Raw genomic sequence first — 288,358 nt, forward strand, 5'->3', positions numbered from 1 at the left:
CTCCCAGCTCCACGGGAAGAGGGACTTCTTCTGTCATCTTCAATGCTGAGCACTTTCTGTGGCTCAGAAGAGCCTTCAGTACTAAGGATGCTTTTGGCTCAAGGAAACAGAACACATGACTACCTAAGAGTGACATAAAGGGCTAGAGATACAATTTGGTTGGTAGAGTACTTGTCTAGCAGGCACAAATCCCTTGATGTGATCCCCAGCACTGCAGCTCCCAGGTATGAGTTCAAGTCAAGCTTTAGCTACAATGAAGAGTGTCAAGGCAGCTTGGCAGAGTGAGACTGATTGACTCAAGTATTAAGTTTCTGTCCATGAAATGAAATCCAGAGTTAAGTAGTATAAAAGTAGATTTGGAGGCTCAATACTGCTGAATTCTGGCATCGCTTCTTTGAAATTGTCTTGGTCTTCCCTCTTGGTTACAATGCAGTTGCCCAGGGTTGATGCTTCACATACAAAAATACATCAGTCCAGCAAAGAAGAATGAGGGACAGGAATCTCTCTCTCTCTCTCTCTCTCTCTCTCTCTCTCTCTCTCATTCTCTCTCTCTGTATGTATGTATATTTACATATTATGTATTTTATGTGTGTTGTATAGGACTATCCTCCAAGCCACTGTAAAGTGTAAGGGCCCCTTGCTTCTTGCTTCTATTTTCCAGTCATGAGCCACCTTCCCACTCCATTAATTCACATATAACGGCAATTATATCGTAATTGTACATGGCCTCAGGAGCACTCAGAAGAGATAGAGGATATAAGGAGGGAAGGGGGTTCATCTACTTTGCTGCCTTGGGTTATCCTATCATCCCCTATGGGTACAGACCTTTTAGTGTGACTGCTTTCATGTCAGCCACACTCTTGCCAATATCTCGCCAATATCTCATGTATTGCTCTTTAAGTATGTCTAATAAACTCCTTGCTTCCCAAGGTGAGTTTTGGTGGAACTGTACCTTTGAGGGTCATTGGGACTTAGCAGCAGGAGGAGAAGACGTTGTTTACATCTTGCCCAGGGAAGGAATTTCAGCAATAGTGTGTAAATGTTTTGCCTGTATGTATATGTGTACCACATGTGGGCCTTGTGCCTGAAGACGTTAGAAGCCCTGGAGTGGTCTCCCTGTAACTGGACCTCAGGGTGGTTGTGATCCACAAGACAGGTGCTGGGAACTGAACCCATAGCTTCTGCGAGAGCAATGAGTGCTCTTGACCTCTAAGTCATCTCTTTATCCTCAGAGGGGGCTGAACTCTGCTCCGTGATCTGAGCATTGAACCTATGGGCTGGGAAATGAACATCTCTTTCTGTCAAGGTGGAGAACTTCCCCAGGAGTCCTCTTGGTCTGCTGTCTTACACGCATTGCCCCAAACTGTAGGATTCTAGGCCATCCTTCGGTAGAGGAGAGAGTTGAGCATGGGTTAGTATTCACCAATCATGATTCATCAGTACCTGGAGCACTAAGTTTCTTTCCTAATCCCTGTGCCTCTGCCTTGTATCTGATGCAGTGAATCTACAGTTAGCAAGGAGAAAAATGCTAGAGTATTCTGGAGGTCACCAACTAGGAGCCAGACACACAAATATTCACCATTCATCGAACGCATGGCATGAATTTGTGGTGATCCACCTGCAGGTAACAGTTCCAACATCTCTGTCTCTCTGTCTCTCAGTCTCTCTGTCTCTCTCTCCCCCTCAACCCCCCCCCCCACACACACACACAACATATAGGGCAATGCCTGTCCTTTAGAGGACTTAGAAGTCCCAGGTCCTGGAGGAACCCTCCATCTGTGCTTTATCAAGAACAAATTGAAGGTGGCAGAATGGGCTTGCTGCCAAGATACTAGGTCTTTTCTGGCTTCCCAGAGTCCATTCCCATGCCCTTGTTTCCATAACAAAATCCTTGTGTAGGTGTGTGACTGTTTGCTCTTTGAAGGCCCAAGAAGTGTGGAAGCTACCATATGGACCCTGGTGGAAATCCTAAAAGGACAGATTGGATCCCTGGTGATGGGCCATTTCAAACTTAAAACAAAAACAAAAATAAAAATGAAGTGGGGCCTTTCATTTCAGAATTTCATTTCATTTCAGAGCTTGGCAGGGTCACTAGCACTCCAGGATTCGCCTTGTTTGTGTCTTAAACATGCATGTTTTACACCTAGTCAGATGTTCTTTGATACTTAGAAAAACAATTTCGTGGAAGCTGAGGAAATTAAGGAAAGGTTGCTTCCGGTTGCTGGGCACAGGTAAACGCTAGAGGATTGATAGGTCCCCCAAAAGCCTTCCCAGTGGGCACTAGGGCCACCTGCTCCTTGTGGAGGACCACAGAACTCATACCAGGCTCTGGGGCTCTCACCACCCAGCACTCCCTGCCTGGTTCAGAAGCGGGTCCCCTGGTTGCCCTGTGAGGTGGATGCCTGGGTGGGGAAAACAATGGGGTTGGGTACAGGACCCAGGCAAGTCTTTCCTGCAGCAAACCCGCTCTTCCTTCCTTTGACACCAGGCAGACCCAACCAGGCTCAGTACACAATAGGAGGCATGCTGCTCCGTGTTGTTTCCCAGCCTCTAGCTGCCAGGGACCCAGGGGCTTGTGGGTTGGGGGCAAATGAGATTTCTCCCACCCCTCACTAGTCCTGAAGTCTTAAGGAAGGCAGAGGACCCTTGAGGCCCCAGCACACCCTGGTCTTAGAGACCTTTCATCACCCACCTCTGACCCCCCTCCCGCGCCATACTCGGAAAAAGAAGCAGCCTCATCTCGCCTCCCGGATGCGGCTGCACCAGCAACATCAGCTGCGGGCGGAGCCCGGGTGCTTGCCACTTCCCCCTCTTCCCGCGTGACCCTCGCCCCCACCTCCAGCCCTCCCCCCCCCCCCGGAGACACACCCTCCTTCTTAGGCTGTTGGCCACTCAGGTCGGGGCCCTTGGTGAGAGGGAGCAGCCGCCGCCCGGCAGGACCCAGAGCTTGCAAAAGCTAGAGCGAAAAGGAGGGAAAGAGGGAGGAGCGGCACGCAGGAGGAGGAGCCGCGGGAGCTGGGCGCGGGGCGGCGAGCTGAGATGTGGCCGGCGGGTCGGCGTGTAAACACAGGCAGCAGCAGCGGCCGCCCGGGCCCGGGGCACTGAGCGCGCCCGCAGAGACCTGCCCGCCACCACGGCCATGGCCGAAGTGCGCAAATTCACCAAGAGGCTGAGCAAGCCAGGCACAGCAGCCGAGCTCCGGCAGAGTGTTTCGGAGGCCGTGCGGGGCTCCGTGGTGCTGGTGAGTGGTCGAGCGACTGGGAATCCCTGGGGGGTTCGCTCACACCGGGAGCGGCTTGGTGGCTTCCCGCGCGCCCGCGCTGGGGACCACGGGCAGGATGGGCGCAGAGGCACTCGGTGCGCTTGGAGCTCTCTTTCTCCTCTGTTCTACTTAAGTTTTTGCTCTGGCGACCGGCTGCCAGGGGGTGGGAGTCTCAGGCGCCACGGGATAGCGCTCTGTGTGCCCCACCAGCTGCGCTGGGCTGGAAGCTGAGTGGCAAAGCGGGTTTCACAGAGCTGAGGACTGAGAGTGGGTCTCCACCTCGATGGGGGCGGCTGAAGCTTCAGATCGCACCTTCGGCTCCCCCGGACCCCCGCACAAAGAGCTGGAGATTAGGGCACGAGGAGATCCGGATCCCTTTAGGAGGACACCTGGGGCAGCCTAGGCGGAAGGATGCGATGAACACAGACATACTTGAGCGCGGATACATATCGAGTACACGCGCGCACACACACACACACACACACACACACACACTAACACACACAAAAAACCCCACCCAAAAGCCCAGAGCGCCCAAGCTCTGGCGGGCGGTGTGGACAGAGGAAGCATAGCGACTTCCTTCTGCTACTGGGAGAGGGAAGGTGGTGATGGGTGTTGAGGGGTACTGCCAACTAAGGCAGAGAATGAGGGGGGATTGGAAACAACGGGGCTCTGCGCCTGAGTGGGCTTTGAGTCTGTATCCTCTGGGAGAGGATGGCTTTTAAGACTTGTGAGCGATTGGGGACCAGAGGATGGGGGAAGGACTGGATGTTGCTGTGTAGGGATGAAGACCCTAGAACCAGACGCCTACTGCAGACTACTGGGCATGTCTTGGCAGCGGGTAGAGCTGGGGGGATGGGGATCAGAGAGCATTCTGACACCCCCTCCGGGAAACCACCCCTCCCCCGCACGCCAGCGCACCCTCATCAGCCCTGTTCAGATTGTCTAAATCTGGAGGGAAGCCTTGGGTGGTAAGGGGCACTTGCTCCCTCGCTTTTAAAGGCCCCCCATTGTCAATTTTTTGGACTAGGGACCAAACCTTAAATAAGCAGTGGGACTGATTCATTAGCGTGGTTTTTATTACTTTGTTTTGCAGGAGATTTGCTGGCTTTTGTCTCTTTCCACTACTATATTATTTTGTGTCATTTGCTGTGTTTAAATCTCACCACTTAAGAGGCCTTTTTGTTAGCACAACTTATCCTGGGACGGGAACCTCGCAGCTTTTCCTTGTACTATTTATGTTGATCTTGTAGAATCGGCAATAAAACCAACATTAAAGTGAGGCAAGGGGCCTGATCCTAACAGTGGGAAAGTTGACATTAGTGGGAGTTCTGGAAGAGGATCAAAGGTAAAATATGTACCTTTGAGATCAAAATCGGATTTCTAATAGCTGCAACTGTGCAGAGCCAAGTGACTTTAAAGAAATGTCTTTATCGTGGCTGGACCCTTGAAGTTTAATCCTGCTGCTCGGTGAAGCCAAAGCCAGACCTTCAATGTTGTTTTAATGGATTTGGCTTATTGTCTATTTCACTCAGAATTTGGAACCAGAACCTGTTGAGGTCAGAGCAGAACCTCACTTGTCATCTGGGCCATTTAAGAGCGGACCACTAGCTGTGTGCAAGGCATTTATACTGGGCTGTCATCTTCAGTGGTTATTAGCAAGTGATCCAGACAGCTGAGCACAAGGATGGCTTTTCTAAAACCATAAAGAAAACCTTCACTGAGAAGGAGAGGCTGGTCACCTAACACAGCGTTTGAAGAGAGAGGGAGGATGGACAGATGGTATCAAGAGAATAAATGGGACACAGACAACCTCTGCTGGGATTTGACCAACATTTGACCTGCTTCCCACGACAGTAAAAAGTTAACATTCTTTCTGAGGCCTTAGGCTTTGAGAAAATCTATTTTCGACAGGGTCTCTCGTTCTGTAGCCCAGGCTGGCCTGGAACTTTGGTCTTGTACTTGGTGGTTCAGTTTACTGGGTGCTAGGATTGCAGACATGTGCCACCTATAATTTTTGTGCAGCACAGGTGGAGTGGCTTCTTTCTACCTCTCCATTCTTGGTAATGCTGGGGAAAAAGTCTGTTAACAGAGAAAGACTCTTCTGGAAACTACAGCCTGTGGCCGGGGTGTCCTGGTCAGCTGATGTTACTTAGGATCAAATTTTAGCTTTTATACAAGGGAGTGTAGAGGAGTGAAATGTACTTATTTCTGTGCTATGTGATGTGTACTAAGACTTGGGGTGGGGGTTGAGTAAGAAGTTTCTAGTGATGTAAATCAATCCATTGAGCCCTTACACTGTACAAGGCATGATGTTAGGTGTTTTAGAAACTTTTATTCATTTATTTAGTTCCAATCTAGGGTGAGTGAGTGAGTGAGTGAGTGAGAGAAAGAGAGAGAGAGACTAATCGATCTCAGGGTCTTCAAAAATGCTATTTGTCAGTTAAGAAATAAATAGCTTTAAACAGTACATCCACTCTCACATATTCCTTTCCCTCTGGTTTCTTGTTGTTGTTTGCTTGGTTTTTGGTTTTTGTTGTTGTTGTTTTTACTTCATAGACCTGTTAACCAGAGTTAGGAAAGCCAGGGGTGACTGTAGCGCAAAACAACCATGCCACAGCTGCTGTCAACTTCTGGTTCAGTTCTGATGGAAGCCCCAAGTGTTTATTGAGGGACAGCTGAGGTGGGATTTACACTTGCTGCCATAAACCCAGGATGGTATTAGAGTTTCAACATAAGTTGGAGTCATTAGCACAGCAGGCCACACTTTTTTCCTCATGTAATTCTTGACAGAACTTGGAAACCCTAGCAAGCTGAACAAATATACACTATTTCCTGTTTAAATTTTTTTTCTTTTTTACAGTTACACCCTTGTTGGCATGTCCAGAGCATCATTCAGTTTTGCTCACTGTTCAAAACAACAACAACAAAAAATGCAGAAGGCTTGGGCCCTGGCTATATATAGCTTGTCATTATTAGTATTTCCATGAATCTATTAACTATGTAATGAAATGGCCAGAGAAAGGGAGGCTGTTTCACGGCTGCATGTTCTAGTTGAGCTCAGCATTTTTAGGAAGATCAGTTTTAAACCACGGAAAGGGATAATTACCAAATCGCCATTGACTAGGATAATCTCAAGAGAGCCTTGGGAAGCAGCAATATAACCCAGCAGTGAGCATTGAGGCTAATGGAAAATGCATTTCTAAAGTGCAGAGTTCTGTGTTTTTGTTATACTTCAGGTTATAGTTCTCGGTGCCTGGTGGGGACCAAAAACACTTGAGAAACATGCTGTATCTCCTAGTAGGAGTTTAAATAGTGCTTGCTACTTATCACCAAAAAGTTGTTAGATCGTCTCAGTCGTAGCTCCTTGAGGGAAGGTAATTCAGACAGGTCCCAGACTGGCGTCAAGGGATTTCAAATGAGCATAGCCAGCTCTCTAGAATTGAGAAAGGCTGACTAGGGGTCAGCAGCTGTTCCCTCCCCTCACCCCTGCCGCTCACAACCACTCACAACTGCCTTTGAGCAGAGTGCTTGTCTTGCTTGTCTTTAGGTAACAGCTGAAAAACCCAGCAGCTCCTCTGTTCCCTCTTCCCAGGAGATGTCTGGGAAGTACTTAATGTAGGACAAAATCTACAGCATTGTCATTTGGAAGGAGGTGATGCTTCTTCTACTGTGGAATAAAGTCAGTTTCAACTTGGGCTTGCCTCCTCCCTGGTGTTGGGGGCAGGACTCATGGCCCTGGAGTGTGCTAGGTGCTAATCTATTGCTTAGCCACACTCTCTTAGCCCAAAGTGGCTGCACTTGTTTACTTATTTAACTCATGATGTTTCGGCCTCCCGAATGCTAGGGGTTTACCGGCAGGTACTGCCATACCTGGCTTCAATGTTGGCTTCTTGAGCATGCCTTTCCAGTTCAAAGATTTACTTGGGCTCTTTATTGAACTGAGAGTGAGAAAGGTTAGCCACAGCCATGGCACCTGAACATGAGAATTCCTTATTATTCCTTTTGGTAGCTTCTCTTGTTAGAAGGGTTCCGGGTGACTCACTCCTCTAAAGTTTGTCCAAAGGACCAATTTAGTATGTTAGAAAACCAAAGACCATCTCACTGACCCTTCACTGAAGCAGCAAATAGAATCTTTACCCCTTCTTTTTGGTGCATGTGTGTGTGTGTGTATGATGTGTATGAAAGTGTCCTCATCTGTGTGCACCCATGCAGAAATCAGAGAACCCCTGGTACCCTGTTCTGTCACTTTACAACTAATTTCCTTAAATCAAGGTCTCTCAGTGACCTGAACTAGCCATTCTTTGCCTAGACTGATCTATCCTCTTGTCTCTGGACCCCATTCCTACTAGGCCCACAGCCAGACCTGGCTTTTTAAGAAGTGCTCTGGATGGATGTAAATTCAAGTACTCATCCTGGAACAGCAAGTATTGTTCTACTGTCTCCCCAGTCCTAGAATCTGTTTTCTAAGTTTGCCATTTAAAGCCATTCTCTAGATTGAGGCTTTCCACTTAAAAATACTTATTTCATTAAAGACAACTTAGAAGATGAAAGTGTCATTATGTCATTGGGCAAAAGGAATGCAATATTCTAATGTATGTATTTTGACTTTTATAGGAATATTTAAATGTTTTTATTTTGTGGTTATGCAAAGCCATCTAGCCAGCCCTTAAGTAACTTTCCTCTTATCTGTATCTTATTTATATTTGCTCATATTAGCCAACCTACTCTTGCATAAGCATATTTAATAAAATTGCCAACAATCTTATTAGTTTTTATAGATAAACCATCCTTCATTGGTTGATTCTTTATAGGTTTTAGATTTAAAAATTTTGGCTTGCATGGGCAGGAAAATGCATTTAGGCATTTTCATCACAGTGCCAGTGTGGAGGTCAGAGGTCAGAGGTCAGTTTTCAGGAGTTGGTTCTCTTCTGCTTTGTTAAGGTGGGGCCTCTCTTGTTTTTTGGTGAGCTGTATACTACAGGCTAGAATGGCCTAGGCAATTGTCTTGTCTCTGCCTCACATCTCTTAGGGGGAGGGGACCTGGAATGACAGGCCCCTGCACCTGGCTTTTTAGGTGTGTTCCAAGGATTAAACTCAGGCCCTTTTACCTGAGCTGTCTGTCTCCCTGGCCCAGTACTTTTAGTTTTATGCTGCTGTAAACATGAGTTGTGTAGTGTCATAGATACCTAGGTTTTCACTTTATTTTGTATTTTGAGATAGTGTCTTTCTGTGAAGCCAAGGCTGGCTTTGAATTTGTAATCCTTATGCCTCAGCCTCCTGGGATTTCAGGCATTCCTGTTGTGCCTGACACTTTAAATTTAAATGAATTAAAGTCACTTCCTAAGTGGTCCTTGCCATAGTTCAGCTTCTTAGTAGCCATATGTGGTTGGTGGCTACCATATTAGATGGTGCTGAAATACCCCATTCCATCATAGCACTTCTGTTAGCACTGTCAAACAGCTGTGAGAAAGTTGTTCCAATGAGCCCAAGAACATATATTTCTCCTCTCCTGTGCTGACACTGGTTAAGAGTCTTCATCTTTGTAATCTGGTAAGTTATAAAGAGTACATTAATATTGTAATATGTATTTCTTTGATTTCTGTTGAAATTGAATAGTGTTTCCTATGTTGATGGCCCATCCATATAACTTCTTTTAAGGACTGGGATCCTCGACTCAGATTTGTTTCCTTGTTTTGGATTCTTGGAATAATCACCTCAACTTCACAATTCTGTTTGGCTAAGTCAAGGGTGAGGTCACATATCTATGTTCTTTAAAGTCAGCCCCAGGCTGATCTGGCCCACTCATATACTCTAGGTTAGAATGTCTCCTAGATAAATCTGAAAAAGGATTGTTTAGATTCTCCTTAAATTCCTCTTCATGTTAGGAGACTGTGTTGGGAAACTTGAGTTGAAATTTACTCTGCTGAGTTCTGTGCTGATCTGCAACAAACTGTCCTATTTGGAACCACATGGAATGTTTGCTTCCTCTTTCATATGACAACCCTTGAAACATGTGGAGATCGCCACCAAGCCATTTAAAATTTCACTTTCCACAAGGTCAAAGAGACTTTGTTTCTTTCCTTCTTTTTGCACATGACTTGGTGTTAAGAGTCTTCACGCCATGATCATTGTGTCTGACTTGGTTCCAAGTGCTCAGTTTTCTACTGAAGAGAAGAGGCAGAGCCTGAGGCTGGAGTGAGCCTGGTGTGAAGTCTGACTTCTGCTGATACTTGTCCTGTGAACAAAGGCAGGTAACCTTGACTGTGGAATGGGGACAGACATAAGTAGCGCCCTCGTGAGGAGTTAAGTAATGTATGAAGACTGGTGGACAGGTGGTTCGTACAGTATTAAAATGAAGGTCCAGAGAGAGACAGTATTCCTGGTACTACGTTGATCATGCTGCAGTAGAAGACCACAGATTCAAGAACATTTGGGCAATACAAATTAGTCTTCATCAGTTTAAAGTGCAAAAGACATAAAGTTGAGTGAGCAGGGAAGGGAGCGGAGGAAATGGTCAAAACACCAAAACACGTTGTAGGAAACATCCAAAGAACTAAAAGAACAGAAAATTTGAAAAATCAATGAAGTGGCTGTTGAACAACAACCACGAAACAAAATGCCTCGGTATCTACCACAGAATGTTTCCCTAGTCCTTCGAGGTGTGAGCACGCCCGAGGGTGTCTGGAATGCAGTAGGTGCACAGTTTGCATTTTGTGCATAGCTGTGGGATAATCTTAAGTATTGGGAGAAGAGCCTGGAGGCAGGGATCTAGCGAAAATATGTGGTCCAGGAGAATGATAGCAGAGGCCTTAACTGAGGCAGTGAGAATGGAGATAACAGCCAGTTCTTGTGATTAAATCTCTAGCAGGTGGTGAATCTTGAAGTGGGAGTGTCAGCAAGGAGGAAGAGAAACTAGGGGGAGGAAGAGAGAGGTGGAGTCAAGCTAATTTTGAATTTTTACAGCCTTGGTGAATAGGAGGAAGGTGATAGAGAAGGGAGGAGAAAATGAGCATGCTCCATTTGAAAGAATTGTGTGGGTCAGGCCAGGTTTCATTGAGAAACTTCTAAAGCGAGATCGGGTATCGTAAGGTTGTATTTTGGCAGAAGCCTGAGGTTCTTGAGGGCAGAGAGGAAAGTGTTCCAAGTGGAATCAAGAAAGGGAGGAAGGACCTGGAGAAGACCGGGGCTGAGCTGAACTGACAGAGATAAGACTGTAGGGGTGATTAGCTGATGGAGAAGGCTTGCACCTTTGTGGGGAGATTAGGAAGTAGGAGCCTGGGTAGGGAAGAATAATCTGGAGGCTAGGCCTAGACTTCCTATTAGAATGATAGAAGTTATCACACAATAAACACACACATACACACATACTCATGGGTGGAGATGGGGAGATCTTGCTCGAGCAGTTGACTTTATTAGATCTTAGGAATGAGAAACTAGCCAGATTCCTTTTGGTGCCCAGAAAGAATAATGTAATAGTGTCTATCTTTAAGGGACTCGTGATTCAGACATGAAGATGGGATGCACAATAATAACTGATGTAAAGATGGAAAACCGATATGAGGCTATAATTTCGTCTTCTGTCTTTAGTTGGTTAATACTGTTACTCTTGTCCCAGATCCCTGACACTTTCTGATTTTTTTTCCCCACATTTGTTTAGATTTCTGGTCTTAACAAGGCTGAATAGGCTTTCACTAATGAACACTCATAATCTGTATGACTTTCCTATGGAGTTCCCCTCCCCCATGTTTTATAAGAATGGTGAGAGGTAGCAGTGGCATGTAATGGTGAGAAATTTGTAGAATATGTGTGTAGCTCACATTGTCATTCCCTTTCTTGACTTCTGTGGACTCTAATCAGTGGTTGTTACCTTCCAAAATTCCACACTCCTGGCTTTTAGTTAATTAATTTACTATATTAAAATTTTTTATTGGGGGTGGAGTGTGTGTGTGTGTGTGCGCGCGCGCACACACACACACACACACACACACACACACACACAGCACTATGACACAATCTGCTTGTGAAGCTCAGACGTCTCCTTTCATCATGTGGGTATCTGGAATAGTACTCAGGTCAGGAGACTTTAGTGGTTTGTCTTAACCTGGTGAGCTATCTTGCTAGTCCCACCCTTGCTTTAAAAAAATATGCAGTTTTAAAATGTTTTGAGAACTTCATACGTGAGCAGTGCATTGCTATAACTCTTACTTCTTCTCACTTTCCAAGTCCTCCCATCTCCTCCAAAATTCTTGACCTCTTCTTTAATTATCACACACACATACACACACACACACACACACACACTTGCACAGGCATGCACACACTGAGATGTATAATCTACTGACTACATTTAATGTTACAACTCAGTATAGAGGATTAATTCACCTACTTGATATTTTTCTAGTTTTCTCCTAAGTTACAGAATCATTGACAAGATGTGTTGAAAACTGTATTTTTATTCTCTAAATTTTATTTACCACTGAAACCGGAAACCACGGGAGGGAGAGGGAGCTCAAGCAGTTCCTCCTTTCTTATGGTTATTGTTTTGTTCTGTTTTGTTTTATGATTTAAAAACTATAAGGGTACTTTTAGAATGCATTTCTTCTTCGGATTTAGAGCTCCTGGTTTCCTATAGATTTTGCCAGGAAGGCAGAAGAATTTCTGGCTAACATTGGTCCGCCATTTGTATCAGCCTGGAGCCAGATGCCTTTTTGATTCTTTGCACAGCCCCACCCCAGAGGCTTCCTGAACTGAAACTGGAGTGGGGCAAAGGGGCAGTCTCACCAAGCTGCTGTTTGCCTCTAAGCTCATGCTTGTTAGAGCAATGGGTAGGAAGCCTGAGCTCTGGAAGCACCTAACTGCTTGCTAGCAGTATGACACCAGGTCAGTGCTTTAAGAACACATCAGAACATATGATCCACATGAATGTTGTGCTAGGAGAGACAGCTTGGTTGGTAAAATGCTTAGATGAAGACATGGCTTTGAGCTCCAGAACCCATGGGAGAAATGTCAGGTGTGGTGGCATACCCTTGAAATCCCAGTTCTGAGGAGGTAAAGACCAGTGGATCTGGGGCTCAAGGCTCAGCCAGTCTAGCCAACTCTGTGAGCTCTAGGTTAGTGAGAGATAGTTGGGGTGAAGGAGAGAGAGAGAGAGAGAGAGAGAGAGAGAGAGAGAGAGAGAGAGAGAGAGAGAATGAGAATAAGAATATGAAACCTGAGAGAAAACACACAGTTCTCTGGCCTCCATATGCATGAGCACACATGAGCATGCTTAGCTTCTTGTATATACCTATGCTCTGAAGTGCGCGCGCGCGTGCACACACACACACACACACACACACACACACACACACACACTCATACTCATAAACAATGCCTTGTTGTGTCTCAATATCATTCCAAGGCTTTATGTCCTTTTTTGTGTGTTGTTGGGATAAAACCCCAGGGCCTCACAGATGCTAACCATACATGCTACTACTGAGCTACACCCATAGTCCCAATGTCCTTTTGTATTCTGCCATTTGGGTTTTGTCATAACAAGCTAGATTCTGTTAAGGGTGGCGTATCCAGCTCCCCAGTCAAGTCTGTCGGGAAACACAGCAGTCATTCCAGGTACACGTGGTTTCTCTATTGTTCATGCAAAACCTTGCACAATCACACCTAAATTTTGCTCTTAATGATTTCCTGTGATTCTTTGCCACTTTATTTTAATTGCCTATGGAGTTTATCATCCACAGGAAGGCTCTTCCTGCTTTCTTGACAGCTTGTGTTGGACTGCATATATTTCAAGGTGCTGTAAAGCATTAGAGGATGTTCAGAGTTTTTCAGTCCCCGACCCCCCCCCCCCAATGGTGCTTTCTTTAATGACAGAGGTATTTTACCAAGTGAGATACAACTGGAGATGCTTTGCCAGTTTGCTTTGAAGTCCTTGAAACAGAGTATCTCCATTTGAAACTTTTTGGTGCATTGTGATGGAAGGCCAGCTAGTTTATTCATGAGGAATATTTTTCAGATGGTGCCAAGGCCTTATATTTCCATAACCCCAATTTTTGTTTTTAGGATTCACTTATTTTATTTTATGCATATAGATATTTCACTTGCATTCATATGAATATCTCCTAGATCTGAAGTCACAGACAATTGTGAGCTGCTAGGTGGGTCCTGGGGAATAGAACCCAGGTCCTCTAGAGGAGCAGCCAGTTCTTTTAACTGTGAAACCATCTTCCCACTCCTGTTATAGCCTAGATTTGAAGGAGAGTTAAAAGGGCTGCTATGTCTATGATGGTCAGTATTAAGCATATACTACATTGCTTTCACTCCTATGCTATAAATGTAGAAACAGAGGTGTAGGTTCTAGTGAGGCAGGTCATCCATCAGTTTCAAATGATAGGACTGGTAATGAACTCCAGCTGTCTCTTCTCCTTCAGCGTAGTCATATGAAAAAACAACAGTGGTGTGCCTCCCAGGTTCCACAAGTAATCAGGGGAAGGAACTTCCTGTGTGGCTTGATGATGGCTTATAGGAAGTCATGTTTATTTCCAAACAAGTTTGGTTTCTATAGTGGGAAAGTAGAAGTTACAGACAAGATTCTTATTTAAGAACTGGTTACTGTCAGCTGTTCTTCTTTTCTTTACTACTTGAATAAATATACAGAAAAAAAAAAGAACATTTCAGAACTTTATCTCTGCAGAGGTACCTAGGATCATTTTTCTGGAACTTCTTTTAGGATTTTTTCATTTCCAAGTTGGTTGGTTCTCTCCAAAGACAACACCATTTATATTTCTTTCCATGCCTTTTTATATTAGTAGTTAAGTTTTCTCACTTGAGAACTGGCTGACTTTATGCCTTCCAGGGCCTATCGTTACAGTGCTCACGAGTACATGGAACAGTGCTGTTGGCATGACCAGTTTATTTTTACAGGCTAACAAGTTCGAGTGCTTCAGTGCACCATATGGCCTTGTAGAGACCTGAAGGAAGGAATCTCACCATTCAAGGTGTCTACTTTACCACCAAGAAATGGCTGATGTCCAAGGAGACTTGGCATCAACTGTTGCAGAAACTGAACAGAATCATTATTTAAGATCTCACAGGGGCCTGTGGCTGTCGTTTGTGTCCAGTAGAATGTTTATGACATGCTCTATTGCTCCGGAAGCAAAGAATGCTCTCCTTTCAAACTTGCCCCAGGGCGACTTGTTCCTTCACTAGTGACTGACTTGACTGCTCACGGAGGAAATTGGTGTCTATCTGTCCCTACCAAATAGTCTTTGTCAGAATTCTCACTAGGAACACCAAAGTGATGCAAAAAAAGAATTCCATAAGGCTTCTTGCTTCAATTCCCCAATAACTCACTACCTTTCTCCTTGTCTCCCACCTTCCTTACTTTCTCTACTTAGAGCACAGTCCTGCTCCAGTATTGGAAGCATCAACAGTTTCTCACATAGAGTGTCCAGGTCCTTGGTTTTAATATGTATAAACTGCTGGTTGTACCCTGAATGCTTATATTTATTTACTTGCTTACATTTATTTATTTGTTCATTCACTTACATTGAGACAGGGTCTTATATAGCCAGGCTGACCTCACACAACACATAAATATTTTATATTCTATATTATTTTTATATTTTAATATAAATTATTATATATTACATCACAGATCATATATCATTATATGGTATATTACATATTTATTATATATACATTGTTGCTGGTGTGGTGGCACATGCCTTTATCCCCATTACTCATGAGGCCAAGATAGACATCTTTATGAGTTCAAGGCCTGCCTATCTGCATAGTGAGTTCCAGGTCAGGCAAAACTGCACAATGTGACCTTGTCTGAAAAACAATAAAAAGTGGTGTGTGTGTGTGGGTGTGTGTGTGTATCATTGTGTTGCTAGATGGAACCAACAAACTCCCATAGGCTGAGCAGGTAATCTGCCATGTATTACATTTCCAGCTCCTATACCCCTAACCTGATATCTTGGCTATTCATATCTGAGCCCCTACTTGGTTTCCTGGCAGGATACCAGCTCCTCTACAAGTGACTTCTTGCCATTCGGCTAGGTCTCCTGAGCAGGTCTGCTGTGTCTTTACCATGACTCTACAACTGCTCAGTTTAAGCTGTGCGGCTGAACAGTGTACTGAGAGAGGGAGAGGGCTGCTTGGCAAACTCACAGGAGGCCCAGCACCCGCCCAGGTAAAAAGGTCTAGCAGGTGGGCCACACGGAAATTTGGACCAGTGAGACATATGGTGCATCAATTTCCCACTCCTGACTTAGCACATTGTCACAAACTTAGTGTCTTCAAAGGACACAGACTTTTTATTAGGTTATTTTATTGAAAATGATTTTTTTCAGGCAATATATTCTGATTATGGTTTCCCTCCCCCAAATCCTAAATCCTCCTTACTTTCCACCTACCCAGATCCACATCCTTTATTTTTCTCTTGCTCATTAGAAAACAAACAGGCATATAATAATAATAATAATAATAAACCTTAAAATAAAACCAAACAAACCAGAATAATAAGACAATACAACTAACAAAAAAAAAATAACCACAGAAAACACTCGTGGGACAAAGATGCAGAGACACATTCATTCACATACATAGAAATTCTATAAAAAACAAACCCAAATCCAATAAGCAAAGGACCTATAAGATTAAACAAACAATGCCCAGACAAAGCATTAGGAGACAAAAAATCCTCCAAAAATACTCTTGAGTTCATTTTGTATTGGGCATCTGTATTTGGCATGTAAGTGTAGATTGTATACTCCCTGTTGGGAGAAAATGAATTTTTCCTTTGCAAGTGATTGTCAATTAGAGATAACTTCTGGGTGGTGATGCTGGCTTGTGTCCACTCCCCATGTCAGTGCTGGCTTCCCATCTAGCTTACACCTGTGCAGGTCCTGTGCATGCTGCCATTGTCTCTGTGAGTTCACATGTTTGTCAGACATGTTGTGTTTAGAAGTAGAAGGCCTTGATTCCTTGGTATCTTCCATCTCCTCTAGTTGAGCCTGAGGAGAGGGATTTGTTGGAGAGATCCCATTTAGGACTGAGTGTCCCAGGTCTTTCACTCTCTGTACATTGTCTGGCTGTAGGTCTCTGAATGTGTTCCAGCCTACTGCAGGGGGAAGTGAGCCTGATGATGGCTGAGCAGGGCACTGATGTAGGAATATACCAGAATGTCAATAGGAGTTATTTTATTGCCGCATCCCTTTAGCACAGTGGTTCTCAACCTTCCTAATGGTGTGGCCCTTTAATACAGTCCCTCAAGTTGTGCTGATCTCGAACCATAAAATTATTTCCATTGCTACTTCATAATTGTAATTTTGCTACAATTATGAATTGTGATGTAAATGTCTGCTTTGTAGGATATCTGAAATGCGACACCCCCTCCCCCACAAGGGATTACCAACCACAGGTTAAGAACTGCTACTTTAACAGAACAATAGTATCTGCTTTTCCCCTGGATGGATGGCCTAGCTAGTCCCAGGAAGAACAAAGACATTTTTGGTTCTAGAGGTTGTAAGCCTGACACAGGTTTAACTGGGATGAAAGGTTTGGCAAATCAGGAGCTCTAGAGGAGAGTCCTGTATGTTGCCATCTTCTCCAGTTTCCACAGTGTTCCTGCATTCTTTGGTACCTCTATCTCCATCTTCAACCCAGCAGTGGCTGGCCATGTTCCACATCAGAGCACACTGCCTCTGCTTCTGGCCTCATTCCCTTTTCTCTGCCTCTGATTACCTTGCCTCCTTCCATCTCTCAATTATAAGACCCCTTGTTTTGTTTTTGTGGTATCGGTGATTGAAATCATGGCCCTGCACATGCTGGACAACTGCTCCATCTCTGTGCTATGCTCCCAGTCACATAGAAGAACTTTTGTGATGACTTTGGTCCCACCTCCATAATGCAGTATGGTCTTTTCAACTCAACAAAACCTTAATTTAATCACATGTGAGGTTTCCTCCAATGAGTAAAGTAAATATTTAGGGACAGAGCTGAAGCTATGTTTGGGAAATCTTTTCTGTACATAGACTCCATGAAGAGTGGATAAAGGGTCAGGAGTTGGTGGGGCTCCTGAAGTTGAATGGGTTCCCTACTTTATAATGAAAGAAAAGAGGGACAGAATCTGATAGACTAGCAAACAGGAGGCCAGGTGCAAATGTCTTCCCAGCGTTCTAGTGAAGAAGCACAGTCCCTTTTGAGAATTTTAGTTTCAAGAAAGCAATGCAGGTTTGCCATCTGTGATTTTCATTAGCTTGTTTTCTAAAATTCCTCATAATTAATTAGTTTCCCCAAAGAGGACTCCATTGGTCTGGAGTTCTTATAGAGAGTGCTGCTTTCAGACTTAAGTAAGGTGTTTCAGGATACAATTTGGCCAGACACATACAGGCACTTTGCCAGTTCAGGCCTATGGAATTTTCCACTTTCAGCTAAGGAAAAGAGGAAAGCAGTAAGGGTATGTAGGTGTGTGTTGCTGGGCACTGTAGATATATGTGCAGGAGACATGTTTTAAAGAGAAAGAGATGATTTCACATTGCCAAGTAACTCTGGCTCACAAGTCCCAAGATGCTTCTCACATGTCCTTTGTAAGAAATACTTCACCTAGGCTGAAGGTCAAGTTAGAAGGGGCAGCACACTTCAGAATATTCAAGAAAATTGCAGGACCCCTCTCCAGGTAAAGTTTCTAAAACACATGGTTGGAGAAGGCAGAGGAAAAGACAGGGAACTCTCTGAGTTCCTTCTTGACTTCATGATGATTTTAACTGAGAGATAAATCGAAACTTCCTCTCTCAGTAAAATGTAGTCCCTGCCATTTTAGAGAGCCACACCATAAACGCTTTCTGGCTGCTTTTGTTTCAGCCTCCTCATGCTGACCAATAGAACACCCATGACAGTATGATGGCCCAGCTCCTTGCAGCCCCGAAGAAGCACTCTATCATAGGCGTGGATTGTGTTTGCTATTTTTACAGCAGTTCCAATTGGCCACAGCTACATTTCTCCCTGGCTCAACCTATCCTTTTACAGGTCCTCGGGTAACTGATCTGGCTCTGCAGTGAAAATCCTTATAAGAAGGTCCAGGGGAAATCACAGATTCTGTTTTAAAACCTGGAGTTACAAAATGTCCAGCAACTCTCTTCACTTTCTTCTATTCCATGTTCTATTCTCAGACTCTTCAATTTGGAAAATAATTCCCATTCTTTTTCTAACCTAACATAAGATAAATCTTCTGATATTTTCAGTTGGGTTGTATTAAGTGGTCTGCTGTTACATACGAGTAATCCACTAATTTTTAATTGTGCAAGTTTATTAACTATAGTCCTATTCGGGACTTCTTTAGAAAGACTTCTAAGATGACATTTATTTTCTCCAAGTTATGGTTTCTTTTCCTTCATACTGGCCTTTATTTTTCAGTTTGTTTTCCCAATTTACTTATCTCTGTGGTGGGGCCTCCTCCTCTCTACTTGCCTTCCACTGAGCTCCATGACTTACAGGTAGTGTATACTACATTGATGAATTTCAGGACAGACTTGATGTGTTAGATGCCTAGAATGTCTTGGCCTGTTGTAGATAGCAGAAGTAGAAAGCAATGTATTGTTGGAGAGTGTGCTAACTGGAGAGAAAGGTATGTTGTGATGGGGTTGATAGCCGCTTTGGCTGATGATCAATACAGATACTTTCATTCGCTTGATGCTAATATCCCAAGGGACATGCTTTTAGAACTGTTTCTTGAACTGAACAAAAGCAGAGGTTCATTTTCTGCTGATTTCCTTATAATGGATTAAGTCTATTTAGAGCAAACTTGTAGACATAAGAGAAGGCAGTAGGATATAATCTGAGAGAATTGAATGGTGTGTGTGTGTGTGTGTGTGTGTGTGTGTGTTACAATAGTCAAAAAGACCAGAGATTAAAATACTAACAGTATTGGGGGGGAGGGGGGAGCAGCCTATATTTAGAGAACTAGAGAGGAGGAAATCAAAAGCTTCAGATCTTGTGCTACGGAAGTAGAATAGCTTTGTGAGTATATACATAGTCAAGCCTGAAGACACTGAATGAGTCAAGCCCCCCAAATCAAGTAACTGAGGAATTTTGAACTGAAAACCAACTGTCCACATCCAATTGAGGTCCCAGTTTACTGACCACCTGATACCAACAGGTGTTTTGGGACCCAAGGGGGGAGGGGGAATTTGGGTGCCCTGTTTACCTTCATCCCAGGTTTTCTTAGCCTTGAATAGCAACACCTCACACCTGTTCCAAACCTGTATTTCTTGAGGCAGCAAACCCTGCTGGACAGGAATGGCAGCAAATGGAGACTGTGCCTCTGAACCACTGTAACTCTGCAAGAGCAGCCCCCACCGGGTCTGGCTTCCTCTTACTATTTCCTTTCCTTTCTCTTCTAAGCACTTTCTTCTCTTTTCTAATTTCTACTCAACTCTAACTGGTCTCCCCTCAAAGCTCTTGCTTGCAGGTACCCTACCACTGAGTTACAGTCCCAGCTCTTTCTCTACATGCACGCTCCCCACGACTGATGTTCGTGGTATTCACATCCCTGCACTGCCACCTTCTAGGCAAATCCATAGCTCTAGATCCTCTGCACTCCACTTCATCACACCCCCCCCACATCACTTTCTACCTTGCTAACTAAAATCTGAGTGTGGACAAATGCCTACTTTATTTTCTTTCTGTCTTCTTTGCTTCTTTCTCTCTGTCCTTCATCTTCTCTCCTTCCCTAGTGCTAGGATGACAGGTAGGCACCATCACATCCAGCTCCCATTTCTCTGTGCTCATCTTTTCTCCACCATTCCTTTCTTCTATTTGACTACAAAGTGCTCACCATGGGGCAGAGACATTACTTTGTTTATTTTTTTTAACCTTTTTTAAAGCCAAGGGTGGAAAATTCCAGAGGCCTGAGTTAGTGATGGCTAGGTGCCTTTTCTGGAAATCCAGTAACTGGAGTGCCAAGGGAATGTCATGGGACCGCACATCTGGAAAAGCCGTTCCCTAAAATGTCCTGGTTTTGAATTTAGGTCCGTGTGAAAGAAGAGGAGGTTTTGAGCGGTGATGAAATCAATCATTACAACTGAACATCCGAGTTTACATCACTTTCTTTTTCTTTGCTGCTGGGCTTCATTGGGAAATCATAGCCTTTGGCTTTTTAGGACTTTCTAGAGTCCAATCTTTTGCATAAGAAACAAATACTTCTCTCACAGTTCAGCTTAATTGAGGATTTCACTTTGTTGGAGTCACTTGTTCTGCAGAGGCCAGCTCCATTTCAGAGCAACCGGAGTGGGTCTCCTGGGGCCAGGGAGCATCCTCCCAGATGTTACTAGGTGGAGCTGAGGAGATGAGCCCCACCCTCATGCCTCTTGCTTCATCCCTGGAGAAATAACCTGGGCAGGGTTTTGCTTGCATACCCCTGAGGGCTGTAACAAATTAGAGGTGACTATCTTGACAATTCGCCAAAAAGCAATCTTCTTGAAATACATAGAAAGTACTCCATCATTCTGCTGCTTCTCATGAAGGTGGGGGGTTGGAATAAAATCCCCAAGACCAGAAAAATGCCAACTCCATTTGCATTGGTTTCATGTGACTACGAAGAAAGCACTCAGAATTTCTTCAGGTCTCCCAGTCAAGTATGTAGGCTTACCTTTGTCCCATCTGCCCCCACCACAACCTCACCTACAGATTGAACCTCAGCCTCTCTGAGCTATATCACTGCTTTCAAGAAAGACACTATCGGTTCTCCCCTTCCAGCCTTTCCAAATCTCCCTCTTAATCTGAAATGCCCCTCCATCCTTCTCTTATCAAAGGGAGACCTGTCTGTCCTGCAGGGCTCACACCAAATGGCCATCTTCAACACTACCACCTCATTGAGTAACACACTGTTTTGTTTTTCTCTCTGAAGGTATGTAGCATGCCTCCAAAAACACACTGTAGACTAAGTGGCATGAAACAATACATTTATTCTCTCATAGTTTTGGAAATCAGAGGTCCAAAAATCAGAATGGCAGGGCCACATTCCCTCAAAAGACTTCAAAGAAGTGTCTGTTGCTTTCCTGCCAGCTTTGGTAGCTCCCAGCTTCCTAGGTCCAAGGCTGGATGACTCTGGTCTTTGCCTGTGAGGGTCTGCTACACATTATCTATTGAAACAAGACCATTTCCCTCTGCTTCTTTCTTGTATTAAAGGACACTTGAAATAGCATGTAGAGCTTGGCCTTATAAACCACAGTGATCTTCTTATTTCAAAATCTTGAACTCAGCCACATCTCTATGTGCCTTTTTGCCACAGAGGCACATTAGAAGGTTCCAGGCTTTAGATGTGGGTACATGTTTCAGAGGCCATTCTTCAGATCATCCTACTAGTGTTGGGTTTTAGAGTGTATTGATTTCATTCTGTCTCATCAGTGTAAACTGTTGATAACTTTTTTCTCCAATTAGAATATTGATGCCTTAAGGGACCGCAGGAGAGTGGCAAAAGCAGTCCGTGTGCCAGAGGACACAGCATAGCACTTTTAGTTTGTGTTAACACTGGGGACTTCCATGCAGTCATTTGTAAAAAGGGAAAGAATAACATTGTCTTTAGGACTTGGCAGAATTGTTCATAAGGCCAAAAGAAACACAAATTCAAGTGTTCAAAATAAGGGGTAGAGACTTGAGAGATGGCTCAGTGATTAATAGTGAATGCTACACTTGCAAAGGACCCATGTAAGGAGACTTTAAACGACCTGAAACTCCAGCTCCTGTGGAATCCAATGCCTTTTGTTTCTGTGCGCGAAACAAACACACACACACACACACACACACACACACGTGCACACCTACACACTCAAAAATGATAATGAATCTTTTAAAGTAAGGGGCTAGGCAAATTAACACCCATACACCAGAAAACCATGCAGGCATTGACGTGACTTCTCACTAAGGAAAAGTTTCACTTATGAAACTGCATATAAAGTATCATCCTATCTCTGTAGAATAATACACATCTGATAGGTATGAATTTAGCCATTTAATTACTCCCCAACTTCCTCTCCTCATCTGCAGTATGGATATAATGCTGGTGTAGATGGCAATGGGAATGTTGTGAAGCTTAATTAAAATAGTAAAACTCTTACAACAATGCATAGCACAGAAGTACTGAAGTAATATAGCCATTGGTATTATTAACATTCTCAAAGAAACGTGTCAGTGGGATGTTTGTGTGTTTATAATGGTTATGTACTTATGGATATTAAGAGTGTATACTCTGGATGGTGGTATTGTGGATCAGTTTTATTCTTGCTTTATGTTTTCTGGGTTTTGTTTTTGTTGGAGATAGAATCTCACTGTGTATCCCTGCCAGGTCTAGAACTCATTACACAGACCAGGCTGAGCCAGAATCCATAGAGATCCATCTGCCTCTCCCCCTCAGGTGCTGGGATTCTATGTAGGTGCCACGATACTGGGGTGTTTGGGGCTGCTCGTTTGCTTGTTTGTTTGTTTTTCTTTTCAGACAGAGTTTCACTAGGTAGTTTCTAACTTTTACTACTTACTATGTAGACCAGGCAGATCTTGACTTTGTGGTAATGATCCTGGCTCTGCCTTCTGAGAGCTAGGGTAACAGGCATGAACCAACACTCTTGGCATGCTTTCTGGTTTTAAAACTTTTATTTTTTACATTGATCACAATAATTTTTAAAAGCAGAAAAGGTCGATTTCAAGACAAGAACTGTACTTTTTGGATGGCTATGTTTATATGACAGACACTTATATCTGTAATTTACTATATGTTTAATACTTTTAGACAGAGTTTTGCTATGTAGCTCTACCTAACCTGGTACTGGCTATGTAACCCAATCTGGCTTAGAACTCATGGCAGTTCTCCTGCCCCAGGCTCCCACATGCTGGAATTATAGGCATGCTCTACCATCTCTGATCTACTGTTTATTTAGTTAGTTGCACATAAATGTGTGTTTGTGTGTGGTGTGTGTATATGCATGTGAATGTCTGCCATGTTTAAGCATGAGTGTTCAAGGAGGCTGTAAGAGGGTGTAGGATCCCCTGGAATCTACATTACAGGCAGTTGAAAATTGTTGGACATGGGGGCCAGGAAACCAAACTCAGGGTCTCTAGAAGATGGGTAAGTTCTCTAAACCACTGAGCCATTTCCAGTCCCATTTATTATTATTATTATTATTGTTGTTGTTGTTGTTGTTGTTGTTATTTTGAGATAGGATCCATCTATTATGTAGCTCTCTCTGTTCTGGAACAGACAGCCCCAAACTCACAGAGATTCGCCTGCCTCTACTTCTTGAGTGCTGGGATTAAAAGCATGTGATATCACATCCACCTTCAAGTATTATTATTAAGACAATTTCTTCTACAGACCTTCAGATCCTTGCCTAGTGATTTGTACATTTCAAGTTCTCTGTTGAATGAAGACATTTTTTTCATGGTCTGGAAGTTGCAGACTTTGATTCAAGTCAGTGATTGTCCTGAGTTTTTTTGAATAGGCTTGTATCTTGGTTCTTTCATTTAAAAACATGTTTTGATCTTTTGACATAGGAGTGTTAGAAATTACATGTGACTTTGCAAAATCCTACCTTACAAAAGATATATAATATAGTATTGTCATTTGCAGCCTGAAGGAATTATTTACTTTGCAAAGCATGTCAATAGTGTTTATTTAAAACAAACAAACAAACAAAAAAGACTAAGTGTATGCTTAAATTATAGGATTTCCCTCAAATTTAACTTTACAGACTGTATTGTGCAAGCACAGCTGTACCAAAGCTGGAACAGTGATTGGCAGTTCTCTATGTACCATGACTCTGGGCTGTTCACAAACCCATTTTATGGACACACTGCCACCCAGGTCACACAGTGAAGAGTAGAAATTATAATTTCTGATTCATAATCCCTCACATTAACATTAAAATTGTTTGGCTTTTACCTAGTAGCTTTCATCCAAAGCCTTCAAAGTGCTCAATCCACATTTGCTTCCCTATAATTAAACCAAATGAGTCAGCAATAGAACCAGGAAAGCAACCTTCCAAACTACCAGCAACAGGAGAAGCTAGTTCTCCGCTATGTCTTCTGACAGCAGGAAATACAGCGCAAAATCGTTATAGTTTGTTTATTTTCAGCGAGATAAATATAATATTTTATGTATATTTTAGGACCTATTTTTAGAGTAAGTGTAAAATCTGAGGCAAAACAGAACAGCAAGCACGGAGTTCACTTCCCATACACTGCACAGCCTCTGTTTATTAGCACCCTGCAGGAAAGTGGTGAATTACAACAAGAACAACAAAACCCACATTGTGTGGTAAGGTGTAGTGACACAGGCCTGCTGTAATCCCACACTTGGTAGATTGAGGTCTGTGAATAGTGAATTGGAGGGCAATCTGGGATACACGGTAAGAGAGCTTGTCTTAAAAATAAAAAGGAGACATGTATAGCAGACTAGAGAGTAGGCTCAGTGGGCAAAGGACTGTTGTGCAAGCTTGAGGGTTCCGAGTTCAGATCCTCCACACTAAGTGAAAGGCAGGCATGTTTATGCACAGACCTATAACTTTAGCGAGTGGGGGTAGAGACAGGCAGATCTTTAGTTCCTGTACTAGGCTCAGTGAGAGGATTGTCTCAAAAACAAGGTGGAAATGGATAGAGAAAGACAGCCAAAGTCAACCTTTAGTCTCTATACATGCACACACAACTGAGTGTACATACAGAAATACATGTGCACACATACAGGCATTATACACACACATACACACACACACACACAAAAACACATGAAGTTTTACTATTTGGCCTTACTATGTTCCTAACAACAGCCCCATTATCAGTGTTGTGTGTCAAACTGTTTTTCTGGGGAGAGATGCAATAGACATGTCTACTCACCCCAGATAAGGAGCCCAAGACCGACCAAAGTACAGATACCACCAAAGTCCAACTTGGAGAACCAATGAGTTTTATTGGTGTTGCTGACAGGAATATGGGTGAGAGGTTACATATGGGAGAAGAAATGATGCAAACACACACACACACACACACACACACACACACACAGTCACCAAAGCCTACATAAACATGGGTGATCTTCAGAAGCTGGGAACCTGGAACACAGTGCACAGCCTGGGGAGAGCTCAACAGTTTGGAGATTTCCTTCCCAAGTGACTCAGTTGCTCTAAACCTCTTCCAGGCAACTAGGCTGCTTTCTGCTTCTTCCAGGCATCTGGTCTGTTCTCAGTCTTCTTTGCAGCTTAGTTTATCTGATAATCTTATAGGCAACTCATCTGAGACAGACAGCTTTTCCTGCTTAGGCTGGCAGAGAAGGGTCTGTTGAACCTGGTTCATTTCAGGGACTTCCTGAAGCTATTTTTAAGCTGCTTACCATCCTGCTTAAGGAGTTTCCCTGCAGGATGGAATACTTCAATCCTAGAGGAAACAGTTACACAGAAACCAAGTAGAAGAAACCTCTGTGCAAGTAATAAGTAAGGTTAGTTCAAGTGACTTCCAAAACAATGTAACTATCACTGTTGCCCTTGGCTGTCTCTCAGAGGTTGAAAAACAGCACACAAGGGAGACCCAGGACTTCAGTGATGTTGAAAGATTTCAGCTGGATCTAATCTGAGAGCCTCCTTCCTGAAGTCTAGTTTAACATAAAGTGCTATGTAAGCTACCAAGGGAGGGAGGCAGTAATAGTCCTATCCAACAGTGATGCCTTCAAATTACAATAGTCAGCATAACAAGATATCCCTAAAGGTGTGATAGTGACACTCATATCTTGGTGCTAAAACAACAGCTGTCTAATTGCACGTAAGCCACACACAGTAGGAGGGAAATCATGCCTGGTACTGGAACCCTAGCCAGCTACCTGAGGGTAGTGACATCATGGATATTAGAGGGGAACCTTCTATAGCCAGTTTACTATACTACCATAATACTTAACTGCATTCCAAAACCTATTCATATATCTACCTGTAGGCAAAGAACTACAGGCAACTAATGACTGCGGAGAGAGGGAGAAGTAGCTTCTCCCAGGAATGAAACCCCTAACTGGTTATCCAATACAAAGTGGTCAGCTCTGAATTCACATACCACAAGCAATAATAAATGGACTCAGAATGTCATATTTATGTATTTATGCATGTATATGTATATTAAAAAAATAAGCCATCAATTTGAGAGGGAGTGGAGGGAGAAGAGAGGTTGGAAGGAGGGAAGGAAAGGGGGTGTGATGTAATATTAAAAGATTAAAAGATTTTAATTTTAAAAATAGCTAGGTATAATCCCAGCATTTGGGAGACTTTGGCAGAAAGATGACTAGTTCAAGGCCATGCTCTGATACAAATCAACTTTCTCTCCTAAAAGAACTAGTTCAAGGCCATGCTGTGGCAAAATGAATATAATCTCCAAAAAGAAAAACTAGAAAAAATTAAAAAATTAAAGCTAATCTGATGTGACAACCAAAGTCTACAGTGTATATTAGGTATTGTTCTTCATATTAAATATTCTGTGAGTACAAACCTGTACCACCTGTATTATAGAATAACCATTAGTCCCTAGATTAAACATCCTATGTTCTGGCTATTACTTCATCCTTCTTTATTTTTTAAGTTATGGGGAAATACTTAAAAATCCATATAAATACAAATATATTTTTATGTGTCCATCTTATATTATGATGAGTGTATTGCTAGAAAAGAAAAGGCTGGGATGGGCAATGCAGTGTAAAGAAACTAAATAAAGACAAGAAGAAAGAAACGTCATTCAAAGATGTGCACACTAGTAAGGAAAATGGCATACAAGTGCAGAAGGAAAACAAGATGTTGCTTACAGAGATGAGTGCCATGAGTGTTCTAAACGTCCTTCCACTTCAGCAATCCACCTTTCTGTTTCTGTTGTTGTGTTGTGTTGTTTTCGAGGGTCTCACTGCATAACCATGCCAGGAAGGGAGTTCATGATGTAGACCATACTGGCTTCAAACTCACAGACATCCTCCTGGACCTCCCTCCCGAATGCTGGGATTAAAGGCTCCCATCCATTTGCTTTTCAGTTCTTGAAAATTAAAAGGACTTTTGTTCTTTCTTTGATTTTTGAAATTGTAACATAATGACACCATTACCCCATTCCTTTCCTCCCTCTAAGCCCTCCCATAAGCCCCGTTGCTCTGTTTCACATCCATGGCCTCTTTTTATTTATTTGTTGTTATATACCTATGTGTATGTGTATACACAGACACACATGTATGTATGATATACATTTTATTGTTATTAAAAACTGACTGGTGTGCTCTTCCTTCCACTCTCAGAATTCATTTGTTGTCTGGGGTTCTCTGTGTAGGGCTGAGGCCTTCTTGGCTTTTCCCTGTCCACTTTAGCATGTCTGTTGCTGCTGTTCTTGCTCAGCTCATGTGTAGGCAGTCATGTTGCTGAGACTTTATGGTGTAGCTCCTTCCATTCCTAGGAGTCGTGATCTCACAGCAAACTCCCCATCCTTCTTCTCTCACACTCTTTCCACACCTTGTCACAAAATGCCCCTTGTGCTTTAGATGTAGGAATTGTTCTGTGAGTGTTATCAGTTGTATCAGACTCCACAGTTCTGCATTGTGATGGGTTGTGGGGTTTGTAGTTATCTCTGCCTGTTGTAACACAAAGGTTCCTTGATAAGGAGTGAGGACTACACTTATCTGTTGGTATAAGGACAAATGTTTAGAGTATAGTTAGGGAATATGCTGATTTAGGGAAGATGGGTTTCTAGGTTCTCCTAAAGTGAGATTTGGTGTTAATAAAGAGATTTTGTCATTTGTGGTTCTTTTTTCTGAGAATTAAGTAATGCAGCCCCTCCTTTTTATTTTATAGCTTTTAATTCTTTCATTGAAAATAGATTCTCCTCCCATTCAGTATGTCCCTGCCACAGTTTCCCCTCCCTCCACTCTTCCCAGGTCCCTCCTACCTCCCCTTTCTACCAAGTTGGCCATGAACCCCTTATCCTCCTGCCTTCAACCTCCTAAGTGGTGAAATTACAAGCTATGCACCACAGTACCTGGCTCTAAACTGCCTGCCAGTTCTATGAGCACATGATTTATTCCTTCATTGAAACTTGAAAGAAATCCAAGGACCAGAAGACACTGAGAAAGGGATTTATGTTTAGCTTCTAAATATACATGCTGGAAGTCTTAAATATTGGGAAGCTCATGTGATGTGTGTAAAAAAAGTAAGTGGTTGGAGCCACTATATTAATATGTGGCTGAGAGAGCTAGGGGTGTCCTGGCAGCCATTTGCAGATTGTTCTTTTGTAGAATACTTTCTGGCAGCCTCAGGGGTCTTGAGCACCAGTGAGACTGTGTACTGTGCCCTGATTTCCTCTTTTCTTTAGGGAGCCCGCCCTATCCCCGATCTCATGCATTTTGGAGTGTCCTATCTTTCCATGCCCCCATAGTGATATTTTTCTAGATTTGCTTGTGGTTGTTTTTCTCGCTCAAGAAGTCTTTTGATCCACCTTTTGGGTCTGACTAGTGAAAAGGAAATAAGATTATCAGTGTGTCTTGCATTAGTGCCTGAAGAAAGATTCTGTCCCTCTTAACACATGTTCCTTACAGTTGAGGATAGGGCTGTTAAAGGTAAGCTTCTCCAAGCCTGGGTCAGACTGCCTTTGCTTGACCTCACTGAATGTCACTTAATGGAAAAATATGATAAGGGTTCACCCTATGGAATTGTTGCTTAATATTGTAGATGAGTCATTGGAATTAGTGTGTTAGAAAATCATTTCCAGATGTGTAGCAGAAACTTTTCCAAAAGGAATCAACTCTGGAAACTGGGTTAGTTTTCTTTTAAATGATCTTAGAGCCAGAGTTAGTCAGTTCTTCTCATTCATGGTTAGTCAACATTTATTTTGGGTTCTCTGTGGTAAGATCCTAGTCTTGTACTTTTAAAATGATATGCACAAAAGTAGGTCCTGTGCCCAGGCTATCCCTTTATCCCATGTTGCCTTCTCTACTCTTCAAGAGTCCCAATATATTCATAATTATGAATGATCCTACTCCATTGGACTCTGGCCTTGTCCTTTATCTGTGTGCATCCCTGTGGGAAGGCTTCTTCCCAGGTACTTTGAAGGATGGCAGAATACCTTAGTGGTAGAGTAGGAGCAGAATGTGTAACCCAGAAGTGGCTGAGAATGGCTGCTCTGGAGTCTGGGTTGGAAAACTACTTTCTATCTATAGAATATGAGAAAGTTAACTTAAGCATCTCTGTTTCTTTAATTATACAATGGGAGTGATAGTAATAATATTCTGAATGAGGTCATCCCTTGCAAACACTCCACATAATCCTTCTCTGAGTTGGCTCTGTGTGTAGTTTGGTGTGAAGGAGGAAAGGGAGATCTGACTTGCAGATGGAGGCTCTCCAGGAAGCCATCAGAGTGTTAAGGTTTTGAAATTCCACCTTTACCATACTTAACTCCAGTAGGGAATCCACAGGCTTCTCACATCCAGTCAATTTTTAGTTGATCCCTGTGAAAAGAAGTACTGTGTTGTCATCTGCTTGCAAGCAACAGACAGATTTTGTAGCTCGTGCAATAGTCAGAAGGAAAGTATTTGCCAGTAGCACAGCCTGGAGCTCTAGCAAAAGCGAAGTCCACTCTAATGAGGTGGTTTTGGTAAATATAAAGTAATGTGTTCTGTCTTGCTCATTTTTCATGACACACCTAGTCTCACACTATATCTGGACATCTTTCCACTGAATGTATATTCTATCAGGAGATCTCAAAGACAGCAGCAGCAAGTGTACTTATGTGCTAGGTTATGTGCTCCCAAATTCATGAACTTGGAAACTCTCAAAAATGGGAAAGATAATAAACATTACTGTTCCACAGATATATGGATTTTTCTTATTCCTTCTCTCTCTATTTCTACCTCTATTCCTGCAGCTCAGGATGTAACCCAGGGCCTCACATCTGCTAGGCAAATGTTATATCATTGAGTTTTATACATCGTCTATACTAGTTTTGAAGCTTTGAAATGTTTAGGAGTTTGTAAAAGTGCTACAAAAATGTGTGTAGTGGTGAAGAGTTCAACTCCACAGTTAAGCAGCCATGGCTTTGAATCCCTAACACATTTCTTTTCTATTACTGGATGTCACATTATCACAAGCCTAGAAGCTTGAAATAATGCACATTTACTAGTTCCCATTTCTCTAGGGCAGTACCATTGGCTCAGTAGGAGGTGCTTCTCTGAGTCCACAGGTCTTGGCAGCACTGGGTCCTCATCTAGAGGCTCAGAGACATTTTCCAAGCTAGTTCAGGGTAGGCATAATGCAGTTCTTGATGGTTAGTTGTAGGAACCGGTCACATTTGCTGTCTGTCAGCTGTCAGCCCCCATCAACTCTCAAAGAACAGGGTCAGTCCCAGCCTGGTGGCTGTAATATTACATGGCATTCTATTGGTCCAAACTCGGCAGGTGAGCCTTTCTCTTCAAGATGAGCCCTGCCCATCTTCTAGGGATCATCTAATATGGCCAGGTCTCCTTTGGATGGATTCAAGGTCAATTGTTTGGTAACCTACTAGGGGGAACGATATTTCCTAATAGTCACAGTTCCCATTTACATGAGACAGACAAACCACAGAACAGTACTAGGGGGCATCACTTACTCTACCAACTCCACCAATCACTTGGGCAAGTTCCCTAAGCTCTCTTCTTTTGTTTTCCCGATGCTAAAATATGAGTTGTGGTAGCATTCTCCACTGTATGAGGTTGTTGCTAGAATTGCATGAGATGACACATGCAGTGCATCTCAGCCTAGCCGTGGTGCTAACAGAGCTTATCATAGACACCAGAGTCATAGCACAGAAGTGCTTCTTTCTTTCCTTCTTTCCCACCTTGTCTTTCCTTACTCCTACCTGTGATGAAATGGTTTTGAGGGGGAAGCTCATGCTAGCATGCTAAAAAAAAATATTTAGGATTTTCCCCTAGTGGTTTATGTTACTTCAAAGAGAGATGGCACACACTTGTTGAAATCCCAGTACTAGGGAGGCTCAAGAGGATGATTATGAGTTCCCAGGAAATTTTATCTATAGAGTGGGACCCTGGGTCAAAACAAAAAGTAGATAAGGTGAAACACTTCCCAGATGTTACTCTTCTTTTGAAAACTAGCTCGGAGCCAGGTGTGGTGCAAGCATACTAACACACACTTTTTATCCCAGCACCCAAGAGGCAAAGGCAGGCATATCTGTGTGAGTCTGAGGCTACTAAGTTTTAGAAAAGCCAGAGGTACATACCCTATCTCAAACAAAACAAAACAAAGCAAACATCCCCCCTGTGAGTTAAAATGGAGGCCGACTGTGCACACCCCACTTTGCTGCAAGGTGAGCGTCAGGCTGTGAGAAGCCACAGGCTGAGGCCTAGGACAACAGTTTCTCAGTCTAAGGCACCTCGGATGCCTCTGAATGCTGCAGAAGAGCTGAGAACAAGTTGGGAGCCCATGGGGCTGGATCTTGCCCTGGGCCGAAGGGGAAAGAGGGAAAGGAGAGCTCTGGCTGGTTCCTGCGGGATGAGAGTCCTTGGTTTTGCTAGGTTGGCTGCTTGGCTTGCCTGAGACTGTGTCTGAAAGCATGGAGGTTTCCTGCGGGAGACTAGAAGTGACTCTTTAGAAGAAGATCTGTTCCATTGCTCCAGCATGGTGAGTCCAGATGAAAAGAGGCAGTCTGTGGTTTTAATGTGTTTATTGTTGGTGAAGAGTTGTGATGAGTGAAAATAGAGGCTGGCCTTGGCCACACGGAGAGAGGGGGAAGGGAAAAGAGCCCAATAGGGCAAGAGAGAAGCAAGCAGGAAACAGGGTTAAGAGAGTAAGAGAGGGAAGAGGGGGCAAGAAGCCCCTTTATAGTGGACCAGGCCTACCTGGCTGTTGCCAGGTAACTGTGGGGAGGAGCATACCTGGCTGTTGCCAGGTAACTGTGGGGTGGAATCCAGACAAAATACCATGGACTTGGGGCATTGCCCTATGTGACTGATGGCCACAGAATTATAAAGAGCTGAGGCCTTATGTCAGGAGCCTCCAGTCTAAGAGCATGGCAAACAGGCCTTGTGTCCCTTGCAGAAACACCTGATAGCTCTCCAGGGTTTCAACCTAGCTTGACCAGAACACAGGCTGCCTTTCTTGGTCCCACAGTGGTCCTCAGAAATTTAAATATAGAATTGTCTCTGAATAAATTTAGGAACTTCTCACCAAAGAACTGAAAGAGACTCCAAAAGATATCTGTACATCTGTGAGAGATGCATTACTCACAGTCACCAAAAGTTAGAAACATCCCAGGTAGAAACATTCCACATGCCCATGGGCAGCTGAAACAAAACCAAAAGGTATGTATGATGTATGTTTGTATATGTATGTGTAAGTATGTATGTATGTATGTATGTATGTATGTGCATATACCACAATCACAATATATACCACTATATATATAGTGGTGTATATATATATATACAAAATGTAATACAAAACCAGACAGAAGCAGACCAATTTTGTTCAGTTCCAATTATATGAGATATGTCGACAAGGCAAATACATAGCAATAGAAAATCGAGATCACCAGAGGTTAGGAGGAACAGAGAGAACAGAGAGAAGTGGTGTTTAATGAGTATGGAGTTTCTGTTTGATACCATTTAATGTTTGGAAATTAGTAGTGATGACTTCAGATCAAAGACTGCACTCTATTTTCAGAATTTGGTTTTTAAGATAAGCTGTCACAATGTAGCCCAGGGTGGCTTCAACCTCATAAATCCCCTGCCTCATATTCCTGAGTGCTGGTGTTAGAGATGTGAATCATTATATATGGCAATGGGACTGTACTTACTACCACTGAAATGTACCCTTTAAAAGAGTGAAAGTGGAAGATAAATAGTATGTAGAGTTTCCCCCACAATAATAACCTTTCCTCAAATCCAATCCTTGTATGTCTTTGGACTATGCCAGAAATTCATAGTATTAGAAGTCTCTGAGGGAAACCCAGACACTGAAAGTAAAAGACATCATCACATCCACAACTCTAAGTAAAGCTGTTATTTTAATGTCTCCATATTTTTATTTAACCACTTTGCCTTTGTCGGTTAACAGTCATTTTCTACCACTTCCTGTGCAAGTGGCATGCTGACATCTACTTAGTGAACCTTCCCAGGCTTCATCCAGTATTAGAAGAAAAATAGAAAAGGCCCCAGAGCTGGGGAAACACAGCTCCACAGCAGGCATTCTGTCACTAAATCTGTCCTCAGCAGCAGTGGTTCTTGGGCTCCAGCCACACCATGGGAGCAGCTGCAAAGGAGAGCAGAGAACCTGGGGTCAGGAAGGCTGGCTCCAGCTAGAATAGCATGAAAGTATTTACCAGGGTCAGGAAGTCTTCGACTGTTGTCAGAATATACACAGGGCACTGCAGCTGAGGCACACATTGTTGAGAACTCTTACTGATCCTTTCAGCTCTGAGTGGTTCTGCCATGCCCTCCAGTGTTTCTCTCTGGGCCTTCCAGTGGATAGTTTGGCAATGGGTCTATGAGCCAGGGAAAATTGCTGCTGGAGCTTTAGAAGTCTCCTTAGAAGGAGATGATCAGCTCTTTGGAAGAGCTCACTGTCAGATCTTGGAATTCACCAGAAAGCAGGGTAAATCCCTGAACTGACTGGGGCCTGTGGCTCCTACACTGGGTGACACTGGGCTCCCCAGTGTTTTAGAATTCTTTCTGACTGAATTCTGGATCCTCCTTCAGAGAAACTGCCTTGTGTCTAAAGAAGGAAGACTAACAGTTTAGCAGGGGAAGGGGCTTAATGTTGTTGAAAGTTATCCAGAGCTTGTATGGGCACTGCCTGACTTTTGGAAAGAACTGCCTTTGTCAATGTTCTTGAAATAGGTTATTATTGGGTTGTTGGTGTAGCTTGGTGATCAACTTGCCCAATAAGCACATGATCCTGCATTTCATCCCCAGTACTACAAACTGGAGGAGAAGAAAAGAGGGGAAATCTCAACTTAGACATAAATGAGAGGAAATCTCACTTAATCCAAGAAAATCAATAATCCTGTTTTGCCAGAATTATATTGATTGTGAAATATGTTGGCGAAATAACTGTACCAAATGGATATCCCTGAAAGACACCCACATAGGAGGCCATATATTTACTCTCTAAAATTATTATTGATGGAAAGAAGGGACTTACCTCACGATATACTATATGTTTTATCATGAGTGCATTTCTGGAGTAACAGGGAATATATCATTTTAAAAATTGACTTCTATGGACCATTGAGATGGCATGGCAAGGAAAGCTGCTGGCTGCCAACCTCAGTGACCTGACTTTGATCCCTGGGACCCAGAATGTGGAAAGAGAGAATTGACTTGTACAAACTGTCCTCTGATCTTCACACATGTGACACATATACAAATAACTTGCATCTAAAATATAGGAGCATTGGGTGGATGAGATGCCTCAACAGGTGATGATACTTGTCACCAAATCTGACATCCGTGGGACACAGATGGTCAAAGGAGAAAACCAATATTAGACCATCACAAGGGATGGACTCTCTCTCTCAATAAAATCAATCAATAAGTAATAAATAAAATAAATGTTTAATTTTTTTAAAAAAAACTGACTTGGCTTTTTGGGAGTGGGGGGGCTAGGAAAGGGGAAATCATTTGAAATGTAAATAAAAAATATACCGAATAAAAAAAATTTAAAAATAATAAGAAAAAAAATAAGAAAAAAAAAACTGAATTGGTCTAATTTCTTCTCTCCAAGTCTGTAATTGGATTATTCCTGCCATCTGTCTCTGTTCCCCCCCCCCCCCCCGGTCATAACAAGTCCAGACATTTTAAGTGAAAATATTCTATTTGTTAGGCTGAGGATTCACATAGCCTACTGAAATCCTAGAAAGTTTATTGAGACAGGGCTCCTTATGTGTCCCTGACACCCCTTGTACTTGGTGGAACCTAGTTCCACCTTCCAACTGCTGAGATCACAGGGGAGCACTGCCAAGCCCACCACAATACAATGCCTTGAATTTTTAAATTTATACCCTTTACTTGCCCAACATATGGTATTCACATAGTAAGTATGTTCATGGATGTATCTTGGAAATTAAAGGGAGGGGTTTTTTGAATATTCATTCCAAATTCCTTTTATGCTAAAGTTTCTCTGACATCATTTGAAACATTGTGGCTATCAGAAAGCAACTTCACATGCAATCGGAATTCAACTTGAAATCCAATAGAAATGAGATGGAGGAACAGCAAACTGTCAGCAGTGTGCCCGCAGAGGCAGAGAGTTTCTAAGTGAGTCACTTCTCTTCTCTAAGTTGTAGTTTTGGATTAAAAACTCTTCTGTGAGACAAGCAGTGGTGGCACACACCTTTAATCCCAGCACTTAGGAGGCAGAGGCAGGCAGATTTCTGTGAGTTCAAGGCCAGGCTGGTCTACAGAGTGAGTTCCAGGACAGCTAGGGCTACACAGAGAAACCCTATGTCTAGAAAATCAAACCAAATCAAAAAAATTCTTCAGGGAACACATATCACTTTTACAATTATGGAAAATCAGAACTTTTCACATAATACAAAGCACCTTTTTTTATAGGAAAGCTAGCATAGTAGGGGTTAACTTTTCTTAGGTCTCACATTCTTTTGAAATTGCTGGAAGTTGCAGACCCTTCTCCAAGGATGTTATACACATGGTGTTGTCCATGAATCTCTCCATTCACAAAACCTCAAGTTTCCTATCCTTCTAGGCCACTGTGCTGTCATAGCTCTTTCCTGTTCTTTTGTAGGCTGGTGGCACAGGCGCCTAGATTACAGGGGACTTCGAAGGAATTAAAGCATGGGCTTCAGTGCAGGGCTGAGAGCCTGGCTAAGCTTAGAGTTGGAGTCAGTGAGAAAACCTGTGCACACCAAGTTGTGATTTTCCCCAGGGAATAGGGCATAGCAGAGAAGACAGCAGGGAGGCTGATCTGATCTTGGGCTTCAGAGTGGTGGTGACAGTAGCTGCAGTTTAAAAAGGACAATGGCTAAATAAGAGCACTCTCGGTCTTTAGGCTCCAATTCAACTGATAATAAAAGCAGGATCCTAATGGGCATGGCAAGCATGACATTTATGTCCTCTAGCTAAAGTATATGTAAGAGAGAAAGTGTAGAGTATTCTCAAGGACAGACAGTGTTTTGTCATTGAGATAGGCTTTCAGTCAATGCTATAAGCAGAGGCCTCTAGATATCCCCAGTCCTCGTGGTAGAATTTGCCAGGCGTGGGCTGCACACTGCTAAGAGGGAGTGCTTCAGGAAGGGCATGGGCGAGTGTTTGTTGTAGCAAAAGCCTTCTTTGCTTTCTGAACAAATATAAATGTCCTTTGGAGTGCTTTTAGCTGGAGGAAATCAGTGAATGTTGTTGTGGGCATGTTCAGCATACAGGCTAAATGTGAACTCAACAGGGGGGAGAGCGAGCAGGAGGCAGAAACACAGAGAAAAACTGACTTACTGATTGATTGATTGATTGATTGATTGACTGATTGATTGATTGATTGTTTGCTTGATTGTTTGGGCGGAAGAAAGGCACTGCAACTGTTATGTAGGGATTTTTGCTTGAATCATAGTCTCCCTCTCAGTTTTAGCTCAGACAGACATTTGGTGCTGCCCAACACAGGGTTTCTTTGTGTAGGTGTGCCTTGTCCTCTGAGAACTTCACATATAGTACTCTGAATGTATCCAAAGAGTAATGTGTGAATGATGTTCATGCTATTCAGATGGGTGGGGAAGGGCTCCTGGATCCCTCTCTAATGACTGCCTTTCAGTTAGTGCTCATCTTGGAAAGACTGAAAGAAGAAGACAGTTGTACTACTGAGGATTAGAAACATCTTGGCAATAACCTATAATCACAAAGCTTTCTCTTGGTGAGGAGGAAAGGGTAGAACATTGATGAGCACTAACTGCATCATAACCTTTAAGTGGTGGGCTAAGATGGGAAAGGAAGAAAGGTACTTGCTCTGTGCTTTAGGACGTATCATCGGATCCAGTGAGTATCATCAGTATTAGAGGCTGGCCACATGTACCTGGATACATCAGTTATCTTTACCAGGTTTCCCAGTGTAGTGGAGGAGAGAACTGAGCAGAGGGATCTGGTTTAGAAAAAAATGAGATCTTGTGAGCTACTAAGAGCTTTGTCCACTGGAGCCAGAGGGCTAAGGCTAGAGAATGGGGTTAGAGGTCAGATCATGAAGTGTCTTAAAGCCCTTCTTGGCAGTTTGGGTCTTGTTCTGTAGGTTCTGAGAAGGAATGTAAAGAAAGGAATGCTGTAAACCAACCTTCATCTTGGGAAAAGATTAACCGATTTAGATCATATTAGCCAACAAAGAGGTGCTGGGAACAAATTAAGTCACAGATTGGTAGTTGGATCTTTTCTAAATAAAATGTTCAGGTTAATTTAGTCTGTCACAGGGGAGATGGGTGCCAGTGCTGTCTTGGTGTCCTTTAAAAAAAGATTCAAAGATCCTTTATGCAAAGTTTCTACTTGCTTTCCCTCTAGAGTTGTGTATGCAACTCTAATAAACAGTTTTCCATAATTCAGTGCATTGCTCCTGAAAAATAGAGACAGTAGGGCACATGTTCAGGCTATGCTGTCATTTTATGGATTAATTTCCATTACTGTGGACTTTCTGGCTTTCAGTGCATAAATATGAGCAAAACATCTGTTCATGTCATTCTCTTGCTAAAAAAAAAAAAAGCAGCAGCAGCAAAACAAACAAACAAAAATTAAAACAAAAACAACCAAACAAATGAAAAACTCATTGCTGGCTCCCCAGTTCTACATGAGGAACTAGTTGTCCCAGATTATGTTCGTGGTGAATGTGGCTCTCCACGAATGGACCTCTCTTGCTCATCCCATCCATCTTTCCCTTTGCAGAACATTAGCAGACTCACAAACACAGCCCTCTAAGCTCTCTGTACTCAATATCATTCTGTTTACTGTTTTTCCCCCTGCTGCCTGTATTCAACTTGCTTGCTCTGGGATGATAATCTCCCATCATCCAGGAATCAGCTCAACTGCTTTTTTCTCCTTCACCAGGAGCAATGCACTGAATTATGGAAAACTGATTATTAGAGTTGCATACACAACTCTAGAGGGAAAGCAAGTAGAAACTTTGCATGAATGAATCTCTCCCTTACTGGGGCGGGGAGGGGTGGTCCACACACCACTGTCTGTATATCTCTATCTGTTGTGGAACTACTCCCTCCAACCATAACATGGCGCTTGCTGTATTAACATTGAAACAGCTAGGATTACCTACATGAGGCTGTAAGGAGCTAACGTTCCCTTGCTGAGTGGAAGGAGGGCTCCTGGGGCTGTACAGGAGAGGGTCCCAAGGCCCTGCATTCCTTCTCCGGGCCACATAACTAGTTAAAACTTGCCAGGAACTGGGCTTTTTGCCCACCGTCCTGTAGGTAACTCAAACTGATTTCATTAATTCGCCAAGCTTGACTTCGGTGGTGTCAGTTTTCTGTTCTGTCATTGGTGCCCTACTTGAAATAAATACATACTTATCTCCACCCAGGAGAAGTTAATATGTGACCATCGCACTCCTTGACATGCTCTCTGTGGGAAAGCATGACTATCTGCTCCTCTAGTTCATGAGGTCACTAAGGGCCCCATCTGCATCTTGTTCATCTTTCAGCACTTTGTAACTCACTGCCTGGCCCATGGCTGATGCTCGGTTAGTACGTGTGACTAAGTTAAATATTTTACATTTTGTCTTGTAAGTGCCCTAGACGAATTCTCAGGGGATGACTGACCAGGGAGCCTTGCTTTTGTAGCAGGTTGGCCAGCAAAATCTAACTGTGCTCATGAGCAACTGGGTTTCTATCCTGGGAACCCATCTCTTAGGAGACCCTGGAGGGTTTTTACCGTTCTGTATGTACAAGGAAGTGAAACTGGGTAGGTGATTTTTTTTTTATGTTTTTTGTTTTTTTATGTTTTTATGGGTTTTTTTTTATGTTTTTTATGTTTTAACTTTCTTTTTAAGTTTTGTTAACCTTGGCTTACATAGTAATTGGGCTTCATCATCCCACAGCATACTTTAGGTGTTTAAAAAGTGCTTCATAGGTCCCGACCCATAATGCTTCAAGTCTCCTTTCTCTGTAAGTTGGTTTAGCTTTGCTGTCTCCGACACAAGCAAGAGGCATCTGAGAAGAGGGAACCGCGGTTGAGAACTCTTCCTATCAACATGGCCTGTAAGAAAGCCTGTGAAGCATTTTCTTGACTCATAATTGATACAGAAGGGCTTGGCCCACTGTGGGAGGTGCCACCTCTGCAGAAATGACCCTGGGATGTATAAGAAAGCAAGCCGAATGAGCCACGTGGGAAGCAGGTCACTAAGCAGTGTTCCTCCATAGTCCTGCTTGAGTTTCTGCCTTGACTTCTCCATGTTGTAAGATGAGAAAAATCAAACATAGTACTATGGAAGTATTTAATTTAGGCTAAAGTAGTGTGGGTATGATCATGAATCTGCCCAGGGTGTGTACAGGTCAGTAGGGGTGTGAAAGGCAGGGCCAAACCAAGGCAGGTGTGCCTATTGAGTTAAAGGAGAGAGAGGATTAACATGGACTGGGTCACTCTGTCCTGTAATAGTAAGAAATAGAAAAGTTCACATCTTTTTGCAGATGTAAAGTTTTTGTCTTTATTTCTCTAAGAAGCATTGCCTCTCTCATGTAGAGAGAGGTACAGACTTCTAGTATTGGGAAGGATTCACAAAAAGAAAAAGGGTGGGTAAGTAAGATCCAAGATGTCCAATATAGAGAAGACAAAGGATTTGCTACAAGATGAGGTTTTCCCCTTTTCAAGATTCATTTTCAAACTGAGACCTTTCAGTTTTCTTTACTCCATTGTCAGAGGCAAATTAGTGAAGTAGACAGATGTGTGGTGCAATCTCATGTAGGAAATGACAGGTGGTTGCATGCTCTAAAGGGTTCAGATGATACTGAAAGGGCTTCAGGTGTTCACTCTTTTACTGACAGAAAATCTATGGAACATTTGTACATTAGGGTTTTTTCTACTGAAGAATGACAAGTATATTATGACACTCTTTAAAAGTTAGGAGAAAGTCGGGGATTTTTTTGTTGTTTTGGGTTTTGCTTTATTTTATTTTTTAGACCAGGTTTCTCTGTGTAGCCCCAGCTGTCCTGGAACTCTGTATGCTATACTGGACTCCAAATCACAGAGATCCACCTGTCTCTGTCTCCCAAGTGCTATGATCAAGGGTGTGTGCCACCACCACATGGCTAACGAGAACATTTTTTAAGGTCAAAACTGGCCTTGAACTCCAGAGTTTACATAGTTCTGTCTCAGTTCCCCAACTAGTCAGGATGGTTAGAGGAGGGTCCCTGCTCCTAGTGAGAGTTTTCTTACAGTTTTATCACTCTGTGGGGATCACAGACATCCAGCAGGTTGGAATTAGTTGATAAACATGGAATAGGTTGTTATAATTGGGTATGTCTTGAGAACTTTTGTTTTTTTCTGGAAAGTTATTCTGTTTTACCAAGGTGCATTTTCCCCCTATCAATAATTGTGTTAAATCAAAATAATATTATTCTAATTGACATCCTCTCCAGTCCTTCAAACCCTTCTGTTCATTTCCCCCTCTTCCTGCCTTGCTTTGAGTCACTTAAAACTTATTAGCACAAAGTGAATATCAGGCCAGGAGGAATTGAATCCAAATCAGTTCCTGCCTGAGAGCCAATGGGTTTAGTCAAGGTATAATTATTGGCTACAGTGAAGTTTGGGGTAGAGAGTTCATCCGCATTCTGCTTATCCCTGTGGAGAGAATATGGGCTATTTGCATAATATCTGAGTTGTCAGTAAAGAAAACACTTGTAAAGCAAGCTGAGCCTCTCATAGAGCATGTTGTCTCACTAGAATAAAATCTTTTTTTTTCACTTTTCCAGACTAGTTCTCAAAACAAATAGCAAGTAGATTTGCAAAGAGGAAGTACTCTTGTGTTAAAAGTTTCCCGTGTTAAAGTTCTAAAATTGGGGAAAAATAGGGAGGGATAGGTAAGACTACATTTCCCCAGTTGTCTTTATGTTCAGTTTTAAGTACCTTTAAAAATCTCATTTTGTTGATTTTTAGAGTTGTAAGTAATTACTTAAAGCTGGAAACTGAAAATCAGTTGTGAAGCCTGTTGGCTCTCCTGTCCTCCTGGGTGGCCATTTGACTTGGAAAGCTTTCACAGAAGACAGGCCTCTTTGTGTTATGCTGCTGACTCTCCTCAGGAACTACACAAGCTTCTGGCTTTGGAGTTCTCAATGCTCTCTGCTAGGTTCCATGGAGGATATTGAGATGAATTAGATACAGGTCCCTTGACAATATCTTACTTTTTTTTTTTTTTTTTTTTTGTAATTTGATTCTTCCCCCACTTGAATCTGCCAGCTCCTTTCCTCAAAGTAAAAGATCCAAGGTGTTAATCCCTACTCATTGATGACAAATGCTAAATTGGAAGCAACAGCCTAGAAATGCAAAACTCCTTATCCAATTACAAGTTCTCTTGGTCAGCCATACTCAGCATCATCAGGGTCAGAAGGGAAGGGCTCACAGTGGCACATGCCTTTAATCCCAGCACTCTGGAGCCAGATGCACACAGGTCTTCGTGAGTTTAAGAGAAGCCTGGTCTACAGATCAAGTTCTAGGGTTACTAGGGCTACATATATCCACCCTGTCTCAAAAAAACATAAAATCAAAACAAACCCAAAAATCCTATGCGTCCAAGTTTCAGAAAATTCTAAAATGCAAAGTTCATTGAGTGAAACAAAACATGGTAGGTAGGATCTTTTTTCTTTCTTTCTTTCTTTCTTTTTTTGTTCTGAGACAGGGTTTCTCTGTGTAGTCCTGGCTGTCCTGGAACTCACTCTGTAGAGCAGGCTGGCCTCCAACTCAGAAATCCTCCTGCCTCTGCCTCCTGAGTACTGGGATTAAAGGAGTATGCCACCACTGCCCAGTGGTAGGTAGGATCAAGATTGATGAAAAACTAAGTATCTGTTGAGTTTAGAGCACACAGGCTTGTTGATACATATTATGGTTAAGATCAATGTTGCACTCCACAAATATGATGCATTCAGTCACTCTGAGTAAACCTCAGTTTCATCATATGTAAAGTGTACATAGAAAGAAGAAGAAAACCTTCTGGGATTTTTTTCAGGGAATTAAAAGAAGACATATAGTGCTTAACAGTGTGCATAATAGTGCAGAGTCTATGAAGCTAAGTGCAAGGCATCATCTCTGCTGAGAAGATTCTGCTGAGCAAACTAAACCGCAAAGTAGTGGAGTGCCAAAGCAAGGCTGTGCCTAAGCGTGGGCCACTGTGTGTAATCTCAGCTCTTTTAGGAGGACAAGACCTAGGATCCCCAGGGGGCTGGCTGTCCAGACTAGCTGAATTGCTTCAATAAATAAAGTGGAGAATAATCAAGAAAGACACCTGATATCAACATGCATGTGTACCTGTACCACCACATACGTGTGTCCACACATGTGAACAAGCATACACAAATGAATAATACAATTTGTAACAATTTGATAGAATCTGATTTTCTGGGGTTGGGTATTTTTCCCTTTGTGTGTGTGTGTGTGTGTGTGTGTGTGTGTGTGTGTGTGTGTGTGTGTGTGTGTGTATGTGTGTGTGTGTTAATAAGGACGTCCAGCCTGGCCTCAAACTCATCTTCTTGCCTCAGCCTCTTGAGTGCTAAGACACCAGGGGTGCCACTACACATGGCTTTCTCCTAGAGTTTATGAACAAAAGTGAAAATGCAAAAAGTGACCCTAGACTACATATTCTCATGCAGTGAAAGCTTTGGATTTAAATAAATGGTCATGGATTACTGTGTTTGTGTGTATAATGTGGTTTGTGCCAGCACCTTGCTGGAGGCAATGCTGGCCATTGGAAGGTATATAGAGGTGCAGAAGACAAGTGTGGCTTTAATACAGCTTCTGGGATCAAGTCAGATGTCTAGGTTTATCTGCCTTCTACAGTAAGTTAAGAGAACCTTATCCTCAAGAGTAAGGTCTGATTCTATTTGTGTCCATATCACCATCAGCTAACATGGGGGCTGGCCCTTAGTAGGGACCCATTCATATGTCACATACTGAGCCTGCATTGTTTTCTCTCCTGCTGGAAGAAAATTGCCTTTCCCCAGTGGCCATTTTGAGTACAGAGGGTTATTTTAAGCTATTCTCAAGAGAGAGCACTAGAAACTGCTGTTGAGTGGCTAAATGGAAGGAAGAGCAGAATGACAAAGGGTAGTGTAGAAAGTTCCAAGTGTAAGGGATGGAAGAAGGATGGGATGGAGTGACTTATCTCCTTTTGAACATGGTACTTCTCGCTGTCATCATCCATAAAAGAATGTCCAGTGAGGCCTAGCCTTATGCCTGTGTTCCTAGCACTTGGGAGTAGTGTCATGAATTTGGGGCTGGCCTAGTATACCTAGTAGATTTCAGGCCAGCCTGGACTACAGAGACCCCTTTCTGTAAAACAACAAAAGCTCAAAACCCTAGAACTCAGAAGCCACTGTCTCAAAATCACACACACACACACACACACACACACACACACACACAAATTTTGGACAAAATCATTGTCTTAAGTGAGTTGTTGATGTTGTCTTTATTATACTGAAACCTAGTATGGAGGATGGGTTGGTGGTGGTGAAGGTTTGAAATTGGCCCCAGTCCACCCTCATTGCTAAGCTTTCTGCTCTCCCTCCCCGTGTTTGATAAAGAAGGGAATCTCTGCAGCCAGTGCTCACTTTTAGACTTGCAGAAGACACATTCTCTGAATTCTTCAGGACAACTGGTTTCTAAAACAGAAGATTTACTGGTAAACTCATGAACTTTAGTGTAATACCTCAGAGCAGAAGTAAGTCTGACTAATTTTGTGGTGCATGCAGGGAAATATGAGATGATTGGTGTTTTAAATTTATTCTTTATTGTGATTATTGTATACATGTATGGTGTGTTGGGGGGGGAGTTGTTCATATGTGCCATGGTTCGCATGTGGAGGTCAGAGAACAGCTGTATAGAGTAGGTTTTAGTTGTCCCCTTCCACCTTGAAGGGGTTCCCAGATCTGAGACGGTCAAGCTTGTGTGGCAAGTGCTTCACTTGCTGAGCCATTTCTGAGGCCACTTTATTATGTGGTAAATGAATGGATTTGTGCTTCTGTTTCTAATGGTAAACTATATAGACGTAACTAGTCATGTGTACTTTGGGCAACATTCAGTGAGTGAGTTGTCAATATGAGGGGTCTTGGTGTTTACTATAATGGTAACATGTGTTTATTTACTCATTTTGGGATTACAGACTTGGTATTTTGCACATGTATAGTTAAAATGATGAAAAAATCAGGACATTAGATATGTTAGAGCAGCCACAAAGAAGAATGTTGAAGTTGTGGTGCTATAGAAAGACCCCTCTCAGTTGGGGTCCATTCTTTCCAGTCTTTTCACCAAGACTGCAGCTGAATCTATACTGATTACTTCCCAGTTTTCCCCATACTAGCAATGATAAAATGGTCTCAATTTGTAAAATTGTGCATTTCTTCCTAGTTTTATAATTTATACACTGAAGGCCATCAAGAGTTCCACTTAGGTAGCTTAAATATAAATGAAATTGTGAAACTGTGAACTACATACATCTCATGGTTCCAAAATGACTATTGAAAGTTTAAAAAAAATGCTAGAATTAAGTAAAGGATTTATTCTCTTTTACCAGAGTATCAGAAGGCTTTTTAGTAAATAAATGTGTCTCAATGGAGATGGTTTTTCTCAATGTAGATGTTTTTGAGTTGAGCCCAGGGTCTCATATAATAATCTAGGTAAGCTTTGTATCACTGAGCTACAGTTCCAGTCTCAATGAACATATTTGATTTGAGGATTGTATACAAATACATCCAGTTTGTGCAACACTGACAAGAAGAGGAACAGGATCAGGAGTTAGAAGGTGTAGGGCTGCAGTGTAGCTCAGTCCTAGAACACTTGCCTGCCATGAACAAGGTCCCATTTCCAGCCTGGCAAGAAGAAGGAATGTGAGCTTGAATGGTTATAATGGTGCTTCTGCTGCTAATGACAGAGGAGGCTTTGAGCCACTCCCCTCATGTGTAAAGTTGAAGTGATAGTAATTTATGTGTGTACATCATAGACCTTCTGGCAGGTCGGTGGAATGCAGATTCGAGTGCTTTCTTAATGATATGAGTGATCTTCAAATGAACAGAAGGAAAAGAAAACAAAACAAGACTACTGTGAGCAAGTTATTTCAAGGGAACTTGTGGCTCAGTGAATAGGGCTTTGAAAGACAGATCGCTTAAATTTTCTCTGGTGAAAACTGAGTAGGTTCCAGATTTAGGCTGCACTTTTTCTTGTCACTCCTCAGGAAGGCAAGACCGAAACATTTGCTCACTTCACTCCAGACTGTATAAATAAATGCCTTTGCCTTTTGTTTAACACTGTAACAGAACTGTAGAGGAGCATGCAGTGGGGCCTTGCTGTTACTTGAAGGATTAGTGAAGTTTTGTTCATTATAATGCAGATGTCTGTGGTTATAAAAAAAAAAGTCCTTGTAGGCTAATCATTATACAAACTAAACTATAGGGAAAAATCACAAACATGAAAGTCCATTTTCTTTCCTACTTCATTTGTTTCTTTTCTTTCCTTCCTATTTTTTTCTTCCTTTTTTTTCCCTGAGACACGCTCTCTCTATGTAGCCCTGGCCTAAACTCGAACTCATTTGTGGATCAGGCCAGCCTTAAACTCAGAGATCCACTTGCCTCTCCCTTCCAAGTGCTGGGATTAAAGGCATGCTCAGCTTTCATTTTTTTTAATATTTAATTTAAAATACTTTATGAATATACATACATACATACAATGTATTTTGATCAAACCCACACCCGTGAAAACTCTCTAAGTGTAGTTAGACATTTTTCTTTGGTAACCATAGAAGTCTAATGATAGAATGATTTTTAAAAATTCAAAAAAGCAATAAAGGTTATGGTCTAGATTGCTGGGAGAACTACTATTCACTCCATAAGTCCAACCTTTTCCTTGTCTCTGATGACTTAATCCCACTGGAAATGGAATTGTAGGGTTTCAGTTGCCTCTCCTTTGTTTTCACAAGACCTAGGTCTTCTGTGAGAGCAGTGATTCTGAGCCTTCCTAATAGTGTGGCCCTTTAGTACAGTTCCTCATGTTATGGTGACACCCAACCATAAAATTTTCTGTGTTGCTACTTTATAACTGTAATTTTGTTACTGTTATTAATTATAATATAAATATCTTGAATGCAGGATATCTAATATGTGACCCCCCCCCCAATTGAGAACCATTGTGCTGGGGTAAGCATTATAGTACTCAGAATACTTACTCTAATTTTCCTAATATCCCATGTCTCGTGACAGAGGAAATAGAAGTAACAACTCAGATGAATCAGATGAACTCAGGATGAATCAGTTTGAAATGAAAAGTAAAACCATTTTTACTGTAGCATGAAGATATGACCTTTAAAATGTGGGGAAACTGTTGCTTTCATTTTTACAAGGCTTATAGTTTACATATAAACACATGATTCATTTTTGACATAGGCATTTTTATATTAACATGACATGAAAAAGCCAAAATAATTTCTTTTTTGTCATTTGTCTATATTGCTTGAAGCAGATATGTGTGAAATTGCTATACAGAGAAGTTAATAGATGTTAATTCAACAGGTTATACGTTGAATTTGGACTAGTTTTAATATACCTTATTTTAATTAACTTTGTAGTAATGAGGATTGAATCCAGGGCCATTTGCATACTAGGCAAATGCTCAGCCATTGACATATATCCCAACCCCCCTTTTCAGCTTTTTTTTTTCAGGGTCTTAGTATATAGCCGGGGTGACCTGTAATTCACTATGTAGATCATGCTGGCCTTGAACTCAGAATTCTGCCTGATTTTGCTTTCTGACTTCTGGGATTAAGGCCATGCACCATCACACCCAGCTCACACACAAAACCATGGAAATTGTATATACTAATGGGTACATGTAATATTAAGAAATGCATATATTATATAGTGTTGAAATCATGTTAAACATATTTATCTCTTTAAACGTCATTTCTTTCTGGTGAAGATTTAATATATCTTTAATATTTTAGATTTATTTTATTTTTTTTTGTCTGTGTATGAGTGTTTTGCATCACATGCAAGTCTAGTGCCCAAAGAAATGGTGAGCATCTATGATGGTGCTGGGTCCTTTGTAAGAACAAATACTCTTAACCACTGAGCCAACTATCTAGCCTCAATTGACTATATCTTAAATCTGTATTCAATTTCTATCAATACAAGTTACATAATTTCATTTAAATAAAACATCCTTATTATAAATTATTAACAAATATTGTTTAAACAGTTAATGTGTAATTATTTACAATAGCATGTCAAGACATGGTTCTAGGTGAGTCTGAACATCTCAAAGTTCATTGCATAATGAATGCTTGGATGTCTACCATGCGCAGTGAACAAATTACAGCTTTTCCTTGGTTCCAAGATTTTTAACTGAATCTTGCTGGGAGGGAAAGGTAGGCTAGTCCTTATTCCCTTTACTAATCATAGAGATGAAGTTTGGTTCACAGGCTTAGGACTTCTATTGTGGGAGTATCCCTGCCTTTGAATGAATAGTCAGAGAACTAAAAATAGATCAGGGTATTTTCAGTGAAAGAAAATGATAGGCAGGTAGTGGAATAATCCAAGTTCAAGACCTTGCATATTAATATCCTTTTGTATTTCTGAGTGGGGGAGAGGCTGCATGAGAGAAAAAGAATGAGTCTTTTATAGGCACAGACCTTGGATTGACTTTTGACTCTGAAGATGTAAGATTTGTTTAAACTGAGTTAAGTCCAGAACTTCCTCAACTGTAATATGGGAGAATGGATTATGCCTGTTTCATAAGTTGTTAGAAGCATTGCATTGGAAAATATACAGAAAGCACTTAGCAACTTCCTGCTGTATAGAAAGAGCAGTTGATGGCTGCTGAACAAGGGATAGTTGGTTTTTTTCTAGGGACATAGGCCCTGAGAAGCTACTCCATGCTTTTAGAAGATGGCCCCACACCCATGCACATATAGGCAGTACTAAATGGACCCAGTGGAATTTTAAACAAGGAGTTAAGAGATAAAGTAGGGTGTCCTTTGCCTTACAGAAACTTTGTAATTTTATGAGGTCCCATTTGTCAATTCTTGCTCTTAGAGCATACGCTATTGGTGTTCTGTTCAGAAACTTTCTCCCTGTACCGATGTCCTCAATGGTCTTCCCCAGTTTTTTTTCTATTAGCTTCAGAGTGTCTGGCTTTATGTGGAGGTCCTTGATCCATTTGGATTTGAGCTTAGTACAAGGAGACAAGGATGGATCAATTCGCATTCTTCTGCATGCTGACCTCCAGTTGAACCAGCACCATTTGTTGAAAAGGCTATCTTTTTTCCATTGGATGTTTTCAGCCTCTTTGTCGAGGATCAAGTGGCCATAGGTGTGTGGGTTCATTTCTGGATCTTCAATCCTGTTCCATTGATCCTCCTGCCTGTCACTGTACCAATACCATGCAGTTTTTAACACTATTGCTCTGTAGTATTGCTTGAGGTCAGGGATACTGATTCCCCCAGATTTCCTTTTGTTGCTGAGAATAGTTTTAGCTATCCTGGGTTTTTTGTTGTTCCAGATGAATTTGATAATTGCTCTTTCTAACTCTGTGAAGAATTGAGTTGGGATTTTGATGGGTATTGCATTGAATCTGTATAGTGCTTTAGGCAAAATGGCCATTTTAACTATATTGATTCTGCCGATCCATGAGCATGGGAGGTTTTCCCATTTTTTGAGGTCTTCTTCCATTTCCTTCTTCAGAGTCTTGAAGTTCTTGTCATACAGATCTTTCACATGTTTGGTAAGAGTCACCCCAAGATACTTTATACTGTTTGTGGCTATTGTGAAGGGGGTCATTTCCCTAATTTCTTTCTCAGCCTGCTTATCCTTTGAGTATAGGAAGGCCACTGATTTGCTTGAGTTGACTTTATAACCTGCCACTTTGCTGAAGTTGTTTATCAGCTGTAGGAGCTCTCTAGTGGAGTTCTTTGGGTCACTTAGGTAGACGATCATGTCATCTGCAAATATTGGTACAACCACTCTGGAAATCAGTCTGGCGGTTCCTCCGAAAACTGGGCACCTTACTTCCAGAAGATCCTGCTATACCACTCCTGGGCATATACCCAGAAGACTCCCCACCATGTAATAAGGATACATGTTCTACTATGTTCATAGCAGCCCTATTTGTAATTGCCAGATGCTGGAAAGAACCCAGGTATCCCTCAACAGAAGAGTGGATGCAAAAAATGTGGTATATCTACACAATGGAGTACTATTCAGCCATTAGAAACAATGAATTCATGAAATTCTTAGGCAAATGGATGGAGCTAGAGAATATCATACTAAGTGAGGTAACCCAGACTCAAAAGGTGAATCATGGTATGCACTCACTAATAAGTGGATATTAACCTAGAAAACTGGAATACCCAAAACATAATCCACACATCAAATGAGGTACAAGAAGAAAGGAGGAGTGGCCCCTGGTTCTGGAAAGACTCAGTGAAACAGTATTCAGCAAAACCAGAACGGGGAAGTGGGAAGGGGTGGGTGGGAGGACAGGGGAAGAGAAGGGGGTTTGCGGGACTTTCGGGGAGTGGGGGGGCTAGAAAAGGGGAAATCATTTGAAATGTAAATAAATTATATCGAATAATAATAAAAAAAAAGACAAAAAAAAAAAGAGATAAAGTAGGGGAGATAGGACAAGAATTGGAAAGGAGAGAATGGGTGTGGACTTCATCAAAACACCTTATATGCATGAATAAGTAGTCAATACAGTACAGAACCCATTTGATGCTATCATTAGTAGCAGTACTCCTCTTCCTATGCCATCATTTGATTTCTCATCTTTATTGGCCCTGTTCCTTGTAACATGACCCTTAGGCTGGGGAACCTTCTATCAATGGTCAGCTCACTTAACTGTCAAACAGGCATCCACAGAGTTTACTTCCTGAAACCTCACCCTTTCGTGCCATGTCCACAGAATTAAGCATCTCCATAGTAAAGCTGGAATGTAATACAGTCTTTGGATTGTGTATCTGGCACAGAGGGGGCACATAAATGTTCATATTTTCTTCACTGTAGTTACCCAGCAATTAGAGCACATTCACTAAATCTCTCATAGGCTTCTAAATGTACTGTTTTAGTTTGACTTAAAATTCAGGGTATTTTTTGGAAGATATAAACAATGTGGTATATTTCTTTTTTTTCTTTTTTTTTATTCGATATATTCTTTATTTACATTTCAAATGATTTCCCCTTTTCTGGCCCCCCACTCCCCTAAAGTCACGTAAGCCCCCTTCTCTCCCCCTGTTCCCCCACCCACCCCTTCCCACTTCCCTGTTCTGGTTTTGCCTTATACTGCTACACTGAGTCTTTCCAGAACCAGGGGCCACTCCTCCGTTCTTCTTGTACCTCATTTGATGTGTGGATTATGTTTTGGGTATTCCAGTTTTCTAGGTTAATATTCACTCTCTAGAATTCTTATCTACCACAAGGATGAGTTTGTGAGATGCATGTGCTTGGTGTTCACATGTGTTTGATATATGTCTGGATGTCTGCATGTGTATGGAAAAGGTTTCTCTTATTAAAGCAGCTGTATGTTTTTATTAGTTCAACACCCCTCCCTTTTTTTGAGACAGGGTTTCTCTGTGTAGCCCTGGCTGTCTTGGAACTCACTCTGTAGACCAGGCTGGCCTCGACCTCACAGACATCTGTCTGCCTCTGCCACTGGAGTGCAGGGATTAAAGACATGAGCCACTACCACTGGAACAATTCCCATTTTGTGAAATAAGTGAACCTTCACTACACAGAATGGAATTTCCCTCTTCTGGGAGTCTGACAGTAACATTTTTTTCTCTCTTACAAAGGAAAAGGCCAAGTTAGTTGAACCCCTGGACTATGAGAATGTTATCACCCAGCGGAAAACACAGATTTACAGCGATCCCCTCAGAGATCTGCTTATGTTCCCCATGGAAGACATATCTGTGAGTACACCTGTGTTTTTTAAAAGAATAAGCACTTTATTTTCCAAGCCAGTTCTTAGATTAAAGAATGTGATTTGATTTCTAGATCTCAGTGATTGGTCGTCAGCGCAGAACAGTGCAGTCCACTGTACCAGAAGATGCTGCAAAGAGGGCCCAGAGCTTATTTGTCAAAGAGGTAAGGGGCTCCATAGCCATCCAAAGAATTTTGTTCCCATTTGTTTTCATTTTTATTTTTTTATTATTGTGTGTGTGTGTGTGTTTCAGTTTATGTGTACCATGTGTGTGCAGGTGCCCTCACAGGACAGAAAAGGCCTTTCGATTCCCTGAAACTAGAGTTACAGACAATTGTAAACCACCTGATATAGGTGATATTGGTTCTGGGACATAAACCTAGGTCTTCTGCAATACTGGTACATGCTCCTAACTGCCAACTCCTCTCTCCAGCCATCTGCTATATGATTTTGGCATATATATGTATATATGTATAAAGTTCAAATTCAAATTTAGTTTATAAACTATTGAAAATACTTTATTTACTTTATCATAAATGGGAAATAAAATTACTAAACTTAACCTGTGTAACAAATCTGTATGGTATAAGGCAAAAGCTTAAACATTTGTAAGTAGTAAATGGGGTTTTGTTGGTGGTGGTGTTTCTTTGTTTTATTTTTCTTTTAGATTTGAATACTTTGCCATGTACTTGATGTAAGAGTTTTCCAAAGGACATATGAATTAGGGTCTGTTCTTGTCAGTTGGGCTAGAAGACTTGTTCTCAACCTTCCTATACCTTCTAATACAATTCCCTCTTTGTGGTAACCCCCTACCATAGAATTATTTTTGTTGCTACTCCACAACTATAATTTTGCTACTTTTATGAATTGTAACATAAACACCTGTGTTTTATGATGGTTTTAGGTGACCCTGTGAGAGGGTCATTTGACACTATCATACTTGATCCCCGAGTCAAGATTCCTATACCAACGTTTATCAATTAATTTAAAAAAAAATCTGTGGGTATTTCACCAGACTTTGACTTATGTGTTTGAGACTTGGAGTTGAGGCTGTCTTTAAATTCACAGTCTTTCTCAGCTCTCTGGATGCTAGGGGTTACAGGTGTGTGCCACCATGGTCAGCTCTACCAGAAATCTAAAAATATATTTCTTTGTATTCTTTTCCTATGTTTGAAATGGATGATTCCTACTTTCATCTAGTGTATTAAGACCTACAGCACAGATTGGCATGTGGTGAACTATAAGTATGAGGATTTCTCTGGGGACTTTCGGATGTTGCCATGGTAAGTTTAAAAGTTAAGGGAAATAGGAAAATTAATATTATTGGCATTATCATCATCATTATTATGGTTATTGCTTGGCTTTTTAGAAAACTTTTCTGAAACTCCTGTTATAATTTATAAGTCAGACCTCAAACATCAACATATTTGGCTCATGCAATATTTTGACTAGTTGAGTATGTTTTGAGTGTACTTGTTGACACTCTTCCCAGTAAGTGTGAGCTCACTTAGTTTGACACATCCATATTGACTACAGAATAATCTTTAGTTTATTCTGGAAAATATAGGGATGGTTTTTCCAGTGGTGTCAGTGAAAAATTTGGAAGCTATTTAAATCCGTTTGATACATGCTGATATCCCTTGAATGAGACTCGGGGGATAATCTCAGTGAAGTCAAAAAACTGTCATGAGGACTCCTGACCCAGTAGTCATGGTCTAAGACGTCTTTCTGCTCTTTCCTAGCTAGCTAGGTGTGAACCACCCAGTCAACCTGTTTGAGCTCTCCTATCAACCCCATTTCTCCACTGCATGATTGCTGGTCTCACAGCATCTCATCTAGGAAATATGAAGGGGGAAAAGGAAAAAGACATCTGTGAAGCCATCTGTAGCTTTCAAAAACATGTTCCTAGGGAAAAAAGCTACTAACCTTAGCATCCCAGGTTCCCAAAGCAAACAAAAACGGAGAGCCAAAAGGACACAGTATTGCTTTCTGACCTGTGAAGAGATAAAGTTCTGCCACCGCTGACAGCCCTGGCAGATGTTCCTTAGCAACTTCTGCTCTGCTTGACTCCTATCTGGTCTCTGTTTTATCTTTGCAGCTGGCTGCACATGTGGGAGTCCTTCTATACAAATAAGGCAGGGCCGAGGCGGTAGCTTAGTCAGGAGTTTTTGCTTAGCAGAAATCAAACAAGCAAACGGAAGATACTTTGCATGTTTACTCAGGAGTAAGGCCTATGTTTAAAAAAGAAGAGAGTTCTTTTCTATCTCCTGCCTTGCATTTTCTTGTTTTTCAGAGAAGGAAGTAGACTTCAGGTTTTGTTTGTTGGTGATGCCTATAGGCTAATGTTTGGTGTCTAAATTAATTTTCTTGCACTTTCAGCAAGTCTCTGAGACCAGAAAAGATTCCTAATCATGTGTTCGAGATTGATGAGGACTGCGAGAAAGATGAGGTAAGGATGGAACTTGCTGTATGCCTTCCTTCAGGGGTCACTTCTGCTGAAAGGGAATTCCTTAAGGAAAGATACTTGATTCTGGAACAAGTGGCTATGAGTATCGGTGGCCACCTTTCTAACCAATGAATGTTTTTTTTTTTAATTAAAAAGATGGTTACATTTCAGTAACTATTATGTGCCTACTGAGTTTATACCGTTTGGACTTTCATTCTATCTATGGTCAATATTTTCAATATTTATGAAAAGTGATAACTTCATGTTTAATTAGGAAATGGGAACAGGTCAGTTCTGTGTATGCTAAATGTTGACTAAATAAATGGTTGAATGACTACAATTCTACTGATTGCTTTTATTCTATTTCAGGATTCATCTTCTTTATGTTCTCAGAAGGGTGGTGTGATAAAGCAAGGTTGGTTGCATAAAGCAAATGTAAATAGCACCATCACAGTAACCATGAAGGTAGGTAGTAGTTATATGACTCTATCATTTGAAGTATATTAACATATATAATGAATCTGGAGAAACGCTTATTTTCTAATGAGCCCTCCTAAAATCTTTTGAGTTAACATGTACAATAGTAGGTTTCATTGTGGATTTTCTAAATACACATGTACTTTGTTCTCATTTGATCCCTTACCAAAAAGTTTTTAGTGAAAGAATCTTAACAGATCTATGGAGTTTTAAAGCTCCAACCTCAGAACAAATTTAGAAATGTTACCTTTTAAAGCCATATAGCAAAGCTCTTAATATATGACAGAAGTTGCCAGGTGAATAAAGGAGATAGCTTTGCAAAAACAGGCATCAGAGATTCCTGTGTAGAAATGGATTTAATGAATGAATTTGGCACTTTTTAAATACTAGTGACTCTGGGGAAATATATTGACATCTAAGATTGGGAAGTCTGTTGTGTCCAGTAGCTTCATAATTATTTTAGAAACATAGCCTATTAAGTCCTACATTAAATACTGCCTTAGGGTGGTCAGGGCTATTTGGAAAATGAAGTGGTTTGACTAGATAGTGAATTTGTGTAAGGGACTTGTGGGAGACAAAACCAAGAACACTGAAAGGGTTTTGTTTGGAAGGCATTAAAATCCAAAGGAAGAATAAATGAGCTTCTTGAAGATTCTCAGCAGAGAAATTATTCCATGATACCAAATATAACTGTTCTTTCAGATATTCACTATAAGATCATGTGGCTTCCTGAGTATGATTCACAGTTCCATTAAGTATTGAAGGTCATTCTAGCTTTCAAATAGCCTGAAAGCAGAAACCATGGATATCTACCAAAGGAAGACTCAGTTCTATCTTAATTTAATATTTTGCCTGCTGCTTTTCCTTTAGTGGCCATATCCTGTTCTCGCTTGCATTTTCAGGCCCCTAAGATAATGAATCCAAGTTGTAGGGTGTTGTATCTGTTATATCAGAGCATGGGATTTTTACACGTGTAAGACAATAAGAGAATTAGTTCAAATCCATTTACTAGGGGATTGATGTATTCTAAGTATCATACCAAGAAATAGGCACTGTTATTATTGCTCCTAGTTTCCAGATATGGTGAAATAGGCATAGAGAAATCTGATGGCTAGACTATCTAAATAAATAGAGCACCAAGTTTTCAGAAGTAGGGTTTGATCCTATGCAATCTACACTCTTGGCCAGTCCATTGTCATCCTCAGTAGCTGAATTCCACCTTACATGTCCTGTCAGAGTCTTCAGGTTCAGAAACACACGTGTGGAGGTTTTAACATGTGGAGGTGGCCAGAAAATGGTTCTGGGTTTTTACACTTTTTAAAAGATAAATAATGCACATATTGATAGGTTACAAGGCAAACTTTTAATACATATATAATACATAATACACAATGAATAGATTTAGGTAATTAGCACAATCATCAGCCTAAATATGAATCCATGTGTACGTTCATACATGAGGGTGGTCCTGCATGTGCTTGTATGTGTGTGTGGGGGCATTTGAAATAATCTTTACTAGCTCTTTTGAAATATATGATTAATGGTTGCCATCTGTACTATACTGAGAATAATTATAATTTCCCATCATCTGACTATATACCCTTGTGTGCTATAGATTAGACTCCATTCGTTTCCCCTAAAAAAATCTCAAAATATTAAACTGTTTTACCTGTACCTTAGGTTTAGCACAGAGCTAAGGAAATATGCTCAATGGCAAGCTGGATTCATAGGATATTAGTTAGAAATTAATATTTACTAAGCAATTGAGAAGACTTTTAAATCATTTCTCAAGTACCACTGAATTACCCTTTGCTTTACTAACAATTTTTCAACTTCTCAAGAAGACATTATTTTAGGTTGAAAAAAATCTCCAGTTGCCTGTAAAACAGTTCATGGTTTATACCTTCTTTCATAATTTTTAAAATACACACTGATATGGTAGCAAGACTAATGAATCCCCAAAGATGTCCATGTCCTAATCCCTAGAACCTGTAAATGTTTGCTTACATGACAAAAGGGAATTCTAGTTGCTAATAAGCCAATAGGGAGACCACTTGAAATTATCCAGGCAGGCCCAGAATAAGCACAAAGCTCCTGATAAGTGGAAGATGGTGGGAGGCAGGAAGGGAGAGTTAGAGGAAAAGATGTGAACAGAAGCAGGGTTTGAAGATGGAGAAAGGAGTCAGAAGCCCAAAGATGATGGACATCCTCTTGAAGCTAAAAAGAAAGCAAAGGAGTGGAAATGGACCTTCTCCTGCCTATCTTTTAATCTAGTGAGATCAGTCCCACTTCTAACCTACTGAACTATAACATAGTAAATCTGTGTTGTTTTAAGTCACCAAGTTTGGAGTAATTTATTATAGCACTAGAAAACGAAAACAGTCAGACAAAGATTGATTTTTTCCGCTTGGCTGTTATCTATCTCTGAGGTTGAAAACTCCCACACTTACAGGGACAAGGGAGGAACCATAAATTTATGGAGCAGAAACAAGCATAAGTCTGAGGTAACCTGGGGACCACATGGGTGAGGTGAAGAGTCAGCTGCTACTTTTTGCCAGCTAACCATGGCCTTGTCCCATTGAACTAGGCTCTTCGCTTTGTCTCTTTTGATTTCTATTTGCTATGTAGCCGAGAATGAACTTGAATTTCTGGTCCTCCTGCCTCCACCTCCATGGATGGAACCCAGGGCTTCATGCATGCCAGTTATGTACTCTCCCAAATGAATTACACCCCCAAATAGGTTGTTTTTTCTTCAAAAACCCCAGCCCTGGGGGCATTGTCCTTGCAACCGTAGGTGCCCTGTCACAGGGTGGGAAGAAGCTCTTTTGAAGTCTGCCTTGCTTCTGGCTTAATGAGAAACTAAGTGCCCACAGCTCAGGAGAGCAGCCAGCCCAGCTCTTGCAGTCAGGAGGGGGCAGAGGTATAACTAAAGCCAAAGGCTTACAGAATTAGAGGTGTGCAGGAAGGAATACTTCTGTTTGCTTCTAGTATGTGACTCTTCCAAATAAAGACAAATCAATCACAGTAAGCACATGGGGAGATTTTTTCAGTATGTGGTTATCTGAATAAATTTCCCTGTACTGGAGGCAGGTTTATCCTGGGTGCAGCCAGACTTTCCTGCATGCTGGAGGCCTCTTTCTGTACTGGTGAGAAGCAATGGAAGGTTTAGCAACCAGCACCATAGAACTGGCCCCCAGAGAATCTTTTCTTATCAGAAAATCCATTCTTTGAGAGTCCTCGCTAACTCCCAGCAAGCCAGGAAACTGCTGCAGAAGGGCCTAGGTATTTTATCATGATGCATTGACAAATAACAGCCCACAGAAGCCAAGCTTCTGTCTTTGTGTTTTATCTGAGTCTCCATAATGGGCTGTGGCTTGACACCAACCTGCATAGCCCCTTGTGGCTGGCAGTTGTGCTTCTTCTGGCAAGTTATGTAGTCGAAGTTTTCAAATTAATTTTAAAACATACAAATGGAAAAAAACTGAATCTAAAAAATTTCTGTTTGAGTAGCTAGGCCTGGTGGCACAGGCCTATAATCCCAGCACTTGTAAAATGATTGCAAGTGGCTAAGGATCTCAAGGCCAGACTGGAATATACAGGGAAATGATGTTTCATACACCCAAATCAGAAGCACTATGTAGAATCAGTTCTTTTAAGATGTTCGAAGTTATGCACAGTAACTTCAGGGTTTTTTTTTTCTGACACAGGATTTCTCTATGTAGTCCTGGAACCTACTCACACTGTAAGTCAGGCTGGCCTCAAACTCAGAGATCCCCTTGCCTCTCTCTCCTAAGCCCTACGATTAAAGATCTCCTAGACGTTTGAGCTGTCACAAATAAGAGAATCAAAGAACTAAAAGGGAAGGAAAAACTAGAATCATGAACGAAGGTATAAAAGGAAAATGCAAAAAGGTCAGAAGATACCCAGCATAGTTCAGTTGATTTACAAAAGGAATCAGAAGACTAGTTATGTATGTGATCCTTTGAGAAACCTACCATGGAGCCTTATGCAATATCAACAACACAGCGAATGCAAATTATGTCTGGACTACTTTTAAAGATTAAACCTCCTGTTGTGACTGCCAGAACTCTGTCACAACATTCAAGTTGATTGTGATGGACCCTACAGAAAAGAAGTGCTGGCACATGGACTATGCTGAGTTCTTAATGCTGGAATAAAAATTATATTTTCCCCAGTGTATTTTTCCCCCCATACCAGCCCAGAGCAGTTAAGTTTGGTCAATACCATTCTCTGCAATTGTCATTATCTTCCCCAAAGTGCTTTCTGGGTAACCTCATTATCTGCCAACAAAGTATCACAGAGACATATAGGCAGTGAAAGAGCTGCTAATGATGTATCTAGCTTCACAGTGAGACACAGTCACTCTACAGAGTCACAGTGCCCAAGCGTTTTCTCTCAAAGAGGATGCTGGCCTCACACAGCTCTTGCAAAAGGCAAAGGAGCTGATTGTTGTCTGGACACAGTGACTTTTTTTTTTTTTTATTTCCAGCACTTGTAAATTGCCTTGTTGTGAGCAGTCATGTTAAGACAGGACATGCTTTATTCCAGTGAGCAATTTCCTCAGTTTGTGCTTTCTAGTTAGTGAGAAACCACCCCATTTCAATTCCTGGAAAAGGACTGGAGAGAAGCTGAGGATAATCATAGAGAATCCATGATCGCTTAGGCAAAAACTACAGTCCCCTGAGAAGCCTATTTGGTTGCACTCTCTTTCCTAAGTAGCTGCTAGAGACATCTGCTTTATTCAACTTGTTCCCTATCACTGAGTAAAATTAATGTAGACTAGATAGCTACGCTATCAGGCATGACCTTCCCCTGGTATTTAGAACTATTTTTCCTAAGAACCATAATGATTTATGAAATAATACAAAAAAAACTTGATCTTGACGGTGGTTTTTAGTTTAAAAGAGTTGCACATTCTTGGCTAACCCTTGGGACACCCACCTTTGTGCATCTTCTTGGCTCAGTTTGATCACATTCCTTAGGCTCTCTACTCCCCTTTCTCAGCAATTAAATGTTGAAGTGCCTTGCTGTGTTATCGGGGTTGCAAGTTCAACTGTCTGATGAATGACTCACTCCGAGTGCCCTTCCTTTTTTTTTTTCCACAAAAGAGAGCCATTTGTTATACATCCAGAGTCCAGAAATCTTTATTACTCTTTGACTGCTGAAGGATAATTCTCTTCATGGTAGGGGGAAAACAGCAAATCAAAAGAGGATTTCATCCAAGAAAGCACATTCAATATGAAAGTAATTGCTAGGAGTTCAAGGTCACTGTGTATATTGGAACAAAAGGGGGATAAGATCTATTACTTTGATTTGGTGCTCCATTTAAATGCTCTACTAGACTGCATCTTACAGTAAACAAAATGGATTAATACTTGTTTATCATAGGCAGGGGGTTCTTACTAATTTGCTTTTCTGTTTTATTTCCATTCATTTGGTGACTACTGCTCAAAACTCACTTATTAGGTGCTTCCTATATGCCAGACACTCTTAGGAATCATCAGATCCATCACCATATATACAAGGAATACTTTATTGTGCATTCTGAAACATAGAAGAAGTACCACATGTTGCCCTTAGGACTTAGGACCTCTTTAGAGACGTGAGACACACGATAGAAATAGTTATTTAATGGGTGCCCTAATACCCACTCCATGAGCATGGGGTCTGATAAAACCAGGCCTGGCAGGAAGGGAGTCCCAAAGGAGAGTAAGTGTGGGTACAGTATTTAAAAATCATACACGAGATGAGCACTGGTAGCCATGCTAGGTTGGTTCCTGAGTATACTCTTATGCATCAGTTTCTCTCTTGTGATGTGGAGATGAAGATAGGGTGACCACATATCACTGTGTGAGTGGACATGAGCAAAGCACTCAGAGACAATAAGGAAGTAAAGCATGCTAGTCGTTATTATTTTATATTATGAGGATTACAAGAGGCCAGAATCTGACACATAAGCCTCATCATGCCAGAAACATATCATCATCAAAAATTTAAACAGGAAACAAAAAAAGGTTAGGTATGTGGGCTCTTGCCTGTAGGCCAGTACTTAGGGAGATAAGAGCAGGAATATCACCATGAGATTAAGGCTAGTCTGAGCTGTAGAGTGAGACTCTGCCTCCAAGAAAAGAAGGAAGAAGGGAGGGAGAAGGAGGAAGAAACAGGAGACGAGGACATCAGGAAGTTGAGCAAGGCCATCATTGAAGTAGTCTGAGAAAATAATGTGTCCACAATGACAAGGGAGGATTGTAGCTGCCTTCTTTCAGGGTTTGCTTCAAATTCATTTAAAAAATCTCCAGTGCAGATATGATTATTCAAGAAAAGAAAAAAGTACTTGATTTTCAACCCAGTTTCCCATAGCGTAGAATTATGAAATCTATTAAAATGTGATAGGAGTATAAGATAACATGGAAAGAGATGAGTGATAGGCTGTCAGCCTTCTAGAAGGGATTTTCCAAAAAGACGATGTTTTACCATTCTAGTATAACTAAATGTAAGTTAGTTTTGTCATAAGGTTTTGGGGTTTTCTTCCTTACTGGTCCTTCCATCTTTGCATCCTTCCATCATTACAGTTTTTAGACCTACTGTGACTCTTGCTCTCCACTTTTCCTTAGAGACAAGAATTTCACAATGTAGCCCCAGGCTGGTCCTGAACTTCTACCTGTGTCTCACCAGTGCTAGGATCCTGCTTTCTCCTTTTCCATGCTGTCCTGTCATTCTGTTTAGTTTAACACATCAGTTAAGTAGATCTTCCTGCTTCATTTCTACATTCCTGCTGATCCTCCTACTCTTTTATCCTTCAGAGCATTCCTTCTTAGGACTACTGCTTCATATAATGTAGAGGAAGTACCCACACTCTAGCTAACACATATAGGTAAACACCCTTGTGGTTTGTTATATAAGATGGTAAAATGTTTTCCTAATTGGAAGGCAGGGTAGTAGGTATAGGCTTATCTTCCTGCTTATCTTCCATCTTTGATGCAACTGAGTGACAACCTTTGTTCTTGGTCCAGCAGAGATCTAAAATGTTACCTTCCCAACATCTCAGGGGCTTGAAAAGACTTGGTATGACACAATCCCTGAGAATCGGCCCTTCTGGTGTGCTGTCTGTCTTCCTCTGCTGGATAGGCCAATCTTGAGGATCCATGCTTCTCATTAACTAAGATGGGGAATTGTCATCTGTGTTCACTATCTAAGAAAAACAATTAAGCCAAGGAGGATGAGAAGGATGTGGGTATTACAGAGAAGTAACATTCTATTTCATAAAAGTGTTGATAATATGATGGAAGATGAATTAGCATGTTTTTCATTTTTAAGAACATGTATGAGTTATAAGCATTATTGTGAATTGAAAACAATAGCTGACCTTAATAGTCTAGAAAGAAAGGGTAAAATTTAAAAGATAGATAAATGGAGGTAGATTTGGATAGGGTTCACGCTACAAAAGAGTGCTACATTGTTTACAGGTACTTACTGAAAACCAGTGAAGTATAGTCCTGAAAGAAAGTGGAAAGGGAATTTTGTGACTACTCAGGTAAGAGGATCCCAGGTTAAAGGCAAGGAGAAATGACTTAAAGGAGTTCCTTTGGGGTTCTTGACTAATGGCACATAAACCAGTGTAACTGGAGCAGTATGATTAGATACACAGGTACAGGGTCAGGAGATGTCTTAGTTGGTAAAGTGCTTGTCCTTCAAGCATGAAGAGCTTCATTTGATCCCCTGGAAGCAATATATAAAAGCCAAGTGCTGCCCTTCTTGTAATCCCAATACGAGGAAGGTAGACACAGGAGGATCATTGTGCTTGCTGGTCAACTAATCCACCCAACTCTGAGGTACACTGAGAGACTGTATTTCAAATAAGATGGAGAGGGCTGGAGAAATGGCTCAGTGGTTAAGAGCACTGGCTTGCTCTTCAGAGGTCCTGAGTTAATTCTCAGCAACCATATGGTGGTTCACAACCATCTGTAATGGGTTCTGATGCCCTCTTTTGGTGTGTTTGAAGAGAGCTACTGCATACTCACGTACATAAACTAAATAAATCTTAAAATATTTGTTTTAAAAAAAGATGTACAACAATTGAACACACACACACAGACACACACACACACAGTGACCTGCAGCCATATGACCTGCAGCCATGCTCTAAGCTATGGTACAGATGTTATTTATTTAAAATTTATCTTGATCCTCCAGCCTCCACATTCCAAGTGCTAGGATTACAGGTTTGTAGCAACATACCTAGCAATTTTAACTATTTCATACAAACATGTTACATGTTAATGGGGTACCATGAGTTTTGGAAGCAGATATACATTTTATCATGTTTAAATTAGATTGAATATATATTCTTACTATTGGGAAGACTTTCAGTCCTTGCTTTTTTGAAGTGGGCAGGACATTTCTTAATCACATGATTGTGTAATAGCACCCCAGAGCTGCTTCTTCCTCTCTGGCTGTCACTGATGACCCCTCCCCCACTGCCTTTCCTCTGCACCTTCCACGGCTTGAATTTTGCTCTAACATTAGTAAGAAGCCATTGCAAAATTTGGGAAAGACTCTTGGTGGATGTCACAGGATTCTGACTCCAATTTAAGTAGTGACCACTATGAACTTAAATATGTTCTTACTCCCTCTGTTAGGCAAGGTGTGTGCATATATATCCTGTGAAATAATTATCTATCGATATCCAAGGACTAGAGGTCTTTCAATGAAAGCTGTGATGTAGAATTATTATTTTAATATCTATCCTATTTCTGAACTATACAAAAATATTTACCTGTAAACTAAATATTTACATCTTGGAAAATTTTAAAATAGCGTCCTTCTGATTTCTTCTTGTTTCCATAGGTATGAGTTAGAATGTTCCTTTTGTCTTTGATAAATGGACTTACAAACTCCATAGAAGTTCTAGAGAGATTCCTTAGAGGTTAAGATCACTTGCTAATCTTGCAGAGGACTCAGGTTTCATTTTCAGCACCCACATGGCAGCTCACAACCATCTGCAACTCCAATCGCAGGGGATCTGATGCCCTCTGTTGGCCTCCATTGGCAGTAATCATGCAAGTGGTGCACATACATATGTGGAGGCAAAACATCTATATACATAAAAATAATTTAAGTATTTTCAAAAACAGGTACTTCATTGAATTTGAATTTTAGAGTAGAAGAGATGATAGCCATCTCCCAATCTGTTGTTCATTCACAAACTTATTTCTATACAAGGATAACTTTAAAACAATCCTAATCCACACCCCTGTAGTCATTGCTACTCTGGTATCTGAGGCAAGAGGATCAATTGACCCAGGAGTAAAAGGTTATCTTGAGCAATGCAGTGAGACCTCCATTCCTAAAAAAAAGTAAACTAAATAATTCCTTGCTGTGCAAATATTGTGCTTCTAATATGTGGGCTCACGAGTGTTTGTGTGTATTGGGGGTGTGACTTTCTGCCCAGGAAAGTTAATATGTAACTTGTTCAGTGAACTTCTAATGCTGTGCAGCATCTCACCTGCAAGTGTGTGTTTGTGTTTGGGGAGATAACGGTCACTAGGAGAGCTAATGTGTAACTTATTCATGTTCAGTGAAATGATTGTAGAGTCTGACAAAATGATTTTCTAAATCATCTCATCTGGTTCAACCATGTTACAAGCAAGGAGGCTAAAAGGACATTGTCATAGGATGCCATGAATAATGGGCATGATCCTAAGACTTTGACACAAGTGTTTCTTCCAAGTGCCTTTTAGGCGGATGCTCTCTCTGATTTGGTAACTACCTCCAGCATTACTGTGAGGGGTAATTGCTAAGTTACAGGGAGTTATTTCCTACAGTTTCATATCCTGTTGCTAATCTTGGAAGGTGGTGGCTGCTGTAGAATGTCTTTGCTTGGTGAGACAGCTGTATGTGAAAGCATTTGTGCAGACTGTAATTTGACTCTCTCTACACAGAGTTTGTTCTTTGTTCTTCCTTCTCAGGCCTCTCTATGGTTGACTGTGAGCTCTGCAAGCTTTGGCCAGCTGCATCACTAAATCTATATACTTTAAGTTGTTACATTTGGTAACAATTAAGCTTTTAATTAGGTTGCAAGTTTTCTTAAATCATTAATTTTGCCCAGAAGATATATTCTGACTTTTGTCATGTAATTACTGTCATAACTTTTAAAAAGTCATATTTGCACCAAGTCTCACTGCTCAGTAAATTATTCACTAAAACAAGCTTGGTATGTAATTTTAGGGTTTTCTGGTTATATCATTTTATTAAGAGATGTGAACCACTGTCATGAAAAATCCATAAATGTAAAGAATATCATCACCAGTTTTGTTGTTTGTTTTTGAGACAGGATGTCATTTTGCCCAGACTGTCTTTGAAGTCACTGTAGCCAAGGAAGGCCTGATCCTTCTGCTTCCTGAGGATTAAGGGCATTTGCCAACCTGCCCAACTATAGTAGTCATTTTTGTTTACCATTTTTCTTGTGTGTGTGTGTGTGTGTGTGTAAATATATATGTAAATATATGTATTTACATGTATTATGGTATAATCATTACATGTTAAATATGCATTCATATGCATGAAATACTTAAGTATCTCCCATCTCAAAAATCCCAAATTTACTGATTTCAAATTTTTGGATTAAGGATGTATTCTTTTAAAATGCTTCTCTGGCCCCAAGCACTTAAGTTAAAGGCTATTCAATTTGTATATGTTTATGAAAAACATAAATGCACATGCATATTTTCTGTATTTCTGAGTCTCAATAAAGGAACATTTTCTTGAGGCACTAAAAAATAAGCGGGTGTTTTCTGCTTGGTCTCCCTTCTGTTGATATAATATATCCCATATGGCTACTACCTGAAATAGAAGCTGCAGCACTCCTCAGTCTAACTTGGTAAGGGATGCTTAATACTGGTTTATTTATGTATTCATTCACAAATAGATGGCCCTTAAGTCCACAGTGTCTTTGAGCATTATCATTATCATTTTACTGCTTTTTATTTCTAAAATGAAACAGCCCACAACAGTCTCTATAATTTTACTGGTTCATGCTATAGAGAAATTAATAGTTGGTTTTTCGAGATGCTTTGCCAGAAGTTTAAGTAGTTGGCAGGAATGAGCCGGTAAAATGATATTCTTTTCTTAAAGTCTTGTAAATACCAGATCACAGATCATAGTGGATCATCTGTTAATGGTAAGCTTAAATCTTAAAGCCAGCTTCTGTGAGTAAGACATTACACATAGGCATGTATTTCCTCCATGATTACTTGGAGTCTAATTTTTTTCTGTCTCTGTTACCATTCTCATTCTGCAGTGATTTTAGGCACAACATCCTGGGAAATTATGACCAGATTAAGTTTTCCTTTCACTATAATAAATGCTTGACACAATGTATCGTTTCTGACCTATTTAAAAAAAAAAAACATACAAACCTCCAAGTGTTCCTAAATGCCCTTTGCTCACTCCATTCATTGTGTTCTATGGGAGTGTTTTGAGGAAGAAAGAAAGGGACATCATGAAGGAATTCAAGCAGTCTTCCTCTTTTGCCTCATTCCTGTGGGCTTTGCTGTGAGTTGTAGCAAAAGACGACTCCCATCTCAGATCTCATGGCACAGTTAGTTCCCCTTGGGCCTATTGATCCAGACTTCAGTACTGCAGGCATCAACAACTGGTCGGCAGCTAGTGATTCTCTCTGCTTCCCTGGGAGGAAGCTCTACGTGGGGTTTTGGAGAGCAAGAGCCTTGGTCCACTCTAAGTGTCATATGATGTAAAGGTGATATAAATGCATATATCTTTTTTTATTTACAATATGTTATGTTTTTATTTAGAAGGGAAGGAAGTAAGCTAGTTTCTGCATTCAAAGGCTACAGCAATTATAGTTTAATACTTGAATTGATGGCAATAAAACAAAATTGGAAAGGATCCAATTGTAGCTTGCAATTAGATGGGAAGGGATGCTGGGTGAATAGGCCAGTGATTCACGTGTAAAAGTGCTTTATATATATTAAGGTGTTAAATACTCACACACACACACACAAAAAAGGTGTTAAATACTCACCATTTTCAATATGGTTCATTATCTGAGGGTAAATTACAATTATCTTTAAAGAAACAAGGAACAAAATTAAACATATTCATTTTATTTATTTATTTATTTATTTTTGGGGTTTGTGTGCATGTATGTGCTTGAGTGTATGTATGACTACATGCTTGCCACAGAACACGTGTGGAGATCTGAGAACTATGTTCAGGAGTTGGCTCTCCTTCCACCACATGAGTCCTGGGTATCAAAATCTGGTCAACAAGCTTGGTGTCAAGTCCCCTAACCTGAGCCTTCTCACCATCCCAGAAACCCAATTCTGAAACATTTCTGTTGTTCAGATTTGGTAGCTGGGAAGATGTTTCAAGATTTTAGTTCAAATAATCAGCCCTACTGGTAGGAGTTTATGTTACAAGTGGATCTTTGCTGCATTCCTCATTATAGGTGTTCAAGAGACGGTATTTTTATTTGACTCAACTTCCTGATGGTTCATATATTCTCAATTCTTATAAAGATGAGAAAAATTCCAAAGAGTCTAAAGGTTGCATCTACTTGGATGCCTGCATTGATGTTGTTCAGGTAAGGCTGTTGCAATAATCATTCTTTTTCTTTCTCCAAGCAGGTTGTTAATGAACAATTAAAAACCTAAGCATTCTTTCCTTCTTGGTTGATGCTATTCCCGTGCCCAAACACCTATATTAGAAATTTCTAAATCTTCTCAGTACACCACCTTCATTCAGTGCTAGTATTTAAAGGTCTATCAAACCCTTTTGAGTCTGACTTCAAAGTACTTTTTGATACATATTTTTTTTTTAATTCTCTGCTGTTTCTCTGGGTGTCCCTTGTATTGCCTATCCTAGAGTTCTGCCTCCTTTTTTATTTTAAGATTTCTATTATTATCATTATTTTTATTGTGCATACTTGTGTATGTGGGTATGTGCACATGAGTGCAAATGCCTGTGGAAGTGAGAAGAGAGCATTAGATTCCCCTGAAGCTGGAATTGCAGGCACTTATACCCTGCTTAAGGTAGGTGCTGAGAACTGAACGTAGGCCCTATGTGTGAATAGTAAATACTACTAAACACTGAGCCATTTCTCTACCCCCTAAGTCTTGCTTTTCCCAATTTGCTATTTTATGTGAGTCAATCTTCCTGAGACAGAGTGGGTCATTCTGTGGTATTTTCAAAATACAACTATAGTTGTAGTCTAATTACATCCCTTTTCATTCCTGTATAAATCCATATTCTGATCACAACAAGCCGTGTATTTCATAGAGTTAAGGCACGTGTGTGTATTCCTTATTTATTGTTTACTTTTGTGATGCTTAGAATTGAACCGAGGGTCTTGTGCATGCTAGGCAATATTCATAGCCAATGTTTTATGATGACACGAAACCTTGCTAAATTGCCCTTATCTTTTAAAACTTGGTTTAAATTCCATTTCAGCCTTAAAGTGCTTTCTGTTTCCTTCCTCACTCTCATATCCACCAGTCGAATTCAGCTCCATGTCCCCTGGGCTATCATTTGGCTGTTACCTTTAACAACAACAACAAAAAAAATCATACTTTAAATTATGTTTTGTTCCCTTTTGGGGTTGCATTGCAAAAACCCTGTCTCATTTATTCCTGTATCTCCTACAATAATTAATAAGGCTATGCACACCCTAGGGAGTTAGCAAATGTTTATTGATTTGGATTACTGGAGCTATAGACAAAGGTCAGGTGGGACAGAGGAATGCAGAGAAAGTATTTGAATGGTAAGTCAATTGACGGAGAGAGGGATCCTTGAGCTGCTGAAGAGGGAGTGGTGATTAGTTCAATAACTTTCGTTTATCTGAATCCTTATTTTTCAAAACTGTACTGTTAGATTAATACGCTCCATGTACTCTATCCAGTATGATTACATGAGGTTCAAATGCAAAGAAATTAAACCTATGAGCATCTGTGTAAATTCAACATGTCTTTGTCAGGTTTTGCTTAGTGTGCACGGGGCTGAGGCTGGAACTTCAGGTTTTAAGTACACTTAGCACATGCTCTCCGTCTCAGCATCAGCTCCAGCCCAAAGGTGCTTTTTAAATACAAAATAATCACATGTTTGAATTTTACTCCAAAGAAAAGACGGACACAATTTCTAGATTTTCTCAATCAGCCCTTTCTTTGTATTGTTCCCACAGTCATCCATTTATGAATCCCTCTTCCTAGTATTTTCCAATGCATAAACCTTTACATCTTGCTACCCAATTTAATTCCATCTTTTCCTATGCTTTGAAGACCAAAAAGGAGGACCTTGGTTGGTTTCTTCTTGAATAATGACCATACAGTAGAGAATTATTGATTTATGCGCCTAGGAATCTTGACATGATACTCTGGAGGGGATACTATGCCACTTCGTTTGTTATGACAGAGAAGGTGATAAAAGAAAAAAAATGTGTTATTGGGTTTAAAGACAGGATGGGTTTTTCCCTTCTATTCTAATATGCAATTTTGGCCACTTTACATATTTTACTTAGAATCACAGTTTGATGTGAAACAGTTATGCCCTTCTTTTACCCTAGTGATGTATTTGATACTGTTCTTGTTGAAGTGAATCACATATCTGTAATTCCAAGAAAATATAAAGGAAGCATTGTATTTTTTTCAGGTCATATTTTAGCTTGTTTCTTTCATCGAGTTTTGAAAGTCTATAAATATAAGAAAAAATTTTTGAGTGAAGATAGCAATTTGAATGGTGGTGGTTTGGTTTTCTGAAGGTAAAGGATCCCAAAGACCTTAAATGATTGATGCCAACTTTGCCCTTATTCCATTTTGTTCAGACCTGGGAGGAGCATCAAAGATAGGTTTAATGTGAATGTGTATACCTTATTGAAAAAGCAATGATTTTGTGAAAGTATTGGTGCACATGTAGGCTGAGCCGAGGCAAAATTAATGTATAAATGAATGTATTTAAAATTAAAAAGGGCAGCTGATCTAATTGAACAGATGTTTTCCTTTCTCCCCTTCTCTAGTGTCCCAAAATGCGCCGTTATGCTTTTGAACTCAAGATGTTAGATAAGTATAGCCATTATCTGGCAGCTGAAACTGAGCAGGAAATGGAGGAATGGTTGATAACGTTGAAAAAGATTATTCAGATCAATACTGACAGTTTAGTGCAAGAGAAAAAGGACACAGTCGAGGCGATACAAGGTAAGGACTTTGAAATGATTTGCTCTTGAGGTAAAGCCCTCATTTTTAATAAATGGAAACATACATCCTTTGTGCTAGGTGAAGATAGAACGTTAATATTGAAGGCCAACCTGCTTCTTTATGAAGAGTGGCTTCAAAAGAGGCTTTTCAAAAAGTTGGCAGTGCACAGGACGTGACACTTAAAACATACCCGTGCTGAAATGGATAAGAAATTTGCAGCTGATTTTCAAAAGTCCATTAAAAGATTCCCCTGTGCTTTCATATTCCCAATTTGTTGCCATAAATCTAGTAGGAAAGGATGGAGTGGGGGCGAGGAAAGTCCTCTTAGGTAATTAGTAACGGTCTGTATGGTTTGGAACATCTGCTTTTAATGAATTTGCAGAGGAGGAAACTAGCAGCCAAGGAAAAGCCGAGAACATCATGGCCAGTTTGGAAAGGAGCATGCATCCGGAACTGATGAAGGTATATCTTTCTTGTGGCAGCATGCCTTCCACTGACATAAGGCAGGGCAATCTAGTAAGGTTTTAGTGCTGGATTTCATTTCGTTAAGTAGGTAGACAGAAAAGATGCATTCTAAATGATGCACTTGAAAGTGTCCACCCTCAGTGTGGAAAATCTTTCTTTCTTTCTTTTTCTTTCTTTCTTTCTTTCTTTCTTTCTTTCTTTCTTTCTTTCTTTCTTTCTTTCTTTCTTTCTCTCTTCCTCTCTCTCTCTCCCTTCCTCCCTTCCTCCCTCCCTCCCTCCCTTCATCCCTCCTTCCCTTCTTTTTTTAGACACAAGAGAAAAAGGAAAAAATTCTAAGCTTTTGTAACCTTTTCTATTTTGTCTCTTTTTATTCAATTTGATTTGATATATAATTAAATAAATGTTCTTCTTTCGATGGGCTAATGAATCAGTTCATGCAAATGATATTCAGCCCAAAGACACACGCTAATTTCTTTTGTAAATTATGCGAATAATTTACTCTGATAAAGACTTTGGTGAGCAGCTATCATGTCTATTATTTACCCTTCTTTACAGAGTTTGAAATGAACAAATTTTGAAAGGAGACAGTTATTACCATGTGAATCTTAGGATGTATATTCGCTCTGTGCTCTATGTTATAATTAATTGAAAGTGGCATACTACTTATTCATTTCAATCTTTGATGAGTCTACTTATATGTTTACTTTATTCATTTCCCTGGACTGGTGATTCAAACTTATTTCTGTTTTTATCTTTTCAATTTACTCCCTCTTAAAAATTTTAAAACATATTTAAATTACTGCACTGTACTCATGACCCCATGTGCTGTCTATGATTTAGTGGATTTTTTGAATCCCTTTTGTATTTTTTTAGTCACGATAGACTGTGCAGTTCATTATTTTCCCTAAGATGGTAGGATCAGAATTGTGTATGATAACACATGAAAAGCACTATGGAGATGTCAAATATGGGTATTGGTCTCTTTTATTTTTTGTTTGCATCCAAAATCTTTTGGACTTATGTTTTTATACTGAATGGAGAATATTTTAGGTCTTATGGAAATGTATAAAGATCAGATCTGTTTCTTATTATGAGTCTCAATGATGTGATACAGCGGTGATGAAGCTGTATAATCAACATGCTTAATTGATATTTAGCATTGTTTTGAAGGAAATGTAGCAACATTACATATTTTTACATTTTAGTATGGAAGAGAAACAGAACAGCTGAACAAACTCAGTAGAGGAGATGGAAGACAGAATCTCTTTTCTTTCGACTCGGAGGTTCAGGTATTGATCTACTTCTAACTCCAACTTGATTGAAATGTTGAAATCATTGATTTTTGGTCAGCACTGGGGAAAGCCAATTGTTTTATATTTGTCTTACTCACTTTGAACATGTACGTTGACTGATTCCTCTTTTAATAGGACTGCCAATAGCATGGAACTGAATGTATGTTGTATCTTTTCCTCAGTCCTTTCATCTTGCTGCTCACCACTGATAAATGAAATAATGCCTAGCAATAATTTCAGTATTCTCTGGATCCATTCGGTACACCTGTGATCTAGTGGTAATGAATATCCACAATATAAAGAGTACTGAATTTAATGAACTACGGGGTTTCTCCACTTGAAATTGGGAAAAAGAACAGGAAAAGTGTGTAGTATGTGACTCTTAGAGTTTCCCTCATAAAGAATATTTCATGAAATTATTTGGAGGAGTGAATTATTTGTTTTCTTTCTATGAAATCTCATTGAACAGTTCATTATTGTTGGTGCTGGTAGTGTGTGTGTGTGTGTTTGTGTGTGTGTGTGTGTGTGTGTGTGTGTGTGTGTGTTTTATCTGTATGCCATGGTACACATGTGGAGGTCAGAAGACAACTTGGTAGTTTTAGTCCTCTCCTTTACCCCTTAATGAGTATTTGAACTTAGAATTTCTTGCTTGTATGGTAGTGCCTTTAGCTGCTGAGTCATTTTGATTTTGTTTTAAGGAAAAATATTGTATGAGCAGAGCAGGTTTTAGCTCAGTAAAAGCATATTAAGAAAATATAAAATAATTTGAGAAAAAATGATTTCATTATTTCTTTTTATGCTTCATAGAGTTCTCTAATTGAGTTTTAAATTTGGCTTGATATTGACATAGTGTGTATATGTAATGCATACTTCAATAAAATTATCAGGTAAAATTAATATCATGTGCTTTGTATGTGTGGTGCATGCATGTGTATGCAGAGAGGATATTTGCATACCTTTCTGTTCACTATGAAGGCCAGAATTTCACTTGGAACATTTTTTCCTATCATGCTCCACCTTATACTTTGAAATGGATTTCTCACTGAGCCCGGAGCTCACTGTTTTAACTAGACTGGTCAGCAAGCCCCTGGGATCCAGCCGGCTCCTGTCATGTTCTTCTCCAGCTCTGAGCTTACAGGTGTGCAGTGTTATGCCAGGCTTTTCTGTGGATATGGAGGCTCTCAGTGAGGTCCTCATAGTTGCACAGTAGGCACTTCACCCATTGACCTTAATGCCAATGAAATATTTTTTAAAAACAACTTCTATTTTGCCCATAGCAAATATATATATATATATATATATATATATATATATATATATATATATATATATATATAATTTCAATCATGTGATACAAATATATGCACATATAGATGTTCGTGAGATGGTCTAGTTAGTAAAGATGCCTGTTGACTTAAATTCCTAGAACAGACACACACACACTATGTAAGTAAATGTAATAAAACATAGAACAGTGAGTTTGAAAAATGGCAGCTCTGATACACTCATTCAGAAAACTACTTGTTGCAAGCATGACTGAGCCTTTGATTGCTCTCAGTGATTGGGCTGTAATTGGACATGCCAGGCTCTTTTGACTGAGTACAAAGGAGGCAATTGATGGTGGTTGAAACTAAATCTAGTATCTTTAAAAACTTGTAGTGTAGTGTTTTTGTGGTCATGAAACCAAACTGATTTTTTTGTGTTTATCAGTGAGCTACAGTGAGAGAAAACCCACAAATGTGATGAATCTTTAAGCACCATCTTTCAGAATTTACTGTTGATTGTGGAAGGTCATCTCATCACGGAGTAATGTGTTAAGTAGAAAAGGCGAAATGCTCTCCTCTAATTTCAACTTCTTTTTCTGGTCACATTTTATTGTAGAGAGAGAAGATTTTTGCCTGTGATCTTAAGTAATAATGAAATGCTATTTTGACTGATGAGATATGGATCAAACTTTAAACTGTAGGGAAGGCCATATAGCTCAACATTTATGCTTGGGGCCCATAGAAAGAAAAGGATTTGGGGGTCAGGGTGCTTTGGGCTGATTACTCTTCACATTCCACTGACTGAGGAAGACAGAAAAGAGAGCAGAATTGTGGGCAGAATTGCTCTCCACAGCAATGGCTTGGCACTGCTGGCCCCATAGATAAGTGTTTAAAAGGGATCTGCCTAGTCCCACATTTGCATTATTTTTGTAGATAAATAGACTCAGAGTGGGAAAACTATACATTCAGGTACGGTGGGAATTTTATTACAGATACAGGCTGAGTCAAAACAGGTATAATTATTTAAGAGCCTTCAGGTATAATACCTGTTTTGATGAGGTGACTGAAAAAAAAGTCTTATATTTCTTGGCTTGACTATTCCTTCTTGGGTACAGTCTTTGATCAAATTTTGAGTCATTTCTCCCCTACCAAGCTTATGGCCTTAATGAAAGTGTATGTAAGTTGTTCCATAATCTACAGTTGTCTTTCTGTTTGCAACTAGAATGGACAAAGGTACTTGGACTGTGTGAACCTTGGGAACTGGAGAGTTCTCTAAAGGTTTCTCTGAGGAGACACAGATGCCTACCCTACTCAGAACTGACTCCCAGTATCTCTTGTTTAAAAAATTGTATTTATCTTGAAATACAAGTACTTTTAAAAAATTTCATCCTTTGTGGTAATTAGGGCACATTCCTCAGTTCTGATAGGAGCTGAGCTCAGTTTATCTGTCTTCTAGGCAGAAACTCCCTCTCTCTGTCTCTGTCTGTCTCTCTGTCTCTCTCTGTCTCTCTGTCCCCCCCTCTCTCTCTTTCAGCTGCATCTCACCCTCAATGCCAATAAATTTCAAATCCTTATGAACAACCCAGACCTATCAGTTTTCCAGCCACATAATTACCTCAAACTCAAAACATCCCTAACTGAATCGTTCATTTCCACTCACCTTTCCACACTAATCTATCATTCATTTGTATGACACAACAAAGTTTTTAACGTTAGTGTCTCTGCGATCTCCTGGGTCTGAGACCACTGTGATGTTCTTACTGCTTTTCAAAGCTATTCTTGTTAGTCTGACCTCATAAAGTGCTTGTGAAGGAAACAAATCCTACTGGCTTTGAGGATATATTTTATGAAGAAGAAGAAGAGGAGGAGGAAGATCAATTAAATAATACTAAAAAATGATGTTAGATAAATCTAAGAAAAGATTGTCAGGATTATGCAATTTTTTTTTACAGAGAGTTGGGGAAATACTTCTCTTCAGAAGTGCAAATTGATCAGAGAGATTTGAATGAAAAAGGAGAGCAAGCCAGCCAATTCTCTGGGGGTAGGGTTCCTGAAAGAGTAGCAAGTACAAAGACCCTGTGGTGTGAGTGATGTTAGATGTACTACAAAAATAACCAAGGATGGACATGTGATTTGGAACAGTAAAATGATGGGGAAAGGCAAAAAGAGTAAACAATAAGGTCACAAACATGGGAAATGAGCGTCGGGAGTCATGCCATGTAGGGTAGGGGTTTGTATGCCTAGGTATGGATTTCTGGTGTGTTCATTGCCTTAGGTCAGGTCATCTCCTTCCAAGAGTTCTCTGTCAGCTCTCAAAAGTTGCTATAAAGTCTCCTGAAAAATCTTGTTGAATGAAAGGACTAAAGGGCGTTCAAATGGACAGAACTATTGGATTCTGCTGCCAACTCTAATATGCTGATCTGAATCTGTATCAATCAGTGTTACTATGAATACTGTCTTCTTAAACAACTCATACTGTTTTTGCAGAGGTTAGACTTTTCAGGAATTGAGCCTGATATAAAGCCATTTGAAGAAAAGTGCAACAAGCGTTTCTTGGTGAATTGCCATGATTTAACTTTCAATATCGTGGGTCACATTGGAGACAATGCAAAAGGACCACCCACAAATGTACGTATGACCCTTTCTTCTACTCTGCTGGACCTAGCATGTAAAAAAAAAAAATACCTTTCTTTTTAATAAGTAAGGACTAATTGGCAGGATGGAAATTCCAGTGTTAAATATTGTGATAAATTTGACATGAAGAATTTCATCTCTTTCTTTTGGCCAAAATACAAACATTTTCTCATCTTGAGAGGAGTTCTGCAAGTCTTACCTACTTAGAGTAGCAGATAGAGAATGCTCTCTCTCTTCAGGAGTGGCATATCTCCAGAAACTGGAAAAATATCTGCCCTCGCGCTGGATTTGACTAAGAAATAGGATTTCTTTTAGAAAATTGATTCATAGAAATTAATTTGTATCCCCAAGCCTTAGTGACATATAGTTGCTGTTCAGTCTCCTAGGCTCACTCATTGTCCTATAAAATGAAATTCATTTTTTGGTCTGTGTAAATATTGAATATTATGAGTTGACATGGTCAGAAATACTTGACACTGTAAATTTCAAATCTTCAAAAAGACTATTTAAAGTTCATCTTTATGTTGGGTTTCTAGTTTCAAAAATATAAAGTAAAGATGGGTTCTTTCACAAAGTACCTAAAATACATCAGAGCACTTTCCTGTCTGCAAAGGGTTAATCTTTACGCCATCTGGCATGAGATTTCTCTTTGTGACCAGCTTTTAAATGCCATCTGTAAGGAGGAATCATGTCTTCCAAATTTGCTGATGGGACAGAGCATTTTTGGAGTAATTTACTGTTGACTGATGCTGGCTCTTATGAAATGTATAGTCTAGTACATTGCACTATACCAGAAAGGAATGTTTTATAATCTATAAGTTAGCAATTTTTTGGAGTCACATCAATAAATGTATAGAGATGTAAGTTTTATTCATAGATCAATTTTTCTTTAGGTGAAACTTTTGAATTCTGTTCACCCTTTAAAAACTATAACTTTGTTAATTTGTGTGAATTCATACCTTGAATTTATACCTGACAAAAATAAGTTTTTATTTTAATTTAAAAATTAAAATTAAAATAGTCTTTTATTTCCAAATTCCCCCTTGTTATTCGATACAGAACAAGCATAATGTACTTTTACCTAAATATTAAACTCAGAAGGTAACATAATAAACCCCTATTTGAAGGAAAAAACCTCTCATTTTGCAGTTTGTCTCCCAAAGTCTTAGTTTTAAAATGCCAACTGTCTTCATTTCTAGGTTGAGCCCTTTTTCATCAACCTTGCCTTATTTGATGTAAAGAACAATTGTAAAATTTCAGCCGACTTTCATGTAGACTTGAACCCACCGTCTGTCCGTGAAATGCTGTGGGGCACCTCGACCCAACTGGCCAATGATGGGAATGCAAAGGGCTATTCACCTGAACTTCTCATCCATGGAATTGCTGAGTCTCAGTTATGCTACATAAAGCAGGTGAGTGTTGATGATTTTTCAGCACCTTCAGAACAAGAGGGAGAAGCATCTTTGCCTTACTTCCTGGTTTCAGGCAATTTTCTTATAGCATTCTACCTTTTAGAAGGTCTGTCTACAGATGGTCTTTTGCTGACTGAGGTTGGCAGTGGGAAATAAAAATCAACGAGCATGTTAGTAACATGTTGGTAGAGTGACATTTTTAGGTAGAACCATGATAGGAAATTCAGTGGGGATATTTTGCAAAATCCAATACAAATGTAGAATCAGATATATACATGCGAATATGTGCACATATATACACACACATACCTGAATAAGTGCCAGAACACTGGGAATTTTAGGGTCAAATTTTATGCTCATTGCTATAGGTTTTTGAAGGACTCTGGATCTGTGATAGCTTTTCCGTAGGTTAAAATCCTCGTAGCCTCTTCAGTTGTTCTTTAGACAATAGTTGCCACATACAGGAACATTCACCAACAATGGGAAAAGCTCTTAAAAGAGAAATTGACAAAGTACAGCATTATTAATTAGTATGTGAGATCCTACTTCCTGCTTCCTATGGCTGTTATGGAGATCAGACAATTTGGACTATCCTTAGAAAGCACTGTGCAACAGGCACACCCACATTGTTCCATGCAACACATTTTCTCAATGCAGTGTGACTGCTATGGGTAGCACTGATAACAGTGAGTTTAGATAAAGGAGAGAAGGCATGTGCTTCTATCAATTGCCAAGTACTATTAAAATATAACATTCATTGATGGCCTTAGTGTGGGTAAATGCCAAGATGGCTGGAATGGGAAATAATAGGTACTCAGTGAAAGGTAGCAATACCAATCATCAGCTTGACTATTCTAACCTGTCCATATCATGTGACATACTGGTGCATGGACCATTTGGAAGCTAAGGGTACAATCTTCTTCACTGTCTCCTTACTGTATAAATATCTCTGAGCCTGTTTCTGAAACCTTTAAATATGTACATAACTAGTGCCTTTACTACTAATCAGTAGGGGGAAGAGAATAATATCTGGGGAGCAGAGGGAGAGAGGGATCTGGGAAGGAGAGAGGAGGAGGGAAGGGGGACCAGTTCAGATATGGGAGGAGATGGGGGAGAAGTAGAGGGTCAAGAATTTGAAAGTAAGTGTGTTGCAGTTCGGGAGGGGGAACTGGGGGGAACTGGGGGTAGCAAACAGAAAGGCCCAGATGCCAGGGACCCAAGAGGTTCCCAGGACCCTACAGGGAGGACTTTAGCCAAAATACCCAACAAAGGGGAGATAGACCCTATAGAGACCATATCCAGTGGATAGGCATGGCCCCCAGTTGAGGAATGAAGCCACCTACCTCAAAAATATTAACCTAGAATTCTTCCTGTCCAAAGGAAATGCAGGGACAAAGAGTGGAACAGAGACTGAAGAAGAGGCCATCCAGAGACTGCCCCACCTAGGGATCCATCCCATCTGCTGACACCAAACCCACACACTATTATTGATGTCAAAAAGTGCTTACTAACAGGAGCCTGGTATAGCTATCCCCTGAGAGGCTCTCCCAGAGTGAACCAATGCTGATACAGATGTACACAGCCAAAGATTGTACTGAGCGTGGGGAACCCAATAAAGAAGTTAGGGCAGGGATTGTAAGAGCTGAAGGGGTTACAACCTCATAGGAAGAACAACAATATCAAATAACCAGACCCTCCAAAGCTTCCAGAGACTAAACCACCAACCAAAGAGTACACAGGGGGTAGTCAAGGCTTTAGCTGGATATGTAGCAGAGGACCATCTTATTTGGAATCCCCGGGAGGGGAGCCCTTTGGTCCTGTGCAGGCTTTATGACACAGGATAGGGGAACGCTGAGGCAGAAGTGAGTGGGTGGGTGGGGAGCACCCTCATAGAGGGAGGGGGAGGGAGGAGGGGATAGGGGACTTGTGGAGGGGAAACTGGGAAGGGGGATAACATTTGAAATATAAGTAAATAAAGTAATCAATTAAAAATGTAAAAACTGAAAGTGGAATAAGATAAAGCATGCAGTTAGTGAGGCATAGTAATACATATGTTATTCAACATGATTTAGACTTACTTGGGCACAATAGCATATACCAGCTACTTGAGCCTGGGAACTCCAGGCCAGCTTAACCAACATAGCAAGATGGGTGGGTGGAAGGAAGGAAGAGATGGAGGGAAGAAGAGGGGAGGGAGGGATGGAGGGAGGGAGGGAAGGAAGGATTGGTTAAGTCAGGTAAGAAAAGGATGGGAAGGAAGGGAAATGGGGAGGGGAAGGAAAGGAGAAAAATTGGAAGGAGAGGAAATGGAAAAATGGGGAGGGAAGAAAATTTGAAAAGGAAACATTTAGAAAATTCAAGAAATTAAACTGGGTCAAATAAATTCAAATGGGAAACCACTTTAAATAGCTAAGACTTGAATGTTGCAGGTGAAGCTTTTTGGAATGTATTAACAGACCACTGTTTCCATCAGCCAAAGGCCAAGAATGTCATCAGATAACACCTGAGGTCTCTGCAGAGCTTCTCTTTGCAGTAATCTACCTAACTGATGACTTCAGGAATGGATTTGAAAAGTGCCTTGATTTATAAATTACTTGATTTATAAATTCCTTTGTTTCATTTCTATTAAAAACTTCCCAGCACAGTTCCCACATTGGAACATGGGATTTTGGGTAGCCTGAATCTGTGTTACCAAGCTGTGGTTGCTCATATTTGGCTCCAGAATCAACTGTCTCTTATCCCCTTAAAATAAAAATAATAATCAAATAGAAAGGACTGAATTCGAGTTTCAGTTCTGAGCATACCTTCTTCAGGGGCAGCATGGACAGTCAGTTAGCCCAGCTAAAGATCAAGCATCTTTCCAGAAATACCAGAAACAAAGTTCTGTGACTATGATATAGTTTGATGGGATACCCTAGTGACAACCAGACACCTAATGCATGTTATTTCAGTACCCCATGTAAGAAACTTCTGACAGTAATATTATTGTCAGTACCACCATTTCATAGGACCTGAGATGTAGAAACCTGAAATGTAGGAAAGATGTGAATTGCCTAAGCTGGTAAATGGCCAAGCTAGGCAATCGTGTGTGTCAATATATGAACCCAGGCTGTCTAACTCCTCAACCATATTTTAACTACCTTGTTCAATGTTTGTGCTTGCTGCTTGGTAATCCATTACCCAGACTTCCTATAAGTTCTTTGACTTTGCAGGGGAGGGGATACTGCTAATTCCCTACACTGTTTTCTGTTGTGCTCTGTCAAACTTCGAAGCTTCAGTTTGAAACCCATGAGATAATATGTCTGAAATGCTTTGAAAACTAGAAAGCAATATTTAACAAAGTCGGTAATATACCAAGTAGGAAAACAAAACTTGGTAAAGACCTACTGATAGATTATTTTATTCAAATTCATTTCATGTGAGACAAAAACCACTGACACAATATTTAGAGAATCTCTCTCTCTCTCTTTCTCTCTCTCTCTCTCTCTCTCTCTCTCTCTCTCTGTCCCCTCTCTCTCTGAAAGACAAAAGATAGTTGTGGTTATTCCAAACACATTCAAAGAAAATGATGTCACTTTGCCTGTATCCACATTCATGCCCTTAAACAGAGGATGGAGACACTAGACAAGCTTGAGAGCCTCTGCTGCCTCAGTTTACTTATGGGTGTGTGTATTGCCTGTATTTGCCCATGTGAGTCTATGTACATATATGTGCATGCAGATGTGGAGGGCAGAATTCAACAACTGTATCTTCCTCTGTCACTCTTCACATTATTGTTTGTTTGTTTGTTTGTTGAAAGAAATTTAATTTCTTATGTATTTATTTGGCTCTAATCATGTGTGTGTCTACATATGTATATATGGACAAATGTGTGTGAATGTCTATGGAGGCCAGAAGAGCGTTAGGCTCTTTGAGCTGGAGATGCAGGTGGTTGTGAGCCCCACCCCCCAACATGGGTGCTGGAACTGAACTCTTGGCCTTTGCAATAGGAGTACAAAGCAACTTTCTAGTTCCTCCACTTGTTTTTTTGTTTGTTTGTTTGTTTTTGTTTTTTTTGTTTTTGTTTTGTTTTGTTTTTTGAGTCAGCTTCTATCAGTGAATCTGGAGCTCTTCCATTCAGCTGGACTGGTTGGCCAGTAAACTCCAGGGATTTACCTGCTTTCTCCTCAGCACTGGGATTACAGACTGACTTCTGGCTTTCTTTGCCTGCCAAATTCAGGTGCTCACATTTGTATGTCAAACGCTTTGGCACTCAGCCATTTGTCTCAGTCCCAGATGGTGAGTTTTTATGTTAGGTAAGCAGTGGAAGTGTAGTCTTCCTTCTTCACTGTATTCAGTATGAATTGGAGCCAACTGGTGGTTCTAGCTACTTGGGAGACACATTGTCTTTAGTATATACAATTAAACCAAATGATGTCTATTGCACTCATGAGGTCTAAGAACTCACCTTGCAAAACAGTCACAGCGGACCTTGGAGGCATAGGGCAAAGCTAGTAACAAAATAGGAACTGCATTTGGAAAGATACACTCATCGGAAGCTGTGGAATCTGTAGCAAAAGCAGTCAACACTACCCTCTGGATAGGGTGGGGCAGACCTAGGGTACTAGTGCTCCAGCATTCAGGTGACATGGGGCAGAATGGTTGCTTCAGCTTCCAACCTAGCCTGGGCTACATGTAGCTAGACTGTCTCCAAAAGCAGAAAACACCCTGGATAACAAAAATATACTACCTATTCCTGGAATCCTGGACATGATCCTATGTTGAATATCAACATTCTGTACTCTCCACACTACAAGATATCAGTTGCCAAACAGCCATATGTATGTTACATAAAAATATCTAACAGAAGTCATTTTCCCCCTAGGGAATCTTCTCAGTGACGAACCCACATCCTGAAATTTTTCTAGTTGTGAGAATTGAAAAGGTGCTGCAGGGAAATATTACACACTGTGCAGAACCCTACATCAAAAACTCAGATCCGATAAAGGTAATTTAAAATGGGTAAATATTCCTGCTTAGTAGAGAACTCATCTTTTACTGGTATTTTAAAATGGCATTGTCAGAAACCTTTGTGATGACAAATTATCTTCTCTGAGGACTTTTTACTTTGTCTATTGTGGAAAACTGTACCTACACCCACTCCTATCTCTGACTCAATGAGCCTAGACAATGAGCTCATTATCCATGTCCTGACTTCAAAGGGCTGCTGTTCACTGTGGTCCATCTCATCCTTTATACTTTTTCAGTGTGATTTCTTTCATGATATGTTCACATATTAATTATATGGTGGGGATTTTTCATTGTTCATGTTTTTCCCTGAATGTTCTTAAATGGCAAAAATAAAAGTTTGTCATTTTTATCATTATCAAAATCCTTAGATCATGACATCTGACTGGTTAGAAACCTGAAATCTTGTCCTCTCGTGTAATAAATGAGAAATCTGAGACCTAGGGAGAGAAGGATTTGTGGAACAATTAATTAATAGCACCATAGTTATTATGCAATTTAAGAACCATCAATCTATTGAATGTTGGATTTTGCTGTATTCACATAATATTTATTAAGTGGAAGATGCTGAGGAGGCATGACTAATAGGTAGGGGAAACATATTTGCAGTGTACACAAAAGCCTCTAGCATTTTGTATCCCCAGGGATAAGCATCCAGCCAATGCTTCGAAGCCTATTTAGGCCTTATAGGCAGCTCATCGCCTTTGTCATCTCTCATTGCCTGTTCAAACAGTGGCTGCTGCCCACATGAGACTAATTGCATTGACTCTTGTCACTTGTGCCTTATCTTGGGAGTAGAAGGTCAACTATATCTAGAACAAACTTCCCCTATGAATAATGAGTATCTGCCAGCAGTGTGGAAGGAAATGCATGTTAACACTGCTCAAAGTGTTCCTAGCAGAAGGCTGTGGTACAAAGGAGTCCAATATCTCACTAGTCTGTCTTCTGAAATGAAGAAAGAGTTGTTAGGGAGAAAACTGCATGCCTTTAAGAATTACTTTTTGGCTAGGGATGTGGCTCAGTGGTAGATTATAAGGCTACTGATTTGATCTCCAGCATAACACACACACACACACACACACACACACACACACACAGAGAGAGAGAGAGAGAGAGAGAGAGAGAGAGTTTAAAAAGAAATACTTTAGTTTTAGTCTTAGAAAATGGGTGGCAAAGATATATTTTAATATTTATTTATAGATGTTTCCTTCCAGTTGTTTTGGTGTGTTATAAATTGGGAGAGGTTTAATGATGAATCCATTGAACAAATCTAACTCATCTTTTTTCTCACCATAGACAGCCCAGAAGGTACACAGGACAGCTAAACAAGTATGTAGCCGCCTTGGACAATACAGAATGCCCTTTGCTTGGGCAGCCAGGTTCGTGTAAATGCAATCCTGACCCTTCTATTTTTAATTCTCTGTGAAGTAGGGGACCAGTGTCCTTACCAGCAATTCAATGATGCATTTCTGGCAGGCTAGTTAGTTGTGTCTTGGGACACTTAAAACCCTACTTGTAGGAAATTTCTTTTGGTTTGCGTTAATCTGATGGACACTACTTAATCTTATATTTTAACACAGCTCATCGCTAAAGTGATAGATTCTAAAGTGATAGAATTTTCCCCAGAGAACTAGAATATATAACAAATTATGTACAATACACCCAGTTTTTCAGAGTTGGCTGAGTTTTTGGCTTTAAAACCTATCAGAATCATTCTGAAAAATGTACTAAAAATTTTGATGGCAAAGAATGCAGTCAAGTGCAAACTTATAATTAATAGATTTTCTGGTGAATCCTTTGGGAATAGTATATTTAGAAACATACATTTTCTGTGATTCTTATGTTACAGTAGCTGATGAAAGTATTTTATCCAAATCTTGCAAATCTACGGGCAATGAGGATTTGAAGCCTGTTTCTTGTTTATCCCCACTTTGAAATGTAAATTCATCAGCTTGTTTATGGTACAGCCTGTACAACTGACTGGGAGTTCTTGGGAAAGGGCACCATGTTCTGAATAATTCAATCAATTATGTTCACTGGGTGCTGGGAAATAGCACAGGGTAGGAGATTTGAAGTGATTCAACTCTACTGTCACTATTTATAACCATTTCATTTGGGGTAAGGATCTCAAAATATGTCAAGTGCTAATAGATGAGAAGGCACTATTTTCCTTGTTTCTCATACTTGTAAAACGAATGATTGCCAAGGATAGGTGAATGGCAAAAACTAATGCAGGTTGGTGTTCTAGAAGGGAAATTGTGGCTTATAGATATACACATACACTTATTTGTAATGTAGCTACCTTAAAAGTCCATTTCTGCTGCTGCTACTACTATTTATTATTAATAATAATTAAGTTTAAGTCTGTCCAGAATACTCACTTATCTAAGTACTTATTGCATACTTTGTTTACTTATTTTTTTAAATACATTTTTTTTTTGCCTTGTAACTTTACTTAGTCTTGAGCTCACTCTTATGTCAACCAGGCTGTCTTTGACCTTATAGCAATTTCATGCCTCTGCCTTGAATGCTTTGCTTACAGCCATGCTCTCCTATGCTGGGCCTAATGTATAAATATATATTCAGGAGACGGTACTAGTGTCCCGTCTTTGAGATGAGGAAATGGAGACACAGGAGGAAAGGAAAATGAAACCTGTGTCTAAACCTTAGCACATGTAGCAGAGTGGACAGCAGGATCTGGGCTTTCCTCTATTAGCACTGTCTCTAGATCACTGTGGTATTCTCCTGCTCTTAGGCAGTTACAGGAACTGCCTGCTGCTCCTTTGCCAGGTGAGAACATTAATTCTGAAAGCTTCAGAGAGAAACTCTGATCCCCAGTTCTGGTGAGGCATTATGCTATTTTCTCCTTTCTGGATTGTTTCCACCAGCTGCAGTAGCAGGGATTTATTAAGGTTTGTCTGGGACATTTAAAAAGTGTATGATAAGCCCCTGTTACTAGAAATAAATATTTTAAAGCAGGAGCAATGGGCTTTGCTGAGGAGTGTTAGGTTTCTGGCTATTGTTACTTCCAGTGCATTAGATGCTCGGATACTACTTTCCATTTTAGCAGCAAAATAGCTGCTTAAACTGGTAGAAGAGGCTGGGTGTGGTGGTGCACACATCTTCTAATCCCAGCACTTAGGAAGTAGGGGGAGGCAGACAGATCTTTGTGAGTTCAAGGCCAGCCTGTTCCAGACCAGCCAAGGCTGCCAAGTGAAACCCTGTCTCAAAGAAAAAAAAGGGGGGTAGGGATAGCCTCTCAAAATCATTTGACTATATATGTAGTAATTTTCATCAGTTTTATGCTGGTAAAATGAATCATTTTTGGATAGAAATAGAGATAGATATAGATATGTGGATTCACATTAATAAATGTGCACAAATGTAAGGACCACTTTAACAATGACTGGTACAGTATAGCTAGAGGGGGTGTTTCTTTGCAGAAAGGTTCCTCATGGCCCTGTGTAGGCACCCAGGCAACCATCCATCCAATTATCACTGGATAAAAATTTGTCTGTCCTGAACTCCTCATAAAAGTGGAATCCTATAGCATGTATTCTTGAGACTAGTGATTTATGCTCAGTATGCTTTTGAGATTCTTCCCTGTTGTGTAGAATTCCTTTTGGGTAGCATTCCACCATATAATCTGCCAGTTTGTTCATTAATTTACTTGATCAATTTCTGAAATATTACCAATTTGGAGTTACAGAAAATAAATCTGCTGTGAGCATCCAGATAGCATTTGGAACCGTGCCTAGAAATGCAGTGGCATTGCTGTAGGGTAGGTGGTGTGAGCTTCACGTTGTGAGAGTCCACAAGAGCACTGCCAAGCATGCTTACAGTTTTGCATTCATACCAGTACAAGTTGAGTTTATCAGCACTTCAAAATTTGTTTTAAAAGCCTTTCTGCTGTCGTTCTAGACCCATTTTCAAAGATATGCAGGGCTCTCTGGATCTGGATGGGAGATTTTCCCCTTTGTATAAACAAGACAGTAGCAAGCTTTCAAATGAAGATATTCTCAAGTTGCTCTCAGAATACAAAAAGTAAGTGTGTTTTACTAAATGAAAAGAATGGATAAATTATCGAATTTCTAAAGTAATGAATATGAATTATATATGGGCAAAATTTAATACTTAAAAATTTGAGATTATATTTCAGGTAACCAATGCATATAACAGTCATCATTTTTTACCTCTAAACTATTCTTAATTTCTACCTAGGCCAGAAAAGACAAAATTGCAGATTATCCCTGGACAGCTGAATATCACAGTGGAATGTGTTCCTGTAGATTTACCAAGTAAGAATGTATTGCAAACAAACACTGACAGTTGTAATCAGAGCTTGAGTATCTATCAATAGTTTACCGCAGGTTTGCACAGTATCCAAATTTCCTAGGGCTTCCCTAACCAACAAGGGAAGGAGTTAGCTAGCAAAGGATGTTCGGGGTCATATGCTGCAGACTGAGGGCATCCTATATATTGTATAAACCTTGAGATAGAAGCATTCTTAATTTGTATGAATAGAGAGGAAATTGGTGTGGCTCCATGGTAGGATGTGGTAGGAACAATGGAACAGGAAATGGTAGTAGAAAAAGAATATAGAAAATTGTATAGACTGGTAACACCTTAGATTTGTATTTTATTTTAAGCACACTGAGAAATCACTAAAGGATTGCACTAAAAGGAACAATACCCAATGTGCATTTAAATATATACAAGAGTGAAATAGATTATTTTTTCATCAAAACAATCATTGAGGGGAATAGAAAAATTTCCCAGTAGTTACTGCTCTTCCAGAGGGCCCAAATTCAGGTCTCACCACCTATATTTGGCTATTCACAACCACTTTTAACTCTAGCTTTAGGAAATCTGACAACCTAGTCTCTGCAGGCACCTGAACACACACACACACACACACACACAATGAGAGAGAGAGACAGAAACAGAGAGAGAGACAGAGAGAGAGACAGAGAGAGGTAATTGAAATATAGGCAGGAGTTGATGCATACATATGTACATAGATTTTTTTTACAATGTTGTTTACCTTAGAGGGAACTTGGAAGCTAACAGAATCAAGATTGTCAGTGTACCTCAAGTATTTATTGCACAGCATTACCATAAAACTTGATTCAATGATTGAAATTGTTGTTTATAATTTGCTCAATGAGCTATCAGATAAACTATCAAGTAATCAAGATTGAGTTGTGTACACACTGTGGGACTTTCACTTTGCTGTGTAAAATGTGCATAGAGAGAAGACTGGAAGGCAACCCAGGCAAATACCGGTGCCAGTTATCTGTGGGTAGTATAATACAATGACTGATTGCGATTGCAAATCTTTAATTTGTGCCTCCAGATGTTCTATTATTAGCATGCATTGTTTTAGCAATCAGACAAATAACAACTGTAACAAAAATGCTGTGTCCTTAGGCTCAGTTGAGCCTGGGTCTTCCTTGTCCACCCACATGGCTGGACAATAAAGAAAGGGTCATAGACCTAAGTGTTGCTCTTGACCTCTCCTACAGTGGCAGCTTCAGAAACACATATGGTTCAATTGCTCAGACATTTTGTATATTTTATTTTATTATTGATAACACATCATAAGGTCTATAGTTTCAAAAAAACTTCCATTCTTTTTCAGTGAAGATTTGTACCTGCACCAAGTTAACTTTTTAAAAGTGATTCGCCATGAGCTAATTGGAAGCATAAATTTACTCTCATTGCTTTCCCTGATACCAATAAAAACTTGCAGTGAAAGCCAAAACTGCAGCCACAGGAGGGAAAATGCAGTGGGTTTCTTTGCAGAGTTTGAATTTGTCAAAATTATGATGTTATATTTGGCAAATCATTCAGTGTTGAGAATGAAATTGCAACCCATGTCTGGTATAAAGGGTCTCATGAAAATCAGCACTCTGCTATGTTCTTTTTGGGTTCTTAAAATTGTTTAACTTTTTGTCACTAACTAAGAATTCTGTTTTGAAGTCATTCTTTGCAAACACAGTCCATGTATCTTTCAACAAATGCAGGGACCTATTAATGACTGTTAAGTTACATGCTTATTTTTGTTCTACCATAGATTGTATTACCTCTTCATATGTGCCCCTGAAGCCTTTTGAAAAGAATTGTCAAAATATTACTGTGGAGGTTGAAGAGTTTGTTCCAGAAATGACAAAATATTATTATCCATTCACTATTTACAAAAACCATCTGTATGTCTATCCCTTACAATTAAAATATGACAGCCAGAAATCATTTGCCAAGGTAAGGAAGCTATACATCCTTGGAGTATGCAATATTATTGATTATCTGCTCACCACGTGACTCACTTTGGCTGATTAATTATTTTAGGCTAGGAACATTGCCATCTGTGTGGAATTCCGGGATTCAGATGAAAGTGATACATCTGCGCTAAAGGTTTGTTCATGGTGGTGATCTGTGTGTATTTTTTGGAAGAGATTGTGGAGATGAAAATTCCATACTTGGTGTCATGCTCTAAGTTTAACATCTTTCTGTTTCAACAAGAAAATGTGCTGGAGTGGCAAAGGTAATATTTCATTTCCTACTATCATATGTGAACTGAAGGATTTGTTTAGATGATCTGTATTACAAGGTAAGGTGGCTATGCAGCTGAGAAGATGGGTGAATTTGGGCAGTGGATGTTCATTTACACGATGGTCCTGCTCTGTAGTACTTGCCTAGTATGTACAAGGTCCTGGGTTCCATCTTGAAAATGAGAAAGTGGATGAGGTTTCCTTATTCCCTTTTGGCATTTGTTCCACTTGAAATTGTATTGCTTAGAGGCCCAATCACAAGGTCATTTTTTAATGACTAGATAGTTTATAATGTTTCCTTGGGTGGAGGATGGGGGGACCTTATAATGTTACTAGTAGGAGACCTTCAACTCCTTTCTCTTTGAAACCTGAACAGACTTGTTGAGCTGACAGAAGCGCAGCATGAGGGCTTTGATCTGAGCTAGGACTTCTGTTCTTCAACTGGCCAAACAGTGCCTCCAAACTTAGCTCTGTGATCTCTGCAAGGCCGCATCTCAGTAGCCTGCAACAAGGCCGTGAATACCCATTATGATGCAGTGCCTTTATGGTTTCACTCTAAACTTTTTCTTCTTAAGCCCAGTGATCAGAAACCTAAGACAGAAGCCCCAAACAATGCAGACATCACAAACTGTGTATATTGTTCCTTGCTTCAGTCACACTCTAACCCACTAGAGAAAGATACCCCTGCATTCCCAACTAGATTGTTGAATATTGCACTGCCCCTATGTTTGAAAAGACCTCCCTTTCCCCCAAAGAGAACATTAAATTCAATTAAGGATTAGCTGGCTCAAATGCAGTGGAAATTCTCCTCCTCTGCTTGTCTCTTCAGGAGAGATGAGAACAACCAGTTCCCTTTCCTCCCTGAAATATCCTTTGAGTGTCATGTAGAAACCCTTAGGTTACTTCTCAGCAGTTCTTAGAAAAAAAGCCTTGACAATTGTGTTTCAGGAGAATTGGCTACGAGCTTGTGGAGTCTCACTTTCATTTCTTAGCTGGCCTAGAAGCTCACTCCACAGTAACAGTGGAGCAGTTAGTAACTTGGCATGCCGGCTCGGTATTCATCCTGGAGCTAATATTGGGGCCAATGGAAGTAAAAGTAAATCAGAGTGGTCGTGAAATGGGAGCATTCCAAGGAACCATAGAAAGCCTTACATCTAATGCCAGAAAACAAGTGATTTTAGGGAGAGAGAGAGAGAGAGAGAGAGAGAGAGAGAGAGAGAGAGAGAGAGGTTAAAAAAAAATAAGAGAAGCTGGGCACACCTTTAATGTCAGCACCTGAAAGACAGAGGCAGGGTTGCATGCAGATTTCTGAATTGGTGATAACCCTGGTTTTAATAGTGAGTTCCAGGCTAGCCAGGGCTACAAAGTGCAACTCTGTCTCAAGAAGCAAATAGAAAAACAAAACTTTAATATCTAAAAGAACAATAAGCTTATCTGTCTACAGCTTAATAGACATTCAATTTTTTTTTTTTATTTTTAGGTTTTTGTTGTTTTTTTTAACACACCTTTTAAAAAAAAATACACTTAACAAGGAACATCCAAAAAGAAAAGTCTTGTTAAGGTCCACCTATTTGTCCTGAAGAGCCAGAAGATTTCAGAGAGCATCTCTCTCCCAAAGGAGAAAATATCTGTAGCATCTCACTGTCAGCTAGTTGAGAGAACATACCTTTGATGGCCAGATGTTGGCAACTGCTCTATAGCCAGCTGAGTTAGGCACTCTCTGGAGTGCTGTCTTGCAGCAACTGCATAAATGCTTGGGCACTCACAAACTTATGATAGCAGCTGAGTGGACCTGTCCACACCCTCTGCTCTCACTGCTTCTAAATGTATGTGGTTCAGTAGCATCTTTTTTAAAGACCTGGGTTAGGAGTGGTGACTCTGTTTCCTATCTTTTGCAGTGCATTTATGGAAAACCAGCAGGGTCCGTTTTTACCACAAATGCTTATGCTGTGGTCTCGCATCACAACCAAAATCCGGAGTTCTACGATGAGGTAAAATCCTGACATTTCAGTATTTACAAAATTCAGTGCTTGCTAATTCCTTTCATTTTAGTTTTTTTTTTTTTTTTAATTTTCAAGCCATTCATTTGCCCATGCAATCCCTGAATGTTTTGTCTGATGAAAATTGAAAATGTCACATCGAAAGGAAGTGCCCATGTCTTCATGGTATCCTATGATGGCAAGGAAAGATATACTTACAATATAAAAGGCCTCTCTAGTTAAGATGATAGTACACAAATCTCAAAACACGGCCTGCAACTCCGGCCCTTCATGTTTTTCTCAGACTGGCTCTGTTTCAATGAGGAAGTCGCCATCACTTTGGGGATCTCCATTTCTTCAGCATTCAAATAAGAAATCCAGAGCCAGGCCTGGTGCAGTAGGCCTGGAATCCTGGCAGTATTATAAGTTAATGGGGGTATCTCAGAATCAGCATTAATGGGAAGTATAAGCCAAATGTGCTTATTCACCTGTAATCCCAACATTTGAATCGCTGAAACAGGAGGATCTGAAGTTCAGGGTCATTCTCAGTGGCATAGCAAGCTTGAGGCTGGCCTAGGCTATATGAAAATGTGTCTCAAAACGTATTGAAAACAGATCTGGATATATAGGTCTCAGGTAGTGAATTTCTCTAGTATACAGAAGGCCCTAGGACCAAATCCCAGGGCCGGAAATTGAATAATTAACTACATAAATGTGAGTTTAGGCAATGAAATTAGAAAGGAGACTACCAGGAGAGAGGAAAGAGGTGTTGAGGAGGAGGGGGGGGGAGGGACAATAGTGAATACATGGGAACAATGTCAAAATGAGGCTAAGGGGATGGGGTAAGGGGTGGAAAGATAGAAGGCAGGCAGCAGGGGCATAGTGGGGGCAGGGGAGCTATACAAAAATTGTCTTTGAAAATGCCATAGTGAAACCTAGTACTTGAAAGTGCTGCTAATTTTAAAACACAAATAAAATAAAATTCACTAAACTCAACCTAGCTTTTCTGAAGGTACAGCCAGCTCTTTCCTCTTAAGGTTTTAAGTGGTATGGGGCAGCTTATCTATAAGTGAAACACTGAAGGGAGAAAGCTGTACAGCTGGGTGCCATGTCCACCTTGTTGGGAAGGATATAAAGGGGAGGGCTGTGGCCTGGTGTTCCCTTCTAGTCTCTCTGGTTCTTTCTTTCTTGCTCCTTCTCTATCTCTGGATCTCTTTGTATTGCCCAGTGTGCCTAGTCACAACCTCATCTAGCCTCTATATATTTGCTTGTCCAACTCTGCAGTTTGCTTTTGATTCCTAGTATTCCTATATGTGGCCTGAATGAGCATCTTGGGCCAGATGCTCTGCTGGTTTTACCTAGGCCCTAAAGTCTCCATTCTTGGCTTGGTCTGAAATCCCTCCTGCTGTCAGGATTTCTCCTGATCCACCTGCTCTTGTATAGACCCTCCTGCCCCAGCTCTGGACCCCACACATTCTTTTCTCAATGCACTTCCCCTGGTTTCTTTGGGAGTGGGGAAGGAATTAATAGTGTCTTGCATTCTTGCTACCCAGGGGGGAGAGTATGCCCATGTTTATGTGCAGTAGAGCATTAGAGGCCCAGATGGTCTGGATGCTGTGAACAGGCATATTCAGTAATGAATATACCTATAACAGACCTTGGTGATAATATTCCCAACCATGGCATGGTATGCATTATAATTGGACCAAATGTCCACCGACATACTGTTTCTTATATGTCTGTCTATAGCCAGTACCAACCAGTGCAGCAATCTGAACATAATAAATGAGACATGATTATTTTCCGAGTATCTGAAATAATAGATAATTTTACTCATTCACTATATATTGACTAGGAAAAACAGAGAACAGTTATTTTAATGTGTATCTGTATGGATATGGGAATGTGTATCAAATTTAAATTTTCATTTGTTTCTTACCTGCTAATAGGAGACATAGCATACAATTGGTTTCTAATTAGAAAATTACTTGAGATTGACTCATAAGCATCTTTTGAACCTAATTTTTGGAGTCCTATGTGACACATTTTTGTCTGTTCAAGAACAAAGTTTATTTTTTTTCTAGAGTAAGTTTTATGAACTTTGACTTTGAGGGTACCATAATGTTAATGGCGAATATTTGCATATTATTTGTAAGATTTTAATTTTTTTCCACGCACAGAGGAAGAACAACTTAGGTAATATAGCTTTTCAAATTCAATGTTCATTTTAAATAGATTGCACTGGGTCATGTCATCCCTGGGCACCCTGGGTATCCCTGGATGTGATTTTTAATCTACTATTTTATAAAATCCTGTTTTAAAGTGTAAGCTGGAAGAATCCATTGAACTATACAGAAAGAAGTATTAAATCAACAAAAGTATTAAATCCCCGTAACTCAGGAGAGTCATACTATTCAACTAAAACTGACCAGAAAAATATCTGAAGTATACTGAAATGTTACCTGCTATTTGGCCACTTAGCTAATCCTTCAGGGGGTATTTTTGGAACAGCATTTGAGCTACGTTTCTGATAGCCCAACCTAATAGCTAAAACAAAGCAAAACAAAATGCCGTGTGTAACGTCTCTACCATTTCAGATCAAAATTGAACTTCCCATTCACCTGCATCAGAAGCATCATTTGCTTTTTACTTTTTATCATGTGAGTTGTGAAATCAACACAAAAGGAACAACCAAAAAGCAAGACACAGTGGAAACTCCAGGTATGTGTGCTGCTTCTTTAGTGTGTGTGTGTGTGTGTGTGTGTGTGTTATTGGGGATCACACCCTAAGTCATATAATCTTTCTCTAGGATATAAAATCATTTCACCAAGTTGTCAACTGCTTCACTCCTTGACCAAAAATTATATTTCTGAGTTAAATAGTTCATTGTTAAGCAAAACACATCAGTGTATACCTGTAGTCTCAACTACTTAAGAGGCTAAACGTAGAGCATTACTGGAGCCCAGGAGTTGAGGACCAGCCTGGGCAGCAAAACAAGCTTCATCTGAAAACAGCTCATTGACAAAAGACAAGCTATACATTGACTTTATAATCACGCACATCAAACATCATTGTCCAGTTACTCACCAGTACAGCCAAAGTTCTTGAAGCAATGTCAAGTAATAATGCTGTTCTTGGGGAGAAACACATATTACAATACAGTGCTGTTATTTCTTTTATAAAAAAAATTGACCAACAATTAGAATTTTCCAGTTCTGCTTATTGAGGAAGAGAAAAGTAAGCTCAGAGCCAGGGACATCTGTGAGCTCGAGGGAGACTGGGGACTGCCTGTTGCTAATGAGAACAGATTTAATGAAGTTGACTAAGCTTTAGCAGTGAGGCACCAGTTCTGGTCCCATGTCATGAAAGCTTTAAATAAACCAGTAGAAAGAAGACAGCTTTAGGAGACCATCCAAGGACTGTGAGCATAGCCTGTGTCACTTCCACTTTATAAATGTCATCCGCCTCGGGATGCATTCATTCAGCAACTATTTCTACATATTTATGTGAACTATATTAGTAGATACTATGAAGAATGTAGTAAAAAAAATCCAATATAGAGCTTGTCTTAGCATTAATATTGCTGTGATAAAATACCATGATCACAAAAGCAACTTGAGGAGGAAAGGGTTTATTTCAGTTTGTAGCTTGTAGTCCATCATGAAGGGAAGTCAGCACAGGGACTGAGAGCAGGAACCCAGAGGCAGAAATTGAAGACCACAAAAGGGGACTGCTTACTGGCTTGTTCGTCATGGCTTGCTCAGCCTGCTTTCTTGGAGCACTCAGGATCACCAGCCTAGGAAATGGCACCACCCACAGTGGCCTGAACTCTACCCCCCATCAATCATTAATCAAAAAAATTGTTGTTAGGCATGCCTATAGGTCAGTCTTATGGAGGCATTTTTACAGCTGAGAGTGAGTCCTTCCCAAATGTCTCTATCTTGTGCCAAGTTGACAGAAAAACAAACCAGATCAGAGCTCATCATAATTGACCATATAATCTGGTTAACTTTATGGGTCCTATGTAGACAGTTGTCTCTAATATAAGATAGATAATAGTGAGCACTGGAAAGGTCGTGACATGTGAACACGGATGAGTGAGTGACTCAGGTAGTAGAAGGACAAGTGGCTGTGACTCAGGCAAAGCTTTCAGGAGATGGCATTGAATGAAGTCCTAAAAGGATGGGATTGAGCCTGGAATGCTATGATGGCAGGAAGGTGGGGTATTCTAAGACAAAGGAACAGCTTTTACAGAGTCAGAGTATCTGACTATAAACTATATGTACTTAACAAACATAAGAGCCCAGGATCCTGGGTAGGGAACCACAGGATGTGATTGAAAAATATTGTGGAAAATCTTGAATGCCAAGCTATGGATCTGACTTTATTTTATTACCAGTGTGGGACAATTGTAAGGTTACTAACACCGGTGTGAGTTGGTTTGGAGGCAAATGGGCCAGGAAGCAAAGTAAAGGTCAGCGTGAGGTAGAGCAGGAAAAAGGAAGGAAGGACCAAAGGATGCCAGTTGGAAACCTATTTTAAAATGGTATATAAAGGAAGACGGTTCACTATGATCATATCAGGAAGGAAGAGTACAGAAGAATTACAGAAAAGGAAAGACAAGTGTGAAGGCTTATATCTGTAATTGCAGTACTCAGGAGTCTGAGGCAAGAGGATTGCCATGAGCTTAATGCTAGGCTATGCTATAGTATGAACTTGTCTTTACAAAAAAGGAAAGAAAAAATTTTAAAGTTTAAAATCCTCTCAGTAAAAACCTCTGTGGTTCCTTATGAATATACTCAACCAACGGTGGATTAAAATACTATTTTGTATGTGTGTACATGTTCACTGTGTATGGATACATACATGCATCAAGCCACAAAGCAGTCTTTAGTGTTGGTCCTTAAGTGCCACCCAGTCTTAATCAAACAGTGTCTCTCAGTGACCTGAACTTGGCAAGAAGGCTAGGCTAGCTGCTGAACCGGCCCCAGGGATTCATCTCTCTCCACAAGTGCCCTGAGCTGGGAATTGCACACCACCACACTTGACTTTTTCAAAGATTATGCTAAAGATTGAACTCATGACCTCATGCTTGCATAGCAAGCATGTTACCAACTGAGCTCTCTCCCCAGTCCCTGTAAATATTATTCTTAAAAGTTGCATCTGAAGCTGAGTGTGGTGGCATATGTTTTTAATCCCAACACTTGGGAGACAGAGGCAGATGGATCTCTTATGAGTTTGAAGCCAGCCTGGTCTACTAGCTAATTCCAGAATAGCCAGAAATATGAAGACAGACCCTGTCTAAAAATTCAAAAAACTTTTTTGCATCTGTACTAAATGCATATAGGCTTTCCCCTCTTGTTGTTGTGCCCTAATTAGTGAAATAAAACATTTCCATAGCATTTACATTCCAGCAGATATTATATGTAATCAAGGAATACTTTGAAATATACAGGAGGATGTATGTGGGGTACATGTAAATACTATGCCATTTTTATAGGTAAATTAAGCATGCACAAATTTTAGTGTCTCTGAGATGATCTTTAACCAGTCAATCTCCTGTGAATTCCCATGGATGACTGTATCCTGGCAAATAGCTGACTAATTGATAGATGATTGAGAGTAACCATTGAAGTTTCAAAATCAGGTGATCACAAAGAAGATACAGCAGGGTGTGGCAGGCTCAGGACTGATGTGTTTGGGGAGCTAGTGAGATCTGGGAAGGATACCATCAGGCAGTGGGGCTCAATATTAGGAAACCACATTGAAACTGCAGTTAGAGTAGGAGCCCAGAGAAATGAGATGAAACCAGACAGAACTATAAGAATCCATGCAAGTACTTTCCACCTGAGTGATAAATTGCAGTTGTCTCATCCAAATTCTAGACAGAAATGGGCAAGGTGTCCAGCGAAGCATGAGGTGGGTGATTCTTCATGTCACTCATCAATTCTAGCTGTCCTCCCTTTAAGTGGCTTCCTACGTTTGAGCCAGATGGCATGCTTGATAGCATACCTTGACAGCCTCCAAGTGCTGCCTGTGAGTTTCAACTAAAGGAAACACTTGGCCATGCTCTGATAATTCACAGTGCAAAAGTGTCACCTAAGCAGAATCATGCAGACAGAAAGTGGATTGATGGTTTCTTGGGGTAGGGAGGAAAGGACAGTTGGAATGACGTATTAGAGTATCTTTTTAGAGCAATGAAAAATTCTGTAATTCCTTTTAATGGAGCAACTGCAAATATACGAAAAATCTTACATAAATTACACCTCATAAAAACTCCATGAAGAGAAATGTCGTATGAGAACAAGAAATATGTTTTCCTAGTTTCTAGTTTGGAAGTCCTGGATACCCCACCTCCATTGCTCAAATTTTCTCACAGCATCAACAGTGCCATCCCTTTGTTTCCTCTCTCTTTTTGATTTTTTTAAAATTTTCTTTTACTTTTGAGATGATAATTACATCATTTCCCCCTTCCCTTTCTTCCTTCCAAATAGTCCCATATACTCCTTCTCTCTATCTTTCAGATTCATGGCCTCTTTTTTTATTATTATTAATTGTTGTTATATGTATATATGTATGTACATTCCTAAATATAACCTGCTTAGTCCTATAATGTTACTTATGTGTGTATACTTATGTGTGTATGTATACTTGTGTGTGTGTGTGTGTGTGTGTGTGTCTGTGTGTCTGTGTGTGTAGAGAGAGGGGGTGGGGCTGACCATTTGGTATTTAATAACCACTTGGTGTGCCTTTCCCCAGGGAAGACTATTTTTTCCTCCCTCAGCATTCCTTAGCTGCTATAGTCCTTTGTGTAGAATTGGGGCCTCCTGGGCTTCCTGACATTGTCATTTCTAGTGGTGCTTCTGCAGACATCACCTTCCTGCTTTTTCTGAGAGCAGAGGTCTGGGGAAAACATTTTTAAAGTGACACTGGAGAAGATGCTCTTCAGACATGATACAGTGTCTGTGAAAGCCATTCAGTCTCCTGAGAGAAGCCAGGCTTTGGTTGTCTTCTAAGAGCGAAAAGCATTTGCCACATTAGACATGTCCATGAAAACATTGTCACCAGATTTGTGTTGACTTCTGAGCTGACAGTATAAACACACACATGCACACACATGCACATCCGTGCATAGGCATTCATGCAAAGAATTTTAAAGACTTGGAAGGCAGTGGATTTCCAAAGTGCTCTTCAGCCAACACCCGGTTTCATTCGCCAGAAGTCCATCAAGAGCAAGGTTACGTGTATTTTTTTATTCTTTTATATTTTATAGCTAAGTTATAAACACTCAAAGCCCAGAGTAATTTGTATAATGGAAAGACTGACACGATGGAACTTGAGCAACACAGATGGCTCTGGTTACTATAGCAAAACATAATGAGGTTTTTTTTCTAATAGAAATCAAGATCCCCCTTTGAGGGTAGAAGTGCTAAGAAATGTAGAGATGGCAGGAAATCTCTCAGTGGACTGAAGTCATAAACACTGTGTAGCCTGACTGTGTTCTCATTCTACTCCTTGACCTCCAGGCAGGAAACTTCTGCCTGTCTAAATGATTGACTCCTTTACTACCTTGTATCAAATGTAGACTGTAACCTTGATTTAGGACCTTAATTTTCCGTACTCCAAGATCCCAGGGTTCCCATAAGAAGTTTTAGAACACATGATTGCTGTCTGAGATGGTGTCAACTGCGAGAATTTCAACTCTAAGTAGAAGGATAGATCAGAGGGCTTTTAACCTTCTAAAACATGAATCTACCCACATCCCCAACAGTGATATTGAGGCACATTTGGAACAGTTAAATTGATGAAATTGAAAATTCAACAATTATCTTAGCCCAGCCCCTCAATTCTTTTAACTGAAAGGGCTAAGTTGCTCCCATGTTTATTGCCAAAGATACAGAGCCAATAATTTTTTAGTGGATAGGCTGGGATTAGGAAATGATCCAAATGCATTGTTCCTGCCCTGCACCACAGTTGCCTGGCACCTGGACTCCCACGTACAGATCCCTGGAAGCATCACCATCCCGCCTGCTTCCCCAGCTTGCAGACATTTGTGTAGCTAATTGTATTTGCGATTTAGTTTCTTACGGTTCATTATTGTCTTGGCAGTTGGATTTGCCTGGGTACCTTTGCTGAAGGATGGGAGAGTCATCACATTGGAGCAGCAGCTGCCAGTCTCAGCCAATCTTCCCCCAGGCTACTTGAATGTGAATGATGCCGAATCAAGAAGGGTAGGGGATATCTGTGTTTGGGGAAGTGGTCCTGTTTTATATATTTAAAAGTGGAATTCTGTTGCTATAGTATGGGGCAGGAATACTCAAAGTATGGTCTGAAGGCTGGTCCTCCTTCACAATCAAGTTAAGCAGGGAAGACTGCTCTGTGTTTACAGCTGATGATTTCAGTGTCTTTTAAAACTGGATTTTGGGATGACGTTAAAAAAACTCATTTAACTAATTCATTTTATGGTAATTTATATAAATCTGGAGAGGATTGGAAATCCAAAATTATTTAGGACATGTTTATTCTAAAGGGCCCTTATTTTCTCAAGTATTTCCTTTGAAAGAACCTAATACACTCCTTTCTAAAATCTCTTAAAATACACGGGTGGTATTGTACGTTGTTCATGTAATATATTTGCTCATGGCTGTATTTGTCTCCAGCAATCAAATGCGGATATCAAGTGGGTAGATGGGGCAAAGCCTTTGCTGAAGATTAAGACCCACTTAGAATCAACCATTTACACTCAGGTGAGTTGCAGTGCCCAAATTTCCCATCTGAGTACCGCGAGTATGTTTCCTCGTTAAACTGGACTATTTTTAATCTCCCACTGCCTTGGAGAAATTGGACTTTAAAAGGCACGTAAAATCTATCATCAACATTTTAAACATGGAAAAAAAACTAAGGCTAAGTTAGGAGAAATAGAATATACTGTTTCTGCTTTGGTTTGGTTTGGTTTTTAAAGCCTTAAATAAGTGCTTACTTGGTTGGGCATGTTTAGCAGCTTCCTATGTGTTCAGGTACACAACCATGTTCACCTGGCTGTGGTGGTGCATTATATGAAGGTCAAGGGCAAAAGTTGGCAGAGGTGGCTCCGGGGTCCAGGTGTTAGAAAACCCAGATAGACAGGCCTTCGTGATGCTGGATCGGGGAAAGCTGGGGCACCTGCGCTCGAGGATAATGAATCAAATTCATAAGGCTGTTTCCATCTGTGTTCCAGGATCTGCATGTGCACAAATTCTTCCACCATTGCCAGCTGATTCAGTCAGGCTCAAAAGAAGTTCCAGGGGAACTCATTAAATATTTAAAGGTAAATGAACAGGTTCTGCGAAAGGTTCGTTTTTCGTGCCTTTCCTCTGCTACGTTTTTGTTTGTTTGTTTGTTTGTTTGTTGCTTTGGTGGAATAAAAAAACCAGGCAAACCCTTTGGGCCTCAGGAGAGCACTTTCTCTTTGGTACTTTTCCATCAAGTGGCTCTTCAGAAGCAGGCAACAGCACGGCCGCAGTAGGCCGCAGTAGGGAGAAAATGTTAAAGTGAAAATTTGGCATCGTGGTTTTGAAACCTCTTCATTTTGGGTGCAGAAATGGCTTTGCGGGAGGGGCGGGTCCTGGCTCTTCCTGCTACCTCCCACTAAAAGGAGATCTTGTTGTGGTGGGGAAAGGGCCAGAAAAAATGAAAACCGTTTCCCTTGAAATAAAATGGGAAATGGTCCTGTGTTCATTAGTGGGAGACTAGACTGTCATAAGGGCCCACTAAAGCCAGAAACATTGTCTGCATGCACATAGCACAGGGGAGGGAGTCTTAAGGAGTCTGAAGGGCACCATACTGTAGCAGTCAGAGAACCCAATGTTAGGCTTATTCCCTCTGTGTGGGGACTGTGGTGTACATCCTAGGACCTGCCTGGCAGCAGTTGTTACTTTTCATTTCTTCATTAGTAAAGTTAGCCATGGAGAATCTGAGGCATTTTGATTTGATGACTACGTAATTTCCCTTTAGCCAATGGTTAGTGCCTAACAGTGGCCTCAAGGAACCCTTTCTTCAAGAGAGATAGTATGGTGTGAGATAGAGCCTATGGGTCTGTAGTAATCATAATCTGACTTTGTGCTGCAGATCTGTCATTTACTAGGTCTTTGATTAACCTTTACCAAGTCACAGAATTTCTCTCAGCTGTCACACTGGGATAAGAGTAATTAATGTCCACTGTTTGTGAGGCTTGAATAAGACACCACATCTTCTGGGTCCTAATTGCTCGTGACACACTAACTTCTGGAGTGCTTCCTGGGAAGTCCACCTCAGGGATCTAAGCAAAGAAAACAGTATCTTTCTAAAGAGCTTCCTGTATCGTGGTGTTAATGAACATAGAAATGAGCAAGTAGAGATACCACCGATGATTATAGATACTATAGAGCAGCAGTTCTCAACCTGTGGCCTGTGACCCCTTTTGGGGGTCACACATCAGATACCCTGCATATCGGATATTAACATTACAATTTCATAACAGTAGCAAAATTACAGTTATGAAGTAGCAACAAAATATATTTTAAGGTTCGGAGTCCCCACAGCATGAGGAACTGTATTAAAGGGTCACAGCATTAGGAAGATTGAGAGACATTACTATAGCAAGACAAGAAAGTGGTAGACTTTCTGTCTTCCTAGAGAGGATGCCTCTGGCAAACTGATATTTGACCAGCTACTTAAAGAAGGATGGCAGCCAAGTGTCTGGCTGGGGAAGAGCTGGCAACAGTAGGTACAGAGACCAGGAGGAGCTTGGTATGATGTATTGTGCAGCTGGAAGGTCTGTGATATGTCTGGTGTATGAGGTTGGTAAGGCATGACCTCAGGGCATCTGGGGAGCCTCTGAGGGTAGTGGGGAGAGTCTTTTTTTGCCAAGTCAACTAGCAAGTCTTGGAGGAGTTTGACAGAGGCATGATTTGCCTTTGATTCTTTTGCTGTTTTATGGGGCATTAAACCCAGGGCCTCATGCATGCCAGGTACTCAAACACCCTACCATGCAGCTATAGCATCACTTTTTGGTATTTTGTATATGTGTGTATGTTTATGTGTGTGGGTACCTGTGTGTGTAAGCATGAGTGTGCATATGTGTGTACATGTATGTGAAGGCCAGAGGTCACTTAGGTTCTGCTTCTCAGGAGCTGTCTACCTTGTTTTTGAAGACAGAATCTCTCACTTGCCTTGAGCTCGCCAAGTAGGCTAGTGTAGGCCAGAGAGCCCCCGGGATCTGCCTATCTCTGCCCTCCTACCAATGGAATTACAAGACGGCAGCACCATACTCAGATTTTTAATATTGGTGCTGGAGATCAAAACCAGGTCTTGACTGGCATGCGACTTAGCTACTGAGCTATCTTTTGGCCCTGAATTTTATTGCTATTTTTTTAAGTTGCCCAGGCTGGTCTTTAACTCACTATATAGCCCTGGTAGGCCATGAACTGCCAACAGTCCTGCTTTACCCTCCCAGACTGGACTGGACCAGACTGGACTGAGATTATTAAACAGAGCTGCTAGGTCAGGCTTGACTTTAGTTTTTATAGTACTATTCTGCCTGCCACATTAAAAAAAAAAAGTTCAATTTTTTGTTCAAGAGAGACAGCCAATCAGTAGTGACTCTCGGCCTCAGCATTAAGGACTATAACTTTCCAATCCAGTCCTTAGAACTATCTAAGAAGACTCTAACAATATGGATAGACAGTTTATCTGTTAAACTCATGGAGTTTCCTTTTGGAGGGATATCTGTGAGAATTTTCACAGAGTGGTGTTAGATACATCATTTTCAAATACTGATATTCTTCAAATGGAACAAAATGTGCACTGGTATTTCCTTTTGAGGGTGTGGAATGTCAGAGTTACACAATGCACATATGCCCTCTGGTGGCCATATGTGAAATGGCATCAGTTGCAGAAATAATGCCAAAAAGGGTTGTGTAGAAGTTTCTTTTTGAGAATGAGAAAACAGAAGTCTTAAGTAGAGGTGATTTGTCTATAGTGCTCCAGCTACTTGTTAGCTCATCCAAGTCTGTGACATATCTCTTGATGCCTAGTCCTATGAACGTCTGAGCAAATCTTTGTATCTATTATCCCTGTAAATGACAGTTTCATGAATTCATTTATTCGTTGAGATGTGTTATGTATGTAGTACTATGGAGCTTGCACAGAAGAATGACTTAGAAGCATCGTCAGTGTAGATATTACAGCCTAATTAAAGACAGAGCAAAAAGTAAGTTAGCTAGCAACTTCTTCATAATACAGAGAACTGTGGGAAGACCGATGTAATTAAATGTTGCATCTTTGATAGAGAATTGCAGGTATTAAAGATTCAGATCATCGAGAATCCCATGTAGAGGAAGGACTGCCATTTTCCCTTGCCCTCTGTTGCCTTATTTATTTATTCAGCCATTCACCAAAGATTTATTAAGCATTTTATGCAGGCAAGGCATTGTTCTGGATGCTGGGAATGTCACTGGGGGAAATTTGGACAGAATTAGTTTTGTGTGGGTAGGGAGATTATAAACTTTAGGAAAAATGAGTGCTGTGAAGAAAAGAACAGGTTAATGAGAACATTCTTGGTAGAGTTGTCAGGGAAGGCTTATCTGTGGAAATGCCAATTTCAGGAACCAAAGCAAAGGTGACAGCCATAGGTGAAGAGAAACTGATGCAGTGGTGTGCATGGCCTATACTGGTCTGTTTACAGGGGGGCAAAAAGACAGCATCCCTAGAACACAGGAAGCAGAGTGAGGCGGCGAGGTTGCTGGGAGCTCAGCCTGAAGATTGTAAGGATCATGGAGGCCTGTGATGGCCTTTGCAGTGATTTTGTTTGGTTTGTGTTTAACAAGGGAAAGATGGCATCGACTAATTTGCATATCAAAAAGGACACTGGCTACTGTTGAGAAGAAATTATAGAAGATAATAGCTACATAGTGGTAGCAGGGAGCTCCATCCTGCATGGGATGTGCTCTCCCTGGTATTTCCCTTCTGCTTAGCTCACATGTGCTACCTCCTTGTGGCCCTATTGCCACTTCTTTTGTACATGTGGTGCACATACCTGTCCTACTATTTGCTATTTGTACCACAGTGATTTCATTGTGTCTTTGCCCCTTTCAACAGTGAACTCTAATGGTTGGAGCTGCGTTTAGGTTGTTTGGTTTGCTCTCTGATGTTTGGCTATTAGAAGTATACCCAGTTCACCTCTATGGGATGAGAAGATGAAATGGGGTCACTGAACTGCGGGTTTGAATTGGCCCTGGATGAGTAATTAGGAATTGGTTAAAAACTGTGAACAAAACAAAATGAACGAAAGCATATGGTATATTTAAAGAGCAAAGGTGATGCTAGTTTGGCTTTCTGAAGACCAGTAGTCAATTTAAAGATTCAAAAATGCAGACTAGATCTTCAGTACATTCAACTTAATTCTACAGCTCAGGGTTTCTCAAGATTAGCACTAGTGACATTTAGGGGGGGGATAGTTCTTTGTTATAGAATGTTTAGCAAAACTCCAGGCCTCTACTTAGTAGAAACCAATAGCACATGCATGCATATTCAAGTTGTGATAGCCAAAAATAGCCTCAGACAGCGCTAAACCTCTCACAGAGACCAAGTGATTCCTGAATGAGAACTACTCTTCATAGTAACAGGAAGACACCACATTCTCGATGGCTGAGGATGTAGGTCAGTAGGAAAGTGCTTTACATAGCATGTGGGAAACTGTCACAGCTTCAGCACTAATAGAAAAAAGATGAAAACCATTTTGGTAGAAAGTAGTGTAATGTAATCAGCATCTATGGTGGGTAGGTGATCAATTTGGAAATGTGTGCTGGGTATATTGAAAATGAAGAGACACTATAGATGTTCTAGAAATATGTCAAGGGGGTATCCTGAAAGGGGGCAGCAGAAGAGATGACTATGTAGAGAGTGCACAGGAAGGAAACCCCCAAAAGAACAACCCTGTGTTCCTAGAACTTGCTAGCCTATCCTGTGAACCTAATGGAAGAGAAGCTACAGAGGCCTTAAGTTCCTATTGAGATACAAGTGATTGAGTCATGGAAAGCGGAGGTGCATGTGAGGATGTGAAGACAGAGTAAAGGAGACTAACAAAGAGAAATGATGAGTTCCCTTAAGTGCAAAGACTTGGCTCGTTGTATTCCCCATAGCACTACACATAGAATTGATGTAAAATAAAAATTCTCAGAAAATCTCAAATCAGAACATTTTAAATTTCAAATCAGAAAATCTCAAAAAAGATTTTCCTTTTGCTTGGCTGATGGAGAGATGGACTGGGTTAATATGGAAAGAAGAAAGGAATGTAGCAAACAACACTCTAGCATTTCTATGTATACATGAATATATAAAATATCAGCACTACATTTGGATGTTTGTAATACCCATTAGTAGAGGCAGAGTGCAAGCACGTGGAATAAATGTATTCAAAAAATGTTAGAAGACTGGCCAGATTGCCCAGTGGGTAAAGGTGGCAAGCCTGACCCTCTGAGTTTGATTTCTGGGACCCATGTAATAGAAGAGAGAACTGATTCTTGTAAATTGCCATGTGTCCACACGCATGCACTGTGGCATATAGGCTCACACATGCATCTGTATATGTGCTCCACACACACACAGACCCACACACAAAGTAAGTAAAAAATAAAACCTTTAAAAGAATGCTAAAATGCAAAACTATCTCAGTTTGATAGATGATGTGGGATAAAGCAAAATGTACTTTACTGAAGCTCACTTAACTTACCATCAGGCTAGCTGGAGGCTAAGATTGTCTTAGAAAACATATTGAATGCATGGTGCCTGTAGGCAGATCTTCCAACCCCTAGCCCACAATGAATATAGATTTATCAAAGGACAGTTGTTTTCTTACGAGCCCATAAATAAATTGTACTTGGTATCTTTAGTAAGGCATTCTTGTCTAACTTGCAGAATCCTAATAGCAAAACAATGGGGTGGATTAAGTCCTTAGCAAGTGTCCTGTCTCAGAAGTACACATTTCAGCAAGCATATAGGCAAGCCAGTGTATCGCTCATTACTTAATTTTCTTATTGTTTCACATTTGCAAATTAGATCATATTTCTGTTTGTTTCCATAACTAATAATGACTTATTTTAGTGTTTGCATGCCATGGAGATCCAAGTCATGATACAGTTTCTACCTGTAATTCTTATGCAACTCTTCCGAGTTCTCACAAACATGACCCATGAAGATGACGTTCCCATCAACTGCACCATGTGAGTTTCGGTGTTATAATGAAAGAAGCTATTTGCTTCCGGTTTTTCTTTTTGTTCATGGCTATAAACTTCCCTCTTAAAACTGTGTTTGTTCTATTGCATTGGTTTGATCATATTGTCTCATCGTCACTTGTCTGAATTTTTTTAATATTGCTTTTGATTTCTTTCTTTTAAAAAATTTTAAATTAACTTTATTGTTTAAAAAAAACAACTTGCAAGTAAAATAAACAGCACACACCTAAATGAACCAGATCCAAAGTTTGTGCATCTCAGCAAACATCTATGCAGTCAGAATAGCCATACAGAATGGAAGCTGTGGAGGTTCACTGTTTATCATATTTCTATGCACTTAACCATCACCAAAACCAACAACTCCATGGCAGGATTAGAAATAGAAAAAACTTAGCTATATATCCTCTTTCATGATGTGCATTATTTCCATTTTTTGGCCCTTTCTAGTCCTCTAACAATCAGCCTTTCTTATTCTTTCATACAATCTTATACTGAGCCCACAGGCAGATTTGTTTGCATATATACATCTGATGTTGGCTAGGTTCAACATGTGATAGAAACCAATGCAATTCTCTTTTTGAGATTGTGTGACCTTATTTGATATGATAGATTCTGAGTCCATTCATTTTCCTACAAGTTTACTTTTATTTCTGTCTTTTTTCTTTCTTTCTGACTGCTCGTTCAGAAGCATGGCATTTACTCTCCAGTTTTGTTTTTATTTTCCACATTTCTTCTCTTACTGATTTTTTTTTTTTACATCACTGTACTGTGGTTGAAAATTGTATCTGGAATGATTGCAGTCTTCTTAAATCTTATTAAGACTTTTTAAATAACCTAATGTATATTCAATCCTGGAGTGTATTTGTGTGCACACAAACAGAATGTGTCTTACTTTACTGTTGAATGAAATGTGTTCTGTATATGTATATATTTCGTTAAAGTATAGCTGAAGTCAAATATTAACTTTCTCATTTTATGTCTGGTTGACCCATCCATTGTTGAAAGTCCTACGTATTGAAATCCTACACTATTCTTGCGCTGTTTACTGTTCAAATTTCAATTGACCTTTCTCCAGTCATGTTCTATACTTGTGTTGAACAATACAGTACCACTTAGCACATTTCGTAAGTATGGCTAGTTCTTCCAAGGAATGAATATTGAATTGCAGTTCATTTTAGTTTTAACCAATACAGTCACTCACCTATGACCAGTGTTTCTCATAGTGAACAGAACCTGTCATTAAAACCATGAGTTTTGAATTGGAAGAATAAGCTATGTCTGTATGAAAACAAAGGTACATTGTAAGGTAGAGAGTAAAACACACTCACATTTCAAAATGGAAATAGCTGACTTGAAAAACTGCTGTGGTCAATGCTGAATGTCTTTGGCTCTGCTGCCCTTACTGCCTTTTCTCCTAGACCCCAGTCTACAAACACTTCCATACTGTGTACCATATCTGTGGTCAGGGAGAGAGTCCTGTTGAAAGTTTAAGGACCATTATCCTAATATAATGGTTCTCAAAATGCATGTCCCAGCAGCACTATGCCCAGGAAGTTTTAAAAAATGCTAATCATTGAACTTTAAACTCAGCCCTACAAAGTCAGAAACTCTAGGCGAGGAGCCAAGCAATCTGTTAACACACCTTTCAGATGCTTGCTGAAGTTTGAGAGACAAGGCTAGTCTCTTAAGTTTACCTCCCACTTTCATCTTATTTTCCTTGCTCTGCCCCTCCTTTCCCCTTGGCACAGTTTTTCATGTTGTCTTTTGCTTGTTTGTTTTTTTGTTTGTTTGTTTTATTGAGACAGTCTCATTCTGTAGCCCAGATAGAACTAGACTCAAGGTGATCCTCCTGCCTTAGCCTCCCAAGTGCTAGGATTACAGCATATTTCCCAGCCACTTTATCTTTGTTTTATGTTCCTTTTATCTTCACTGGAAGTGATTTGAGTATTCACTTTACCTGAGCTTTTTCATAACATAGGGCTATGACCATACTTTTAAGTGAATACACAGATTTAGAAAGGAGACAAAACATCGGGGCTGCCAAAGTAAAGTATCCTTTTGATCCAGGAAATACATTTTTCAAGGCACCGAGTGTGTTAGGCAGTGGACTCTTAAAGACATAAACCACTGTCACCTCTCCTCTTAACCCCTCTTGTTGTTGTTCAGGCATTTCGTTTGCTTTGTTTTGTGTTCTTGGATTAGACTTGCTCATATGTGCCAATCACACTAAAGTCATGAGTTGAAACATGGCCCACTGACTTTCATGAATGTTGTTTCAGGGTCCTCCTACACATTGTGTCAAAGTGTCATGAAGAAGGCTTGGAGAGCTATTTAAGATCCTTCATAAAGGTTTGTGGAGTAAAGCTTTCTTGCTGGATGCTTTATCTACTTCCTGGGACAGTTGTATCTGATGGTTGACTTGGTTCTGTTTGCAGTATAGCTTCAGACCTGAAAAACCAAGCACTCTTCAGGCCCAGTTGATACATGAAACACTGGCTACTACTATGATAGCAATCTTGAAACAGTCTGCAGATTTCTTAGCCATAAATAAACTTCTAAAGGTAAGGATGGAGGACACAACTGGACACAAAACCAATCTCTCCGTATTTGGTTGTAACCTTTCATTTTATCCTTTTTTTTTTTAAATATCCTTTTTTAGTATTGGACTATTTTAATTGGTTATTTTATTTACATTTCAAATGTTATCTGCCTTTATCATTTTTTTGTCCCTGCCTTCCCTCCTCTTACATTGCACATGTATCTTTCAGAGCCTTCTTCCCCCTCCATATGCCCCGCTTTGCTCTGAATTAAATGTATAAAACATAAATATTGGATGAGGCAGAATCTTGTATTTGTTACATACAGTGTTTAGTTCGTGGACCTGGGGCTGCCCATTTACCAGCTCTGGGCAAGTGTTACCTCATGCCTAACTTGGAGTATTTGATATCACTTCTGACAGGATGTAGGTACTCAGCAAACAGTGAACTATTATTCTAATTCCTTTCTTTGTATTTTTTTATTATTTCTTTAATTGGTGATAGAATTATGGGCCTTTTGAAATGAGTTAGCTAGAGAATTGATGCTAGCTTTCAAATTATATGATATGGCCAACCATATAGGTCATGTAGGCTTTGCCAAACTGAATGTAGGCAGCAATAACATTTATTATCTTTATTTGTGAAAGAGGGACAAGAGAGGGCAATGGCATGAATATGATCAAAATATATTATATACATGTATGAAAATTCCATCATTAAGCTCATTTAATATGTAATTAATATAGGTTAATAAAAATGTTTACATGTTCATTGTAGAGAATTTATAAGAAGTAATAAAAATAACTAAAAGTTGGCTTACTGTCATCACTAACCAGGGGCATCCCAAAACAATATCACTGATAAAAAGAATCCTGTCCAATGAAGCAAACCTCCTATTCTCCCACTGTACATGCTTATAGAAACATTGAGTATATTTTGTGTTAGCTAACTATGCGTGGGAATGGGGTCTTGCTCTGGTTTATGGTTGATATACCCAGTGTCATTGTTTCTTTGTTTCTTTCTTGTCTTTCTCTAAAACACTTAGGAAGTATTCTGTGAGAATTTAATAGTGAATTGAGGTCACTTGAAATTGTTATCAAACTTTAGAGACAAGATGTCTGTTAATTTGTCCAGTGTTTCAAAGCCTCAAATATTTGGGTAATTATTAAGGTGTGTGTGTGTGTGTTTTTTTTTTTCAGTATTCATGGTTTTTCTTTGAAATAATTGCAAAGTCGATGGCCACATACTTATTGGAAGAGAATAAAATTAAGGTAAGTAGGCTCAACAATCATTTAATTGATTAACTAATTAATTATGTTTGAGACCACCCTGTTGTTCAGGCTAGTCTCAAATCCATGTTCAACCTCCCAAGTGCTTGAATTATAGATTTAAGCCATTGCACTAGGCTCATTTTAATTGATAAATGGTAAATGTACATATTTATGAGACTAACCTGTAACATATATAAAGAAAGCTAAACTTTACACATAGCAATAATATGCAAGTCTCCCTTTATTCTAATTATTCTTGCCCTTAGCTTTTCCAATGTTGCTTATAAAAGCAATGAGTGTTTGCACAAATCTAAGCTCCTACAGTTCATGTGTTCTTACAGTTTAATTTGCAGCATCTCCTAAATAGTTAGGAATAATTATAGTAGGATATAGGTAATATCCTACCATGATTTACTATGTGGAATGCATTGACGGTTTGCATTTCTTTTGAACAATGTTAATGTTGAATTGCTGGAGAGATGGCTTAATGCTTGTTGCTCTTGCAAAGGGCCCAAGTGTGGTTCCTTGCACCCATGTTCAGGCAGCTCCTAACCATCTGTTACCCCAGCTTCTGAAAGTGTTACCTCCTTTGCCCCCACTCTCCACTCCCACATACACATAGATAAAATATATTTTTTACAAATGAGAAAAAGTAGTAAATCAGACATGTTCTGTCTATTAGAAAGGATTAAGGTATATAATAGAAAGAGTAAAAAGAACTTTGTACAAATATTAATATCATGTACATTTCTGCATGTGCAATATTTCTGCATTGTGTAATAATATGAATTGTATTTCTAAAATTTGGTATTTACATTTACTTGTTTTCTTCTATCATTATTATTAGTAGTAGTAGTAGTAGTTGTTGTTGTTGTTATATATGTGATGACAGATAGGATTCCATGTGAGCTACAGAATATTTTTGAGACTTTGTGCAGTGAGTTCTCTCCTTTACTATATGTGGGTTCTGTGTATCAACTTCACTATATGTGGGTTCTGTGTATCAAACACAGACCATCAGGTCCTACACAGCAAGTATTTTTTCCACTGAGCAGTCTCACAGGCCCCTTATTTGGTTTTGAATTCTGTTTTAAAGATACATCTTGAGAATTCCTGAATTGAAATGCCTAGAACCAGAAGGGTTTCAGATTTTTGACATTTTCAAGTTTTAGAATATTTGCATATACATATTGAGATAGGTATCTTGGGTACAGGATGCATGTCTAAACATGAGACTCATTCATGTGTCATGGATATTTTATACACATAGCCTGAAGACAATTTTATGCTTTACTTTACATTTGCACCTGTGTTTTGACTTCAATCAGTAACACATCAGGTATGGAATTTTCCATGCGTAGAGTCAGGTCTCAAAAAGGTTCAGGTTTTTGAGCACTTAATACTTGAGATTTTTCAATGAGAAACATCCTGTACAAGAAGTTTTCTTGGTTACAGAAATCATGATGGTGAGGCATGTGAAATGAAAATTCATCTCAGAGAAATTTCATAGAATACGTTTGCTGAAATTGGAATGCATGCTTATGTTCTGTACCAGAAAAAATGAAATGAAATAAAATAAAATAAAAAAGTGTGCCTGCATCCAAGGAACTTGGATTCCAGAGCTGGGTTATATTGACCCATGCTATGCCTGATGATAATTTCAGACACTTATATGATTAGAGAATCAGATCATTCCTATAAGTTCAAGGTCTAGAATAATGGTTCTCAGCCTGGAGTCACAACCCAGTTTTGGATCTAATGACCCTTTCATATCACATGTCAGATATCCTGCATTTATATATTTATATTATAATTCATAACAGTAGCAAAATTATAGTTATGAAGTAACAACAAAAGTAATTTTCTGGTTGGAGGTCACTACAGCATGAGGAACTATGTTAGAGGGTCACGGCATTAGGAAGGTTGAGAACAACTGCTCTAGGATAAAGTTTACTTTGAAAAATATACTGAAGTCATTTTTAGTTGAAAGAAAAAAATGTACTTTTTAAAGGCAGTTCCATGATGGAACATGTTTGGAAGTAAAATGACAGTTGGAAGTAAAATGACAGTTCATCTGTTTAGACTTCTTCAAACTCTGACTCTTTCTCTATTTTTTATTTAAGCTCCCCAGGGGCCAGAGATTTCCTGAGGCATATCATCACGTCTTACATTCTCTGCTTCTTGCAATAATTCCCCATGTGACCATCCGCTATGCAGAGATTCCTGATGAGTCCAGAAATGTGAATTATAGCTTGGCCAGCTTCCTAAAGGTGAGTTAAAAGCAGCCAAAACATGTTCGGGATCTTTTCTTCACTGACAGGGTCTGGAAAGGCCAAGGAATAACAGTTCTCTTTTTCTCCTGAAAAAGCTGGGTGTTTGGCTTAATTATTTTTCATTGTTGAGGCTTGAACCTATGTCCTCTGCATGCTGGGCAAATGCCACACTCCTTAACTATATCCCTAGGTCCTAGCTAGGTCTTTTAAAGGCTGTTGAAATAACTCTTCAGACTGATGGATAAATTCACCCAGGTTGACTCTCCCTCCCACTAAAGCAAGTAGTTAAATAAAAGGCTCTGTCTGAGCCAGAAGACTAGCCATGCTTATTTCAGAAAACACTTTAAATACATTTCAAATGGAATGCTATTAGGTGGAGGAATTGTTCCAGCCAGTCCCTAGCAGTCCTTATCATACTCTGATGCCTTTATGCAATTAAATTATTTCTCTGGTGTGATTGTCTGTCTGTCAGTATCTGTCTCTGTCTCTCTGTCTCTCAGTCTCTCTCTGTCTCTCTCTCTGTCTCTCTCTCTCTCTCTCTCTGTGTGTGTGTGGGGGGGGAGAGAGAGAGAGAGAGAGAGAGAGAGAGTGTTGTGAGTGTATGTACTCATTACATGTGCCCTGAGACTGGAGCAGCACACCTGTCATTTATTGCCATATTCTTTTTTTTTTTATTTTCTAAATTCTTTGTTTACATTCCAAATGCTTTCTCCTTTCCAAGTTCCCCCCTCCCCATATGTCCCATAAGCCCTCTTCTCTCCACCCATTCCCCAATCACCCCTCCCACTTCTCTGTCCTGGTAGTCCCCTACAATGCTGGATAAAGCCTTTCCAGGATCAGGACCCTCTCCTTCCTTCTTCATGGGTATCATTTGATATGCTAATTGTGTCTTGAGTATTCTGAGCTTCTGGGCTAATTAATATCCACTTATCAGTGACTGCATTCCATGTGTATTCTTTTGTGATTGGGTTACCTCACTTAGGATGATATTTTCCAGTTCCAACCCTTTGCCTAAAACTTTCATGAATTCCGTGTTTTCAATTGCCTGAGTAGTATTCCATTGAGTAAATATACCACATTTTCTGTATCCATTCCTCCATTGAGAGACAACAGTGCCTTTCACTGAACCTGGAGCTACGCTAGCAACGTACAGCCCTACAAATCTTTCTTGTCTCTGACAATCTGCATGGCACTAGGCACTAGAGGTACGCGGTTATGGCCATGCCCAGCTTTTTATTACATAGCTATTTGGATTCTAACTCATGTCTTCATATTTGTGTAGCAAGGGCTCTTACCCCCTGATCCATTTCTTATGCCCAAAATTTTGAATGTTTGAAGTAAAGATACCTATTTCCTGCTATCAACATGGGATTGCATGTTGCTATTACATATAGATAGAAATTGTTTGTTTTGCTCCTTGAGGTTCTTTAAAAGGTGACAGAAATCTCAGCCCTTACAGAAGATGTCAGGTTTTTTTTTAACTTTTTGTTTTATTGTCATATATGTGGGTATGTATTTGTGTGTCTTGTTTTGAAAATTATACAATTGAGGCTCTTAAGTCTTCATTCCATTGATAATTTACTTTTCTCCTTTTCTTTAAGGTCACCCAAAACTCTTGACAGCTATCCTCATATTACCCATAAAAATAATATCCCCTTTGTATAGAACAGATTTTTAAATTCTTTAACATCATGATAAGAAACACCAGTACTTGTCTAACCAGTCTGCCTTCTTTGCTTTATTAGCGCTGCTTGACACTGATGGACAGAGGATTCGTTTTCAATTTGATAAATGACTATATATCGGGATTTAGCCCCAAGGATCCTAAGGTACGTTCTAAGGACATAGTTGTAGTGGCTATTGGATATTTAAGCATGACATCAAAGTTGACAGTTATATTCTTTCTTAGAGGATTCAGAACTGCTCTTTCCATTTGTGTACTTTTGAGTATTGTCAAAAGCAAGGACTGTTGAGTAGTGTTTGGAGAACGGCCAAGACCACCCACAAATCTAGCTATTTACTAACAGAATTCAACATATAGTTGTAATTCTGACTAACATTGATTACAGTGATAGGATGTGGATACCCAGCAGGATCAAGAAAGAAAAAGACAGCAAGTGAAGGCTGTGGTGATCCCCATGCAGACATCTCATGCTTTTTTCCTCTTGTGAAGACATACTTTCCCACTAAGGGTGAGAATACAAGAAAAGGCTACAGTATTTCTGTTTAGAGTTTAGGGTTCTTTGGGTTTGACCAAGCTGCAGAGATCAGGAATGAAGACACATACAGAAAAACCTGGGGTTCGATGAACCATGATGGAGACTTACCAGAAGTCTCGAAACACAGTATGTTTATGATCTACAGCTGAATGGGGATGCAAGCTTATTTTATACAATTGATGGAAGACTTTAGGGGACCACTTTCAGGATGTAGTCATGTAGGTTGCACACATTGTCAACCTCTGCAGATAAAAATTCTAGACTAGTGATTTATGTTGCACACTTACTTTACTTTCAGATAGTCTAGAATTTTGATCTGCTTTAACACAAAACCGGTTCCACTGTAAGAACTGTGGGAAGCAAGTATACCCCTATGTATATGAGCATTCATGATATGAGCACCGTCACACAAGGACCCAAGGTGACCCTGATCCATAGGAATAGCAAGGCCTTCCCCTGGCTGGAGTACAGAGGTTGACATGTCTCCTCTGTGATAAGGACCTAGTACACTGGTACAGAGAAACACAACCTTATCACAGAGGGAACATGTCAAAATCCCCTTTCACAAATGACAGCCAACATCAGTGTTACAGCAGGCCTTTTAAAATCTGCCCCTCTAGGGCCTGCTATGTTAACTCTTTCCTGTACAGATTGCACCTGCAAGTATACATTGGAAGATAAACACTTCACTTCTGTTAGGAAAGAAACGATCATATTTTTCAATCATCAACAAATAAATGCGTACAAAATGAGACCTGTTATATAATTTACCATTTAGGTTCTTGCTGAATACAAGTTTGAATTTCTCCAAACAATCTGCAATCATGAACATTACATTCCTCTGAACTTGCCAATGGCATTTGCAAAACCTAAATTACAGAGAGTTCAAGGTATGTATTTGTATTTTCCATTGTTTGGGATTGTTATTCCTTTTGTGATAGTACTAGTGTAGTATGAATGCTTTCTAATGAAACCAGTTAACTTTATGGTAACTTGAGAATTGTTACTATCTGAAGATAGGTTCATTAATGGCATTCTTGCATTTCCTTCATTCTATCAGTGGCAATAGTCTTAGTATGAGAAATTTGGATATGCTACTTATATTGTTGCTAAACACAGATGTCAGACACTAGTAAAATTTCTATAATAAGTGTATTGAATTTTATTTAAGAGGAAATGAGAAAGTATGTGAATGCCTTTCTGCTGAAAGCATCAAAAATAAATATAAAAAGTGAAATGATAATTTTTAATTCAGTAAATTTATAAAATGCCTCAGTTTTAATCTCCATTGCTAGTTTTATTGAATGCTTTGTTGTATAGCACTATTCTTATGTTATTATGTTTTTTATTTGTCCCTTTTCTTTTCATATATTAATTAGATTTTTTTTCATTTGCGGTGGACCGTTTGACTTCAGTAGGTAGGTTTAACTCGGTTCACTCTAAAGTAGTATGTTGTGTTTAAACACAATTGATTTGATGAATGGCCAGAATGAATGGGGGCTTTATTTGCTTTTCAAATCCTCCTTAGCCAAAGTGAGCCTTCAATTTCTGGTACCTAAAAATCTTAAAGGCAAGTGCTAGTTTATCCTTAAAAATGAGCTTCAGTGCTGTCTGAAAAAAAATCAACTTTCAAATGTCTGTCCTTAGAAAGCAACTTCCTCTGCTACAAATCAGCGTGGGGATAGGGAAGGACTGAATGTCTGTTCTAAGTGTTTGTTACCTCTCTCAGGCTTGCTGCTCTATCACCCTGTTGAATGGCTACTTGGCCACAGTCTTGAAGGTGTGCTTCACCAAACTGAATTTATTCAAGTCACTGAAGCAAAAAAAAAAAAAAATCACTTGCCATTTGCAAAATCTACCCAGATAAGTCCACCTTGGCTATTCAATGCTGTCCTTGGATTATAAAGTGATTGGAATTCACAAAAAAAATTTATGAGAATGCAGGAGAGTCATATGCCTTGGTCTTTAAGGAAGTCTCTACTCAGGGGTAGTGTGTATAAAAGTGGTGAAATGATAGCCAGTCAAAATGGGAAAATATTTTAAGACCATAGTACTACTATCTAATAACCACCTATTACTAAGTTAAGAGCATATGTGGCCCACGTACTTCCCCCTGTCTATTTGATAATGATGAGGCAGTAGCGAAAAGGAATGGATAGGGCATTTGAGATTTAGGATTAAATTAGAGAATTTGCAACATTTAAAAATCCTAACTGAATATACTACATTGTATTATATTCTGAATCAAACAAAAGAAAAAAAAGAAAGACATTTTATCTAAAATAAATGGAAATACAAAGTTTACTAAATGTAATCCCAGCCACCCCCCCTCTGATTTATTGAAAGTCCCACAGTATTAATGTGGAGGATTTAATGGAGATCAAAAAGTCTAAAAAGGAGTGAAAGATGCAGTTGGCAGTGGTGATTTATGAAATTGAAGGTCTGTATTTATGTGATGGTGAATTGATGTGAGACGGATGCTGAGCTGATGTGAGATCTGGCAACCTTTTGTATTAGCATTGTATCTACTAGGAATGTTTACACCAGCATGTAAAAACAGTGCAATAATCAATACTTAATACTGTTGGCATAATCCTGTTTTCTTCTTTTCCTTCTTTATAAATCTAAATGGATAAGGAAATCAAGGATTAATCTATGATGTTAAGGTTATAGTTAAAATGAAATCTCTTCAGATAATAAACAAATATGTTAAAAGATACCCAAATGTAGAATTATTTCATTCCAAAATCTACTATAATTGTACCGAGACTTGAAATAATTTAGGGGGGAAAGTATCTTGCTAACTGAAATAATAATGAAAACAAATCATCTATCCCTAATTAAGAGTGTTTGTATTAGTAAAAAAAAAATTGCATGTTCATTCTATACTACAGAGGAATTGTTCAAATTGATTAATAATAAAATCTTAATAGTTCTTGCTAGCATGACCACAGTTGATCAAATAATAATTATAGTATTTTATTTGTCTAATAATTTTTTATTTTGTATTAAAAGTTACAAATTTTATTGTACTGCAGATTCCAGTCTTGAATACAGTTTATCAGATGAGTATTGCAAGCATCACTTCTTGGTTGGTCTACTTCTCCGGGAAACCTCCATTGCTCTTCAAGACAATTATGAGATCAGATATACAGCTATCTCTGTCATAAAGAATCTTTTGATAAAGCATGCATTTGATACTAGATACCAGCACAAGGTAAGGATGTCTGTACAGTAGTGCACTAGGAAATTTCCACTAAGAGTTTTCATTCAAGATGATTACAGTGAGGAGCATAGTATGAGTTATCGATGAAGAGGTAATTTTATAAACTAATTTTTCCCATTTCAGGCCATTAAGTTTTTTTTAAATGCCATGCAAATTAACTTGACAGAAAACATTTTCTCAAACCATCCTTTAGTAATTTGATGCTGGGGAAGAAACAAGCCGTAGCGAACACATATTAGGTTGCTTTATGTATTTTTCTTGTATTTAATATAAATATTTGGGCCAGTCAAACTCTTTCATTATTTATTCCATAAACTAGGATTTTTGGAAAGTCTTACAGGGATTGGAAAAATGACTGAATCAGGAGTTAAACAGTGCTTGCTGCTCTTGCAGAGGACTGCAGTTTGGTTCCCAGTACCTGCATCTGGCAGCTTATGACCACCTATAACTTCAGTTCCAGGGAAATCCCATACTTCTGGCCTCCAAAGGCACCTTTATTCACATGGACACACACATGCACACACACACATGTAAAAGACATTTTATAGAGTTGTACTATGCATATGCTGTCAAATATGTTTTTAAATATATACACATATTCCTAAATAAATATGATATTCATACTTGTTTAATAAGACATAAAGTATATCATATATAAAATATGTAATGTGAATTTTTCTTTATACTAAAAACATGTTATGATAATATTTAACAGTCAAGCCATGGAGGTGGCTGTAAATCTTACATACATTTAACATTATTTATGTGTAACCCTATATTGCTCTGATTACTGTCTGCTACTACCTAAATACACATTGAAAAGTCATTAACATTGCAATTTAAGGGCATGGAAAATTAAACTACAAACTGAATGGATTTGGAATAGCCCTAAGTTACTTCCCTAACATTGAGCAACTCAAGGAAATATAGTATTCCCTGTTTGATAATACTATAATTATCCATATATATTTTTAGTTTTTTTGAGACAGGGTTTATCTGTATAGCCCTGGCTGTCCTGGAACTCACTCTGTAGACCAGGCTGGCCTCGAACTCAGAAATCCACCTGCCTCTGCCCCTCAGAGTGCTGGGATTACAGGTGTGCACCACCACCGTCCTGCTCCATAATTTTTAACACTCAACTATAAATAAATTTATGACATAATTTGTTATTGTAACTAATTTGAAAAACTGATTTTCAGGTGGATTTTTTTCCTATAATTTAATCATGTTGTATTTTTTAGTTACCAAGATTTTTTTTATTTGGAAATCTTGCCATTTTTTTCATGATTCTGTCTGGAAGTAATTTGATCCTTCATTTTAAGATATAAATTATACAATTGTAGTTTGTGATATTTTTTGCCAAATTATAAATATGTATACTGATCTTGCAAACAACCTTTTCTTTTATGTGGCTATGTTTAAAAGCTGTCACTGGACTCTGTATTTTGAGTAAGTCCAAACAGTAACACAGTTCTTGGATAATTTTTGTAACTATTAGCTCATACGTCAAATTTTTGTAGCTTCTAGCTCACTTTTAGGCTTTTAATCTGATGTATGAGGTCAATCCCATTCACTTCACCATATGTATATTATTAATCAATAAAGTTTTGATACTTTTCAGAACCAGCAAGCCAAAATAGCACAGTTGTACCTCCCATTTGTTGGACTGCTCTTGGAAAATATACAGCGACTGGCAGGCCGAGATACCTTGTATTCCTGTGCAGCCATGCCTAATTCTGTAAGTGTGTTAATGTATTTCTGTCTCAAGTTGTAGCTTGATTTATCTGATGCATGTGAAATTGAGGTCATCTGCTATATGATCTCAATCCTATGAATTTACTTTATTTAGTCCATTTTACATTCCTACTGTTTTTCCTAGAGCAATGTATCTCAAACGATAATGTAGAGAATGCCTTAGATTTAGAACACAAATCTTAATTCAGTAGGCCCTAGTGCCAAAGTACAGAGTCTGTGTGCCTAACAAACTTTAGCTGCCTCTGTCTACTGCAAAGACCACATTTTGGATAAGAAGTTCCAAAAGAATGGCTTTTTTCTATAGTTCTGTTCTTTAAATTTTGCTGGTGTTAATACATTTCAGTGCATTTCATCTTGAGAGCAAAATGAAAGAGTCTTCACTTCCAGAGTATCAGACACTGAGGATTAAGATTCCTTTGTTTTTCTCTACTCTTGATAGTCACTGTCTAATATTTCTTGGTATGTCCCTTTTAGTTTATCACAGTTGGGTGAGTTTTCTCTCTATTCCCCTTAGTGCCTTAAGACTTAGAAGGCAATTAAAGGGTAGCAATCTTTCTATTTGTCAAATAATCTGGCCCTTGTAATATTAAAATATTCCCTCCTCAACCTTAGACCTAAAAGGGTTTCTGTCAACTGCTCCTAGTTTTGGCCTCTAGAGAGGTGTACAATATTTGTTTCCACCACCATAATTTGTCCCTTCTACATATACCTTCTAAATTTGTCTCCAGGCCATATATCACCATTTTGTTATTTGCCATTCCAAACCATTTATTTTCATGGTGAGTGCTTCTGAATACTCTCCAATTTGCCAGGGGCCCCACTAAAACAATGGTGTCAGGCTGGGTGCTACCACTTGAAAGACTGGAGTAAGAAGATACAAATTCAAGGCAAGCCTGGGCTATATAAAATGCTACCTTAAAAAATGTGTACATTTTATACCTGTCCTGGTGGAACTGTTAGCTCCTATTCCTCTTCATATTTTGAATGGTCCTTAACATATATATATATATATATATATATATATATATATATATATATATATATATATATATATATATGACTGCAAAGTATATATATATAGTTGGGTAGCAAGTTGAATTGTGCTTTTCAATATAATATAGAAATTTTTCCCTATAAAATTCCCTTGCTAATTTTGAAAGCTACTCCTAAGTTTCCAAGAAACAACTTTTTAAAGATAAGTCTCAGGAAGAATTTTATTTTTATTTTTAAATTATGTGTATATGCATGTGTCAGAGTGTGTATTCATACATGAATACAGGTACCTGTGGAGAGCAGAAAAGAGTGACAGATGCCCTGGAGCTGGAGTTATGAGCAGTCCACATGGGTGCAGGGAACTGAACTCTGACCAAGAGCAATTAGGCACTCATTATTGCCGAACCATCTCTCCAGCCCTATTAGTTTACTGAGACAGGGTCTCACTGTGACTATAGTCCAGGCTGACTTGGAACTTGGAACAATTCTCCTGACTAAATGTCCCGAGTGCTAAGGTTCCTAGCATACACCCCCATCGCCAGCTGAAAACGCCACTATTAAGCTTGCCTCGAAGCTTTCTTGCTTATGGCAGTTGATGAGTGCAATGAAAATGTAACCTCAGCTGGGCCGTGGTGGCGCACGCCTGTAATCCCAGCACTCTGGGAGGTAGACGCAGGCAGATTTCTGAGTTCGAGGCTAGCCTGGTCTACAGAGTGAGTTCCAGGACATCAGGGCTATACAGAGAAACCCTGTCTCGGAAAAAAAAAAAAGAAAATGTAACGTCACTGGGTGTCACATTGGTCTTCATACACAATAGTTCATGCTGATGTTCATTGCACACACATTTGACATTCATAGTTGGAATGTTTCAGTATCTCTTCTTTTGCAGCTCACATTCACTTAGGAATTTTCTTTGTTACACTTCAACTTCTAGCATTGTCCCTGACTCCAAGGAAGAGAATTGAACTGAACAATGTTTAGATTATAGTCATATATGTGTGCGTGTGGAGAGGTTATGATTATTCCTATAACAAAATTATTTGAGACATGCCGCTTAACTAACTACTAATAGTACTTGAGGTACTTTCATAGTAAGCTTTGTTTAAAATCAGGGTACAATCTAATTCAGAATTTTTTGTGTTAGTTTTAAAAATGGTTAAATGACTCAGGAATCATATTCTGTTGCAGGCATCCAGGGATGAGTTTCCATGTGGCTTTGTTTCACCTACAAACAGAGGGAGCCTGGCCACTGACAAAGACACAGGTAATGAATCACTTTAAAGCTTTTGCATCATACAGATGTTTAGCAGTGAACCTCTACTCTTTTAAAAATATTCTGTGATAAATCTATACAAATCCTGATCTCTTCTAATGTTTAGATAAAATATGTCACACATGCAGCCATGTTTTCTAATTTGTTTAAGCATGAACTAGATGGCTAGATACAGTAGAAAAACTAGAAGATAAGGCAAAACAAAAGACACTGACTGGTTTCCTTTCCTCTTTTCTTTCACTGATATTGGGTAGGCCACTTTCCTAGGCTTGTATTTCCTTATCTATAATATAGATAAGCTGTTTTGTGAATTACATGGCTTTATTATGTGACTTGCAAGAAACTAATACATAGCAAATTGTTTTGAGAGGGGAAAATCACTTAACATTTACTTGTTTTCTTGCAGCATTTTGACATATGAATTTAATATTTTTAGACCAGGATCATATATGTAACGTATATGTACTTAAAATATTATAGTACTTACAGGTTTTTTTTGTTTGTTTTTTGGATTTGTTTTTTTGGACAGGGTTTCTCTGTATAGCATTGGCTGTCCTGGAACTCACTCTGTAGACCAGGCTGGCCTCAAACTCAGAAATCTGCCTGCCTCTGCCTCCCAGAGTGCTGGGATTACAGGTGTGCACCACCACCACCCAGCTAGTACTTAGTTTTAAAAATATTTTGATGGTTCTTCCTGATGTTAACAAGGACTTGAACTTTTTTCCAGCCTATGGGTCTTTTCAAAATGGTCATGGAATTAAGAGGGAAGATTCAAGAGGTTCTCTTATTCCTGAAGGAGCAACAGGATTTCCAGACCCTGGGAGCAGTGGTGAAAACGTAAGAACCTAAACATAATCGAATAACCTGGTAACATAATAGGCTACCAAAGTGTTTAAAAAGAAACATGCAGGTATCTGCTCCTCTTGAATAGCCTTTTCTGGATCCCACAATTCCTGAATATTTTAGTAGTATTTTCCTATCCTTGCAGCTGCTACTTGGATATCTTTTTCTCCCTTAAGCATAGATAGTATGAATTTTTTAGTGGAAGTTTGAGACGGGGGTTTTTCCAACAAAGTTCAAGAATGCCTCAGGCTTGTCATGTCTCCCAGATAATCCTTGAACTCACAATCTCCTGCTTCCTCCTCCCATTTACTGCTCAGGCTGATCTCAAACTTCTGGCTTCTAGCAGTCTTCCTGTTTCATCCTCCTTCTGAGTAATTGCAATGACAGGAAAAATCCCATGATGCCCAGTTTACCTGGTTGTCTTAAAGCTGTTTATAGGGAATAAGTCAATTATCCTCATGCAGTCTAACTCTTACCTTTTTTTTCTATTATAGTTCACTGCAATCTAGAGGGGGTGGTTCCAGTTTAAAATTTCTAGTCCACCTTGCACTTAAATTAAAACATATCAGAGCAGGGCTAATTCAGCCTTTCTTTTAAAAAAAATAACATTAATTTGAGAGAAACTTTAGGTCGTCCAGTTGATATTCTCAAGGGTCCCAGCATTACTTAGGATCTTAGGAGTATGCTAACTCTTCCATCAAATTGTTTCAAGCCTAACATTAAAATGTAAACTGTGTCTACCTCGAGATCAAAATACCACAGCCTAGACTGTAAAGTTGTCACGCTAGGTAAAGTCATTGAATCATATTACTTAGATGGGTCTGTAAATATTTTTTTAAATATTAAACTTCCATTCATGTTTTTTAAGTGAAACAGGAATTTTGACTTAAGTCAGCCATACCTGAATGCATGTTTATAAATAAGATTTTTCCTACTATTTTGTGGCACACTTGATGTGCGTCAGTCACCTGGAGGGCTTAAAAATAAATGGCTGTACCTCACCCTCAGAGGGTCAGTAGGTCTGAAACAGGGCCTGCTAATTTGTATTTCTAAGTCCTCAGGTGATGCCGATTCTGCTGGTGGAAAGCACCCCTTAAGAACCACTGGAATATACATCTTTGAGCCTTTGGGTAAATAGTAATTTATTCACAAAGGTTCCTATTTCACACTATTTTGAATTGTGATGATACCATTATAGATAAGGTCAGAGCAATTAAATAACTTACTAGTAATTACATGTCTGACAAGCAATCAGAACAAAGGTTTGTTTCAATCTGATTCAAAGTCTTTAGTAAATCCTTAGTTTTATGAATCCTGTTAGCTCAGCTCTGAGTATTGTTTTATTAGCAATGGTAAAACTTTGTATTATTGTTACTCTATATATAAATCCTCAAATAAATGTGATCTGGCCATGATTTAGTATTTAAACAGACCTCATTAAACTATAGGAACATCATTACTTTGATCTAATTTGGAAATATTATCCTTATTTTAATTATTGTATCAGCACATTTTTGGTTTTTTATTTTAATACTTACTAATTCACTTTACGTCCTACCCACTACCCCCATCCCAGTTACCCCCTCCTATAATCCTTCCCTCCCTCCCTTTTTCCTCTGAGTGAATGGGGACCCTACACACACACACACACACACACAAACACACACACACACACACACACCAGCGCTTGAAGTCTCTATGAGGCTAGGCGTTTCCTCTCCTACTGAGGTCGGACAAGGTAGCCCAGCTAGTAAAACATATCCCACATATAAACAACAGCTTTTGCGATAGCCCCTGCTCCAGTTATTCAGGACCCACATGAAGGTCAGGTTGTTTCTCTACTACAAATGAGTGGGGAGGCCCCTGTATGTTCTTTGGTTGGTGGTTCAGTCTCTGAGAGCCCTAAGTGTCCAGGTTAGTTGACTCTGTTGGTCTTCCTGTGGAGTTCCTATCCCTGTTGGGACCCACAATCCTTCCTCCTATTCTTCCATAAGACTCCTCAAGTTCTATCCACTGTTTGGCTGTGGGTGTTTGTATCTGAGTCAGTTGATTTGTGGAGCCTCTCAGAGGACAACATGCTCTTGTCTGCAAGCATAACCAAGGACCACTAACAGTGTCAGGGATTGGTGATTGCACATGGGATGGGGTCTCAAGTTGGGTGAGTTACTGGTTGGCCATTCCCTCAGTCTCTGCTCCATCCCCTGTGCCTGCATTACTTGTGGACAGGATACATTGTGGGTTGAAAGTTATGTAGATGAGTTGGTATCTCTATCTGGGGTTCTTGTCTGGATATAGGAGGTAGCCTTTTCATGTTCCATATCCCTAATGTATTGAGTCACAGCTTAAGTCACCCCCATTGATTCTTGGGTGCCTCCCTTATCCCAGATCTCTGGCTCTTTCTAGAGATGCCCTCCACCTCCTCACTCCAGTCAGTTGCAGATTTCCAATCATTTTCATAGCCATGTAGCCACATCTCCTGTCCTTCCCCACAGCTGATCCTGAATCCCCCATTCCACTCCCTCCCAGTTCCCTCCCCCTCCATCTGCCTTTCTCCCATACCCCCTCCCTCTCCATTTCTTACCCCCTTCAAAGTGAAATTCAAGCTTCCTTGCTTGGGCCTTCTTGTTAAGCTTCTTTCGGGTCTGTGGAGTGTAGCATAGTACCTGTATTTTTTGTCAACCCATTTTAAAATAGATGATTGGGGATTGGATATTAATACATTCTAAGAAATGATTCAAATTTAAAAATATAACTTTTAGGCAGTGATGGGGAATTAAACCCAGAACTTGCATATGATAGGCAAATGATCTACGTCTCATTTCCAGTCCTATTTGTTACATTTTCATGTACCTCAAATCACTCTTTCACAAAATAGCTATTCTTTCTGAAATTTTTGAGTATTTAAATTTTTGTTATTAAACACAAAGCATATAGAAGAACATAAATATATCATTAATGGTTATATTTTTATGAAGACCCGGAAGTAATTTCCAGTGATATCACTAGATACTGTAGCAATGAAGACTCATCCCATTTACATAAGATACACTATAAAATTTAGTTTTCCCCAATAGGACTAGTAGTTAAAAAATAATTTAGTTTAAGGCTGTGTAAAATTACCATATTATTTCCTAAATCTCCTCTCTTCTATCTTACAGACCCGACAGAGTTCTTCAAGGAGTAGTGTGTCCCAGTATAATCGTCTGGATCAGTATGAAATTAGAAACCTCTTGATGTGCTACTTATACATAGTAAAGATGATTTCTGAAGGTGAGAGACTAGCATATTCAGCAGGAACTATAGTAGACACCCCCTCATAGTTTCAGGTCTGTAAACTGAGAACATACATATTAGAAACTGATCTTTAAAGATTTAAGTCATAAAATATCCCTTAAGGTGAACATTAAAATAAGTTTCTATGGATTTGAATGTCTGATAGAATTTAAAAGTATTAACTTATAAAAATTATGCAACAGTGTTTAAGGGTTTTTAGGCAAAGCCTAAAATATGTTAAGTAGTTAATATAACAGGAAGGGAATAATCACAATACAAAATTAACATTTTAGCTTTTATTTGAACCAGGATTTGAAAAACATAAAAACAGAAGCAAAAAAACCAGGGCTTTTTGAAGGTAGGGGATGCCACCATTGTCTTTTTCAGTACCAATGGTGTGGCCTGGAGTCAGTTGTTGTCTCTATAGCATCACTGGTGTTTGTCTGGAGTCAGTTGTTTTCTCTGCAGCACCACGGACATTGTCTGGAATCAGTTATTGTCTCTGCAGCATCCCTGACATTGTCTGGAGTCAGGCTGTCAATCTGCTTCTCTTCTTGGATAAGAATAGTATTATCTGCTAGCATTACTATTTTCTCTTTATACTATATGACTATCTATAAACAAGGAATTAAATTCATGTCCTCGGGAGTTAAAATTAAGTTACGTTTTCCTCAAATGTCACATTTATTTACAAAATTCCCACCCTCTTCTTCCATTTCTCTATATTTGCTCAAAATGTATGTAGGTCTAAAGAACATAAAATCTACCTAAGTAGGCATTATACAGTGTATACATATTATATTTTCCTCATGAATTTACAATTAACAAAGTAAATGTAAACTAGGGGAGCATTCAATAGTAAAACACATGGCTGGCTAGCATTTGTGAGACCCTGGGTTCAATTCCTAGCACATGTACAAAACAGAAAAGAAAAATAGTTATCAGCACTGCAAAAATCAGTAGGTAAATTTAAAATAAATTCAAAAAAACATCCAAGTTCTCATATAACTATGAGAAATAAATTCAAAAAAGCATCCATTCTCATATAACTATCTTGTGCAAATTTTCTACACTTGATCTTAGCCAAAAGGCCGAGAAGCGATGCAAATTTTCTATTACTTACATATTTTCTAGATTTACTATTTTTTATTTCTCTTTTTGGCTTCATTTTTAAACAAAATCTCATTATATAACCAGCCCTAAATGGCCTGGAACTTGCTGTGTAGACCAGGCTATCCTCTTTTGCTCAAGTGCTGGGATTAAAGGCTTGCACCAACATGCCTGTATATTTTACATTTTTATGTGTATGTGTACCACATGTATGCCTGGTGCCTGCAGAGGTCAGAAAGAGCATGAGATCCTTTGGACCTGGAGTTAGAGGTGGTTATGAGCCACTGAGTGGGTGCTGGGAACTGAACGCAGGCCCTTTGCAAGAGCAACAAGTACTCTTAACTGCTGAGTCGTCTCTCCAGCCCCAATTTTTGTAAGTTTTGGAGACAGTGTCATTTTCAATATATAAGGATGGCTCAATCTCTTGATCCTCTTGCTTCAGCCTCTAGAGTGCTAAAATTACAAGGGTACACACCACATTTGGCTGTTTCATTTTTGTTCCCATCACACTTGGCTGTTTCATTCTCACACGCCCTGGTGTCAGATGACAAACCTAGGGCTTCAGCTTTGCACATGCCTGATCAAGTGCTTCCCTGTCAAGCTAATACCTAAGTCATAGTTTTAAACTTTTTTTGTGGAGGTGGGGAGTACTAGAGACATGAATCCAGGGTCTAGCACATGATATATACACTCCCAGCCTATTTTACACATTTTTTAACTATTACATATGTTATTTTTTGACAAAGAAACATTATAACAGATAGGAATAGCAAATTGTAGAGAACAACATTTTTTTTCCATAGTCAAGGATAGTCTTAAATTCAGTCTGCTTGCCTATCTTCCAAATGCTGGGACTAGAGGTAGCTGCTAGCATGCCCAATTATTTCTCATTTAAATTTTTTTCTGGTGGTACACACCCAGGATATCTTTAACAATTTTTGGCAAACATTACTTGTTTTTCTTTGATAATACAAAATAATAATATAAATAATACATATTATTTGATAATAGTCCATTAGCTACAGAACTATTAAAGCCCTTAGCCATATATGAATAAAACTCTGAAATAAATCAATACAACTCAAAAATTGTATTTTTTTTTGAGATGGATCTTTCTAGCCTAGCTTATTCGAGAACAGACTAACCTTGAATTCAAAATTTTTCTTCCTCAGCCTCCTAAAGGCTAGAATTCTACCATCTCATGTTGAAAAATAATACAAATAACTCTGCAATAGATTGGACTCCTGAATATACAACTTAGTAGTAAACTGTAAAAATTATATTGAAGTGAAAGACTGCAAGAGTATTCCTATACCATTAATTCATCTATCCCAAGAGCCAACAATAAAAAAGATATTCAAGAGACACATGGGGAAATGCAAAAATGGGTATCTCTGACCACAAAGAAAGTAGGACAGAGAAAAGGAGAGAAAAGATACATGTCTGACTACTTCTCTCCTTCCAATCCAATGTACACACATATACACATATACAGTCACCACATACTTTGCTAGCCAGACAAGTCTGGATACATGTTTTGATGTTATAAAGCTATGGCTTTTATTTCTTATGAACTAAGTAGATTCTCCTACAAATACAGGTTTAACATAGTCTGTCCAGTATTTTTTTCCCTTTTTAACTAGGTAGTTCTGTTCTTACTTTGTAGTTTCAGAGATGACAATTTCAGTAACTCATGTTATCTGCATCAAATCTCTTTTTTTACATGTTTAAAGTCACACTGCATCCCACAAAGTCATACTCACTTTATTCTAAAAAATGTTTACTTCTAGATCCTTTTTAATGGATCTAGTTCTAGTTAGTAGTTCTAGTGACCTTGTCTAATAAATAGTATTTTCATTACTCTGTGTACATTTGAATTCTCATGAGTTAATATCCTTCAGGTGCTCATATGTTTTTAAATTTTTGTTATAAAATTAGTAATGTCAAATTTTGTTCCATGTATACACAATTGTTCTAGGGGCAGGAGGATTTTGAAGTTTCCTTCTCTGCCTATATATTTCACTATCTTATTGAACAGACACATTTCCCTAAGAAGAAAACCTGAAGGGAAGTTGCAACTTTTTCCTTTCTAATTGTCTTTTCTTTTAAACACAGTCTCTGAATGAACTCTCTCAGAATCATTTTTAAGACCTCTTTGCAATTTCGTAATTTCAGATTCACGAGTGCTTTTCAGAGTATTTTCTACTCTGGAAAGCAAAGGAGCATGACCAGCTATCACTGTAGTGTCATTACTGTGACTACTACCAGATTGTGTTAATCTCCTTTTCTGAATATATTTTGAAGTATAGTCCACAGGAAACACCTGTGTACTTCTTTTCTGTCCTTTCTTTTCCAAAGATGCCAGTGCAGAACTAGGATTACAAGGCATACTTTCCTCTGAAGTTTCAGATGCTATTACAGGTTCTCCAGAGGAAATGCTGGAAAAGCTCCAACTGAAGGTATTTTTTCCACATTTTTGTGTTGAGGTCATCACTTTTACTTCAGGAGGATTTGAGAATTGATTTGATTCATCTTTCTTTGAGCTCAATGCAGCTTTTACAGAATAAGCTGTACATGACAGTAATATATTGGCCTTTTTGGCACTATGATCCTCAACACAGGAAGAATCCACAAAAGAAGTCTCTGAGACCATCTGGATTTCTTCACTGTTTTGCGGAACTCGTTTATCTGGTGAAGGTGGTTCTACCTTCGGTGTACATAGCAATTCTTTTTCTTTATCATGTGGTTTTGTAACAGGACATACCCTAGGAGGTAGCTGTATTTGCACTGCTTGAGAAGGCTCCTTTACCGTATACATATGTTTAATTTTCACTTGAGTACCTTTAACGAAATCCTCATAATCACTATCTGAAAAATGCAACTGAACACGCGGACGCTGAGTTGCTTTTAGCCTCTCTGAAAGCATTTTGTTTTCTTCTTTTAATTTGTTATTTTCTACAGTGAGCTCAGCAATCTTCACTAGATTTTTTTGTTGCATGTTACTAAATTCTTGCTGGAGCACAGCCCTGTGCGTTTCATTCACTAAACAGCGCTCACATGCTCTTGAGCTGGAGGCTTCGGGTGGCTGGGTTAGTGGTTTGCTACCCTTTAGTATTGGGCGCCTTCCCTCTGTCAACCGTGCCTTTCTCATATTGCTTAATTTCACCTGTAAGCGGTGAAGCTCTTTATCATGGACCTCTTTCAGGGACAACCATACCTTTTTAAAGTCATCAGATGCCAAATCACTTACGCTAAGCTTTTCATTACCTATCCATGTGGGTTTTCTGCCCCCTTCGCTGTCTTCACTACTACTACTGCTGGCCTGCATCTTGTCTGACTTACTGGGAACCGAGAGAGGCAGGTTCAGGCTCAGCAGGCCCACTGACAAAATGGCAAGAGAGCTTCTGCTGATGCTTGTCCCTGGCTAGTGACCAGCAGGACCACTGGCTGCTTTTTAAACTACAGAGCTGTGGCTAGCTGCTTCGCCTGCCACTGATATAAAAAAAAAAAAAAAAAAAAAAAAAGGAAGGAAGAAAGGAAGAAAAAAATAAATAAATAAAAACTGTCCACTGAGAACTTGTCACTGGCTAGCGACTGGTAGGACCACTGGTGGTTTTTTAACTATGGAGTGGTGGCCAGCGACTTGACGTGCCACTGACAAAAAGAAAAAAAAAGCCTCTAAGGGAAAGGTCGCTGACCAGAACACTAGCCCTGTGGTCCTGTCAGCCCTGCCTGTAGGCAACAGGCACAGGCCTCAGCCTCACCAGGCCCTCCTGTCAGCCAGTAGGCAAGAGGGGCAGGCTCCAGCCTCACTAGACCCTGTCAGCTGGTAGGCAAGAGGGGTAGGCCGCAGCCAGCCGGTAGGCAAGAGGGGCAGGCCGCAGCCTCACCAGGCAGCCGGTAGTCAAGAGGGGTAGGCCGCAGCCTCACTAGACCCTGTCAGCCGGTAGGCAAGAGGGGTAGGCCGCAGCCAGCCAGTAGGCAAGAGGGGCAGGCCGCAGCCTCACCAGGCAGCCGGTAGTCAAGAGGGGGTAGGCCGCAGCCTCACCAGGCAGCCGGTAGGCAAGAGGGGGTAGGCCGCAGCCTCACCAGGCAGCCGGTAGGCAAGAGGGGCAGGCCGCAGCCTCACCAAGCAGCCGGTAGGCAAGAGGGGCAGGCCACAGCCTCACTAGACCCTGTCAGCCGGTAGGCCAAAGGGGTAGGCCGCAGCCAGCCGGTAGGCAAGAGGGGCAGGCCGCAGCCTCACTAGACCCTGTCAGCCGGTAGGCCAAAGGGGTAGGCCGCAGCCAGCCGGTAGGCAAGAGGGGCAGGCCGCAGCCTCACTAGACCCTGTCAGCCGGTAGGCCAAAGGGGTAGGCCGCAGCCAGCCGGTAGGCAAGAGGGGCAGGCCGCAGCCTCACTAGACCCTGTCAGCCGGTAGGCCAAAGGGGTAGGCCGCAGCCAGCCGGTAGGCAAGAGGGGCAGGCCGCAGCCTCACTAGACCCTGTCAGCCGGTAGGCCAAAGGGGTAGGCCGCAGCCAGCCGGTAGGCAAGAGGGGCAGGCCGCAGCCTCACTAGACCCTGTCAGCCGGTAGGCCAAAGGGGTAGGCCGCAGCCAGCCGGTAGGCAAGAGGGGGCAGGCCCAGCCTCACCAGGCAGCCGGTAGGCAAGAGGGGCAGGCCGCAGCCAGCCGGTAGGCAAGAGGGGCAGGCCCAGCCTCACCAGGCAGCCGGTAGGCAAGAGGGGCAGGCCCAGCCTCACCAGGCAGCCGGTAGGCAAGAGGGGCAGGCCCAGCCTCACCAGGCAGCCGGTAGGCAAGAGGGGGTAGGCCGCAGCCTCACCAGGCAGCCGGTAGGCAAGAGGGGCAGGCCGCAGCCAGCCGGTAGGCAAGAGGGGCAGGCCCAGCCTCACCAGGCAGCCGGTAGGCAAGAGGGGCAGGCCGCAGCCTCACTAGACCCTGTTAGCCAGTAGGCAAGAGGGGCAGGCCGCAGCCTCACTAGACCCTGTTAGCCAGTAGGCAAGAGGGGCAGGCCGCAGCCTCACCAGGCCTCACCAGGCCCTGTCAGCCGGTAGGCGGACGCCTCAGGCCGCAGCCTCACCAGGCCCCGCGCCCCTTTACAGACCTGCGGAGAAGCTGCCTTAAGACGCAGTCCAGCAGAGTCCGTGCCAGAGGAAAAACAGAAAGGCCCGGTTTCTTTTTTCCCTAGAAAAAAGCCAAAAACTTTTCGCAGAAACAAAAAAAAAAAATGCCGAAGCTTGACAGCAACGGAAACCTACCACCACCACCGTCTAAAAAGACAGTGGCGCTGCCCTCTGAGGCTAGGCGGGAATGGGGAATGGAGTACACATGCGCATGAGCAACCCCTGACAGCCACGCCCCCCGCTCTGCTCCGCCCCCCGCTCTGCTCCTCCCCCCGCCCCCTCGCGCACACTGGGAAATACCAAGACGCCAGGCCAGGCCTAATGGGGGGATGAGAGAAATTGCTGTCGGCTTAATCTTTAATCTTTTAGAACAAATAACATTTTAGAGCAACTCATATCAAAAACATTTTATTATGAATTATTAATCATTTAGAATCATTAAAAACTGTTGAAATTCATGGTTTTATAAAAAAAAAAGTTGGAATAACGTGAAGACAGTGACCCACACTGTAATCCCACCTACTATAAGGGGTCCAAGTTGAGAAGATCATGAGTTCAAGGCCAACCTCTAGAACCTCCTCAGACTCTAGATCCTGATTTAAAAATAAAATTCAGAAAATGCTTTATAATTTCAACAATCTAGAGGCAAAGACAAAGGAATGGAAAGTTTAAGGCCAATCTAGGCTACATTTTCTACATGGACCCTATCTTCAACCCAGGCAACTGAGAGAGTTAGCAGCAGCAAAAGTAGTTGCCAAGTAACCTGAATTCAGTCCCTGAGGCCCATATGTGGAAATGTAGCATTTAAGTTGTCCTCCAACTTCAACAGGTATATCAGCTTAAGCATGCTCCCAACATGCACAATAAATGCAATAATAAATATAATCATATATGATAGAGTACTTTCCCAGCACATATAGAGTATTAGGTTTGATCCAAGTATCAGGGAAAAATGTATTGAAAAATGGGAGAAGCAACATCAAAAACTCTTCATCCTACCTTACTCAGTTGTAAAGTTGGCATTGTCTCCTCATTTCTTGTCTACCTAAGGCTGTTGCTTAGGTGAAAAGAGAGTCGTCTTTCCACTTTTTATGACAAAAGATTTTGTCATTTACAATAGGATAGCCAATACTGTTAGGCATATAAGAGAAGTATAAAAAAAGAAAGCTATATTTTGACAAAAGTTTAAGACCCCTGTCTAAAACAAAATAACCCCCTGAAAGTAGGTAGATAGGTAGGTAGGTAATAAAAGGTATATTGGAAAAAATGAAAGAAATGTGTTACAGAAACTTACATGGATAGATTTAAGACATTCTTTTGTCTGAAATATTTGCACACATGGATAAATCATCAGCCTTATTATCCAAAGAAGACAATGGAAGATGATAACCTCTTTCTCTAAATTCTTAAATGTTTTGGTTTACAGAGCCCTTCAAGTAGCAGATAAAAACACCTGACTCTCTCTAGAAAACTACCCATAAATCTACCACTGTTTGCAAAATTTTAGAGTTGGCTAAGCCATGGGTATAAAAGACAAACAAAAATTTCCCTATTTTGTCTTCAGCTCTGATAGGAAGATTAGAACTAACCATTGAAAAGAACATGTATAAAATAAATAAAAGATTAGGATCTGAAATAAAGATTACATGATTCATTTGAAATCAATACAAAAAATATGCATGTGTATTCTTTTGAGTGCAGTGTGATGAGACACATTTGTAATGTCTGAGCACATGTTTAAGACCAGCCTCAACCTCTGTAAAATCCTGCCTAAAGAAAGGAGAAGACCCCCTTGGCAGTACAAGCCTATAATCCCAGAACTCTGAGGTGGAGACAGAAGGATTAGAAATCATACACAGCAATAGTGGATTTGATGTCAGCCTGGAATATGCATCATCCTGTCTTTAAAAAGATAGAATGTGTGGGTGTGGGCAGTGGGAAGACAAGTATAGAGATAGAATATGTAGTAATGGCTCTTTGTTCTCAGATTTAACACTTTCTTTCTCCTATTTTCAGATACTCTCTTGACTTACTGGAATAAAGTGTCTCCCCAGGAGCTCATAAACATTCTGGTGCTTCTAGAGTAAGTTACAGTATTTTCCTAAACAATCCACTTACTTGAAAAAATTTGGTTGAAATTAGATGTTACTGTTTTTCTGTTTTTAACAGTTCATTTGCTATTAGTATAGAAAATTAAATTATTTTTTTTTTAATAATTTAGAGTATAACATTCTCTAATCCCAGTGAGTGATAAAAGGAAGGAGGTAGAATACTTGTGGTCCTATAGAAAACCTCTTATCTAGTAATAGACTGTCTTCCAGGTGAGTGGGAATCTTACTATAACCTTGAAAACTAGGAAACTAGAATGGTATCAGCTAGCTTGTGTCATTTTTGGAACCAGATCCTGGATTAATGCACAGCTAAAATTTAGATGTTGAACTCTTAGAGTTGAGTAATTTTAATGACTCACTTTAGGAACAGATAAATGTAGTTGTATGGATTTATATAGAAATATACATCCACCTGTATTTTAAAACACTTGGGGAACCCAACTATGGTGAATGAAAGGTATTATATGCTAAGCTACTATGCTATCATTATGAAAAGCTAAAAGGAAAATTATGCACAGAGTGAAATGTAAGATTTTTTTATATAAATAGTACTATGCATTATAGATATGGTTGATATGCTCATATAAAATACAGAGAGGATAATCAATATATAACCAGTTGATGCAACTTTAAAAAAAAATTCACAGAAAATATCTGCTGATTAGCAGTTAAGATTTCAAGGGGGTTTCTTAAATATATATTTCTTAGACTCTTAGTTATATTACAATATGTTGGATTCCATAGCTACCTGCAGCTATTAGGAAGTGGGTTTCTGGAACAGAAGCTGAGGGAAGGGGAGAAAAGAAAGAAGGGCCAGGACAATGTTTCACTGATCTAGGCCAGAAACTTTAATGGCGCCAGACCTTTTAACAGTTTGGGCAAACCCTTCCCCCCAGACTCCGGGCTGAGTTCCGGTGGAAGTTGTCTAGCTTCTCTTGGAGGTCCTCGTCTTGACTGCTCTGGCAGCTGGGTGGATCACCTACTTAATTCAGGAATTCCTAGACCTGGAGGAACAATGAACTTAACCTTTACTTTGAGCACTCCACCCTAGGTGGAGCAGGATCCTGGCTATCTGGGAGAAGTTAACCTTGACCATAGTCAAGTACACTCTTAGCACTCCACCCAAGGATAAAAATTCCTGCTTTAACCTACTTCCCTATTATGTCCTAAAGGCAGATTCCTGCCTGAAGCCAGGGATTGTCCTTGACTAATGTCAAACTCCGACCATGTGCTAGACTGCCCCAATATGGCTCTGTACATTTCCTCCCTTTTTTATTAATTGAAAACGAGGAGGTAGAAAACAAGTGGATAAACATCCTTCATAAGAAGGTGGGCCTTAACCAGAAGGGGAAGAATTGACCGTAATTCCTCTTAAATATTGTATAACGCCTTTTTCAGAGGAGGGGTAATAGGCTCCCTTATTATTTTAAGGACAGCCTCTCAACGTTAACCCCTATGCAATTAGGTGTACTTCCTGGGGACTCAGAAGCAGAAATTCACCTCCCCATGCGGTGCCTTGCCTCGCACGTCTCACTGGTGCCCATGTTTGTTCATAAACAAACACACATAGATCTGAGTTCTATGTGGCTCCCTCTTTGGAGATCCACTTGTGTAAGTTTTGAAGCCAGGGGGCTCTGCAAGGACATGCAGTCCCTCCATCCAGGTGAGCCTGGTTGGAGACAGCCAGTCTGCTTAACAAACAAGGTCAAGAGTTAAAGGTGGAATGGGATTAACTTGTCCCTGAAGTATCCAACTCAGTTGCAAATTAACAACTCAAAAGACACAAAGCTTGGCCTCTGGGGTGGGAGAGGTAGCCTTGTGTATCAAGAGATAAGCTGTTACTTCTCAGGAAAAATCGAGACTATATTTTAAATTAACACAGCTGGCTGAAGATTGTTAGCCATCTTCAAAATTGGAATCTTCAATATTGGAATTATTTCTAGACCAGTCTATGGTTGAGTCAGCTGATCACAATGAAGAAGAATCATTATAACTCCTCTTTAGATTAATTTTTCCTAAGCTAGCTTAACAGTCTCCATGTTCTGTCCCACAAAGTCTAAAAGCTTGAAGCTAGGCAATTTATCTAACCTGGGACATTTGACAATTAAGGCAAGTCAAGAACATATACCCAATATAGCTCTTATGTTACCATGGTCTGGGCATTCAGCAAGCACACAGTCAGCATATCTTCTGCAGCATTCTGTGGAAAACATAGAGGACATGCCTTCTTCCCCAATACTAAATCAGGATCATGGCATATGTCAAAAAGTGAATTCCTTCATTTCATCTAGACATCAGTATGCCTAATTACAGGATGTCATATACACTCAAAAGGAGTTCCTTGGCATCCAAATTTTAAAATTTTCTTAAAAATATGCAAGCATAATTTAAATGATATGCACCGGGACACAATTACAATATAATGGGATTTTCATTATAGCATTTTCTTACAAATCATTTCTATTGATCTTCTCTTGTCCCGTCCCACTCCCACTAACTTCAGTTCTCCATTAGCTCCATTCTCCCTTTCACATAGCCTGTCTGCTATTGCATTTTGTTCCTATATTTTCACTTTCACTAACCCTCCCTGGAGTGCTCTTTTTTTATGATCCCCCTTTGCTATTGCATTTTGTTCCTATATTTTCACTTTCACTAACCCTCCCTGGAGTGCTCTTTTTTTATGATCCCCCTTTTAATTTGATGACCCTCTCAGCTGTAGTAAACAGTGTAAATATGCTGGGAAATATTTACCAACGAAGACAACTGATGGTGAGGATTTGCTTGAAAAGATGAAAGATGAATAGGAGGATGGAGGAAGATTAGCTTGCTTTTCGTGGAACTTAAGACTTTGTGACAGCTAGCGAAGCTGGGAAATAATGATCACGTGCAGATTTGGATGTTATTTTTCCTATATTCATGTATTTATGATTATTAATAATATGGAACATTTAATACCTCTGTACAAAATATAGCATTTGCCTCTACTTCTATAATTAAGGAACATGGTTTGGTCTTAACGAGCACTAGAAACCTTTGCTATGGTATGGCACAGTGCACAAAAGATGATTTACATCTACAAGTTTTTCCTAACCCATCATTACATTCATATTTAAAGACACAGGACTTTTAATGCTAGTATACCTATAGCAAATATCTGTGGAAAGCCCATAAGTCGTTAACTGTGAAAATGAATGTTATTGTAATGTCATTTGAGTACATTGATCTTGGGAACATATGACCCTCTACGTATTACTTGTCAAATTGCACCAGGTAGCTGTATATTATTAATGTGCTGTTGTTCTCTTTTCTAGAGTATGTTTGTTTCACTTCCGATATATGGGGAAAAGGAACATAGCAAGGTAATTCCTGCAGCACTACAACATTCCATTTCTTCATTCTTTCCCAACAAACAGCAATCCCATCAGTGGCCTGTAAAACCTAAGATATTGACTTTAGGTTAACATGAAGGCAGCTCTGATTTATTCAGCGTATCCCAATTCCAAGTTAAAACTAATGTGAACAAATACAAAAAAATAATGACTAGAGTGATTGGGAAGGTTTCTACCTTCTAAGATTCCCTGAACTTTGAGCATATATTTGTGTTTCCTGCAGGACTTAAGTAAGGGCTAAATATAAAGGTAGGCAGAAAATCAAAAGGCAGAAGTGGCTGTAAAATGTATCACTTTTGCCTGTAGTCTGTTAACTTCCCAAGTACTAAGGTACTAAGAAACCCTCAACAGTAATTAGGACATATATTATATATTATATATCTATTTATTCTTTGCCTCTTAAATCTTTATGAAGAAATGTTTGAGGGGCTCTAGGGTGTAGCTCACTGATGGAGCATTTGTTTAGCATGCACAAGGCCCTGGATTTAATTCCCAAAACTACACACACACACACACACACACACACACACACACAGAGAAAGAGAGAGAGAGAGAGAGAGAGAGAGAGAGAGAGAGAGAGAGAGAGAGAGTGAGAGAGTACATTTGTTCTTGGAATATGGCTCAGCAGCTGAGTAGTTTTGTAATGTATGTGAAGCCGTGGGTTCAGTCACCAACACTGGAAAAAACCAATCAGGAATATCTGAAGGCAAATGGTTGAAGGCAAAGTAAGTCTTGCTTAGCTCAATTATGAGTGTATCTCTGTGTGTGTATATATGAATTAGAACTACTAATTAAAGGAATCCATATATAGTCTTTTAAGAATTTGTGTGCATGCTTGGACATGTGCATGCCACATGTCACAAATGTGTTAATGTCAGAGGACAGCTTGTGGACTGAGTTCTCTCCTTCCACCATGTGTGCCCCAGGGATACAGGTCAGGTTGTTAGGCATGGTGGCAAGGACCTTTAACCACTGAGCCATGTCTCTAGCACCAAATAGTTTATTTTTCAAAGTTAAAATCCATAGCAGTTTCTTTCTTTTCTTTGTTGTGTTGGAGTTCGGGTTTTTGGCTCCAGGATCTCATGGAGTCCCAGTTTGCCTTGAACTTGTTCTGTCTCCAAGGAGGACCTTGAACTTCTAATCCTCTTGCCTCGGCTTCTCAAAGGCTGTGATTATAGGATGTATAAGCACACCATGCCGATCTTAGTTCTACAGACTGAAGCCGTTGCATGTGGTTTATTGCTGCCTCTCTGGAACAGCCTAGTAATAAATCTCAAGTGATAAACGTTACAGTGTCTACCATCGTTCCCTGTGAGTGTGAGCTGCTCTGATCTTTAGCACCATAGACCTTAGTGTTGCAGATTTTGTAACTCTTACCTCATGATTAGAAGAGAACAAACTTCTTTTTGAGTTTATGCATGACCCAGCTGTAAGTGATCCAGAAAGAAACTGGATATTATTAGAGTGTTGTCTACTTAGCCCCAGTGTTTTTGGGAAGGATAGAAGGCTCTTTCTAAATGCCTTAGCTAAGAGTATACGCTCTTTTTAAGACCCATTAAAATGTTGTACAATTTAGGGGCTAAAGAGATGGCTCACTGTTTCTAATATACCTCATTTAATCTGAGCAATAGTTGATAGAATCTTTGAGCAGCATATTATATTTACACATCAACTAAGCACATCAACTAAACTCACATTTTAGTTTAAAAGAATTAAACAATGACATATATTATTGGACCACTTCAGTTTTTGTTGTTATTGTATTTTTGTTTGTTTTTGTTTTATTGGTGGGGGTTGGAGACAGGGTCTCATTATGTAGCCCTGGATGTCCTGTAGAACAGAACTCACAATGTAGAACACACTGGCCTTGAACTCACAGAGATCCACCTGCCTTTGCCTCTCAAGTGCCAAGATTAAAAGAATACACCCTCACTGCCTGGCTATACTTCGGGTATTGATTTAAAATTTTATTTTAGGGTGCATGATGCCTGGCTATCCAAACACTTTGGAATAGATCGAAAATCACAAACTATGCCAGCTCTTCGAAACAGATCAGGGGTGATGCAGGCTCGACTTCAGCATCTTAGCAGCTTAGAAAGCTCATTCACACTTAATCACAGTAAGTAATCTTTGGTTGGAGGAATATTAAATAGCCTGGGAATGCTATTTAATTTTTTTTTAAATTTACTGTGTATATGTGTGTGATGTGTACACAGATATGAGCATTGTGTGCGTGCAAGTGTATGTGTGTGGTCTGTCAAATTTTATTTTTAATTGTTCCAGATTTATTTGCTTTATTTAATATTTATTAATGTTTAGCCTGAATCTGTTTATGTGTGCCGTGTTTGCCTTGTACCTGTGAAGGCCAGAAGAGGGCGCTTGATCCCCCCTGAAACTGAGGTTACAGATGAGTTTGTACTTGAACCTAGGTCACCTGGAAGAGCAATAAATGCTCTTAACTAGTGAGCCATCTCTTTAGCTCCATTAAATTTTAATAGAAAGTATTAATGTCCTAATAACATAGCTTATAAAAGTATTCAATTAGAGTTATTATTCATTTAATGACTAATGACATACATATATCCTGTGCTGACTACAGAAATGAATCGACTGTAACTGGGCTTAGAAGTTCAGGCCTATAATTCTAGCTACCAAGGAGGGTGAGGCAGAAAGTTCACAAGCTCGAGGCCTGAGCAAATATAATAAAAAGCTTAAAAAAAATACTGGGGAGCTAGCTCACTGCTAGAATATATGCTTGCCTAGCATGCATGAGACCTTATGTTCAATCCCCAGTAGCAGCAAATAATAATAATGAGCTCTAAATATTAGTTGTTGGAGGTATATTTAAATAAGATAAAGCACTGAGAAGACATCTAGGATAAGAAAAAAAAAAACCTTGCCTAACTGGGGTTGTTAAGGGATTAGATAAAGGGGAAGTATACCCTTAGACAGCAAATATTAATTTAAAAAAAAATCAGAGGAAGAACACTTTCATTTTCATGCAGGAATCCAAAGGTCACAGGAAAAGATGCCAAGAAAACTGGCTTTGTGAAACCCAATTATAATACTAATAAAGGTCCTGCATTGATAGACCCTGAGCTAAAAGACTGAGGACACATTTTTTTTAGTGTTCATTAATCTTTTTTTTTTTTTACAGTCCAGTCGTTAACCCACTCCTGGTCCACCCTCTGGTTGTTCCTCCTCCCATACCTCTTTCTCCCACCATCCATCTCCAAGAGGATGTCCCCACCACCCCACCTCCATCCCGCCAGTCCTCCCCATTCCCTGGGAGCCTCAAGTCTATTGAGAGTTAGGTGCATCTTCTCTCAATGAGGCCAGTTCAGAAAGTCCTCTCCTGTATATGGGTCAGGGGCCTCATATCAGCTGGTGTATGCTGCCTGGTTGGTGAGGACACAAATTTTTCAAGTTTCTGCTTGTTGGAAAAGTGCAACAAATATTCCTTAGACCCATACATAGCCTGGAATTTAGAAACAAGTCTCCTGTCACTGGTAGAATTGAAGATATCTGACTGTAGGCTGCTGAATTTGCCATGGGGTTGTCATTTTTTCACCCATGTTGGCAGCATAGCTGAAGATGCTTCCCACGTGATTTCCTAATTGCATCACTATAGCTCATTACTGAGATCACAGCACGAAAGAAGAGTACAGCTAAATACATGTTGCAGAAAAAAAAAAGTGACCAGAAGTGATTAAGACAGAACATGGCTCAGTAAGGTATCAGTGCAGTGAAGCTCATTAGGTCTGGTGGTATGAGTTCCTTCTAAGAAGACAAGACTGTTTCACTGTGGCTTTGGGAGGAAGTTATTTGGTGCTGTTAACATAAGTCCATGTTGGGCATGGTTTAATATGCTTCTCTTACCTTAGGTTCTGCAACGACGGAAGCAGATATTTTCCACCAGGCACTTCTGGAAGGCAATACTGCTACTGAAGTGTCTCTGACAGTACTAGACACCATCTCCTTTTTCACCCAGTGCTTCAAGGTAACTATGAGTTTGAAATTGTTCAGTGTCAACTATAAGGAAAATAAAAAGCCAGGCAGTGATGGTACAAGCCTGTAATCCCAGCACTCTGGGAGGCAGAGGCAGGTGGATTTCTGAGATCGAGGCCAGCCTGGTCTACAGAGTGAGTTTCAGGACAGACAGGGCTACACAGAGAAACTCTGTCTCAAATAAAAAACAAAAAACAAAAAAAAAAACAAAAAAAAAAGAAAGGAAAGGAAAGGGAAAAAAACCTATAATAGCTAGCTAGTTTGAGGAACAATAGTTCAGTATGGCAGGGGCGGTAAGAAAACACTGGTGGCTAGCCAAGTTTGACTAGCTGTGGTGTAACCTTGGGAAATCACTGAAACTCAGTCATCCATTAAGTGAAGTGTTCCTACTAAAATGTCCTTAATCTCCCTATGCCTCTTAAATTCTATTGTTTTATATTTGTCTTTAGACTCAGTTTTCTGCCAGGTACGAGAAAATCAGTTAGCCAAAATACCCATTATAACAAGGTTATTGTAAGAACAATATCCAGGTTTTTCTCAATTTTTTTTCTCTCAACCCAAGTCATTCCTTTAATTTGTAAAAGAAAGTAAGTTAACCTGCGTGCTTGGTGGAAGGGTAAAAGAAAATGGTAGATGTGAGAATGTTTTGAAAGTAAAAACTACATGAGCATAACGTAAGACAACATAAGTATTAGAACTCAGAAGGAGAAAACACACCTCCAGTTTCTCTTCAATTGCATAGTATTGGGGACTGTTTTTATTTTTGTTTGTTTTGCCTTTTCCCCTTTCTTATGTAATATAGTCAATTGCCTTAGGCTTCCAGATAGACTATGGAAACGTGCCCCACGCTTCTCTAAAACATTATATAAAGGAGAATCGAATAATACTAATAAGTTGTGGTAGGTGATCTTACAAAATATTAAGGTTGTTTTAATTAAAATAACACACACACATTATTTTTCATCATGTCAGTAGATAGGCCATCAGAGGCTCATGACTAGATTCCATTCCTCCCTGCTTTTCTAATATTTTTTATTTATTTAATAGGTATTTGTGTATTTCTTGGTAAAACTCAAGTACTCTCTTAAGCACTTTATAGATATTAACTTATTATTTTTGGTGCTGAGGATTAAACCATATCCTCATGCAGGCAAAGCACATGTTGTGTCACTGTGTTACCTTCTCCTTTTCTTTTGAAGGTTGGGTTAATGAAGGGAAGGAATGACATAAGAGGACATGTGATCTTTATAAGTTACAAAACTGTTCTGAAGTTGGATTGTGATTATTCAGTACTGGCATCAAATTAGTAATGGTAACTGAATTGTACTCTTAAAAGTGATGATATTATGGTAACACAAATTATATCCCTGTAAACTAAATACAAGCAATGAATTAACTTTTAATCCTCACAATAGCCTTACTTATATAAACGTATCATTCTCATGCAAATAAGAAGCCTTGAGCCCACAGGGAGGTTCACATTGCACAGTTAGTTGGTGACAGTGTCAAAATTCATATGTACACCAATCATAATGGAAGTCCTTGGTTCTAAGTACTGGCCATCAATGGGCCTGTCACCATTTTGTCTAGTTCTGTGTGGTAGACAGAATCGATATAACCTGCTTAGTTTCTTGAGAGTCAAAAAGGCAGAACTGGAGAAGTTAACCAATATTTTGATTTTATATAATTTGATGTGTTGTGTAAATATGTATGCTGTATATGAATATGTTCATTCATGTTTATGAATGCAGGCACAGGTATGGAGGTCAAGAATATCCTTGGGTGTCAGTACTTGCCTTGTTTGATACATGGTCTCTGTTGTTTTCCCACTGTTTACTCCAGTCTAGCTAATACCCACTTATCAGTGAGTGCATACCTTGTGTGTTCTTTTGTGATTGGGTTACCTCACTCAGGATGATATTTTCTAGTTCCATCCATTTGCCTAAGAATTTCATAAAGTCATTGTTTTCAATAGCTGAGTAGTATTCCATTGAGTATATGTGCAACATTTTCTGTATCCATTCCTCTGTTGAGGGACATTTGGGTTCTTTCCAGCTTCTGGCTATTATAAATAAGGCTGCTATGAACATAGTGGAGCATGTGTCCTTATTACATGCAGGGGAATCCTCTGGGTATATGCCCAAAAGTGGTATATCTGGTTCCTCGGGTAGTGCTATGCCCAATTTTCTGAGGCACCACCAAACTGATTTCCAGAGTGGTTTTACCAGCTTGCAATCCCACCAGCAATGGAGGAGTATTCCTCTTTCTCCCTGTCCCCTCAAGCATTTGCTGTCCCCTGAGTTTTTGATCTTGGCCATTCTGACTGGTGTGAGATGGAATCTCAGGGTTGTTTTGATTTGCATTTCCCCGATGATTAAGGATGTTGAGCATTTCTTTAGCTGTTTCTCAGCCATCTGGTATTCATCAGTTGAGAATTCTTTGTTTAGCTCTGTACCTCATTCTTAATAGGGTTATTTGGTTCTCTGGAATCTAACTTCTTGAGTTCTTTGTATACATTAGATATTAGCCTTCTCTCAGATGTAGGGTTGGTAAAGATCTTTTCCCATTCTGTTGGTTGCTGTTTTGTCCTATTGACAGTGCCCTTTGCCTTACAGAAAATTTGCAGTTTTATGTTTCTTGTACCTAGAGCATAGCCATTGGTGTTGTGTTCAGGAAATTTACCCCTGTGCCTATGTATTCAAGGCTTTTCCCTACTTTCTCCTCTATAAGCTTCAGTTGATCTGATTTTATGTGGAGGTTCTTGATCCACTTGGACTGAGCTTTGTACAAGGAGATAAGAATGGACCAATTTGCATTTTTCTACATGCTGACCTCCAGTTGATCCAGTACCATTTGTTAAAAATGCTGTCTTTTTTCCACCGGATGTTTTTAGCTCCTTTGTCAAATATCAGACATTCAAAGAAGACCTAATACCAATATTCTTCAAACTATTCCACAAAACAGAAACAGAGAAAACACTACCCAATTCATTCTATGAAGCCACAATTGCACTGATTCCAAAACCACACAAAGATCCAACAAAAAAGAGAACTTCAGACCAATTTGCCTTATGAACATTGATGCAAAAATACTCAATAAAATTCTTGCCAAGAATACATCAAATGATAATTCACCACGATCAAGTAGGCTTCATCTCAGGGATGCAGGGATGGTTCAATATATGGAAATCCATCGATGCAATCCACTACATAAACAAAACAAAACCACAACATCAAAAACCCAACATGGTCATTTCATTGGATGCTGAAAAAGCATTTTTACAAAATCCAGCATCCCTTCATGTTAAAAGTCTTGGAGAGATCATGAATTCAAGGCCCATATCTAAACATAGTAAAAGCAATATACAGCAAACCAGTAGCCAACGTCAAACTAAATGGAGAAAAACTTGAAGCAATCCCACTAAAATCAGGGACTAAACAAGGCTGCCCTCTCTCTCCCTATCTATTCAATATAGTACTTGAAGTTCTAGCGAGAGCAATTAGACAACATAAGGAGGTCAAAGGGATACAAATTGGAAATGAAGAAGTCAAAATATCACTATTTGCAGATGACATGATAGTATACTTAAGTGATCCCCAAAATTTCACCAGAGAACTCCTACAGCTGATAAAAAACTTCAGCAAAGTGGCTGGATATAAAATTAACTCAAACAAATCACTAGCCTTCCTATTCTCAAAGGATAAATAAGCAGAGAAAGAAATTAGGGAAATAACACTCTTCACAATAGCCACAAATAATATTGCATACCTTGGTGTGACTCTAACCAAGCAAGTGAAAGATCTGTCTGACAAGAACTTCAAACCTCTGAAGAAAGAAATCAAAGAAGGTCTCAGAAGATGGAAAGATCTCCATGCTCATGGATTGGCAGGATTAATATAGTAAAAATGGCCATCTTGTTGAAAGCAATCTACAGATTCAATGCAATCCCCATCAAAATCCCAACTCAATTCTTCACAGAGTAATAAAGAGCAATCTGCAAATTCATCTGGAATAACAAAAAACCCAGGATAGTGAGAACTATTCTCAACAATAGAAGAACTTCTGGGGAAATCACCATCCCTGACCTCAAGCTCTACTACAGAGCAATAGTGATAAAACCTATATGGTATTGGTACAGACAGGCAGGAAGATCAAAGGAATAGAATTGAAAACCCAGAAATGAATCCACACACCTATGGTCACTTGATATTTATTTACTGTTTTTTATGCCCATTTACAAGAGGCATTTTCATGGTATCATGAGGTATTATGGAAGGTTCAATTTGTCACCAGTACATAAATATGTCTTATACAAAATATATTTCCAAAAGTAAGATAATAGATTTTTAAAATAATTGGTATTTCTCCTAATTATTACTCTCCCAGAGAAATACAAAGGGCAGTTGCCTTGTATTTGGTTTCAGACTTCTGAATGTGTAAGTTAATTTAAAAAAATTCCTAGCCAGTCGTGACTAGATATATGCATAGTCCCAGAAAAAGGATTGTGACTTTGAGCCAGATTGGCTTTTGAATGTAGCAAGTTCTAGATCCCACTGAGCTGCAGAGAGAGAACTTTAAAATGGAAGAACACAGTAATGGAGGAGGGATGGAAGGAGAAATATTCTTCCCATACTCATTTTGAATTTTGATGTTCTCCATTGAAAGAGTAATTTTTTAGCTATTTTAAATGCTAGAGTTTCAATAGTCTAGATATAGTTTGTATGGTGTTTTGAGATGTCCCATTCAAGTTGAAGATCACATGACTATTCTCAAATAAAATACTAAAAATATTGAAAAAAACTTCCAAAGTTCTAACAGCATTTTCATAGGCAGATATTGATGATGCAGTAAAATCAGTTCTTTTATATGTGGGGGGAGAGGGGACAAACCAAAGGCTTCTATAAACTGTTTTCTTTCTTCATGTTTTATAGAGCCAACTTTTAAATAATGATGGCCACAACCCACTAATGAAAAAAGTATTTGATATTCACCTTGCTTTTCTTAAAAATGGACAATCTGAAGTGTCATTGAAGCACGTCTTTGCCTCACTGAGGTCTTTCATCAGTAAGGTAAGAGCAACTTAAAAGTGCTAGAAACTCAAGGGAAGATGGAGGACTGGGGATCATTGTGCTGCCATCTACAAACAGCCAGTAACTACTGCAGCCTTTGTAAATATGATCACAACATAGCAAAATCAATGTAGAGAGCCAGGCAAGAATCTTGTAAAATCAGAACAGGCTTTCCCTTTTACCATCATACCTTTACATTTTCAGCAGGCCCTTTTCAGGGATCTCTCTCTCTGTCTTAGGGTTTCTATTGCTGCAATAAAACGCCATGAACAAAAACAAGTTGGGGAGATAGGATTTATTCAGCTTACACTTCCACATTGCTGTTCATTATTGAGGAAGGTCAAGTAGGAGGTGAATCTGGAGACAGGAGCTGATGCAGAGGCATGGAGTGCTGCTTACTGGCTTGCTCCTAATGACTTGCTCTGCCTGCTTTATAATAGAACCCAGGACCACCAGCCCAGGGATGGCTCTACTCACAATGGGCTGGGCTCTATCTCATCAATCACTAATTAAGTAAATGCCTTACAGCTGACTTAATTTGCTTTATTTTATTCACATTCCAACTGAAGTTTTCTGTCCCTCCTCTCCTCCAAGTTCCTTCCCCTCCCCACGCCTCCCCTCTGCACCCTACTCCCATCTACTTCTCCTGTCTCTTCAAAGAAGGGCAGGCCTCCCATGAATATCAACCAACCATGGCATATCAAGTTGCAGTAAGACTAGGCACCTCCCCTCCTATTAATGCTAGAAGAGGCAGCCCACTAGGGGGAAAGGGTTTCAAAGGCAGGCAACAGAGTCATCTACAGCTCCTATCCCCACTGTTAGGAGTCCCACAAGAAGATCAAGCGACACAACTGATATATAGGTGCAAATGGCCCAGGTCAGTCTCAGGCAGGCCCTCTGGTTGACAGTTCAGTCTCAGTGAGCCACTATGGGCTCAGGTTAGTTGATTGTCAGGGTTTTCTTGTGGTGTCCTTGACCACTTCCTACAGCCAGATCTTATGAAGGCATTTTCTCAACTAAGGTTATCTCTTTCAGATAATTCTAGATTGTGTGTCAGGTTGACATAAGACTCTCCATCTGCATCTTCTTTTCTCTCTCAAGATTCAACCCAGGAGACCACATTCCTAGCTCCAATGTCATTTTAATTTTTTTTTGAGACAGGGTTTCTCTGTATAGCCCTGGCTGTCCTGGAACTCACTCTCTAGACCAAGCTGGCCTCAGACTCAGAAATCCTCCTGCCTCTGCCTCCCAAGTGCTGGGATTAAAGGTGTGGGCCACCACTGATCAGCTCCAATGTCATTTTAAAATCACCAACTTCACCAATTTATCTTGCTTATCATATGATAAGATTAACACACCACCGACTGTACTAAGGCAGTACCAGCCTTGCTTGTTTAAAAAATTGTGTGCAAACCCTTTGAAACTAACTTTTAGAACTCTGGGATCTTATATAATATCTTGCAAACAAACCATAAGCAGCCAGTATATGATCAAATAAACAAGTCCTACCTTTCATTGTATGTAAAACAGAAATTGGGTAAATGTGAAGCTTTCAAAGTTTTCTATTCTTTAATATACTTTAAGAATAAAAGACTCTACAGGGAAGTGAGCTCTGTATGAGCGCGATAGGATAAGTGGATGGAACTACATTTAGAAAAAAATCATTTAACAGTTACTAGTTAGGTAGGTACTGTGTGTAATCATGAGGGCTTACTGTGCAATATATGAAAATATACACATAAAAAGAAAATATACACATAATGATAAATACATGCTGTATCTTATCAAAGTTTCCCTTCATTAGTAGTTGGACTTAGAAGATACAACTGAAAGTATAAATGTGTGTTGTCACCTTAAGAGCTAGCTAGACTTCATCTTTTAGGAAACAAGCAGGCATGGAAATGTTTTGAGCAGGGAAGTAACATGATGTATATTAAAAGAGAATCAGTATGACCAAGGGAAAATAAACCTCTCTAAAATTAGACATTGGTCAAAAAGCAGAACCAGGCAGATGTTTGTGAATTCAAGACCAGCCTTGTCTATGTAGCAAGTCCATGCCAGCCAGAGCTTCAGAGATACATGGTAAACCACAAAGGGGTGAATAGAAGGAAAGAAAAGAAAAAAGAAAAAAGAGAAAAGAGAAAAGAAAAAAGAGAGAAGAGAGAAGAGAGAAGAGAAGAGAAGAGAAGAGAAGAGAAGAGAAGAGAAGAGAAGAGAAGTAGCCAGGCAGTGGTGGCGCACGCCTGTAATCCCAGCACTTGGAAGGCAGAGGCAGGCATTTTTCTGAGTTTAAGGCCGGCCTGGTCTACAGAGTGAGTTCCAGGATAGCCAGGGCTACACAGAGAAACGCTTTCTCAAAACAAACAAACGAAAAGAAAAGATAGAAAAGAAAAGAAAAAGAAAAGAAAGATTGTGTGTAGCACAAAATATAATAAAAATGATGTAAATAAAACAGTAAAAAAAAATAGATGAGGGCCTGGAAAAGGGTGCTGGTGTGTGGATATCGAGATAGAATACATTTTAACAAGAATTTTTGGAGTGTATCACCAGGATACAGAGTGAAAACAGAGATCAGGATCAGAACATTAGAGAAGATAACACAGAATGGGTTAAAAGAGAAAATTGTAAATGAGAAGAGAGGAAACAGTGACTGATGTAGTTAAAAAAAAAAAAAAAAAAAAAAACAAGAATGGACAGTGTCACAGAAGCCAAGGGGAAACAGAGTATGGGCATCCTCATGAGGTGAAAGGGGCACATTAGAACTGGCATGGAGGAAGTTGTGCATGACTTTGGCCATTGTTCATGTCTCAAGTAATATAAGAAGACTTACTGTAAGGATTAACTGCACATTGCTGTGCCTGTCCTTAAATGTTTTTATACTAGAGTATCTCGTCCAGCAAGAGTCGATCTAATCCTGTGAAACTTTATGAGATTTCCCAATTTGCCAATCAGAAAGCATTTGTTACACACCCATTGCTTGCCTAATACTGCACCTGCCAAAAAGGTAAAATAATGCAGATAGATTCCTGAGATGCAGATTAAAGTTAAAGGTTTCCAAGAAGCCATTTTGTGTAACTGACACACAAGCTTTAGAAGTCCTGACAAATGGCCATTATGTACTTCGAAGCAGCTTGCTTGTCCCACCTTCCAAGGATAGGAAACTCTAATAAACCCACACTAGGTGTATAGTTTATCTTCCACAAAGCAGCACGCCACTTGCTTGTTTTGAGAATTCAGTGACCACTTGGGCACTCTTTCTCTATGACAAAATATGTCTTAACTGACAGTATTTGTGGAGTAGAAAATGGACAGGCATATATGAACACTTCACATAAACTTCATTTTGTTTAATAAAAAAGGATCAATTTCACTACTACTGATTTGCTCAGTGGGTGGAACTTTCGAACAGGAGCCATCATTCATCATTTCAGTCATCCATTTATTCAGCTTGTCATGGAATATGTTCCTATTATGTTTTGGACTAACTTGAGCTCTTCTCAGATTGACAGCACTTATGCCACGTATCTCCACATTATTGCAGTATCTTCTACACTGACTTGACTTGTTCTATCATTGAAATATGCTTGTCTATATGGTAAGAAGTTCAGACTATCTTGAAAAGAGAGCTCCAACCTCATATTGATTTCTTATCTTCTAAAGATCTGAGCATAGCTTTTGGTGAGGCTACAGTCAGCACTTGATTACTTGGTGGGTTTTATTAGATCTTCAGATATTCATTTCTATTTTCCGTGTTTAGTTTCCCTCAGCCTTTTTCAAAGGGAGAGTAAACATGTGTGCTGCATTTTGCTATGAGGTTTTAAAGTGCTGTACTTCAAAGATTAGCTCAACCAGGAATGAGGCATCTGCACTTTTGTATCTTTTAATGAGAAACAACTTTGAGTATACCAAGAGGAAAACCTTCCTGAGGACACACTTGCAGGTGAGTACCAATCAAAGCTCTTTATTGTTTTTCTCTTCAATCACTGGCCTCCAACAATTCAACATCTAATTAGATAGATAGATAGATAGATAGATAGATAGATAGATAGATAGATAGATACATAGATAAATAGATAGATAGATAGATAGATAGATAGATAGATAGACAGACAGACAGCTTAGTTGGTAAAATGCATGTTCTGCAAGCATAAGTACCTGAATTCGATCCAAAAGGTTGTGTATGGGGCTGGAGGGATGGCACAGTGCTTATGAGCACTGTCCATTCTTCCAGAGGATCTAGGTTTGATTCATAGCACCTACACGGTGGTTCATAACAACCTGTAACTCCAACCGAGTGGATCTGATGCCTTCTTTTGGCCTCCTTGGGTACCAGGCATGTACATGATGCACAGAGGCATAGAATAGACATACATGCAGGTGAAACGATACATATACAGATAAATCATTTTTGTTTTAAAGCCAGAAGTGGTAGTAGGCACTTTTAACACCACAACTGAAGAAATGGGGTCAAACCAAACTCTGGGGCTCACTGGCCAGCCAGCCTAACCTTATTTGGCAAGTTCTAAGCCCCGACCCCCAAATAAAGATAGACAGCATCTGAAGAATGGCTAACCTCCACACATAGGCATACATGTGCACCTGCGAATGTGTGTGTACACCCCCCTCTCACTCTGCTCCCCACAAAGAGCAACATTTATAGCTTCTTTGAAAGCTAAGGTAAGAGGATATTAACTTCAAGTCTTACTTTGTCTATAGAGTGAGGTCAGTGCCAGCTGGGGCAACACGACAGACACTCTCAAAACAAAAAGTAAAAAGAGGCCTGAGGTTATAGCTCAGTGGTAGAATGCTTACTTAGCATACACAAGACTCTGGGTTCTAGTCTCAGCCCTGCAAAAGAAATCAATATCTGGATTTTCCTTTCTGTGTCATAGTTCGGACCATGTGGCTATCTGCCACGTGAAATGGGACTGGTCCAAACTGAGATGTGTCAGAAGTATAAAGACTAAGTACATTAAAAAAAATGAGCATCTAAGTTGTCTTATATTGTTTACATATTGAAATAATTTGTCAAATTTTGGGAGTAAATAAAACATATCAAAATAAACTTTGGGTCAGTAAGGTGACTGACTCAGTAGGTGAAAGTGCTTGCTGCCAAGCCTGATGACCTGCATTTGACCATCAGAAACCAAACTCCTGAAAGTTGTCCTCTGATATTCACATGCACATACAGCGCATGTGTGATCACACACACAAATACACGCACGCGCGCGCGTGTGCGTGCACATACACATACACAGTAAATATAGAAGATAAAGTAAATTTCCCTTCCATCTCTTTTTTCATTGTAGCCATTCATGTATGTGACTCACGTTCTCTTTCTCTTGGACAAGGCTACTCTAGAGTGTAAGTCTTAAGAATATGTGCTCTAGTTCAGAGTCCATGACAGTCTGACATGGAGCAGGTGACTTCTTTAGCCTTGGTACCTCTGCTTCTTCAAATATAAAATGGGAGAAACTCTACTTCAGGATATTTGTTAGACTTAAGTAAGATGGTTAAATAATGATTGTTAGATAACAAATGGCAGGTGATGCAGGTTGTTTTGCATGGATCAGCAAAACCTTTATTTAACAATGACAGATTGCCAGGCACGATGGCACATGCCTAAAATCCAAACCTGTGAAAGATCAGGGTAAAAGGAGTACACCTGATCTACAGGACAAGAAGAACCTGTCTCAAAAAAGCAGAAATTCTAAAGAATTGACCTGGAAGTGCTAGCCCGCACCTGTATGCTCTCATATACTTGAGATGCCCAGGCAAAAAGGATCACTTGAGCCCACAAGTTAAAGATCAGGCTGGATAGCATAGCAAGAACCTGTCTCAAAAAAAAAAACCACAATGAAATTAATCTCAGGATTTTGTGGAAATTACAGAATTTATAGAGATAACTATCTACGTGTGCTCCACTCATATATCAACTACATAAGTGCTGTGTGACTGAATCTGGCTGAACCAGTTTGTTTATCTGTTAAATGAGGCCAAGTATTTGCCATCTTGCATGGTTATTAGTATGAGGGTGAAAAGGAAAAGCATATAGCAGCTGACACCATTCCAGCACAGAGAACACACTGGGTGATAATTATTCTCCATCTTCATATCATTGTGATTAATTGATGAAACAACTCAGAGTCTAAACACAGTTGGGACTTCTTGGCTTAGTAGTCTACTATGTAATGTAGGCAATGTCTAGTTATGTATCTCCACTGCCTTGGTCTGTCCCATTAGAGCTCTTTACTAGGGAAAAGGTTATAGATAAGGAAACAACCATTAGCCTGAAGTCCAAGCTACTGAAGAAACTGAAGTAGGAAGACAGAAGCGAGTTAGATGTTAGCCTGGACACAGTATAATGACACCCCTCCCTATCTCTCAAAGCAGGATTTTTTTTTTTGAAGCCTTTTGAAAATAACCTGTATTTCTTCCCACAGATTATCATTGCTGTGAGTCAGCTTATAGCTGACGTAGCACTGAGTGGAGGATCAAGATTTCAGGAGTCTTTATTCATTATCAATAACTTTGCAAATAGCGACAGACCTATGAAGGTATGGAATAAAGTCAAACCACTTGGACTGGGATTGTGAGTCAGTGGCACTCACCATGAACAGTGCCCTGGGTTTGATCCCCAATACCAAAATAACGAATAAAAAACACTTTAACTAAAAAAAAGGGAGTTTATATCATGAAACTGGGGTGGGCTTCTCAGTTCTGTCAGTATGGAACATATAGCATGTGAGGTTTAAGAGTTGATGGCTTTTACTTACCTCTGGGTCTTTAGCAATTATATTCAGCAGTAACTAAATAGACTTTTAAAATGCATGTCTGTTAGTAATAAAATCTGTGTTGTTTTCTCTGCTTGATTTCTAAACTTTCTCAGAAAAGAAATATTTATTTTCCTTCTTAACAATTGTTACCATTTATAATACTGGGTAATTAAAAATGGGGTTGGAAATTTGAGAAAAATTTCACTTCTTAGAATGGCTAACAGATCCATTGCCAACAGATAAGAAATGGAACCAAAGGGTTTCATTATTTGTTGGTTTTCTGACTTTCAAACATTTTGCTAACCAACTCTTGCTTGCTGTAACAGTCCAAAGCTGTCAGTCTTCAGCACCAGTCCATCACAATTAAACCTAGGACTCTGAGTACTACATGCTTAAAAACTAGGGCATTGTAAACAAAAAAAAAATGCATTTTCTACTGTTTTGCCTGGAAAACAGGTCCTGAGATCCTCCTCCCAGGGGGATGAATTGTCCCCATTCTCAGGAAAGGTCATATTCTAGTGTATTTGGTAATACTGCATGAAATTTTTTTAAAACATCAAAAGCTCACAGTCACAATATGCTTGATGTTTGGGACGTGTAGAATCTATGTACCAAAAAAACATTCCCATAGGAGTGCTGCTTACAGGGAGCAAAACACTGAGTAGTGCCAGCTGCTCACAGGCTGGGAAAGTTTGCTTTCAAGCAGCCTTGTGGGTTTCCCAGGGGATCAGTATACAGTTCAGCTAATCCCAGGAGCACAGAAGCAACGTGTACTATTTCAGCTATTTTACTCATGCTCCAAGAATTTATGTTTCTAGTTGTTACCATGATCAATGCCATATTATACAGGTAGATAGATTAACACGATGTTTTCCAAGTGAATAGGACTGATGTTAGCTCTCCTCGAGAAGAGCCCCTTTGCTTTCCCTTTACTCATTTGTGAATGGCTTAGTTTTATCTGCCAAGGTCACCTGTAACCCTGTTACTATAAGGATAGCTAACCTTGGGAGTAGAGTTTCTGTGAATGAAGGCAAAGGGGTTCGATGCATCTAATAATTAGTTTGAAAGCAGATAAAAACGCAGAATATTATATTCATATTAAGTTCCCTAACCATGTACTTGCCCCACCCCCATCTTGGGGTCAGAAACACTTTGAGAGGATAATGATCTCTTTAACCTCTCTGGAGTGTGATGATGTGACTCACAACCTCTCATTTGTGAAAATGGAAAGTTGGAGGCAGGGTTTTCACCAAGGTGTGTGTTATAGTCAGTGGGCTCCTCACTATGGGAATTGCCTGCAGAGCACTAGCTCTGGAGCCTGATTGCCTGATAGTGGTGCTGTCTCCATGACTTGCCAACCAAGAGATGTTGGCTGAGCTTCTCAACTGCTCTGGGCCTCAGTTTTCCCATTGATGGAAATGTATGAGAAGACAACTTAATTAAAGCATATAAAGCACCCAGATCAGTACCCCGTACCTATGTGCTGTCAATAACTTTCAGTTACTGTTACAAGTGAACCAAACATGTAACATTCACAATGAAAGCCAGATGGTCTGACCTCAAAGATCATGTTTTTATGGGCTTTGAGTATATTGCCATCAAGTTCAAAATCCTTTAATGCCTGGCTAGTTAGATAATTTTTAAAAATAACTAATTAAAATCCCTTTAGACTTGCCATATGGAATATAGTACTACCAACTGTTAACAAAGAATAAAAACCATATTATAGTCCCCAGATTTGGATGTTCGTGCTTCAATCCTATTGATAATACTGCTAAATATGTGGGTTTTTTCTTTTCTTTTGTTTTGAAATTAGGCAACTGCTTTTCCCACAGAAGTCAAAGATTTGACCAAGAGGATCCGCACCGTTCTTATGGCCACTGCCCAAATGAAGGAGCATGAGAAAGACCCTGAAATGCTAATTGATCTCCAGTATAGCTTAGCTAAATCTTATGCCAGCACACCGGAGCTGAGGAAAACTTGGCTTGACAGCATGGCCAAAATTCATATAAAAAATGGAGATTTTTCTGAGGTGACTACTTAAAATTTTTGCTCTCACTGGAACTCTTCAAACTCCTTTGAATATATTCTGACACTTCTTTTTTTTTTCCACTTCTAGGCCGCAATGTGTTATGTCCATGTAGCGGCTCTAGTTGCAGAATTTCTTCACCGAAAGAGTAAGACCTTTCTGTTCTGAGATGAGAGGGTTCTCAGCTGTCAAAATAATCTTTTATCTTTGTAGTGTGCAATTGTGAATGGGATAGAATTGAGCTCTTAAAAATATGTTTACCTTCAGCCTCATTCAGTGCTAAACAGATGTTGTTATAAAAGAAGCCTGGATTGCTCATTTTGGCTTTGGCTTCTGTGGGAGGTTACAAGAATATGTTAAATAGTACATGGCTGGGCGTGATGCCCAGTGTTTATTTCCCAAGACTATCTCCCTGGATGACTGCCACAAATTCAGTTCTTCTTAGGGCTCAAGAGAAGCTCTACATAATCCAGACAGATTGCTTCTTTCCCCTCCTCATCCTTAACTTCACCAGCAACTAACTGTCCATGGACTAGGTATCTAGAGCCATTTTTACGCAGTGACACATGTTAAAGGGAACCAGGCCCTCAAAGGACATCAACAGTTCTGAATTCCTAATTCAAGATTCCTAATTCAGAGATCAGGCTGAAAACTTCTCTGTCCTCAAATAATATTGCTGAATTTTATAACTACTCAAATAGCAAAACAATTGGGTAAGGTTTCAAAGTTAATTGGTAGTGAAGATTGCAATCAAGACATCTGCTATCTATCACAATGAGGGCAAAATGAAAGCAACTTAAAGGAGTCATATTACGTGAGCTTTGGCTATGGGGACAACTTTTTTTTTTTTTTTTTGCTTTGTTTTGTTTTCATCTCTGGAATTTCTGTGTTTTTCATTTCACATGTAAAATAATGGCCATTGTGGAGATTCTTCCCAAATATGACTTGAATGGTTTAAACTATGCATTCATGCCATTTAAGTTTGGGAGAAGAGTAGGATTTCATATAGTCCAAGCAAACCTCAGATGCTTGCTATGTAGCCAAGGACAACTTTGAAGTTGTGCACTTCCTGCCTCTAGCTCCTGGGAATACAGGCGTGCTCTACCATGCTCAGTTCATGCAGTGTTGGAGCTTAAGCCCAGAACTTTGTGAATGCTAAGCAAGCAAGCCTACCACTACTACCTGAGCAACATTTTCAGCATTTTACTTATATTTTAAATGGATGGTGAAATGCTTCAGAATAATCCAAGTTTACAAATTGTTATACTCAGCTAGGGGTTGGGGAGTCTGAAATCCCCTACTAAGGCAGGAAGACTGCCACAAATCCAAGACAGCCTGGGCTACATGGTGAATTCCAAGTCAGGGTAGGCTTACTTTACACAGGGGCATACTTTGCAAAGGATGAACCTGAAGTAGAGTCCCAGACTCATTAAGAATTATTAAGAATTAACTCTCTAGATTTTGAAAATACATAATTATATTAGAGATTCTTCCTGAGAATCTTGTTTTACTCACAAGTACAAAGACTTTATATTAAACAAAAATTAAGAATGATTTCTTGCAAGAAAGCAAATAAAAAATTGGTGTATTCTTATTTTCTCCTTTCAGTCCATATATTGTTTTCATTTTCTCCTTGGGTGGGGGTGCTTTAGAACCAAGCTGTACAGGCAGCCCCTACAAGTACTTCTAATGGAGAAAGAGTTGATCAAAATAAGACTCATTTCATCTTTTTTAAATTAGAACACTGATATGTTTGTCAAGTTGCCCTAAAAATAAAAATCAAACTTGCACACCTGCCATTCTCTATCCACTGACAAACATGAGGTTCTTAAACAGCATTCTGTGGTTTAAATGCTTTCCAGAGAAACTGGCTTCCTCTTACCCCAGCTTCCTAATTACTCAGCACCTGAAATATGAGTTCCAGGCCTATTAAGAATAGACCCTTTCAATTTTGAAAACACATAATTATATTAGAAATTCTTCCCAAGAATCTTGTTTTATTCGTAGGTATAAAGACCTTCAGACCACGAATGATTTTCTATCCACTAGCCTGTCCTTAACTTTAGAAAGATTATTTCTTGCTCTAGTTATTTCAGCATTAGGCAGCTGCATTAATCAGCAATCTGACCTGTCTTAACAAGTGGCTGTAGCCCAAACTTGTCATTGGTATAGTTCATAATATTCATAAGGTACTTTCAAGTTTATCTTTCATTAACCTCAAAGAGCTAAGGAGGAAAAACAAAGGATGTTTTGCATTTTAAACAAAGAAACGTTAAATTTGAGTGCTGTTTATATTTTTATTTATGGGTGCTGTCTCTTTTTGAACCTGTAGAATTCAGCAATCTTAAACTAGAAAACCTTCTTCTAAAAGGGCAGCAGGAGTAGAAATCCTCAGGGCTTTTTCCACCTTAGCTTTAATGATTCAAAGAAAAAAAAAAAAAGGAATCCAAAACAGTCTTTTTCAATTAGCTGCTTAAACTACAGTATAAAGATACTTAGCTAATCTAAACCAGTAAAAATACTATAAAGATATTCTTAATGAAAATGGAATAAAATGCTGCCTAGATGCCACATTGTAAGCAAATGTTCTATCATGTAGACTTTTAAAAATAAAAACAAAGTTTCTTCTATCTGGTGGTTTCCTGGCCCCACGGGATAACCACTATCTAGTGTGAGAACTCTGCAACCCAGCAGTATTTAAGAAGTCTAAAAATGACTTAAATCTTTAAGCAAAATATGCTTTAAGTAACATTTAGTGGCTGGGCGGTGGTGGCACATGCCTGTAATCCCAGCACTTGGGAGGCAGAGGCAGGTGAATTTCTGAGTTTGAGGCCAGCCTGGTCTACAGAGTGAGTTCCAGGACAGCCAGGGCTACACAGAGAATCCCTGTCTCAAAAATAAATAAATAGATAGATAGATAGATAGATAGATAAAATAAAATAAAATAAAATAAAATAAAATAAAAATAACAAAAATAGCATTTAACACACTAGAACTGTTTTCAATTAATTGTCCATTGATACCAAAGAGAAAAATATAAAAGAGTATTTACACTATAAATCCCTGACTGGTTTACAGCACCAAAAATTTGTTTGTTTTCTGTCATCTCAAAGAACTGTGCTTGCAGCTCAGCTCATCCAGCCCTTCCTTCCCTTCCTCTAGGATGGAACTCAGGGTGGTGTACATAGTACACAAGTCCTCCATTGTTTTGACTTATACCCTCAAACTGGCCCCGCAACCATTTCTCTTGAAGTGCACTATAAAAATATTCTTAATCATGATGGAATAGAATGCTAATTAGCTGACATATTGGAACCAAATGTTCTATCATTTAGACTTTCTTCTAATAAAAATAACGTTTGTTATGAGTAGTTTCCTGGCCCCCAGGGGTGTCAGCTTACGTGAAGGACTACTGAAGTGCCAGGAAAAGGAAAAAGAGGAAGCCAGGAATGGTGGCTCATGCCTGTAACTGCAGTGTTCAGGAGTGGGAGGATTAGGAGTTTGAGGCCAACCCCAACCACATAGTAAGTCCCAGCTATGGTGTCATATCTCATCTCATTCCTGCCCCTCCCCATAGAAAAAAGAAAGAAAGAAAAGAAAATGAAAGTGGAAGGAGGTCTGCAATTGACCCTAATCCCACTCCACCCTCCAACAGGCCCTTGATCTTTGTACCAGAGATAACTTACAGATAGATTCTCAGGCTCTTCCCTTTGCCCAAGTCCAGTGGAAGTGGTGATAATGGGGAATTTATTATGTCACTCTTTCTTGTCCTCAAATATAAGATCCAACACAAGTCAGAATTTCTTTTCATTTTTGTCTGAGAGCCTCGCCATTTCTGGATCGTACACTCTAAAGCCTAGACTTTGACATTTTTCTCTTTTCCTGAGAGAGGGCACAACACTTTTCCCTAGGGAAGACAAGAGTCAAGTTTTCTGCATTCTTATACCACCACATAGCATCCTCGTTCAGCAAAACTTTGGGGCCTCAGATTCTCCCATAAGCCCAAAAGATGTGATTTCCCTACTCTATAGCATCTCTTTCTCTCATTCCTTATAGGGTAATGCTGCTTTCATTCCCAAGTCTTTTATGCCCAGTGTCATATAGCTAAAATTTCACAAGTACTTCATTCCCTTGTTTGTGCCTAGTTCCAGCTTCCCCCTTTATGCTCACCCCCCAAGATTTTGCTTCTCGCTCTTCTGCTGCTGCCAGTCATTTTTTAAGTATTGGCACTACAATCCCATCCTCCAAAATCCTACTCACCCTTTTCACAGGGTCGCTTGGCCTCAAGGTGTTTGTACCTTCCTGGGCTGCTTCCATTTTTCTCTCTCTAGAATGGCATATGGAAATATAAAAAGCAATTGCTATGAAGCATTAAGGTCAAGATTCCATGTCAGAACTAGGTGCAGTGTACCTCATCCACATTCTCAGCACTTGGGAGGCAGAGACAGGAGGATGGTTAGAAGTTTGATGCCAGCCACATCTGAAATGTGCCTTCTTTGTTCTCTAAATCATAAGATCCTAAAAAATGTAGACTGTAGGAAAACTGTAAGGCTTTCTTCACCTAGATTCTCACTCCACAATAACAATTTAGACCACAGTTATAAAACTTCTTTTCAGCTACAGTTTACTCCCAACTTTCTAGGGCTCCTCTTGCAGCAGTTGTTTTATTCTATCTTGAGAAAGTTACTTTATAACATTGTTAGGCTTACTTATCAATAATAATTCATTTAGTCCTTCTTTTACACTAAGCTCTATTTCAAACTTGTGCTCATGTAATTCTCACAAACCTCTATTATTATTCTTGTTATAATGCTAGTAATGATGATGAAGAAACTTTATAAATACCAGAGAGACAAATACCCAAATTCATACAGTGACACAGTGCAAGACTCAGGCTTGTCTAACTTTCAAGTCTATGGATTTTTAATGTCCCACTCAGTTTCTCCAAGGGTGTTTTATCTTTACCATCTGTTTCACTTCCTGTCTGTCATATAAAGCCTAGGCCAAGCTCTTCCAATGACTGACTGACTGACTGACTTCCCTTTCCAACTCTCAGTGAAATTTAAACACTAGAGATGATTACCAAAGGTCATTCAGTGTTTACCCAAAAATTGTCCACCCTCTTGTCTAGATGATATATACAGAGCAAATGTAGAAAAGATGAGCATTTTAATATAATTTTTATACTAGGAAATCATCTACACCAGCTACTGCAGGTAGTACACCAAAACCACAACTTACTTATTATAATGAATTTGGGCATTCCAGGAAAGAAGAAATCATTTGAAATGTAAATAAAGAATATATCAAATTAAAAATAGGAAAAAATAATGAATTTGGGCTCGCTTTGTGCAGGAGGAAGAACCATAGAATATAATAGATCTGAGGGATATATGAAATTACTTTTACAGCTGAAACATGTACTTATGACTTTAACCCAAGGGTCCCTTCTGTTATTAAAAATAGCATATCCTTTTAAGGGCGTCTGTTATTTACCAAACTTTTTTTGTAATAAATATACTCCATTTCTGGTTTTCCACACAGAATTATTCCCTAGTGGGTGTTCAGCGTTCAAGAAAATTACTCCCAATATAGATGAAGAAGGAGCCATGAAAGAAGACGCTGGAATGATGGATGTTCATTACAGTGAAGTAAGATCCCAGGGCAGGAATCATCATTTATAGAAATTTCCCAATTCAAAATTTATTTATATTAAGTTACTAGATCTGGCTTAAATTTGAAAATGACTAAGAGTTGGTGAGTAATAAAGCTGTCTAGGCAAAGGATTCCTGTTGGCAGAATAGAATCTTGTCTCAGTAACTCTTCCCATTCTCTTGTTTTAAAATGCTACATTTAGATGGCTAGAAAGAGGGCTTAGTGGTTAAGAGCATTTGTTCTTTCTGAGGACCCATATTTGATTCCCAGCACTCAACTCTTACTCCAGTTTCAGGGGATCTGATTCCCTCTTCTGGCCTTCATGGGCACCATACACTCAAGTGGTATACATATGTATATGTACGCAAAATACTCATATAAATAAAATGAATAAAAGTTATTTTTAACCTACAATATTGACCATCTTTATACCATGATCTTTGTGACCAGATCCCACCTAGCATATGAAAAAAGACTCCAAAAAAACTAGAGTTAAAATTGTCTTTTACTATAAAAAGGCATAGTATTTGTAACAAAGTAGTGTGAATGGAAGTGTCCTGCTTCCTACTTCAGGTGGTTAGAAAATAGTTCTGCTTGCCCATCAGTAAAGATCTTTTAAGCACCAACATAGGATCAAGCCTATGGAGATACAAGGGCTGTAAAATGATGAACTATGATCTCTAAGTTCTGCTTGGGAGATAGTCATTGAAATAATATAGGTATGTGATATGCAAAGTCAGAGATATAAGGTAAGGAGATTAACATGGCTGTGATATGAGAGGTGGGTTACAGGTGACTAGATAGAGGCTGGAGGCAGAGGCTAGGAGAAGGCCAGTCTTATTGTCCAGATGTGTAGCAACTGTGTCATAAACCAGAGCCTTACACATACAGAGGCAGATGCTAACAGTCAACCATTGGACTGGGCATGGGGTTCCCAATGGCGGAACTGAAGGGGTTTACAGCCCCATGGGAAGAACAATGATTTCAGCCACCCAGACACCCCAGGACCCCCAGGGACTAAACCATCAACCAAGGGGCTCACATGGTTCCAGCCAAAAATGTGGCAGAGGAAGGCCTTGCTGGGCATCAGTGGGAAGAGTGGTCCTTGGTCAGGTAAAGGCTCAATAGAGGCCCCAACAAAGGGAAATCAAGGGGGGAAGGTGAGAGTGGGTCGGGTGGAGGGGCATATATGTGGGAGGAGGGGTTGGGGGTTTTCTTGGAGGGGAGATACCAGGAAAGAGTATAACATTTGAAATGTAAATGAAGACTATATTCAATAAAAATAGATGAAAAAGTAAAAGCTTCAGGTTAAGCATGTAGTTCACTTGGCAGAGTATTTGTCTTGCATGCACAATCCCTGAGTTTGATATTCATCTATACATAAAATGGTCAAGTTTATCCATGCCTATACTTCAGTACTTGGGAGGTAAAGACAGGAGGATCAGAAGTTTTAATTTCAAGGCTACCTTTGGTACATAGAGAGTAGGAGGCTACCCTGAGCTACATGAGACCCTGTCTCAAAAAGCAAAACAAAACCAAAAATACTTAGGAAATACCAATAGGAAGAGGAGAAAGAACTACTTAGGAGAGGGAACAATCTGGAGGTATATCGGAGAGGTTTAGGAATTGGAAAATGATAGCTGCTATTTATAGGGAGAGTGATAAGTGCAATTTCTTAAACTGTTTTTTTTTTAAAAAGGGCTTTAGTTATATATTTTAGTGGAAGATACATGCAGAAAATAATTCAATGAATGAATATCATCATACTCATATACCAGCAAATATCTTTAAAAGAGTTGTATAATTTAACTATTAAAATTTTTCTGTTTATATGATAGAGGATAAAAGGGGAAGACATGATAGGGATGCAAGGTGATGTCACAAAGAAACCTGTTGTCTTCATAGAAAACAATGAAGACACAGTAATAAAAATATTTTTTTTTTTTGGTTTTTGATTTGGTTTTTTTGAGATATGGTTTCTCTGTATAGCCCTGGCTGTTTTGGAACTTACTCTGTAGACCAGGCTGGCCTCAAACTCAGAAATCTGCCTGCCTCTGCCTCCCAGAGTGCTGGGGAAAATATTTTAAAATGAAATTTATCACCTCTAAAATAAAATTCTAGATGTCAAGTTTCACAAAAAGGCAAATGTGACATTCACAGAGTTAGAAGTGGTGTATCATCCCACAAAATTACATTTTTATATTTTTGATGTATGTACTAAGTTGTTTGTTCTGGTTTTGGAGACAGGATTTCTCTGTGCGCTGTCCTAGGACTAGCTCTGTAGAAGAGGCTGGCCTCGAACGCATAGAGATCTGCCTGCTTCTGCCTCATGAGTGCTTAGGTTAAAGGCATGTATCACCACTACCTGACAAAATTCATTTTTCTAACAGTTGCACTGACCCAGGTATGGCAGCAGATGCCTGTAATCCCCATCTTGGAAGGCAGAAACATAAAGGATCTCAAGTTCCCGGCCAACCAGAGCCACACAGGGAGACTCTACCTCCATAGAGAAATTGTACTAGGAATGTACTATGCCAGGCATGGTGGCTCAGACTTGTAATACAATGATCAGAGTATTGAGTAGGGGTATTGCCATGAAAATTGTCTAGTGTACCTAGTTCCTGAACAGCCTGCTACAGAAGAAGACCCTGTCTCAAGTGGGGAAAGGGGCAAAAGGAGAAGAGAGGAAACAAATCATTTCACTTTTCACAATCAATGACTTAGATATACTTTAGAATTCTGTTGGTTTGATTATGTGGCCCCAGTCACAAACAGCACTGAAGATTTTTCATGCTCTACAGTAATGACTATACATACTTTTATTTTTAAAAATTAGAGTATGGTGTTCAAACAAGTACTGATTTGTCTAGGTTCATATAGAAGAGTTTCCTTCTCATGCTCTTACATCTGAAACAGGTGACATTGATTTTGAAGTTATATTAAAATGAGTCATATTCTGCAGTACACATCATCTAATTATACCAGCTGTCTACAGAAAGAGAAGATTGTTTTGAGTTCTGCCTCTGCTTCTCTGCCTCTCTGTCCCTGTCTCTCTGCCCCTCTGTCTCTCTGTCTCTCTGCCCCTCTGTCTCTCTGTCTCTCTGCCCCTGTCTCTCTGCCCCTCTCTCTCTGCCCCTCTGTCTCTCTGCCCCTCTGCCTCTCTGCTCCTCTGTCTCTCTACCCCTCTGTCTCTCTGTCTCTGTCTCTCTGCTTCTGCCTCTCTGCCTCTCTTTGTCTGTCTCTCTCAGTGCATGTAAGTCTTTTCCTCTCTGCCTCTGCCTTTTTCTCCTGTACCTCTGCCTCCCTTCCTCTTTGCCTCTCTGCCTCTGCCTTTAAATCAAGGCATCTGCCTCTATCTCTGCCTCTGCCTCTCTGCCTTTACAGCTGCCTCTGCCTCTGTGTCTCTGCGTCTATCTCCCTGTCTATCTGTCTCTCTGCCTCTCTGTCTCTGCCTCTGCCTCTACCTCTGACTCCTACTCTGAACCAATGCATCTGCTTCTCTGCCTCTCTGCCTCTCTGTCTCTTATCCTTTCTGCCACTCTGCTTTCCTGCCTCTCTGCCTCTCAGCCTCTCAGCCTCTCAGCCTCTCTGCCTCTCTGCCTCTCTGCCTCTCTGCCTCTCTGCCTCTGCCTCTGCCTCTGATTCTGACTCTGAATCAATGCATCTGCTTCTCTGCCTCTCTGCCTCTCTGTCTCTTGTCCTCTCTGCCACTCTGCTTTCCTGCCTCTCTGCCTCTCAGCCTCTCAGCCTCTCTGCCTCTCAGCCTCTCAGCCTCTCTGCCTCTCTGCCTCTCTGCCTGTCTCTTGTCCTCTCTGCCACTCTGCTTTCCTGCCTCTCTGCCTCTCAGCCTCTCTGCCTCTCTGCTTCTCTGTCTCTTGTCCTCTCTGCCTCTCTGCCTCTCAGCCTCTCAGCCTCTCTGCCTCTCTGCCTCTCTGCCTCTCTGCCTCTCTGCCTCTGCCTCTGCCTCTGATTCTGATTCTGACTCTGAATCAATGCATCTGCTTCTCTGCCTCTGCCTCTCTGCCTGGGCCTCTGCCTCTCTCTCTCTCTCTCTCTCTCTCTCTCTCTCTCTCTCTCTCTCTCTCTCTCTGTATGTGTGTGTGTGTGTGTGTGTGTGTGTCTTGTCCTCTCTGCCACTGTACCACTCTGCTTCTCTGCCTTTCTAACTCTTCTTCTCTGCCTCTGCCTCTGCCTCTGCCTCTGCCACAATGCCTCTGTCTCTGACCCACAGTCTCCTGTCCTCTCTGCTACTGTCTTTCTGTCTCTCAGCTTCTGCCTCTACATCTGCCTTTGCCTCTGCCTCGTCTTCTGCCTCTTTCTCTGTCTCTGAATCTTTCTCTCTGCCTCTCTACATCTCTGACTCTCCCTCTCTGCTTCTATCTCCCTGCTTCACTGTTTCTCTGCTTCTGCTTCTGCCTCTGACTCTGCCCCTCTGCCCCTCTGCCTCTTCTCTCTGCCTCTCTGCCTCTCTGCCCCTCTACCTCTGCCTCTCCCCTCTCTCTCTGCCTGTCTGCCCCTCTGTCTCTCTGCCTCTCTGTCTCTGCCTCTCTGCCCCTCTGCCTCTCTTCTCTGCTCCACTGCCTCTCTGCCTCTCTGCCTCTCTGCCCCTATACCTCTGCCTCTCCCCTCTTTCTCTACCTGTCTGCCCCTCTGTCTCTCTGCCTCTCTGCCTCTCTGTCTCTGCCTCTCTGCCCCTCTGCCTCTCCTCTCTGCCTCTTCTCTCTCTCTCTCTCTCTCTCTCTCTCTCTCTCTCTCTCTCTCTCTCTCTCTCTCTCTCTCTCTCTCTGCCCCTCTGCCCCTCTTTCTCTCTTCCCCTCTTTCCCTCTGCCTTTGCCTCTCTGCCTCTCTGCCTCTCTGCCTCTCTGCCTCCCTGCCTCTGCCTCTCTGCCTCTCTGCCTCTGTCCAGCTGCCCCTCTGCCCTTCTGCCTCTGCCTTTGCCTGACTCCTAAGTTTAGAGGTATGTACCATCATCTGCCTGCTAAACTTCTTAATATAGCTATTGAATGTTAATACACTGACTCTTTATTCAAGTAGTCACATTGATTGAGCAGCTGCTGTCTAGGAGACTATGTTTTCCTACCTTTAAAGAATCATGGATTATTTGCAATGTCAGCTATTGAGAGAGTGTGAAACTATTGTAGAACTATATAATATATATAACCCATTGATTAGTAAAATGAGAAACAAATTATTTGTACCTTGCCTTCCTTATCTAGACCAGGAAAAACATCTAGGAGGTCAGTACCTAAACTCTTTTAAGAAGGCTTGAAGGGCAAAGAGTATTTGAAGGGAATTGCTAATGTCTCTCTGTTTTGGAGCACTTGGCTTGTTGAATGAGGAGATTATAGAAATATTAGCCATCTCATTGCAAGCTTTCTGTTTACATGAAGGAGCTTGCTCCTTGTTCTGTGAGTGATGGGATGTTTTCAAATTTTCAATAACATAGTCAGAAGCCTGTGGTCTGTCTGTAGAGGATGTATTGGGAGGTATCATGGCTAGAGTCAGAAAGATCAGTTAAATGAAAAGGAGAAAGGTGTTGTTGAGCCTTAGCAATACATGGAAAAGTAGAGAAGGGTCATATTTGAGAAATATCTAGGAAGTAAAATTCCTTGGTCATAAGCTCAGAGGATGAGTGAAAGAACTGTATATTAATTTCCTAGGCATCTTCTGTCTGCAGTGCTATACCATAGCACAATAAACTAGAAAAAGAAACTTCTAGAGGCTAGGAAATCCAAACTTAAAGCACCTGTGGCAATGTGTCCAGGAATGGCAAACCCTTCAGTGCATAGATGACACCTTCTTGCTATGTACTTAGATGGTAGAAGAGATGGGCTCCACCTCTGTATTTTTTTCCAAAGGTGCCTGAAATTCCACTAGGGGTTGCTCTGCCATATTGCAACCACAACTAACCCACCTTCTAATACCATTAGCAAGGTTAGAATTTTCACACGTGAATCTGAGGAAAACAAATAATTAGAGCAGAGCACTAGGCTGCCACATTCAAAATGCTTCAACGCATGTGGCTTCAAACAAGAGAAATGTACTACCTCATCATTCCAGAGTCCAGAAATCTGAAAATGAGGCTTCATCATGGATTTCTTTCCCAGAATCCAGGCAGACGCCTTCCTTGCCTTCTGGTGATAGCCGTTGATCCTTGGCATTCCTTGGCTTGCAGCTACGTGGATTCTGTTTCTGTCTCTGTAGTCACATGTTATTTTCCAAAATATCTGCAGTGTCTCATAAGGGTGCCAGCCATATTGGCTTGAGGGTTCACCCTTTATCAGTATATTCGTCTTTTTTATTAATTAATTATTTTAATTACTCAGTATATTTATCTTAATCAATTTTATCTATAACATGCTTTTACTGGATCAGGTCACATTCTGAGGTAGGTAAGAACTTCAGCTAACAGTTTAGAGCAGTGTTTCATAACCTTCCTAATGCTGCAGCCCTCTGATACAGTTCCTCATGTTGTAGTGACTCCCAACCATAACATTATTTCGTTTCTAATTAATAACTGTAATTTTGCTACTGTTATGAATTATAATGTGAATATCTGATATATGACCCCTGTGAAACCTCATTCACCGCCACCCCCAAAAGGGACAGCAACTGTCAAGTTTAGAAGCACTGATTTCTGGAAATACAATTCAGTTCATAACAGGATAAGGAAAAAACTGTGCCTCATTTTCCAGCTAAGAATTTATAGAATATTGTTACCTGTTATATAGGAATGAGATCTACAGGATGAATACAGATATCTAAGAAACAATCAAGGGTCATTTTGGCAATCAGTTCTGATGGAAAACAAGTTATTAAAACTCAGTCAAAAGCACAGCAGTTGGCCTAGTCTTTTTTATTGTTGAGAAGATGAGATGATACTTCACAAAACTGTAGCAAGCAGCTGTTATAATTATCATAGGCAGGAGAGCTCTATCATAGGACATTAGCCTATTCCTGATGTTCAAATCATATGAAGGAAGAATTTGTTCTCTGTATTGTATCAGTTTAATGAAGACCTAAATCACTAATGCAATAGTTTGAAAAACTGTCACATTCTCTTTAGACTAATGTTTTATGCATTGTTTCAATATGAAAGAAAAGTAATGGAGAGGCACTCTAACATGCCCAGGATCATAAGATCAGAGGTAAGAAGAACACAACATCTGTCCCAACACCAGGAGTTACTGGCACCAGTGGGACCCAGGCATGCAGGAACTCCACCATACCAGATGCACAGGTTCCTTTAGATCTGTCTGGGCCAGTGCCCTGCACAAACCTTGGGCGCAAACTCTACAGCCAGTCCCACAACAGTCAGAGAAAACTCCACTCCCAGGCACTTTTACATGTCCAGGATCATAGGAGCTTGGTCACACAAGGATCTCAGGGTCCCAGGGACAGCTTGACTCCCAGGAGCTCAAACACACCCAGGATCACAGGATCACAGAATCACAGGATCACAGAGACAGCTGAACTCTGAGGCATTCTGACACAACCAGGACCACAGGAGGGACAGGCTCCAGTCACATATAGTGAGGGCAGGCAGCACTAGAGATAGTCAGATGGCAGAGGCAAGCATAAGAACATAAACAACAGAAACCAAGGTTACTTGGCATCATCAGAACCCAATTCTTCCACCATAGCAAGTCCTGGGTACACCATCACACCAGAAAAGCAAGATTCAGATCTAAAATCACTTCTCATAATAATGATAGAGGACTCTGAGAAGGGCAAAAATAACTCACTTAAAGAAATACAGGAGAACCCAGGTAAACAGCTAGAAGCCCTTAAAGAGGAAACACAAAAAACCCTTAACAAATTACAGGAAAACACAACCAAACAGGCAAAAGAAATGAACAAAACCATCCCGGATCTAAAAATGGAACTAGAAACAATAAAGAAATCACAAAGGGACACAACCCTGGAGATAGAAAACCTAGGAAAGAGATCAGGAGTCATAGATGCAAGCATCAACAACAGAATACAAGAGATAGAAGAGAGAATCTCAGATGCTAAAGATACCATAGAAAACATTGACACAACAGTCAAAGAAAATGCAAAAAGCAAAAAGCTCCTAACACAAAACATCCAGGAAATCCAGGACACAATGAGAAGACCAAACCTAAGGATAATAGGTATAGATGGGAGTGAAAATGCCCAACTTAAAGGGCCAGTAATTATCTTCAACAAAATTATAGAAGAAAATTCCCTAACCTAAAGAGAGAGTTGCCCGTGAACATACAAGAAGCCTACAGAACTCCAAACAAACTGGACCTGAAATTCCTCCAGTCACATAATAATCAAAACACCAAATGCTCTAAACTAAGAAAGAATATTAAAAGCAGTAAGGGAAAAAGGTCAAGTAACATATAAAGGCAAGCCTATCAGAATTACCCCAGACTTCTCACCAGAGCCAACGAAAGCTAGAAGATCCTGGGCAAATGTCATACTGACCTAAGAGAACACAAATGCCAGCCCAGGCTACTATACCCAGCGAAACTCTCAATTACAATAGATGGAGAAACCAAGATATTTCATTCCAAAACCAAATTTACAATATCTTTCCACAAATCCAGCCCAAAAAGGATAATAGATGGAGAATACCAACACAAGGAGGGAAAACCACACCCTAGAAAAAGCAAGAAAGTCATCTTCTTTCAACAAACCCACACAAACATAATTCCACCTCTAACAACAAAAACAACAGGAAGTAACAATCACTTTCTTTAGTATCTCTTAATATGAAAATTAATATTACCAACATATCCTAATCGATTGAAATTCAAAAATATGAAGAATTAGAAATTTGTTGGCTTGCACCCAATGGTCTCTCTAATTTGGCAGTTGGAGAAATATGTCCAATATTGTACAATCCATACACACTTTCTGCTTGTTTGTATGTGACAGTGTCTTACTGTGTATGACACAATGTTCTTGAAATCATGCTTCTCCTATCTCAGCCTCTCTATTAGTAGGATTATTTATTTGGTGTTTTTACATTATACTATGGTTTTCAGAATAGCTTACATATTTCAAAATTATTTATACAGCCAAAAGAAACATAGACAATTAATTTGGGAGGTGGCTTGTAAGAGAACTACAAAGTGTGAGACTGAATGTTTTGCTTGATATTTAGAATTATTATATCTATTTTGAAGAAGATGACCTTATAAGTTACTTTTTTCTGAGATAAATGCTTTTCAAAATCATCACAGTCAATGAACCAGAATCTTATTCTCACCTAATGTCTGTGCCACCCTCCAAGCAGAACCATTGTTCACTGAAACAGTCGATGAATGACATCAGGGATAGACGATCTTAATACACACACCATTTCTTAAATGAATGTAAGCTGTTCCCTATGGGCTGAGGATGAAGATAATCACTCAAATCAAATAGCTTTGACTATAGCAGGAAATCTGTATCCAAATAATTGTACCTACAATTCATTCCTTGGTGCAGCAGAAATGTCAACTCTTAGCTTAGCTACTATGGAGGTAAAATCTTTCAGTGATGTGAGAGGCATTGAAGTACAGCCTTATTACAATGAACTCCAATGTCTAAAAATGGTTTGGTTTTGTACCACAGTAAGAGCCAATACATTAAGCTCTACTAAAAACAAATGAACAAGCAAAAATCTTTATTTCTTTATGTTCATTTAATAACATGTACATCATTGTTATGATTGATATATATATTGTGTTGGATATAATAAAAAATTAAAAGTAAAAAGAAAGAAACAGGAAAAACTACAACAGCATAAAAAAAGTATTGGAGATGTACAAGATTAGTGGAATTTACCAATGTAAGCATTTTTACATTGTCTATTTAATTACTTACTTTTATTTAAACATATATGTGTGTGATTCATTATCAATATTTTTATACATGTATACAACATTCATTGATGTTATCCAACCATACTTCTACCTTTAACACCTGCCCTGTCCCACCATGGCATGATTTCCATCCTGTAGTAAATCACTCTTCAACTTTCAAGTCAACTGAGCCCATAATTTGAAACAAACAAAAGATTTCATTCAACATGATATTATCGGCACGTAGTATTTTCACTTAAACAAAACACATGTAGTTTACTGTTGATATTAATGCCATATTTTAGAAACATTTCTAATTTCCTGGTACTTGTAACATTTGATTTTGAAAATACAGTTGTGAGACTGTATATGCTGGAACATACTTGTAATCCCAGCAATTGCAAGACTAAGGCAGGAAGCTCACCAGTTGGAGGACAGGAATCCTGGGCTCCATAGCTATATATGTGCTGATTCAGAAGAAAGACGTGGACAGGGGGAAGATGTGGTCATATAAATAGACTTCTGTGCATTTGCTTGAACTTAGCCCATTTGGATTGTTCTTTGATAAGTTAAAATGGTTAACGATTGATTTGTCTAAAGCTATTTTTAATACCCAATTGAATATTTCCCTTAATGCAGGAGATTTTGCTGGAGTTGCTAGAACAGTGTGTGGATGGTTTGTGGAAGGCAGAGCGATATGAAGTAATTTCTGAGATTTCCAAGTTGATTATTCCAATTTATGAGAAACGCCGTGAGTTTGAGGTAGGGGATGGGCACATTACTATCATTGCCCTCTATACTTTGTTTTGGTCTTTTCAAAACACTAATATCATGTTGTTCCTATCTTTTTACTCGGATGTCTTCTAAAGAAAATACTGGCATTTTATCACAGAATAAGTATTCTTATTTTGTCCTTTTTGTTTGTGGTGCCAGGGATGGACCTTAGGGCTTTGAGCATGATAACATGAGACAGACACATGCGCCATCTCCAAGACTCCCCGCAGTCCAAATTGTAACTTCCCTCCCTGGACTGTCAAAACTACCAAACCTCCATATCACCAAGAATAACCTAAAAACATGATTCTTTTCTTTGAACCTTAGTGTTGAGACTAAAAGTACTGGCTGACGATGATGCAGAAACATAGTATGATGTCAATCATACGCCAGCCATTTGTCTACCAATGTGCCCTGCCAGGACAACTGTTGATAAATTGTAGTGAACAGCTGCTGCCATGTGCACAGGACAGGATTTTTTTAATATTCAAGTCTTTGGGACCATAATTTCTACTGCAACTATACAAAAAAGGGGAAGGAGGATGGCTTGGGATTCAAGCTATTTTGAGAATATATTGGGATGAGCTGAATGTGGTGACATACAAAAAATGAAAACCTGTTTTAAACTCATAGGCTTCAGGAAGTCCCCAAAGCTGATCAGAGGTGCTAAGTCCCTCCCTCTCCAATATAAATGGTAAATACTGCTAGAAGACGCTCTCAGACCATCTGAGCTTCCCAGAAGAGTCTCAGATCAACTGAAATCCCTGAAACAGACATTCTTTAACCAGTTGAGCTACCTGCAAGTGTGCTCCAGGGTTTTAGTTCTCCTGGGCTTTCGTGAGTCATACCAGGGTAGACTTTTGAAGATACAGCTGTCTTTGAGTCATTTTTGACAAATTAAACTGGAGAAACAGCTCAGCAGTTAAGAGCACTTGTTGCTTTTGCTGAGGACCTGGGTTCAGTTTCCAGCACCCACATGGTGGCTGAAAACCATCAGTAAATCCAGTTCCAGGGGATCTGATATTGTCTTCTGACCTCTTCCATGCATACATGCAAGCAACATATTGCACACATAAAAATTAAATTTAAAAAGGGAATTTAATAATTATACATAAATAGGTACAATTCACATGTTTATATAATATAAAATATTTTGTACTTCTGGGCATTGAACCCAGACTAGGCAAGTTTTCTACCACTCAGCTGCAACCCGATCCCTTTTATTGCAACTTTTGAAGTGAAGTCTTGCTAATAGCCCAGGATGGCCTGGTACTGTAGTGGGTACAGTAATAACCCTGTCTCGAAATATAAATAAGGAACAACAACAAAATAATATTAAAAACCTTAACATGGATAGTTTTTCTCTCTTGCATGTTGATCTTGATGATACATAATGACTGCCAAAATCACAAAGTTCTCATTTTTTTCAGAAACTGACTCAAGTCTATAGAACTCTCCATGGAGCTTACACAAAAATTTTAGAGGTTATGCACACCAAAAAACGACTTTTAGGTACTTTCTTTAGAGTTGCCTTTTATGGCCAGGTAAGTGTACTTTAGCAAAGTTTGTTTATCAAGTTGCTTGACTTTTAAAATGTTTTTCATTGGCTTATTAGATGGCCTTTGTGTAGCTGTTTCTTCTGGAAGTCTTTCTTGCTTTTTACACTATTTGTAATGTTCTAGTTGGTTCTCCTGTCTACTAGGGTCAGGGATGCAAGGTATGGACTTCTCATTAATAAAATTCATGAAAAAAAACATGTTAGTTTCATCCTTCTACCAAAAATGTTTATATACTTATGGATTTGAGTACACATAGGAAAATATTACAGCCAGACAGTGGTGGCGCATGCCTTCCAGCACTTGGGAGGCAGAGGCAGTCAGATTTCTGAGTTCGAGGGCAGTCTGGTCTACAAAGTGAGTTCCAGGATAGCCAGGGCTACACAGATAAACCCTGTCTCAGAAAAAAACCAAAAACAAACAAAAAAAGGAAAATATTACACGGGGATAATTAATATAATAAACAAAAATAAAGTGTATTCAAATATTACTTCATCCCCTTCAAACAATAATATGTTTGTATGCTTGTGCCTTTAACAATTCTCAACTTATTCAAAGTTAGAAAGTTGACTATATGCATGTGACATTCAATATATTATTAATATACTATACTAAAATTAAAATATTAATATGGTTTTAGGGTTTCTATTTTTGTGTTAAAACACAATTATTAAAAGCAACTTTTGAAAAAAACCAAAAGCAACTGTTGGAGGAAGGGTCTGTTTCAGCTTACTACTCTCTTCATTACTTATGGAAGTCAGAGAGCAGGAACTCAAGCAGGGCAGGAACCTAGAGGCAGGAGCTGGTACAGAGGCCACAAAAGGGTGCTGCTTTTCTGTAGAACCCAGGGCCACTTGCCCAAGGGGTGGTCCTACCCACAATGGGCTGGGTCCTCCTATATCAATCATCTATCAACAAATGCCCTACAGCCTTATCTGATAGGATATTTTCTCAGTAGACTTTCCAACTTCCCAAATTACTCTAGGTTATATCAAGATGTCATAAACTAGGCAGCATAAATATATTAAAATTAATATTAAGTATTATTTTAAGTGTATTCAAATATGTTGTCACTAGTCATGCTGATGCTCCTTGAATGTTTGTAAATTATTATTTGTTTACCTTTATAATAGTCTTTTTTTGAAGAAGAAGATGGAAAAGAGTACATCTATAAAGAACCGAAGCTCACCGGCCTTTCAGAGATTTCCTTGAGACTTGTGAAACTTTATGGTGAAAAATTTGGTACTGAAAATGTCAAGATAATTCAGGATTCAGACAAGGTAACTTGTGCCATGCATTTGGAAAGCATTATTCATTTCTTACAGACCTCTGATTTGTGGGAGGGAAACTGTCTCTAACTCCCTGGGACTAAGATTACAGGTGTGCACTGCCCAAGGGGTCACATTCAAGGCCCTTCTCCCTTCACTGGCAAGGCTGTTACTGCAGCTCCCGATCCCCAATGTTTTCTTTCATTTGTTTTGTTTTGGCTTGGTCTTAAACTTACAACAGTCCCCCCTGCAGTTTCCCTGGTGTTATGATTACAAGTATGGGCTGTATCTGCGTTTCTAATGAAGTCAGTTTACAGGGAGATAGTTTGAGTCTCACCCTAACTATTATCTATCCTGTCAGGCCCTATCATAACAAGATGTGAAAGGTCTAACAAGAGAGGTCTGTTTTGTGGGATCTGTGCTAATCCTTCTAGACAGCCTTTGAAAAATAATAGTCAGAATGCTTGAGTCCTAACAGATCCCAGAATTAGAGCTCATTACCTAGCTAGAAAGGACTTACACAGTGCAGAGTTTGTGCCTACATTTATTCAGTAACTTTCAGCAAAGCACCTAAATTCAACTGGACAACAGTCACAGAGAAAAATCCCACCTCCTTATTTCCTAGAAACGCCAGTATCTCTTGTGAGATGTATGATCTTTAACGTAGGCTTAAGAGCTTTCAAAGTAGATGTGATGATGGGTTCCAGATCAATATTTGGTAATACCTCTCTATAGGTTTCACTAGTTTTGTTTTGTTTCATTGAATTAAGACAGTAGAAAAATTCCCTGTCCTTGCAACCGGAGTCTCAGCTCATTTCTGTGCTGTTGACTGCTGTAGAAATGAATAGGTGATGGTTGGTTAGTGAGACTCTCTGGACAACATGTGTCTTTCTCCTTCATTTTGCCTTGAAAACCTAGCCTCAGATGCTGATGAAAAAAAAAAAAAAAAAAACACTGCCAGGCAGCCAGACTTCTGACATTATTCTATACTTCTCATAGGGGACATATAAATACAATTGTCCCCCCTCATAACTGTGGATTCCACAGCCACATAGTCAACCAACCATGGATCCAAACTATTCAGAAAACACTTCATCTGTACCAAACAGTTACAGACTTTTGTTATTTTGTTTTCCTTGGTTTTGAGACAAGCTCTTATTGTGTAGCCCAGATTAGTCTAGAATACCCTATATAACCCAAAGTTGTGTGTCCATATTCCCAGGGAGACATGAGCAAACATCTACTCATCCCAGATAGAAAACCAATGGCAGACCAAAGTAAGGATGCCACCAACGTGCAATTAATTGGATAGTGACTGGTTTTTTTTTTTTTTCAGTTATTTATAGGAACATATGTAAGAAGTTACTTGCTAGAATAGAAATGACTCAAAGACGGCTGTATCAACCAAAAGCCCAACCTAGCATAAAAGACAGCTCATAAAAGCAGGCAGCTTCCACAGATTAGAAAGCATCTTTTTCAGGCAACTAATATGGGCTGAGCTTCTTCCAGACAGCTTAGCTTGTCTGTGAATGTATCTCAGCAGTCCTTATAAATGCTTAGAAAAGGAGAGCTCTAGTGAATACGGTCAGTTTCAGGGAGTCCATGAGGCTACCAAGTAGTTTACTTCCTTAACTGAGCTTCCCTGCAAGATGGAATATTTTATGTCCAAGAACATTGTGTCTCTTGACAAGTTTCCTTGAAAAATGCAATGTTTCACCTCCCTTTCGAATATCCTGTATCTTAGGGACCAAGATGGAGGGCTTTGTTTACCTTGTAGGAAATTGTTTATACAAAAACACTCACCCTAGGCAAACATTTTTTTTCTTTTGGCCAAACAATTTTTAAAAGGATCTGACCTAGGTAGGCCTGAAATGCAGGACCTGCTTCCGCCTTCAGAGTGCTGAAATTATAGGCGTACCATACCTGCAAGATGTTTTCCTTGTAACTGTTCCCTAAGGAATAAGAGTATAACAAGCAGTTGCCTAGTGTTTATGTTGTATTTGCTATCATAAGTCAATCCGAGATGGTTTAAAAGCTGCAGAAGGGTAATTCTTAGGTTCTCTGCAGCAATTTTGCCACTATTAGAGGGAATTTGGTTTTTATTAGGTAACGATAAAATTAAAAGCAAAGGTCTGAGCTACTATGCCAAGCAAAACAAAAACAAAAGCAAACCACTCTTTTTGCTTGCCAAGGAACAAAATCTCCTTAAAGGCACAGGCAATTTAAATAGAAGTTTAGCAGTGCCTTCCTTGGATCTTAAATGTATGTGTCCTTTGGCCTAACAATACATTTAAATCAATATAAATTTACCTCCATACATAAATGTGGCTAGAATCTTGGCTGAAAAGGAGTTTTTCCTACTATTTATATATAAACTGTGTACTACTTAATATGTGCATGTATAAACATTTTAGGATTTGACATCCCACTTGAACTTTTTATTTTCTATTTATGTTTCATCTTAGCCAAATAATTGCTTTGACTGAGGTCTTTTTCTAAAATTCCAGCTTTTAAATATGAGAGAATTATTTCTGAGACTTTTGGTTAAAATAAGTGTAATCAGAAATAAAGGATAATGTTTCCAGAGCAAGCTAAGTAAGTAGAAGGGATTTAAAGAGGTTAACAGTGTTAAGACATTTACTGTTCCCTGTCTTTATGCCTACATATATGGAAAATAAAATCCAATAGAAACTGGGGAAGTAGATTTTTGTTGGCTCTTCCTTCCTTCCTTCCTTCCTTCCTTCCTTCCTTCCTTCCTTCCTTCCTTCCTTCCTTCCTTCCTTCCTTTCCTTTCTTTCACTAGACAGACATTTGTGACTGATAAATAACCATGATAGTAAACAAGTCACCCAGGACACTAGGCAGATGTTATTGAGAAGACACTGAAAGCAGATCCTGAGTTTTGTCTGGAGTTATGTAGAAATGCTAAAGAGGCCCCCAGCGGTGGTGGCGCATGCCTGTAATCCCAGCAGGCAGAGGCAGGCGGATTTCTGAGTTTGAGGCCAGCCTGGTCTACAGAGTGAGTTCCAGGATAGCCAGGGCTACACAGAGAAACCCTGTCTCAAAAAAACCCCAATGAATGAATAAATAAAATAAAATAAAATAAAATAAAATAAATGCTAGAGAGTTCGAGAATCCACAAGTGAACCTTCCACAGGGACAGCAGCAGCCATTCTTGGCATGGAATATTGATGACTCCTAAAATGACCAGCAACCATCACTAGACTTGAGTTATGTTGTTGTTGTTGCTGCTGCTACTGCTGCTGTTGTCACTGGGAATTGAGCTAAGTACCATGTACATGCTAGGCCAGCACTCCTTTTATGTCTTCAACATAGAATCACTGTATTTTCTTTTGATCCCTTTCTACTGCTGGCTAGGATTAAACTGATGTAGGTAAGAATAACTACTCTTGAAGGCTGAAGAGATAACACCATGGTTAGGAGCTCTTGCTTCTCTTGTGGAGGATCTAGGCTCAGTTCCCAGCACACACATATTGGTTCACAACCACATTTAACTTCAGTTCCGGTGATTTTGTTGTTCACTTCTGGCCTTGGCAAGAACCACAAGCACTGCAACCACACAGTGCACATGCCCACGTGTAGACAAACTCTCATACACATAAAATAAAATATAAAAATAATAAAATCTTTCAAAATCTCCACTCATGATATCAGACACTACTTGTGGATAACCAAATTGATATACTACTTTGTTGCAATATATTAAAATACTTAAAGCTATATAAATCTTTAAACTAAATAATTGTTTTCTAAAAATGTATTCTAAGGCAAACAATCAGAACAACAACAACAACAAAAAACCCCGCACACCATTTAAATTCAAAGACGTTCACTAAAACATGATTTTCCTTAGCAAAATGTAAGAAAACGACCAATATAATTCATGTGTATTCACTCAGCCATTAAAGTCATAGTAAGCCACTTGTGGTTCACACCTACAATTCTAACACTGAAGTGACCAAGCCAGGAAGACAGTTGCAAGCTTAAAGTTACTGAGGGTTACCTAAAGAATTCCAAGGTAGCTTGATCTACAGTGTGGGACCCCATGTCAAATATAAATAAATAGTGTTAATGCTATTATCAGCACTGCAGTAGAAACTTAGTAGTTTCAGCATGCTCTTATTGAGGTAGACTTCACATATGGCACAGCCATTTTAATAAATATTTAAGGAATAAGATTACAAAACCATTCAATGTGATCTCAATTTTGAGAACATATATTCATATAAACAGTTGGACAGAAATATGTGATAGATTACAGTGGTGTTCTCTGTTCCTCCTATATTTCTATAGTCTCTATAGGTTTCTGTATCTTTCTTATAATCAAAGATAAAGTTATCTGTAAACACAGCTATAATCTCCCCTAGTAAGTATACAGTAAATCAGGAGCACAGTTGTAATGACATGTTTCTTGTGTTGTCTCCAAGCAGTAAGCTATACTTTCATTTTTCTCTTCATTGATTAAAAGAACTCTCTTTATAGGTAAATGCCAAAGAACTTGATCCAAAATTCGCTCATATACAAGTCACTTATGTGAAGCCTTATTTTGATGACAAAGAACTCACAGAAAGAAAGACGGAGTTTGAAAGAAATCATAATATCAACAGATTTGTTTTCGAAGCCCCTTACACATTATCAGGCAAGAAGCAAGGTTGTGTAGAAGAGCAGTGTAAACGTCGCACCATCTTGACCAGTGAGTAGGAATCTTTATGCTACTTTCATATCTGGCTTGGTCCCTTCTCATATACACAAGTACCAGCTGGCAAGCAGGAACATGGGACTGAAATTTGAATCATTTGTTATTTTACACGTTTATACAAATATGTCCTTGTAATAAACCATCGTTTTCCCATATGTCACTCCTAATTGCTTAGAGGTGTCTCATAAAGATAATTTTATCCTTTCATCCTGAAGCAGGGGAACTAGTTGGCACCCTTAGGAATTTTTCTAAGAAAAGAATGGGAAGACATAAAACAAATTGATTCTGTTTTTTCCTAGAATTCTACTGAATAGATTATTTTCTAAAATTGCTTTTGTTCTGCCATGTCCAAGGAGGTCCTGGTCTGATTGGAGCTCATTGTGCCTTGTCTGGGAGCCCTGCTGCTCTTCTTTGAAAAGAAACAGAGGAGGGGGAGTGAATTTGGGGGAGAGGGGAGGTGGGAGGTGGTTGGTTGAAAGGGTGAAGGGAAGGAAATAGTATGTGAGAAAGGAATAAATAAAAAGAAAATAAAATTATTCCATTGCTACTTTAAAAAAAAAATCGGTCTTTGCATTTCATAGCTTCAAACTCATTTCCATATGTGAAAAAGAGGATTCCTATAAACTGTGAACAGCAGGTGAATTTAAAACCAATCGATGTTGCTACTGATGAACTAAAAGATAAAACTGCAGAGCTCCACAAGCTTTGCTCCTCTGCTGACGTGGACATGATTCAGCTTCAGCTGAAGTTGCAGGGCTGTGTCTCTGTGCAGGTAGGTTGGTTGATTGGGCAACAAGCACAAAAGGCTGCTGATGTTGCTTTTGTTTTTGTGAGGGCACGGAGCAAGCCTTACCTACCGTTGTATGTTAGGTTCTTATTGGGAGCAAAAAGCAATCAGTATTCTTTTTTTACCATAAGAAATAAATCCCATTTAATTTAGACAAATTTTGTATTATATCAGGAGACTTTACCATAAACCTCTAAGACTGGCCATGCCCTGTATTACATCAGAAATCATTAACTATTTTATTGGTGTATCATTTTGCCAGATCAATCCCTTTAGTTAATGTTTTTCACACAAACTTCTCATGAGCAAACAAAATAGATCTCTAAGCTAAGGGTTTCGTAGGTATTTTATTTTGTATCTGCTCTCCCCTCAACCCTTGAGGGGTTTAATGAAAAGGAAAATGCAAACTCTCCTTTTGATTACAAGCTTGCCACACTATCATTTCTTTCTCTTTTGTAATTTAGGTCAATGCTGGTCCATTAGCATATGCAAGGGCTTTCTTAAATGAAAGTCAAGCTAACAAGTATCCACCTAAGAAAGTGAATGAATTGAAGGACATGTTTAGGTAAGTGTTAGTCTTCAGATCATACCTCTATTCTTTTTTTCTATTTTCTTTAAAAAAAAAAAACAGAAATTAAAATATTCACTAAGTAAGGGTGTTCTCTGCATTTGCAGTGATTAATCTCCAAATGGCTCTTTAAGTGGTCAGGAACCATATGATCTGTTTTGTACTCTGAGACACTAACACTGCTCCTGTGACCCAAGGGATTAAATATACCACCTTACTTCATTGCTTTGGATATTTGAAACACAAGGCTATACTCATTACACGATTTCCTTCTTTGCCCGATTAACCTTGTGGTCTAGCATTTCAGATCATGTGGGAAGGGGTGCAGTGGGGCTGCAAAGGTTGCACAGGCTTCCTTCTAGTACTTGTGTTGTTGCTTCCACTTGGACTCTGCAGCTCTGGAGAATGTCTTACCTTGTCTGTAAGCTAACGCATGTCTGAATGGTTAGGAAAAAGAAAAGTCTGACTCATATGTAAACAGAAATCAATTACAAAGCATGACTAATAGAATAAAATAGACTAAGGAGAAAGATGATGACCTATAAGCTCCGTTGCTCCTTACTTTAATCATTTACTTTTTCTGTCTGCAAGTCATCATCTATTCCAGGCTGCAGAGTAACCTGTACTCATTCCTTTAACAATATTTATTAATAGTGTCTGCCTGGCAGGTACAAAGGACTCTACTCGTTGCCATGGCAGGGATACAAAAAATGCAGGCAGTGAGGTACTTTGACCCTGTGTGTATCCACTCTTCATTATGGGCATTAAAAGCATGAAAAATAAATGAAGAAAATTAACTTAAACATGAAATAATGGGAGAAAAGATTTTTATGGCAGTTCTTCTACTTTATCCATAGTCCTACCAGCCAAAATACTTTACACACAATACTATTAGACAAATAGTAAGTTCCAAATGAATTCTGTTTAAATAAGTAACATTAAATGGCTCCATTAAGTTTCTAGGAGGCATATGTTTTGAGCCAGGTGTTGAATTATTTTTGTTTCGTATTGAGACAGGATCTCACTATATAACCATGACTAGCCCAAGAGTGGGCTACATAGACCAGGTTGACCTCAAATTCACAGAGACCCACCTGCCTCTACCTCCTTGAGTGTTGGTGTTAAAGGCATGCACCAGTCACTGAGCCAGGTTTTAAAATACATCAGAAACCAGAAAACAAAGATAAAAAGGAAAGGTTTTTAAAATGTATTTCAAACTAAGGAAGTCACCATAACTAATAGTGAAAAAACAGAAAATTCCAATCTTTCTTTAAGAAAGTCATTGTCAAAGTAAATTGTCAAACTTATGGATAGGGATACTTTGTAAGAGAAAGTAACTTTTCTTCTTCTTTGTATTTTCATATTCATCCACAGAAAATTCATACAGGCATGTAGCATTGCACTTGAACTAAATGAGCGGCTAATTAAAGAGGATCAAATTGAGTACCATGAAGGGCTAAAGTCAAATTTCAGAGACATGGTAAAAGAATTGTCTGACATTATCCATGAGCAGGCAAGTATTAACATTTTTAAAAGTAAGGACCGAATCTGGGGGTCCCTAAAGTTCTACTTAACAAAATATATTGGTTTGAAATAAAATGTATTACCCTAAAATTACTTAGTTTATATTTAATTTTTATTACATTATAATTCATTTTCTTTGTATGAATGTATACATGTGTGGGTGGGTAGGTGGCTGTGTGTTGTATATGGGCCACAGTGTGCATGTGACATGACACCATACTATCCTGTGTGTATGAGTAGAGGTAAAAGAAAGCATGGAGAAGTCGGTTTGTCCTTCCATCCTGTGGGTTCCTGGAATTGAACTCACGTTGTTAGGCTTGACTGCAAACATTTTTATCTACTGAGTCATTTCACTGGCCCATTAGCTTGTATTTTAAATTTTGCTCATCTGATATCTTCAGCCATTTAACTTATGTAACATGAATGAAACTTGAAGCAGTTACCTAAAATTGCTGCAGAAGTAATGATTGATAAGGGACTAATTTATTCTTTGTGCTATGACAACTAGCTAAGCAAGTCTAAATTGATCTGATGATTGACAAGAGTCTTTCAGGGAGAATCCCAAAGAGGTGAAAAGATTACCTCAGTAGCTACGTTCCTAGATAATGTTCTTATCCTAGCTATAAGAAGCTAGATACTGGCAGTAGGGTGTGTGGCACATACCTTTAGTCCCAGCACTCACTCAGGAGGCAGAAGTAGGAGGATCTTTGTGAGTTTGAGGCCAGTCTGGTCTACAAAGCAAGTCCAGGACATCCAGGGCTGGTTCTAATGAGAAACCCTGTCTTGAAGAAAAACAAAATAGACAAGCAAAGAATATTAAAAAGAAAGAAGAAGTTAGATACTGGCACTAGGAAGATGGCTCAGTGAACAATGTACCTGTTGCACAAACATGAGGACCTGAACTCAGATACCCAGCACCCACTTGTAACCCCAGTGCTTGGAGTGGAGTGGAGAATGGAGGATTCCTAGAGCTCATAAGTCAACCAGCCTTGATAAATCTATGAGATCAATAAGACTGTCTCCAGAACACACACACACACACACACACACACACACACACACACACACACACGGGTGCACCCACATGAACACATGCACCCACCCATATAAACAAATACATGTATTACACATAAGCAAATTCCATTACAGGTTTTTTTTTAACAAGGCAGTGTGATGTAGGTGACAGACTGAATCACTGAGTGTATCAACTATAGCTACCTTAGGAAAACAGCCTATAAAAATAAAAGGGAACACCTGATCCTAGCTCATAGGCAAATTCTGTCAAGTAATTACCACTTTTACATGTCCAGTGATCCTTATAGAAATCCTGATCATGTTTGTAGACTATCCCTTGAGGACATAGAACTTGTGTTTACATATACTTTGCATTTGTATTGCCTGTTAACCATTTAAATCTTTTTATCATGTTTGTAAAAGTTGGGGCATAATGGTCTGCTTCCTCACTAAGAGTATTTGAGCTTATCATAACACCTTCTTCCTTTCCCCTGAATGAAAACATGGAATAGATAAATATTTTTCTCTCTGAACAAGATTACATGTAACCCGTACTGACCTCAAATTAAAGCTGTTTTTGAATTCCTGATCTTCCTGTCTCTACCTTCCAAGTACTGGAATTATAGGCATGATCCATCATGCTAAGCTCCAGAGAACATAATTGGAAAGTTTGTTCTTACAGTCTAGCATTGTGTTACATCTGTAATTGAAGTGCTTAGTAGGCTGAAGTATGATGTTAGTGAGTTCAAGGCCAGTCTGGTTTACATGTGGACTACATGCTATATAGCGTGGCCTTTATAAGCAAGACACAATCCCAGGGAAGGAAAAAACTAACAAACTATTCCAGGAAAAGGAGTTCATTTGTCTTAGAATCTGAGTTTTAATGATTAAAGGAAGTTACTCCACGTGGGAAACTCTTCACACAGTTTACCTTACAATATGTCCCAGTGAATGGTAGAAAGACTTGTTAGACAACAAAAGCTAGCTAGCTTTTGGTTAACCCTGCTAGGTCTTTGCATTTCTTAGGTATGCTTTAACTTAAAGAGCTATGGAAGATTTCATCACTGGGTGTGACCATAAGTTCACTTTTCTAATCATTGTCATCTGCTCATTATGGAGAACCAGGGTGGACCAGAATTAAGTGGTTAATGAGGTCAAGTCCAGTCACCTATGTAAAACATTTCATTGGGGCTTACAGCTTCAAAAAGGGTTGGTTCATTGTTGTCATCATGTGTGTGTGTGTGACACTGTCTTAGGGTAGGATTTTTGCTTGTGTATCAGAGTTCTGGTTGGCCAGATGTGTCCATTCTTTGTAGCTGGAACCTTGAAGGCTTGAGGGGTTTTTAGTGTTCCTTGTCTTCTTTTATCCACCTTTACTAGCCTATTAGGGCTGAATGTAAATAGCAAGACATTTATTGATGCTATACAGGGACTTTTCTGCTTCTATCACTGTCTGTATCTCACCCTCACCTCTTAGCACAACAGCACAAGCACCATCACTGTCCTGAGGCATGTCCTATTGGTAAATGGTGTACATACCTGGTTTTCTGAAGCTGTCTGCTTGATGAATCTCATTCCTCATAAAACCAGTAACAATGATTCCTTCACAAAAGATAAAACACTTGCACATGCTGTTTTAAGCCCATGTGTACTGTCTGACAGTTACTTCATTTGCATGCAGCTGCATTGCCTAGTCTTGAATTCTAAATTATTCAAATTCAAGGCAAATTATTCAATTTATTACCGCTACTATGATCAAGATATATATAATGGTCATTTTGTCAAGTTTTTCCACTAAAAGCATGAAGTTTTCAAATCAGGTGGCTACCTCCCACCTGCTTATATCAATTACTTTATTAAACTATTGGCATTTTTCTTAGCTGGAGACCAATATTTTAGGCCATTGATATAACATTAGCTAACCAAGAAAACTTTTTGTTTCTATGTGTTGCATGTTTATATAAACCATTAACTTTATAGTGAATTTTATAAATGAATTCATATATTCCATAAGATATTAGGGTGAAAGAACATTTTTTTCAGCCATATCCATTGAAATTGATCATGCTACCACAATATAGACAAAGTGTAACTAAGTATATACTGAAATAGGAACTGCTCTTTTGAGTCCCATACTTGATTTCTTCCAAAAAGAAATGGCATTAATATTCCTTGGCAGTTTTCAATGTAAATTTTTACAGAATACCAAACTATAAAAAGTTTTGTGCCTATTATTTATTAAAAGTTAAAATAAGTATACTTTAACTTTTGTTTTCCTTAAGTTTTTGGCCATAATTTTTTAAAGAATAATTTAAGATTGTTATTTGCAGATTTCTCATTTAGGTAGAGTCGGTGGTAGCCACTGTAGGATCTGGTAGGTTTTTCAACACAGCCTCAATGAACACCTCATCTGTTTGTCACATCTGACAGACATGAATAATTGATTAGCCATCAGTTAAATCTGTAGCATGCTTTCAGATTAGTGTTATAAGTTAAGATTTTTGTAATCTGAAATTCCTCTAAGATAGTTTTAAGCTTATTATTTATAACAACACAAATGATAGGACACAGACCTGTCATTTGTAGGCCAAGGCCTAATACTAAAGCTTCAAAGCCAACTTGAAAATTTAATGTCCTAGTTTGCATACTGTTACTGTGTTAAAACATTCTGACTGAAAGCAACTCGGGGAGGAAAGGGTTTATTTGGCCTACACATTCCTCTCACAGTTCATCATGTAGTGAAATCAGGAAAGGAATCACGAAGGTAGAGCTGCTTACTGATGTGTTCCCCATGGCTTGCTCTGCCTACTTTAATATAAACTAGGCTCACTTGCTCAGGGTGGTGCTGGTGCTGTCCACAGTGGGCTGTATCCTCCTCCCACATCAATCTTTAAAGGCCAGTCTGATGGGGACATTTTCTCAGTTGAGTTTCCCTCTTCCTAGATGACTGTAACTTGTGTTCAATTAAAAAAAATAAACAAAAAAAAGAAAAAACAAAACAAAACCAACCAGCACACCCAATATATTTTAATTTGGTTTTTTCCATTTGTGTGTATTTGTATGCATGTATCTGGTATATGGTGAAGGGAGTGGTGTGTGTGTGTGTGTGTGTGTGCGCGCGCGCGCGCCTACATGTATACAGTGTGGAGGCAAGGAAAAAGGGTGTCAGATCCTTTGGAGCTGGAGTTAAAGGCAATGTGAGCCTCCCAATGAGAGTACTGGGAGGCAAACTCAGGTCCTTTGAAAAAGTAGGAAGTACTCTTAACCACTGAGAATCGTTCCAGCCTTAAACTCAATATTAGAAAACCAAATCAACCCAAACAAACTTAAGACCTGACTTAAGACCCAGAGAAAGGCAATGGTCAATTAAGACTCAAAAGAGAGGCAATATAATATGTATACTATTCTTTTCCTTTGTCTATTTCATTTAATCGTAAAACATTTGTTGCTTTGGCTTTTGATCACCTTAACTGACTATTAAAATATGTATATCAACATGAAAGTGTATCTTCATATACATGTGAAAATATAATATTCATATTTTCTATTTCATTTATTTATGTTGATTAGTTTATGTAATCATATTTCAAATAGGCACTTTTGATTCTTATCTTCATTTAGTATTATTCTAAGTCTGCAGAGAAGGAGCATTTGAAAAGTCCCTAGAGGGTTGATAATAACTCTGTTAGAAGGTACACAGATGATCCATAACTCTTATCAAAGCTTTTGTGATGACAAGTTAAAATAGAATTCAAAGATCAGATCCTGTCTCTTTTAATTGAATTTTGCATTTCCTGACCTTTTGTTTTTTCTAATGAGTAACCAGATCTTTTCTGCTTTTTTGATACGCTGCCTTTGTAACTCAGCTGTGAAGACTAAAGCCGGTAATGTTATTCTTTGCTCTTTCTGCTTTTCGTCAATTTAAATAGCCCAGTGTCAGTGATAAATTCAAATATGCCTGCAATGTTATATACACAGTCTTTTTTGGCACTAGTAGCTTCAGTTGGTGATAATTGTGTGGGTTTTGCTTTTGTTCTTTGTTTCAGATCTTACAAGAAGACACAATGCATTCTCCCTGGATGAACAACACATTACATGTCTTTTGTGCAATTAGTGGTACATCAAGTAACAGAGGTTATGGTTCCCCAAGATACACTGAAGTATGAAGAGATTTGGAAGGAGATGGCAGTGAGACTGACCTTTCTCAGGAATATTTGGAGCTGTGCAAATGTTAGCATTTAGAGATTTGATATGTGTGGAGTTTTGCCTCCTGACACCAAAATCGTCATGCTTTTCATACAGGGTGCTTATGTATTTGTAAATATTTAAGCAACTCGAAAGTGCCTGAACAATTGCAGCACTGTGCTTGCTTTGTACTTTTTTAGGTAAATCTATATGCTGAAAAGTAGCGCTCAAGACCATTCGTTCAGTTTGCTTAGCTACCGCTTACTAATAATGAGAATATGTAAAGTTGTATAATGGAACCTAATAAAAGGTAAAAAAAAAAAAACTTATTTGTAATTCAAAGCAAAGATTCTTTGAATTTAGGGTTGTTCTTGATAAGAATTTGAATTCATTATCATATAAATCCTTGGGCAAGAAAACATTTTTAAAAACCCATGGGACATGGATAACTGGGGAGAGAATTTGAGTTACTGCCTATTAGGAGTTAAAGCCAGGGTGAAAGAAAACAAAACAAACACAGAACCATGCTTAGAAAAGAAAAGGATCCCCAAGAAAGACCATCAGCCTCACTGCTTGCCATTTGAAGGAAGGGCGCTCAGAGTTGACCTCTCTCCTGTATACAGCAGGATGGATTTGTTGCTTGAGCTTGCTCTTTGGGAATGTCCATGACACTGAACAAACATCCTTGGAGAATCTGTAGTCTCTATATCCTGTGCAGCTTCAAAGGGATCCGGGAAGTCCGAGGGGTGACTGAAGTGGTGATTCTTTTCTCCAGTTGCAAAATTAGCAAGCACTGTGAGAGAACATGATAGTTACTTGAGCATGTCTTGGATTAGTGTAGAAACACAGATTTAATAATGGCAAGTGTGAACAGAACTACATTTGTATCTATGAAGGAATCTCAGATCCCTTCAGTAATCCGGGGTAATCCAGGCTATAAAGAACTTTTTAACAGTAAAAATAGCATAGATAAAATAGCTCATTTCATGCAAAATTTCATAGTAGCACACCACAGATGGCACCATGCCTATATATGGAATTGTTATTCTTATATTATTTATATGGTTTGGCTCCCTCCACAAGTAGCATAAACATCTTTTTTTTTTTAAAGTGAAATAGAAAGTAGTGTTAGCAACAGCCTTTGAACCGTGACCAACACGCCATAGAACTCAGGATGACTCAGTAGCTGATAAACTACACAAGTCATCATAATAAGAACTCAGGCTTCTTAGTATAAATACTGGTTTACCTGAGATGAAGGATCAAGTAATCGATTTAATATCTCTCCCTCCCTGCCTGCCGACCCTTTCCTCCCCTATCTTCTCTCTCTCTCTCTCTCTCTCTCTCTCTCTCTCTCTCTCTCTCTCTCTCTCTCTCTCTCTCTCTGTGTGTGTGTGTGTGTGTGTGTGTGTGTGTGTGTGTGTGTGCATCCTGAACCTTGGGCTTTGGTCTGTTGAGTATGAAATATACCACTGAGCATTAACACAGTCCACCTTGTTCTAACAACATACTTCAACTGTGGAAAGATGAAGGAAGGGAAATGAAAAGAACAACAGGTGGGGAGTAAGTTTGTGCCCAGGCTATGCTCCTGCCCTGGGAGTGGGTCAGTAAAGAGTATACTTTGTTTATCCTGTCGACTTTCCTAATCCCTAAACACATAAAGGTCATTCTGACGAATAGATATGTCTGTTTATCAAAATCCTAATGGAAACGGAAGCTAAATTCTTCAAGGACTTTGCCTGTGTGTGTTTCATTTGAAAACTTCTCCAGTCACTTTCTTAGTTCTCCTTTTTATTAAGATTCAATTCACATATGATATACATTCATTTGTTTGAAGTACACAGTTCACTTGATGCTTTAGTACATTCACAGGGTTATACAAGCATCATCTCAAAATTGGAAGAGTTTGTCACCCACGCGGCCCATATGCATTAGCAATTACTCCCCTTTCCCTGCCATTCACCTCCACACCCCCCAGCACCAAGCAACCATTATTAATCTGTTCTTCAACTCTATAGACTTGCCTCTAGGAAACATATGACATATCTTTTTGTGCCTGGATTACTTCACATAACACAAAGTGTCCATGTCCATAGCTCATTCATATAGCATATTATCAGTCATTAATCTATTCCCTTCCTGCCTGAATAATATTCTTTCAGATAAATATACTGTCTTTTATCTAGTCTTGGGCATTTGGGTTACTTACATTACAGAGCTCTTAAGAACACTGTTAATCTGAACAAGAGTTTCCAGGTGCTTGTGTGGGTGTAATTTCAGTCCTCTTAGGCATAGATGTGCAAATGGAATTACTGGATCACATGGTAACCCTAACCTTTTAAGGACTATCCAAACTTTCTCCCAGCAGCTCCAGCACTTTGTGTTCCCTTCTGCAGTTCACTGGGTTCCAGGTTCTCCTAACGTCCCCAGCACTATTATCTTTGATTGTCATCCCAGTAGGATTGGTATGGTATCTACTTGTGGTTTGTATATGATTTCCCCTGATAGTTGGCAAAGTTGAGGATTGTTTCACATGGATGTTGAACAGTTTTCCATTCTCTCTGGAACAACATCGATTTACCTCATTAGTAGAATGAAACCAGGTTGTTTGTCTTTTAATTGTTGAGTTGCAATTTGTTTTTTAAAATATATTTTAGTAGAACATTCTATATCACATATATTATTTGAATATGTCTCCTGTTGATTTTCTTTAAAGCAACAGGGTCTTGCTAGTCCACTTGGACTGTTTCTAAATGCCTGGGTTTAAGCAATATTCTTGTCTCAGCTTGTCAGTGGCACTTTGGGAGACAGTGGAATACTGACAGCTACAGAACACTCCACATAGGTGTGGCATCTTGATTTACACCACAGTGCAGAATTTCAGAATGAGTCAGTATGAAGCAAAGTTGGAGTCTATTTTTTTAAAGACCCTCTCCCCCCACGTGTGTGCGTGTGTGTGTGTGTCCATGCGAATGGGTACACACTCTTAATTTTTCTCTCTATGTTGTAAGTTTTGAAAGTGAAAGAAAGTACAAGCTCTTGAACTTTGTTCAATTTCAAAATTTCAAGAGCTATTCTATTCCTTCTGCATGGATATTAGGACAAGCTTATTGATTTTTGTAAAAAGAGAAAAGGCAGTGGGAATTTGTGTAGAAGATGCCATAACTCTAAAACTATAAGAGTATGGCCATCTTAAAAGTAAGGGTAATGAACACTTGAAATTTAAAATGTTTTTCCATTAATCTTAACTTTAATTATTTCAACAGTGTTAATATCATTTTTAAAGTTTAGATTTATTTTATATTCATGAGTGTTTTGCCCACATGTATTTCTATGTACCATGTGCCTCCTAGTTCCCTGGAGGTCAAAAAGGTAGCACTTGATCCACTGGAACTGGAATTACAGGTGGTTGAGAGCCACCATGTGGGTGGTAAGAACTGAACCCAGCAATGCCTTCTTAATTCCTATGTAGTTTTCGAATCTATGTCCTGCATTTATGTTTTTATTTCATTCTTTAATTCCTTGGGGTTTTTTAAGTTTTTATGCTGTTGAATAAGAAATTATCTTTAGATTGCTCACGTCTAGCTTATAGAAACAATTGTGTAACACCTTCTGTCTTAGTCAGGGTTTTTATTCCTGCACAAACATCATGACCAAGAAGCAAGTTGGGGAGGAAAGGGTTTATTGAGCTTACACTTCTGCATTGCTGTTCATCACTAAAGGAAGTCAGGACTGGAACTCAAGCAGGTCAGGAAGCAGGAGCTGATGCAGAGGCCATGGAGAGATGTTCCTTGCTGGCCTGCTTCCCCTGCTCTCTTATAGAACCCAAGAGCACCAGCCCAAAGGTGGAACCACCCACAAGGGGCCCTCACCACTTGATCACTAATTGAGAAAATGCCCCACAGCTGGATCTCATGGAGGCACTTCCCCCAACTGAAGCTCCTTTCTCTGTGATAACTCCAGCCTGTGTCAAGTTGACACACAAAACCAGACAGTACAATTGACCCCTTGTCAACTTGACACACAAACACATCACTATTAAGCCTCAACCCTTACTTTCTTATTCATCCCCAAGATCTAAATTACTTTAAAAGTCCCACAGTCTTTACACATTAAAAGTTCAATCACCTTAAAATGTCCAATATCTTTAAAATTCAAAGTCTTTTAAAAATTCAAAATCTTTTAACTGTGGGCTCCAATAAAATACTTTCTTCCTTCAAGAGGGAAACATATCAGGGCACAGTCACAACCAAAAGCAAAACTCAAAACTCCAATGGTTCAATGTCTGGGATCCAACTCACGATCTTCTGGGCTCCTCCAAGGGCTTGCATCACTTCTCCAGCTCTGCCCTTTGTAGCACACAGCTTGTCTTCTAGGCTCCAGCTGCCTGTAGTCCACAGCTGCTGCTGTTCTTGGTGGTCATCGCATGGTACTGACATTTCCAAAACGCTGCTATTTTCCACTGTAATTAGGCTTCACCAATAGCCTCTCATAGGCTCTCTTCATGGTGACAAGCCTCTGCTCCTATGCATGACCCCTTCAAGTCCTGGGCCATCAATTGCAACTGAGGCTGCACCTTCACCAATGGCCTTCTGTGGCCTCTCACTGTGCCAAGAGCTTCAGCTGCTCTTCATGACCCCTTCATGCCTTCAAAACCAGTACCATCTGGGTGACTCTTACACAATACCAAGTCCAGTCACAGCACAAAATACAACTGTGGCTATCTCTGGAACACACTCTCTGTGCTCTCAGAAAACACTTCCCAGAAGATTTCATCTCAGTGATGCTGGTCTCTTCTTAATCACCACTAATTTCTTAGCTCCAGCTAACCAGCATCAATAGTCCCAGTAACACAAAGGTTTGCTTTAGTGGTTCTGGTATCTTGTTACTTACAGCTGATTCTTCAGCCCCAGCTAACCAAAACCACAGAATCTTCACAATCAAAACATGGCCACTGTAAGAGTCTTTAATCTTCCCTCTGAAATTTCACAAGCCAGGCCTCCATCTTCTGCACTGTTCACAACATTGTCTTCCAAGCTCCTACAGAACTTTCCACAGCTTTTCTATCCCAAAGTTCCAAAGTCCTTCCACAATCCTCCCCAAAACATGGTCAGGTTGTCACAGGAATACCCCACTAAGCTGGTACCAATTTGTCTTAGTCAGGGTTTCTATTCCTGCATAACATCATGACCAAGAAGCAAGTTGGGGAGGAAAGGGTTTATTGAGCTTACACTTCCACGTTGCAGTTCATCACTAGCGGAAGTCAGGACTGGAACTCAAGCAGGTCAGGAAGCAGGAGCTGATGCAGAGGCCATGGATGGATGTTTCTTACTGGCTTACTTCTCCTGTCTTGCTCAGCCTGCTCTCTTATAAAACCCAAGAATACCAGCCCAAAGGTGGTACCACTCACAAGGGGCCCTTCCCCTTGATCACTAATTAAGAAAATGCCTCACAGTTGGATCTCATGGAGGCACTTCCCCAACTGAAACTCCTTTCTCTGTGATAACTCCAGCCTGTGTCAAGTTGACAGACAAAACCAGCCAGTACACCTTCATAGGTTCTTTTATGAACTTTAATTAGGTTCAGTGGGTAATTTGGGTTTCCTCCACTTAATATCCTATAATCCTCCTTTCTAATCTTTTTTTTTTTGAGACAAGTTTTCTCTGTGTAGCTCTGGCTGTCTTGGAACTCATCTGTAGACCAGGCTGACCTCGAACTCAAAATATCTGCCTGCCTCTACCTCCCAAATGCTAGTATTAAAAGTTTATGCTGCTACCACCCAGGCTCCTCCTTTCTAATCTTGATGCCTTTTGTTTTATATTGGTACCTCATACATCCCTAGAACTCCATAACAATTGGAAATGACAATAGTCAGAGCAGACATTTTACTCCTCATCTCTGGGAAAAGTGTTTAAGTCCTTTTCAGTACAGTGCCAGTTGTGCAGCTTTAGTAGGTCTCTTTTTTATTAGATATTTTCTTCATTTACATTTCAAATGTAATTTCCTCATTTCCCCTCCCAAAACCCCCTATCCCATCCCCCCTCCCCCTGCTCACTAACCCACCCACTCCTGCTTCCCTGCCCTGGAATTCCCCTACACTGAGGCATTGAGCCTTCTCAGGACCAAGGGCCTCTCCTCCCTTTGATGTCCAACAAGGACATCCTCTACTACATATGCAGCTGAAGCCATGGGTCCTCCATGTGTACTCTTTAGTTGGTGGTTTAGACCCTGGGAGCTCTGGGAGTACTGGGTGGTTCATATTGTTGTTCCTCCTATGGCACTGTAAACCCTTTCAGCTTCTTCAGTCCTTTCTCTGGTTCCTCCACTGGGGACCCTGTGCTCTATCCAATGGTTGGCTGAGAGCATCCACCTCTGTATTAGTCAAGCTCTGGCAGAGCCTCCCAGGAGACAGCTATTTCAGGTTCCTGTCAGGAAACACTTCTTGGCATCCACAATAGTGTCTGGGTTTAGTGACTGTATATGGGATGGATCCCCAGGTGGGGAAGTCTCTGGATGGCCTTTCCTTCAGTCTCTGCTCCACTCTTTATATCCCCTACAGTGGGTATTTTGATCCCCCTTCTAAGAAAGACCGAAGTATTCACACTTTGATCTTCCTTCTTCTTGAACTTTATGTGATCTGTGAATTGTATCAACAGTCACAAATAATAAAATACGTTGGTGTAACTCTAAGCAAGTGAAAAAGATCTGTATAACAAGAACTTCAAGTCTCTGAAGAAAAAAAATCTCAGAAGATGAGAGCTCTCCCATGCTCATGGATTGGTAGGATTAATATAGTAAAAATGGCCATCTTGCCAACAGCAATTTACAGATTCAATGCAATCCCCATGAAGATCCCAAGTCAATTCTTAATAGAATTAGAGCAATTTCCAAATTCACCTGGAGTAACAACAAGAACAACAACAAAGACAGGATAGCTAAAAGCTATTCTCTGGGGGAATCATCATCCCTGACCTCAAGCAGTACTACAGAGCAATAGTGTTGAAAACTACATGGTATTGGTATAGTGACAGGCAGGAAGATCAATGGAATAAAATTGAAAACTCAGAAATGAACCCACACACCTATGGTCACTTGATCTTTGACAAAAGTCTCTTAAAATATAGTTCACGAAGTTTCCTCTAAATGATTTACTTCTGTATCCTCACGGTTCAGTTCTTCTTATATTTCATATCTAGCTCAATTATTCATAGGATCTCTCTGTGTTACATGGAAATTAACACACAAATGATCAAGAAGAAATAGACTCCAGTTTCCATAAAGTCAGATATGACACCAAGGTATTCTGCTTCCATATTTTCAACTATTCTATATTCCTTCCTATGGTGTCTTACATTAATATTCTGTGACTTTCCAGGAAAACCCAGAATAAGTCCATCTTGTAATTTTTCACTGGTGTGAAATTCGTGCCTAAAAGTTTCATGTATTTCCTCAGAACCTGGCACAGAATTTGCACTTGAATAGTCTCAAGGAAAAAAAAGGCTATGTTATAGAAACTGATCTAGCTCCCTTGGAGCCCTTTGTAATGAACAAAATGATGTAGACAGAGATCCTAGCCCTCAGTGAGGTTGTACTTGAAGGAGATAGGAAATATTATTTCTGTAAAACAGATAACAATGCAGTCTGAAGAAATAGTAAATCAGCAGTGTGGTAAGTGCTCCACAAGGCAGAGTCAGTCTAGATTAAAGCTGAGGCTTCACAGCAGAGACAGGGTGTGGACAAAGCTCCAAGGACCGGGGCAGAACTAGCTTATATGTGCTGAATAAACTTTAGGCACAGCTTTAAACAGGAAATGGAAAATATATTACTTCATTTGAATTGCAATGTGAAGTCTTGTCATTAAATCCAATCACCACTGCTTAGCATGTGCAAAATAAAAGTAAAACACATACGTTATATATCATAACATTCTCTATGGAGTTTTAGCATTGGAAATACAGTATTTGGGAGAAAAAATTTTCAACTCTCCCAGCAGGTTAAACTTTCTTGTGACTCTTCACATTTCTAATCAGAACTGTCAATCACCACAGCAGCCTCTGGATAGGTTTTATTAAAACCCTGTAATTCAGACAGTGGTGGCACAGTCCTTTAATCCCAGCACTTGAGAGTCAGAGGGAGGTGGATTTTTCAGTTCAAGGCCAGCCTGGTCTACAGAGTGAATTCCAGGACAGCCAGGGCTACACAGAGAAACCCTGTCTCCCCCCCCAAAAAAATAAAACAAAACAAAAACCAACCAAACAAACCAACAAAACCCTGTAATTACAGATGATAACAGCTTGGTTGATGTGGAGCACTTAAGGATACTCACCCCCAAACCTCCACTGCCCCGGCCTTTAGCTGGCCTCTTTTTTTGTTTTGTTTTTCTTTTGTTTGTTTGTTTGTTTTCTGAAATAAACCCAGATCATTAACAATTAAAACTCCAACAAATAAGTCTTCTCCAACATCGAGAAAAATGTACAGTTACTCAAAGTTGATTCTGCCAGTGGGGCTGGGGACAGAAGTGGGGAGGGGAAGGTGAAAACACAGAAGGGCATGGGGGTGGGAAGGTCAGGGTCCTGCCTGTCAGAGTAAGGCTGCCTGTGCCTGTGTTCTGCACTCTGCTGTCAGGTGGGTGGGAAGCTCTTGCCTCCCTCCAGGGGAGAGTATCCCTCATCACCTTCCAGTGCCAGGCAGGGTCAGTCACCCTGACGTGAAGTGATCAAGACAAGACTAGGCTGGCTTGTGGAGGTGAGGGACACATGAGAGGGACACCCTGCTTATTCAAAACAGGTGGCCTTTCACCCCACTTCCTACTGTTAGTGGGAGGGGGCTGGCCTCTTTCATTTGAAATTTTTGGCATTCTATGCAGGATAGCTGTGTCAGAATTCCTGACCCTCCCACTGAATATATTATTCAATTCTGTGCCAACTTTTCTCATATGTAAAATGGAGGTGTTAATTGTATCTATACCCTTAAAGGCTCAGTAAGTTATCATATATAATATGTAAAAAAGCCAAGCATAGTAGTGTGTGCTTATAATTCCACGGATACTGAGATGGGAGTGCTAGAGTCAAAGCTCCAAAGCTCACTGGCTAGCCACACTACCCCTGGGGAAGTTCAAAGCCATGGAGAGACCTTGTCTCAAAAGGTGGAAGGTGTTCAAGGAACAGACATCATCTAAGGTTGTATTCTGACCTTCACAGTAGCTTCTGTAATAGCTGTACCCACCCACGTAGGAACACTGCTTATACACTTACACAAAAATGTAGTGCTTGCTACATCTACATAACTTTCATATTATATGTGAGCTATAACTCTGATCTTGTTCCTAAAGTTTAAGAGAATGATTAGGTGAAGATCAGGCCGTTTTGACTTTTGATATTTCACAAATCACCCATGGCTTCCCTTACTCACCAGATCGTGGAGTTCTTTGCTCCCATTTAGGCATATAATTTTGTGTGTGTGCGTGTGCGTGTGTGTGTGTGCGTGTGCGTGTGCGTGTGTGTGTGTGCGTGTGCGTGTGTGCGTGTGTGTGTGTGTGTGTGTGTGTGTGTGTGTATACGTGCCAGCAAATACATACAAATGTTGGCTGTTACCAACCAGCACCACACGACCTAGCTGAATAGAAGCCAGGTGTCTTTCTTTTGCTTGCACAGGCTTCTGCCTGCCTCACTGCTTACTGGAACCTACCTTGGCTTCCTTCCACTGGGAGAAAGATACAGCAGCTGTTTGGGAGAGAAAACTCTCGTGAATAGTCAGTCTTAAGTTGAATGTAGTCTTCTTGTTCGTATTCCCCTGCCAATTGCCACAGAACTATTCTGTTCTGTGACTCTCTTGATTTGAACCAGGAACGGTTTTCAGACTTCCCCTTCCCCATTGTCTATCCATTACTCTTTTTTTCTTTTCTTTTTCTATTTTAGAAAAATGGGCTTTAAAGTCACAGCAATCCTCCTTCCAAAGTACTAAGGTTACAAGCATGAGCTACCACAGCCAGTTCATTTCTGTGTATAACAAGCATTTTAGCCCAAACAAGTTTTTTTGCAGATATGTAATACCAAGCTTGAATGGTGTCCATATGGTTGGGGTACATCTTCTCCTTCCCTTTCCAGTGAAGCACTAGCCTGTCTTCCCTGAACATTGCTGAACCACATTGTTCCCATCCCTCAGTTCTTTCCTTTCTCCAGGAACACACCCACATTCCCATGCTGTGTGCACTACTCAACTTCCACTGCCCAGCAGAACGCAGTCCACAACTATGCCCCATAACTCCAAGTCAAGTACACCTAATGGCATTTGAACAAGTCCCCCAAAGCTTCTGTGACTGGGACAAATTGACAGGATTTGAACAATCCCCTCCACTAGGTCCTGAGGTGGTTCTGACTACAGTGTCCACTTTCAACAATGACCTACAATTTCTTCATGAGTAATGCCTCTAGACCTTAGGTCTGCCTGCCTGCCTGCCCCCAAGCTCTGCAGGAATCATTTCTTCCACAGGGCTATGAAAAAAACAGACCCCTAGTCAGTTTCTTTCCCCTCCTGCTGTGATCATGACACATCCCTGAGACATCAGTTAGGCCACCACCCACCAGGCTACCAGGATGTGGCTGAGGTGGGGGTGGAGTGCTCTGCACTTCCCCTTTCCAGGAAGCCAACTAACTCTAAATTGCTCCATCCTTCCCACTGACACCCAGTGCTCACATCCATGGTTTTTCACAGGAGTGATTGCTAGTGTAGATCGGGGGTTCTCAACATGTAGATGGTGATATCTTTGGGGTAGGGGTGTATCAAATAACCCTTTCACGGGGGGGGGGAGGGCTAAGACCAATTATTAACATTACAATTCATAACAGTAGCAAATTTACAATTATGAAGTAGCAATGGAAATAATTTTAATGGGAGTCAGCACAAAGTGTCACAGCATTAGGAAGGCTGAAAACCTCAGTTTCAGATCTTGGAACACTGGTTCTTAACTAGACGGGATTTCACCAGCCACTGGATATTTGACAATGCCCAGAGACACTTTCCGTTGCCATAACTGAGTGGAGGAGTTGCTACCAACATCTAATAGGCAATGTCTAAGAATACCATTAAACATCCTACTAGACACAGGCAGTCCCCCTCAACAACCAAAACATTGACTTAGGCCTGGAGAGACGGCACATTGGTTTACTGGCTGCTCTTTCAGAGGATGTGAGTTCAGTTCTCAGCGCCCACAACAGGCCACTTGCAAACTGTGTGACTCCACCTCTGACACCTCTGACCTCTATAGGCACCTGCGTCTCAATGTGAACATACCCACACATGCATACATGCATCTACATTTAATTTAAAATAATGAAAATAAATCCTTAAAAGAATTGATAGTGTAAACAGCACAAAAGGTGAGAAACACTGGCTTGGAAGGGCTCTTTGCCTCACTGGACTTTCACATGCCTGGATGTTTTTCTACCCTTAGTTCCAACTATCTATCCCGTTGCATGCTTCTGTATGACAGTGACCACCTGCCTGACCTTTGTTCCTAACTCAGCACTTCACTTCCAGGTTAGCCAGACTAGGGCAGGCAATTTGAATTCTTGTCAAGTTGCCACCTGAGAAGCAATTCAGTCCTTTAATGAAATTAAATAAAAATAAAATAAAAGGAAATGAAACAAGACCTCAAAAATAATTAATTGTAAACAAGGTGTAGTGGTGTACATCTTTAATCCAAGCACTCAGGGGGCAGAGGCTGAGGCAGGTGGATCCCTGTGAGTCCCAAGCCAGCCTGGTCTACATAGCGAGTTCCAGGATTGCCAGGGATACACAGAGAGACCCTGTATTGAAAACCAGAAGGAAAAAAATGCCAAGATTATTAATCCTGAACAAAAAGCAGTAAGTAGGGGCACAGTTAGAGAGCTATTTATTGAAACATTTAAAAAACAACAACAAAAACAAAGTCTAGAATCAAGGGATATGTGAACCTTTTCTATGTTGCTCATAAAGATAAAATTTCTCTCCCAAATGTCTATCATTTTAAGATCATCCCATAAAAATTCCAAAATAACACATTTAAACTTGACAAAGTGAGTCTAAAGTTTATTAGGAAAAAATTTTAAAAAAATGTAAAAGCGATGGCAGATATGGTGGTTTGGACCTTAATTCCACTCAAAGGGCTGAGGCAAGGGGATGCCAAGTTCTGGGCCAGCTGTGTTTCATAGCAAGACTCTGCTCCAAAACAAGCCTTATTTTAATATTATTTTGTAAATGCTGAGTAAATAATATTGGAACAACTGACTGTGCATTTGCACAAAATTGGAGAGTTTAATTGATTACAGATTTTTAATGTGAAAAAGCCAAAAACTTTAGATGAACTATAACAAGAGTCCTTACAAACCAATAAGATGACATTTTTCAATAAGAAAATGGGTGAAGTATAGCTCCAGAGTAGGGTGCTTATGTACAGTATAGTAGCATATGTGAGGCCCTGGTTTCAATCCACAATAAAGAAAGCAACTGGGGCTGGGGATGTGGCTCAGCTGATAGGATGCTTACCCAGTATGGTAGTTTGAATAAAATGCCCCCCCATAGATCCATAGGGAGAAGCACTACTAGGAGATGTGACTTTGTTGGAATATGTGTGGTCTTGTTGGAGGAAGGGAATCAGATCACTTTGTACTGCCTGTGGATCAAGATGTAGAACTCTCAGGTCCTTCTCCAACATCATGTTTGCCTATACGCCATGATGTTTCCCACTTGATTTGAAAGAATCTCCAAGCCGGGCAGTGGTGGCGCACGCCTGTAATCCTAGCACTCTGGAAGGCAGAGGCAGGTGGATTTCTGAGTTCAAGGTCAGCCTGGTCTACAGAGTGAGTTCCAGGACAGCCAGGGCTACACAGAGAAACCCTGTCTCGAAAAAAACAAAATCCAAAAAAAAAAAAAAACAATAAGAAAAGAAAGTATCTTCAATAATTTCTGGATGTCCTGGTCTTAGGGTTTCTAGTGCTATGAAAAGACACCATGATCGTGGTGATTCTTATAACAACATTTCATTGGGGATGACTTACAGTTTCAGAGGTTTAGTGCATTATCATCATGACACTGAGTTTCATCTCCACTAACATATAAAGCCAGACAGATGCAGTAGTACACACGTGTAATCTCAGTCAGCACTTGGGGATCATAGGTAGTAGGATCCAAAATGCAAGGTAAATAATTAGGTAAAAAAGTAGGATCCAAAATGCAAGCTAAATAATTAAGTTTGCAGCTACATAAGACCCTGTCTCAAGCCGGGCAGTGGTGGTGCACGCCTTTAATCCCAGCACTTGGGAGGCAGAGGCAGGCAGATTTTTGAGTCTGAGGCCAGCCTGGTCTACAGAGTGAGTTCCAGGATAGCCGGAGCTATACAGAGAAACCCTGTCTCGAAAAAAACAACAACAAACAAACAAAGACCCTGTCTCAAAAAAAAAAAAAAGGTAAAGAATGTGAATAGGGAATTTGCAAGACAGTAAACTATCATTACCAACTTTACTATTAAAGAAACACAAGATTGGAGAGAGACAGAACTCAGCCATTAAACACTAAGACTCACAGTCAAAACTTCAAGAAATAGCTGGGCAGTGGTGGCACATGCCTGTAATCCCAGCACTCTGGGAGACAGGGGGAGGCGGATTTCTGAGTTCGAGGCCAGCTTGGTCTACAGAGCGAGTTCCAGGACAGCGAGGGCTACACAGAGAAACCTGTCTCGAAAACACCAAATCCAAAACAAAAAGAAAAAAGAGAAAAAAAGAAAAACACTTCAAGAAATGTAATTAAAATAATAATGAATAGAGGATAAAACGTCTTTGTTACACTCTAAGAAAAATCAAAATGGGAATAAACATTGAGCCACCTAGTCTAAAAAAAAAAAAAATAAAGATGGCTACAACTTGTGTCATCTTCCCTTGGCTTCTTGCTTATTTTTTCTTTGTTTCTTATCACCCATAACTACTACTCCCCAGAACAGGCCCCTCCTAGATTTCTTGCCATCTTGATAAAGGTGGAATAAGTCAGATTTTCGATAGACATGCCAAGAAAGGTTTTCACTTCCATTACAAATCTGTTTGATTTTGTTCTTGTTATTATTGTTGTTGTTGTTGTTTATTTTTTGGTTGTTTAGTTGGTTGTTTTTCTTCTCTGGTTTGAGGGACAGACCTTTTACCGAGATGACTAATGCCAATAATGAATTTGTCCAGGTGAGGACTCAGCCCTGAGTCACAAAGGTAACACAGTTCTGTTGGCCCATACAGAATATTATCTAAACAAAACATAAGCACAGCAATTAGAAGGCAGGACGCAAGCAGAGGCAGCAATACACATGGGGTTGCTGCAGATGGGTGAGGAGGGAAGAAGAAGAGGGTGTGTAAAGAAATCATATCACTAGGATGGCACGTAGTCCCTGGCCCTGTAAGTTCGAATAAAGTTATCTGATTCAGTGTTCAGTATAACATTGTAAAGTCATTTATTAATCTTTCCCTTGTTATTAATGGGGAACCTAAGAGACATTAAAACTAGCTGACTAGTTTGAGATCAATTAATAGTTGGCAGAGCTAGGATTTGAATCCAGACCTGCTGATGGGGCAATTTTCATTCACATTCCTTCTGAGAGGAATCAAAGGGGAAAGAGATCAAAGAGAACAGAAGGAAGGTGAAAGAGAGGCTCAAGTTCTCAACCATTGGGAAGCAGTTGTCAGATGGTGCCCAGATTCCTTTGCAGTTCTAATCCAAGCTCTTGCAATGCCAGTCCTTGGTCGCTGTTACCAAAGCTTCCTGAGATGATCTGATTAGAGGGGTTCCATCTAGGGAAATGGGCATTACGCACAGAAATAAACACTCTTTTCATGCCATGAAAAAGTGTTCTTTTCAGAAGAAATCTACTTGAGTTCAGTAACATAAAAGTACTGGCTTTGGGTCCCTTTTCCTCCTGTTTCCCTAGGCATAACCTAGAGAAGCAACCAATTCCAGCATTTAGCTGACTTTTAAGCAGGAAAGGATACACTTTCAACTTTGTTATTTGGTTGGCTCTTTGAGACAGAATTTCTCTGTGTAGCCCAGGATGGCCAGAATTCTCTCTGTAATCCAGACTGACAGTGGACATGCAGCAACCGCCCTATCTCTACCTTCCGAGTGCTGCATGCAGCAACCCACATGCTGAGCTGAATTGAACTGTAACAAACCATTCCATCTTAGTAAACTTGGATGGGTTTAGTTTTTTTTTTAATCTATTCTGTTTATTTATCCCCATGGTGCTCACAAGGAAACTCAGGCATTATACATGTTAGGTAAGTGCTCTACCTACCCCAGGCCTACACTCCCAGACCTTTACACAAAATTTTTTCTACATTAATAGTGTTATTATCTATAATATCTGTTCTACTTTTCTTTCTGTAGTTGTGACAAAACACTGACCAAAAGGGAGAGGAAAGGGCTTATTTGACTATACTTACAGATCATAGTCCATCACTGAGAGAAGTCAGCACAAGAACTCCAGCAGGAACTTGAAGCAGAAATCATGGAGAAACGATGGTTGCTTGGATATGCACAGGCTAATGCTTGTCTAGGTTTTTTATACAGCCCAAGACCATCTGGGCTGGACTTTCTATATCAATTAACAATGAAGAACCCACACCACATGCCCACAGGTCAATCTTATTTATACAGTTTTTCAGTTGAGATTCTTTCTCCATTCAAGTAATTATGGAATGTGATCTGACAATTACTAGAAATTATATATATATATATATATATATATATATATATATATATAGAGAGAGAGAGAGAGAGAGAGAGAGGCAGAGACAGAGATATTCAGAATATATATATATATATATATATATATATATATTCATTTTCAACTGACAAAAGTTACGTATGCTTTGGGGTTCAAAGTAATGTTTTGATACTTATATATTGTAGCATACTTATCATCCCACATACTTATTTCTTTATGGTAAGACTGTCTAATACCCTTCCAGTAATCTTGAAATACATAACACATTAATCTATACTTGTTAATCTATAGTATAGTCAGGAGGATTAGCAGAGTCTATTCTTCCTGTCTAGCTGCAACTTTGTGCCATTTAACCAATACTCCCCCTCTACCAATGGGACTTATATAATTTATAAGAGCCAATTTTGATTTCTTCCAGAGTCTACTACACCTCTCTTTTCCATTTTCCAGCCCCTAAACTAAATTCTCAACAGCCTTCATCCACTTTGTTTCTCAATTTTAGGAGTAGATTGGGATTAGTTCTTTTTCTCATTGCTCAGACCAAATCCCTGGCAAGAAGCAGCTTAAGGGAAGATGAGTTTATTTTTGGCTATCAGTTGGACATGGGAGCTCTCTGCTATGGCAACAGGAGGGTGAGACAGCAGAATCAGAGTGAAGCAAATGCCAGTGCTCAGCTCACTTTTTCCCTTATTCTTCAGTCTAAGACTCCAGCCAATGCCAAGGTGCCACCCACAGTTGGGGTGAGTCCTCTGTCTTCAGTTAAACCTCTCTGGAAAGCACCACACGGGCAAGAGCTGTCTCCTAAGTGATTCCATGTCTAGTTAGGTTGACAACCAAAATTAATCATTGTGGCATTCTGTAGACATTAAACCTTACTTACTAAATCAACACTAAAACATAAGATATGAACGGAATTCTAGACCCTTCATCAAGTTGGCGGAAAGGGACTCTGGACGTTTATAAACCTATTTCCGGAGAAGGGGAAGAGTGTCAAGATCCACTTCCTCCATCTTTAGCTAGGGCCTCTTTCATGAGTCCCAAAGCCACAATACCCAACTGTTTGCTGAGTTGTTTTCCTCAGGTAACCCTTGCACAAGTGCCAAACCCATGCCTACACAAGCTTGAAATTCTTATATACTCATAGACTATTTAAATCATATCCATCATTACCATCCTCCAATTCTCCTCATAGTGTCCCCCTCTAAATGTTCTTCCAAATTTTATGAACCCCAATTTTTGTTATTATTGCTAGCCTCCAAGTCAAATTAGTACTGTCCATATACGCATGGGCAAAGAGCCATCCATTGAAGTATGAACACTCTGCTAGCAGCCAGGTCCCCACAGGGGAATGATTCAACAGCATCTCTGACAGGGGTGAGACATTGCTCTCCCATTTCTGTTGGAACTTTCACTGACTTTCTATGTGTGTGTAATCACAGTAGCTGTGAGTTGGGGTATATAAAAGCCATATCCAGTCTATAAATCAGTATCTCATAGCTTTTCCACTTATCACAAGTTCTTACATTTTTTTCTGCCCACTCTTGTAAAATGTTTCCTGAGCCTTGGATTGGGAGAGGGTAATAGAGAGGATTAATCCACAGCTTAGAACTCAGAGCTCTTCACACTTTGCACTTCGAACAATTACCAGCCTCTGCATTAATTGTTATCCATTTCAAAAAGAAGCTTGCCCCACCCCAAAATTAGAAGCAACATAAATCCATAGATATAAACATAAATATTTAGAAAGCAGTTTGACAGAATGACCATTTAGCAAAACAACAACAGTAGGTTCCTCCTAGGATGCATGATCTCCCAAGTCATGAGCTTTTGACCAAGTTTACATAGCCAAGCAGGAAATTCCTCCTGTGGAGCAGGCTTCATATTCAATCAGAAAATAGTTGGTTTTCCCAATAGCTGTCATAGCCACTATTGCACAGATAGATGCATCTTACCAGACAGGTCAGGATGGTAGCATTCGGCATCCAGTGTTGGTGAGACCATTGCTGTCTTTTCTCCCTTAGCAATGTAAATTACACCTTCTGACACTATATAAGCTAGCCACTATGTAAGTAGCTTGACATTTCCTAGTCAAAAGAGGTTAATTTCTCTATGCCCTGCATTCAAAATGACTAGAATAAAATGCCTATTCCAAAATAATAACTTTTTATGAATAACATTAGTAAAAAATAATAATGCCTTTCTTAGCATGTCTAGTGAGACTCTGACTAACTCCTAGACTTCTTTACATCTTAATAAAGAAGTAAAAGGCAAGAAACCAAGAGAAGGTGACATAAGTAGTACTTGTTTTGTATTAAATTAGGTGGCTCAGTGTTTCTCTACCTTTTGAAATCCTTATTTATTAAATTATATTCATCATTAATAATAATTGTTAAGAATCATTATAATTTATTTATTAGATTTTTGTGGAAGGTGTACAGCCAAGAACAATGGCAATAGCCTGTATTGTTTTAGGTGACTCTAGAGCCTCCTGACCAATAACTTGTAAGAATGTACACTGTGCCTGGCACTGAGTTTTCCATTTACTGACCAATGTCTTCTGGAAGCATTGTTGACTGTCCTTGCAGGGTACTTCCATTGAAACTCCTTTTTTATGTGTATTAGTGTTTTGTCTGCGTGTATATCTGTGTACCACGTGAGTGCCCAGTGTCTACAGACACTTGGAAGAAGGTGTCAGATCCCCTAGAGCTGGAGTTACATACTATTGTCAGCAACCATGTAAGTGCTAGAAACTAAACCCCAGGTCTTCTCTAAGAACAATAAGTGCTCTTAAACACTGAATAATGTCTTTAGCTCCATATATATTTAAATCCTCTCTAAATTACTTACAATGAAAAGTTATGCAAATAGTTGCTTTACTGCTTTATTTGGGGAATAATGAGGAAAGGTGTATATTCTCAGTACAGGTACAATGCTTTTAAACGTATAGCCCAGAATATCCATGATTTGTGTGGCCTAGACTGGCTTCAAACTCTAACAATCCTCCTGCCCCAGCTTCCTGAGCACTGGAATTACAGATAAGAGCCAGCATGTATGGTTGCAATTATTTTTTAATATCTTCACCCAGCCATTGACTCCACATATTCAGAACCCATGGAAATGGATAGCAGGTGGTTGCTGAGACTCTGTAGTCCATGCAGCCTCTGTTACAAGTATTCAGCTCTGCCGTGGGAGTATGAGAGCTGTCATCAACAATATGTAACAAATGGGTGGGGCTGTGCTCCAATTAAAGGCAATGAAAGATGGGTGTTATGACGTATTCCTGTCATAACAGTATGTTATGTACAGCCAAGTACTGTCAGAACAGTACTTGAATTATAAAAGCAAGTTGATAAGGAGTTGAAAGTCATGCTTGGCTGCTTATTGGATCTGAGGCCTGCTTGGGCTACTCTATCAAATAGAGTTAGACTAGATTTGGCACATGAACTACTCTCCCCTGCCCCCAGGATACTTATCCACTTTCCTTCCTTACATCTAATCATGCAAACCCTATGCAGCTCACTTCCTAAGTAGCTGTTAAATGTATCCCCTCTTCACCCACATTTATACCATTTTAGTTCATGCCTGTGTCCATTGAGCTTTCTGACTGGGACAAGTTAAGCAAAGATGAAGAGTGCACTTTGGAAAGATGCTTTATGAACACAGGTTTCATTTCACTTCTATTTTTGTTTGATTTGTGAGATAAAAATCTGGCAGTGGAGCCCCAGGCTATGATTTAGGATAGTAACAGTGCTGTATCATCCTTGTTGACTTGGCAGAATACTGCACGACAGCTATCTAAAGAAGGGAGGATTTACACTGGTTCTCAGTGTGAAGGTACAGTCTCTTCTAGAGGGAAAATATCAAAGGAGCTGACAGCAGGAGTGTCAGAGAGTTGGTTGCATTGTGTCCATAGTCAGGAAGCAGATACCCCCTGGAACTTTTTCTTTCTGGCAAGTGGTGGGTTTTTTTTGGGGGGGGGGTATTGTCTTTGTTTTGTTTGTTGTTTGTTTGTTTTGAGACAAGGTTTTACTAAGTTGTCCAGGGTAGACTTCAAGTCACTCTCTGGCCCATATGCTCCTCAGTTTTTGATCCTCCTATTTCTTCCTTCCAAGTAGCTAGATTTACAGGCCTGTGCTGCAAAGCCTAGAGCAAACTTCAGTTTCTGTTTCCCCAGCAGACTCTTTTCCAAGAGTTCCCCATCTCAGCTACGTGGCATCAACACTCAAACATGGCCTTAGAGCAGAAGTGTCAAGGTTGCACCTGTGACCCCCCCTTTATTTCCCACCTTCAGTAAAATATTTTTGGCTCCACCTATAAAATCTATACACTTAACCTGCCCTTTCTCATACTACTACACCAGTCTAAACAGTTCTCATTTCACGCCTGCCAAACTAGAGTAGCCTTGAGCTTCCCTCCCTGCCTCCACCCTTCACCACCTGGAGTCAACTCAATAGTCAAAGAATCTATTTTGATTTTAATTCTTTGTACATGTGCATGTGTCTGTGTGCACTGTTCATATGCAAATGTATGTGGACATGCCAGTGGATGTCACAGGTTAACCGTAAGCATTGTTCCTCAGGAGCTGTCCACTATACTGTTCACCTTATTTTAGTTTATTTAACTTGAATGTTTTGCCCGTATGCTCAGGGAAACCGGAAAAAGGTGTGGAGCCTCTGGAACTGGAGTTGTGAGCTGCCATGTAGTCCCACTGATCCATCTCTCCAACCCCTCGCTTATTTATTTATTATTTTTTTGGGGGGGGGACAAAGCCTCTCACTGAGATCAGAGGCTCATTGATTGGGTTAGGCTAGCTGAAAGAAGACCATAGTGGGAGAACAGCTAACTGGACCTTGAAGATGAAGTCTAGAGCTACAGCAGTTATCTGAGACCAGGACATTACCTGACATATAGGAGCTACAAAGAAATGAATAAGAAAGAAAGGAATAAGAAACCCAGGTGCCTGAGAACACTGGGTGCTCAAACACTTTATATCAGCCCCACACTGCTTTTTTCTGAACTACTAGGAAAATATTGTTTTTATTGTCTATAGAACTATTATTTTGGAGCATTCTTATTTTCAAATGAAACAAATACTAAACAATATAACACACATATGGAGAGAGTAGTTAAGGCTTTGAAACCAAGAATACTACAGAAAAGTCTGAATTTTAAAAAGTGTGTTTTATCTATCTATCTATCTATCCATTTATTTATTTGTTTGTTGGTTGGTTTATTTGTTTATTTATTTATTTATTTGGTGTGCCAACAATAAGCCCTTTGTGTTCTACAATTAAAATTTTAAATAAAATTCCATTTAGCCTGGCAAGGGGGGGGCCATACCTCTAATCCTAGCATTTGGGAAGTGGAGGCAGAATGAGGAGCTCAAAGGTCATCTTTAACTACATAGAGAGTATGATGCTGACCTGGACTATATGAGACCCTGTTTCAAAAAATAAAGGAGGATGAGAAAAGCAAAGAAAATGTTCATTTCTTTTCTTTTTCTTCTTTCTTTCTTTCTTTTCTTTTCTTTTCTTTTCTTTCTTTTTTTTTTTGTTTGTTTTTTTTTTGTTTGTTTTTTTGGATTTGTTTTTTTTTTCCAAGACAGGGTTTCTCTGTATAGCCCTGGCTGTCCTGGAACTCACTCTGTAGACCAGGCTGGCCTCGAACTCAGAAATCTGCCTACCTCTGCCTCCCAGAGTGCTGGGATTACAGGCATGTGCCATCACCGCCTGGCTCGGGTTTTTTGTTTTTGTTTTTGTTTTTGTTTTTGTTTTTGTTTTTGTTTTTGTTTTGAGTCAAGGTCTTTCTATGTAGCTTGCCTGTCCTAGAACCCACATGGCTTCAGACTCAGAGATTCTGTTGCTTTTGCCTCCCAAGAGTGGGGATTAAAGGCAAGCACTACTACGCTCACCTGAAAAATATTATTTTCCATACCTTAAAAATATTCCATGAACCAATAATAGTGCCCAGTTCCTGAATGACACTTTGCCATATGTGCTACAACCAAAAAAGACTCACAGCTCTAGTACCTTTAAAATGTATGTTTAAGGTTTTATAGCGGATAGGAAATCAATATTTGTCAAAGAGATTGCCCACAATTTTCTACAAAGAACAGTAGCTAATAATTTTATTGATCATTTGCTAGGTGCTGGGCCCTGTTCTGAGCATTTCCCATGTTTGAACACGTTTGATCCAATAACATCTGAAGTAAGGGCCACAGACATCATAATTCTCTAAAGGAGGAAGCAGAAGCACTAAGAATTCAAGGAACTTGCATGTGGCCACACTAACAAGTGTTTGAGCTGGGATTCCACACCAGACTTCTGGCTGCAGAGCCTTTGCCCTTAACTATAATGAAATCTTATTTTTAGCATCAGTACTTTTGCAGCAATGGTACTTTGAGTTGTTGCTGTGCATCTAGTGGGACTGTTTCCACAAGTTAATAGACAAAATCAGATAGGCACGATTTTTAGTAGATCATTAATATAACTTTAGTAGAGCTGTCTGCTCATAGCTTTTCAGTACTAATAATCTTCCACATACAAGCATGAAAAGGTTACTGAGACTAATCAGAAAACACAGTCTTCCAGGGAGTCTTGTCTATTATTTTCATTTTCATCAACCTTCTTGTCAATAGCAGCTTTGTGGGATAGGATAGAGGCAAAGGGTGAAGCTGGATTCATGGAGCCCAGGCTGCCTTCCAAACTGACTATGTAACAGAGACTACTCTTGCTCTTCCTGCCTCCAGCCTGAGTGTTGGCAGGATAGCCACTCCATCATCATGCCCAGTGACAGCAGATTTATTTTAGTATAATTTACTCATTCATACTGAATTCAGACCTGGAGATACACTTAGTGGTAGCACAATTGCCTAGCATGCCTGATGCCCTGGATTCTAGCCTCAGAACCAACCCTAGTAAATATAGCTCTAGCAAATTCAAGGGGGTTCAATATGCTCTTGTGCTCACTGGGAATCACTTTCCACCATCTTCACACATCTTTAAGTTACTATTAAATTACTCTCTGCTTATTACTGTGTAATGAAATAGCACAGCATATAGTCTTTTGTGAATAGTTTCTTTCACTTAACATATTGTTTTCATGGTAGGACAATAAATACAAATAAAAACTTAACCCTTTTTATGGGACTAGGGGGTAGAAATTGAGTCCTTGGGCATGTTAGGTAAGTGTTCAACTCCTGAGCTACAACCAAAGTTATTTCTGTAATCTAACTAATTTACAGAATTCAGATATTTTGGGCTGTAGATATAGCTCAGCAGTTAAAAACATTGGTTGCTCTTTCATAGGACTTAAGTTCAATTCCCAACATCCTATATGGTGGCTCACAACCATTTATAACTCTACTTTTAGGAGACATGATACACTCTTCTGCCCTCCACCAGCATCAGTGGTAAAACATTGCAAGTAGTACTCAGTTATACTTGTAGGTCAGCACCCCTATGTATAGAACAATTTTTAGAAAGTAATTTTAACATATCTGTCCTTTTAAGTCTTCTTTTTAATTTTTAAATTTTTTGCTTGTTTGACATAAGATTTTTACTATGTAACCTTGGCTGGCCAGGAACTTACTATGTAGACCAGGATAGCTTCAAAATTACACAGATCTACCTGCCTCTGCTTCCTCCATAGTACTGGGATTATAAACCTGTACCTCTAAGACCAGCTTTTTATTATAACATGAATTATGGACAGAACTCAAGCATTTTATTGACAGAAATATTGCTCCAGTCCCTAGAAAACATTTTGTAATACTTTTTCTTTGAGACAGGCTCTCATGTAGCCCAGACTATCTTCCAACTATAGGTAGCTGAGAGCTATTTTGAATTTCTGTTCTTCTTACATCCACTTCCCAAATGCTGGGATAAAATACACCATCATGCCAAGTTTAAGCGGTGCTGAGGGATTGAACCCAGAGCCTTGTATGTTCTAGGCAAGCATTCTACCAACTGAGCAACCCCTACATGTTTATGGTAATAAAGATAAAACAAAATTTATCATGTTATCATGTTTTATTATGTTGAGAAGAGGTCTTACTATGTATCATAGTGGCTTCAAAGTCCCTCCATGTTGTAGCACAGGTCAAGATGGTATTTTATTCTACATATAAACCATTTTTTTCCATTCATCCACTACTGAACCTTTGGGTTATCCCTATTATTGAACTATTGTTAATAGTGCTTCTGAGAACATGGATGCAAATGCCTTCTGATTGCCTGCTTTTAATTCTTTGGGCTACATACCTGGGGGTATACTTGTTGGATAACTGGACAGTAGCACATCTATTTTACTTTCAGTGCTGGGGATTGAACCCAACACCTCACACATGTTGAGCAGGTGCAGTACAATTAAATAGCATCTTCAGCACTGCCTATATTTTGAGTAATCGCCATACTGTTTCCATAGCATTTATACCATTTACATCCTCACCATAGTGATTAAAGAGATCCCATACCTCCTTGACTTTGCCAACACATTTTGCTTTCTTTTTTCCATTTTTCCTCTTTTTTCTTTATTTTCATTTTGCAGGGGTGAGGATGCCTGGAGGACCTTTTAGGCAAAGCCTCACTACATAGCTCTGCATGTCCTAAAACTTGCTATATACAAAAGTCTAGCCCTTAACTTGTAGAGCTCATCCTGGATCTGCTCCTAAATGATGGAATTACATGTGTGTACTCTCAAGTCCAGTTAACATTTATTATTTCTAGTTTGTTGTTGTTGTTGTTGAGACAGAGCCTCATGTATCCCAGACTTACTTTCAATTTACTGTTTAAATAGTAGGCATGCTAACAGTTGAGAAGTAGTATTTTAATTATCATTATTATTAATTATTATTATTATTATAAGTTTATTCCTTATAATTTGTCTTTTTTCTTACTTTAGATAATCTATAAACACCTTACAAGAACAAAAGACTAAAAAAAAAAGAATGAAACACTCTGTTTATGAAAGAAAGAATTCCCACATGTTATACAAATTTATAAACTTAGCTTGTTTAAAGTCAAGTACACCTGTGCCTGAAGAAACCAATTGCTTCAAAAGTTTAAACTTCACCATGTGAAAGACTTGTCACAGGTTAGGTTAATCAGAAGTCAACTAACTCCCTGTAAAGATGTTAAGGAGTGACCAGAGGATGAAGTTATTTGAAGGTAGTATTCAGGTACTCAGCATTGTGTGTGTGTGTGTGTGTGTGTGTGAGTGTGTGTGTGAGTGTGTGTGTGTGTGTGTGTGTGTGTGTTGTGGTATATTGCATTCATGAGAGTATGTAGGTATATGCCATTGTGTATTGCATATGGAGAGTCAAAATTCAGTGTCTTCCTCTATCACTTGTCTCCCTATTCCCTTGGGACAGGGTCTCTCACTGAACCAGAAGCTATATTGGTCAGCAAGTGAACTTCCCTGATCTTCCTGTTTCTACCTGTCAACACTGGAGTGACAGGCACAAGCAGACATGGCTAGCATTATGCGTGTGTGCTAGCAATTCACCCTCAGGTCCTTATGGTTACACAGTCAGTGTTTTATCCACTGAGCCATCTCCGCAGCCCTCAACATTTTTTTAGACATTTAAGAAGCCCTTTGGCCAGAACATTTAAGAACCACCATTAGAGCATACTAGAATATGCAAAATTATAAGTCACTTCAAATCAAATATTTATCTAGATGTTTAGACCAAAAGACCCACTCTCTCATGCCTCATCTCCCCTTTTTATGTCTATTTCTCTTTTCTGTAGAGGAATTTTAATCTAGCAACATGGCTAGTCTCACAGGAGATCAAATCCAAAATCCCTCTAAGTCCATGTGATGTGCCTGGAATGCAGACATGTCCTTAGTACACACCTTTAATCCCTGACAATGTAGGTAAAGTTAGTTTGTAGAAGGAAGCAGCCATGTTTGAAAGTGACATCTAATTGAGGGGCAGACAAAGTGATGAATCAGAGAAAGATTTGACATAGTGAGTCAGAGATAAGATAAGCCCAACTCAAGTGAAAACAGCACAGGAAGGAAAGGCTACTTAGGAGCAGCACTGGAAGAGAGAGACGGGGCGTGGCAGTTTTAGTTGGACAGTTTTATAGAGACAGGTTACAGAGAGAACAAGCTAGACACAGGTAAAGACAGAACATGTCAGAAAATGAGAAGGAACCAGAAGATGAGAACAATATTTCCAGAGTTAGTTGGAGGCCAAGTATAAGAGCAATTCAGTGAGAAGCAGAGAGAAATTGGATTGAATTAGTCAAGTTGGAAGATTAGATTGTACAGAGGTTATATGCTTCCAGGATTAGGCCTAGAGATAATAAGTCAAACAGAGAAAGAAATGCTCTGGGTTTAGCCCAAAATGAGTATTTACACAGCTTGGGTGTGGCTCACATTTCATCCCTCCCTTAGAGGAAATAAAAGTGACATTTACACTTTTCTCCATTTATTTCCTCCAAATTGTTTCCTTTCCCATATTTTTTTTCTGTACCATTTCTAGGATGTGTATATTTCATATTCCATCCTTGGATTTCTTTCTGTAAATTGTTCCTGGATTTCCCTTAAATATGCAGACAATATTTTGAAGATAATTAGGAGAGTTTAGATTCAACTTGGTTTCTAAAACTTCTAAACCTAGAGGCATTGTGTGGTCAACTGTGCTGACAATCAGCCACATAATCCATTTATCTACACCATTAGGTAAAATTTCAATTTTATAATTAAGAAAGTTCCAAAAATACCAACAGCATCTATTCAAAAATTATCCTGAAGAATAAAATAATTGCCATCAGAATGTTAAATTGTTCAATCTGAGTAAGACATACTATAAATATGGAAGTTTGGTGCCTCTATTTATTTCAGTCTGATTGTGGAAACCACCAGAAAACAGAAAAGCACCCAAAACTCCACCACTGCACCAGTGTTCCTGCAGTGGCACAGTAGATCTTAGAGGAATGTCCTGCCACAGGAACACAGGAAAAGCCAATATCTCAAACAATTAGAGTAAGTAGTCTCTACATCAATAAAATGTCAACAGGGATGAGACTATTTTTCAGTTTTGGAGCTTTTTGCTTTTTGGTAAAGGAAGTATGCTGCTTTCATTAATTGACATGAACACACACATGCATGCACACATGCATACACACATTCATATTTATGTCACTTGCTATGTTTAGTTGTAACTTTGTTACAAAAGTGATGATGAAACTTTCCTCTGACCACAATGTGTTTGAGTACAAATGGTTCCTCTTTCCAGGCCCAGGTCTGAACATAAATAAATTAGTAGTGGGGTGACACCCATTCTCCCATAGTAGGACTCCTTGGGAGTGGAGAGTAAGGTTGGAGTTGTTCTTCATTAAGTAGGGAATATACTAGGGAATTGAACTGCATCCTTGTGGGAAAGCTCTATTGCCTTTATATCTCTCCACAGAAACTGATATCCCCTGCTAAGCTAGCTTTACCATGGCCAACTCAGTTGGATGTGTGCTGGCCAGTATCTTTGCTACCCCATGGCTTGAAAATCGGTGCTTAGAGCCTGCCTACTCCCATGCTTCCCCACAGGGACCCTTTTCCTCAGCTTGTATACATAGCTGGTTTGGGGATAGAAGGGTAAGAAGAAACAGGAAACTTTGTGGCAGCAAAGGAGAAATGAAAGAAAAAGGACCGAGAACAAATAAGATAATGCCAACAGAAAGGAGAACAAGAGATGCGGAACCATAAGCAATGAGGGAACTATAAAGTGAAATATGAAAGAGTGCTAGAAATTCTAATAATAGATCCCATTTTAAGATTTTTTATGTACTAGGTATTGGGTAAACATTTGGGTTTTCATCTTTTCAAACCTTATTTAATACAATAAACATTATTAAAAGTACTACTAGTATGCCTAGTTTAATGTGATGAAAGATATCATGTGGTAAAAATTAATAAAACCCCCTCACAACACGGAAAAAAAGCAAGAGAGGAAGGGATGAAAATGAAAAGGAGTATAAAATGAGCCAACCAGCATAAAATCAGATGACAGAAATCATAAAAATATTAGTATATGCTGGGCAGTGGTGGGGTATGATCCTAACACTTGGGAGGCAGAGGCAGGCAGATTTTTTAGTTCAAGACCAGCCTGGTCTACAGAGTGAGTTCCAGGACAGCCAGGGCTACACAGAGAAATCCTGTCTCAAAAAACAATTAGAATAATTGTGAATCAAACAAAATTCTATAGTTAAATGGCAATGATTTAATACTGGAAAGAGAAAGAAAATTTGTACTTCATAATGTTTCTTAGAACAAATATTGAATTTAATAGTACAGAAAAGACAGTAAAGTAGAAATGTATCAAGCACATACTACCAAACAAAAGCTTATGAAGGTATAGTCAGAGGAGTCAGAACCAACTTTAAGGCAAAACATAATACTTAACTAAATGATGAATGTCTGGTTTCAATAACAATTCTAAACGTTTGCATGTATTTGATGAAATAGCCTTTAAATACACATTTAAAAGAGAACAAACCATAACTGTAATATCATAGAAGGATATTTTAATACTTGCCTCCTAGTAACTACTAAGTCCAGCAGGAAAAAAAAAGCAAGTAACCAGAGCAGTGCAGACTGAGGTAGGACAACTACAAGTTTAAGGCAAGTCATAATGAATTTGAGGTGGCGTTGAGCATCAAGTCCCTGTCATAAGAAAACAAAACAAAACAAAACAAAAACAGAGGTAGGCATGACACTGAGTTTGAAGCCAGTTTGGTCTACATAGTGAGTTTCAGGACAGCCAGGGCTATGTAGAGTCCTTGTCTCAGAAGTTTTAAAAAAGCAAATAAATAAACCAACCAACAAACCAACAAAAAACCAAAATCAGCAAGTACATTGTTTTGGCCTGTACAGGAATTTAATTTAATGGACACATGCAGAACACTGGGCCCAGTGAGTAAAGAAGACACATTTTCCTTAAACAGTCATAGACCATTTATTGTGACAAACTAGACCATTGGGCCATGAAGCAAATTTCTTCAACTTCGCAAGGACTGGTACTACCACAGATCCTGAAGATGCAAAGGAATGGAATAACTGACTGAAAACTGGCAAGTTCTCTTTTAACTAAGTGGGTGCAGCCACAGCACCGCATAAAAGGGTGCTGTTGAGGAAGTCAATTTATTCTATTACCCAGGATCCAAATAAGCAATGCACTGAAGGGATGTGGGAAAGATGAGGGTATGATGGGGGGCTGCACTTGGATAGGGTTTCTTTCTCTCTCTAAGCCTGATATTTTCCAAGTGGAAGGTGAAGCCTCAACTTCATGTTTGCCTAGGGAATCTATCCAAAAGGCAGATGTGCAACGTGGCCCCTGGGAATAGTTAAGATGATATACAAATCAGAGCCCTGACTCTTAGGGAAGAGTTACTGGTATGTCAAGAGCCTCCTACTCAGAGAACCTTTGTGGACTGAGGTCTGAAACTGGACTTTTATTTGGTTAAATGTAAATATTATTATCCTTCCTTTTCAGAGCAAACAATGGAAAGCTTTCAAGGTGCAGGAGCTGGAATCAAATGTGCAAATGCTACACTTGAATATTTAAACACACAGAACCCTGAGGCTGGTATAATAATGCAATGCCAAAGAGATCAGGGAGGATACACTACACTAACCCAGCTGTTAAAAGCTGCTCTTGAACTAGGTATGGTAGTTTAGAACTGGAACATCCCATCACTTGGGAATCGTAGGCAGGAGAATTGCCTGGAGTTCAAGGCTCTAAATGAAAAGCTTCACTGACAAAAAAACAAAGCAAAACAACAAAAACTTTATTGACAATGGTAAGATTAGGGCAGGAAGGGGGTAGGACCTAGAGAGAGTTTAGATGCCTGGTGGAGAGGGGAAACTGAGAAGGCTACTGGAGATCTTGGCTGAGATGCTGGATTCCTGCCAGTGATGCTGGTACCAGAAGCCAAATATACTAACATTCGGAGGTTCTTCTTTCAGTGACTGAGGGATTGGAAAGCAGAACAGGGCCAACTATGGGGAAGAAATGGGCGCCAGAGAGCTGGGGATGTTCTGTGTATTGTTTGTTTTGTTTCGTTTCGTTTCTTTTTGTGGGGTGAAGAATTCCTGGCCTTGGAGTATCCTCTTGTATAAAATAGCACTGCTTGGTTCAGTTGAGGTCACTGTGTTGACTTTGACATAAGTCTTACATCCCCTGGGCTGTGTCACTGGAGGAAAGGACACAACTTGCCTGGAGGCAACCCCTGTGCCAGGTTGCAAATATCTCAAATATCCCCAGAACTTAAGACCTCTAGACAAGGATAAACATTCTTAGTAAGTCATCTTAGAAAGCTAGCCCTTCCAAGTACTGCTTTACTACATCACCACTGGGTTTTGGGAAACCTTGCTTATTCTCTCCTCTCCTCTCCTCTCCTCTCCTCTCCTCTCCTCTCCTCTCCTCTCCTCTCCTCTCCTCTCCTCTCCTCTCCTCTCCCCTCCCCTCCCCTCCCCTCCCCTCCCCCTCCCCTCCCCTCCCCTCCCCCTCCCCTCTCTTCTCCTCCCTATCCCCATTTCTCCTCCATTCTCGAAGGTCTAGTTCAATTCCTGTCTAATCTATGACAGTTTCAAAAGCAAACCTGATACATTTGTCTGCCCTAACTTTTTTCTGAACTTGACCCATAGACAAATTACTTTCCCCACTTGTTTCTTCTTCTTCTTCTTCTTCTTCTTCTTCTTATTATTATTATATATTGTTATTATGATGATGGGTTTTTTTTGGGGGGGGGGGCTTGGGGGGATTTCGTTTTTTCAATACAGGGTTTCTCTGTATAGACCTGGCTGTCCTGAAACTCACTCTGTAGACCAGGCTGGCCTCGAACTCAGAAATCTGCCTGCCTCTGCCTCCCAAGGGCTGGGATTACAGGAGTGCACCACCACCGCCCAGCGATAGGTTTTTTTTCTAATTGTTTTGTATAACTTTCCAAAGTTTAGGCTAGGAGAATTGAATCCTTCCCAGCACTTAATGTGTATGATTTATTCATAAATTAAAATATTCTGTCAGTTTGGAGGCTTAGGTGTCTCTAGGCTTCAGCACACTGACCCAGCAGCACCTGCTATGCCTCCTATGCCTCAAGGGTCCCATGAGACACCTCATTCACAAACAGCAATCCCTTTAGTGGACTCCACCAAACCTATAGAAGAAAAACACTTGCTAAAGAGAGAGGCCTTTCAATTAAATTAAACATGAGCAATGAGGGCATGGCATGTGCTACTAACCACATTACAGTCATCTGTGTATTTTCTGTGGTGCCAGGGAATGCCTTCCATAAGCCACTTCAGATAAACTAAGAATCTAAGTAAGAAAGGGCTACTTGCTTTGTATACAGGGCTCCAGGACAAGGCCCCTGATGGCTGTTCCTTCTAACAGTACCAACTTCAAGCTTCTCCGAGAGTCACTTGGGTAAGCCTAAATCTTGTGGAAAAACAATATAGTCACCTTTCTCTCTCCTTCCTCCCCCTCCCTCTGTCTCCCTTCCCCTCCATCTCCCTCCCCCACACACACACGGACACACACACAAACACACAAACACAAGAAAAGCAGGAAAGAATTTTGTATTTGGGAGCAAAGTAGTTACTAAAAAAAAAAGTGACATCTGACAGAGGGAAAAAGATTCTGAGCCAAGAAAACATTTGTGTGGAAAAAATATGGGAGGCAACAAATAGGTGTCATGCGAATGATGGAAACTGACCACACCAGAGAGCAGTGAGTGCACCTCTGTAGACAGACTGAGAAAGAAACAAGATGCAACCTCTGCCTGAGTCTTGATACACTTGGCTACAGGTCTAATAAGATGACAGAACTTTTGGTTTCTTTAAATAAACAGCAGAGTTGCTAGGGGCTGCAATTCAATTGGTAGAGTGCTTGCCTACCTGGAAAGAAAGCGATCCTGGGTTCACCAGGTATGGGCGGTGGCTCATACCTTCATGCCTAGAACTTGGGAAACTCATAACTTCAATCCTAGCCTCTGGGAACCAGAGCCAGGCAGGTCTCTGTGAGTTCAAAGCCAACGTGGTTTGTATAGTGAGTTCTAGAATAGCCAGGGCTACATAGTGAGATAAAATAGGGAAAGTAGGAAGAGGAGGAGGAAAAGGAGGAGGAGGATTCCCCACTCAGAATAAATAGGGTATGATGACATGCAATCCCAGCACTCAGGAAGTGCAGTAGAAGGATTAGGAGTTCAGGAGTTCAAGGTCATCCTTGTCTATGTAACTTTTTTTTTTTTGCTTGTTTTTGTTTTTTGGTGTTTTTTTGGGTTTTTTGTTTTTTTTTGTTTTGTTTGGTTTTTTTTTTTTTTTTTTCGGTTTTTTGGATTTGGTTTTTTTTTTTTTTTTTTTTTTTTTTTTTTTTTTTTTTTTTTTTTTTGAGACAGGGTTTCTCTGTATAGCCCTGGCTGTCCTGGAACTCACTCTGTAGACCAGGCTGGCCTCAAACTCAGAAATCCTCCTGCCTCTGCCTCCCAAGTGCTAGGATTAAAGGAATGCGCCACCACTGCCTGGCTTTGTTTTTGTTTTTTGAGACAAGGTTTCTCTGTGCAGCTCTGGCTGTCCTGGAACTCACTCTGTAGACCAGGCTGGCCTTGAATTTAGTGATCTGCCTGGAGTGCTGGGATTAAAGTTCTGTGCCGCCATGCCCAGTTAATAGCCATTTTGGGGACAATCTGGGATACATGAGCCAGCTAATATTTCTAAAGGGAAGTAGGGAGTGTAGCTCTGAAGCCTTAAGCAAAATACCATTTGTAAACTTTTCTTTTTTTCTGCTTGGATGCCTGTGCATTAGGGGGCATGTTTGGAGGCCGGTAGTCAACTCTGGTTGTTGTTCCACTGTTGTTATCTTGTTTTATTATGTTATTTAATTTTATGGCTATGAATGTTTTTATCTGCATGTATGTGTGTCAAACATGTACATGTCTGGTGTCTCTGGAGTTCTGGATGGTTGTGGGCCACATATGGGCGCTGTGAACCAAACCCAAATCCTCTGCAAGAGCAGGTAGAGCTCTTGACTACTGGGCTCTCTTTCTAGAACCCACTCCGTTTTCTAAAATAAAGGTCTCTCACTTGGCCTAGAACTCACTGATTAGGCTAGGATGCTTTGCCAGTAAACCCAGCATCACCTTTTTCTCTTTAAAAAAAAGCAAAACAAAAAACAAGATTTTTTTTGTAAACAGATTTATTTATTTTTCTTTTATATGGATTGATGTTTTGTCTGCATGTATATCTGTATGAAGGGTTTCAGATCCCCTGGAGCTACAGTTACAGAAAGCAGTGAGCTATTATGTGGGTACTGGAATTGAACCCAGGTCTCTTGAAGCTCCCACTTTTTTCTCTTTTACAATGAGATTTTGCTATGCAGCTTTGGCTGGCCTGGTCCTCCTGCGTTTATCAGTTACATGCCAGGAGTATCCTCTCCCCATCTACCTGTCAGGAGAACCAGAAACATCCCCAGATACTGGTAAACTCCCTGTCAGAACACTTGGTTAGCATGGGTAAGGCAATGGGTTCTATCCCCAGAACAGAAAAAAAGCCAATTTTCTTCAAGGCACATTCAGCCTAAGGGGCTAGCTAGCTGGCAGTGTTAGGAACCTGAGGTCCCTAGGAGCAGGGCTGCTGCTGAAGCTGGATAAAAGTCTGGAGAATCTGTCCCCAGGAGACAAGCCTGTAGGCAAAGTAATTGAGGCCTTGTGTGACACTTTGTAAAAAAGAGTGTCACTTCATTTAGAAAGCTTATGTGGAAGAGGAAAATGGTCAGATATGCACATTGAGAAGCTCTGTGTTGCTTTCCAAGGCCAGCTGATAAGTACAGGAAATAGGACTATGGTGTCCCTGGGCAGGATCAGATCTGATACATGTTTTCTAATGTAGTAAGTGACTTCATGGCTAGACAATAGGATTGAGGAGCTGGGCGTGACATAAGAAAGGAGACTATCAGCTGGGTGGCAGTACACGCCTGTGATCCCAGCACTCTGGGAGACAGAGGCAGGCAGATTTCTGAGTTCGAGGCCAGCCTGGTCTACAGAGTGAGTTCCAGGACAGCCAGGGATACACAGAGAAACCATGTCTCGGAAAACCAAATCCACCCCCCCCCAAATAAAAAAGAAAGAAAAAAAGAAAAAGAAAATAAAAAAAAGAAAGGAGACTATCGAAACTAGGTGATTTTACCATTCATTTCTAAGGCAGGATGAGCCAGGTATAAAGGATGAAGAAGTGCATCCTAGTCTGGAATTTATCAATTTTGGCACTAACGTGTCATTCTGAACAGGCTAAATCTTGGTTGTGGGGTTGTCCTGTGCATAGGAGGATGATCTCCCCAACTACTCCTCACAGGCACGATAACCAGAAATACCCCAGCATTGAAAAATGTCATCTGGGAGACTGAATCTCCCTGGTTAGGAGCCATTACTCTAGAGTCATTAGAGGGAAATTCCCTGTGACTTCCCCTCTTGCACTCCATGCTGTCAGAGTATCTGTTTGGATCTTCCTTAATAGAAGGTAGAGGACACATTGTGGAATATTTTTCTAAGACACCAGCATGTTTAGTTAAACCCATAATATACCCTGTTGTCTGGGTCCTTTTGGAATTTATGAGGTTCTTTCTCACTGGCTAGAGGGAGGCCTGATGAGCGGAAAGGGGGAGGGGACATCATTCTTTCCTCTCTCTGCTCTCTTGTCTCTGCTGCTTTCCAGCTCCTGAAAGGAAGGAAACCTTGGTGAGAAAGTAAAATGAAGACATCCAACTGGAGCTCGGCATGGAGGCTCGTGCCTGTCATCCCAGAACTCTGTAAGGCACAAGGACTGTTGATGGTTTGACTGCAGCCCACATAGTAACTAGTGACTTTGAGGCCAGTCTGGGCTGCAGTGCAAGATTCTGTCTAGAAAATGTATCTTCTCCTTCACAGTAAAACACCAAACAAGCTAACTGAACTGGAGGTGGGGCACACTGGTGTCCCCAATATTAGGAAGCTGAAAGGGAAAAATCGGATCTTAGAGGCTAGTTCAGGCTCTGTAGTAAGACATTGCCCAAAAGGAGGAGGTGGGGCAGGAGGAAGAATAACACACACACACACACACACACACACACACACACACACACACACACGAGTTGATGAGGTTCATAGGTCAGCTCTAGCCACCTCTGGGCCAAAGTGCAAAAGAGGGAGGTGGTAGTCTCAGCCCCAAGTCTTACGGGCTGGAAGGGTCAAAATGAAACTTGGCGTTGCCTCATATGAGTTTGATTATTCAAGGCCAAACTGAGAGTTTCTTGTTTATTGCAGTTCCTGGAAAGCTTCCTGTTTGTTTTTATTCTTTTTGCACACCAGGGGGTGGCCTAATTCAATCTAACATACCCTTAGAATAAAAGCAAACAGAATCCATAAAGAAGAGTTCGATTTTGAGGAAATAGCATCTCTAACCCTCACTGGCTTTATGACTCTGAAAAAAAAAAGGTTGGATGTTTAGAGTCAGAAAGAAAGGGAAGTGGCTTTATAGATTCACTCTCAGACAGTAAACCAGGATCAGCTGGGTGAGAGGAAGCCCATTCCCTCCCCTCCCCTGTGACACCCTTTGTCTTTTTTTTTTTCCTCACAATGTTCAAATTATCAGAGGCATTTCTGGAGGTTAATGGTAAGTGTTTGATGTGATCTCTTGTAATCATTTCTGTGAAAGTTTTGTTTTTGTTTTTGTTTTTGTTTTTTTTTTTTTTGCGTTTATTTGGATTTGGATTTTTTGAGACAGGGTTTCTCTGTATAGCCCTGGCTGTCCTGGAACTCACTCTGTAGACCAGGCTGGCCTCGAACTCAGAAATCAGCCTGCCTCTGCCTCCCAGAGTGCTGGCATTACAGGCGTGCGCCACCACCGCCAGGCTTCTGTGAAAGTATTAAAGCACTCATTCAATCTAGGTCAGTTGGTGCCCATGAAGGCACTCAGCCAGTTCCCTGGGGCTCTTTTTTTCCAACTGGAGGTTCCTTAAAAGGCAGATGGCACAGTCATTTTGGAAATGTTACCATAAAGTTATTGTATAATGTTTATAGCACATGTCAACAAATGTGTATGTTTGAGGTGGTGAGGAAAAGGGAGCCTTGGGCCAAAGAGTGCCAAGCTACTTACAGAGGGATTTGAAAAGGGTAATACTAAGTACCAGTTCCATCAGCTTTGATGGCGCTGTCTTCATAACCATTATCGCCTTAGCTAATATAGGTATGGCTTCATTCTGAACGTTTAGCAGCAAGAACCACTGTCTTAAGACTCCATAAAGACTCCTCCTAGAAATCTTTCTGGCCCCTTCCTTCTCAAAAGGCACACTTCTTTTCATCCCACAGTTCCATGTACACATTCTGGTGATAGCCCTGGAAACTGTTTGCAGCTCTTTGTAGTCACGTTCTACTTAAGAAAAAAAAATCTTTGCTTGGTGCTGTGGACAGACCTTAGAGTGGTGTGCGTGCTAAGCACACATTTAACCACAGAGCTAGACACCTCCAGCCAAAGTTTACCTTTAAAGATTGTCTTCCATAGTTCGTGGAGTTCACAAATATTTACTGAACTCAAGAGCCTTCATTCCAGAGTGGAGTCTTTGTTTAGCTAGACCAAACATTCTGATGGCCTCTGGGTGAGGTTAAGACTAGATATATAATCAGATATATAATCAGCCATTTTATGGGCTAACCTTTTTATAGCTACTTTCAGGTATCTCTATTGACTTAATGTGACCAAAATGCATCTCAGTGGGTGTCACCATGCACCCAGACATGGGTCTTTATCAGGAAAAGAGTGGCAAAAATTGTGTGTTTTTTTTTAACCCCATCCATGTTCTAATGCCTAACACTTGTGAGTATATTTACTTACATAGTAAAAAAAATGACTTTGAAGATGTGATTAAATAAGGTTTAAACAATAGATTTGTGTGTGCATGTGGAGGTCAGAGATCAATTATCAGTTGTCTTTCCCAATTGCTCTCCTTTTTTTTTTTTTTTTTTTTTGAGACAGAGTGTCTCACTGAACCTGGAGCTCACCAATTTAGTTAGTCTGGCAGATTAGCAAACCCCAAACTCCAAGGGCTATTCCTGTCTCTACTTCCCCGGGGCTGGAATTACAGGTTCACTCTTCTGTGCCTGGCTTTTTATGTTGCTGCTGGGAACCTAAACTCAGGTCCTCGTGTTTGTGTGGCAAGCACTTTATCAACGGAACCATCTACCTAGCCCCCAAATCAAGCCTTTTAATATTTGTGGATTATTATTGTGATCTTTATAAGAAGAAACTGGAGATAGGTTAGCCAGAGTTAGAGAAAGAAATGTATTTTGACCATGGAAACAAAACAGAGGGTTTAGTGGTACAGCAACAAACCAAGGAATGTGGGCAGTGTCTCACAGCTGGAAAAGTCAAAGGAACAGTTTATGTTCTAGAATCTTAAGAGAAAATGTAGCTCTCCCTATACTTGGGTTTTGCCTAGTGAAACTTCTGATATCCAGAAATGTATTAGAACAGGGCTTTTTTGTTTGTTTAGTTGGTTGGTATTTTTGAGACACGGTTTCTCTGTATAGCCCTGGCTGTCCTGGAACTCACTCTGTAGAGCAGGCTGGCCTTGAACTCAGAAATCCGCCTGCCTCTGCCTCCCAGAGTGCTGGGATCACAAGTGTGCGCCACCACCGCAGGGCTTGGAACAGAGCTTTCAAGTCACCTAAATTGTGATTTTTCACAGGAGTGGTAGAAAACTCAAAAAGCTCATTTCCTCTCGTTTCCTAATCTCAGAAATGCTCAGTAGCACCCAGTATCATGGGTCCAGTGTGTAGCCTTTCAGTACATTGTACCTTCTCATTACATATTCTTCCCATTTTTTCCATTATGTTTGAGTAGGTGTGTATGCTTGTGCACATACACGCCATGGTGCCCACGTGGAGGTCAGAAGACAACTTGCAGGATTCAGTTTTCTTCTTCCTCCATCTTTACTCACTAAGCTTTACAACCTCTCAATCTCCCTCTGCCCTCTCCCCCTGTCCCTCCCCTCCCCCTCCCCTCCCTCTCCCTCCTGGAATTGGTGACAATCCTACTTCAGTCCCAGAATTGTTAAGTACTTGTTTAATCTAGGCCACAGTGCTTAGGCGTGAAACACCATACCTGTCTACAGTATGTACCTAAAACCTAAATCTATATTAAGTTGATTATGTGTTTTAACAACACAGTACACAGGATAGTGACACCATCCCTTGTTTTGGGAATGTCACTTTAAAATCCACTTCATTTATTACCAGCTTTCAAATATACCCTTGTCCCTTCCACAAGGCAAAGTGCCACTAGAGTCCCCTATTTACACTTCCAGGTCCACCCAGAGAAATAAAGAAGGTTACTATTACTAATCTAGGAGTCAGGACTTCGGAAACAAGGGCTCAGAGACCTAAGGTTAGAAGCCGGGTTTCCAGATTCCCAGGCCAAAGTTCTTTTCCTACATGACCCAGCCCTAGTGTGTAGCAGGGTGCAGCCTTTGGCACCTGGGTCAACCACGCATCCTGATCAAAGTGGGAGTGGGGAGAGGCCAGTCCTTGGAGCCTTGCCACAAAGCTCCAGGGGAAGTCGCCTTGGGTCTTCCAAAGGACTCCCAGGTACCTGTGACAGGTGGTGGCAGGGACACAGGCCAGGTGTCGCTCGGTGGGAGTCCCGGAGCCGCCGGCCCCGCCCCGTCCCTTCCGCCGCCTGCGCCCAGGCGCCCCCGCGCGCTCGGGTTACCTGCGGCCGTGGGCGGGGCGGCCCTTCCCGTCTGCGCCGGCTCTGGCTTCCAGCGCGCAGCGGCCGGGAAGTGGGAGCGAGAACAGAGGAGGCGGAGACTGCCGCGGCTCCAGCCGGGCCGCGCTCCGAGGCTAGGGGCTGCATGGCGCGGCCAGCGCTGCTGGGCGAGCTGTTGGTGCGGCTACTGTGGACCGCCACCGTGGGCCAAGTTGCCGCGGCCACAGGTGAGTTTGGCCCCCGGCTGGCTGGTGACAGCCACCAAGGGGTTTCGGGGATGTAAGACTCTCGAGGTTTGGCCGGGATTTGGGCCGGTCGGGCGCCAGGAGTTCTATCGCCTTGGCCAGGGTGCGCGCAGAGGTGGTCGCCCCTTTGATGCCCTGTGCTAAGTTGCTAGCCTTTGCTTTTCAAGCTGAGTCTCCCTGATCCTTTTGGATTTGAGGGACCTGGGTGCCGGGGATTTCCCAGGCTCTGTGGCGGGGGGAGCCGGACGCAGCGACTGGCCATCTCACTTCCCTTGAACACTAGGGCAGAGCCAAGGAGGCTGGCGCGTCTAGAGGAAGGGGACTGGAAGGGAATCGATTTTTGCCAAGATGATCCTTACAAGTGGCTTTGGCCGTGAAGGGAGGAGGAACTTTGGGATATCAACCAAGTCCTGGTGAGCTGGGAACTTCCTGAAGGCTCCTTGCCCTGAGCCTCTTAGATGCTCAGTTTGAAAGTGTGGCTTTTAGCGGTGGAAGTTAAAGGGAGGCTCTAAAGATGGATCTCAGTCCTAGTAGCAAAGGGACACAAGGGGTCAAGGCTTCCTCTGGAATTAAGAAATCCGTTGAGAACGCCTGACCAGCATCTGGACAGACCTCTTCCAACTTTAATGAACAGTATTTCGTGGAAGATAATCTTAAATTTACGGAAAAGTTGTACATGGTTTGGGAAGTTGCACCAGAGCCTTGGTGCTTATGAACAACTTTTAACTAATGAACTTGGCAGACTTGCTGTGAAAATCGAAGATGAATGATTTCCTCATGGACTAGGCCTGGCAAACATGGCAATCAGGGCCTTTTAAAATAGCCTTTATTCTCTCTCTCTCTCTCTCTCTCTCTCTCTTAGCCTTTATTCTCTCTCTCTCTCTCTCTCTCTCTCTCTCTCTCTCTCTCACACACACACACACACACACACACACACACAGACTTTCTAACAAAGTGTGTTGTGTTTTGAAACGAAAGCTGAAATGTTAATTAGGAAATCCCCATGCTCTGTCAACAAAATATATGTAGTATCTATGACAGGCAGGGTTTCTAGGGGCTGGGGATGTAATAGTGAGGAAAATGGATCCAATCCTGGAGTCATGAAGCTAGTTACATACACTCTTGGCAGAAGGTGTGTGTTTCTGTGTGTGAAGATAAGGTATGTCACATACCACTAAAGTGCTATGGAGAGAAACAAGAGTAGGCGATTACAGCTGTAAACGTCCCGGAGTGGAGTGGAAAGGCTTTACTGAAAAAATTAGTGTTGAGTGACATCTGAAGGATGCTTAAGTTCATCAGTCAATAATCACCCTTTTTTTTCCTGGGTTCCTGGAGAGGGTACCAGGGCTTCATGCAAGCTAGCTAAGTGCTCTAGGGCTGAGTCACACTGATAATTATTCAAGTGTTTCCCTTGTTTGTTTTACTCTGAGCCAGGGTATGGAGGTTGACTTAGAACTTTATAGAATACACAGAATAATCTTTGCCTACGATGTATGTCCAGTCCACCTGACGATACCAGGTTTCCATAGGTATAGGAAAACTGCAGTCCACAGACTTACCTAAGGCCACTTATCTCATTAATGTCCTGATTTTCAGTGTCATTCCAACACACTCCCTCCTTCAGGCTCCTTCCCACACACACCTGAAACAACAAGGAGCCCTCCAAGTAAGACTGTCAAACCCCAACTGATTTTTGCCACTATAGCTTAGACTACAAAAACTCTTCTCCCTATTAGACATATTGCATTTGTGCTATGGTGTAAGAAGCATTTCCTATCTTTAATCGCTCAGAGGTTTAAGTTTTTATGGCTCTGATACTGGATGTGAGACTCAGAGTTAGTCATTATCCCCTCCCTATGTGATAATCTTCTAATGGGTAAAATGAAGAGATTGGGCTCTATGGGTTTTAATCAAATATTTTATTATAATTTCTGTGTTTGGGTGTTGAGAGCTCCATACGAACATTTTAAGTGTTTCTCTAGTTTTGATCCCATTGAGTATTTAAAAATGATTAGGTTACTACTTTGGCTCAATAGCTAAACTGTGGCATTGCCTAATAACAGCTAGAATGCCCATGTCTACTGTGTCTCCAGAAGTTTTCTAAGTGTTTTGCTTCTTTTTTATTTAAAGTTGTATTTTCCCAAGTCTCTGTCTCATGAAGCTAATATATACTATTGGCAGAGGTGTGTGCTTTCTTGTATTAACTAAACTATAGTATTCCAAATACACAGACCAATAAAGTACTATGGAGAGAAACAAGATATGATAGGAGGCTACAGTTTAGTTAGTAGTTTAGTTTAGTCTGTTTAGCTCAATAGCCCATGTTGGGGCATAGTTTAATAACAACAGCTAGCGTTGAACTCTTGCCATGCAGAAGAGCTAGGTAGATACCTTTCATTGTATTAGTATAGGGACTAGGTGGGATCCATGAAAGTATATGCAGTAATACTCATATATTAGAGACTGGCTTCATGATGCCTGGACCATGTACTTCAAACAATAGGCATTCAGAAACTGAAGGCTGGAAAATTCACAGAACAAAACAAACTTGAGATAGGCCATTAGGAAGGATAGAATTTGAATGGAGAAAATTATTTTCAATGTGCAGGTGTGTGTGTGTGTGTGTGTGTGTGTGTGTGTACGTATGTGTGCGCGCTTGGCCAGAAGGGATAGTAAAGTGTCAGTCTGTGCAAAAGAGTTTTATTTGCCCTTAAACGTCCTGATCAGGGCACAGTCTGAAGAAAAGCAAGCAAGGAGACGCCTCGGTGGAGGGAGCCATTGGAGTGTGGAGCTTAGTGAAGTGGAATGTGGCTAGCAGATACAGGTCTTTATTAGAAAGATGCACAGTATGAATATACATCCTATGGAGGATTGTGACTTCCTGGTATCTTCTCAGATTGTTGGGTTGAGGGGAGCACATTAGTATGATTGTGGATGATTATGAAAGACATAGCAAAAGAAAAAAAGGGGCAGGAGTTGATGACTGCATGTGAAGAAAAAAAAAGACAGATGACTCACGCATGACTCTTACGATTTCCTTCACTTTTCCCGAAATCTACATGCCTCTGCCAACTCCTGAGATTGAACAAGAGACAGCTAAAGTAATCAGCTAATCAAGCACCTTATAGTAAAACGGTGACTGATGGTGTTAACTCCCGATTCACATAGACTGTGGGGATGGGTGATATACAGCCGCACTGACGGTTGAACTAAGAAGACCTACTTGGGTCTTGTCCTCTTCTGCATTCCTCTGTCCCAAGTCAGTGATCATCTCCCAGTAAATGGTTCAGAGTTGATGCCAAAGGAAGACAGAAGCAGTATGTGCGATGTCTCAGAACCCAGAAAACAAAACTGCCCGTTTTGTCTCTGAAGAAAGAAGCTAGAGTTCCATAAAACCTGCTTTGTATAGGAACTGTTATAACGCTTTACCTTTTTTTTTTTTTTTGAGACAAGGTCTTATGACCTAGCCCCCACCGACCTGCTATTTTTTTTACTTGGCCCAGCTTGGCTCTAAACCCTTGGCAGTTTCCTCCCCCGGCCTCTGGAGTGCTGGGATTGTAGGGGTGAGACATTACCTACCTTGACTTGTTTAATATTTATACTCACCCTTTGTGATAGGTTATGGTGCTCATCCTTATGTTATGGATGAGAAAATCGGGAAACAGGAAGGTTAAGTAACTTGTCACAGAGTAGCTGCAGAGCTGGGATATGAACTAGGCTCCACAGATGATTTCTTAATCACTACATTGTAGTGAGGTAAGTCACCCAAAGCCCCCATAGAGTAGTCATGTATAGTCACCACATATATATGTATATGTGTGTATGTGTGTGTGTATATATATGTGTGTGTATGTGTCTTACAATTGTTTTTTTTTTTTTTTTTTTTTTTGGTATTTGTGTGTTACAAAATCACATGGATTTGGAGGTTGCATTTTCTGTTTTAGAGAGCATATGCCCTTTGCTATGTTTGGGCTTGAACCCAGGGCCTCAGGAATCCTAGGCATTCTAAAAACAGGCTTTGTGTTAGATTATACCTAAGTGCATGCAGGTTCTTTGAATATGCGTCAGCCATGGTGTTCAGGATGTTAGGTTATTGAATGCATTTCCCCTTTCCTTTCTTATAGGAATCATGTTCTCTCAGCAGTGTCTTCTTTCAAAGCTGGGGATTGTATGTAGGCCCTCACATATTCAAGGCAAGCCTTCTGTCACCATATTCCCAACCTATTTAATTTTGTTTTCTTTTTTTAAATTGAGATGGCAACTTGTCAGTTGCCTAGACTGGCTGAAATTTCCCTTGTCCCCAGCCTCACCTTTAACAGTCCGTCTTCCTGCCTCAGTCTCCTGAGTAGACAAGACTGTAGGCATGCATCACCAAGCCCAAACATGAATGCTTTTATTATGAAAAGGCATTTCTTTGGGTGGTGACGCCTGCTGAGTATTGAACCCAATGCCTCTTCCCTGTTCTACACCTAGCTCCAGTTGCTGAGTTTTGTCAGGTTTTTCTTTTTCTGCATCAGTTTGGATAATGCCATCTCGTTTTCTCCTTTCATTGTGGTTATGTGATATATTGATCAATATGCCTATGTTGAGTCATCCTTCCAGGAATAAATCCCACTTGGTCATAGTGTACAATCCTTTTGGTATGTTATTGAAATCACCATTCTGGCATTTTGTTGAGGATTTATAGATGAGATTATAATGGTTTGTACTTTTCTTTCCTTCTACTAGTCTATTTGTATTTAGGATCAGATAATACAGGTCTCAAAAAACAAATTAGGAAGTTTCTTCTTAAGGCCTTTGAAAATGTTTAGAAATGTATAGTATTCACTTTTTAGATATTTGATGCAATTTGTCCATGAAGCTATCAGGTTTAGATTTTGGAGGTGGGGGCCAGGAGATAAATTTCATCACTGATTTCAGATTATATATTTCTTTGTGATTTACTTTCAGTAGATTTTGTGTTTCTAGGGATTCGTGCATTTCATATAAAACATCAAAATTGTTAGTCCTGAGTCGTACATACTTCTTCTTATAATCATTTTTCATGTTTTAGAACCAGTAGTAACATACCCATTTAATAGATCCATTTTCATTTTGGGTTTTAGTCACTGCAGGCTTTTCTTTACCTACATAAAGATTTACAAATTATGCTACCCTTAAAAGAACCCTCTATTTTCATTAGCACGGCTTTTACTTTCTCACTTCTTAGTTCATTTATCTCTATTCTCATCTTCTTTGTAAGTTCCTTTATTCTCCTAACTTTGGATCTGCTCAATTCTTTTTATAATCCCTTAAGTTATAAAGTTAGGTTGTGTTTTGATGTTTGCAATCCCATTTTTCATAAAATTTAGGGAGTTTTCGGTTGGATTTTAAGACAGGGTCTCATGTAGCTCAGGCTGGGTAGAAACTTGTTAGGTAACATAGCTGAGGATAACCTTGAACTCCTGATCTCCCTGCTTCTACTTCCCAGGTGTGAGATGATGGGTATACAGGCCTGGTAGCCTCTTTCCCTCTCCTTTTCTCCTCCCATTTTCCTTCCCCTTCCCCATTCCCTTCTTTATTCAGCCTTAGGAATTTTGTCGTCAGGCACTGTCTGTTTCTTCCTGTGGGTTTCTTACTTGTCTGTAGCTTACAAAGTAGGCTAGGCTAGCTGGACAGTGAGCCCCAGGGATCTCCCTGTCTCCACTTCCTCAATGCCAGGATTATAATCATGCCTGCCTTGCCATCCAAACCATTTCCCTGGCCCTTCAGTATTTCTTAAAATTCTCTTTCTTCCCTTCTTTAAATCCTCCCCCAATACAGATATAGGTGCAGTGATGGTATCCCAAAGGTTCCTGGGGGTCTGTTTATTCCTCTTCAGTCTTAAAAAAACCACCTACAGCAAACAGTTAATCTCTGTTAGTGTTGTCTTCAGGAACACAGGCAACCTACCAGCAACCATAGTCTCAAGAAAAATGGGTCTTCCTCCACTAGCACCCACCAATTGCCAAGGGATGGAGTCTCATGCGCTTCACTACCCATTTGAAAATATTTACTGGCTTGATATTGTATAGGTAACTTCTGTGTGCAGCTCTAGGGGAATACCTGACTGGGCTTTGAGGGAATGAAGAAAAGACAGGCAGACAGATAGACAAACAGACACATGGGCAGAAAGCTAGAAATTAATGATCTGGGCTCTCCAAAGGAGAAGGCACAACATGTCTGAAAGCTCACGGTGTTTATTATATAGAATTGAATAGGAAGGTGGAGATATTGTACACAGCTGAAGAAGGAGGCAGAGTTAATACATACAGATTAAACAAGGAGAAAGGAGGTGGGGGGGGATAAACAAAGAGGCAGAGTTTATGGTATGCAGCTGGATCAAGGAGACAGGTTTAGCCAATCTCAGTAGGAGCTGTCTCTGTGGGGGCACAGTCTTCAGGCTGCAAATATCCAGCAGGAGAAAGGTATGATGGACATTTTGGCACAAACTATTAATATCTACACATGGACCAAAAGGGAAGGCTTGGCCATTTCTCGCTGGGTCTGAGGCTAGGATCCTTGACATGGCTGTGCCTATGCCAGTAACACACATTCAACTCAGGATGTCACATACTCAGGGATCTTCCTCTGATACAGGTGGCAATAGGAGTGGAGAGTCCCCCATAGCTGTAGAGAATTTATGAGTTCAATACCTGTGCTATGTCTAGAAGCATTTCACAGCTCTCTTCCCCATCCTCCACCTCTTAACATTCTTTCCATCCTCCTTGCCCCTTATTCCCTGAGACTTGTGAGGATTGATACAGGTTTCTCATTTAAGGCTGAACATTTCACAGTCATTTGTTCTCAGCCCTTTGATTGGCTATGAGTCTTCTGCATTGACTGTTAACTGCTGCCAAAAGAGGTGTCTATGAATGAAGGAGAGCAGGACTAAACTAGAGGTATAAGCATAAATATTTAGGAGGCAGTTCTACCACAGTTCTGGCAAAACAATAGGAGTAGGTTCCTCTGAGGGCATATGACTGCCCAGCCATGGGCTTTTGACAGTGCTGGGTATGAATTCCTTTCTATGGAGTAGTCCTCAAATCCTGCCAGAGACCAGAGACAAGTTCAAAGCTAAGATCCATATTTCTTTAGCCATATTTTCCTGTTATTCACTCAGTAATTTTCATTGTGTTATATTCAAGTATGCTGATTATTTTATTTGTTTGATTCAGTCTATTTTTAAATACCTCATTTTGGCTTTTTAGTTTATTCTATTATTATTTTGAGGAGGCTTGCCCATGGGATCTCATTCATGTAGCTCTCTGACTGTCCACTCTAAACCAGGCAGACCTCAGATTCCTGATGATTGTCCTGCCTCTGCCTTCTGCCTGCCTGGGTTACAGGTGAGAGCCACTATGCCTGGCTCAGTTATTTTATTTTGCATCTGCAGAATTTGGTTTTAGTTTCTTTCTAGGTTATTACTATTTCTGTTTTCTTTGCCTCTCTTTAGTTCTTTAAGCATCTTTAAGACATTTAAAAAAAACTTAGCTGGGCAGTGGTGGCACATGCCTTTAATCCCAGCACTTGGGAGGCAGAAGCAGGCCGCAGATCGATCTCAGATTTCTGAGATTGAGGCCAGCCTGGTCTACAGAGTGAGTTCCAAGATAGCCAGGGCTGCACAGAGAAACCCTGTCTCAAAACAAAAACAAAAACAAAAACACTTGCCTAGTATATACTGCCAAGAGAGAGAAAAATAGAATACTTTACGATTCCCTTTTATGACTTGTGATCGACTTTTATTGAAAATAGAGTATTTGAATAAAGGAATATAGTAATTTTGGAAAGCAGATTATTTGCTGGCTCCCACCTTTTTATTAATTCCTTGAGCATTTTGTACAATGAATTTTGATCATATTCACCCCTCCTCCAACTCCTTCAAGATCCATGCACCTAGTCATTCATCTTCCCTAGTCATCTAACTTTGTTTTTTTTTTTTTTTAAATCCATCAAGACCAATTTCTGCTGCCCATACATTCATGGATGTGTGGCCTTCCACTAGAGTGTGAGTGACACACCGGGAGCAGCACTCTTAAAGACAACTAACTTTTCTCTCTCTGCCAGAAACTATCAATTGCCACTGGCTCCCCAGCTACGGAGTGGGATTTCATGTCCTCCTCCAACCTCCAGGCTTGGATTTGGTCCGGCTTGATGTTGCATGGGGCATGTGCCTGCTGTCCTAAGTGCTGTGACATTGTATGTGCAGCTGTTCTCTTCTGTCCTGAGGACACTCCTTGTATTCACTTGGGGATTTTTGCTTGATCATCTGTGTCTCTTTATTTCCATTATTGAGGCTGTCTCTGAGTCGAGGCTCTCTTAAATCTTTTGGACACTTTGTCCTCAATCTTCCTTATGTATGCAGTTAATTTTAAATGTTTTGACTCTTTAATGCCTAGCTTCTAAAAAGAAAAATGGGGGAAATGAGGAAGTGAAAAGGGGTGCCAGTAATGTGGATTTCTTGAAAGTCACTTGTGCCAGAAGATGATGGACTTGCAATGATAGAGTCAATGCACCAACTTGACCGTGGCCTTTGCTTTTGCTTCTCTTATCAGAAGATTAACCAGTGACCAGAATACAGATCTCTGAAATATGGAGGGCAGGGTTCCCTTTACCTCTTTGAGAAGCTTCACACCAGCTGTTCCAGAAGCACATTTGCTTCTGTTGCACAAGTTGCCCAGGGTCAACTTTCCATAACCACTGCTGTATGAAAAGTTAAAACTGATGAAATCTTGATCGAAAATAACTGCAGTATTCCTAGTCTATTCCTTTATCTGGAAGTTACAAAATTTCAGCCACTTTTAGGGTCTCCTCATGTAAAGAGAGTCTTTTTCTTTTCTTCTTTCTTATTTCCTTCCCTCACTCACTCCCTTCCTTCTTTCTTTCTAAGAAAGATTAATTCTGTAATCCAGGCTTGCCTTGAATTTGTGAAAATTTCCGTATCTCAGCTTTTCAAGTGCTGAGATTACATGCATGAGACACCATGCCAAGTTAGGACATGTCTTCATATTACCTGGAATCTGCCGCTCAGAATGTGGTCAGCATCATAGTGGTGGTAGTGGTGGTAATGATGATAGTGTTCGGGTGTGTGTGTGTGTGTGTGTGTATGTGTGTGTGTGTGCATGTGCACTTTAGACAGGATCTACCTCTTAATCCAGAATGGCCTCAAAATGGGTGCAGTTCCCTTGCTTTTGCCTTCTGAGTGCTGAGATTATAACTCATCTATCTATCTAGGTAGGAAGGCATATTACTGATGTTTCCTATACTGTAATATGTATGCCCTGCATCCATGTACAGCTATTAAAATGTAGGTAGTAGAAAAATCTTAACATTTATGAAGCATCCACTCAGGAAAAAAGAAAAGAAAATGTTCAATAGCCCCCAAATTGCAAACCAGTTAGATGTGGCTAAATAGTATTTTCAAACAGATGGAAAAATTGAATCTCATTTGAGAAATTAGAACTATGGCAGACTTTTGATAGATTTCAAATACATCAGAGGCTGAGGTAGAAGGTTTGGTGTGACTTTTAGGTCTACATAGTGAGTTCAAAGCAGTTTGCATAAAAGTAAGATATATCAAAAAAAACCACAAAAAACAACAAAATAGGGTAGGATTTGATTGTCTTAAATTACCTCAAATCTTAGAATCCAATACAAGTAACAATAAATAATAGTTCAATTGCTTTTATTATCAGGTCTTTAATATTTGTGGTGGAGATCAGAAACTGCTAAACCAAGTGTCTTGGTTAGTTTTGTTTCTTCAATTGTTTGTTTTCTTTGAAGAGACACCATGATCAAGGCAACATTTATAAGGGCAAACATTTCATTGGGGCTGGCTTACAGTTTCAGAGGTTTAGTCCATAGTCGTCATGGTGGGAAGCACGGCTGTGCACAGGAAGACATGGTGCTGGAGAAGTTCAGAGTTATACACCTTGCTGGAGGAGCTGAGAGTTCTACATCTTGATCTGAAGGCAGCCAGGAGGAGACTGGGCAGAGCCTGAGCATAGAAGGAAACCTCAAAGCCTACCTCCACAGTGAGATACAGTCCTCCATCAAGGCCACACCTACTTGAACACTTCCCTGTGGGCCAAGCAGTCAAACACATGAGTCTAGGGGTGCCAAACCTATTCAAATCACCACAACAGGTATCTGTGATTTTTTTTTTTTTTTTGCTAAAATTTGTTTCTGGAAACTGCAGGATAAAATAGTTTCTGGAAACTGTGAGGAAGTCCTCAAGTATATTGTGGTCTCTAAAAATCCTAATTGATAGAGCTCACCATACAGCTTTAGACTGACCTCAAATTCAACAGTGATCCTTCTGCCTCAGTATTCAGAGTGATGCAATTATATTATATCTATGGGCTGCCATAGCAAGCTACTAGCTCAGTTGAAGACATTTGGGTAGGAATTTCCTGCTTCTAACATCCTTGACATGTTCAGAACTGTACCCTTCCCAAATTGGGTCTTGGGGGAAGGCTTATCAGTAGTTGTATCAGGTGAGTAAGGCAATATCAAGACTCAAGGGCTTTAAAGGCTGCTGCCCAAACAGTAGTGATGTATTAAATTGACTGTTAGGAAAACCTCAACTACATGGTGCCGATGTTTGGGACTGATGGAGTTTTTGTAATGCTATGATAAAACACTATGTATAGTTCTTAATTCATCATGTTAATAACATCAGCTATTAACATGCCTAATCTGTCGCTTCTGGCTGCCTTTGTCCCTTACAACAGAATTGCTTCTGAACTGATGAAGCTCTAACTCTAAAACAAAACTTGTGAATAACACATGCTTCTCTGGATGGGGTACCTTGAGTCTGTTGGTCCCAAAATCTTGAACTTCAAAGGGATAAGATCATATATATGAGAAACTATATCATTCAAAGTGAGTTTGTGGTGGTAGAAATAACTGTTACAAGAAATTCAAGATTTCGCTCCTGGGAGCAATAAACATCGCCTGAATGCATTTCTTCCCCTTCACTGTTGTAAGCTTAAACTACATCTGTCCTACTTGGATACACAATCATTTCTGGAAGGGCACTTGATGAGACATAATAAAGACCTTAGACTTCAGAAACTTAAAAAAATTAACATCAGCTATTATTATTTTCAGTGCTGGATTAGAACTCAGGGCTTGGCAAGTTATAGGCAAGTATTTTACCGCTGAGTTATCCCCTCAGCTCCTAGAGGGTTGTTTTTGCATTCATTTTACCATTGTTATTGTTGTTGATGACCTTGGTTTTGTTTATGACATGGAGGGTCTCCATTTGCAGTGGAGGCTGATAATCAAGATCTTCCTGCCTCTGACTCCCAAGTGCTGAGATTGCAGGTAGGCCTGCCGTGTCTGGGTAGGTTTTCAAATGGCTTTAATAAACTTGGTTTTGCAATGTTTGCAGAAGCATTGTAAAGAAAGGCAAATAACTCCTCCACGCTCCCACCCAGCTTCTACAGGCGGGACTTTGATAATCCTGGCTTTAGAAGTTCTCAGGAAAGTTTGCGATACTGTTTTGGTTTCTCTACTTTTCCTCTCCAGCTCCAGCTGCTTACTGTCAGATCCCAGGGGGAATCAGGGGTGCTAAATTTCCTTCTTAGTACTTCATTGGAAATGCTATATTGGAAAGAAAACCAAAACACAAAACAAAAAACCCAAGGATCAGGACATGTTACTCTGAGGATAACTGAAGAGAGCACATCTGAAAACCTGGTTTGCAAAGTCACAAAACAGCCGAGTAAATTGTTCGCATTGAGTGTTAGGAACCCCAATATCCTGGAGGAAGAATCTTGGGACTGCTAATATTTAAGAGTCCATAGTCCCAGCACTAGGGAACAAAGATGGATAGGTCCCTGTGAGTTCAAAACCGGCCTGATTCACATAGTCATAGCCAGTTTTAGGTCAGCCAAAGCTACATAGTGAAGTCTATTACCAAAGCAATAAAGAAATTAGAATCCATAGCCTCCTCATTCATGGGCTCTGTGTTTGTTGGTCAGTTGTCTATAGATTAAAAACAAAAGAAAAAGTAAGATATCTATACTGAACATGTTATAATTTAGTTTGGCTAGTTATTATTCCTCCAAACAATACATTGATCTATGTACCATTAAAGTTTGTGGAAGACAGGAGCCTGATGTGGCTGTTCCCAGACAGGTTCTACCAGTACCTGACCAATATAGATGACAATACTCACAGCCAACCATCAGACTGAGCCCGGGGACCCTAATAGGAGAGCTAGAGGATGGACTGAAAAAGCCGAAGGGGATAGCAACCCCATATCAACTAACTGGACACCCCCCCTTCCCAGAGCTCTCAAAGACTAAACCACCAACAGAAGAGTACACATGGAGGGAGTCAGGACTCTGGCTCTATATGTAGCAGAGGATGAGACATCAATGGGAGGGGAGGCCCTTGGTCCTGTGGAGGCTTGTTGCCCCAGAGAAGGGGGATCAATGAGGTGAGAGTGGGTGAATGGGTGGAGGAGCACCCTCATAGAGGCAAAGGGGAGGGGGTAGAAGGAGGATGGAATGGGGGGGGGGTTGTGGAGGGGTAACAAGCAAGAGGGATAGCATTTAAAATGTAAACGAATAAACTGATTAATAAAAAAAAAAGTATGTGGAAGGATGTACATGAACTATGCTATACAGAGACGTTTGCAAATTTCGTTTTCCAAATAAGGTTCCAGAATAGACCTCACATGGATACTAAGGAAAGTATGTTATTTTTATATTAATTATATTTAACTAAGCCCTTGCCCTTAGAAATGGAGATGTAGCTTAGTGACAGAGATGCCTCCTTATGCTCAAGGTTCTAAGTTCTATTCATAGAACCACAAAGAAAAGGAAAGAAAGGAAACTTATGTGCCACAGTGGTGCATACCTGGAACTGTACCAATTGAGAGGTAGAGGTAGGTCAGGAGTACACAGCCAGCTTAGACCGTGAGTTTGGAGCTGGTCTGAGCTCCATGAGAAACTATCTGAAAAAAAAGAAGGTGACAGCAAGCCATATTACTGCAGTCCCACCTGTGTCACTGGTCATGCAGTATGAGGTGAAGCAACTAACTTCCTTGTGCCTATGTTGCTGTTATCATGTTAAAAGTGTAGTGTATGTGTTTGCTTGCACATGCATGCCACTGCATGTGTGTGAGAGTCAGAAAACACCTCTCAAAGGTCTGTTCTAGCCTTCTACCTTGTAGAGGCTGGGGATTGAACTAAGGTTTCCAGGTTTGTGGGCAGGTGACTTTATCCATTGAGTTACCTTGACAACCTGTTTTTCCCTCTTCTCTTCCTTTTCCTCCTCTTCCTTTGCCCTTATTTCTTTCTTTGTTCTGTTTCTTTTCTTCTTTTTATTAATCATTTTATTTTATTCATCTACATTTCAAATGATATCTCCCTTCTCGGTTTCCCCTCCACAAACCCCTCATGCTGCCCCCCCCCTTTTTTGGAGACAGCTCATGTTGGCCTTGAATTTATTATGTAGCTCTGGCTGGACAATCCTATTGCCTCTGGCTCCCAAGTGCTGAGATTACAGATGTGAATCACCACACCCAAATAGTCATCACAGTTTTTAAAATGAAGCCAACAGTAGTCTTTATTTCAAAGGGGCCCTATGGAGATGTTTGATTAATATGTAGAAAGTGTAACACAGTTTGTCTCAGCAAATGTTGGGTATCATTAACTCTGTGTTGTTATTGGCCTCTAGGATATGGGAGAATAGATTAAATAAACCATTAAAAATTCTGGCTGGCACTGATAAATGTTTGCCTTTTTTTTTTTTTTGAACAGAAGTTCAGCCACCTGTGACGAATTTGAGTGTCTCTGTCGAAAATCTCTGCACAATAATATGGACATGGAATCCTCCTGAGGGAGCCAGTCCAAATTGCAGTCTCAGATATTTTAGTCACTTTGATGACCAACAGGATAAGGTAAGTTTGCTACAATACATGCCATGGCTCAGGTAACGTGACCAAACACTGTGGATCAAAGCCAAGAATGAGTCAAACTGTAATCTTCAGAGTGGCGCTTTTATTTTAGGCTTTTCCTCAAATTTCAACTGGGGAGAACTATAGAAACAGCTCTCAGCAAAATCAAACCTCTGAAAAAACTAGCTAATTATTTGATGGTTGAAATAACTGTTCCTACAGGATATACTAGATAGCTGTATGCATTTGGCACCCATACATAACCAGTTCTCTTCTTTCTGAGTTTGTTCTTATATTCTTATCTGTAGCTCTGTGTTCTGGTATTCATGTGACACTCAGTTTCAGAGCAATTTTTTCACATTTAGCATCTCACGAATCATGTATACAGATTAGATGTGCAAGAACTTTGTCATCTAAAGGTAAATGCCATGGAAAAGTGTTAGTGGTGGGTGGGTTTGCATTTCCTGGTGCCTGAGAAAAATAACAGGGCAAAAAGGTAAACCATGCCTTAGAAGTAGTCAGCTGATTTAAATGAGTGGTTGCTGGCAGGATTGGATAGTTGGCGTCTTTTTGGTACATATATTCAATTATTTTGGCGAGTTTCCATCTTCTTTCATTTTGTGTAGTGAGAGAGGTGTTTTGGGGGATCCAGGATTTTGAGGAGTTAGTATTATCTAGATTTCCTGGAGTTTACTGCCCCGAGGCTAAGAATGAGTGGCAAGAGCAATGCTTCTTTTCCTGTCCTTTGGATGCAACCTCAATATCCTCTTTAGGGTTGTAACTAACCCCTAGGCCTATTGAACAGGGGTAGCTTAGGCAGAAGCCCGGTGCTCCCAAGTTGCTAAATAAGATCAAGTCTATAGTGTATTTGCAGTTTGCACAAGAGAGGCTTATCAAGATTAGAGAGATCTCTGGAGAAGTTTTGAAAAGCAAAAGATTGATATCACTAGTTTCCCTCCATGATTGCTTTATCCCTGTCTATTAGTTCCCCAATCTGGCGAGCTGAGGCAGCTCTGGCAATGCATTTTAGGTTTTCTTTCATCACCAAGAGATAGGGAAGTCCCACTGGGCAAATGAATCAGAGGCCCTTCAGTCCAAGCATGCACAGAGGCATAAGCCAAGGCTGGCTCCCTTTACTGCTGCGAGAAAACGAGAGTCAGGAAAAGGTGTGTGATGGAGCCAACTGGGCGTTCCTCTTCAGGGAGAGAGAGAAATCCAGGACTGTAGCCTTAGGCTTAGATAAATTTTACAAGAAGGCCAGATTCCCAGAGAGGTGAAGAATACTGCCATTATAGCAGCTACCAGTGGAATGATCCACCAAAACTGAAAGTTACACATACCTCATTAGGATCTGTTGGGAGAAATTTTGTTTCTTGTCTTATACAGAGATACATTAGACTTGGTGATCATTAATATTCAAGATTCCTATTTTATTCATACCAATTTAATATTACATACTTCAAAGTTGGAGATTTTTTTTTGAGACAGGCTTTCTCAGGCTGGTTTCTGTCTCATTATGTAGCCGAGGCTAGCTGGCCTTTAGCTCCTGATTCCTCAGCTTCTACATCCCAAACAATGGGATTACTGTCATGTACCATCTTGGAAAGAGACTTTTAAAATTATTATCTTTAAATATTTGTTTTATTATCCATATACCTAGAAGATAAAATTCAAATTTACGTCCAAAGCAATTCTAATTTTAAACTGATAGTATAAAAAACTCTAACTTGAACAGCATCTAATATAGTAAGAGAAGTAAAATCCGCCCCCCCCACCCATGATCCTAATTTATGATCTTTAAAAAAAAATCTTTTTAAAGTAAAAAAGTTTATCTTAAAAAAGAAACATCAAAAGCTGTGATACTAGGGATTGAACTCAGGCATCACACTTTCGAGACAAGTGCTGTACCACCGAGCTATGTTCCTAACCCTAATTTATGAGGTTTGCCATTACATTTTCCCATGGTGTCCTTAGAATGAATGTATGTCCTAGATGAGAATTAGGAATGATCTGTGAGTAAGCAAGGCTCATTTAGCAACCTGTAATGGGTAAAATAGGGACATCGGTGAGACTTAACATTGGAAGCCTTTCTACCACCATTTTCACTCTCTCCAGGGCGGGGCTGGTCTTGAGTTTAATGGGTTCTGTCAAAGACTTCTCTTCCTCTGCACACATTCATTTCTAAAGGGACAATCATAAAATGAGGAGGCATCCCAGGAAGACTGTCAACACTGTACTTTTACATCCTGGTAGGCAGAGGCCTATGTGGGAAGCCAAATGATAAGTAGGTTTCTTGGCAAAGAATCAAGAATTCCTTGTGAAAATGCCCTTGGCTATGAATAGCAAGCTGGAGGCCCCGTAACGATAAGCATTATTTTGCTAGATTCTCCATGTCTCTGTTAAGTCACTACCTCTTTTCTCTGAGCCAGGATTTTACTTGAAAAGATCTATTTTAGCTGGGCGGTGGTGGCACATGCCTGTAATCCCAGCACTCTGGGAGGCAGAGGCAGGAGGATTTCTGAGTTCGAGGCCAGCCTGGTCTAAAGAGTGAGTTTTAGGAAAGCCAGGGCTACACAGAAAAAACCTGTCTCAAAAAAAAAAAAAACCCAAAACAAAAACAAAAACAGAAAAGATCTATTTTTCTGTCATCCCACCCCACTTTTACAGCTCACTATCTTAATTGTGCCTAAGAATGATTTTGTCTCTATGTGCATATCTTGGCTCCAGTATATTCATCATGGGTTTGTTGGTGACTTCCTGAGAGCATCCTCATTTCCTGGTTTCAGAGGCGACTCAGGTGTCCCTCATTCCCATCCAGCAGCAGGCATGTAAAATATCTTCGGCTGCTTGAGGTGGTAGATTAAGCGACGTGACCATTTCTTCCTTCTTCATGGCCACCAGGAAATTATGAAAGGAAATACTATGGGAAACTTGAGTCAGAAACTTTTACAAAACAGGAAGTGCAATCTTTGGAACTCTGTTTAAAAGCAGCTTCATTCTTACTTATTCTTCTCACCTCTGGAAATGTTAATTTCCTAGAGAGGTCCATAATAACTTTGGCCTGAGGCATAACAAGCAGGTTTGTGATTTAGTCTTAGATTTCTGGTGTCTGATCTGAGATGTCTGGGGCCTCTGTTGTTCCACGAAGCTTCCTTATCTGTGTTCCAGATGAAGTGTGGAAGTGTATATTTAGCAACCCTTGAAAATTACTCAGACACCACAGAAAAAGTGCTTAATAAAGTGTCCCTTTGGACCTCTTCTCCAGAGATCTCCATGATGACTGGAGTTTTGATGTGACTTATTTTTAACCTTGATCTTGAGGGAATTTTAATAATTGCTTCCTTTCAGTTTGCTTGTAGAAAGTTGATGTTAACTTTAGGTAAATCTTATAATAGTTTTACTTTCAGATGTGGAAATTTGTCTTTATCTACACTAGATAAAGTGATGGGTGGTACTCTTGGTGCCTGATGTAGGCTAATAATTTATTAGTAGGCTAATTATTTTTCGTGGGAGAAGGGTGGGATAATCTGTTTATTATAGGATGTTGGATATTATTCCTGGCCTCTATCCATTAAATGTCAGTAGTATCTTGCTCCTCTGCTTCAAAGTTATGACAACCAAAACCAGGACTGAGACGCTACTGAATGTCTACAGGCATGGCAAAAGAGTGAAACAACTCCTTCAACATCACTTACATAGACCATTTAAGAACTGATCATTTTTCTTAAACATTTGGATCTGCTAAGACTGTTAATTTAAGTGTCTTTTGTGTGTGTGTGTTTTCTGTAGAAGTTACTTTTTTCTTTATTCTTTTCTTTTGTTTTCTTTCTACTCTCAGAAAATTGCTCCTGAAACTCGACGTGAAGAGGAATTACCCCTAGATGAGAAAATATGTCTGCAAGTGGGGTCCCAGTGTAGTGCCAATGAAAGTGAGAAGCCTGGCCCTTTGGTGAAAAAGTGCATCTCCCCACCTAAAGGTAACAGATACAAATAGTAGCTCCAGAGTGTCCCCAGTTTCTCAGTGTCCTCACTGGTGATGAGTTCATTTCATTCTCAAAGTTTTACTGAGTCAGATAAGTATTGGGACCTGTACTAGAAGTTTGAGGATGTTGCCACTTCAAGTTGCTCACAGAGAGTTTGAATAATAATGATATCTACATAGTTAGAATGCTTTCTTTTATAATTTGAAAAATGAACACACATACTCCTCCTCCCTTCCTCTCTCTCTTCCTTCCTCCCTAAAATGTGCCTTGCCCACTTATCTGGACTAAGGAAGGCATGCATTGTTACCCTGATCTGTTTCATGATAGAGAGAAGGTGAATTGACATTGCTCTAGGTCTTCAAACCCAGTGCTTTTATGGAACCTATAGTACTGTCTGATTCATGACATATGGAGATTAGTTTGGTGTGGAGAATAATCATGCTAGCCTAGCCTGAGTACATGACTAGTCAAAGGAAAAGCTCTTGTGTGGTGAGGCGCATTGTCCCTTAGTACCACTTCACTGATAGTCCTTCTGCCTCTTGTACACAGGGAGGAGCCTGCATTAATTAAAAGCAAGGCTACCAAACACCAGCTACCAGAGTCTAAATCCCAGCTTTGCCAAGCTACTAATTGTGTGACCTTGAATTGTTTATACCCGCCCCCCCAACTATATTCCTCATCTAAAGATGGGAGTACCTGCCTCTTACCATCATTGAGAGGATTACAATAAATACTTAGCACATTTTCCTTTTTTTTCTTTCATATTATCTTGGCCCTTTGTTAGGCAGGACCAGGCTTCACCTCCAAACTCCAAACCCTAGCACTTTATGGCTGCTTCTTCAGTTCTCTCTGCTTTGCACTGATCAAAAGAACATATGAAGTACTGATTTTAAAGGTATAAAATGTAGGACTGTGAGGCAACTGAGATCATGATTTAAACTGGCTTGGCCTATTGTATTTGTACTTTCTAGGTGTTTAATACTTCGAAAAGCAACTATATTGTGACATAAAATAGTTTGCGATGGCTCAGTGGAGTATTCTTTCAAGGAGCATGAGAATGAACGATGACACTTTAAACATAGGCATTGAATTAGTGTAGAGACATGATAAGTGAAATCTTTATCAAAAGAGATGGGAGGATTTCAGGCCAAGTTTGACGGCATATGCCTGTAGTCACATGTACTTGTGAGGCCAAGAGAGGAAGAATTGTTTGAACCCAGGAGAATAAGCCAGTCCTTTAAAATTAGCCAGCCAAACAAAGAGTTAACAAGAGATAAGACAGCCATCTTGATGATACCCATCTCTAATCTCAGTATTCAGGAGGATGATGCAGGACAATTACAAGCTCAAAGCTAGTCTATACTACATGACAAGTTCTAGGCCATCCTAGGCTACTTAGAAAACCATGTCAGAAAAGAGGGATCTAGGAAAAGGAATCCCTACAACCACAGCAGACAACAAAGCTCTTAAATCTTACGTTGTGCTTATGTTCCCATAGAACTTCCCCTGGTAAGAAGAGAGGAAAGTAAATTGTGTTTTTATAAAAGGCTTGCCTCTTCCAGAGGACCCTAGTTAGGTTCCAAGTATCCATGTCAGGTTGCTCACAGCCGTCTCTAACTCCAGCTCTAGATATTGGATGCTTCTGACTTCTGTAGCGACATGTACTCATAGGCACACAATCCACATATAGATACACAATACTAAGAATTCAGCCCTGAAATCATGAATACAAACACAAAAACAAACTTGGCTGGCTATATTCATATACTTACACATATGTATTTAACATTAATAACCAAAGAAGAGGAGGACATCAATTTGGGAGAAAGTGAAGGAGACATGGGGGGTATTAGAGGCAGGAAAGGGAAGAAGAGTGATATAATTATATTTTAATTAAAATAAATATTAAAATGACAAAAACACAGGGGCTATTTGCATTTTTATGTTCATTTAGTTATTTTGTAGGCATTTCATAGGGTTGAAATATTATTTGACTTTTAACCATTCTCTCTAGTTAAAAGAGGTAAGAAAGAAAACTGTGAACAATTACATTTGTATTTTCACTGTCCTGGGTGACTTCTGGTGAAGTGAGTGTGAGATTAGGGGTTGGGTTGCTGACTGTTTTCTATGACAAGGACTTTTATCTGGATCTTCTAGGTGATCCTGAGTCCGCCGTGACTGACCTCAAGTGCATTTGGCACAACCTGAGCTATATGAAGTGTTCCTGGCTCCCTGGAAGGAATACAAGCCCTGACACAAACTATACTCTTTACTATTGGTGAGTATGTATTGTACACACAGCTGATTAACTGGATCATTGATTTTGATTGTGTTGGGAGCCTTTGGGTTTAACTTTGTTTAAAAAAAAAAAAAAAAAGAACAGTCATTTGTTGTTGTTTTTGAGACAGGGTTTCTCTGCATAACAGCCCTGGCTTTCTTGGACTCATTTTATAGACTAGCCTGGCCTTGAACTCACAGAGATCCACCTGCCTCTGTCTCCTTAGTGCTATGATAAAAGGCATGTACCACCAAGCTTTGCTCTGAACAGCCTTTTTTTTTTTTTTTGTATGCGATGATGGAGATAAAAATCCGGGCCTTGGCTGAAGCATGGTAGTGCACGCCTTTAAATCTAGGACTCAGGAGGCTGAGGCAGGCAGATGTCTGTGAGTTTGAAACCAGCCTAGTCTACATAGCAAGCTCCAGAACAGCCAGGGCTCTGTAGAGAGACCTTATCTCAAAAACAACCAACAATGAGCACCTTGCAAAATGCTAGGAAAGTGTCCTCCCACTGAGCTAGTTACTCAGCTCCAGCCTGCTCTTTTCTATGGAGACAGTAGATATGTAATTCATAATTAACCCCATTGGTTGCTATGGCAACCCAAAATTTAATCTAAAAAAGCAAAAGAAAAGGGCCCAGCAGGTAAAGACACTTACTTCCAAGCCTAGGGATCTGGATTTGATCTCTGGGTCCGACGTGGTAAATTCTGCAGGCTGTTCTCTGAGCCTCACACACATACATACATCGTGACATGTATATCTCTCACTAAATAAATAAATACCTATAAATAAATGCAATGAGAAATTTTAAAACTAGAAAAAGAAAAGGAAATTCTTCACCCTTCAAACAAAACAAAACAAAAGAAGGAAAAGAATCAAAAAGCAAATTACCAAAACACCACAAGAAGAATAGACAGTTGAGTAGAAAATACATTTACTTAAAAAGACTTTCTATTTTTAAAAGCCCATTCACACAATATTGCAGCATGTATATGGAAAGACCCCTGTATTCTTTTCATTTCTTTTTTTCTCAGTGGTAAACTCTAAAGCATTTGCAGTTTTATCACATGGCTCCATTGCTACCCAGTTCCCTCCAGTTGCCCATTTCATAGTCATAGTCATCTCCTACAGCCCATCTTGTTTTTTATTTCCCTCTCCCTGGTCTCTAACCTCTGGCAACCATTCACTAATTTGTCCTCCATCTATATAATTTTGTTATTTCAAGAATGTCACTGAAATGGAATGGAATTCTACAGCCTATATCGCATAAAACTGGCTTTTAAAAAAAGCATCACAATTCCCCTGAGAGCCATTTATGTACTTATATACATATAAAGAATTAATAGTTCATTCCTTTCTCTGTTTATGAAACAGGTTCTCACGCTATAGCTTATGCTGGCCTAGAACTCACTGTGTATCCCAGACTGGCCTTAAACTGTGGCAATATTCCTGGATAATCATGCCTGGCTGAGATTGGGATTTTTAAAATATGGTCTATTTATTCTTTATAAAGACCCTGGATAGCCAGGCAGTGGTCTTTATAAAGACCATGGATAGCCAGCACTTGGGAGGCAGAGGCAGGTGGAGTTCTGAGTTCGAGGCCAGCCTGGTCTACAGAGTGAGTTCCAGGACAGCCAGTACTACACAGAGAAACCCTGTTTGGGGGGGGGGGGCGGGGGGAAGACCCAGAATACTTCATGGGTAACTTAATCATTTTTAAAAATGCTAAATTTGTACAAACTTGTGAAGTACTGTATTGTAATTTGGTTCATATATACTTTGTGCAGTAGCCAAGTTATGCTAATTACCATGTCTCCTCAAATGTTGTTATTTCTGTGTACTGACAGCCTTCAAACTCATTTCTAGTCTTTGAAATGTGCAATCAGTTGTCATGGACTCTGATAGCCCTGCTGTTCCCACCCTCCTTTATCCCCCTCAGTTGTGAGGATTGTATTCATCTGCATCTCTATTTCCATATAAAAATGACACGAAGCAGCTAGGGAATGAAAGGGCTTATTTCAACCTATAGTTTATAGTCCATCTTGGAGGAAAGTCAGGACTTGAACTCAAGTAGGAACCTAAAGGCAGGGACTAAAATAGAGGACATAGAGGAGTGCTGCTTACTTGCTTGCTCCCCCTGGCATACTCAGTTTGACTTTTACACAGCCCAGGACCAAATATATGCCCAGGGGTAATGTCATTCACAGTGTGCTGGGCTCTCCCACACCAGTCATTAGTGGGAAAAAATGCTTCACAGATTACCCACAAAGCAATCTGATGGAAGCAATACCTCAACTGAGATTCCCTCTTTCCAGATCTGTCTAGGTTTATGGCAAATGGACAAAAAAGTCAATCTAATTAGGGCAAGGACATCGAGGCACTGCGACAGCTGGATGGAGAAGGGAGTCTAGTCTTGAGGGGGGGTCTGTCCTCTATATGGCCTTGTTCTCTTATTTGATAAAACAGTTCTGAGAGAAAGTCCTGAGAGAAAGGCATGTCTGGGACACTCTCTAGGACTTCTGAAGATAGATGTCCTGCAATGTCAAATTATGGCTGTGACTCAGTGGTAGGGCACATGCACAAAGGAAAAAAAAATCATCCTACAGTGACCATTTAGCCTGATGACATCATGGAAAATACTTGTACTATATTAAAACATTCATGGGCAGATCATGGACAAAGGGCAAAATCCCCATATTTTTTTCATTTAAATTTATTTTTAAATGATGCATAGGCTACCGTGTGATACTTCAATATATTCATGAACAGTGCATTTGTATAAACCAGACTTGGCATGCCAGTCTCCTCAAATCACAGGAATTATTGAACGAAATCCCTCCTAAGTGTAGTAACTCTCGTCTCCCTTGTGTGAGAGGCTCAGCCTGATAAGTTTGAGACACAGCACAGGTAAAGGCAGGTGGTGCCTATAGTCATGTGGTCCATCCCCGTATAAAAGTTCTCATTGGAAGCTTTGCAGTTTTACTTGCTCACCTTTTTAAGGCTCTTGTGACCCTCTTGTACCATTATGGCAAAGTTCATACTTTTAAACATGACAGACAGAACCTCTTCTCACCTGGCTAGCCTGTCTCATCCTTCTTCTTGGGCCTTTGCCCCTCTTATACCCTATATTGAATTTATTTCCATTCTTTACACTGACTTCAATACACACAATATTGGTATTGACACAGGGATATTTACACAGAACCTCTTCTCACCTGGCTAGCCTGACTCATCCTTCTTCTTGGGCCTTTGCCCCTCTTATACCCTATATTGAATTTGTTTCCATTCTTTACACTGACTTCAATACACACAATATTGGTATTGACACAGGGATATTTACACAGAATAATAGGAACCCTTGGCCTTTTCTCATAGCTTACCCCTTGCCCTTTCATCTAATGCCTCTCATTTGTCCTCAGCTCAGCTCAGATGCAATTTCCTTTTCAGAGAATCTTCTCTGAGTTCGTAAGTCTGAAGACATATCCCCAGTTGTACTTGTGTGTGTCACAGTACTCTGTGTGGTGTGGTGTCATTTCCTGTTTACTTACTGGTAGTTCCCTTCTCCAGGCGGCAATCTCCTTTGAGAGCAGGGACTTTGTTTTGTGTTTTCCCCAGTACTTGACACATGGGGTAGGCGTTTAATAAATCAGTTGTGAAATTGTTAGTAGAATCCGAAACTAGAGAACATTCAGGGAGAGGGTGAGGACTAAGAAGTATAAGCAACACAGCATTACTATAGTGCAGGAGTAAAAAAAGAATTGAGTGTATCTGCTAGCCGAGAAACAAACAGAATAATCCTTTGGAAGCCTCCTGGCTGTGTGCTGTAGTGAAGTCTGTGGAAAGCTGTTACTACAGGCTTTAAAGATAACCATAAGAATTGGTAGAATCCCTAGGTTTATTATGCTATTAACCACAGAATTATTATGATTAGAAACACAGAATTCCTTTAGAAATGTGCCTACAGGCAGGGATTAGAAAGAAAATTAGAAAAGACTACCTCAATCCATGACAGACTATGAAGGAAAGCAATCCAGCTCTTAAAGTTGGGGTGTACTAATCTATGAAGATCTAGTAAAAGAAGAGAAAAATAGGGAAGTGCCTCATTCCCTGGAGATATACTAGTATAAACCAAATCTCAATACAAACCATTCAAACAGTGTCCCCTTTGGATAAACTTGGAGAAGCATTCTTCTCTGGGGTGATGCGGGCTCTTTTCAAGGTTGAGAGGAGACAGTGTTTTAGTTGGCATTCAGTCCCATGTTGATACCTTTTGGCAGGGCACCACCTACAATTGGACATGGCTCAAGAAGTGATCTGGAAATCGGTGGTTCACTGGCTCCCAAGAGTCATGTATCAAAGATCCTGCTTCTTTCTCAAAGTGTTTCCAGAGCTGGCTGTTTGTCAGAGGTTCTTCCCATAATATAAACAGGAGATGCTAGCAGTGTATGACTGTGTCTTAGTTACTTTTCTATTGCTGTGCTAGGACTCCATGACCAAGATAGCTTATAAAATAAAGTGTTTAATTCTGAGGCAAACAGTTCCAGAGGGTTAGAGTCAGTGACGATCTTGGTGAGGATCTTGGTATTGCACTAGAATAGTAGCTGAGAGCTCATATATTGATCCATGACTGTGAGACAGAAAGAACGCTCACTGGGAATGGTGTGGGTTTTTGAACCCTGGAGATCCACTCCCAGTGACACCTCCTCCAACATGTCCTCCTAATTCTTCCCAAACTGTTTGAAAAACTGGGGACCTCGCATTCAAATATATGAGCCTATGGGAACCATTCTCATTCAAACCACCACAGACTGTTTGCAATTTAATTTAAATGAAATTAAAACCTTAGGGACTCAGTCTCACTAGCCAGTTCCAGAGGTCACAAGTGACTTTACCTGGATGGTACCTTTCTTTTGTACAGTGTTGCTCCCCCATGGCTTCTCTTCTTACAGTTCCAAAAATTCTTCATTCTAATGCCATGGTGTGTGTGTGTGTGTGTGTGTTCAAATCTGTACTAGAAATGAGCCTTAATTATCTCTAAGCCTTGGATTTATCATCTGTAAAATGGAGGTAGTGATAATACTTACTTTTGAATATTGATGAGGGCTATTATATGAAGTGTTTGGAACAGTGACTCGTGATCAATAGGGCAGTTCGTGACATCTGTAGATACTGGTATTTGGTAGTTATTTGTATTCCCTTGCAGAGAAGGCCAGCACCTAGTGCTGCCCTCTTCTTCCACCACGTGGAACTGGCATCCAGCTCATTCTTCCTGCTCCCTTTTCAAATCAGAACTCCAGATGTGGTATTGACTAGCAAACACCCAGGATGCCTTCCTTATGTACCAGTGTACATCACATTGTACAAAATGCCAAACTGTTTGCCCTAATCCCCAGACAGAAAATAGGGAGTTGTTTTCTGAACTGAAAATTATTGTTTGCAAACCCAGAGCAGTGACTTGTGTCCCAGCAGGATAGTTTGCTTTGGAAGGGGCCTGACCTGAAAAGATTTGTCCCCCTACATCAGTCATCTTCAGAGTCGAGGACTCAGACAAAATGAAAGATGAACCTAAAGACTCTGCATGACAGGAGTTCCTTTCATTGTCCTTTCAAAGGCACATTAATCACAAGTTTTTGTTATGCAAAAAAAATGTCATTAGTAGCTTTGGTTTCTGTTTGGGGTGGAAAACATTCCAGGACTGTCTAATCCCCAAAGTACTCAAGACAGCAATTTAACTTTTAAAAATTCTCTCTTATGATCCAGAGAGAGTTATAACCTAGAGGAGAGGTTTTGTGCTGTTAGATGATCATGATCGTCAGGATGGCACTCGCTTATAATCCCAGAACTGTGGAGGTGGAGAGTGGAGGATGCCAGGAATTCAAGTTTATCTTTGACTACATGGTGAATTTGAGGACATTCTAGTCTTTAAGACCCTGTGTCTCAAAAACAACAACACCGAGTAATGAACTGTCTCTTGAAAGACATTTTCTGTAGCAGAAAACTTCTTTGTACTGTTTTCAGGAATAAATATTATTACATCTTCATTTAAAAAAAAAAACTGATTTTCAGCAGAACATGCACTTCTGCCAGAGTCCTGATTCCTGAGCTCAGGAAAAACTACAGATAATGTTGAAGTTACAGGTCAGGGGTTTGGGACTCTCTATTCTTTATTAAAAATGTCTTTCTTTTCTGCAGAATCTGCACAATTCCAATTGTGGCAGATGATGTAAGACTTGACACTGTCTTGTACTAGTTCCTAAAAAACAGAGGTCTCTGAAAGCTGATATGAGAGAGAAGAGGGGAGGGGGATGACCTTGAAGGGAGGGAGGAAGGAAGAAAGAGAGAAAGAGAGGGGGAGAGTGACGGAAGGAGAGAGGGAGGGAGGAATACTATTCATTGGCTGGGTGCTCATGGTCACTGTGGAAAGTGTGTATATAGATGAAATTAGATTTAGGGTGCCAGAAGTACCACTTATGAAAGCTAGATGGTAGAGGGGATACTTAGAAAGCCATTGTGTGTCCCAATGGGGTAGTTTGTATTGGAAGGAGTGTGACCTGAGCGGCTCCAATCTTAGTAGCTCAATGAATTTTGATGAATGTTGATCTGGCAATAATGGGAGGATAATAAAATGAAGGTCATGGAGGTCAAATATGAAATCTGCAACAGTGAGATCATGAATTTGAGGGGGGGCCTGTGGGAATATTATAGAAGATAAGACTCTAAGCATATCTGGCAAACAGAATTTGGTGATAGAATGGAGAGGGAGGGAGGGAGGGAGGGGGAGAGAGAGAGAGAGAGAGAGAGAGAGAGAGAGAGAGAGATAATTTCAAAGTATCTAAGGACCATAGAGAAAATGAGCTCTGAGTGGTAGAAATGCAAAAATTGGCAGAAATGGCAGATCAGTGTGTGGGGGCAGGAAGTACATATGAAGTCTTCAGACAATGACTCTGAGGCAAGAGGGGAGAATGAAACATGCAAATTGGATAGTTAGAAATCTGGGGTGTGCAGCACGGTGGCAGAGGCCTTTAATTCCAGCACTCATGAGGCAGAGGCAGGTTGATCTCAGTAATTTCCAGATCAGTCTGGTCTACAGAGTTATTTCCAAGGCAGCTAGACCTATACAGTGAGACACTTTCTGGGAGTGGGGGCGGGGAATCTCTAGGAAGAATTCTGAGGTAAATGGTCAGCTTTAGGTGTTCTCCAGAATGCAAATTAAGCAGGGCAGTGGTGATGCACACCTGTAATCCCAGCACTCTGGGAGGCAGAGGCAGGCAGATTTCTGAGTTCAAGGCCAGCCTGGTCTACATTGTGAGTTCCAGCACAGCCAGGGCTACACAGAGAAACCCTGTTTCAAAAAAAAAAAAAAAAAAAAGAATTCAAATTAAAGTCGAAGGATGGGGGTGTGTGTGAAAAACTGAGAATGGGTGGACACGGAATTGGAAATAGTGAAGGAGAGGGGCTGAGGAGACGGCCCTGTCAGTACACTGCTTACCTTGTAAGCATGAGGGTTTGTAGTCAGATACTTAGCATCCATCTTTTTTAAAAAGCAGGGTGCAGTGGTGTATGCCTTTAATCTTAATACTGGGGTGGAGAAGATGGAGGGATTCCTTGGCTGATCCGTGAATGTAACCAAAACTACTGCAGTGAGTCTCACACAGTGGAGAGCAATTGAGAAAAACACTCTCTTGCCTCTGTTTCCATATCTGTGCACACCACATATGGTTATTTACATACACACAAAGTGGAAGTAGGGAAGGATGTCAGTGAGTCTTCCACCCCTGGGAATGGGGACAAAAGAGGGAAACAAACTAAGAAGGCAAAGAAAGAGCAGGCAGAGCAGAGCACAGGAGAACCACTGGGGTTCAGTATATTTGCATTTTTAGAAGGTGTAAAACTTCTCATCCTGGCTTCAGATCTTCTTCCCTGTACAGAAGAGGAAGGTCAGGATTCAAGAGTCCATGGCTATTGTGAATACTGATATCCACCAACAAAGGATGGTCTTTTCCTCTCGAATATGAAATGAGGCAAGAAATGAGTGAACTAGAAAACAGGCTTCTAAAAACAGCTAGCATACCTTGCTAGATATTTCTTTTTATGGACATTTCCTTCAGCCATTAAAAAAAAAATGACTACCCTTGCCTCTTGACCTTGTTCAAAATAATAGAGTGTTGTCTCATTTTATCTTGTAGGTACAGCAGCCTGGGGAAAAGTCTTCATTGTGAAAACATCCACAGAGAAGGTCAACGCATTGCTTGTGCCTTTAAATTGACTAAAGTGGAATCTAGTTTTGAACATCACAACATTCAAATAATGGTCAAGGATAATGCTGGGAAAATTAGGCCATCCTGCAAAATAGTGTCTTTAACTTCCTATGGTAAGTTTACAAAACCCTCTTGGACAGCATGGATACAAGGTTGTCCTGTTCTTTGAATCCTTAAAACAAATAGTTGAAGATGATGATGTTTGGTCCTGAGATCTTCCCAAAACAAGAGACTGCATTTACATAAATTTTTCTTTGATAGATGCTTTAAGAAGCAAGCTTGGAAATGGTACTTCTGGAACATGAGTACTGCATGCAATCTTCTTGTTGATTTACAGGACAGTCAGTTGTACTGCCAAGATTGCAACCAGAGCTGTCTCACTCGAAGATCTCTTTTCACTTTCATACTCTGGAAGAGAGTATCATATACTCCCTTAGTAATCTTTTGGCTAGAAAAAGCTTTGATAGGATCCAATATCCCTCAGAGTATTACTAGAATTCTTCTATTAATGCTGAGGACTGAATTTAGGACTCTGAATGCTAAACTATACTCTTTTACTGAACTATATTCTCACCACCATATCCACAATATTGAAGTCCATGGGGTACATATATTGTCAGTCATGACTTCTAGGACAGCCATATCTGACTGAATTGTCTAAGTGTTGGCATGTTAGTGGCCAATATTAGTTTGCTTCTCTGTTCTTTTAATCAAACACTGGTCAAAAACAACTTGGGGGAGAAAAAGGATGTATTTTTCTCTACATTTCCATGTCATAGCCCATCATTGAAGGAAGCACAGGGCAGGAACCCAAAAGAAGGAACTGAAGCAGGGACTGTGGATGAAGGCTGATACTGGCTTTCTCCCTATGGCTTGCTCAGCCTACTCAGAGGTGGTACTGCTCACAGTGTACTGGGTCCTCCCACATCAATCATTAATCAACAAAGTGCTCTACAGGCATGCTTGCAGGTCTATCTGATAGACATACTTCCTCAATTGAGGTTCCCTCTTCCCAGGTGACTCTAGTTTATGTCAAGCTGACAAACATTTAACCAGCAAAAGGCTTCATTCAACTTGAACAACAAATATTAGGTTGAAGACCTCCTACCTCCTCTTGTCAGAGCATATAGACTCTTTTTGAGTATTTCCTTATTTGTAAAATGAAGAGCCAAAGAACATGAGGTATCTAAAAACAGTTGTGTATAAATAATGTCAGTATATTGGTTTGCTTGTTGCAGTAACCTACCAGGCAGCTCAAATTCTGACTAAATGCCAAGTGGATGATTTATAGCAAAAAGAGGAATCGTTTGACAAATGCTCCTCTAAATAAGTAAGCAGAATACTGCTTATCATTCCTCCAGATAGCCTTGGAAGTCAACTCTATCAGGAGACCAAAGGCAGCCTAGCTTGTAGGCCAAGAGAATGATGTCAGGATAGTTTATCACATGGAATTGGCCGAAGCAAAGCCCTTCATTTGCCTCTTGCTTGTTTGGCAAATTGTCTTAGGTAGGGTTTAAGGTTTATTATTATTGTCCTTTCTGGAATTAACTGTGACAAAAAGAATAATTCTTCATGACAAGATGACCTCTACATGTTTTCTGTTAATTGCCCATTCTGTTCCTTATTCTTGAGTATTGTTCACCTCTGCAAAAGCAAACTGACCCAGCGAATGCTTTCAAAAAGATTTTATCCTTAATTGGGGTTCTAAGTACAGTACTGTTAAGTATATTCCTATTGTTATGCAGCAGACCTCTAAAAATCTTTCTTTTGTTCCTTTTATTTGTTTTCATGAGAAAGGGTTTCTCTGTGTATTTCTGGCTGGCCTGCAACTCACTCTGTAGCCCCCAGCTGGCCTCCAACTCAGAGATCTGTCTGCTTCTGCCTCTTGGCTGCTGGGGGTGCTGGGATTATAGATGTGTGCCACCACCACCTGGCATCTACGAGGTTTTCATCATGCAAAAGTGAAATTCTACCTCATTACTTAGTAAACATTAATCCTGCTTCCCCGCAGCGCTTGGCAATACCTTTCTGTTTTCTGTTTCTATGACTGTAGCTACTATAGAGTTTTACACACATAGAAGTACAGCACTCTTAGATTTGCTTGTTTCATTTCACTTAACATAATGTTCTCAAAGCACAGCTATGACATAGCTTGTAATAGAGACCAGGGTACTGTTAAAATTGTGGTCTTAGATTAGCATTGGTGAGGGAGAGCTACAGAAGCCTCTTTTTTGAACAGTGGAAAGAGAGATGGTTTTATTTTGCAATATTTAAAATTTAAATCATTTTCACCTTCCCTCTTCTCTTCCCACTAGAAGACATATTCCAACTTTTTTTGTTCCCCCTCAAATTCATAACCTTTTCTTCTTTTACAGAAGCCTCCTCTACCTCATATTTTGTTGCCTGTGTAGAGGAAGCACATCTGGATCTCAGAAAGCCTCTTTTTTATTCCCTGTGTAGCAGCTAGATGTCCTGATTCTACCTTGATCAGTTTCTGACCATACTCAGATCAGAGTTCATGTCATTTACCAGATAACCCCAAAGACTCTCCTGAAATTCATTTTACTGGGCAGATTTAAATACACTTCCTCTGCTAATTGTGGCTAATCAGAAATTCTCAAACTCTATATCAGATCATGTGAAGCCATTAAAAGCCATCAGCCCTATTTTGATTTAACTTTGTGAACCTTCATTATCGAGTTTACATATATAATCACATCTTATATACATGTAATTAAATAAACATGTAGAAACTAATTTGCTTTCTTCTATCTTTCAGTGAAACCTGATCCTCCACATATTAAACATCTTTTCCTCAAAAATGGTGCCTTATTTGTGCAGTGGAAGAATCCTCAGAATTTTATTAGCAGATGCTTATCTTATGAAGTGGAAATCAATAGTACTCAAAGGGACCAACATACTGTTTTAGAGGTAGGTTTTGTTAGATCATAGTTTTTCTTGGAGTATTTTCTTTCACTTGAACTTCTTATATTAAAATAATAATGAGGAGTAGCTCAACATTTGTGGAAGATAATGATGATAATTATTTTAAAAACTAAGGCATGTTGCAAGTTTTGATGGTTGGTTGCAGGGTTTACATTGCCTAAAACATTGCTGTTGTCTGCCATGTTGTAGACACTGTCATTTGCCACAGCTGTTAGGTAGTGATAGCTGACAAACATGTTTCTCTGTCTTTTTTTCTTCACAAAGATTGCCAATTAGAAAATGGGTAAGTGTAAAAAAGATGTCTATGCAATAGGCAGAGGTAAAATCTTGCAGATGTGTAGAGGCTTAAAAAGCCATTGGGTTTTCGTGGAGTTTGTGGCAAGGAATGCAGTCAAATTGGAAGAGTCAGTGTTTGTTGGATTACACATATGTCTGCTGTCCAAAAATCAATGCAAAATGTGCAAATGAGAAGTCTCTGTGGGGCCTTCACCAGAATATGGTGTAACCTTAGGGCATCAGTCCCATTGTTCATTTTTAAGCTTCATAGATTCTTGTGAGATTTTGTTTCTTTGCTAACTACGTTTTAATTGGGAGAAGTGATGTCAGTTGGTGTGATAACTCAGTGGATAAGGAGGTTTGCAGCCAAGCCTGATGACCAGAGTTCAATCTCTGGGACCCACATGGGTAGAAGAAAAGAACTAACCCCTGAAAGTTTTCCTCTACAAATGTGCCATAGCAGTCATATGCCTATATGTACACATGTATACACACAGACACTCACACACACATACTAAATGTAATAACTAAAATCCATTTTAGGTGCAGATTTGAAATCAGACCATGGAAAATATTTCTGATAAAATTAAAGAAATATATAGAAAAATATGTTATAATTAAAGATTATCATGGAAATTATATAGATAAAATGATAGGCATAAAGATAATTCTAAGTTGATTGAAGGTGGAATTATAAACATTTTCAGATAAAATTGAAGATTTTCACAGAAAATATTTCTGGTAAAATTGAAGAAATATATAGACAAACATGTTAAAATTGACTATTTCATGGAAAATTTTACATATAAAATGGTAGATGTAAAAACTCTTTCTAAATTAATTGAAGGTGGAATTAGAAACATTTGTGATAAAATCAAAGATTTACATTGAAAACATTTCTGATAAAACAGAGGAAATGCTAGGTGTATATTTCCATAAGGTGGCGCCTTGAGACCACAGGGAGTATACCACTCACTTTTATTTGATGCCTGCCTGTTTCCTTTAGAAGTTCCATATTAAAGCACCTTACACTGGTGTTTAAAGGAACCAAGTATCTTGCATGTCAATAAGCGTTCTGGGTCTAGTTGTTTTAGCTTATCATGAAACACTTAAAATGCTTAGTAAAATAAGTTAGTTGTTGACATTCTTGAACTCCACAGTCGAACAGAGCCCTTCAGGGTGTTTGCAGATGAAACTGTAGAGTCGAATGCAGCCATTCTTAGTGTTAGAAAGCATGGCGTCCCCGTGCAAAGTGAAATGATATCTGTGTAGGGGAGGGGGATGTTTAGATTGACAACAAACTGAGTATTTTGATCACTCCAGCCTGTTTTCTCCCCTGGTGCGTCTGAGTGAACTGCAGAGACATGTACTGCTTCTCCTGATTCATTTAGCCCCTCAATTATGCTGCTGATCACACTTATGCCTCTCCTCTCCACTGAAAGTACATAGCAGGCATTGGTTAGTGTCGACTTTGTTCTGTTGTTGATATGAGCAACAGCTTATATGTTCATAATGGTGACTATTTAGTAGGTATATTTATAAACACTTTCTCTTAATTCTCTCATTTATAAATCACTAATTTCTCGATTAGAAACACAAGCCTGGGGATCTACTATGTCATGTTATTTGATCCCTGTAATTGTAGTTACCTCTAAGTTTATCTGTTCTGGTAAAAGATAGAATCAGGATTTAAGCAAAAGGGGCTGGAGAGATGGTTTAGTGGCTAAGAACACTGGCTGGTTTTCTGGGAGGCTTAGGTTTGATGCTCAGAACTCACATGGCTGTAAGTCTAGTTCCAGTGATTCGATGCCATCTTCTGGCCTTTGCAGGTACCATGTAGCATACATGGAGGCAAAGTGGTCATGCATAAAATAAAAACTAAACAAGATTTAAGCAAAAGTCTCCTTGTTTTTGTTTTTTGGTGTGTGTGTGTGTGTGTGTGTGTGTGTGTGTGTGTTTGAGAGTTTGAGACAGGGTCTCTCTGTGTATCTCTGGCTGTCCTGGAACTCACTCTGTAGGCCAGGCTAGCCTTGAACTCAGGGGATCTGCCTATCTTTACCTCTGCCTCCTGAGTGCTAGAATTAAAGGTGCGGACAACTACCTCACAGATTAAGCAATTTACTTATTTTTTATTTTACATTTTATTTTTATTTTATTTTGCCTGCATGTATGTCTGTGTGAGAGTGTGAGAGCTCTTGCATCTGGAGTTATAGACAGTTGTGAGCCACCATGTAGTTGCTGGGAATTGAACTCAGCTCCATAGGAAGAGCAGTCAGTGCTCTTAATGGCTGAGCCATCGCTTTACCCCTGTTAAAGGAACTTTTAAATATAGATCAAAGACTACAGCATACCACTACTTATTTTAGAACTCAGTACCATTCACTAAATGTTCTATATCAGCACTTTGAATAGCTAAAAGGCCAACAGGATGAGGAAAGACTATTGTTTTGATAGTTCGTTCATACAGAGGCAGAAAAAAAGGCCATGCAGGTGGCGCCGGTGTCCTATTTCTGGAACCACTGGTCTGCTGAGAAATCACAAGTGTCAAGTGCCTCTTGAAAGATCAAGCTGCAGACTGATGTCACTTCTTTCCTGGACCATTTCCCAAACATACAAATGCCAAAGTCAGCATGTCATTGTGATTTGATCTCGTTCCACTGTGAATCCTCATGTATGGATCAGCAGCTGCTAATACAGTTGAGAGGAGGAAAACAAGGACACAGAACACCAAGTAGACAGTTTTCAGGGAAGGGATGGGATATAAGAAAACAATTCCTACCTTATTCACAATACTAATCTAAGCTCCTTCTGACCATACCCCGGTGTGATAGAACAAGTTCATGATCCAGTTTACCCATCACTCAAACTGCAATTCCAACAAACAACTCCTCAAGTAGTCTTTCAGAAAGAAAAATAAAGGTCTAATCAGCAAAGCTCAGAATTAGCACACAAAGAGCTGGTGACATTTAGGGAGGAAACAGCTGGTGAACATCTGCTTAAAGAAAGAATTAAACTCAAACACATGAACAGAAATAATTCCAAGTAGACTATACTCCAATTTATGTGTATAACATCCATGGTGTATGTGTTTTCTTTAGTTCAGAAGTTTTATATGCATATATACATATATCTTATACATTATTATATATGTATAATATGATATGCTATCTAATATAATACATATATAATACAATATTTATATAACAATTATTGTTATATACTACATATTTTATTATATATTGTATATGATAATATATAGTATATAGTATATATGGTGTGTGTGTGTGTATGCCACTTATATAACTTAATTCAACAAGACTTTAGTGTGTTTTTAACTGCTGCGGATTGAACCTAAGACCTCAGACATACTAGGCAAGTGTTCTATTGCTGAGCTATAGACCTCGCCCTTATTTAATGATGATTTGTACAAGTAATCTTAGTCCAAGTTGAAGATAAAGAGACAGACCTTTGAAGTCACATTGACTTATAAGCTGTGTGAAAGTTACTTAACGTTTCTTTGGCCTTAGTTTCTCAAAAATGTAGGTTCCAATAATATTAACCTCATGGGTTATTATAAGCTACTACATCAGAAGCCCTTAGGGAAATATCTTTGTAGTACATTCTAGACAGTTGAAAAATGGTAGTTACTACTATTAAGAAGAGTACTAGGGTGGTCTCTAGTAGTTAAAGACACAAGCTTGTGATTAAGATTTTTGCTTAAGGACTGGAGATCTTGCTCGGTGGTTAAGAGCACTGGCTGCTGCTCTTCCAAAAGATGGTTCCAAAGATTCAATTCCCAGCATCACAGCTCACAACTGTCTGTAACTCTATTTGTAGGGGATACAATATCCTCACACAGACACACATTCAGGGAAAACACCAGTACTCACAAACTAAAACTAAAATGTTAAAAAAAAATTCAAAAAATATTTCTTTGACAGAAGTTTGATTATTAAGAATAATCTTTTTTTTTTCTTGATTAACTTTTTCCTATTTTTGAAAAAACTCAAATTTGTATCTTATTTCCTGGAACTGGAGTTATAGGTGGTTGTGACTGGCCTGACAGCAATGCTTGGAATCAAACTCAGGTCCTCTGGAAGAGGAGCATGTGCGGCTGCTGAGACATCTCTTTAGTCCACATGGTCTTTTAATGGGATTCAAGGAAAGCTTGTTAGAAATGGCTAAAGACATAAACCATTTGTTTTTTAATTTGGAACTTTTTTTTTCAAGGTTGAAGATGACAAATGCCAGAATTCTGAATTTGATAGAAACATGGAGGTCAGTCAATTCTGCTTTGGCTGTTTGGGCTTGAACACCAAGTAACTGGGGGTGGGACAGGTCAGGCACAGTGTAAATTTGAAATGCATGGTGTGGTGAAAAGGAAACTGTTTTGTTCTGTAGGCTATTGCCAGTGCTTTTTGGGAGTCAGAGCCAGATAATTGGAATTTTAATCCGAGTCTTAATTCCATACAGATTTTAGCCAATAATTACGTTATAACTCAACAACAGAGTTAAAGGAAATAACCTGGTAATGTTTTTATGCATTTTATATCTAAGGGTGCAAGTTGTTTCGTATTCCCTGGTGTTCTTGCTGACACTGTCTACACAGTCAGAGTAAGAGTCAAAACAAACAAGTTGTGCTTTGATGACAACGACCTGTGGAGTGATTGGAGCGAAGTGCAGAGTATAGGTAAGAGAGTCCGATGTCATTATGGTGTAAAGCACTGATGGCTGAAAACAAAGTTGAAACATGAAATAGATTTGGAAAGGGGCTGCCATTCTTTTTTTTGATGCCAGAGAGCATTTAAAATAAACATTTCTTTTCCATTTAATTGCTGTCAAATCAGCTAGGGTTAATAGACAACATACAGTTCGACAGGATGTTATCCTCAACTCTGCTCCAGCCCCATCTTTATCAGCAAGGCAAGCAACAACATAGAAAGCAGGCATCATCCAATTTCTGAGTTGACTCATGCCAAAGGACTGTCCTGTATGCCAGTTAATGGACTCAGGAGAGTAACAGTAAGCTTTACTCACTGTTACTTAATAGAGATACTGTTTATTTAATAGAGATACACCTGGATGTAGTTTTGAAAATGAAGGTGGTGACTGTGCTGAGCAAGCCATACTCAAAGGGATGGGAGCGACTTGTTTGAGTTGTGGAGTGGGGTGCCAGAGAAAATGCATGTGTAATATTGGATAGCAGTGCTGCTGCAGCTCACAAGTTAAGATGATGTTTCAGGGTGAGGTAAAAAGAGATGGCTGATGGTGCCACACACCTGTAATCCCAGCACTCTGGGAGGCAGAGGCAGGCAGATTTCTGAGTTCGAGCCCAGCCTGATCTACAGAGTGAGTTCCAGGACAGCCAGGGCCATACAGAGAAACCCTGTCTCAAAAAACAAATGACAACAGCAAAAATGGTACAAAGGCATCTGACTTTAACTCTGGTTTGTACATACATGAGCATTTGCACTTGCACATGTAAACACAAACACACAAAGTATGTGGCCTTCCTTCCTTCCTTCCTTCCTTTCTTTCTTTCTTTCTTTCTTTCTTTCTTTCTTTCTTTCTTTCTTTCTTTCTTTCTTTCTTTCTTTCTTTCTTTCTTTCTTTCTTTCTTTCTTTCTTTCTTTCTTTCTTTCTTTCTTTCTTTCTGGTTTTTGAGACAGGGTTTCTCTCTATAGCTGTGTCTTCCCTGGAACTCACTCTGTAGACCAGGCTGGCCTCGCGCTCAGAAATCTGCCTGCCTCTGCCTCCCAAGTGCTGGGATTAAAGGCGTGTGCCACCACCATCCGGCTGGCAGCTCCTTTCTTAATCTATGTGTGGAGCATCACATTGTAGGGGACATAATGGCTGACTGGAATCTGTCTTGAAAGGTACATGAAGTTACCTTGAGAATACTTAAAAGCTCACCAACACATTTGGTAGGAATGGTGGCTAATACACGTAGTTCCAATACTCAAAAGATTGAGCCAAGAAAATTGGTATAAGTTTTGAGCCCAGCCATGACTGCATGGTGGGTCAGCCTGGGCTACTATATAAGACTCTGTCTCAAGAAAAGAAAATACCAAAAAACAAACAAGTGAACCAAAGTTTAATAGCTTATAATAGCATACACTTACTATCTCCTAGTTTCTCCAGGTAAGGAAAATAGCATGGTTTAGGTAGACACCTCCCAAGGTTGCATCAGGGGTGTAAGTAACCTCATCTAAGACAAAAGCTTGACAGAATCTAGAGAGTCCACTTCTAGGTGTACTTAAGGGGGGAAAAGAAGAAGAGATTACATAGAGAAACACTAGGGAGGGAGGTCAGATGAAGATATTGGAGTAAGGTAGTCACAACCAAGAAATCCCAAAGATGGTAGGAGTGGCCAGAAGCTGGAAAAGGGTGAGAGATTATTTTCTAGAGCCTTCAGAGAGAGCATGGCCTTCCTTGCCAGTATCTTGATTTTGAACTTCTCACCTCCAGAGTTGTGAGAGGAAACTATTTTTCAAGTATCTATAATCTGCTGTAGTAGGAAACTAATACAAATGTATTTTGTAGTTCCTTGTCCCCTTAGGCTGCTCCACAGGGCTCCATTCTGAGATAGAAATCTGCTTCCTCAATTGAGTAATCCTAGCCAGAAAGGGTATGCAGCCTTGTGAAAACCATAGTCTATCATTACATATCTTGGAAATAAGAGACCAACACTGGTGGTGTTATTTAGAACTGAGTCAATTAGTAGAGCGCATGTCAAGAGGGGAATTATATAAGAGTGTGATCATTAGGTGGCAGGAGTCATTTGTGGTCATTTTAGAAGCTCCATAAAACAAGGACATTATTCCCTGATGATGCTTTTGGGATACTCATGCCCTTGTGGGAAATGTGAATGTAGAAATGGAGAAATAACTTCCCATATATTATCTGTAGAAAGCTGAAATTTGTAATTAGACAGGTCTATATTTTAAGCTTGCCAGAGCCTTATCTCCTGAATCTAGCTGAGATAATATTATATAACAGATAGAATACCTCAGAGATAAGCATGTCAGAGGACCTTGTCAGGATTTACTTAAGCAATAGTGGGCAGTAAGAGAGTACTATAATACATCTTTAGGTAAAGAGTAAGAAAGGACAGCCACTGTGAATAGACATAAAATCTTTAATACAGTCAAAAACAAATTAAGATATCCTGGTTGCAAACAATCCTTAAGGTGTTCACTCATCTAGAAAGCTCAGGCGCCAGAGCAGGAGAATTTTTCAAACTATTATAGGATAAAGTAAGAGTTTGGTGGAAAATGGTTTGAGGCATAGGAAAGAATTATCTGTGATCTCACTAGTAAGTAGAACTGTTGCCTGATTCATCACGTGCACAAAAGTGGTTTTAATTCTCACGTCTCCATGCTTGCTTCCTATTCTATAGGAAAGGAGCAAAACTCCACCTTCTACACCACCATGTTACTCATCATTCCAGTCTTTGTTGCAGTGGCAATCGTAATCCTCCTTTTTTACCTGAAAAGGTAAGCCACTCCGCCCAGTCAGATGTCACAGTTCCTGCTATGCTTTCATCGGTGCTATGCCTGTCATGCTTCATGCCTGCTACTCTTCATTCGTATTGTGTGGTTGCCTCAATTTTTTTTTTTTGCACAATTATCATCATATGTGACTTTTGCTGAAATTGACAGGAAAAGCATCGGTGTGCTCCTTTTGCAGTAAAGGAAGCATCAAATGAGTTTCCCACTGCACTGCGTGGACATGGCTCCTTGTTTAACATTTCTAAGAATAGACCTTGTGTTTTGTTCATTGACTCTTTCCAGTATCTCGTTTATCAGCACCTTGCTTATCAGCAGTTAGTTGGTAACTCTTGAAGTGAGCTTTTAGAAATAGGGCTTTAGGCACTTAGCAAGACATCCCATCCCATTGGGTAAAGGCACTTACAAAATAATCTTGGTGATGTAAGTTTCATCCCTGGAACCCATGTAAATGTTTTAGGAAATAACCATTTCCACAACCTTGTCATCTGACCTCTCTTATGTACACAATGGCATGTTCACCCACATGTGTGCCCTGTCCCTCAAACTTCAAACACATTTTAAAAAACAAAAAGAAGTTGTGTCTGGGAGTGAAACTCAGCGGTAGGATATATAGCATATTTGAATCTCTGGCTCAATGTCCAGCACCAACAAAGAAAAAGAAAATAAGAAATGAAATCTATTGCTGTTGAAATGACTTTAGTGGTAATGCATAACAGGCTGCTAGTCTCTGCCACAGGAATGAGAATTCTGCTAGATTATCACTAATGCATACTACTTATTCTTAAGAGTGCTTTTATTGAAGAGCAGGGTGGTGCACACCTGTAATCTGAACAATTGGGAGGTGGGGTCAAGGAGAAGCAAGCGTTTAACTATGCTCAGCTAAAGGCCTGCCTCAGCTCTGTGAGGCTGGGTGCCAAAAAAGAGAGAGGATGTTTTACTTCTCTTTACCACTATAGAGATGGTTATTGTTCTTGCCGTAGTAAACACTAAAGATCGGAAAGAAACAATTGATCTGGACCCAGAACCAATGTTTTAGCTTTATTTCAACATTATCTGTTATATATCTATTTATATGCTTGCGACTGTTCAAAGTACCAGTCTTATGACAGTGAATGGAACACGATCCCCATCTGTATGTTTAGAAGGGATAGAACACATACATAGCTGGCAGTCAGGTTGGCAGGAAGTAGAGGTGGGCAGTGATAGAAGACTCATTTCACAGGCCAGGGAAGTCCTTTCCAAGAACATGATCATTTGAAGAGAGATTGACAAACTAAAGGCACAGGCCATTCAGATATTTGTCCAGACCAAGGAAAAAGGAAGCACAAAGGCCTGGGTGCTGATGTGAGCTTATCATGTGTAGCTGGAAGAGACAGGGTAAAGGAGAGTAGCCAGAGTAGAGGCTGGAGAAGCTGGCAGATAGGACTGGGTAGCACATGACAAGGAACTGAGGTTTTTATTCTAGGCTTGATAGGAGACCTTGGAATGGTCACATAAAGCAGAAGATTTGTGTGGTGTAGTATACCGTTATGTATAGGATCATGTCACTTTTAAAGACTTGGTTTGCACAAGAATAGAAGCAAGTGTGCTAGTTAGAGGGCATCAATGTCTGGCAGGAAGGATGAAAGCAGTCTGTTTGTATTTTGGTTGTACTGTTTTGAGACAGGGTCTTGCTATGTTGCCTTGGGTGGCCTGGGATGCTTTATGTAGATCAGCCTGGCCTTGAGCTCACAGAGATCCATTTGCCTCTACCTCCTAAGTGCTGGGATTAAAGGCATTCAATACTAGACCCATTGAAGCAATATGTACTACAAGGTTAGCCATGGACAAAGGAAGAAATGGTTAGATAAATGTGGAATATATTTTGAAAGCTCAAATTAACAAAACTTGCTGATGGAAGTATGATGGAAATAGACGATCCCAGTGTTTGGGTCTTGAACAGCTGAGAGTCAGTAACATTTCCTGAGATGAAAGGAATTGCCTTTGAGAGAAAGGGGAGGAGTTCAGTTGTTAACCCATTCTAAGAGATACCTAGTACGTATCTAAATAGATGTATACAGTAGACAACTGTATGTACTGGAATTTAAGGAAGATCTCTACGGGAGAGATAACATGTACAGTCATGTCTTTGGGCATTAAAGTGACTAAGGCAAACACTTAGGTGGAAATACAGTAGGAATGAAGAGTGGGGTACACCTGGAGACACGCCGTGAGAGGAGAGACAAGCCCACAGCAGAGCTTGAGAGCTGGAGAGGAAAGGGCTGAGGAGACAGCTAGGCAGCACCTCATTGTCTGCCATGTGCATCGCCAGGATTGAAGAAAACATGGGAGAGAAGTTAAGTAAGGAAAAAGTTATTAACAGATTCTGGCTCTGTGAAGTAGTGCTTGCCTGTAAGCCTAGCACTTGGCAGGTAGAGGCAAAATAGTTCAAGGTCAGCCTTAGCTGCATATATCAAGTTTGTGGACATTTCGAGCCACATGAGATGCTGTTTAAACACAAAACAAAGAAATCAACCCACCCCCCTGCCGCCACCAAAAAACAACAACAAAAAACCTCGAGATTTTGTTTTTGGCAGTGCTGAGCATTGAACCTAAGCCTTTGTGCATGTTATAGGCAAACACCATCACCACAAAGCCATGTCCCTGAGCTATTTCCTGCTTTATAAGACAAGATCTAAGTTATTTAGGCTTTGAACTTGCAACCCTCCTGCCTCAAGCTCCTAAGTCGTCAAGATTAGTCTATGCCTCTAGACTCTGCTACATATTTTTTTTTATTCTCTAAATTATAAAAAAGCAAACTTCTTGTCTGCTAAGATTATCACCATTATTTTATTTTATTTCATTTCATTTTATTTTAGAGACAGAGTCTCATTATGTAGCCATGACTGGTCTGGAGCTCACTACAAGGCCTGACAAGCAGTGAATTTACAGCGATCCACCTACCTCTGCCCCCTGATTGCTGGGATTAAAGATGTTTATCACCATGCCTGGCCTCCATTAGTTTTTAAGTGCTACAAGTAATTTGTTTAAGTTGGTGTTTCATTTCCATCCAGACTTGGTGCTCTTATGACACTGATTTCCCATGCCATTTAAAGACATTTTTATGATTCCTTCATTATGAAAGGTAACTTACTAAAAGAGACTTGAGTATTGTGACATATTTTTTTTTCTAAGGCAGGGTTTCTCTGTGTAACAGTTCTGGCAGTCCTGTAACTTGCTCTGTAGACCAGCTAGCCCCAAACTCACCAGAATCTGCCTGCCTTGTTGAGTGCTGGGATCAAAGTTGTGTACCTCCCCTCGCAGTGAATACTGTGACTTTTGCATGCCTATTTTAAATATAACTGTATGTGAGAGACTTCAATGCACCAGAAGGTTAGATCTAAAAAGTATCTCTGTGTTTTTTTTTAAAGGCTTAAGATCATTATATTTCCTCCAATTCCCGATCCTGGCAAGATTTTTAAAGAAATGTTTGGAGACCAGAATGACGATACCCTGGTAAGCACTGCCTTCAAGGGGGATTGAAATAGGGTATGAAATTTTGAAAACTGATGGTAAAATACACATAACAAGAAATTTACTATTTCAATCATTTTAAATAGATAGTTCAGTAGCCTTCGATGCATTTCCCATGTTTTACAGCCACTATCAGTATCTCTTTTTAGAACTTATCATCCTTATTAGAAATTGTACCTCAGCAAACACAAACGTCCTGTTCTCCCATCCTGTCACCCTGGCAGCCACTACTCTGTACTGTGTTCTGTGTGTTTGTCTACTCTAGGTTATATCATACATATGGAATTACACAACATTTGCTTTTTGAGTTTGGCTTCTTTGATTTAGCATACTGTCTTCAAGGTTTATCATATTGCAGCATGAATCAGAATTCTTCAAATAGGATATTGTGTGTATATTATATGTTGTGGAGAAATTATACATGTTGAAGCCAGAGGAGAGTGTTGAGGGGATACTCTCTTCCTTATTCCTTTGCAATAAGGGTCCTCACTGAACCTGCAGTGGGGCTGGTAGGTAACAAGTGATCCCTATGTCCCTGCCCTCCCCAGCACTGGGGTTACATGCACCAGCAGTCATGCACAGTTTTTTAAATGGATGCTGATATTTCCAACCAAGATCCTCATGTTTACACAGAAAAATGGTCAAATCTAATGAGTCACCTCCTCAGGCCAAATTAGTTATTTTAGGCTACACTTGATTTAAAAGATGAAAGAGTTGATTTTAAAATGTTGGATGTCTGGCCAAACATACCAACTAAGAAATTCTCAGAACACCCTGTCTGTCTCAGGTCAATGGACTCTATCATCTTTCTGAGGAATGAGATATTTTATCTAAACACACAGGAGGAAGAGCCTCCTCCGGGAAACTAACCTAAGAGATAAGCCTTCAACTTTTAAAATTAGAAGAGGTAAATATAGATGGGATTAACAGCTAAGATGCACTGTGTTCATACAATTGCATTAGAAAGCTGGACTCTAAGCACATACAGAGAGAACATACCCACTCCAACTGTTGGTTTCCTGCATACTCTCATTCTAGATCCTAAAGTCTTAAGGCATAGGAGCATAATAGCTTGAGGTTTCTGTGATAAATGCATTCACTCTAATGAGATAATGAAGAACATGTATGAAATAAATATTAATAGCACTGTAGATAGCTGAAGTTAGTAATAACAGGCATAGGTCACTTCATTTAGAGAAGTGCTGTAGTGTACTAGATAATAGCCTGTGTTCTGGAGTCACAATGTCTGGATTCAGATATCTACTGTGTTATTCACTGCCTTTTTGACCTTAGATCACTTGCTTAGCCTTTCTGTAACTTGGTTTTCCCATTTATAAAATGGTAGGAGGAGTAGCACCTGTCTCATGCTGTTGTCTTGTGGATTAAAATACAGAGCATAATAACATTTAAAACTAGTTAGCATGCCTCACACTTTAGACATGCTTCATGCATGTTACCAATGAGTAGTACTTTTGGCAATAATATGCATTTATTGTTGACTCTCATACTAATGAGTGACTCATATTTGGCAGTGATGCTATTCAGCTAGAGATAGGAAATGGAGAGACTGCCAGACTATCAGAAAATGGTTCTTATAGGGTACTTTAATTTAAAGCCAGATCACTTTTGTAGAGAGTGGTAATGCCCAGGCCAGGGTGCTACTGGGAAGGTAGGTCAAGCATCCTATAAGAAAGACTGTATAATGTAGGTAAACTTAGCGTGGCAACTAGTGGTCCTTCAACTCTAGTTGAGCCATAGTCAACTGGAATTCTTGCAAAAAGTACAGGTTCCTGGGCACTGTCTCCAGAAACGCTGTCAAGTCAGGGAGTGAAACTTATAAATCTGCATATTTAACAAGAGGCTATAGGTGATTTGTGTCTTAATAAAACTACCTATGTACCATAGTGTTCTTTATTTCAACAGCTACTCTAAGAGATGCTGGAAGCAGTTATTGACCATCTAGTGTATATCAGGAAGGGCAGTGAATGCTTTGCTCATGTACCTTACTGAGGTCTCATAACAACCCTATAGTATAGGTGCTTGTGGTGGTTAGTGCTGTTGGCCTGATGGAATCTAGAATCACCTGGAAGACAGGCCTGTGGGTGTGCTTGCAGGGGGTTATCTCAGTTATATTAATTGATACAAAAAGGCCCATTTTGGTTGTGGTTGAGACCATTTCCTGGGCAGTGGATCCTGGACTATATAGGGTACAAAAAACAAGGTGAACATTAGTAGGCATTCATCTCTGTTTTCATTTGTTTGTTTGTTTCTTTGTTTGTTTGTTTGTGGATGTGAGATGATCATCTGCCTCAAGCTCCTGTTGCCTTTTCTCAGCTATGATGGATTGTACCATAAGCTCTGTGCTAAAATAAACCCTTTCTGCTTTAAGTTGCTTTTGTCCCAAGTATTTTGTCACAGCAGCGAGAAAACAATTAAGAGTGCTGCTAGTATCATCTTCCAGATGAGGAACTAGAGACTCAGTAAGGCCTAGAAACTTGGCCTCAGTCACACAGCTAGTTGAGGGTTGAGATTCTAGAACTCCCTTGCCTTTGTTCCTGTGCTTCATTACTTCCTGTATGATAGAATGCTTGCCCTCAAGTTCCTCACTGTCTTCTACAGTAGATGGTTATGATAGAGGAGTTACAAGAAGATTTGGGATCATATTATGAATAGCATGCAGAGAGAAGGTATCAGATATGAGTAATAACATTCTCCTGCTACAGGGATGGATTAGAGAGTGGGGGTGCATGCATGGCATCAAACTAGCCTGGTTTGCAACAGTAGATATTTCTGTTTGGCCAGAGTTACTTACTTAAAATCTTTCCATTTGGAATAGTAGCAGGGCACTATTCCATGCACTCTCCTATTCACCCCCACTCTTTCATTTCTAGTACTGCTATGCTGAAACACATTGGCCTCAATGCCAGGCCATGGTCAATATCTGAGTTTGCTTTTCTTCTCAGTGGGATGGAGACTAGCTAAAATACCACAGTCCAAATGTCCAGTGTCTGTGGGGAAGCACCAAATTCACATCATATACCAACCAAAGCATTGATAAGTTATGTGGTGATTGGAATGAAAATGGTCCCATAGGCTTATATGTTTGAATACTCAGTCCTCAGATGGTGGAACTGTTTGGGAAGGATTATGAGGTGTGGCCTTGTTGGAAAAGATTTGTCACTGAGGTTTCCTAAGCCCACTCCAGGACCAGTTAACTCTGCCCCATGCTTGTGGATAAGATATGAGCTCTCAGATATTGCTGCACCGTCATGCCTGCCTCCCTGTCTGATACTGTGCTCCCCAACATGATGGCCAATGACTAACCATTTGGAACTGTAAGGTTCCTTTAAACTTGTCCTTCTATTAGGTGTTTTGTCATGGTTCCTCTTTACAATATTTGAAAAGTAAATAGGACAAGGTATAAACTCCCAGCCTAATGCAATTGTAAAAAGAAATAATACCTAGTTCTTAACAAGTAAATAAGAAAAGGATACTTGTCATGATATACTGGTGGCCCTATATACAGATTGAGTGTTCCTCCTCTGAAATGCTTGAGAACAGTTTTTTGGTTGTTTGGGTTTTTTGTGTTTTTGTTTGTTTGTTTGTTTGTTTGTTTGTTTTTAGATTTTGGAATAATACATAGACTGATCAGACTGGATCTGAAAATCAGAAATCCAAACTTCAAAACTTCTTTATTTTAAAGACAGGGTCTCACTATGTAGCCCTGACAAGCCTGGAACTTACTAGATAGATCAGGCTGGCCTTGAAGTCACAGAGATCTAGCTGCCCTGACTCCCAAGTGGTATTTAACACTGTACCCACCAAAATCCAGAACTTTTGAAATGTCAGATTTTGGCACATTTCAGAATTTGGATTGTCTTGGATCAGGGGTATTTAATCTGTATTTTCTTTCTTGACAACAATTGGGTAAAGTATAATAAGCACCTTTGCTTATGTAAATTATGCTATTGGAGGTACATGATCTAGGAGTAACCGAATCATGGTGCAAGAATGATTCAATGCACCGGTTAGTTCTCACATGAAAATCTAGCAACCAATGAGCTACCATCAATTAAGAATTGATTTTATTTTCCAGAACAAAAATATGCTATGAGCAAAATAGTATGAAAATTGGTAGATATATCAAGTGAAATCAACATATAAATAATGACTTATTAAAATCACAGATGAGAACCAAAATTAATGAAATAACAGAATTTCCCACAAGCAGATGAAATATTTGAATCTCATAAATGGCTGCCTAAGTGTCAGAAAAGTTTGATAAGAGATGTAAAGTGTGAAAAGGGGTATGTATCATGTCTAAGGATAGTGAAAACGTAACAGCTTTCATCTGGAAGGACAATTTACTTATAAAATAAGACAGCTGCAGTCAGACTTTCTATCCATAGCACTTGGATAGGTAATAACATCTCAAATTGATTTTTTAAAATTAGTTTCAAAGAACAGTATCTCATCAAAAAAAAAAAACACTTTTACAAGTACAAAACATTATAAATATGTAGCAAATCACAATCCCAAGTTTGAGGAAACTGTATTATATACATATAGAACAATGAGTAGAAAGAACTGGGTCAGAGGGATTATGGGTAGCTGATCCTCTCTGTCTATCTCTGAAATTTCCAAATTGCCTATAATCAGCATTATTACCTTTACAATGAAAGAAACCACGTAGAAATCATTAGCGAGGAGGAAGGCTATTTTAGTCCTCCAGGTCTAGGAGATAATAGAGACTTAGATGTACGGGCAGCAGAGAAAACTGCTAATAAGATCCATTATTAAAGGAACGCACCTTGACTTGGTGACTCTGCATGGGTGATGAAAGGTGGGGAGAAAAGAAAATAACTGTAAGTTTCCAGTTCTGAGTGGTAGAGTGAATGATGGCAACAAAGATGACAAAATCAGATCAATTATATTTCTCAGAGACAGGAAAATTGCAGGAGATTTTTCAATTTGCTATCTAGCGGATAATATGTTGTTTTTTTGTCCCAATGAGTCAGATAATTCTATAATTTCGTGAGCTGGGTATACTGAAAAGATGGACCATTGAAAGCATGAGATATTTTTGTCCATAGTGGCTTTAGATCATTAAACAAAATCAGTTCATTCAAACTAAAAGTATAATAAAATAATGTCACACATGGGAAAGGGTAAGGGAACAATTTTCTGTCTGCTTTTAAGCAAATGAGTAATCTGCTTTTGTAAAAAAAAAAAAAAAAAAAAAAAAAAAAAAGCACATTCTCTGTGTTGGGGGATGCTGTGTAGTCAGACAGCTTTGGGAAGTCAGTTCTCTCAATTCAGCATTATGTGGGTCCTGGGCATTGAAGTCAGGTTTCTGGGTTTGAGCAATAAACAAGAGCCACCACCCCCTGAGCCCATTTTACAAACTCCATAATCTGCTTCCTTTCCACAGAAGTAGTCCTCGCAAATGATGTACATGCTATAAAAAGGCAGCTTTTTCCTTCTAGAATCATTTAGTCACAGAATATGCATGCCCTTAGATGCTGTCTGATGAGATACATGTCGAATTACAAATTTGCAAAATCCTAGATTTTTTCTCCTAACATCATCTTTAGAGATGGGGACTTTGGGAACCACCAAGAAGTCTCTAAAGGTAGAGAAGTCGCTATAAAACCTGGACTAGAGACAAGGAGCCCAAAGATCTCAACTTTTAATCCAGAGAAAGAAGTCATGATTTTTAAATACCCATTACTTCCATACCAATGACATTGCTTTAAAAATGTCTTTAGATATGAGAAGAAATCAATGCTAGCCAGGCAGTGGTGGCACACGCCTGTAATCCCAGCACTTGGGAGGCAGAGGCTGGTGGATTTCTGAGTTCAAGGACAGCCTGGTCTACAGAGTGAGTTCCAGGACAGCCAGGGCTATACAGAGAAACCCTGTCTCAAAAAAAGAAAAGAAAAGAAAAGAAAAACAAAAACAAAAACAAAAAAAAAAAAGAAGAAGAAATCAATGCTCAGGGCAGTTTTCCTTAAGGTTTCTAATGTTTTCATGCTGTTGTGTTCATCTCTGTAGTAACAGTTTGGCCAACAGCGAGCCTTCCTGTTGCTTTGCTGTTTGCCTTTTCCATGTGACTGATTGGGCTGCTGGCCACATTCAGGGTGGGGGAGGGGATTGCAGAAGGAATTGCTACCCTTCTATAGCTCTGTTCCTTGCATCCATTAAGAAAGAAAAGCACACTCTTATTTCCACATTTTTTTCTGGGGGGCAGGCAACTGTGCTGTGCCACTTTTACATGCTCAGTCCAAAACTAGCTTTTAAACTTCTAAATATTTAAATTTTTTTTACTTCAGTATATATCTTTGAAAACAAAAACCAACCAGTCAACCAAAGGATGCTTTCCTCTGTAGCTGTGAGAGCATCACCCATCACCGTGCTTTAAAGGTTATGAGTTTATAATATCAGTTAAGGCTCAGGCCCTGCTCAGATTTTTTTCAGGTGTCTCAGTTGTCTAGAGGTAGATGCCATCCAATTATCCCAGCGTTAGCGGACTAATTGGAGCACTGTTTTTAAGATGATGCCAGCATATTGATTGTCTCCTATTACCTGCATTCTCCCCTGAACCCCGCTGCCACCTGTGGCACTTGGTGATACTTTGTTGGGTTTTGTGCTGGCACCCTGTCAAACTTTCAGCTTTGACTCCAGCGATCCCATTGCTTTCCTTGGTTTTAGGTGTCCTTAAAGTGCAGTTTCCTGTGAAGCATTACTTTTTGGTTGTCATCTGGGCCCTTTGACTGTTCTGAAATTTAATTTCTGCTAAAAGGGCAGAATGCATGCTTAATTCTTTTCCCTTTATTGGTCTCTAAAAGAGGAGTTGGGTTAATAGCCACAACAAATAGTTTCAAATTAGTCTCTTTCATTCCACATTCAACAGTTCTCTTAGATGTGGGGATCTCCAGTTTGTCGTGTTCAGCCTTTTGTTTTTTCAATGTTGCTCAGAAGAGAACTGGGGTATGAAATAGGTTCTTCTGTGTCCAAAAGACTGCTGCTTTTTACATGGTGCTGAGCTATACAAACCTTACTGTACTTAGTAAGTAAGTAGACTCTGAGAAATACTATAATCAAACTTGAAAATAATGTTAAACTAAGACTGGATATTCTCTAATACTCTTGAATGTATTGGTTTACAATCTAAAAACCTCTGATGCTTTACTCTCTGGCCACTATTTTGTTGTTGATGAACCATTTCTTTTATCTTAAATGACAGATTAAAGATTGAATTGTAGATTGGTAATTTTATGGATTTTAAAACTGGGCTGGCGTAAAATTCATAAAATTGGATCGTAGGTGAGAGCCTGTGTTACTTCTTTCTCTCTTATGTGGGCATATTTCATGCAGTGCCTAGAAAAATGCTATGGTGCTCATAAGGGGGCGGGGGGGAGGGAAGGAGGGAACACGAACATAATTTGTGATGGTTAGCTCATGTATTCTGTATTACAGCTGACCCACACATACACATCCTCTCTTATTCCTTCTCATCTCCGTCAACTCTAATCCCTCCTTTCCCTACCATTCCCTTTCCTGGATTCTTGAGTTTTGGGTTTGTTTTGTGACCCATTTGATTTAACCAGGGCTATGTCTGTACCACCCCATTGAGAATATTCATTGGAACATGAGAGGGAAGCTTCTATAGCACTCCTCTAAATGTCTTTGGTGTTAATTTCCCCTCCATGGATTCCTTCCTCTAGCCTCTTCTCCCATCTCCTATCGACTTTAACCCTTCCTGTTCCGTTGTTAACTTTAAACCATTTATACCAATGCATTTTGTCTCCTTTCCCTTTCCCATCCTTTCCTGTGGGATTTTATTAATTTCCTGACCTTTATTGGTATTCCAAATAAACCAAACATATCTGAAGATTCAAAGCTAACATCACAGATGAGAGAAAACGTACGAATGTTTATTCTTGTGGCTCTGGGTAACCAAGGCTCAGGAATCATTGCAGAGGACAGGGGAGAGAGATTGTAAGAGCCAGAGATGATGGGTGATCAAAAGGAAGCTGTTTGAGATACAGCAGGGCTGTTGCTCATATGAACTCACAGCGATTGTGATAGCGTAAGAAATGTTTAAAAAGCAACCCCCCAAACACACACACACACACACACACACACACACACACACACATACACAGGGGGGGGGGGAGAGGGAGAGGGAAAGAGAGTGGTGGGGGGAGATCCTGCCTTGACTATCTTAAATGTGTTCATACATTTTTCCTCTGGTATAAAATGTTTTTTAAAACATGTGACAATATTTCTGTATTAAAATATTTGAGTTTCCCCCTGGATTTTCCAAATACATTTTTTTTTCTCAGAAAATCCAGTAATCTTATCAGAACCATTCTTTGTGTTGGTCATTCTGAGTTGATTCTCTTTTTCAGGTATAGGTTGAAGACCTCTAATCTAAAAATCTAAAATCTAGAGTGTTGGAATATCTGAAATATTTTCAGGACCAGTATGAAGGCAGAAATGGGAGATTGAACCTCCAGAACTTGGTTTTATGCATAAAATTTTAATAGGCTATATAATATTATCTTCACTTAGGACTTAATATGTGTGAAACATGAAACAAGTATGGGTTAGACTTGGGTCCCAACAACATCTTCATTTGTGTGTGTATATTCACTTTGGAAAGAAATTTCCAAAGTGAAAACACTTTACTCTCAAGCATTTTGTGTATGCGATCTCTAGCAGCGTGTACTGTTTTTTCTTTTGCCTTTCTAGCCTTTCTCTCTTTTGTATCTGTCATGCCCTCCTGGATAATTGTAGAAATCCTCCTCCATTTCACCTTCTACTTCTCTGAACATATTATCTAATGACTTGTTGTGTTTGCTCACCCATGTTCCCTCCAGCTTAGTCTTCATTTGTGAAATACAATTATTTCCCCTTGCCTCTAATTCTTTCCCGAGTTTTCTCGTCTCATTTCTGAATCCCTCTTGTTTTGTATTTGTATACATTCCTTCGTGGGATTTTTAACTCCTCATTCCATGTAAATTTTTATTCATATAATTTTGACATGTTAGGGTTTACTTTTCTTGGGTATATTTTTGGCAACTTGTCATTCTCTGAGCATATTGTTCTGTTGTTATTTTAATTTGAAATTAGTTTCCTAAGCTTTCATTAAGAGGCTTCTTTTGTGTCCTTAGGTTTACTGATTTCATGATTATATACCCTCCCTTTCTATTGCTTTTTCAAAATTGTAATATGAATGACTTCCAGAAGTCTGGCCTCTTCCCTCCCTTTACTTCTCTTTGGTGGTGGAGTCAGTATCAGGACGGGGTCTCACTGTATCACCCTGGTTTCCCTTCAGCTTACAATGATCCTTCTACCTCTGCTTCCCAGGTGCTGGGTTTCCAGGCATGTGCCACTGCCTTTTTTTCTTTTTATACCTTCTTCCTTCATCCCTCATTCCCTCCTCTCCATAGCTACATTTATTTGGATTTTTATCCATTTCTTTCCCTTGCCCTGCCAATCAGAGTATGTTCTCACTAGTCTCTTCTCAGAGCGCAGCTCCATCCTGCAAAGGAGCTGAGGACATTCAGTTTTGACAGCTCATGTCTGGACCATGGCTTTTTTTTTTTTTAGTTAGCAGACCCTTTCCATTTTTGGAATATGTTCAGAAATTAGCTCACTGCTGTTTCAATTCCCACTGACTTCTCAGATCTTTTGGATGCCATTCTTTCTGTATATTCTTCCACAGCTGTTTATCATTTTTGACACATAACTATCATTTGTTTGTCCCCATCAACCCTTATTTGGATTCATGGGGAATCAGTTTTTATCCAGTTTAGCTGTAAAATCTGTTAGCAAATTTTGTCTATCTGTCTGTCTATCCATCCATTCATATATCCATCCATTTTTGCTTTTCTACCTTTTATTTTTTCAGTGATTGTGTTTGGAGAGAGGCAAATACCATACCATGTTGCCACAACTACCTTCTTGCCATCATATCTCTGCAAAATACAAACTATAAGTTAAATCCTGCCAGTTGCCACTTGTGTTTGTATAGCCTTTTATGTAAAACCAGATTTTTTGGATCTCGTGTTCTCTCTCTCTCTCTCTCTCTCTCTCTCTCTCTCTCTCTCTCTCTCTCTCTCTCTCTCTCTCTCTCTCTCTCTCCCTGAGGATGGAAGCTTGAACATGCTATATCTGAACTATTCCCCAAATAGTTTGTAAATTTGTAGATTTGATGTGACAAATTATTATCCAGAGAGCTTGTCTCACTTGAATTAGTTATGGTGCATTCATGCAATGAAATAGTTTTTAGAGGTAAAGAAAATGAGATAGTTCTAATTTGCCAATTTATGAGAATTTAGAACATATGTTGCTAAATGAAACATCCAGAATTACTTATGCAAAACATGAGAATCAAACACTTACATATTCATAAGAAGTATATATTAAAAGTAGTGCATAAAAATGTATAGTTTTTACCAGTAGAGTAGTAAGGTTCAAATATTTGTTTGGACACAGTTTTTCCAATGTGCTGATATGTAATGTTTTTAAAAACCAATGGGTGTTTTGATAGGTGAGGAAATCTTATAAAACAGATTAGGTTGTTTAGTTTGAAAAATTCTTGTTCCTTGTCCTGGCTGTCCTGGAACTCACTCTGTAGACCAGGCTGGACTTGAATTCAGAAATATGCCTGCCTCTGCCTCTGCCTCCTGAGTGCTGGGATTACAGGCATGCACTACCAACTCCCAACCATTCTTTGTCCTTTTATCCCCTGCAATATTTATCTTTTCCTTGGTGGGTGGATGAAACCCAGGGTCTGATCCATGCAAGGCAAGCACTCTACCAACTAAACAATATCTTTAGCCTCATATATTATATAGTAACCCTTTGTATTGTCAGCCATTGTATTTATGGTGCTTAATTATATACAAATAGTTTATTTTCCTTTTTCTGCATTAAACCCAATTTTTTTTTTAAAAAAAAAAAGTCATCTTTTATGTTCAGAAAGTCTATCCCATAGGAGGTATAGTTGTTCTGTAGGTATTTAGTTGACTTTGTGTCTTACGTTTGGGGCTTTAATCCTTCAAGACTTTATTGGTGTAGTCTATGAGAGAGGGTTTAACTTTGGCTTTCAAATGCTTAGCCAGCTGGCATAGTGCCATTTATTGAGTAAGTGTTGTTAGGTGTTATAGAGTTATTCAGATTGTTTTTGTTAGAAGTCTGCACCCTTCACGTTGTTTAAAATATAGAACTTTTTGAACTACAACTTACAGGTAACAAACTGTTATTCCTTTAAAATGTTCAATTTGAAGAATAAATGTAATTTTGTAGTCACCACTGCAGTAGAGATATAGAATGTTTCTGTCAGTCCATTTGGGGATGGAGGAACCCTTTCACAGACTCTCCTAAAACCATTGGAAAACACAGATATTATGATTCATAACAGTAGCAAAATTACAGTTAGGGAGTAGTAATGAAAATGATTTTATGGTTGGAATCACAATAACATAAGAAACTGTATTAAAGTTTCATAGCATTAGGAAGGTTGAGAAATAGTAAGACTCTTGCAACTGCTGATCTATTTTTTGCAACCACTGATCTATTTTCTGTCCCCAGAACTTTTCTTTTTCCATAGTGTCATATAAATGGAATCCTAAGGTACATGGATTTCTGAATCTGTCTTCTTTCACTTAGTAATAATGCATTAGCAAAATAGTCATATTGTTGCTTATGTCATCAGTTTACTTCTCCTTGTTGCTAAGAAGTACTACATACTTTATTTAATTATTTAAATATTCACTTGTGTAAGGACATCAGGGTTATATCTAGTTATCAGAGTAGAGGTGCTAAACATGTTCATGTGGAAGTCTCAATATAATCGTGTCTTCATTTCTTCTGGGTAATACACAGGAGCAGGACTTTTGGGTCATGTGCTCAGTGTATGTTACATTTTATACCAAACTTCATGACTATTTCACACAGTGACTAATATTTTACATTCCCATCAGCAATGTGGGAGAGATCCAATTCCTATACATATCCACCAGCACTTGCACTTGTTAATATTTTTAACTTTAGCAACTCTGTTAGACGTTAGGGTTAAATATTTTATTTAGGAAAAAATATTTTTAGCAGCTTCTCTAAGCTTCTAGCTCCATTCACTAATGCTAGATGTTCCTAATTTCCTCAGTGCCATAGCCTGACAAAGTTCAACAGGATATCCACGTGTCTGTTTCTTTGACTCCCATTTCTTCCCATAAGCTTAATGGACTATAAATCACCAAAGGAGAAGAGAAGGAACTCAGACATAATCTTGTGCAGGGAGTGACAAAGCCTTGTTCTTGTGTATTAGTCATTTACTCTCTGTAACAATTTAAATCTTACACCATGAAGAAAGAAAGCCATTGGCAATACAGACACTTTTATAAAAAAAATATAGTTCAATAAAACTTGACCTCCTCAAAAAGATAGCCATATTGGCCTGTGCCTCATAGTTTGTCCACCTCTAGGTGTTGTTGTTGTTGTTGTTGTTGTTGTTTTTCCCACAGCTTTATTTTACAGAGGAGAGAACTAAATTTGGGTTTCACTCTTAGCCACAGATTGACAAGTAAAGAAGGCCATGTGGAACCAGAATGTTGGCTTTTTACCATCAAAGCTGTGCTTGAGTCCCATTCAGGGGGAGCTTGTCTCATGTATAATGAGCTCACTATACATAATGTCTAGCAAATAAGGTCTGGCAAATGATGTTAAATAAAGCTGTTCATAGAAAGCCTTTCACAGCTTTCAAGACTAAGACTTTTGGGATACTCAGTGCCTTGTTCACTAGAAGTTAACTTTTGTGAGCCTGGTATGTTTCTGGAGCAGTGGTCAGGTTTGAGTGGGAGGAAAGAAAAGCCGGGATGAAACCATTTGAAAAGCAGGCCACCCTTTGGTTCATCTCCAAAAGGCCATCTCTAGATTTGGACATATCTCCATGTGTCTGTTTCTTCAGACAGCTATTATTCATCATGGAACAACCCTATGCTTTCCCCATCTTTAATATTAATTCTTCATTAATCCAACTAGATTTATAATATTAGATCAAAAAACCCAAAGCAGGAAAACATTCCACTTATGGCTCCTGTGCACGCAAACTTCAAAATAAGCCGTGACTCAAGAGTATGCAAGGAAAGAATACTGTTGAGAAAAGTCACTGTGCATGTTTTTGTCCTTCTTTCCAGCAGTGGAAGAAGTATGACATCTATGAGAAACAATCCAAAGAAGAAACAGATTCTGTAGTGCTGATAGAAAACCTGAAGAAAGTGGCTCCTTGATCTGGATAAGTGATTTCTTTTTTGCCTTCAATGTGACCCTGTGAAGATTTTTTGCATTCTCCGTTTGTTATCTGGGGACTTGTTAAATAGAAACCGAAACTACTCTTGAAAAACACAGGCAGCTCCTAAGAGCCACAGGTCTTGATGTGGCTCTCACATTGAAAATCCAAACCAAAGGGGCTCTTCAAGAAAAGCAGAGCTCTTCTTGTTCTTGTTCAATCCTAAAAGCAGATGTCCTTTGCCAAATCTCCAAACTAGAGAACAAAGAAAAGGGGACAGTGACCATCAATTCATCTTATCAAGAATTTTGGTGGCTTCCAAAGGAATATCTGCTTGCTCTGTATTCTTTGTGTGGGATAATATCAAGAAATTTTTCTTGTGAGGAAATTCACTTGGGGCATGTACATTAATTCCTTACTAGATTCCCACAGAACATCTAGCAAACAAAACTGATACAATCTGCTGCCTATTGTTTGGGAAATCACAGAGTAATGTTTGTGGCTATTAAAATGCACTATCATCATCCAGTTCAATAGCATTTTCCTCTGCTTTGAAATTCCCAGAAGTCATCTTGGGCCATGGTGATGACACGTATAGAAAAGCCACAGACAGCTTCTCTACCAAGGCTGATTTATGTCATTGCCAGTCTTTTTAGGACAGTGGAGGCAGAATGAGATAGCATTTGAGTTGGAACAAATAAGTCTGTAATGATGTTTGCCCTCCTTTCATTTCTGCTACTCAAGTTTTGACTATGTATCTAGCTTGTGCAAAACCCTTAAGTATGAGGGATGGGACCCCACCCATGGGTTTATATATATTTGGGGCTCCTTATTTTTTTAAAGCACTTTCTTTATCTCCAGATAGCTATTTCCCAGACTTGTGAACTTCCCATCTTCTATGCTTACGTCCTGCTGTACCTAGTCCCCTATCCTCTTTCTTGTAGCCTTTTGACTCTTGAATTGAGGATAGAATTTCCCTTAGACTACCTAGTGGAGCAGGGGATACTCTGCATCTCAGGTTAAAAAAAAATGAGTAGACTGAACAACAATATGTAATTAATACATATTTTGCAACTTCCCTGTGAGTCTGCAATTAGTTGAGGTTTTTGAGCAATTGGTGTTTCTGTGTGTTTTTTGAAATAGAGATGATGTTTTTTTTCTACTTAGAATTTAGCTCCATTTGCTTGAGAAGGGGAAGGAGATTCATATCTGTTTCTCTTTGTTTGCAAAATAAGCCTTAGGATGGCTGTTTTCTATGCTGTAAATGGTCCTATTTTATTGAGAGGGAGGCAAAAGGGGCTCCAACTATGTATATGTATGCATATATTAGGTCTCCGATTCTATTCCATTCCCACAATATATGTATATATATATATATGTATATATATATATATATGTATATATATATATATATATACATATATATATATATATATCCCCATTCCTACCATTTCTGCAAATTTACAACAGTGATAGGTACCCTCCTTCTCTTTCTCACACACACAGATCACTAGCAAGGAGGAAAGAATTTTATATCAAAATTCTTCAGGCATGTTCCAGTTCGTGTTAATAAAATGATACTACTTGCATTTCTTGTTCTTAAGCAGGGAAGATAGGAGACCCTGCTCTCCACAGGTTGGGACAAAGGGGAAACTTGCTTCTGTGGTAGTAGAGGAGCATTGTGCCTGGAATTTCAGAAATTCGAGCATGGCATGACTGATGCACAAGTATTTCCTCCCAGCACTTTTGGGTATCAGATTGCGGCTGGGATACAGGCATCCTAGGTGTTGCAGTTTCTCCTACTGTTCACTAGAAAGAAGACTTGGCTTTCTTGCATAAGAGTGTAATACTCCTTACCCAGGGTATCATAGTTTTGAGAAGGAAAGCACCTTAAATGCCTTGCATAGAACCATTTTTTTTAACTACTGGCCTATTTTGATAGTGATGAAGAGCATGTTTTGAAATGCTCTGGAAACCATCCATGCTGACAGTCTTGCAGCATGGGAACAAAGATATCATATTTTGCTTCAAATTCTCTTTTGGTAGAACAATTTCAGGGGCGGGGGAAGAGGATAGTTGTTTGTTTAACAAACAAAAGTAATCACCAGGCCTTAGGAACTCTTAAAGATATCAGTACATTGCTTATTGGAACTTTGTAGGTTCATATATTATTTTGACTTAGGTATATGGATTTCCCCACACACACTTACATAAGTAAACCCAGGAGGACCATTCCTTTTCTTTCATTCAGATAACCTTTTTCTGAATCTGGGCACTGAAGGGATGCATAAAATAATGTTAAATGTTTTCCGTAATGTCTTCAACTAGAAGGCTTCCTGTTGAACTACTTATAAGAAAGTAAAATAAATATTGTCTTTTTGTATGTCACCTAAATGCTTTTTTGGTCTTATTTTTGGGAAAGTGTTGTGGGAGAGTGGATGGTAGAGAAAATTACAGTTAAAATAATATACATTATAAAAATAATTCCAAGGCAGCTGTTTTATCAAAACAATCATTTATTACAAGTTTCTCTGTGGCTTGGTTGTGTCAGGTTCCTGAAAAGGATGTACATATAATTAGTTTAATGTTAGGGTATTCTTTTCAGGCATCATATGAAGAGATGATTAATTGTAATTACAAAACTTAAATGGAGGTTCAGTAAGAAAGATGGCTTGCCAGGTAAAGATGCTTGCTACCAAGCCCGATAACCTAAGTTTGATTGCCAGGATCAAGTGGTAAAAGGGGAGAACCAGCTCCCTCTAGTTCTCTTACCTCCATACATACCACAAGTACAGCTATATTGTGTGTGTGTGTGTGTGTGTCTGTGTGTGTGTGTGTCCATGCTTGTGTATGTTTGCATGCTTGGGGGTGGGGAGGTGTACTTGTATGCACATTGATATGGAGTCCAGAGATCAATGTTGGAAGTTTTCCTCTACTGCTCTTCCCATTAATTGTTGAGACAAGGTCTTTCACTGAATCTGGCACTTGCCAATTGATCAAGACTGTCTGTCCAGTGAGCTCCAGAGATCCTCCTGTATCTGCCTCCACGGTGCTGGGGTTAGAGGTATGTAAGTCCTATCTTTTTAACATAGGGGCAGGTAATTTGAAGTTGATGTAAATATATATGAGATCTCTGGAAAAAATTCCCTTGGCCACAAACATGTTCACTCCATCTCTGGGAGAGAGAAGCCAGGATGATTTATGCATGTTTGCTTTGCAGATTAGTTTTCAATTCCATTATTACCATGAGCTACTCTTTGAAAGATGAAACATCATGTTACATCAATTGTACTACCACACTTTGGGTTTCATTTTGCTTTGTTTGGGCTTTTTTTTCTTTTTCTTTTTTAGTTGTTCTTTTCATATAAGATGGGGTCTTGCTATGTAACCCAGAGTGGCTTAAACTTGCAAAATAGCCCAGCCTTGCCTAGAGGCAATCCTCCCCTGCCTCAGCTTGCCAAGTGCTAGGTTTACTGACATATACCACTGTGTCAGACTCACTAATAAAGTATTAACACCTTTAGAAGAAAATAAGGATCACCCACACTTTGGTCTTCCTTCTTCTTGAGCTTCGTGTGGTCTGTGAATTGCATCTTGGGTATTTTAAGCATTTGGGCTAATATCTACTTATCAGTGAGTACATACCATGTGTGTTATTTTGTGATTGGGTTACTTCACTTGGGATGATATTTTCTAGTTACACCCATTTGCCTAAGAATTTCATGAATTCATTGTTTTAAATAGCTGAATAGTACTCCATTGTGTATATACACCACAGTTTCTGTATCCATTCCTCTGTTGAGGGACATCTGGGTTCTTTCCAGCTTCTGGTATTATAAATGAGACAGCTATAGACATAGTGGAGCATGTGCCCTTATTACATGTTGGAGCATCTTCTGGGTATATTTCCAGGAGTGGTATAGCTGGGTCCTCAGGTAGTACTATGTCTAGTTTTCTGGATGATCTGGTTCTTCTGAGAAGGGGAACAAAATACTCACAGGAGCAAATATGTAGATAAAGTGTAGAGAAGAGATAGGAAAAGGCCATTCAGAGACTGTACCACCTACGGATCCAGCCCATATACAGTCACCAAACCGTGCTACTATCATGGATGCCAAGAAATGCTTGCTGAAAGGAGCCTGATATGGCTGTCTCCTGAGAAGCCCTGCCAGAGCCTGACAAATATAGAAGTGGATGCTCACAGCCAACCATTGGACTGAGTGTGGGGTCTAATGAAGGAGCTAGAGAAAGTACTTAAGGAGCTGAAGGAGTTTGCAACTTCATAGGAAGAGCACAATATCAACCAACTAGATCCCCTAGAGTTCCCAAGGACTAAGCCATCAACCAAGGGGTACCCATGGCTCTAGCTGCATATGTATCAGACGATTGCCATGTCAGGCATCAATGGGAGGAGAGGTCCTTAGTCCTTGAGGACTCCATAGATGCACCATTGTAGGGGAATCAAGGGTGGGAGGTGGGAGGGATGTGGGTGGAGGAACACACTCATAGAAGTAGGGGGAAGGAGGATGGGATAGAGGGGAGGAAACTGGGAAAGGAGATAACATTTGAAATGTAAATAAAGAATATAGATAGGGCTGGAGAGAAGGCTCAGTGGTTAAGAACACTAACTGCTCTTCTGAAGGTCCTCAGTTCAAATCCCAGTGGCTCACATGGTGAGCTCACAACCATCCGTAACAAGATTGGATGCCCTCTTCTGTCTGGAGTGTTTGAAGACAGCTACAGTGTACTTACATATAATAAATAAATAAATCTTTAAAAAATAAATCTTTTAAAAAATTAAAAAAAAAAGAGCTGGGCAGATGGCTCAGAGATTAAGAGCACTGACTGCTCTTCTGAAGGTTGTGAGTTCAAATCCCAGCAACCACATGATGGCCCACAACCATCCTTAATGAGATCAATGCCCTCTTCTGGGGTATCTGAAGACAGCTACAGCAAGTGAACAGGGCTGGAGCAAGAAGAAAAAGTGTAATGAAGACACCTACAGTGTACTTACATATAATAAATAAATCTTAAAAAAAGAATATAGCCAATACAAAATGTTTAAAAAAAGAGAAGAAAATAAGGAACCAAACACTTTTATTTGGCCTGGAGAAACAGACAACTCAGAGTGTAAAATAAAGGTGCTTGCAGATCTGAAGAGCTGAGCTCTGTTCCAAGAGCCCACGCAAGTGTGGAAAGAGAAAAGTGCCTCTCTAAAATTGTCCTCTGACTACCACACATGTCCCTTAGTATGCATATCCATATCGCATGCGTGTATGCACACACACCAACAGTAATAAAATTAAAAGAATTTTCAGAAATGTTTTTAGACTAACATATATATGTATGTGTGTATGTGTGTTTATATATTGTGTGTGTATTTGTGTGTGTGTGTGTGTGTGTGTGTGTGTGTGTGTGTGTGTTGCAACTAAATCTTGGAGTGCTTTAGGCTTTATTGATGTTAGTATACTAGATTTCTTTTTTTCACATGATTTTTTAAACTTTTATTTTATTTATTTACATTTTATTATCCCCCTTCCAGGTCTCCCCTCCACAACCCTCCACCCCATACCCCTTCCCTCTGTCTCTAAGAGGGTTCCTACACACACACACTCCCACCTCACCCCTCTAGCATCCCCGTTCTCTGGGGCATCAAGCCTCCACAGCACCAAGCCCCCCTGCCACCACTGAACCCAGACAAGGCATTCCTCTACTACATATGTAGTGGGAGCCATAGATGGGCCCATATATACTCTTTGGTTAGTGGCTTACTCTCCGGGAGCTTTGAGGGTTCGTTGACACTGTTGGTCTTCCTATGGGGTTGCCATCCCCTTCAGCTCCTTCAGTCCTTCCCCTAACTCTTCCACAGGTGTCCCCAACCTCAGTCCAATGTTTGGCTGTGAGTATCTGCATCTGTCTCAGTCAGCTGCTGGTAGAACCTCTCAGGGGACAACCATGCAAGGCTCCTGTCTGCAAGCACAACATAGCATCAGCAATAGCATCAGGGTTTGGTGCCCATCCACAGGATGGATCCCAAGTTTGGCAGATCATTGGATGGCCTTTCCTTCAATCTCTGCTCCATTTTTGTCCCTGTGTTTCTTTTAGACAGGAACAATTCTGGGTTAAAAATTTTGAGATGGGTGGTGGCCCCATTCCTCCAATGGGTGCCCTGTCTATCTACTGGAGATGATCTCTTTAGGCTCCATATCCCCACCATTTTGGCTAAGGGCACTCCCATTGAGTCCTGGGAGCCTCTCACATCCCTGGGGTTTAGGAATTTCTAGTGACTCCCCTAGTCCCTCGACCCACACCGCTGCATATTTCCATTCATTCTCCTGACTCTGGGCTTCTCTTCTGACTCCCCCCATACCTGATCCTGCCTCCTTTTCCCTCCCCCTCCCCTCTCCTACCCACATCCCTCCCTCCCTTTGCTTCCCATAATTATTTTCTTAACATCAATTCTTAAGATGAATTTTTTCCTAAAGATTCTTCAGCCTTTAACCATCTTTCCTAATGATTTCATCTTTAGCAACAGGAAACTATTTCACCGTCAGTTTCCAACATTTGTTAGGTAGACTATTAAATGAAAAAAGAAAATCAATAGTTTCTGCTTTGTTTCAAGTTACTAATACATGTCCATGATTCCCCATTCCAGTCTCATGAGATTGGCTGCATTACATTCATTCTTTTTTACAAATGCAGAAACCTGAGATACTGATTTATGTAAAATCATACAGCTATGGAGTAATGTAGGCAGAAGTGGAAAACAAGTCAACCTAACTTTTAAGCTTGTATGATGCAGCTGGTGATGCATTCATTTGTCCCTAAGAAGCAGCTACTTAAGGAAGAGACACCTTATTTCACATTATTTCCAAATTGCTTATTAATCATAAGACTTTGAGAGTTCAGATCATTCCATTGTAAAATGAGCCTTTGCAAAGTCTTAAGATGCATTATGCAATCATTTATCATTGTGCCGGGTAGGGTGTGCTAAGTCAAAGGAATTTGGAAGTGAATAATGTTTGGCTCTATGATCCATAGTTGATTAGTCAAGGGGGGGGTACTTTATATAACAGAAAAAGAGTTTAATT

The 288,358-nt window shown here is 39.9% G+C and overlaps 2 protein-coding genes across 4 annotated transcripts; both read left to right on the forward strand.

Moving 5' to 3' along the window:
- The first annotated feature begins 2,870 nt into the window (after nt 1–2,870).
- On the forward strand, nt 2,871–186,881 carry Dock11 (dedicator of cytokinesis 11). Of its 2 annotated transcripts, XM_052171937.1 has the most exons (54): nt 2,871–3,241; nt 51,277–51,393; nt 51,479–51,568; nt 52,605–52,687; nt 53,784–53,853; nt 54,220–54,315; nt 66,818–66,952; nt 69,377–69,554; nt 69,937–70,016; nt 71,225–71,308; nt 75,064–75,204; nt 76,410–76,622; nt 81,487–81,609; nt 82,926–83,008; nt 85,551–85,673; nt 85,851–85,927; nt 87,706–87,890; nt 87,978–88,043; nt 90,079–90,171; nt 92,757–92,880; nt 98,269–98,390; nt 98,820–98,906; nt 99,377–99,466; nt 105,280–105,398; nt 107,690–107,759; nt 107,846–107,971; nt 109,147–109,218; nt 111,342–111,488; nt 113,237–113,320; nt 114,489–114,600; nt 115,090–115,128; nt 116,749–116,927; nt 118,558–118,674; nt 120,873–120,948; nt 121,685–121,794; nt 124,959–125,070; nt 133,321–133,387; nt 136,727–136,774; nt 138,781–138,923; nt 140,689–140,804; nt 145,744–145,881; nt 149,639–149,821; nt 152,325–152,438; nt 154,474–154,689; nt 154,777–154,834; nt 160,231–160,337; nt 170,799–170,921; nt 172,364–172,477; nt 173,623–173,769; nt 178,261–178,471; nt 179,059–179,249; nt 179,729–179,829; nt 181,207–181,345; nt 186,417–186,881. In XM_052171937.1, exons 1-54 carry the CDS (start codon nt 3,140–3,142, stop codon nt 186,534–186,536), a joined length of 6,261 nt encoding a protein of 2,086 aa, XP_052027897.1. In that variant the 5' UTR covers nt 2,871–3,139; the 3' UTR covers nt 186,537–186,881. The 2 variants fall into 2 exon arrangements, with proteins under 2 accessions (XP_052027897.1, XP_052027898.1); XM_052171938.1 differs by lacking the exon at nt 115,090–115,128.
- Nucleotides 186,882–225,057: 38,176 nt separating this feature from the next.
- On the forward strand, nt 225,058–283,655 carry Il13ra1 (interleukin 13 receptor subunit alpha 1). Of its 2 annotated transcripts, none has more exons than XM_052171197.1 (11): nt 225,058–225,255; nt 239,067–239,206; nt 243,042–243,180; nt 245,344–245,464; nt 253,650–253,834; nt 256,501–256,652; nt 261,174–261,221; nt 261,501–261,633; nt 264,343–264,439; nt 267,865–267,949; nt 281,179–283,655. In XM_052171197.1, the coding sequence occupies exons 1-11, from the start codon at nt 225,174–225,176 to the stop codon at nt 281,266–281,268; spliced, it is 1,272 nt and encodes a 423-aa protein (XP_052027157.1). In that variant the 5' UTR covers nt 225,058–225,173; the 3' UTR covers nt 281,269–283,655. The 2 variants fall into 2 exon arrangements, with proteins under 2 accessions (XP_052027157.1, XP_052027156.1); XM_052171196.1 differs by having other exon boundaries at nt 225,060–225,255; nt 281,176–283,655.
- The last annotated feature ends 4,703 nt before the right edge of the window (nt 283,656–288,358 follow it).

The sequence above is a fragment of the Apodemus sylvaticus genome, chromosome X (genome assembly GCF_947179515.1).
Source record: "Apodemus sylvaticus chromosome X, mApoSyl1.1, whole genome shotgun sequence".
NCBI classification, from domain to species: domain Eukaryota; kingdom Metazoa; phylum Chordata; class Mammalia; order Rodentia; family Muridae; genus Apodemus; species Apodemus sylvaticus.

Bases quoted from the DNA above. Each gene is read 5' to 3' on its own strand.
- Dock11 (XM_052171937.1), top strand. From the start codon at position 3,140: ATGGCCGAAGTGCGCAAATTCACCAAGAGGCTGAGCAAGCCAGGCACA. The intron at 83,009-85,550 runs GTTCGTGTAAAT...CTGTCGTTCTAG, and splicing joins CCCTTTGCTTGGGCAGCCAG to ACCCATTTTCAAAGATATGC. The intron at 121,795-124,958 runs GTAAGAACCTAA...TCTATCTTACAG, and splicing joins CTGGGAGCAGTGGTGAAAAC to ACCCGACAGAGTTCTTCAAG.
- Il13ra1 (XM_052171196.1), top strand. From the start codon at position 225,174: ATGGCGCGGCCAGCGCTGCTGGGCGAGCTGTTGGTGCGGCTACTGTGG. The intron at 253,835-256,500 runs GTAAGTTTACAA...TCTATCTTTCAG, and splicing joins AGTGTCTTTAACTTCCTATG to TGAAACCTGATCCTCCACAT. The intron at 261,634-264,342 runs GTAAGAGAGTCC...CCTATTCTATAG, and splicing joins GAGCGAAGTGCAGAGTATAG to GAAAGGAGCAAAACTCCACC.